This window comes from Lepisosteus platostomus, chromosome 14 (assembly GCF_059453375.1).
Source record: "Lepisosteus platostomus isolate fLepPlt1 chromosome 14, fLepPlt1.hap1, whole genome shotgun sequence".
NCBI lineage: Eukaryota > Metazoa > Chordata > Actinopteri > Semionotiformes > Lepisosteidae > Lepisosteus > Lepisosteus platostomus.
The window spans coordinates 23,942-258,995 of record NC_142624.1 but is presented as its reverse complement, the minus strand read 5'-3'; the positions used below and the strand labels follow the sequence as shown (position 1 = coordinate 258,995).

At 50.8% G+C, this 235,054-nt stretch overlaps 13 protein-coding genes, 14 long non-coding RNA genes and 3 other non-coding genes across 59 annotated transcripts; 14 read left to right on the top strand and 16 right to left on the bottom strand.

The window, feature by feature from the left end:
* Positions 1 to 2,501: 2,501 nt before the first annotated feature.
* Positions 2,502 to 7,770, top strand: hmox1a (heme oxygenase 1a). 2 transcript variants are annotated; one of them, XM_088607119.1, is made up of 9 exons: positions 2,505 to 2,626; positions 2,685 to 2,758; positions 2,866 to 2,878; positions 3,411 to 3,465; positions 3,830 to 3,950; positions 4,403 to 4,618; positions 6,010 to 6,285; positions 6,543 to 6,642; positions 6,768 to 7,770. In XM_088607119.1, exons 4-9 carry the CDS (start codon positions 3,419 to 3,421, stop codon positions 6,899 to 6,901), a joined length of 894 nt encoding a protein of 297 aa, XP_088463245.1. In that variant the 5' UTR covers positions 2,505 to 2,626; positions 2,685 to 2,758; positions 2,866 to 2,878; positions 3,411 to 3,418; the 3' UTR covers positions 6,902 to 7,770. The 2 variants fall into 2 exon arrangements, with proteins under 2 accessions (XP_088463244.1, XP_088463245.1); XM_088607118.1 differs by lacking the exon at positions 2,685 to 2,758 and having other exon boundaries at positions 2,502 to 2,646.
* Positions 7,771 to 8,046: 276 nt separating this feature from the next.
* On the bottom strand, positions 8,047 to 15,925 carry mcm5 (minichromosome maintenance complex component 5). The gene is made up of 16 exons (XM_088606961.1): positions 15,659 to 15,925; positions 15,149 to 15,275; positions 14,881 to 15,009; positions 14,311 to 14,483; positions 14,076 to 14,231; positions 13,812 to 13,978; positions 13,176 to 13,347; positions 12,979 to 13,090; positions 12,749 to 12,892; positions 12,603 to 12,668; positions 11,634 to 11,810; positions 11,432 to 11,544; positions 11,179 to 11,307; positions 9,870 to 10,012; positions 9,393 to 9,520; positions 8,047 to 8,300 (listed from the first exon to the last, which is right to left on the bottom strand). Exons 1-16 carry the CDS (start codon positions 15,823 to 15,825, stop codon positions 8,199 to 8,201), a joined length of 2,205 nt encoding a protein of 734 aa, XP_088463087.1. The 5' UTR covers positions 15,826 to 15,925; the 3' UTR covers positions 8,047 to 8,198.
* Positions 14,714 to 105,776, top strand: LOC148648484 (uncharacterized). Its single transcript, XR_015926536.1, has 3 exons — positions 14,714 to 14,867; positions 104,498 to 105,317; positions 105,367 to 105,776. It is a non-coding gene; the product is annotated as an uncharacterized LOC148648484 (long non-coding RNA).
* gcat (glycine C-acetyltransferase) lies at positions 18,167 to 25,407 on the bottom strand. Its single transcript, XM_088607025.1, has 9 exons — positions 25,141 to 25,407; positions 24,344 to 24,474; positions 24,148 to 24,249; positions 23,901 to 24,047; positions 22,977 to 23,131; positions 22,806 to 22,888; positions 20,236 to 20,407; positions 19,107 to 19,228; positions 18,167 to 18,472 (listed from the first exon to the last, which is right to left on the bottom strand). The coding sequence occupies exons 1-9, from the start codon at positions 25,361 to 25,363 to the stop codon at positions 18,321 to 18,323; spliced, it is 1,287 nt and encodes a 428-aa protein (XP_088463151.1). The 5' UTR covers positions 25,364 to 25,407; the 3' UTR covers positions 18,167 to 18,320.
* LOC148648495 (uncharacterized) lies at positions 25,652 to 27,499 on the bottom strand. The gene has a single exon (XM_088605080.1). It carries the CDS (start codon positions 27,343 to 27,345, stop codon positions 26,422 to 26,424), a length of 924 nt encoding a protein of 307 aa, XP_088461206.1. The 5' UTR covers positions 27,346 to 27,499; the 3' UTR covers positions 25,652 to 26,421.
* Positions 29,988 to 42,768, bottom strand: tom1 (target of myb1 membrane trafficking protein). Of its 7 annotated transcripts, none has more exons than XM_088606986.1 (16): positions 42,610 to 42,768; positions 41,638 to 41,722; positions 41,275 to 41,353; positions 40,973 to 41,122; positions 40,047 to 40,181; positions 39,644 to 39,760; positions 39,453 to 39,569; positions 39,210 to 39,343; positions 39,093 to 39,132; positions 38,240 to 38,372; positions 35,730 to 35,832; positions 32,328 to 32,403; positions 31,861 to 31,929; positions 31,666 to 31,725; positions 31,341 to 31,383; positions 29,988 to 31,183 (listed from the first exon to the last, which is right to left on the bottom strand). In XM_088606986.1, exons 1-16 carry the CDS (start codon positions 42,659 to 42,661, stop codon positions 31,023 to 31,025), a joined length of 1,554 nt encoding a protein of 517 aa, XP_088463112.1. In that variant the 5' UTR covers positions 42,662 to 42,768; the 3' UTR covers positions 29,988 to 31,022. The 7 variants fall into 7 exon arrangements, with proteins under 7 accessions (XP_088463112.1, XP_088463113.1, XP_088463109.1 ...); XM_088606987.1 differs by having other exon boundaries at positions 41,559 to 41,722; positions 42,610 to 42,674; XM_088606983.1 differs by lacking the exon at positions 42,610 to 42,768 and adding an exon at positions 42,186 to 42,324.
* On the top strand, positions 45,165 to 49,008 carry LOC148648493 (uncharacterized). Of its 2 annotated transcripts, XM_088607004.1 has the most exons (4): positions 45,171 to 45,320; positions 46,102 to 47,505; positions 48,324 to 48,532; positions 48,771 to 49,008. In XM_088607004.1, exons 1-4 carry the CDS (start codon positions 45,290 to 45,292, stop codon positions 48,795 to 48,797), a joined length of 1,671 nt encoding a protein of 556 aa, XP_088463130.1. In that variant the 5' UTR covers positions 45,171 to 45,289; the 3' UTR covers positions 48,798 to 49,008. The 2 variants fall into 2 exon arrangements, with proteins under 2 accessions (XP_088463129.1, XP_088463130.1); XM_088607003.1 differs by lacking the exon at positions 48,771 to 49,008 and having other exon boundaries at positions 45,165 to 45,320; positions 48,324 to 48,764.
* Positions 49,222 to 49,294, bottom strand: trnar-ccu (transfer RNA arginine (anticodon CCU)). Its single transcript has one exon. It is a non-coding gene; the product is annotated as a tRNA-Arg (tRNA).
* On the top strand, positions 49,561 to 59,625 carry ift56 (intraflagellar transport 56). 2 transcript variants are annotated; one of them, XM_088606991.1, is made up of 18 exons: positions 49,563 to 49,727; positions 51,097 to 51,231; positions 51,983 to 52,075; positions 52,170 to 52,284; positions 52,527 to 52,576; positions 52,687 to 52,832; positions 53,523 to 53,694; positions 55,381 to 55,455; positions 56,119 to 56,221; positions 56,325 to 56,380; positions 56,495 to 56,548; positions 56,637 to 56,700; positions 57,246 to 57,334; positions 57,492 to 57,575; positions 57,977 to 58,046; positions 58,551 to 58,657; positions 58,739 to 58,872; positions 59,324 to 59,625. In XM_088606991.1, exons 1-18 carry the CDS (start codon positions 49,725 to 49,727, stop codon positions 59,433 to 59,435), a joined length of 1,662 nt encoding a protein of 553 aa, XP_088463117.1. In that variant the 5' UTR covers positions 49,563 to 49,724; the 3' UTR covers positions 59,436 to 59,625. The 2 variants fall into 2 exon arrangements, with proteins under 2 accessions (XP_088463116.1, XP_088463117.1); XM_088606990.1 differs by having other exon boundaries at positions 49,561 to 49,727; positions 56,325 to 56,548.
* Positions 60,625 to 76,142, top strand: LOC148648490 (ubinuclein-2-like). 5 transcript variants are annotated; one of them, XM_088606927.1, is made up of 17 exons: positions 60,625 to 61,161; positions 62,746 to 62,847; positions 62,934 to 63,035; positions 63,218 to 63,349; positions 64,001 to 64,113; positions 64,218 to 64,698; positions 64,947 to 65,017; positions 66,580 to 66,709; positions 67,056 to 67,162; positions 68,361 to 68,471; positions 68,651 to 68,794; positions 68,884 to 68,934; positions 70,328 to 70,373; positions 70,458 to 71,879; positions 71,961 to 72,186; positions 72,707 to 72,775; positions 73,532 to 76,142. In XM_088606927.1, exons 1-17 carry the CDS (start codon positions 60,904 to 60,906, stop codon positions 73,576 to 73,578), a joined length of 3,612 nt encoding a protein of 1,203 aa, XP_088463053.1. In that variant the 5' UTR covers positions 60,625 to 60,903; the 3' UTR covers positions 73,579 to 76,142. The 5 variants fall into 5 exon arrangements, with proteins under 5 accessions (XP_088463053.1, XP_088463054.1, XP_088463052.1 ...); XM_088606928.1 differs by having other exon boundaries at positions 62,743 to 62,847; positions 64,004 to 64,113; XM_088606926.1 differs by having other exon boundaries at positions 62,743 to 62,847.
* On the bottom strand, positions 76,367 to 81,610 carry LOC148648489 (uncharacterized). The gene is made up of 4 exons (XM_088606960.1): positions 81,038 to 81,610; positions 78,521 to 79,801; positions 78,247 to 78,306; positions 76,367 to 77,799 (listed from the first exon to the last, which is right to left on the bottom strand). Exons 1-4 carry the CDS (start codon positions 81,057 to 81,059, stop codon positions 76,820 to 76,822), a joined length of 2,343 nt encoding a protein of 780 aa, XP_088463086.1. The 5' UTR covers positions 81,060 to 81,610; the 3' UTR covers positions 76,367 to 76,819.
* rpsa (ribosomal protein SA) lies at positions 84,699 to 90,028 on the bottom strand. The gene is made up of 8 exons (XM_088606327.1): positions 89,870 to 90,028; positions 87,687 to 87,856; positions 87,478 to 87,596; positions 86,854 to 87,099; positions 85,529 to 85,657; positions 85,197 to 85,356; positions 85,071 to 85,115; positions 84,699 to 84,854 (listed from the first exon to the last, which is right to left on the bottom strand). Exons 2-8 carry the CDS (start codon positions 87,817 to 87,819, stop codon positions 84,760 to 84,762), a joined length of 927 nt encoding a protein of 308 aa, XP_088462453.1. The 5' UTR covers positions 87,820 to 87,856; positions 89,870 to 90,028; the 3' UTR covers positions 84,699 to 84,759.
* On the bottom strand, positions 87,177 to 87,315 carry LOC148648488 (small nucleolar RNA SNORA62/SNORA6 family). Its single transcript, XR_015926611.1, has one exon. It is a non-coding gene; the product is annotated as a small nucleolar RNA SNORA62/SNORA6 family (small nucleolar RNA).
* Positions 88,629 to 88,767, bottom strand: LOC148648487 (small nucleolar RNA SNORA62/SNORA6 family). Its single transcript, XR_015926612.1, has one exon. It is a non-coding gene; the product is annotated as a small nucleolar RNA SNORA62/SNORA6 family (small nucleolar RNA).
* slc25a38b (solute carrier family 25 member 38b) lies at positions 93,325 to 99,930 on the bottom strand. The gene is made up of 8 exons (XM_088607115.1): positions 99,563 to 99,930; positions 98,277 to 98,411; positions 95,793 to 95,917; positions 95,539 to 95,620; positions 94,754 to 94,933; positions 94,477 to 94,645; positions 94,099 to 94,265; positions 93,325 to 94,022 (listed from the first exon to the last, which is right to left on the bottom strand). Exons 2-8 carry the CDS (start codon positions 98,346 to 98,348, stop codon positions 93,900 to 93,902), a joined length of 918 nt encoding a protein of 305 aa, XP_088463241.1. The 5' UTR covers positions 98,349 to 98,411; positions 99,563 to 99,930; the 3' UTR covers positions 93,325 to 93,899.
* myh9a (myosin, heavy chain 9a, non-muscle) lies at positions 101,915 to 126,693 on the bottom strand. 2 transcript variants are annotated; one of them, XM_088606909.1, is made up of 41 exons: positions 126,496 to 126,693; positions 120,079 to 120,420; positions 117,607 to 117,763; positions 117,224 to 117,251; positions 117,019 to 117,112; positions 116,381 to 116,401; positions 115,490 to 115,582; positions 115,335 to 115,398; positions 115,154 to 115,252; positions 114,930 to 115,073; positions 114,700 to 114,795; positions 114,299 to 114,570; positions 114,027 to 114,200; positions 113,589 to 113,762; positions 113,255 to 113,369; positions 111,175 to 111,365; positions 110,945 to 111,066; positions 110,727 to 110,796; positions 110,379 to 110,539; positions 110,176 to 110,284; positions 109,969 to 110,100; positions 109,646 to 109,852; positions 109,427 to 109,564; positions 108,905 to 109,028; positions 108,660 to 108,831; positions 108,359 to 108,571; positions 108,134 to 108,278; positions 107,847 to 108,053; positions 107,275 to 107,379; positions 107,043 to 107,195; positions 106,708 to 106,956; positions 106,199 to 106,411; positions 105,898 to 106,110; positions 105,038 to 105,199; positions 104,697 to 104,825; positions 104,524 to 104,612; positions 103,933 to 104,056; positions 103,626 to 103,834; positions 103,433 to 103,541; positions 103,163 to 103,335; positions 101,915 to 102,982 (listed from the first exon to the last, which is right to left on the bottom strand). In XM_088606909.1, exons 2-41 carry the CDS (start codon positions 120,403 to 120,405, stop codon positions 102,874 to 102,876), a joined length of 5,886 nt encoding a protein of 1,961 aa, XP_088463035.1. In that variant the 5' UTR covers positions 120,406 to 120,420; positions 126,496 to 126,693; the 3' UTR covers positions 101,915 to 102,873. The 2 variants fall into 2 exon arrangements, with proteins under 2 accessions (XP_088463035.1, XP_088463036.1); XM_088606910.1 differs by lacking the exon at positions 116,381 to 116,401.
* On the top strand, positions 106,410 to 106,949 carry LOC148648483 (uncharacterized). Its single transcript, XR_015926546.1, has 2 exons — positions 106,410 to 106,534; positions 106,595 to 106,949. It is a non-coding gene; the product is annotated as an uncharacterized LOC148648483 (long non-coding RNA).
* A 6,771-nt stretch (positions 126,694 to 133,464) lies between the features above and the next one.
* On the bottom strand, positions 133,465 to 138,405 carry txn2 (thioredoxin 2). Of its 2 annotated transcripts, XR_015926412.1 has the most exons (5): positions 138,259 to 138,405; positions 136,355 to 136,626; positions 135,525 to 135,648; positions 133,809 to 135,224; positions 133,465 to 133,730 (listed from the first exon to the last, which is right to left on the bottom strand). XR_015926412.1 is itself a non-coding variant. In XM_088606326.1 (4 exons), the coding sequence occupies exons 2-4, from the start codon at positions 136,624 to 136,626 to the stop codon at positions 135,108 to 135,110; spliced, it is 513 nt and encodes a 170-aa protein (XP_088462452.1). In that variant the 5' UTR covers positions 138,259 to 138,405; the 3' UTR covers positions 133,465 to 135,107. The 2 variants fall into 2 exon arrangements, 1 of the variants encoding a protein (XP_088462452.1); XM_088606326.1 differs by having other exon boundaries at positions 133,465 to 135,224.
* Positions 138,406 to 148,354: 9,949 nt separating this feature from the next.
* LOC148648480 (uncharacterized) lies at positions 148,355 to 152,115 on the top strand. Of its 2 annotated transcripts, XR_015926415.1 has the most exons (5): positions 148,355 to 148,896; positions 149,457 to 149,560; positions 149,854 to 149,921; positions 151,027 to 151,128; positions 152,014 to 152,115. It is a non-coding gene; the product is annotated as an uncharacterized LOC148648480 (long non-coding RNA). The 2 variants fall into 2 exon arrangements; XR_015926414.1 differs by lacking the exons at positions 148,355 to 148,896; positions 149,457 to 149,560 and having other exon boundaries at positions 149,567 to 149,921.
* An 853-nt stretch (positions 152,116 to 152,968) lies between these two features.
* Positions 152,969 to 156,160, bottom strand: LOC148648479 (uncharacterized). Its single transcript, XR_015926413.1, has 2 exons — positions 155,869 to 156,160; positions 152,969 to 153,470 (listed from the first exon to the last, which is right to left on the bottom strand). It is a non-coding gene; the product is annotated as an uncharacterized LOC148648479 (long non-coding RNA).
* Positions 156,161 to 156,269: 109 nt separating this feature from the next.
* Positions 156,270 to 159,124, top strand: LOC148648478 (uncharacterized). 3 transcript variants are annotated; one of them, XR_015926411.1, is made up of 3 exons: positions 156,270 to 157,555; positions 158,314 to 158,371; positions 158,457 to 159,124. It is a non-coding gene; the product is annotated as an uncharacterized LOC148648478 (long non-coding RNA). The 3 variants fall into 3 exon arrangements; XR_015926409.1 differs by having other exon boundaries at positions 158,314 to 158,385; positions 158,472 to 159,124; XR_015926410.1 differs by lacking the exon at positions 158,314 to 158,371.
* A 4,067-nt stretch (positions 159,125 to 163,191) lies between these two features.
* Positions 163,192 to 168,614, top strand: LOC148648477 (uncharacterized). Of its 2 annotated transcripts, XR_015926408.1 has the most exons (5): positions 163,192 to 165,396; positions 165,956 to 166,059; positions 166,353 to 166,420; positions 167,526 to 167,627; positions 168,513 to 168,614. It is a non-coding gene; the product is annotated as an uncharacterized LOC148648477 (long non-coding RNA). The 2 variants fall into 2 exon arrangements; XR_015926407.1 differs by lacking the exons at positions 163,192 to 165,396; positions 165,956 to 166,059 and having other exon boundaries at positions 166,066 to 166,420.
* An 853-nt stretch (positions 168,615 to 169,467) lies between these two features.
* Positions 169,468 to 172,504, bottom strand: LOC148648476 (uncharacterized). Its single transcript, XR_015926406.1, has 2 exons — positions 172,368 to 172,504; positions 169,468 to 169,969 (listed from the first exon to the last, which is right to left on the bottom strand). It is a non-coding gene; the product is annotated as an uncharacterized LOC148648476 (long non-coding RNA).
* A 1,456-nt stretch (positions 172,505 to 173,960) lies between these two features.
* LOC148648475 (uncharacterized) lies at positions 173,961 to 184,945 on the top strand. Of its 4 annotated transcripts, XR_015926402.1 has the most exons (5): positions 181,416 to 181,786; positions 182,287 to 182,390; positions 182,684 to 182,751; positions 183,857 to 183,958; positions 184,844 to 184,945. It is a non-coding gene; the product is annotated as an uncharacterized LOC148648475 (long non-coding RNA). The 4 variants fall into 4 exon arrangements; XR_015926401.1 differs by having other exon boundaries at positions 181,416 to 182,390; XR_015926400.1 differs by lacking the exons at positions 181,416 to 181,786; positions 182,287 to 182,390; positions 182,684 to 182,751 and adding an exon at positions 173,961 to 174,771.
* A 1,088-nt stretch (positions 184,946 to 186,033) lies between these two features.
* LOC148648474 (uncharacterized) lies at positions 186,034 to 187,314 on the bottom strand. The gene is made up of 2 exons (XR_015926405.1): positions 186,853 to 187,314; positions 186,034 to 186,563 (listed from the first exon to the last, which is right to left on the bottom strand). It is a non-coding gene; the product is annotated as an uncharacterized LOC148648474 (long non-coding RNA).
* Positions 187,315 to 202,111: 14,797 nt separating this feature from the next.
* LOC148648472 (uncharacterized) lies at positions 202,112 to 216,668 on the top strand. The gene is made up of 4 exons (XR_015926404.1): positions 202,112 to 202,390; positions 202,600 to 202,703; positions 214,895 to 215,012; positions 216,606 to 216,668. It is a non-coding gene; the product is annotated as an uncharacterized LOC148648472 (long non-coding RNA).
* LOC148648473 (uncharacterized) lies at positions 210,957 to 215,379 on the bottom strand. Of its 6 annotated transcripts, none has more exons than XR_015926394.1 (6): positions 215,291 to 215,379; positions 213,924 to 214,082; positions 213,671 to 213,797; positions 213,000 to 213,060; positions 212,671 to 212,763; positions 210,957 to 211,046 (listed from the first exon to the last, which is right to left on the bottom strand). It is a non-coding gene; the product is annotated as an uncharacterized LOC148648473 (long non-coding RNA). The 6 variants fall into 6 exon arrangements; XR_015926395.1 differs by lacking the exon at positions 210,957 to 211,046 and adding an exon at positions 211,878 to 212,007; XR_015926396.1 differs by lacking the exon at positions 210,957 to 211,046 and adding an exon at positions 211,878 to 211,991.
* A 65-nt stretch (positions 216,669 to 216,733) lies between the features above and the next one.
* On the top strand, positions 216,734 to 219,547 carry LOC148648471 (uncharacterized). Its single transcript, XR_015926393.1, has 3 exons — positions 216,734 to 217,271; positions 219,042 to 219,182; positions 219,348 to 219,547. It is a non-coding gene; the product is annotated as an uncharacterized LOC148648471 (long non-coding RNA).
* A 975-nt stretch (positions 219,548 to 220,522) lies between these two features.
* On the top strand, positions 220,523 to 225,921 carry LOC148648470 (uncharacterized). 3 transcript variants are annotated; one of them, XR_015926391.1, is made up of 6 exons: positions 220,523 to 221,813; positions 222,565 to 222,729; positions 223,147 to 223,234; positions 223,487 to 223,571; positions 224,107 to 224,155; positions 225,373 to 225,921. It is a non-coding gene; the product is annotated as an uncharacterized LOC148648470 (long non-coding RNA). The 3 variants fall into 3 exon arrangements; XR_015926389.1 differs by lacking the exon at positions 220,523 to 221,813 and having other exon boundaries at positions 221,912 to 222,729; XR_015926390.1 differs by lacking the exons at positions 220,523 to 221,813; positions 224,107 to 224,155 and having other exon boundaries at positions 221,912 to 222,729.
* A 3-nt stretch (positions 225,922 to 225,924) lies between these two features.
* On the top strand, positions 225,925 to 228,130 carry LOC148648469 (uncharacterized). The gene is made up of 3 exons (XR_015926392.1): positions 225,925 to 227,081; positions 227,189 to 227,279; positions 227,387 to 228,130. It is a non-coding gene; the product is annotated as an uncharacterized LOC148648469 (long non-coding RNA).
* Positions 228,131 to 235,054: the final 6,924 nt, after the last annotated feature.

Below are 235,054 nucleotides of genomic sequence, written 5' to 3'. Positions count from 1 at the left end.
CCATGTATTTAAAAAGGACACAGCGAGAAACTGATTCCTTTGTTCTGTTTTAAAAACACCAACGCAGCTACGAGGTGTTGTAACGTGATCAAGTCTTTTTTTTAGAAAACGCCGCTGTTCGCTTCGGTTGGTTTTGCAATGCGGAAACGGCAGCTCTCGTGGTCACAGTGTGAAACTGGAGACAAATTCACACAAACGCACAGAAATACTGGTATTAAATGCGAGACCTTCACCCCGGGACAAACAGCAGCTGTAGACACGGCTGCAGACGCGCCTGAACTTCACAGACAGGCTCACGCGAGTACCCGAGAGCTGGGCGCTATATCCCAGAACCGGAAGCAGCAAACGGGGCTCTGCTGAATGGGGGTGTCTGATTGCAGGGGTGCTGTTACCCCGAGAAACGTGCTGGTTTAACCGCCTTGTCGGGGACCTGCTCGCTGCCCAGCCTCGGTCACACCACAGACCCGAACCGAGCCGAGACTCTGGGGTCTCCAGCACCACAGACCCGAACCGAGCCGAGACTCTGGGGTCTCCAGCACCACAGAGCTGAGATCGCGCCGAGTCACGGTTCTCATCCGCTGTTCGCTTAGTAAGCTGAGTCACGGTTTGGAGGCTCGGGAGGGTTGCGCTCTGTGCTGAGTCAAGGTTTGGAGGCTCGGGGGGGGGGCGGCGCTCTGTGCTGAGTCAAGGTTTGGAGGCTCGGGGGGGGGGGGCGGCGCTCTGTGCTGAGTCAAGGTTTGGAGGCTCGGGGGGGGGGCGGCGCTCTGTGCTGAGTCACTGTTTGTAATCTGGTCGCTGCTGAGTCCAGATTTATGTTTCCTGTAACCTGTGCAGAAGCGCACACACACACTGCTCTGCAGTTTCCACATGCCTCCTGGGAGAATACACTTCTGCTTTCTCTGCCTCCTGTCCTGAGCTCACCCAGGTCAGAATGAATAAGGACATTAATCTATAACAGCAATCCTGTTCTGTCCCGCTGCTCTGCGTCCATGGTGTAGACTGAGACCTCTAGATGGATCTAGATCTGTATGTTTGGTGCAGATTCTAGTACAGTTTGGCAACCTGCTCTAGAAGCCAGCTGCAGACACCCACAATTCTTTGTGTAAAGAAGTGCTTCCTGCTCTCCACCTGCAGTTCAGTGCCCGGTCGGGAATGCTGTCTGTGTGAACAGTCCCCTGTGTTCCCCCTCTCCAGACCCCTTCCGATCGGATCTCCCTCTGATCCCTGAAGAGACTAAGCTCCTGTATCCTGTCTGTGCATGACAAACTCGCAGACCAGGAGTCCATCCTGTGACTCTTCTTTGTGTTCTTCCTCAAGCTCTCTGCCCCAGTCTGCCATCATCATCATCACTCCTGTAGAGCAGCTGAACAGACACTCAGTCTGTAACAACACGTCTGCACCTCTGTGTCCTGTGTCAGGGGGACAGTGGGGTTACAGACAGACTGGACACTGGAGCTGGAGAGAGGATAGAGTCACCCAGAGCCCCACACTGACACCCTTCATCATCATCATCACTCCTGAACAGACACTCAGTCTGTAACAACACGTCTGCACCTCTGTGTCCTGTGTCAGGGTGACAGTGGGGTTACAGACAGAGACTGGACACTGGAGCTGGAGAGAGGATAGAGTCACCCAGAGCCCCTCACTGACACCCTTCATCATCATCATCACTCCTGAACAGACACTCAGTCTGTAACAACACGTCTGCACCTCTGTGTCCTGTGTCAGGGGGACAGTGGGGTTACAGACAGAGACTGGACACTGGAGCTGGAGAGAGGATAGAGTCACCCAGAGCCACACACTCACACAGAATAACTGACTGAATCTCAGCTTGTTAAAGATTTTTCAGTCGAATTTGACCTTAAACCTCACCCTTCTATTTGCCACGCTTGAAAATACCAGTCTCCCTTCCCAGCCCTGTGCCAGCGACCTGCTGGAGCTAAAGTCCAGTCCAGCCTGGAGTGTTTGCAGTGGTTACCCAGTAACTAGCAGGGACTTTCCGTGACTCGGCAGTTCTCCTGGCAGAGTCCTGAATCAGCACAGTCCCGCTCCAGGCTGAGCGCCTGACTGACAGGGAGGGGCTGGGGAGCCCAAACATGACTCTGCAATGTCTGCAGCAGGCTGGAAGCTTGACTCAGCAGCCCTGTGCCTCCCACTTCCTCCTGATACTCTCACTGCTGCCTGTGTCTGAGGCAGGGTGTGTGTGTGATTGAGAGTGTGTGTCTTTACTCTTACCCAGACTCCCTGCCTGTGTCTGAGGCAGTGTGAGTGTGTGTGTGTGATTGAGAGTGTGTCTTTACTCTTACCCAGACTCCCTGCCTGTGTCTGAGGCAGTGTGAGTGTGTGTACAGTGTGTGTGTCCCTGTGAGAGGGGGCGGGTCTGTGCTCCTGCTGAACTCTCTCATTTCCCTCCTGTGTTCTGAGGAACTCACTGGACTTTCCTCACACGTGACTCAGCCTGCTGGGCTATAAAGACAGAGAGGCAGCCAGGGGAAATCAGAATCGGGACAGAGTGAGAGAGAAGACTGCTTCCACACGCACAGAGAGAAGACTGCTTCCACACGCAGAGAGAGAAGACTGCTTCCACACGCACAGAGAGAAGACTGCTTCCACACGCACAGAGAGAGAAGACTGCTTCCACACGCAGAGAGAGAGAAGACTGCTTCCACACGCACAGAGAGAGAAGACTGCTTCCACACGCACAGAGAGAGAAGACTGCTTCCACACGCACAGAGAGAGAAGACTGCTTCCACACGCAGAGAGAGAGAAGACTGCTTCCACACGCACGAGAGAGAAGACTGCTTCCACACGCACAGAGAGAGAAGACTGCTTCCACACGCACAGAGAAGACTGCTTCCACACGCACAGAGAGAACGCAGTAAGTTCAGATCTTCACAGTATATTAACTGTACTGACAGTCTTCTGACAGCATACTAACTGTACTGATAGTATACTATCTCTACTCTTGCTATACTAACTGCGCTGTCAGTATACTAGCTCTACAGTCGCTATACTACCCTTACAGTAATGCTGAAGTATACATGCTTTTCCTGTAATGCAAAATCTGCTTGTGACTCACCTAACGAGCTGACAGAAAATCTGTCCAACAGCACACGGGCCAGTCTCTGTAGACCAACATGTCTGCTATCTACTGTAGGCGCAGGTTGGCACAGAGCTGGAGACAGACCCACTGTGCCCTCTGTGCTTTGTGTGCCTGCTGTGTGCTCAGTGTGTGCTCTGTGTCCTCTGTCTGCTCTGCGCTCTCCAGGCCCTCTGTGCCCAGGGCACAGTGCTGTGGAAGTGCTGCAGTGCTCGATGAGACCATGTGACCTCTAACAGCCCCTGGTGAGACACCCGCTGCCCTGGAGGGACAGTCTGTTCGCTAACCCCCCATTCTGCTCTGTCCTCAGGTGCAGCCATGCAGACTCACAACACTGACAGCAGGAGTGCAGAGACCACAGACAGGTAGCATCCCTTCACTCTTCACTTCCTCTCTCGGTTCTCAGTGTATTAACCCTCTCTCTCAGTACAGTGTATTAACCCCTCTCTCTCAGTACAGTGTATTAACCCCTCACCCTCTTAGTCCAGTGTATTAACCCCTCTCTCCCAGTACAGTATATTAACCCCTCACCCTCTTAGTCCAGTGTATTAACCCCTCACTCTGTCTCTCTCAGTACAGTGCATTAACCACTCTCTCTCAGTCCAGTGTGTTAACCCCTCACTCTCTCTCTCTCAGTACAGTGCTTTAACCCCTCTCTCTCTCTCAGTCCAGTGTATTAACCCCTCTCTCTCTCTCTCAGCCCAGTGTATTAACCCCTCTCTCTCTCAGTTCACAGTGTGACCTGTCAGAGCTCATTAAAGCTGCGACTCGTGTTTCTCATGAGATGGCAGAGAGAACCACCCTGATGGCTAACTTCCAGAGGGGCAAAGTCACCCTGCCGGAGTACAAGGCAAGCACCTGCAATCACTCCTCAATCACTCCTCAATCACTCCTCAATCACTCCTCAATACCTCCTCAATCACTCATCACTCCTCAATACCTCCTCAATCACTCATCACTCATCAATACCTCCTCAATCACTCCTCAATACCTCCTCAATCACTCATCACTCCTCAATACCTCCTCAATCACTCCTCAATACCTCCTCAATCACTCATCACTCCTCAATACCTCCTCAATCACTCATCAATCACTCCTCAATCACTCATCACTCCTCAATACCTCCTCAATCACTCATCACTCCTCAATACCTCCTCAATCACTCCTCAATACCTCCTCAAGCACTCATCACTCCTCAATACCTCCTCAATCACTCATCACTCCTCAATACCTCCTCAATCACTCCTCAATACCTCCTCAGTCACCCAGTAGCTCCTCTCACTTGCTCCTCTCTATCTGCAGCTGCTGCTGTCCTCTCTCTATGCTGTGTACTTGGCCCTGGAGGAAGAGCTGGACAGGAATGCCTCCCACCCCTGTGTCGCCCCCATACACTTCCCCACTGAGCTGAGCCGCGTCGCCGCCCTGGAGGCCGACCTGCGCTACTTCCATGGACAGAACTGGAGAGACCAGCTCACCACACCCCCCGCGACACAGAGCTACGCCGAGAGGCTGCATGAGGTGTGTATTAACTCCTCTCTCAGTGCAGTGTCAGTGTACAGTAGTGTGCAGGAGGAGTGTGTGTATTAACCCCTCTCTCTCTCAGTGCAGTGTCAGTGTACAGTAGTGTGCAGGAGGAGTGTGTGTATTAACCCCTCTCTCTCTCAGTGCAGTGTCAGTGTACAGTAGTGTGCAGGAGGAGTGTGTGTATTAACCCCCCTCTCTCTCAGTGCAGTGTCAGTGTACAGTAGTGTGCAGGAGGAGTGTGTGTATTAACCCCTCTCTCTCTCAGTGCAGTGTCAGTGTACAGTAGTGTGCAGGAGGAGTGTGTGTATTAACCCCTCTCTCTCTCGGTGCAGTGTCAGTGTACAGTAGTGTGCAGGAGGAGTGTGTGTATTAACCCCTCTCTCTCTCGGTGCAGTATCAGTGTACAGTAGTGTGCAGGAGGAGTGTGTGTATTAACCCCTCTCTCTCTCGGTGCAGTGTCAGTGTACAGTAGTGTGCAGGAGGAGTGTGTGTATTAACCCCTCTCTCTCTCAGTGCAGTGTCAGTGTACAGTAGTGTGCAGGAGGAGTGTGTGTATTAACCCCTCTCTCTCTCAGTGCAGTGTCAGTGTACAGTAGTGTGCAGGAGGAGTGTGTGTATTAACCCCTCTCTCTCTCTCAGTGCAGTGTCAGTGTACAGTAGTGTGCAGGAGGAGTGTGTGTATTAACCCCTCTCTCTCTCTCAGTGCAGTGTCAGTGTACAGTAGTGTGCAGGAGGAGTGTGTGTATTAACCCCTCTCTCTCAGTGCAGTGTCAGTGTACAGTAGTGTGCAGGAGGAGTGTGTGTATTAACCCCTCTCTCTCTCTCAGTGCAGTGTCAGTGTACAGTAGTGTGCAGGAGGAGTGTGAGTATTAACCCCTCTCTCTCAGTGCAGTGTCAGTGTACAGTAGTGTGCAGGAGGAGTGTGTGTATTAACCCCCCTCTCTCTCAGTGCAGTGTCAGTGTACAGTAGTGTGCAGGAGGAGTGTGTGTATTAACCCCCCTCTCTCTCAGTGCAGTGTCAGTGTACAGTAGTGTGCAGGAGGAGTGTGTGTATTAACCCCTCTCTCTCTCAGTGCAGTGTCAGTGTACAGTAGTGTGCAGGAGGAGTGTGTGTATTAACCCCTCTCTCTCTCGGTGCAGTGTCAGTGTACAGTAGTGTGCAGGAGGAGTGTGTGTATTAACCCCTCTCTCTCTCAGTGCAGTGTCAGTGTACAGTAGTGTGCAGGAGGAGTGTGTGTATTAACCCCTCTCTCTCTCAGTGCAGTGTCAGTGTACAGTAGTGTGCAGGAGGAGTGTGTGTATTAACCCCTCTCTCTCTCAGTGCAGTGTCAGTGTACAGTAGTGTGCAGGAGGAGTGTGTGTATTAACCCCCCTCTCTCTCTTAGGTGGGCCAACATCACCCTGAGCTCCTGGTTGCCCATGCCTACACCCGTTACCTTGGCGACCTGTCCGGAGGGCAGGTGCTGGGCAGGATTGCCCAGAAGGCCCTGGGGCTCGGGCCAGGAGGGGAGGGGCTGGCCTTCTTCGCGTTTCCAGGGGTGACCAACGCCACAAAATTCAAGCAGCTGTACCGAGCTCGAATGAACAGCCTGGAGCTGAGCCCAGGGGACAAGAGCAGGGTGACAGAGGAGGCCGACAGAGCCTTCAACCTCAACATCCAGGTGAGAGAGACAGAGAGAGACAGGCAGGGGGAGAGAGAGACAGGCAGAGGGAGGGACAGAAAGAGACAGACAGGCGGGGGAGAAATGTGAGAGAGAGAGGCAGGGGGGAGAGAGAGAGAGAAATGCAGGGGGAGAGAGAGACAGGCAGAGGGAGAGACAGAAAGAGGCAGGCAGGGGGGAGAGAGAGACAGGCAGAGAGGAGGGGTGAGAGCAGACAGCGCTGCCCTGCTCACACTGCTCCTGTCTGTGTGCACCAGGTGTTTCAGGAGCTGCAGGTGCTGCTGGGAGAGCCCGAGACAGGCAGCGAGACACCCAGGGACCTGCGACACAGAGCCGCACGACCCATCGCCACACAAGGTACGACAGCTCTGTCCTGTCCACTGCCAGAGGCCGAAACGGACACACTGACTGACCCTCAGACTGCCAGACTGGACCGGTCACTCCAAAGTCACTGACCAATCTCATATCTCATCTCTTTGCAGGTGACCAATCAGAAACGAAGAAGCTTCATGCCCCACCCTTCAAGGATTATCTCTCCTCCTTCCCCTTACTGCGATTGGTCCTGGGGATCTGCTTTGCCATGACAACGGTAGCAATAGGGATGTATGCATTGTAAAAAGGATGGGAAAAGGACACATTGGGCACAAGGGAGCCAGTGGTCAACTAGAACCATCTGTGACAGTGTGACAACTCCAGACACCCACAACTCTTTGTCTAAAGCTGTAGAGAGAAGTCACCCAGAGCCCCACACAGCCTTCATCATTATCAATCCTCTAGAGCAGCTGAACAGACCCTCAGTCTGTAACAACACGTCTGCACCTCTGTGTCCTGTGTCAGAGGGACAGTGGGGTTACAGACAGAGACTGGACACTGGAGCTGGAGAGAGGATAGAGTCACCCAGAGCCCCACACTGACACCCTTCATCATCATCATCACTCCTGAACAGACACTCAGTCTGTAACAACACGTCTGCACCTCTGTGTCCTGTGTCAGGGTGACAGTGGGGTTACAGACAGAGACTGGACACTGGAGCTGGAGAGAGGATAGAGTCACCCAGAGCCCCACACTGACACCCTTCATCATCATCATCACTCCTGAACAGACACTCAGTCTGTAACATGTCTGCACCTCTGTGTCCTGTGTCAGGGGGACAGTGGGGTTACAGACAGAGACTGGACACTGGAGCTGGAGAGAGGATAGAGTCACCCAGAGCCCCATAGTGCCTGAACCCGTGTCCTTCACTCCTGTCAAACTGTTTAATCCAGAACTTCCCAAATCAGTGTTTCAACCACTCATACCTCAGGGACCAGCAAAAATGATTGTGAATTTCGACCCACCACCCAGCATGTACTCGTAGCCTAAGGCAGTGAAAGCTGATTTTTTTATTTTAGAATTATGTCCAATTGTTGTGATTTCTTATGTTTTTATACATTTAACATTTTAAGAAAATATTTTCTGAAACAATAAAACTAAACGTTACAAAGATCTTGGTCAGTGGAGTGGTTTCTGCTTTGAGCTGGAGGATGGAGCAGCAGCAGCACAGACAGTAAGACCCGTCTCCAGTCCCTTCCCCCTCACAGACCCGCCAGCTCGGTCCGAGCTGGACTCCAACTCGGCACTGTGGCAGATGTGTCCAAGTCTCTTTGTTAAAGCGCTCACACTGTGTATACTGTCCGTGTTCAGGGCACTGAGCATGTCGAGTGTACTGTGTTGATACACTCATGCTCAGACCAGGAAAATCACAGCCCCTCCAGCCACAGGAACCACAATAACATCTTTATTACTTTCCTCAACCAGAAGAGTGCGCGAGAGTGCGCGAGAGTGCGCGAGAGTGCGCGAGAGTGCGCGAGAGTGCGCGAGAGTGCGCGAGAGTGCGCGAGAGTGCGCGAGAGTGCGCGAGAGTGCGCGAGAGTCTATTTAACTCTGTACAGGACTTTGCGCTGCAGGCGATGCTGAATCTCCCCTCTCCTCATCATCAGGTGCAGAACCTTGTAGATCGCTTGTTCTGGGTACTTCTACACAGAGAGAAAGAGAGAGAGACGAGTTAATACACACACCCCTCCTGCACACGACTGTACACTGACACTGCACTGAGAGAGAGGGGTTAATACACACACCCCTCCTGCACACGACTGTACACTGACACTGCACTGAGAGAGAGGGGTTAATACACACACTCCTCCTGCACACTACTGTACACTGACACTGCACTGAGAGAGAGAGGGGTTAATACACACACTCCTCCTGTACACTACTGTACACTGACACTGCACTGAGAGAGAGAGGGGTTAATACACACACTCCTCCTGCACACTACTGTACACTGACACTGCACTGAGAGGGGTGAATACACACACTCCTCCTGCACACTACTGTACACTGACACTGCACTGAGAGAGAGAGGGGTTAATACACGCACTCCTCCTGCACACTACTGTACACTGACACTGCACTGAGAGAGAGAGGGGTTAATACACACACTCCTCCTGCACACTACTGTACACTGACACTGCACTGAGAGAGAGAGGGGTTAATACACACACTCCTCCTGCACACTACTGCACACTGACACTGCACTGAGAGAGAGAGGGGTTAATACACACACTCCTCCTGCACACTACTGTACACTGACACTGCACTGAGAGAGAGAGGGGTTAATACACACACTCCTCCTGCACACTACTGTACACTGACACTGCACTGAGAGAGAGAGGGGTTAATACACGCACTCCTCCTGCACACGACTGTACACTGACACTGCACTGAGAGAGAGAGGGGTTAATACACACACTCCTCCTGCACACTACTGTACACTGACACTGCACTGAGAGAGAGAGGGGGGTTAATACACACACTCCTCCTGCACACTACTGTACACTGACACTGCACTGAGAGAGAGAGGGGTTAATACACACACTCCTCCTGCACACGACTGTACACTGACACTGCACTGAGAGAGAGAGGGGTTAATACACACACTCCTCCTGCACACTACTGCACACTGACACTGCACTGAGAGAGACAGGGGTTAATACACACATACTCCTGTACACTACAGTGTGCTGAGAGAGGGGTTCCAGTGAGCAGTGTCGGGGTGCAGTCTGTACCTGCTTGATGAAGTCCTGGACGATACTGTGCTCAGACACCTGTGATCCGATGGCAAAGCGTCTCTTCAGCTGCTTCTCAATGCGGGACAACATCTCCTGGTCCTCCTGTGTGGTGAAGCCCTCCACCCCTGCGACACCCAGCACACAGGGATCAGGACCGACCCGGACTGAACCGGTCCGACCCCCCCCTGAGCCCCAGAGCCTGTCAAACACAGGGATCAGGACTGACCCGGACTGAACCGGTCCGACCCCCCCCCGAGCCCCAGAGCCTGTCAAACACAGGGATCAGGACTGACCCGGACTGAACCGGTCCGACCCCCCCCCGAGCCCCAGAGCCTGTCAAACACAGGGATCAGGACTGACCCGGACTGAACCGGTCCGACCCCCCCCCGAGCCCCAGAGCCTGTCAAACACAGGGATCAGGACCGACCCAGACAGCCCCCCCCCGACCCGGACTGACCGCCCCCGGAGCCCCACCTGACAGGCTGCCCGACAGCGCGGCGTCCAGTGTGGACACCTGGAACAGGCGCAGGGCCTCGTCCACCTCGCTCTCGCCCGCAAAGGGCTGCAGCCGCATCTTAGCCAGAGCCTCTGCAATGCGCACCACGGCCTCCAGCTGCCTGCGGAGTGAGACAAGAGTGAGACAGAGCCTCTGCAATGCGCACCACGGCCTCCAGCTGCCTGCGGAGTGAGACAAGAGTGAGACAGAGCCTCTGCAATGCGCACCACTCTCCTGCTGGGCCAAATTGGGCCACTACTAAAACACACAGAAGAGGGCAATTAAGTATTGACTACACCTAAAAAACAGCAACCAAAACTCCTACTCCTACTGAACCTGTCTCTCAATAATAATAATACAGTGTGTGATCTCCTGTCCCAGCCTGAGGAACAGACAGTGAGCCTGTCTCTCAATAATAATAATAGTGTGTGATCTCCTGTCCCAGCCTGAGGAACAGACAGTGAGCCTGTCTCTCAATAATAATAATATAGTGTGTGATCTCCTGTCCCAGCCTGAGGAACAGACAGTGAGCCTGTCTCTCAATAATAATAATACAGTGTGTGATCTCCTGTCCCAGCCTGAGGAACAGACAGTGAGCCTGTCTCTCAATAATAATAATACAGTGTGTGATCTCCTGTCCCAGCCTGAGGAACAGACAGTGAGCCTGTCTCTCAATAATAATAATACAGTGTGTGATCTCCTGTCCCAGCCTGAGGAACAGACAGTGAGCCTGCCTCTCAATAATAATAATACAGTGTGTGATCTCCTGTCCCAGCCTGAGGAACAGACAGTGAGCCTGCCTCTCAATAATAATAATACAGTGTGTGATCTCCTGTCCCAGCCTGAGGAACAGACAGTGAGCCTGCCTCTCATTAATAATAATACAGTGTGTGATCTCCTGTCCCAGCCTGAGGAACAGACAGTGAGCCTGTCTCTCAATAATAATAATACAGTGTGTGATCTCCTGTCCCAGCCTGAGGAACAGACAGTGAGCCTGTCTCTCAATAATAATAATACAGTGTGTGATCTCCTGTCCCAGCCTGAGGAACAGACAGTGAGCCTGTCTCTCAATAATAATAATACAGTGTGTGATCTCCTGTCCCAGCCTGAGGAACAGTGAGCCTGTCTCTCAGTAATGCTCCATATGTTCATGTGTAAATGTCTTATATGATGTGTGTACTGTAAATGTCTGTAGATGTGTTTATGGGAATTGTATTGGTTTTGCTGTGGGGACCCTGACTGACTCACTGGTCAGCCCAGTGGAGTGAGAGCGCAGCAGTGCTGTACCTCACGGTGATGGGGATACTGGGACGCTTCACGCTCTCCCTCTCGTGCTCTCGAGCGCCGCTGCGCATCAGAACGTAGCGATTCTTCAGCTTCTCCGCCGCTTCTGCCGATAACCGCGGGCCACACTTCCTGAACGGACAAACACAGCCCGGAGGTCACTTCCTGTCGACACCCCCCACCCCCCCAAGCTGCAGGTCACTTCCTGTCGACACCTCCACGCACGCACACACACGGGCTGGACACGCTGACTCACGTGCGGGCGAAGGCAATGAACTTTTTCAGCCGGCTCAGCTCGATCTCCCCCTCGACGCTCTGAGTCTGCGTGAGAGCACTGAGGTGCACATTCATCACGTGACGAGCCAGAGTCTGGGAGAGAGAGACAGGCACCAATTCATACTCCCAACACCAACGAGCCCGGGCCTGGGAGAGATGCAGGTACCGGTTGGGGATCTCACCATGTCCCTCTGCTCGTTGTGCTCGTCCTTGATGATGAAGATCATGTCGAACCGAGACAGGATAGTGGGCATGAAGTCAATATTCTCCTCCCCCTTCGTCTCGTCCCAGCGACCAAACACTGAGTTCGCAGCAGCCAAGACTGAACACCGCGAGTTCAGAGTGGTGGTGATACCAGCCTGAGAGAGAGAGGGGTTAATACACACACTCCTCCTGCACACTACTGTACACTGACACTGCACTGAGAGAGAGAGGGGTTAATACTCTCACTCCTCCTGCGCACTACTGTACACTGACACTGCACTGAGAGAGAGGGGTTAATACACACACTCCTCCTGCACACTACTGTACACTGACACTGCACTGAGAGAGAGAGGGGTTAATACACACACTCCTCCTGCACACTACTGTACACTGACACTGCACTGAGAGAGAGGGGTTAATACACACACTCCTCCTGCACACTACTGTACACTGACACTGCACTGAGAGAGAGAGGGGTTAATACACACACTCCTCCTGAACACTACTGTACACTGACACTGAAAGAGAGAGGGGTTAATACACACACTCCTCCTGCACACTACTGTACACTGACACTGCACTGAGAGAGAGAAGGGTTAATACACACACTCCTCCTGCACACTACTGTACACTGACACTGCACTGAGAGAGAGAGGGGTTAATACACACACTCCTCCTGAACACTACTGTACACTGACACTGAAAGAGAGAGGGGTTAATACACACACTCCTCCTGCACACTACTGTACACTGACACTGCACTGAGAGAGAGAAGGGTTAATACACACACTCCTCCTGCACACTACTGTACACTGACACTGCACTGAGAGAGAGAGGGGTTAATACACACACTCCTCCTGAACACTACTGTACACTGACACTGAAAGAGAGAGGGGTTAATACACACACTCCTCCTGCACACGGACACTGCACTAAGAGAGAGTCACCTTGGCGATGGAGATGGTCTGCTGCTCCATAGCCTCATGAATGGCCACTCGATCGTCCTCCCTCATCTGCAAGAGCAGAGACAAGAGGGTCAGAGCCGCAGCTGCAGGAGAGACAGAGCCGGACCCACGCGGGCATGACCTCTGACCTTGTCGAACTCATCGATGCAGACCACGCCCCCGTCCGCCAGCACCATGGCGCCGCCCTCCATGACGAAGCTGCGCGAGACGGGGTCGCGCATGACGGAGGCGGTCAGGCCTGCCGCGCTGCTGCCCTTGCCCGAGGTGTAGACCTGCGGGGGAGAGAGACAGGGCGTCACCCCCGAGAGAGAGACAGAGACGGGGCGCAGCGGGGCGCACAGGCGGACACAGGCCATACCCCAATAGGAGAGCAGCGCTCCACAAACTTCAGCAGCTGGGACTTGGCCGTCCCAGGGTCCCCCAGCATCAGGAGATTGATGTCGCCCCTGCGAGTCAGGCCGTCCGGGAGCCTGGGGAGAGAGAGGGGTTCACACACCGGCCCGCACTGACAGCACTTCTGTTTAACGAACACGCTGCAGCTCATCAAGACTTCACCTTTTCCGGGACCCGCCAAACAGCAGGCACGCGATGGCTTTCTTCAGGTCCTGACTCCCGTAGATAGAGGGCGCTATACTGCGCGCCACTGACTCATACACACCAGGGGAGGCCGCCAGCGCGCGGAGCTCTTCCTCCTCCTGGGGAGAGACGGTGCCCACAGCACTGCGGCCTGGTGGTCACACACAGACACAGGACAGATGAGAGAGGAGCAGAGCGCCCCACTGTGGCCTGGAGGTCACACAGCAGCAGACAGGACAGATGAGAGAGGAGCAGAGCGCCCCACTGTGGCCTGGAGGTCACACAGCAGCAGACAGGACAGATGAGAGAGGAGCAGAGCGCCCCACTGTGGCCTGGAGGTCACACAGCAGCAGACAGGACAGATGAGAGAGGAGCAGAGCGCCTCACTGTGGCCTGGAGGTCACACAGCAGCAGACAGGACAGGGTGAGAGAGGAGCAGAGCGCCTCACTGTGGCCTGGAGGTCACACAGCAGCAGACAGGACAGGGTGAGAGAGGAGCAGAGCGCCTCACTGTGGCCTGGAGGTCACACAGCAGCAGACAGGACAGATGAGAGAGGAGCAGAGCGCCTCACTGTGGCCTGGAGGTCACACAGCAGGTCTCTGGGGTCCCCTCACCTGCGCCCTCAGTGTCCACCTGGATGCCCACGACCCTCAGGTAGGAGGAGCGGAGGCCGACCCCGGCGCGGTCCCGCCCCTTGCTGCTGGTCTTGCCGGCCTTGCGGATGGAGTAGATGCCCATCACGGTCACGCGGTTCCCCGGCACGACGCGGTCGCAGAGGTACCTGCGCGGACAGGCAGGTGTCAGGCTCGCGGCCCACCGGCCCCCCGGCCCCCCGCCCCCCGCCCCCCGCCCCCCGCCCCCCAGGGCACGGCCCCCACCTGTCGCAGTACAGCTGCAGGTGCCGGGGCATCTCCCCGTGCGGCACGGCGTCGGGCGCCTCCTGCAGCTTGAGCGTCTGGTAGTCCACGCACACGCACTTGTCCGGCACGATGAAGTACGGGTCGACCGGGCACTTGACCCGGCCCGGCTGCTCCCTGCGGACACGGGGACGGGGTGAGAGGGGGGAGAGGCAGAGGCCGGCAGGAGCGAGCCCGGGCCGCGCGGGGGACTCACGTGTTGCACTTGCGCGGCAGGCTGTAGCCCTCCAGCCCCGGGCGCACGGCGATGTTGGACATCACAGAGCGACACCCGCGGCACTGCAGCGCCATGCGCACCGCCTTCGCCCGCACCGCTGAGGACGACACCACGATCCCTGGGATCTTCACCAGCCGGCACACCTGCTCCGACTGCAGAGAGACACCGGTTAATACACACTCCTCCTGCACACTACTGTGCACTGACACTGCACTGAGAGAGAGGGGGGTTAATACACACACTCCTCCTGCACACTACTGTACACTGACACTGCACTGAGAGAGAGGGGTTAATACACACACTCCTCCTGCACACTACTGTACACTGACACTGCACTGAGAGAGAGAGGGGTTAATACACACACTCCTCCTGCACACTACTGTACACTGACACTGCACTGAGAGAGAGAGGGGTTAATACACACACTCCTCCTGCACACTACTGTACACTGACACTGCACTGAGAGAGAGAGAGGGGTTAATACACACACTCCTCCTGCACACTACTGTACACTGATACTGCACTGAGAGAGAGGGGTTAATACTGTACCTTCAGGCTGCGGATGTTGGCCGGGTTGCTGTCTGACTTCAGCATGACCTGCACCTCCTGTACTGCCTCCTCCTCAACGGGGCGGGGCCTCGTCACCTCATCAGCCACTTCCTGCGCGGCCTCTTCCAGCTGTGATTGGACAGAGCAAAGCAGCACGTGTGTCACTCAGGTCGTGGAGCATGTCCTTACACCGAGAGCGGCGGGAGAGGGGAACAGAGCTTGCAGTCAGGTGCCTGCGGAGGTTGTACAGTTGGCGCTAGAGACTCACCAGAGGCAGGTGCTCAGTGGGCTGTTTGTAGATGCAGTCAGCCAGGTCCTCATCAAAACTGGACAAGTCCTCCATCTCAACCTCCACCCAGTACTGCCCCAGCGTGTAGCGCCGCTTCAGCTCATCCCTGGACACACAACAGCACAACCCCATCATCACAACACCCACAGTCCAGCCAGGACACACAACATCATCACAACACCCAGTACTGCCCCAGCGTGTAGCGCCGCTTCAGCTCATCCCTGGACACACAACAGCACAACCCCATCATCACAACACCCACAGTCCAGCCAGGACTGCCCCAGCCACAACACAACCCCCACAGTCCAGCCAGGACACACAACATCATTACAACACCCAGTACTGCCCCAGCGTGTAGCGCCGCTTCAGCTCATCCCTGGACACACAACAGCACAACCCCTTTAAAAGCTCACACACCGCTACACAATTACAGGGATCCTCAGTTTGATTAACTACTACACCGTTAAGTGGCCTTAGTCTGGGTCCGACCTGTATTTGAAGGTGAACCCGGTCCGGTCGGTTCCGACTCGAAACTGCCGCAAAAACTCCTTAAAGCGCTTCTTCACTTGGGTCCGCTTCACTGTGCCTTCGTCCCCCTGGGAGTCTCCCCCGAAGCTGTCGCTGTAGAAGATGCCCGGATCATCGAAGCCCGACATTTTGTTCTGCTTCTGTCACCTCCCGTATGAGCAGAAAGAAGCACAACCGCTCAGTCCAGGACAATGAGCTGCACCACGCCGCGCTTTCGCGGCAAAACCGAAGGGGCGTTACTGCCCGTTTCCCTGGTGACGCGCCGGGGCTCCGAGCCTCCTGCCCCTTCTGATTGGCTTGGGCTCGCAGAGGCCGCACTCGATTGGCTGAAGCGCTTCCCCGGCTCGCTCCTCCCCCTCTCCACTTTTCGCGGGAATCTCCGGGGGGGACGCCCACTGCGTTGTGGGAGAGGTTTCCGATTGGGTGAGAGGGTTGTCTGACCCCGCCCCCTCCGCCTGTGTGGTTTCTGCTGGCGGGAAAGCGAGACCTGTTTGCTGTGGACATGATGGCGGCTGTCGTGACAAGGAGAAGTCTGTGAATGTTTCTCTGCAGTCGGCCTTGCCAATACAGCCCTTTGAATCTGACAGTTGTGAGCAGCGGTGGGAGATATTAGATTGTGTTACAGGCTTTTTATCCACACTGGCTTCATTAGAGGCACGGACGGCCAGGCCAGTAAATACATTTTCTTTTCAGAAGATCGTTAGGACGCATTGGAGTTGACCCGGTCCGTGAAGGTGCAGTGGTCCTTCAGCTGGTGTGTGGGGCGCGGACTGGCGCACTCTGGCTGCACACTGCGGGGGGTGGAGGGGATCCCCACGACCTGGAAACCGCTTTGAGCAGAGTGTCCTGAAGAGCGCACATTTTTTTCTCATGTCAACATTCAACAACTGTCTGGCACTCGGTTTGTTCTTGGCTATACAATAGTAATATTCGCGCACATTTCACTTTTAAAGATACTGTTCTCGGAGTCTCGAATCCAAACAAAGATGTCCGTATAATGGTAAATGTTATTCTCTTGTTTGCAAAAGTTTACATACACTCGTGTAGAGTAAAAAAGAATCCTATAAGCTTTAGAGAATTTTCTATCTCATTCACGCTATACTCTAAGTCACTGAAAATATTACAAAATAAGCCTGGTGAGTTGGTCTACAAAAGGCTCTTGGCATATAAACGTATTTAATGTAACCCCTAACACCACATGACCTCTGTACTGGGAACAGTGTTTTTCCCCGTTTCATTCACTCGTTGCTACCTTGTTGTGCCATGTTGAGACATTAGATATTTGTATGTTTATACCCGTTGTGTTTTCCTTTTGTATTTAAATAAAAACACGGACGTCTGACGTCACGCCGGAAGCGCGCATATCCCACAACGCCCCGCGCTCACTGTAGGCGTCACAAGGCCCGGAAGAGGGGGCGCACGTGAGCGGAGTCCATCCGGTCCGCCTGTGCAATAGCTCTTACCCCGGTTTTAATTAATCCGACCCAGGGTGTCGCTGAAACCGGCCGGGCCGTCTGTTCTAAAACCCACAACCCTCCGTGTAAAGGATATTACAGTAATCTTTATTGATGCGTTTTACAACAGAAATATTTTTCAATTTATAATTCCTAAACCTTAGGAATGGTAAAGCCCTTCCTCCGGTTGTAAGAGAACTTTTTAACCCTCTTCAGATCCGAGCTCAGAATCGTCTGCCCTTATTCTGTGTGAACCTGTATGCTATTTTTAATTCAGTTTTTTTTTACTGGACTCTTTATTACTATGTACAGCGTCCTTGGGCTTGGACAGGTGCTTTGTAAATAAAGGTGGTTGTTATTATTATTATTATTATCATCTCTAGATCAATAGACTAGCAGTGAGGCGCCCTCTGGTGGTCACAGCAGGGAAGTGTTACTCACCCTACAGGAGAGAGACTCGGCTCAGCTCTCTCACTGCTGGGGGTCAGATCGCTACTTTTAAAGATACTTGTGCGGGATAATGGGCACACCTTAATGACAGGCAGGCACTTAGCAGTATCAGAGACAGGCACATCCAGGCAGCAGGGACAGAATAGCGAGAAATACCCTAAACGACCACCAGAAGGCACAACAAACCACAGAGCTCTGATCCGCTCCGGGGTTTACAGCGCACAGAGCTCTGATCCGCTCCGGGGTTTACAGCGCACAGAGCTCTGATCCGCTCCGGGGTTTACAGCGCAGAGAGCTCTGATCCGCTCCGGGGTTTACAGCGCACAGAGCTCTGATCCGCTCCGGGGTTTACAGCGCACAGAGCTCTGATCCGCTCCGGGGTTTACAGCGCAGAGAGCTCTGATCCGCTCCGGGGTTTACAGCGCACAGAGCTCTGATCCGCTCCGGGGTTTACAGCGCACAGAGCTCTGATCCGCTCCGGGGTTTACAGCGCACAGAGCTCTGATCCGCTCCGGGGTTTACGGCGGATTCTCTCCAACAGCAGGGACAGCAAAGGGACAACAGCTCTCCAAAACACTTTTATTGACAGAAACTGTGTCCCCACCCACCTGCCCACCACAGACCCCCTGCTCGCCCACAGACCCCCCCGCTCCCACAAAGATGCACAAACAGCCGCACGCCGACTGCTCTCCGCGGGGATCGGGGGCGCACCAGCGGAGCTAGGACACGACGCCATGCCTGCGCCCCACCTCCACAAAGGCAGCGACGCAGCTGTCGATGTCATCATCACTGTGCGCCGCTGAGATCTGGACCCGGATCCGAGCCTTCCCCTTCGGAACCACAGGATAGCTGAATCCGATCACGTAGATCCCTGGTGGAGAGAAAGGAGTTGATCCGCAGGCAGCCGGCACAGTCAGACTGTGACTGTGCACCTGGTCAGGGGCTGGAACAGTCAGACACAGGGGTGTCAGGGGCTGGTACAGTCAGACACAGGGGTGTCAGGGGCTGGTACAGTCAGACACAGGGGTGTCAGGGGCTGGTACAGTCAGACACAGGGGTGTCAGGGGCTGGTACAGTCAGACACAGGGGTGCCAGGGGCTGGAACAGTCGGACAGAGGGGTTTCAGGGGCTGGAACAGTCGGACACAGGGGTGTCAGGGGCTGGTACAGTCAGACAGAGGGGTGTCAGGGGCTGGTACAGTCACAGGGGGGTGTCAGGGGCTGGTACAGTCAGACAGAGGGGTGTCAGGGGCTGGTACAGTCAGACACAGGGGTGTCAGGGGCTGGTACAGTCAGACACAGGGGTGTCAGGGGCTGGAACAGTCAGACACAGGGGTGTCAGGGGCTGGAACAGTCGGACACAGGGGTGTCAGGGGCTGGAACAGTCAGACACAGGGGTGCCAGGGGCTGGAACAGTCGGACACAGGGGTGTCAGGGGCTGGAACAGTCAGACAGAGGGGTGCCAGGGGCTGGAACAGTCGGACACAGGGGTGCCAGGGCTCCCACCTTTCTTTAGAAGGTCATCAGCCATGAGGGAGGCCAGACGGGCATCACCCAGCATGACGGGGCAGATGGGATGATCTGACCCCGAAATTGCGAACCCCGCTTCTGTCATCGCCACCCGGAACCTGAGACAGAGGAGCAGGTTAACACTCTGTCCCTCACACACACACACACTCACACTCACATACACTCCCTCACACACACTCTCTCACAGACACTCACACACTGTCCCTCACACACACACACACTCACACACTGTCCCTCACACTCACACACACTCACACACTGTCCCTCACACTCACACACACTCACACACTGTCCCTCACACTCACACACACTCACACTCACATACACTCCCTCACACACACTCTCTCACAGACACCCACACTCACACTCCCTCACACACTCTGTCCCTCACACTCACACACACTCACACTCACTCTCTCACAGACACCCACACTCACACTCCCTCACACACACTCACACACTGTCCCTCACACTCACACACACTCACACTCACTCACACTCCCTCACACACACTCTCTCACAGACACCCACACTCACACTCCCTCACACACACTCACACACTGTCCCTCACACTCACACACACTCACACTCACACTCACATACACTCCCTCACACACACTCACACTCACATACACTCCCTCACACACACTCTCTCACAGACACCCACACTCACACTCCCTCACACACACTCACACACTGTCCCTCACACTCACACACACTCACACTCACATACACTCCCTCACACACACTCACACTCACATACACTCCCTCACACACACTCTCTCACAGACACCCACACTCACACTCCCTCACACACACTCACACACTGTCCCTCACACTCACACACACTCACACTCACATACACTCCCTCACACACACTCACACTCACATACACTCCCTCACACACACTCTCTCACAGACACCCACACCCACACTCCCTCACACTCACTCACACTCCCTCACACACACTCTCTCACAGACACCCACACCCACACTCCCTCACACTCACTCACACTCCCTCACACACACTCTCTCACAGACACCCACACTCACACTCCCTCCCTCCCTCACACTCACACACACTCACACTGACCCCCCTGCTGACCTCCTGGTCTTGTCCGCCATGCTCTGTGCGATCTGGCTGGAGGCCGTGAGCAGGTCCAGGGCCTTGCTGGCGCAGCCCACCACAGCCGGGGGCAGCGTGTTGGAGAAGAGGTACGGCCTGGAGCGCTGGCGCAGGAGCTCCACTAGGGACCGCGGGCCCACGGTATAACCCCCTGTCCAGAGAGGACCGGGTCACTGGACACAGCCTGGACACAGCCCGGCCAGAGAGGACCGGCTCACTGAGCACAGCCCGGCCAGAGAGGACCGGCTCACTGGACACAGCCTGGCCAGAGAGGACCGGCTCACTGGACACAGCCCGGCCAGAGAGGACCGGCTCACTGAGCACAGCCCAGCCAGAGAGGACCGGCTCACTGAGCACAGCCTGGACACAGCCCGGCCAGAGAGGACCGGCTCACTGAGCACAGCCCAGCCAGAGAGGACCGGCTCACTGAGCACAGCCCGGCCAGAGAGGACCGGCTCACTGAGCACAGCCTGGACACAGCCTGGACACAGCCCGGCCAGAGAGGACCGGCTCACTGAGCACAGCCCGGCCAGAGAGGACCGGCTCACTGAGCACAGCCTGGACACAGCCCGGCCAGAGAGGACCGGGTCACTGAGCACAGCCCGGCCAGAGAGGACCGGCTCACTGAGCACAGCCCGGCCAGAGAGGACCGGCTCACTGGACACAGCCCAGCCAGAGAGGACCGGCTCACTGAGCACAGCCTGGACACAGCCCGGCCAGAGAGGACCGGCTCACTGAGCACAGCCCGGCCAGAGAGGACCGGCTCACTGAGCACAGCCTGGACACAGCCTGGACACAGCCCGGCCAGAGAGGACCGGCTCACTGGACACAGCCTGGACACAGCCCGGCCAGAGAGGACCGGCTCACTGGACACAGCCTGGACACAGCCCGGCCAGAGAGGACCGGCTCACTGGACACAGCCTGGCCAGAGAGGACCGGCTCACTGGACACAGCCTGGCCAGAGAGGACCGGCTCACTGGACACAGCCTGGACACAGCCCGGCCAGAGAGGACCGGCTCACTGAGCACAGCCCAGCCAGAGAGGACCGGCTCACTGAGCACAGCCTGGACACAGCCCGGCCAGAGAGGACCGGCTCACTGAGCACAGCCCAGCCAGAGAGGACCGGCTCACTGAGCACAGCCCGGCCAGAGAGGACCGGCTCACTGAGCACAGCCTGGACACAGCCTGGACACAGCCCGGCCAGAGAGGACCGGCTCACTGAGCACAGCCCGGCCAGAGAGGACCGGCTCACTGAGCACAGCCCGGCCAGAGAGGACCGGCTCACTGAGCACAGCCCGGCCAGAGAGGACCGGCTCACTGAGCACAGCCTGGCCAGAGAGGACCGGCTCACTGGACACAGCCCGGCCAGAGAGGACCGGCTCACTGGACACAGCCCGGCCAGAGAGGACCGGCTCACTGAGCACAGCCTGGACACAGCCTGGCCAGAGAGGACCGGCTCACTGAGCACAGCCCAGCCAGAGAGGACCGGCTCACTGAGCACAGCCTGGACACAGCCCGGCCAGAGAGGACCGGCTCACTGAGCACAGCCCAGCCAGAGAGGACCGGCTCACTGAGCACAGCCCGGCCAGAGAGGACCGGCTCACTGAGCACAGCCTGGACACAGCCTGGACACAGCCCGGCCAGAGAGGACCGGCTCACTGAGCACAGCCCGGCCAGAGAGGACCGGCTCACTGAGCACAGCCCGGCCAGAGAGGACCGGCTCACTGAGCACAGCCCGGCCAGAGAGGACCGGCTCACTGAGCACAGCCTGGCCAGAGAGGACCGGCTCACTGGACACAGCCCGGCCAGAGAGGACCGGCTCACTGGACACAGCCCGGCCAGAGAGGACCGGCTCACTGAGCACAGCCTGGACACAGCCTGGCCAGAGAGGACCGGCTCACTGAGCACAGCCTGGACACAGCCTGGCCAGAGAGGACCGGGTCACTGAGCACAGCCTGGACACAGCCCGGCCAGAGAGGACCGGCTCACTGAGCACAGCCTGGACACAGCCCGGCCAGAGAGGACCGGCTCACTGAGCACAGCCTGGACACAGCCTGGCCAGAGAGGACGGGGTCACTGAGCACAGCCTGGCCAGAGACACTGGACACAGACAGACCTGGCTGTCCAGAGAGGACAGGCTCAGTGACCACAGCCTGGCCAGAGACACTGGACACAGGCAGACCTGGCTGTCCAGAGAGGACAGGCTCAGTGACCACAGCCTGGCCAGAGACACTGGACACAGGCAGACCTGGCTGTCCAGAGAGGACAGGCTCAGTGACCACAGCCTGGCCAGAGAAACTGGACACAGACAGACCTGTCTGCCCAGAGAGGACAGGCTCAGTGACCACAGCCTGGCCAGAGACACTGGACACAGACAGACCTGTCTGCCCAGAGAGGACAGGCTGTGCTCCCACTGCCAGCGGGGAGGAATAGAGACAGAGGTGCACTTCCTACTGCACTGTGACAGATACTCTGGGATTAGAGAAACATTATTTCCCAAATTTACACAGCTAATCTCACACAGATGCAGCAGGCGGGAGGGGTCTCACCAGCAGCGCCCCCAAGAGCCTTGCCCAGCGTGGAGTTGACAATGTGAACTCGGTCCATCACCCCCAGCAGCTCGTCGGTGCCCCTGCAGGACAGGAGGGGAACAGCATGAGCCCGGTCACAGCCGGGGGGACGTCGGGGGGACACTGGGGGGACACCCCACTCGCCCTCACCGTCCGCGCGGCCCCAGGAATCCGGTGGCGTGGCACTCATCGATGAAGACCAGCGCCCCATATCTCTCCGCCAGGTCACACACCCCCCGCAGGGGAGCCACATCCCCGTCCATTGAGAACACCCCATCTGTGGCGATGAGCCGGAGCCTGTGTTTCTACAGAGAGAGAGGGGTTAGTACACACTCCTGGACACTGAGGGGTTAATACACACACTCCTCCTGCACACTACTGTACACTGACACTGCACTGAGAGAGAGAGAGGGGTTAATACACACACTCCTCCTGCACACTACTGTACACTGACACTGCACTGAGAGAGAGGGGTTAATACACACACTCCTCCTGCACACTACTGTACACTGACACTGCACTGAGAGAGAGGGGGGTTAATACACACACTCCTCCTGCACACTACTGTACACTGACACTGCACTGAGAGAGAGAGAGGGGTTAATACACACACTCCTCCTGCACACTACTGTACACTGACACTGCACTGAGAGAGAGGGGTTAATACACACACTCCTCCTGCACACTACTGTACACTGACACTGCACTGAGAGAGAGAGGGGTTAATACACACACTCCTCCTGCACACTACTGTACACTGACACTGCACTGAGAGAGAGAGGGGTTAATACACACACTCCTCCTGCACACTACTGTACACTGACACTGCACTGAGAGAGAGAGGGGTTAATACACACACTCCTCCTGCACACTACTGTACACTGACACTGCACTGAGAGAGAGAGAGGGGTTAATACACACACTCCTCCTGCACACTACTGTACACTGACACTGCACTGAGAGAGAGGGGTTAATACACACACTCCTGCACACTGAGGGGTTAATACACACACTCCTCCTGCACACTGACACACTACCATACTGTATGCAGTACAGCTGGATGTGGATCAGTACCTGGGCAGCTTTCAGCTTGTCCTCCAGGTCGTTGAGGTCAAGGTGCCGGTACCGGTACTTGTGGGCCTTGCAGAGGCGAATCCCATCGATGATGGACGCGTGATTGAGCTCATCCGACAGCACGGCGTCGTCCGGAGTGAGCAGGACCTGACAGGCAGGACAGGACACAGGGAAACTCCGGAGTGTGAGAGACAGTATGAAGAGAGAGTGAGAGAGTGAGTGTGAGAGTGAGAGAGAGTGTCTGTACCTCGAAGATTCCTGCGTTGGCATCGAAGCAGCTGGCGTACAGGATCGCATCCTCTCTCTCGTGGAACTGAGCCAACTTCCTCTCCAGAGACTTGTGCAGATCCTGAGTGACCAGAGACACCGATGACCGAGACACTGGGGCCCCCGAGTGACCGAGACACTGGGGCCCCGAGAGACAGGCACACGGCTCCACTCACCTGAGTTCCACAGATGAAGCGCACAGAGCTCAGTCCGGCCCCATACTGCTGCAGAGCTGCCACCCCAGCTGAGATCACTTCTGGGTGACTGGAGAGACCCAGGTAGTTATTGGCACAGAAATTCAGCATCTCTAAGAGAGAGAGAGGGGTTAATACACACACTCCTCCTGCACAATACTGTACACTGAGAGAGAGGGGTTAATACACACACTCCTCCTGCACACTACTGTACACTGACACTGCACTGAGAGAGAGAGGGGTTAATACACACACTCCTCCTGCACACTACTGTACACTGACACTGCACTGAGAGAGAGAGGGGTTAATACACACACTCCTCCTGCACACTCCTGTACACTGACACTGCACTGAGAGAGAGAGAGGGGTTAATACAATGAGTGAGCCAATGAGATCTGAGAGGAGAGTGGTTTTCTGTAAGGACAGTCCGGGGTTTATGGTGAGCTCACAGTGCTCTGCCAGTGTGAGAAAGAGATGCAGCAGAGCTGAATGATATCCGTGCAAGTGGGTGTACAGACATCTTCTGTCTGAGTGTAGTGACTCGTGACAGCGTGTCTGCTCTGTAATAACACAGAGCTATATAATAACACAGAGCTACAGTATATAATAATACAGAGCGACACACACACGCCGCACAGCCCACATCAGAGCAACACACACACACTCAACAGCTCTCAGCAGAGTGACACACACACTGCACAGCCCAACCCGACCAGACCAGCCCGGTCCAGACCCGATCCCAGACCAGTCCGGTCCGGACCTGCGCCCAGCTGACTCACCGCCCCGGCTGCCCTCCACTCTGATGCGCGGGCCCTGCTTGGAGGTGATGACCCGCTCGCTCTTCCAGGTGCCCGCGGAGCGGATACTCTCCAGCTCGCCCTCCAGCACCGCTGTGGCCTGGGCCAGTGCGGCCGAGCCGCGGGCAGGTGCCGTCTGCCCCACAGAGGGGGAAAAACTACCCCTCAGGGGGGCAACAAGCCTACAGCCGGCGGAGCGCAGCATGGCTACTGTGCCACAGACACAGCCAGGGTGACGCAATCAAGGCGACGAGGGGCGTGTCGCGGTGGGAGTGAGGCTGACAGCCAATTGGAGGTCTAGTGGGCGGGACCAGCGAGGCGGCAGTTTAGCTTCTTAAAGGGGCAGTCAGTACGCGTTGACGTTTCCTGTTTTCGTAGAGAATTTACATCGGCTAAATTCTTGTTAAGCGGTAGTACACAGTTTGAGACGCTGTATAAAAAGTACAGATGTTAATGAATAACATATATCAGTATTTTAAAGAAAGATTTAGACTTTGGTAAGTATTTTTATTGAAAGATTTTTATAAAACATTTACAAGGTGAAAACAGATGAACAAGTTATTTAAATCAAGCATTCCGGAGTCTCTCTACAGCACAGTCACCGCTTCAGTGCTCCGCCTGCTGGCCGATCGCTGGTCCTGCACGGTCTGTCCTGCTCTGAGGTTCATCCACGTGTAAAACCCAATCAAACCGCCTCCGCTGTCTACAGCATCCACCGCGCTGACCCTCATACCCTGACACCCTAAAGCCCCAATACCCTAACACCCTCATACTCTGAAACCCCAATGCCCTGATAGCCTTATACTCTGAAACCCCAATACTCTGATACCCTGATACCCTTATACTCTGAAACCTCAATACTCTGATACCCTTATACATTGAAACCCCAATACTCTGATACCCCGATTCCCTTTTACTCTGAAACCCCAATGCCCTGATACCCTTATATTCTGAAATCCCAATGCCCTGATACCCTTATTCTCTAAAACCTCAATACTCTGATACCCTTATACTCTGAAACCCCAATACCCTGATACCCTTATACATTGAAACCCCAATACTCTGATACCCCGATTCCCTTTTACTCTGAAACCCCAATGCCCTGATAGCCTTATACTCTGAAACCCCAATACCCTGATACCCTTATACTCTGAAACTTCAATACTCTGATACCCTGATACCCTTATACATTGAAACCCCAATACCCTGATACCCAGAGTGCAAGAGCTCAGTCCTGGCCAGGTGTGTCGAACCCGCTCCCGGTCACTTGCAGGAGCACTTGCAGGCCGTGACCACAGGGTAGGGCACCTGCCTCCACACACACTGCCTGCCTGAGCCCCCTGCGTTCCCAGAGCCCCCTGTACCCCCTGAGCCCCCTGCGTTCCCAGAGCCCCCTGTACCCCCTGAGCCCCCTGCGTTCCCAGAGCCCCCTGTACCCCCTGAGCCCCCTGAGTTCCCAGAGCCCCCTATACCTCCTGTACCCCCTGGTTCCCCCACATCCCCTACTCTCTCTGCACCCCCTGTGCCCCCCGCACCCCAGCAGTGCCAGGCCAGGATCTTGATCTGGGTCACCTGGGCCCGCTTGCAGGACATGCCAGCCGGGAAGGAGCAGCTGTGTGTGGCGCCGGGCTCCTCGCAGTCCGTGTGCCGGACCCAGCGCGGCCAGAACACAGGCCCCATGTCCACCCACTGGTGGGAGAGCCGACAGGTGGCCATCTGGACCAGCCAGGCCCGGAAGCGGTCTGGCTCGGCGGCGCCGGTCCAGCCCAGCTCCAGGTCGTGGGCCTCCTGCTCCAGCTTGCGGCGGTACCGGGCAGCCCCCTGGCGCAGCTCGGGCGAGGCGTCGGCGGGGGGGCGGCGCTGCCGGTCCGGCTCCGCGGGCCGCTCCACCGACATCCAGAACGGGTCGAAGGATGGGCCCAGCACGCGCAGCAGGCGGGCCGGCCGCAGGTGCCGGGGGCGGGGGGTGTAGTGGTAGTCGTCGGGGCTCAGCGACAGGCTGTAGGGGCGCCCTGCGCGAGGCGGCGAGCCGGACCGGGCCTGCAGGAAGGCCAGCTCGGACCCGGCAGGCTGCTGGGCCGGCGCCGGGGTCTCGCTGTCCGGGATCGGGGAGCCAGTCTGTGCCCGGCACAGGCCTGCGCCCACGGTCAGCGCCAGCAGCACGAGGAGGCTGGGCAGCACAGTCATCCCTGCTGCACTGGTCACCCTCGAACCCGGGACACTGCGCAGCACAGTCCTGCTCTCGAATCCAGGGGGACACTGCGCAGCACAGTCCTGCTCTCGAACCCGGGGGGACACTGCGCAGCACAGTCCTGCTCTCGAACCGGGGACACTGTGCAGCACAGTCCTGCTCTCGAACCCGGGACACTGCGCAGCACAGTCCTGCTCTCAAATCCGGGACACTGCGCAGCACAGTCCTGCTCTCGAACCCAGGACACTGCGCAGCACAGTCCTGCTCTCGAATCCGGGACACTGCGCAGCACAGTCCTGCTCTCGAACCCGGGACACTGCGCAGCACAGTCCTGCTCTCGAATCCGGGACACTGCGCAGCACAGTCCTGCTCTCGAACCGGGGACACTGCGCAGCACAGTCCTGCTCTCGAATCCGGGACACTGCGCAGCACAGTCCTGCTCTCGAACCCAGGACACTGCGCAGCACAGTCCTGCTCTCGAATCCGGGACACTGCGCAGCACAGTCCTGCTCTCGAACCCGGGACACTGCGCAGCACAGTCCTGCTCTCGAATCCGGGACACTGCGCAGCACAGTCCTGCTCTCGAACCGGGGACACTGCGCAGCACAGTCCTGCTCTCGAATCCGGGACACTGCGCAGCACAGTCCTGCTCTCGAACCGGGGACACTGCGCAGCACAGTCCTGCTCTCGAACCGGGGCCTCTGAGCAGGACACTCTCCAGAGAGCTCTCGCCGCGTCCCTGTGGGTTCTGGTGTGGTTCTGGTGAAGTGTAGCTCCGGTCTCTGTGCTCTGGTTCCGGGGGCGGCTGGAGAGTCCCTGTGGGTTCTGGTGTGGTTCTGGTGTGGTTCTGGTGAGGCGCCGGTCTCTGCACTCTCGCTCCTCTCAGCTGAAACTGACTCTCAAGGACTCATCGACTCTCAAATGTTTCTCTCTGTCTGGTTTTCAGTGGCTCTGATCTCTCCTATCACTCCCAGACATCCTTGACTGCTGATCAACAGCCTGGCTCATAGACAATGTCCAGCCCACTCAAGGATGAAGAGTGTGTGTATTAACCCCTCTCTCTCTCAGTGCAGTGTCAGTGTACAGTAGTGTGCAGGAGGAGTGTGTGTATTAACCCCTCTCTCTCAGTGCAGTGTCAGTGTACAGTAGTGTGCAGGAGGAATGTGTGTATTAACCCCTCTCTCTCTCAGTGCAGTGTCAGTGTACAGTAGTGTGCAGGAGGAGTGTGTGTATTAACCCCTCTCTCTCTCAGTGCAGTGTCAGTGTACAGTAGTGTGCAGGAGGAGTGTGTGTATTAACCCCTCTCTCTCAGTGCAGTGTCAGTGTACAGTAGTGTGCAGGAGGAGTGTGTGTATTAACCCCTCTCTCTCTCTCAGTGCAGTGTCAGTGTACAGTAGTGTGCAGGAGGAGTGTGTGTATTAACCCCTATTTCTCAGTGCAGTGTCAGTGTACAGTAGTGTGCAGGAGGAGTGTGTGTATTAACCCCTCTCTCTCTCAGTGCAGTGTCAGTGTACAGTAGTGTGCAGGAAGAGTGTGTGTATTAACCCCTCTCTCTCTCAGTGCAGTGTCAGTGTACAGTAGTGTGCAGGAGGAGTGTGTGTATTAACCCCTCTCTCTCTCAGTGCAGTGTCAGTGTACAGTAGTGTGCAGGAGGAGTGTGTGTATTAACCCCTTTCTCTCTCTCAGTGCAGTGTCAGTGTACAGTAGTGTGCAGGGGGAGTCTGCTCTTATCCAAATGGGCTGGCAGTGCCCAGGTCTGACAGTACTGCTCCAGCTGTGCCAGGCTCTGCTGCAGCCCTGATTCTGGGTCCAGATGGGCTGGCAGTGCCCAGGTCTGACAGTACTGCTCCAGCTGCAGTCCCTGTTCTGTGGGCGACAGCAGGACCAGGTCATCAGCTGTGTCATGTAGTGTGAGACCAGGAGCTGCAGACTGTTCCCACACTCCTGCTAGCTCACTGGTCGAGATAGTTAACAGTGTTGGGCTCAGACTTCTGCTCTGTCACACACCAGGAGTACACTCTCTCTCTCTCTCTCAGTCTACAGTAGTGTGTGTTCTGTACGGTGCAGTTCGCTCTTTGAGGTGACCTCTGTAGACAGTCTGTGTCACAGTGACCTTCAGACTCCCAGGGCTGACACTCTGCAGCACCAACAGACCAGAGCTGCTGATGATATCTGGGTCCAATTCTCACATTCAGAGGAGCACAGTCATGCTCTTAAATCGGCCAGGAGCTACACCAGGCACCATCCATTCTATATTCCACTGGCAGCCAGTGTAAGGAGGCCAGGGCAGGTGTTACGAGTTCCTGAAATCCTGACCCTGATCAGACTCTGGAAGCAGAGGTCTGGATGTGTTTCATGGCCCTTAGCCAAGACACCTAGCACGAGCTGTCAGCGGTGGGGCAGATTACACACGTGCACAAAGACACCTCAGCAACATTTAGAACAGCAGCCTCACAGCACAGAGAAGAGTTGAGTCTAAATGCTTCACAACCCCACAATGCACAAGCACAATCACACTGCACTCACCTGCACACAACCACGCACTGTGTGCGCACATGAAACACACCACAAACACAAATCCGCTACACACAGGCACAATCACACACTTCCCACTGAGGGACATATACAACAGGACAGGTTTCCAAATTGCTTTACTGTTTTATTACTAACATTTCATAACAGACACCAACATTGTCCTTCATCGGTATCGGAGTCTGCCTCTCCTGGTCACTCTCTCACTGACCGTCTCCCTCCTGGTGACTGTCCCTCTCGGACGCGGTCAGTCAGTCCAGGTAAATTTGCTGGATTGCAGAGCCCAGCCAGGAGCACACTGTTAACGGGAGTCATGGTCAGAGCTCACTCTAAGTCATACTAATACTAATGCTATTCGGGTCCCTGGCGTGCTCGTGTCCCAGCGGTAGGCCGGTCTCCATCTCCGTAGTGAACTGCGTCTGTTTTTGCTTAGTGTGGTTCAAAAGCACCTCACTCTCCACACCAGTGCAGTGGCAGCAGGAAAGACAAACCGCTTCTAGTTTCTGGAGGGCCCCTGGACAGCCCTTGTGCTAAGAACCTCAGTATCTCAGCACCTCCTTTCTACCTCCTGTCCTCAGGGCCCATCAGGTCTAAAGAAGCTCCTGCCCCCTGCTGGCTGACTGGACAATCACAACCAATAACCTCAGAGAAGTGGGAATGATTTCTACTGGTTAGCTCTGTTTGAGCCAATCCACGCGTGTTTCTGTCACTCTGTGTCTATGTGTATCAGTGTGTGTGTCAGCGTGTGTGTGCGTCAGTCTGTGTCTATGTCTATCGCTGTGTGCGTTAGTCTGTGTCTATGTCTATCGGTGTGTATCAGTGTGTGTGCGTCAGTCTGTGTCTATGTGTATCAGTATGTGTTAGCGTGTGTGTGTGTCAGTCTGTCTCTATGTGTATCAGTGTGTCAGCGTGTGTGTGTGTCAGTCTGTGTCTATGTGTATTAGTGTGTGTCAGTCTGTGTCTATGTGTGCTTCAGTGGGTGTGCATCGATGTGCGTCTGTGTGTGGCCTCAGTGTGTCACTGTGTGTGTATGTCAATGTGTGTTTGTGTGCATCAGATGCAGCTGTGTGTTTGTCAATGTGCGTCAGTATATGAGAGTGTGTCACTGTGTGTGAGAGTGTGTCACTGTGTGTGTGTGTGTCTACAGGGCGAACAGCTGCTCGTGGACGCTGTCCTGTTTCTGGGCTGGCTGGCTGGAGGGGCGGGGGGTCCCGGAGGGGGTACGGGGCGTCCCGGAGGGGGGCTCCAGGGGGGGCAGCCGGTCTGCGGCCTTCGCTCTCTCCTCCAGGAAGCGGTCGAATTCTGAAGGACAGAAACACACGCAGACGGGAGGAAAGGCGTGAGCACTGACATCAGACACCGCGAGCGATGAGAGGCGGTCCTGAAGAGAGGGTCACACGCACTGACATCAGACACCGCGAGCGATGAGAGGCGGTCCTGAAGAGAGGGTCACACTGACCTTCGCTCGTCACCCCCTCCGCCTCTCCTGCGCCGCCGTCTCGCTGGGGGACAGAGCACAGAGAAACCATGAGAGCACGTCTGGCTAGCAGGTCAGCACTCGAGTCATCAGTCAGGTCAGAGACACAGAGAGAGACACCAGGTCTGCAGACAGTGCAGACAGTACAGACACACACACACACACACACACAGACAGACAGACAGACAGACAGACAGACAGACAGACAGACAGACAGACAGACAGACAGACAGACAGACAGACAGACAGACAGACAGACAGACAGACAGACAGACAGACAGACAGACAGACAGACAGACAGACTCACCAGGTCTGCAGAAAGCCACTGCTCAATGTCATCCATCACACAAGTCTGAGTCACAGGGATCTGAGGGAGAGAGAGAGGGAGGCAGAGTGGGTGACACTTCCACAGAGATAGTGACCACAGACAGGACAGCCCCATTGACCCCAGTCTGAGCAGTCCAACCAGTCCAACACCCAGCCACCCGTCAGTCACACCCACCATTCCCTTGGCCAGCATCCAATCAGAGTGAGGGGAGGAGCTGAGAGGGGCGGGCTCTGGGCGGGGCTCCTTCAGACAGACAGACAGGACAGACAGACAGAGAGACAGACAGACAGACAGACAGACACTTGCTTTACTTACAGGCAGGCTGTTTAATACAGTCACAGTGTAGCAACGGCTCAATGACAGAGAGACCCTTCAGTCTGGTGCCAGGCAAGAGAGACTGGTTTATTTTACTTCTATTTTTAGTTTTGTTCCATGTTAATTTTATTATTTTTATTTGCTTTGGCAACACTGATTGTACCCATCGGTCATGCTAATAAAGCACCTTGAATTGAATTGAATTGACTGGTCACAAGGTTAACTTCATGCAATACCTGCCCTGAACAGCAGAGGGAGCTCAAACCAGTCTGGGATCCTCTCTCCTGTGTGATAAACCAGTATCCCACTTTCCCAGAGAGACTCACCGCTCCAGTGTTCTGCAGCCGAGTGTCCAGGGCGCCAGCCAAACCTTCCACTGCCCCTGGGTCTTCGTAACGCACACTGTAGAAACAGACACTGGTCACTACACACACTGACCACCACACACACACTGTAGGAACAGACACTGGTCACTACACACACTGACCACCACACACACACTGTAGGAACAGACACTGGTCACTACACACACTGACCACCACACACACACTGTAGGAACAGACACTGGTCACTACACACACTGGTCACTACACACACACTGATCGCCGTGCTCCCACTGACCACCACACACCCACACCAGTCCCTGTACACATATTGATTACTGTATACACACTGACCAAAACACACACACTGACCACTACACACACCGATCGCTGTACAAACTGATACATTTTGCTACAGGACTATACTCCTGCTATCTAATACACGATACATTGAGACAGAGAGACACAAAGAGGTGAAGACAGACTCGTCTTGGAGGCTGAGGTTCAGAAAACACCTTTAATTATTCTGAGTAGACCCACAGTGCAGTGGAGATCTACTGGAGTGTGAACAAGGACGAGCTCTCAGCTCAGAGAACAAAGCGTTTTTATCAGTGTCATGGTCACCATCACCATCATCATCATCGCCGTGAATCTCCCCATCAGTCACTGGGCCAGGCAGGCCCAGTTCTGAAGGACTCCACGTTCCCTCACTCTTCAGGTTCTGGAGGGCTGTACCGAGGATCCGATAGACCCAGAGATCTCCCGATCAGCTCCAGGACTGCCCGCTGGGGAGGGACCACCGGGCCGGGCCTCGAGCTCCGATCACAAGTCCGAACACCCTGCGAGAGTTCCTTCGAAGCCAAGGGGGTGAGGGCCAGCCCGGCACGGGTTCTGCTGCGTTACTAAGACATGTTCTGCTGGGCCCTGCCGGTGGACTACAGGCCCGGTTCCACAGCTCCAGGGCTCGTTGGGCCGGTTCCGTGCTCCCAGGGCTCTGTCACGGGTCTGCACGCCGCGAGCCGGCGGGGCGGGTCCACTTCCTGGCTCCGACTCCAGTACCGGACTCAAACCCGAACCCGGGGGCTCCGGCTACTGCGTCAGGTGCGGTTGCCCGGCGGGCCCGGGCCGGGCCGGGGCCGGCGCTGGTCGAACCGGTGGAAGAACAGCGGGTCGGTGAAGGGGCCGCTGTGCACGATGCGGAACAGCAGGAAGACCAGCAGGACCACCAGGCAGCTGATGAGGAAGAAGGGCAGGAAGGGGCGGAGCTGTGCCCAGACCACGCCCAGCCCGTAGGCGCAGCCGCCGCGGTCGCGGGCGTGGCTGGGCCGGCGGGAGGAGCTGGGCGGCGGCGGGAAGGGGGAGAGGCCCAGGAGCCCCCTGCCGCGCCCGGCCGGGGGGGCGCTGGGAGAGGACTCCTCCATCAGGCAGCCGGACCCGAGCCCGACTCAGAAACACAGCCGGCCGGCCGGACCAACGAACCGAGAACTCCAGGAGAAACTCACGGATCCCATCGCTGTGCCGGCACTGTCGGGATCCTGGCGGCCCCGCGACTCCTGTGTCCCAGAGTCCTGTGCAGGATCCAGCTGAGCTCCGGTGTTACTGTTCCGATCGCCTGCTCAGGACCCAGCGCCCAGTCCTGCTCTAGTCTGACTTAGTGTCCAGCGCTCCTCTATGTCTCAGTGTCCAGCGCTCAACTGTGTCTCAGTGTCCAGTGTCCAGGGCTGCCGGCTGCTGTCTCTGTGAAGCCCGCGCTGGTGTCCAGGCGAAGGAGGAATGGAGTCACACCGGCTGACTTGCAGGGAGGGGCGAGCCGGGGCGTCTCCTCGCTCGAGAGCAGGCGGCTCTAATTACCCTGAACGAGCCTGGAGAGGAATTCTCACTGCTGCTGCTATAAATACTGCCCCGGGGCAAGAGAGAGAGGGCGGGGCACCATGTGTGTGCCTGTCAGTCAGAGCAGCTGGGTCACTGTGGTTCACCTGCGTGACCCCGAGGGTAACCCCATGTCCACCTCCCTGTGTCCACTCGTGTCTAATACTGTATAACACTGTGTCCACCTGTATAACACTGTGTCCACCCGTGTCTAATACTGTATAACTGTGTCCACCCGTGTCTAAAACTGTATAACACTGTGTCCACCTGTATAACCCTGTGTCCACCTGTGTGTAATACTGTATAACCCTGTGTCCACCTGTGTGTAATACTGTATAACACTGTGTCCACTCGTGTCTAATACTGTATAACACTGTGTCCACCCGTGTCTAATACTGTATAACTGTGTCCACCCGTGTCTAAAACTGTATAACCCTGTGTCCACCTGTGTGTAATACTGTATAACCCTGTGTCCACTCGTGTCTAATACTGTATAACACTGTGTCCACTCGTGTCCAATACTGTATAACACTGTGTCCACCTGTATAACACTGTGTCCACCCGTGTCTAATACTGTATAACACTGTGTCCACTCGTGTCTAATACTGTATAACACTGTGTCCACCTGTATAACCCTGTGTCCACCTGTGTGTAATACTGTATAACACTGTGTCCACTCGTGTCTAAAACTGTATAACCCTGTGTCCACCTGTGTCTAATACTGTATAACACTGTGTCCACCTGTATAACACTGTGTCCACTCGTGTCCAATACTGTATAACACTGTGTCCACCTGTATAACACTGTGTCCACCCATGTCTAATACTGTATAACACTGTGTCCACTCGTGTCTAATACTGTATAACACTGTGTCCACCTGTATAACACTGTGTCCACCCGTGTCTAATACTGTATAACTGTGTCCACCCGTGTCTAATACTGTATAACCCTGTGTCCACCTGTAATACTGTATAACACTGTGTCCACTCGTGTCTAATACTGTATAACACTGTGTCCACCTGTATAACACTGTGTCCACCTGTGTCTAATACTGTATAACACTGTGTCCACCTGTATAACCCTCTGTCCACCTGTGTCTAATACTGTATAACACCGTGTCCACCTGTGTCTAATACTGTATAACACCGTGTCCACCTGTGTCTAATACTGTATAACACTGTGTCCACCTGCATAACCCTGTGTCCACCTGTGTCTAATACTGTATAACACTGTGTCCACCTGTGTCTAATACTGTATAACACTGTGTCCACCTGTGTCTAATACTGTATAACACTGTGTCCACCTGTATAACCCTCTGTCCACCTGTGTCTAATACTGTATAACACCGTGTCCACCTGTGTCTAATACTGTATAACACTGTGTCCACCTGTAAAACCCTGTGTCCACCTGTGTCTAATACTGTATAACACCGTGTCCTCCTGTAAAACCCTCTGTCCAACCTGTGTCTAATACTGTATAACACCGTGTCCACCCGTGTCTAATACTGTATAACACTGTGAGGATCTCTGTATTTACCTCTTGCGCTGCTCAGCTAGAGAACTTCCCCTAGTCTGGGCAAACATGTCAAAGTCATCATCTCCCCCTGATGCTGGAGAGACAGTTGAGACTGAGGCTGTACCTATTGAGAGAGAGAGAGGGGTTAATACACACACTCCTCCTGTGCACTGACACTGCACTGAGAGAGAGAGGGGTTAATACAGACACTCCTGCACACTACTGTACACTGACACTGCACTGAGAGAGAGAGGGGTTAATACAGACACTCCTCCTGCACACTACTGTACACTGACACTGCACTGAGAGAGAGAGGGGTTAATACACACACTCCTCCTGCACACTACTGTACACTGACACTGCACTGAGAGAGAGGGGTTAATACACACACTCCTCCTGCACACTACTGTACACTGACACTGCACTGAGAGAGAGAGGGGTTAATACACACACTCCTCCTGCACACTACTGTACACTGACACTGCACTGAGAGAGAGAGGGGTTAATACACACACTCCTCCTGCACACTACTGTACACTGACACTGCACTGAGAGAGAGAGGGGTTAATACACACACTCCTCCTGCACACTACTGTACACTGACACTGCACTGAGAGAGAGAAACATACAGATACATCCTCAGATAAGCGATATCCCCCCACAGGTGGCAGCAGGTGGGAAAGCAATCAGTTTGTGCTGTAATGGAATAGTGCTGTCTGTGACGTCAGGCCTGAGGAATGTGACTCAGAGTCTGTCAACAGGAAGACTGGGCCTGGTGTGGCTATTTATAACCGCAGCACCGCCAGGGCCACATCGCCTCCCTCTTCTAGCTTCTCACCCCTCCTGGCCCGAGCACAGACCCCCGACTCTCTCACTGCACTGGCACTACGCTGCCCCCTGCTGGCTCTGTGATGAAAGAGCAGGGAACAAATTCACTTTCTCAAAACAAAACCATTTCAGTTTTAATATCTCAGAAATCGTATTTTTATACTGAATGCTGAGAAAGAGAATAATGAGTGACTCTATTTTCTCTCCAGCTCCAGTATCCAGTCTCTGTCTGTAACCCCACTGTCACCCTGATACAGGACACAGAGGTGCAGACGTGTTGTTACAGACTGAGTGTCTGTTCAGGAGTGATGATGATGATGAAGGGTGTCAGTGTGGTGCTCTGGGTGACTCTATCCTCTCTCCAGCTCCAGTGTCCAGTCTCTGTCTGTAACCCCACTGTCCCCCTGACACAGGACACAGAGGTGCAGACGTGTTGTTACAGACTGAGTGTCTGTTCAGGAGTGATGATGATGATGATGAAGGGTGTCAGTGTGGTGCTCTGGGTGACTCTATCCTCTCTCCAGCTCCAGTGTCCAGTCTCTGTCTGTAACCCCACTGTCACCCTGACACAGGACACAGAGGTGCAGATGTGCTTAAGGAATCTTTATACAGAGCACCAGGAGCCCGCAATAATATATAGTACCACAAGAGGGCAGCAACGGGCTGTGGCTCTGTGGCGAAGGATCTGTCTCTGTGGCTGGAAGGTTGCCGGTTCAAATCCCGCGGCCGGCAGAGGAGTCCTACTCCGTTGGGCCCCTGAGCAAGGCGCTGGATAAATGGCTGACCCTGCGCTCTGACCCCTAGCTTCTCTCTCCCTGTCTGTATGTCTCACGGAGAGCAAGTTGGGGTTTGTGAAAAGACACATTCTCAATCCAAGAAATTGTATAGGGCCAATAATGTGATCTTATAAAAAAAAAAGCAATGGGCACAACAGATAGAACTGCTCAAAGCAGAGTCCTGCGATAGATCAACACAAGCCACACGCTGTCCAATTCCAGTCGTGTCTTGCACTGGTCCTGCCGAGTTACTGATCCCAGCCAGACAGTAACGCCCGGGGGCGTTCTTAAACTTGCCCATACCCTGGACTCTTTCTAGGAACACCTGGGATCAATAATCCACTAACGACCACACGGACACGCCCAGTTCTGACCGGGGCCAGAGCCGGGCCTTGTCCAGGGTCACTCACCGCCCTCCCACGGCAGAAGGAAAGGAATCTGTCTTCGCACTGCCAGTCCCACCCGCGTCTGCCCATCAGAACACACTGGGCTGCAGCTGTGCAGAGGCCACAGGTCAAGAACACAGCTCTGCAGAGCTGCACAGACAGACACAGGAGAGCAGCTACCCGAACACACTGGAGTGCAGAGGCCACACATCAAGAACACAGCTCTGCAGATCTGCGCAGTCGGGCACAGGCGAGCAGCTACGTGAACACACTGGGCTGCAGCTGCGCAGAGACCACAGGTCAAGAACATGGCTCTGCAGAGCTGCGCAGTCAGACACAGGAGACACTGAGGCCTGCAGCTATGCAGACGCCAGTGACAATGTGAGCTGACCAGAGGAAAAGGCAGAACAGACCACCTCCAGGCACCAATACACTCTGGGGACGGACAGCTGAGCAGAAATCCAAACCATCTGACTAAGGTGCAGCCAGGCAAGGGGGCGGGATCAACTGATTTCTGGGAATGAAGCTGGGCAGTACTCACTGAGATTAGCCATCTGATTGGAAAGCGAGCTCACTGCTGATTGGTTGACAGGTTCAGGGACCGTGGATTGGATGACTGGTGTAGTAGTGAGGTCAATAAGTGCAGTGTCAGATGTGTTGATGGAGACTTGATCCTAAAAAAGAGAGAGAGGTTAATACACACACTCCTCCTGCACACTACTGTACACTGACACTGCACTGAGAGAGAGGGGGGTTAATACACACACTCCTCCTGCACACTACTGTACACTGACACTGCACTGAGAGAGAGGGGTTAATACACACACTCCTCCTGCACACTACTGTACACTGACACTGCACTGAGAGAGAGAGGGGTTAACACACACACTCCTCCTGCACACTACTTTACACTGACACTGCACTGAGAGAGAGAGAGGGGTTAATACACACACTCCTCCTGCACACTACTGTACACTGACACTGCACTGAGAGAGAGAGGGGTTAATACACACACTCCTCCTGCACACTACTGTACACTGACACTGCACTGAGAGAGAGAGAGGGGTTAATACACACACTCCTCCTGCACACTACTGTACACTGACACTGCACTGAGAGAGAGGGGTTAATACACACACTCCTCCTGCACACTACTGTACACTGACACTGCACTGAGAGAGAGGGGTTAATACACACACTCCTCCTGCACACTACTGTACACTGACACTGCACTGAGAGAGAGGGGTTAATACACACACTCCTCCTGCACACTACTGTACACTGACACTGCACTGAGAGAGAGAGGGGTTAATACACACACTCCTCCTGCACACTACTGTACACTGACACTGCACAGAGAGAGTAGACAAATAACTGATGAACTAAAGACTCACCTGAGTCGAGCCAGCTTGTCTGCTGTGGAGTCTCTCGAACCTGCGCACAGACACAGTGATTAGACAACTGCAGTTGTGCATTAGTGTGCAGCTGAGTACCAGTGTGTAGCTGTGTACCTGTCGTAGCGAGTGAAGGCCCCGTTCAGGGTGTCGTTGAGAATCAGCAGCTCTTCAATCAGCCCCTCAGCCCCGACCTGAGGGATCAGCTCCAGAACCCGGGTCTGCATGACGCGGCAGGTCCGGTTGAGCTCCTGGCAGGGAGAGAGAGAGACGGGCTAAAATGTTCATATGTTCATTTGGGAGAGGGAGGATTCCTGAACCGAACCGAACTGAGAGGCAGGGCGACAGGGAGAGTCACACCTGCAAGAGCTCCAGGTCCGAGGGCTCCACGCGACCCGGATTCACTCCGCTCAGCATGTCCGACATGACTGCCACGTTCCCCCGAACCACTTCCAGGTCAGCCGAGAGCTTCGCCCTCTGGGGGAGCAGGGAGAGAGTCAGTGAGCCGCAGCCCGTCAGCGCTGACAGCAGTGCTGCTCGTCTCAGGGTACCTGCTCGGAAGAGGGGTCGAAGGGGCCCCCTGTGCGCGCGGGGCTCTGCGCTGGGACAGCAGGGGGCGCCGTGGAGTCCTGAGGTGAAGCGTGGGAGGGATCGGTGTCCGGAACACTCTGGAAGGACGGGAGAGACAGGAGGGATCAGCATGACCACAGAGACGCAGGACAGAACACACACTCTCTCTCCGGCCCTCCTGACTGCCACAGGCGCTGAACACATAACCTGAACAACACAACACAGTACAGACAGAGTCTACACACCTGCTGTGGAGTGTGTACAGAGCACAGCACAGTACAGACAGTCTACACACCTGCTGTGGAGTGTGTACAGAGCACAGCACAGTACAGTGTCTACACATCTGCTGTGGAGTGTGTATAGGGGACAGTACAGCAGGTATACCCTCTGTGGAGTGTGTATAGGGGACAAGGCATCCAGGTCAGTCATTGGGAACTCCAGTCCTTTCCTCCTCAGGTCTTCGTACACCGACACCACTCCTGTCAGAGATGGAGAACTCCGGAACGCATCAGCCCAAGACTGGAGAGACAGACACACTGAGCAGATTAACCCCTCTCTCTCTCAGTGCAGTGTCAGTGTACAGTAGTGTACAGGAGGAGTGTGTGTATTAACCCCTCTCTCTCAGTGCAGTGTCAGTGTACAGTAGTGTGCAGGAGGAGTGTGTGTATTAACCCCTCTCTCTCAGTGCAGTGTCAGTGTACAGTAGTGTACAGGAGGAGAGTGTGTATTAACCCCTCTCTCTCAGTGCAGTGTCAGTGTACAGTAGTGTGCAGGAGGAGTGTGTGTATTAACCCCTCTCTCTCTCAGTGCAGTGTCAGTGTACAGTAGTGTGCAGGAGGAGTGTGTGTATTAACCCCTCTCTCTCTCAGTGCAGTGTCATTGTACAGTAGTGTGCAGGAGGAGTGTGTGTATTAACCCCTCTCTCTCTCAGTGCAGTGTCAGTGTACAGTAGTGTGCAGGAGGAGTGTGTGTATTAACCCCTCTCTCTCTCAGTGCAGTGTCAGTGTACAGTAGTGTGCAGGAGGAGTGTGTGTATTAACCCCTCTCTCTCTCAGTGCAGTGTCAGTGTACAGTAGTGTGCAGGAGGAGTGTGTGTATTAACCCCTCTCTCTCTCTCAGTGCAGTGTCAGTGTACAGTAGTGTGCAGGAGGAGTGTGTGTATTAACCCCTCTCTCTCTCTCAGTGCAGTGTCAGTGTGCAGTAGTGTGCAGGAGGAGTGTGTGTATTAACCCCTCTCTCTCAGTGCAGTGTCAGTGTACAGTAGTGTGCAGGAGGAGTGTGTGTATTAACCCCTCTCATGATCACAGTACCTGAATCAAGCTCAGAACCTTGTCATGGACGATTTGCGGTGGGTTGTTTTTGGGCAAGATAGTCCGGACCAGAACCCCCTCCACAAAGTCCCTGCTCGCTACAAGGACATGAAACCGATGACCACAGTTCTTCACGCAAGACTCCAGCACCTGAGAGAGAGGAGTATCGATCACTCACAGTCAGGGCTACACACACACACACACACACAGAGAGAGAGGAGTATTGGTTACTCACAGTCAGGGCTATACGCACGCACACACGCGCACACTCACACACACAGAGAGGAGTATTGGTCACTCACAGTCAGTGCTAACATGACTTCTCTGAAGTTCTTATTGCCCACAATTCTCTTCTTCAAGGCTCTGATGGCATCTTTTGGCCTGAATAAAAAACACAACACATTAGCAAAAGTAATCCTAACAGCAACACAAATGAATACTATAGGTACATGTGTTTGTGGGCCAGCGAGGGTGTGTGTGCATGTCAGTGTGTGTGTTGGCATGCTCACACGCATCTCCAAGCATGTCAATGCACGACACACCTCCGTGTGTCACACTCCCACCGATACAGCACACACTGACTTACTGCAGACACTGTGTGTGGAAGTCTGGGCTCTGATAACACTGACAGTTGTGCTGACAGTTAATGCCGTGTGATGTCATACCCCTCCTCAGTCTCGTTGATGATGTCACAGATCTCCATGTTCAGCCCCCAGTCCTCAGACTGGAGAGTAGCACTCGTGGCATTTTCTGTCAACACAACAAAGACACTTCAAACACCCCACTCCTTATTTGCCCCACCCCTCATCACTGAGCCCACAGCCCACTCAGTCCAGTCCAGCCTGCTGTCAGTGTCAGTGGAGTCTGATTATAATCCCAGTGAAGAGCTAATCCAGCTCCCAGTCCAGTCCAGTATAGCCTGGAGTGTCTCAGACTGCTCTGTCACTGGAGTCTGATTATAATCTCAGTGAATAACTAATCCAGCTCCCAGTCCAGTCCAGTCCAGCCTGGAGAGTCTCAGACTGCTGTCTGTATCCCACTCAGGACCGAGGCCTAGTCTGATTCGTCACTGCCGCAACCCACTTAGGGAGCCCAGTGCAGACGGAGATGCCGGCCCGGTTCGGCCACGGAACCGCTCCCGTGACCCAGCTCATCCCGAAACCGGGGCCGGACCGTGCGGACCCAGCGAGATTATTCACATCTCCCGACTCACTTCTGCGGCAAAACAAAACAGCACAAAGCAACAGGGCTTTGGTCTGTAGTCGAGCCTGGTTCGGGTACTTTTTCGCTTTAACCGGGTTCATCTCGAACCGCAAAACTTCGCGTCTTTTTCGCCACTCCACTGCGACAGCTTCAAAAACTTTTCCGAGTACCGCCCCGTCGGTCCACACGCCGCGCCGCGATTGGACAAGCGTCGAGTCACACAACTGGGTCGCACCAATCACGCCGAGGAGCTGTCTCACCAGAGCCCGCCCTCCGACTGTCATTGGTCGAGTCACACGCCGGTCACGAACTAACTCTTCCGTAAACTGTGAAGCCGAGCCTGGCCGAACCCGTCCGCCCTCGCTCGCTCCGAAACCCTCTCGGCCCAAGCCGCAGCCCCGCTGACCCGGGACTCGGCTGGGCGTCTGGCTCACCTATCCTCTGTCCCACCGGGGTGGCGTACGGGCTGCCAAGGAGAAAGTCCATCTCCTCCAGGCTGTGAGACTGACGGCCTCTGTCTACGGGAACCTGCGCTGGGGGGCGCGCACAAAAGCTGGCGGGGGCGCGCGGTCACGTGAGAGGCAGTCAGCTGAGAGGCGGCGCCCGCGGGAGGGAGGGGCAGGTTGCGTCACAGCCTCGTGAACCCTGTGTGTGGGAGGGGCTGCAGTTACACCCTTCTGCCCCCGGGGCTCAGTGACCACAGCCTGGCCAGAGACACTGGACACAGGCAGACCTGGCTATCCAGAGAGGACAGGCTCAGTGACCACAGCCTGGCCAGAGACACTGGACACAGGCAGACCTGTCTGCCCAGAGAGGACAGGCTCAGTGACCACAGCCTGGCCAGAGACACTGGACACAGGCAGACCCGGCTGCCCAGAGAGGACAGGCTCAGTGACCACAGCCTGGACAGAGACACTGGACACAGGCAGGCCTGACTGCCCAGAGAGGATAGGCTCAGTGACCACAGCCTGGACAGAGACACTGGACACAGGCAGACCCGGCTGTCCAGAGAGGACAGGTTCAGTGACCACAGCCTGGCCAGAGACACTGGACACAGGCAGAGCTGGCTGTCCAGAAAGGACAAGCTCAGACTGTCTACCTCTTCTCCAGGCTCTATACACACAGTACAGAGCTGAGCTGTGGGTGTGGGGTCTCCCACTGTGTTTATACTGTATATGGACTATTTTGTTAACACTTGCATAATATGACGTGTGTGTAGCAGGGCATGTTCACAGTGCGCTCGTGAACTGTGTTAGTAAAGAGTGGCAGTCCGAGAACTTTCTGCACTCACAAGGATCTACCACTAGAGGTCTCTAGCCAGCCTCTAATTTTCCTGTCATCCTGGATGTCAAAGCAATTGATCAGGTTTTTACTGAAGGGAAACTTTCACACACAGGTTTGGTACATGAGGCCAGGAAAGCACAGGGGTGGCTGGGGTACTGATTGCTGTGTGTGTGTGCTGGACCGGTCAGTCCTGGGGTATTGATTGCTGTGTGTGTGCTGGACCGGTCAGTCCTGGGGTACTGATTGCTGTGTGTGTGTGTTAGATCGGTCAGTCCTGGGGTACTGATTGCTGTGTGTGTGTGCTGGACCGGTCAGTCCTGGGGTATTTATCCCTGTGTGCTGGACCGGTCAGTCCTGGGGTATTCATCGTTGGGGGGAGACTGGGCTCAAGCCCCTGGACAATCAGATCAAAAAGGAAGTCTGTAAAGGAGCTCCACTGACCAGCCTCATCATTACTGTGGTGATCATGCCGGATACCAGTACAGATCACGAATGACAATGAGACTTCGTACAGGGAGGAGCACTGTGCCAGGACAACAACCTCTCTCTGAACACCAGTAAGACCAAGGAGCTGATCAGAGAGCAGACCACGCTCCCATTGACACCAGGGGGTCTGCAGTGCAGAGGGTCTAGGTGTTAAGATCACAGAGGGCCTAACCTGGACCCACCACACCAGCCACGTAGCCCAGACAGCACGGCAGCGCCTGTTCTCTCTCCGCAGGTACAGTCGTTCGCCGTGCCGTCACATATCCAGGCCAGCTTCGACAGGTGCACTGCTGGGAGTATCCTGACTGGCTGCATCACTGCCTGGTCTGGGAGCTGCTCCGTCCTGGGATGGCAAAGCGCTGCAGAGGGTGGTTTAAGTCAGCGCGATGTGCTCCGGACAACAAGGATACCTGCTCTGTGAGAAGGCCAGGTCTATCCTCCAGGACCCCAGTCACCCCAACCACAATCTGTTTTCTCTACTACCGTCTGGAAAACGATACTGCAGCTTACAGACAAACACCAACAGATTTCAAAACAGCTTTTTCCCTCAGGCAATAAGACTGCTGAGCAGCCACCAGCAGTTTCCCAAAGACTGCTGAGAAACAGTCAGTCCACTTGAGAGTGATAAGGTGTGCCCGCATTTTTCTTTCTTTCCCTGACACCTGCGCTCCCCACCAGGTGTTATCATCATGTAAATCTTGTCAATTGTATCATTTATTGTATTCTACTCTGTAACCTTAATTCTATCAGGTCCTGTCCTCTCTCTCCCTGCGAGCTTGCGGAAAAAGCAGTTCATTGCCAACAACCACTGCTGTATTGTTGTGCATTTGATAAATAAACCTTGATTGATTGATTAACAGTGACATTAAAGCAAATCCTGCAACAGAACACAGGAAACACAGCCCACAGCTCCACAGACCAGCCTAGGGGTTTTAAGCCACTTACTAGTTATCCACCATCACCCCCACCAACACCATCATCATCATCATCATCATGATTGCCACCTCTCTGTACTGCACCGTCAGTCAAACTCCTGCTCAGGACAGGAGTAGGGCTTTCCCCCAGTCCTGTCCTGAAGATGTCCGGTGTGCTTGTCCCTGTCCTCTGTCTGTCTCCTATCTCCAACACCCTCCTAGCAAGGCCACAGCCTCCTGCGCCTCTGTGTGCTGCGTCAGACAGCGGTTCCTCAGAACCAGAGCAGAGAAACCTGTTCCCTGCGGGCAGGAGGGAGGGACTCTGGAGCAGCAGTCTGTGTGATAACAGTCTCTCCCACACAGGCAGGAAGACTGAGCTCTGTACTGACTGCGTGACCTGTGACAGCGCAGGAGACACTGAGACTGAGAGATGGACAAGTCCACAACAGTCCTGCACCCCGGTGAGTCTCTGCTGTGTGACTGTCTCTCTCTACACTGGAACCCAATGAGTCTCTCTGCTGTGTGACTGTCTCTCTCTACACTGGACCCTGGTGAGTCTCTCTGCTGTGTGACTGTCTCTCTCTACACTGGACCCTGGTGAGTCTCTCTGCTGTGTGACTGTCTCTCTCTACACTGGACCCTGGTGAGTCTCTGTGCTGTGTGAGTGTGTCAGAGAGCCCTGGAGTGTATTTTCAAGTTTATTGTCCCAGTGACGAGGAAGTCCAGGTGTGGGTCTGAGGAATGAGTGATCTCAGGGGACAGGAATGGGATCTGACAGGCACGGCGCAGGTTTCACTTTGAGAACCAGTTCAGTCAGCCTTCAGTGTGTAATCCCACGTCGGACAGGGCAGCTACTATTCCTCGCGGATCGAGAGCATTCCCGGAAATTGCTCTGTGTGCTCCCTGCCCAGGTCACCCTTGGCAAATCAGTCCAAGTTGAGGGGCCAGACAGAGCACGATCCGAACTGCAGTCCCAGGGCAGGTCAGTTAAATCAGGAGAGAGCTGGAGGCACGGGATGAAGGACAGGGGTTGATGGGGGTCAGGGGTCAGGGGTTGTGGGTCGGGGGGTGAAGCCACTCGTCAGGTCCCGTGTGACCTCACCTGCATTCCACCAGCTGGGGTCCAGTGTACCTGGGGGGTGTCTGACCTCTTCCCTGAACAGGTCGCCCTGATATCACCCTGCCAGCTGGGGCGTCTGTCCGAACCCCTGGGGAATAAGCTGTGCTCTTTCTCCCGGACAGGTGCGGGAGTCCAGGCTGCAGGGACAGAGGAGGGACGGGCTGTTTCCCACGAGGCCCAGCGGCTCTCGGAGCTGAGGATCGTGCTGCTGGGGGAGAGAGTAGCTGGGAAGAGCTCAGCAGGAAACACCATCCTGGGCAGGAAGGAGTTTGTGAGCTGCAGAGGGACGGAGCAGAGCGTGAGGAGACAGGGGGAGGTGGCAGGGCGGCAGGTCACTGTGGTCGACACCCCAGGCTGGTTTACTCTGAAGGAAACTCCAGCTCAGATTAAACAGGAGATCGTGCGCAGTGCGTCTCTCTGTCCCCCAGGACCCCACGCCATCCTCCTGGTGAATCCTGTCCGCGTGGATTATGAGAGACACAGGACATCAGCGAAGGAGCACCTGGAGCTCCTGGGCGAGACAGCGTGGAGACACACGCTGCTGCTGTTCACCTGTGGGGACAGGCTGGGAGACACAGCCCTGGAGCAGCACATCCAGACCGGAGGGCAGGACCTGCAGTGGCTCCTGCAGAAATGTGGGAACAGGTATCATGTTCTCAACAACCAGAACAGGCAGGACAGCACTCAGGTCACTGAGCTGCTGGAGAAGATCGAGCAGATGAGATGGGAGGAAGAGGAGAGCACAGCAGATGAAGTAGACCTGAGCTGTAAGGAGGAGAGGGAAAGAGGAGAGGAGAGACAGAATCATGATGAAAGACCGAGAGAGAGGGAAGAGGAGTGGAAGGACAAGAGGAGAGAAGAGAAACTGAAGATGAAAGAGACGCAGGAGGAGAAGGAAGAGGTGTTGGGGGAGGAAGAGGAGAAGCTGGAAACTATGCAGCTGAGGGAAGAGGAGTGGAAGGACAAGAGGAGAGAAGAGAAACAGGAGATTAAAGAGGCAGAGCTGAAGGCAGAGGAAGGAGCGTTGAGAGAGGAAGAGGCGGAGCTGGAGGAGGAAGGGGTGGGGCTGAAGGCAGAGGAAGGGGTGTTGAGAGAGGAAGGGGCGGAGCTGGAGGAGGAAGAGGCGGGGCTGGAGGAGGAAGGGGTGGGAGTGAAGGCAGAGGAAGGGGTGTTGAGAGAGGAAGGGGCGGAGCTGGAAGAGGAAGAGGCGGGGCTGGTGGAGGAAGGGGTGGGGCTGAAGGGGGAAGGGGCGTGGCTAAAGGCAGAGGAAGGGGCATTGAGAGAGGAAGGCGCAGAGCTGGAGGAGGAAGAGGCAGAGATGAATGAGGAGGAAGAGGCATTGAGAGAGAAAGGGGCGGAGCTGGAGGAGGAAGAAGCAGAGATGAATGAGGAGGAAGAGGCATTGAGAGAGAAAGGGGCGGAGCTGGAGGAGGAAGAGGTGGAGACCAAACAGTGGAGGGAAGAGGTGCTGGCTGAAGAGAGAGATAGACATAACCACTCAACTGACCAGTGGGACCCCCTGTCTAGTGAGTACAGTGTTATTGAATGTCACTGAGCTGCTGCCTCTTCTCCAGGCTCTATACTCACAGTACAGAGCTGAGCTGTGGGTGTGGGGTCTCCCACTGGGAGTGTTACTGCTGTATCACTGAGCTGCTGCCTGTTCTCCAGGCTCTATACTCACAGTACAGAGCTGAGCTGTGGGTGTGGGGTCTCCCACTGGGAGTGTTACTGCTGTATCACTGAGCTGCTGCCTCTTCTCCAGGCTCTATACTCACAGTACAGAGCTGAGCTGTGGGTGTGGGGTCTCCCACTGGGAGTGTTACTGCTGTATCACTGAGCTGCTGCCTGTTCTCCAGGCTCTATACTCACAGTACAGAGCTGAGCTGTGGGTGTGGGGTCTCCCACTGGGAGTGTTACTGCTGTATCACTGAGCTGCTGCCTCTTCTCCAGGCTCTATACTCACAGTACAGAGCTGAGCTGTGGGTGTGGGGTCTCCCACTGGGAGTGTTACTGCTGTATCACTGAGCTGCTGCCTCTTCTCCAGGCTCTATACTCACAGTACAGAGCTGAGCTGTGGGTGTGGGGTCTCCCACTGGGAGTGTTACTGCTGTATCACTGAGCTGCTGCCTCTTCTCCAGGCTCTATACTCACAGTACAGAGCTGAGCTGTGGGTGTGGGGTCTCCCACTGGGAGTGTTACTGCTGTATCACTGAGCTGCTGCCTCTTCTCCAGGCTCTATACTCACAGTACAGAGCTGAGCTGTGGGTGTGGGGTCTCCACTGTCCCTGGTGGGTGTGGGGAGTGGGGAGTGCGGAGCCTCACGGTGCTGGTGTGCTGTTTCCAGGGAGCCAGGAGCCGGGGGTGCCCAGAGCTGTGGAGCGGGCGGAGAGGTGCCGGGAGCAGCGCTGGGCGACGCCAGCAGCGGTGGCGCTGGGCGCAGGAGTCGGGGCGGCCCTAGCTGGGATCGCAGGAGCCCCGGGCGGCCTGTGGCCAGCGGCGCTGGGGAGCCTGCTCGGAGCCGCGCTGGGGGCGCTAGCGGGCCTCGGCTGCGCGGTCAGGAGAGCGCGGCAGCCGGAGCCCTGCTGGGGGCGCTAGAGGGACAAGGCGGCGCAGGAGCTGTGCTCAGGGACTCCTGCTGCTCCTTGTGCTCGGCTCCTCACTGTTTCAGAATTTTAATTTTTGTAAACAAATAACAAGTACAATCATTAATCTAGGGCTGTGACAGACCTGTCAAGCACTCAGCTCACACTGCTGTCTGGCTGGTGGTGGAGCTGCCCTGCTCTCTGCCCAGGGTGCTGTAATAAAGAGCTGGTCCTGAGAACCTGGTGTGGGGTGTGATGCTTCACTCGGACAGCGGAACCACACAGGGCTGCTGCCGGCGCAGAGGCAGATCTCGGAGAACTGGGCCTCGGACGGGCCGCCAGGCTTGCCCACGGCCCGGCTTCCAGAACGGCACTGCAGCCCAGTGCGGGCGGCACCCCGACACCGAAACCCTGCGGCATCTTCCTCTTCCTCTTCCTCTCCGGCCACTCACACAAACCACCTTCTGACAGCAGAGCATGCTGGGAAATCACGCTGGACGTGGCAGACAAGGAGAAAATGAACAAACCTGTTTGGGAAATAGGGTGCAGTTAGTAAAAAAAAGTTATTATGAACCACAAAATTACTATTACAGGTATTTTCTAATTAGATGTTTCATTAAAAAAATTATCTAGTGTTTATTTTTAATGAAAAGGATCTTCCACCCCAGATGGGACTCGAACCCACAATCCCTGGCTTAGGAGGCCAATGCCTTATCCATTAGGCCACTGGGGCCGAGTCACTGGAATATTTGCCAGGTGTCCTTATAACATGATGTAGGACGTTAATGTTACTGCTAATAGAGTATTAATTGTGTTAGTGCTTTCAGACACGAAAAACTATTTAAAAACATTACTCAACCCCATAACGACATGGAAATATCAGGCATTTGACAGTAAAATTCGGGCCGAAGGCGGACCGCAGGTCGGAACCATACCGCCGCCCTTTGTTTCCCGCCGAGACCTGTTCCGGTTCCGGGAGCAGATCGAGGCGTTGCTAGGAGACGAGCGTGGCGACAATGGCTGTCAACACTAGCAGCCTGTTGTGATTCTGGGCGGTGCGAGTCGTCGGTCTGTCCCGGTCTCTGTCGTTCTTCCTCGTCCTCCTGCGTCTTTCCTGGTTCTGGGATCATCCCGGTTGCTCCCCTCGAAGCCGAGCCGCCGCCATGGTGAGTGAGTTTGGATAGAAAACCAGTGAAGAGAGGACTGGCGACTGGGGTACTCTGTGAAAACGGATCAAAACCGCAAGCTGGTGAATGTGCTTTACAATACGAGTAGTTGTAGCGGTTCGGGTGCCTGTGAGCCCAGAACACACTAGCAGCACAGCGCCGAGCCAGCTCCGGGGAGGCCCGCAGAGCCGGCCGGGCAGCGATTGTCAGCTCTGTTTCTGTGTTGAACAGATCTGTAGAGACCCAGTGGTGAGCTGCTGCCCCACTGCTCAGGCTTCTGTCATGCGCTTGTCTCTCCAGGGGGCGCTCTCTGGGGCTAACAGAGCACTGCGTTCCCTGTGTGATTGTGCACAGGTATATACTGTAACGCTCTCGGGTTCACGTGGGCGCCCGCACTGCTGCCACCCATGGGGACTCGAACCCAGGCCTCCGACATCACTCAACAGGGACCCAGTCAGTTGAGCTAAAGGGAAATATGCGTTACAATACAGTACACTACCTGCGGCTGATTGTACTCGGTGACATTGTGCGTCTGCTCTGTGTGACTGTACACAGTGACCTCCTGTGTGCTCTGTGTGACTGTACACAGTGACCTCCTGTGTGCTCTGTGTGACTGTACACAGTGACCTCCTGTGTGCTCTGTGTGACTGTACACAGTGACTTCCTCTGTGCTCTGTGTGACTGTACACAGTGACCTCCTGTGTGCTCTGTGTGACTGTACACAGTGACCTCCTGTGTGCTCTGTGTGACTGTGCACAGTGACTTCCTCTGTGTTCTGTGTGACTGTACACAGTGACTGTACACAGTGACCTCCTGTGTGCTTTGTGTGACTGTACATAGTGACCTCCTGTGTGCTCTGTGTGACTGCACACAGTGACCTCCTGTGTGCTCTGTGTGACTGTAAACAGTGACTTCCTCTGTGCACTGTGTGACTGTACACAGTGACCTCCTTTGTGCTCTGTGTGACTGTACACAGTGACTTCATTTGTGTGCTCTGTGTGACTGTACACAGTGACTTCCTTTGTGTGCTCTGTGTGACTGTAGACAGTGACGTCCTGTGTGCTCTGTGACCACAGTGACATCCTGTGTGCTCTGTGTGACTGTAAACAGTGACTTCCTCTGTGTGACTGTACACAGTGACCTCCTTTGTGCTCTGTGTGACTGTACACAGTGATTTCATTTGTGTGCTCTGTGTGACTGTACACAGTGACTTCCTTTGTGTGCTCTGTGTGACTGTAGACAGTGACGTCCTGTGTGCTCTGTGACTACACAGTGACGTCCTGTGTGCTCTGTGTCAATGTACACAGTGACGTCCTATGTGCTCTGTGTGACTGTACACAGTGACTTCCTCTGTCTGCTCTGTGTTCAGATCCTGTCAAGAGTGAAGCCAGCGGTCGGGGGGGAGGTGCCGGCCAGTGACAAGAAGAAAAGGGAGAAAAAGCTGCCCAAACTGGAGGAGTTCCTGGAGCCCAGAGATTATCTGGGGGCCATGACCTTACTGGAGGTAAACCCCATTGACAGACACACAGTGTGGTATTGATGCTGTACTGACACAGTGCTGTACAGACCCAGTACTGACACACAGTGCTGTACTGACCCTGTACTCACACACAGTGCTGTACTGACCCTGTACTGACACACAGTGCTGTACTGACCCTGTACTGACACACATTGTGGTACTGACCCTGTACTGACACACAGTTTGGTATTGACGCTGTACTGACACACAGTGCTGTACTGACCCTGTACTGACACACAGTGCTGTATTGACCCTGTACTGACACACAGTGCTGTACTGACCCTGTACTGACACACAGTGCTGTATTGACCCTGTACTGACACACAGTGCTGTATTGACCCTGTACTGACACACAGTGCTGTACTGACCCTGTACTGACACACAGTGCTGTACTGACCCTGTACTGACACACATTGTGGTACTGACCCTGTACTGACACACAGTTTGGTATTGACGCTGTACTGACACACAGTGCTGTACTGACCCTGTACTGACACACAGTGCTGTATTGACCCTGTACTGACACACAGTGCTGTACTGACCCTGTACTGACACACAGTGCTGTATTGACCCTGTACTGACACACAGTGCTGTATTGACCCTGTACTGACACACAGTGCTGTATTGACCCTGTACTGACACACAGTGCTATATTGACCCTGTACTGACACACAGTGCTGTACTGACCCTGTACTGACACACAGTGCGGTACTGACCCTGTTCTGACTCTCTGCAGTTCCAGCGCAGTGTGGGCCAGCAGGAGGAGGACAGCGACCTGTGGGTGGGCTACTGCGCCTTTCACCTTGGAGACTACCGGAGAGCCATGGAGGTGAGCCGGGGCTGGCAGGAGTCTGTGGTCTTCTGGTGTGTGTCAGTGTTTTCTGTGGCTTCAGTGCTCACTGACAGCGTGTGTGTGTCCACAGGAGTACCGCTCCCTGACGCAGCGGGATGGCTGCTCCCCAGATGTCTGGGTGAACCTGGCCTGTACCTACTTCTTCCTGGGAATGTACGCAGAGGCCGAGGAGGCTGCTCTAAAGGGTGAGAGCACGTGCCCGTTACACAACTCCTCTCCCTCTGAGACTCACAGCAATAAGTTCCTGCCCGTCTCTGCCTCTGGCTCACAGCAGTGTGAGTGTACAGTACTGCAACTACCTTGTGTCTCTGTGTCCCCGCTGTCTGCTTCTTCCACCTCTTCTTCGGGCTGTCTTGTTCAGCCTCAGTGCTGTGGAGGTTCATTCATGCCCAGTTCGGACTTCAAACTCTTTCTTTTTCTCTCACAGCTCCTAAGAGCCAGCTGCAGAACCGCCTGCTGTTTCACCTGGCTCATAAGGTCAGAAACCACAGACCCGTCACCGCCCCTCTCTTTCTCCCCGTCTCCCCCTTCTCTCCCCCACTCTCGTCTTTCATCCTTTCTCACCCCGCTGCGCTCTCTCTCTCCAGTTCAACGACGAGAAGAAGCTGATGGGTTTCCACCAGAACCTGCAGGATGTGACAGAGGACCAGCTCAGCCTGGCCTCTATCCACTACATGAGGTCCCACTACCAGGAGGCCATCGACATCTACAAGCGCATCCTGCTGGAGAACAGGTACTGCACGCCGAGGCCGAGCCTGTAATTCATCAGTCAGGCCAATACAGCTCCTCCAACTTGCATTTAATACACTGAGACATCCTGAGACACTGAGACACCGTCCCCCTGAGAGTGACACACCGAGACACTGAGACACCGTCCCCCTGAGAGTGACACACCGAGACACTGACACACTGAGACATCCTCCCCCTGAGAGTGACACACCGAGACACTGAGACACCGTCCCCCTGAGAGTGACACACCGAGACACTGACACACTGAGACATCCTCCCCCTGAGAGTGACACACCGAGACACTGAGACACCGTCCCCCTGAGAGTGACACACCGAGACACTGACACACTGAGACATCCTCACCCTGAGAGTGACACACCGAGACACTGAGAGTGATATACGCGGAAATTACTGTAGACCAAGACCCATTGATATGAACGCACCCCAACACCTTTGATGAGCACTGAGACCCTGACACTAATGCTGAGACACACTGGGGTTCTGCAACAGGGGGGTGTATAGCTATATAATCCTGTGTTTTTACTATTTTGTCACAGCATGTGTATAATATTTTATGTGTGTTATATTGCAGTATATATATTGTGTAATTAAAAGATTAGTTAATTATACCATGTACCCACCAACTGAATATCATATTTTGTTGGTGCCCTTTGTGTGCTGTGTATATTTGCAGGGAGTTCCTGGCGCTCAATGTCTATGTGGCCCTGTGCTACTATAAGCTAGACTATTATGACGTATCTCAGGAGGTGCTGGCTGTCTACCTGCAGAGCTTCTCTGACAGCACTATCGCCCTCAACCTGAAGGCCTGTAACCACTTCAGACTGTACAACGGCAAAGCTGCTGAGGTACAGCACTACTGCACACTGACACACAGGCTCACACTGTAGCCACTTCACACTGTACAGCAACACTGCTGAGGTACAGCACGATTGCACACTGACACACTGACTCACACTGTACAGCAACACTGCTGAGGTACAGCACTGCTGCACACTGACACACAGGCTCACACTGTAGCCACTTCACACTGTACAGCAACACTGCTGAGGTACAGCACGATTGCACACTGACACACTGACTCACACTGTACAGCAACACTGCTGAGGTACAGCACTGCTGCACACTGACACACAGGCTCACACTGTAGCCACTTCACACTGTACAGCAACACTGCTGAGGTACAGCACGATTGCACACTGACACACTGACTCACACTGTACAGCAACACTGCTGAGGTACAGCACTGCTGCACACTGACACACTGACTCACACTGTACAGCAACACTGCTGAGGTACAGCACTACTGCACACTGACACACAGACTCACACTGTACAGCAACACTGCTGAGGTACAGCACTGCTGCACACTGACACACTGACTCACACTGTACAGCAACACTGCTGAGGTACAGCACTGCTGCACACTGACACACTGACTCACACTGTACAGCAACACTGCTGAGGTACAGCACTACTGCACACTGACACACAGACTCACACTGTACAGCAACACTGCTGAGGTACAGCACTACTGCACACTGACACACTGACTCACACTGTACAGCAACACTGCTGAGGTACAGCACTGCTGCACACTGACACACTGACTCACACTGTACAGCAACACTGCTGAGGTACAGCACTACTGCACACTGACACTGACTCACACTGTACAGCAACACTGCTGAGGTACAGCACTGCTGCACACTGACACACTGACTCACACTGTACAGCAACACTGCTGAGGTACAGCACCGCTGCACACTGACACACTGACTCACACTGTACAGCAACACTGCTGAGGTACAGCACTACTGCACACTGACACACTGACTCACACTGTACAGCAACACTGCTGAGGTACAGCACTGCTGCACACTGACACACTGACTCACACTGTACAGCAACACTGCTGAGGTACAGCACTACTGCACACTGACACACTGACTCACACTGTACAGCAACACTGCTGAGGTACAGCACTGCTGCACACTGACACACTGACTCACACTGTACAGCAGCACTGCTGAGGTACAGCACTACTGCACACTGACACACAGACTCACACTGTACAGCAACACTGCTGAGGTACAGCACTGCTGCACACTGACACACAGACTCACAGTGTAGCCACTTCACACTGTACAGCAACACTGCTGAGGTACAGCACCGCTGCACACTGACACACTGACTCACACTGTACAGCAACACTGCTGAGGTACAGCACTACTGCACACTGACACTGACTCACACTGTACAGCAACACTGCTGAGGTACAGCACTGCTGCACACTGACACACTGACTCACACTGTAGCCTCTTCACACTGTACAGCAACACTGCTGAGGTACAGCACTACTGCACACTGACACACTGACTCACACTGTACAGCAACACTGCTGAGGTACAGCACTGCTGCACACTGACACACTGACTCACAGTGTAGCCACTTCACACTGTAGCCTAGGCTGCTGTGGGTTCTGGTCACTGACGCTGCCTCTCCTACTCTGACTGTATCTCTCTGTCTCTCAGGCAGAGCTGAAGAACCTGATTGATATCTCCTCCAGCTCCTTCGAGTTTGCCAAGGAGCTCATCAGACACAACCTGGTGAGGCTGGACCTCTTTCCACTGGACTGGGGGTCTATACTGGACTGGGCTGTTTTGGAGTAGATTGACTAAACTGGACTGGGTCTGACTCACGCAGTATTGGGCAGTATTGTATTGATGGTATGGACTGGGCAGCAGGCAGGGTACCTGCAGGAGTGAGGCTCTGCCAACCGGCCACCTCCTCAGCACTGGTGCTCCCGAGCTCTGGGCGCCTCTTACCGTGGAAATTGTGTTGGACAGCCAGCTCTTGTGGACTTAACTTTTTAAAATGTAAGATTTTGGGATCATTAGCCCAGTGCAAATGTGTCCTGTACAGTATAGTAATAATCGTCTTGGAGAGGAACGGCTGCTGAGTCCCTGGTGAGAGAAATCATGCTGATAATGGACGTGATGATCAGTGTTACAAAACGGTGTGGTTTCATGTCCATCGGAGAGCTGCTTCTCAGTGGAGTAAAGATCTGTCCCTGTTGAGTTCATCTGCTCGTTGCCAGAACTGAGGAATGAACATCAGAGAACGGTTCAGTTGTTAAAAATAGTCCAGTTACTCTCTGTGGTTTTTGCTTGAGATGGTGATCTGTCTGCAGACGAGACAGGGAGATTCTGCAGCCCAGCTGCCAGGCAGTAGGTGGCGCTGTTCTGCTTTAACCTCTCTCTCTACGGCAGGTGGTGTTTCGGGGAGGGGAGGGGGCTCTGCAGGTGTTGCCCCCCCTGATTGACGTCATTCCTGAGGCTCGACTCAACCTGGTCATTTACTACCTCCGCCAGGGTGAGGCGCTGTGTATCTGTCTCCCTGCCTGTAATTTATTACTGAGTGTCAGTGCCAGTGCGCAGAGGTTAGAGGTGTATTAACGCACTGTCCTTTGTCTCAGATGATGTCCAGGAGGCCTTCAACCTGATTAAAGATCTTGAACCGACCACTCCTCAGGTACAGTCTTCTGATGTTCCCTCTGCAGGAACTGCTCACCTCTCCATCTCCCTTTATTCCTCTAACTCTTCGTTGGCGTGCAGGAGTGTGTGTATTAACCCCTCTCTCTCTCAGGAGTATATACTGAAGGGGGTTGTGAATGCAGCGCTGGGACAGGAGATGGGGTCGGTGAGTAACAGAACAAATAAGCTGATATCCAGATACACACAGACAAAAGCAAAGTCAGTTTCTATCAACAACTTTCTCTCTCTCTTAGCGGGACCATCTGAAGATTGCACAACAGTTCTTCCAGTTGGTAGGAGGGTCAGCTAGTGAGTGTGGTGAGTCCAACACCTTCTCTCTCTCAGTGCAGTGTCAGTGTACAGTAGTGTGCAGGAGGAGTGTGTGTATTAACCCCTCTCTCTCTCTCAGTGCAGTGTCAGTGTACAGTAGTGTGCAGGAGGAGTGTGTGTATTAACCCCTCTCTCTCTCTCAGTGCAGTGTCAGTGTACAGTAGTGTGCAGGAGGAGTGTGTGTATTAACCCCTCTCTCTCTCTCAGTGCAGTGTCAGTGTACAGTAGTGAGCAGGAGGAGTGTGTGTATTCACCCCTCTCTCTCAGTGCAGTGTCAGTGTACAGTAGTGTGCAGGAGGAGTGTGTGTATTAACCCCTCTCTCTCTCAGTGCAGTGTCAGTGTACAGTAGTGTGCAGGAGGAGTGTGTGTATTAACCCCTCTCTCTCAGTGCAGTGTCAGTGTACAGTAGTGTGCAGGAGGAGTGTGTGTATTAACCCCTCTCTCTCAGTGCAGGGTCAGTGTACAGTAGTGTGCAGTATTACAGTGGTGTGCAGTAGTGGGCAGTAATGTGTCTCTTTGATGTTTCCTGCAGACACGATTCCAGGGAGACAGTGTATGGCCTCATGTTTCTTTCTGCTCAGACAGTTTGAAGATGTTCTCATCTACCTTAACTCTGTCAAGGTTGGTCCCAGTAACAGTGACAATGGGGTACGGCTCAGGGAGAGTGGGGTACAGCTCAGCGGCTGTTCCCCAGTGGGAAACGCTGTCTGTGTGTGCGGTACAGTACGTGGGGCAGCAGGTGAGTCTGCTCTCACTGTGCCTCTTCTTCTCTGCCCAGAGCTATTTCTACAATGATGACACCTTCAACTTCAACTACGCCCAGGCCAAGGCTGCCGTGGGCAACTACAGGGAGGCGGAGGAGGTGAGGCGCCCCGACGGTACCCCAGTCTCCAGCGCGTGGGCAGGGGCGACGCCAGGGCTGGGCAGTCAGGAGTGTGCTGTGTGTTCAGGTGTTCCTGGGCACTCAGGGGTGTTCTGTTCTGGCTGTGTGTTCAGGTGTTCCTGGGCACTCAGGAGTGTTCTGTTCTGTGTGTTCAGGTGTTCCTGGGCACTCAGGGGTGTTCTGTTCTGTGTGTTCAAGTGTTCCTGGGCACTCAGGGGTGTGCTGTGCTGTGTGTTCAGGTGTTCCTGGGCGCTCAGGAGTGTGCTGTTCTGTGCTGTGTATTCAGGTGTTCCTGGGCACTCAGGAGTGTGCTGTTCTGTGCTGTGTATTCAGGTGTTCCTGGGCACTCAAGAGTGTGCTGTTCTGTGCTGTGTGTTCAGGTGTTCCTGCTGATCCAGAATGAGAAGATCAAGCGTGACTACACCTACCTGAGCTGGCTGGCACGCTGCTGTGAGTCACTCACTGTGGTGATGAACACTGACCTGTACACTCTGACCTGAACACCGTACTGTACACACCACAGCACTGCACAAACTGACCTAAATACTGAACTGTACACACTGCACTGCACACACTGAACTGAGCACAATCTTCCTGCAAACTCACTGTCTCAGTGTCTGCTGCACACACTGAACACTGTACTCTCTGCACACTCACTGCTGCGTACACTGAACAATGTACTCCCTGCACACTCACTGCTGCACACTGTACTCCCTGCACACTCACTGCTGTGCACACTGAACACTGTACTCCCTGCACGCTCACTGCTGTGCACACTGAACACTGTACTCCCTTCACACACTGCTGTGCACACTGAACACTGTACTTCCTGCACACTCACTGCTGCGCACACTGAACACTGTACTCCCTTCACACACTGCTGTGCACACTGAAAACTGTACTTCCCGCACACTCTCTGTCTCAGAGTGTCTCACTGTGGCTGTATTTGTTCAGATATCATGAACCAGAAGGCTCGGCTGGCCTGGGAGCTGTATCTTAAGATGGAGACCTCATCCGAGTCCTTCAGCCTGCTGCAGCTCATCGCAAACGACTGCTACAAGGTGCCGCCTCTGCCTCTTGACTTCTGTGTGTCTCCCTGCCGGCCTCTCCCTCCCCTCATGCTTTCTGTTCCTCTCTCTCAGATGGGTCAGTTCTACTACTCGGCGAAGGCATTCGATGTCCTGGAGAGGCTGGATCCCAGCCCCGAGTACTGGGAGGGGAAGAGAGGTGCCTGTGTGGGCATCTTCCAGCTCATCCTGGCAGGCAGGGAGCCCAGGTGTGTCTGTCTGAGCATCCGTCTGTGTGTGACTCTGATCTCTGTGATTCTGACCTGTGTGTGTGACTCTGATGTCTGTGTGTGTGACTCTGATGTCTGTGTGTGTGTGTGAGACTCTGATGTCTGTGTGTGTGAGACTCTGATGTCTGTGTGTGTGAGACTCTGATGTCTGTGTGTGTGAGACTCTGATGTCTGTGTGTGTGAGACTCTGATATCTGTGTATTTGTGACTCTGACCTGTGTGTGTGACTCTGAGCTGTGTGTTTGACGCTGATCGCTGTGTGTGTGTGACTCTGATCTCTGTGTGTGTGACTTTGACCTGTGTGTGTGACTCTGATGTCTGTCTGTGGGACTCTGAACTGTGTGTGGGACTCTGAACTGTGTGTGGGACTCTGAGCTGTGTGTGGGACTCTGAGCTGTGTGTGGGACTCTGAGCTGTGTGTGTGTTTTAGGGAGACCCTGAGGGAAGTGCTGCCCTTGCTGAGGAACACGGGGAACCCCCAGGTGGAGTACATCATCAGGGCCCTAAGAAAATGGGCGAAAGACAACAGAGTCTCACTGTAACTCCCTACTGCAGGGGCACACAGCAACACACAGCCAGTGTGTCAGTCCTGATTGTATATACCTGCTCTCATGTTATACAGTAGATAGTGCTCTTTTGTTTTATACAAAACTCTTTTGATTCATAGTTATCTCATATATTTTACACTTCTGTACATATGATCTGTAATTAAAGAACAGTTTTGAATGAAAATTGTGTTGTTACCGTACTGTTCCAATGGGATCGGGTTTCATCATCATCATCACTCCTGTAGAGCAGCTGAACAGACACTCAGTCTGTAACAACACATCTGCACCTCTGTGTCCTGTGTCAGGGTGACAGTGGGGTTACAGACAGAGACTGGACACTGGAGCTGGAGAGAGGATAGAGTCACCCAGAACCCCCCACTGACACCCTTCATCATTATCATCACCACTCTCCTTATTCATAGTGAAATAACTCAATGCAGGGTCGTGGTGTTCTGGAGTGTACCCTGGTATTCTGTACAGAGGCAGAAGATACTGAGAGGGACTGGGCAAACGCACAGCAGATACTCTAGAGACACAGTCTGCCCTTGGAGTGTGAAGAGGATGAGACACTGGAGCAGCTGGTGACACCCCTCCCAACTCCTAAACACAGAGTGTGGACATGCAGACTCCACACAGAGGGTGCTGAATTCTGTGTCAAACCCAGGAACCAATCATCACATTTTCCTCTTAATGTAGCAGTTTATTTGCCTTTGGTTTCCCTTTTCCCCAGTGGGCTTTTGGATTTGAGCCGGGTCTTTCTCTTTCGCGGTGGGAAAGTCCAGGCGTGCAGTACGTGAGGCTCAGCCGCCGCCTGCCCGTGGCGTCTCTGCCGACTCCGGGGGCGGTGTAAACAATGGACTTCCGTTCGGGGTGTAATTACTGTCATGTCACAAAAATGTTATCCGTCAGCATTTCATGTGCGGGCAGAAAACTGTGCTGCCTGAGCGCCCATTTTGGCTCACAGACTCGTTTGTCCATTTACACTCAGAGCCTCGCGTTGAGCACCAATGGCGTCAGATTCAGCCCTGCAAGGCCAAGCCTCCCGCTGCTCCTCTATTGTCGACATCGCGGCTGTGGAGGCGGGGTTACACCGGCTTCCCGAGGTTTGATTGGACGGAGCCTCAGAAGAAGGGCTGTGACCCGGCCGTGGCCACGCCTCCCTCCGGCGCCGCGGCCCCGCGCAGGCGCAGTGAGCTCCCTCCTGAGAGCGGTGTGTATTTACCCCGAATCCAAGATGGCTTCCCTGAGTCTTCCCGGATCGTAAGCGAGCGAACCAGAAACGCCGAAGCGCTACTTTTTGTACTTCACAAGCCTCGCAGAGCCCCTCAGCCTGAGCAGGAAGGGAGAGAGCCACCCGCCCCCGAAAGCAGGGCACGACTCTCAGCTCCTCCCGGACGGTGCGCGGTTGCACAGCCGAGCCGCAGCGCAGCTCGCCGGCGGCCGGGCAGCGAGGTGAGGCGCCATGGCCGAGCCCAGGAAGGTCCCCTTCGTCACCCTCTCCTCGCCGGAGCCCAGGAAGCGGCGGCGGGAGGACGAGGCCGGCAGCCCCGGGGACTTGCAGCCCGGCGGCGGGGGAGCCGGGGTGCTGCTGGCCAAGGACAGCGGGGAGGTGGCGGCGGAGCGGCGAGGCATCACCGTGCGGCTGAACCTGCGGCTGTCCGAGCCCAGCGACCAAGCCTCGGCCGAGTTCAACTACTGCGAGCTGCTGCAGGCCCTGCAGGTGAGGCGCCCGTGTGGCTGGGCGGTCCGGTCCGGTCAGAGCCCCAGATCACGGCGGCGGGATCCACTCCGGGTCTTTCCGGCTGCCGGCCTGCGTGGTGTTATTTTACTTGTCCTCCTGCAGGATTAGATAAAATACAGATTTCTGTTCCTGCCATCTGCTGCAATATGGAAGATCTCCAGCTTCTGTTCTGAGCACTAGAGTTAATACATTTGTCTGGTGCTGTTTATACAGCTGTGATCTAGTGTCTCTCACACTGGTGCGGTCTGTGTACAGGGGTGATCTAGTGTCTCAAACTGTTGCGGTCTGTGTACAGCTGTGATCTAGTGTCTCACACTGGTGCGGTCTGTGCACAGGGGTGATCTAGTGTCTCACACTGGTGCGGTCTGTGCACAGGGGTGATCTAGTGTCTCACACTGGTGCGGTCTGTGCACAGGGGTGATCTAGTGTCTCACACTGGTGCGGTCTGTGTACAGCTGTGATCTAGTGTCTAACACTGGTGCAGTCTGTGCACAGGGGTGATCTAGTGTCTCTCACAGTGGTGCGGTCTGTGTACAGCTGTGATCTAGTGTCTCACACTGGTGCGGTCTGTGTACAGCTGTGATCTAGTGTCTCACACTGGTGCGGTCTGTGTACAGCTGTGATCTAGTGTCTCACACTGGTGCGGTCTGTGTACAGGGGTGATCTAGTGTCTCTTACACTGGTGCGGTCTGTGCACAGGGGTGATCTAGTGTCTCTCACACTGGTGCGGTCTGTGTACAGGGGTGATCTAGTGTCTCTTACACTGGTGCGGTCTGTGTACATTGGTGATCTAGTGTCTCACGCTGGTGCGGTCTGTGTACATTGGTGGTCTAGTGTCTCTCACGCTGGTGAGGTCTGTGTACAGGGGTGATCTAGTGTCTCACACTGGTGCGGTCTGTGTACAGCTGTGATCTAGTGTCTCAAACTGTTGCGGTCTGTGCACAGGGGTGATCTAGTGTCTCTCACGCTGGTGAGGTCGGTGTACGGGGGTGATCTAGTGTCTCTCACGCTGGTGAGGTCGGTGTACGGGGTGATCTAGTGTCTCTCACGCTGGTGAGGTCGGTGTACGGGGTGATCTAGTGTCTCTCACGCTGGTGAGGTCGGTGTACGGGGTGATCTAGTGTCTCTCACGCTGGTGAGGTCGGTGTACGGGGTGATCTAGTGTCTCTCACGCTGGTGAGGTCGGTGTACGGGGTGATCTAGTGTCTCACGCTGGTGAGGTCGGTGTACGGGGTGATCTAGTGTCTCACGCTGGTGAGGTCGGTGTATGGGGTGATCTAGTGTCTCACGCTGGTGAGGTCGGTGTACGGGGTGATCTAGTGTCTCTCACGCTGGTGAGGTCGGTGTACGGGGTGATCTAGTGTCTCACGCTGGTGAGGTCGGTGTACGGGGTGATCTAGTGTCTCACGCTGGTGAGGTCGGTGTACGGGGTGATCTAGTGTCTCTCACGCTGGTGAGGTCGGTGTACGGGGTGATCTAGTGTCTCTCACGCTGGTGAGGTCGGTGTACGGGGTGATCTAGTGTCTGTGCTCTTGCACGCTTTCTCTCTTTTTGGTGAAGAAGTCCTCAGAGTCTGCCCCCTTTGACCCCAGCGACCCCTTCGGCGACGATGAGAAGGAGCGACGGGAAGTGGAGGCCCTGGCGAGGAAGTTCGAGTCCAAATATGTGAGTCTGGGTCCTGTGTGCTGCCAGGGGGGGGTCTCGCGGGGGCTGCGAGTCTGACGCTGTCTGCGTGTCTCCCTGTCTGTCAGGGCGGCGCAGGGAAGAAGAGGAGAAAAGACAGACTGCAGGACCTGATCGATATCGGCTTCGGGTACGACGAGACTGACCCATTCATCGACAACTCCGAGGCTGTGAGTATCCTCTCCTCTCGCTCTCTCTCTCCGAGCCGAGTGTCCTGTCTCTGTCTCTGTCTCTGTCTCTGTCTCTGTCTCTGTCTCTGTCTCTGTCTCTGAGAGTGTCCCTCAGTAACCTCCTCTCTGTCTCTCTCTCACAGCTGAGAGTGTCCCTCAGTAACCTTCTCTCTGTGTTTCAGTATGATGAGCTGGTTCCAGCCTCCTTGACCACCAAGCTGGGGGGCTTCTACATCAATACCGGCACCCTGCAGTTCAGACAGGCCTCTGAGTCTGAGGGAGAGGAGGGTGAGAGGAAGAGCAAGCATTATAGAGTGAGTTTACAAAATCTCTACCCTGCACACGCTGTACTGAGGAAGAGCAGTGTGAGTCTACAGCACTGACACTACACCCTGCACACGCTGTACTGAGGAAGAGGAGTGTGAGTCTACACTGACACTACACCCTGCACATGCTGTACTGAGGAAGAGCAGTGTGAGTCTACACTGACACTACACTCTGCACACGCTGTACTCCTGAGGAAGAGCAGTGTGAGTCTACACTGACACTACACCCTGCACGCTGTACTCCTGAGGAAGAGCAGTGTGAGTCTACACTGACACTACACCCTGCACACGCTGTACTGAGGAAGAGCAGTGTGAGTCTACACTGACACTACACGCTGCACACGCTGTACTGAGGAAGAGCAGTGTGAGTCTACACTGACACTACACCCTGCACACGCTGTACTGAGGAAGAGCAGTGTGAGTCTACACTGACACTACACCCTGCACACGCTGTACTGAGGAAGAGCAGTGTGAGTCTACACTGACACTACACCCTGCACACGCTGTACTGAGGAAGAGCAGTGTGAGTCTACACTGACACTACACCCTGCACACGCTGTACTGAGGAAGAGCAGTGTGAGTCTACAGGTTAAGTTGCCTCTTTTCCATTTCTCACTGTGTCTTGTGCTGCTTTGTCAGAAGATGAAGGACGGTGAGGACCGAGCGATGAAGAAGAGAAAGAGGAAGGATGAGGGCAGCAGCCTGGAGAAAGAGAAGAAGCCAAGAAAGAACAGAGTACCCAAACAGCCAGGGTGAGCCCTGCCTTCACGCGCACGCACACGCAGACGCACGCGCACTGCCCCCTGCCTGCGCCCACGCACACACACACACTGACTGACCGCTCTCTCCTGTGCAGTGTGTCGGCCCTGAACGCTCACCGACCGGACAAGAAGAAGAGGAAGAAGCTGATGAAGGACTCTCTGTCCCTGGCGGCCATGCTGCGCCGCTTCACGCGCGAGAAGGAGGAGATGCGCAAGAAGCAGGCGCTGTCGGGCGCCGCGCTGCCCCCCCCGCAGGCCCGGCCCGTGCCGCCGCCGCCCCCCCCCAGCGCTGCGCCCGCCGCTGCAGCTGAACTGGCGCCCGACCCCGCCGTCATGTCCCTGCTGGGCTCGGCCACCGACGGCGACATGCTGCAGGACCTGCTGGCGGACCTGGACTTCGACCGCCTGCTGGACGCGTCCCCGACCCGCAGCCCCGAGGAGAACGGCGCGCTCCCGGGGGCGGCGGCCAAGGGGGGGCCCCTGGGCCCCAGGCAGGGTGCAGGGCTGCTGTCGCCCCCCCCGCTCCCCGAGGGCTTGCCCGCGCCCCTCCTGAAGCGCATCGAGGACCTGCGAGCGGTCAGTGCCCGTCGCACACTTCCCCCGCCACTCTTGGTATAGAGCAGGGCAGCAGGCAGAGCCCGGGCCTGCGGGCGCCGCTGCTGCCCTGTAGAGACAGACAGGTGGAGAGGAGAGGGACAGGTAGAGAGCAGAGCAGAGAGGGACAGACAGGTCAGTGCTCCTGGTCAGCTGGCGGGGGTGTCAGGCGGACTGTGTACCCGCTGAGCTGTGTCCTGCCCCGTGCTGACGCCTCTCTGTCTCCCCAGGCGTCTCGGCAGTTCGATGAGGAGGGCAGGAAGAAGTTCTTCACTCTGGACATGAACAACATCCTCCTGGAGTGAGTTTCTCTGATTCAGTCTTTTTCTCAGGCTAAGACACACACACACACACACACACACACACACTTCTGCACACTCTCTGTGCAGTGTCAGTGTACAGTAGTGTGCAGGAGGAGTGTGTGTATTAACCCCTCTCTCTCTCAGTACAGTGTCAGTGTACAGTAGTGTGCAGGAGGAGTGTGTGTATTAACCCCCCTCTCTCTCAGTGCAGTGTCAGTGTACAGTAGTGTGCAGGAGGAGTGTGTGTATTAACCCCTCTCTCTCAGTGCAGTGTCAGTGTACAGTAGTGTGCAGGAGGAGTGTGTGTATTAACCCCTCTCTCTCTCAGTGCAGTGTCAGTGTACAGTAGTGTGCAGGAGGAGTGTGTGTATTAACCCCTCTCTCTCTCAGTGCAGTGTCAGTGTACAGTAGTGTGCAGGAGGAGTGTGTGTATTAACCCCTCTCTCTCTCAGTGCAGTGTCAGTGTACAGTAGTGTGCAGGAGGAGTGTGTGTATTAACCCCTCTCTCTCTCAGTGCAGTGTCAGTGTACAGTAGTGTGCAGGAAGAGTGTGTGTATTAACCCCTCTCTCTCTCAGTGCAGTGCCAGTGTACAGTAGTGTGCAGGAGGAGTGTGTGTATTAACCCCTCTCTCTCAGTGCAGTGTCAGTGTACAGTAGTGTGCAGGAGGAGTGTGTGTATTAACTCCTCTCTCTCTCAGTGCAGTGTCAGTGTACAGTAGTGTGCAGGAGGAGTGTGTGTATTAACCCCTCTCTCTCTCAGTGCAGTGTCAGTGTACAGTAGTGTGCAGGAGGAGTGTGTGTATTAACCCCTCTCTCTCTCAGTGCAGTGTCAGTGTACAGTAGTGTGCAGGAGGAGTGTGTGTATTAACCCCTCTCTCTCTCAGTGCAGTGTCAGTGTACAGTAGTGTGCAGGAGGAGTGTGTGTATTAACCCCTCTCTCTCTCAGTGCAGTGTCAGTGTACAGTAGTGTGCAGGAAGAGTGTGTGTATTAACCCCTCTCTCTCTCAGTGCAGTGCCAGTGTACAGTAGTGTGCAGGAGGAGTGTGTGTATTAACCCCTCTCTCTCAGTGCAGTGTCAGTGTACAGTAGTGTGCAGGAGGAGTGTGTGTATTAACTCCTCTCTCTCTCAGTGCAGTGTCAGTGTACAGTAGTGTGCAGGAGGAGTGTGTGTATGAACCCCCCTCTCTCTTGGTGTCAGTGTACAGTAGTGTGCAGGAGGAGTGTGTGTATTAACCCCTCTCTCTCTCTCAGTGCAGTGTCAGTGTACAGTAGTGTGCAGGAGGAGTGTGTGTATTAACCCCTCTCTCTCTCTCAGTGCAGTGTCAGTGTACAGTAGTGTGCAGGAGGAGTGTGTGTATTAACCCCTCTCTCTCAGTGCAGTGTCAGTGTACAGTAGTGTACAGGAGGAGTGTGTGTATTAACCCCTCTCTCTCAGTGCAGTGTCAGTGTACAGTAGTGTGCAGGAGGAGTGTGTGTATTAACCCCTCTCTCAGTGCAGTGTCAGTGTACAGTAGTGTGCAGGAGGAGTGTGTGTATTAACCCCCCTCTCTCTGTCTCTCAGTATTGAGCTGCAGGTGCAGGAACAGTCTCTGGAGGTCAGAGCTGCAGTTTACTCTCACCTGGAGGCCTTTGTTCCCTGCAACAAGGAAGCTCTGCTGAAAAGGTTGAAGAAACTCAACCTTAACATACAGGTAAAGATTGCTGCAGATTGTTGTCTTGTCTCCCTGTCTCTGTGCTCTCTGTCTTCATCAGAACTGCTCTGATTGTGTCATTGTCTTCTCAGTGGGGGCTCACTAGTGTCCTGTCTGTCTCTCTCTCTCTCTGTGGGGGCTCGCTGGTGTCCTGTGTCTGTCTCTCTCTCTCTCTCAGTGGGGGCTCGCTGGTGTCCTGTGTCTGTCTCTCTCTCTCAGTGGGGCTCACTGGTGTCCTGTCTGTCTCTCTCTCTCTCTCTCGGCGGGGGCTCGCTGGTGTCCTGTGTCTGTCTGTCTCTCTCTCTCAGTGGGGCTCACTGGTGTCCTGTCTGTCTCTCTCTGTCAGGATGACAGGCTGAGGAACCCTCTGATGAAGCTCAAGCTGGCTGTGTGCAGTGTGATGCCGGACCAGATTGCTCGCTACAACATGGACTGCCAGGCCCGGGCGGCCAAGTACGCAGCTGCACCGGCTCAGTGTGTGTGTGTGTGTGTGTGTGTGTGTGTGTGTGTGTGAGCGCCCCTCGGCCGTGTCGGGGTGCCTGTGTGTGTGTGAGCGCCCCTCAGTGATGTCGGGGTGCCTGTGTGTCTGTGTGTGAGCGCCCCTCGGCTATGTCGGGGTGTCTGTGTGTGAGCGCCCCTCGGCTGTGTCGGGGTGCCTGTGTGTGTGTGAGCGCCCCTCAGTGATGTCGGGGTGCCTGTGTGTGTGTGAGCGCCCCTCAGTGATGTCGGGGTGCCTGTGTGTGTGTGAGCGCCCCTCAGTGATGTCGGGGTGCCTGTGTGTGTGTGAGCGCCCCTCAGTGATGTCGGGGTGCCTGTGTGTGTGTGAGCGCCCCTCAGTGATGTCGGGGTGCCTGTGTGTGTGAGCGCCCCTCAGTGATGTCGGGGTGCCTGTGTGTGTGTGAGCGCCCCTCAGTGATGTCGGGGTGCCTGTGTGTGTGTGAGCGCCCCTCGGCCGAGTCGGGGTGCCTGTGTGTGTGTGAGCGCCCCTCAGTGATGTCGGGGTGCCTGTGTGTGTGTGAGCGACCCTCAGTGATGTCGGGGTGCCTGTGTGTGTGTGAGCGCCCCTCGGCCGCGTCGGGGTGCCTGTGTGTGTGTGAGCGCCCCTCGGCCGTGTCGAGGTGCCAGTGTGTGTGTGAGCGCCCCTCAGTGATGTCGGGGTGCCTGTGTGTGTGTGTGAGCGCCCCTCGGCCGTGTCGGGGTGCCAGTGTGTGTGTGAGCGCCCCTCGGCCGTGTCGGGGTGCCAGTGTGTGTGTGAGCGCCCCTCGGCCGTGTCGGGGTGCCAGTGTGTGTGTGAGCGCCCCTCAGTGATGTCGGGGTGCCTGTGTGTGTGTGAGCGCCCCTTAGTGATGTCGGGGTGCCTGTGTCTGTGTGTGAGCGCCCCTCAGTGATGTCGGGGTGCCAGTGTGTGTGTGAGCGCCCCTCAGTGATGTCGGGGTGCCAGTGTGTGTGTGAGCGCCCCTCAGTGATGTCGGGGTGCCTGTGTCTGTGTGTGAGCGCCCCTTAGTGATGTCGGGGTGCCTGTGTCTGTGTGTGAGCGCCCCTCAGTGATGTCGGGGTGCCTGTGTTTGTGTGAGCGCCCCTCAGTGATGTCGGGGTGCCTGTGTGTGTGTGAGCGCCCCTCAGTGATGTCGGGGTGCCTGTGTCGCTGCAGGCAGCAGGGCGAGGAGGGAGACCGGAACGGCTCTGAGGAAGAGGATGAGGAGAAGCCAGGCCGGAGGGTCATGGGGCCGCGCAAGAAGTTCGTCTGGGACGAGCGGCTCAGGTGGGCGGCGGCGTGCCGGCGAGCAGCTGCAGGCCGTGTCGTCGCGGTGTGAGCCTTCTGTTGTCTTTCTCCAGTGTGTCGAATGCAGTGGCCTTGCCTCGGTGTTGCCCCGGCTGCCTCGGTGTTGCCCCTGCGCTGCAGTGTTGCCGCCTGGTGACCGTGGCTCTGCTGTGTTGCAGGGCGCTGCTGTGTAACCTGGTCCGGGTGAAGCTGGGCTGCTATGAGCTGGAGTCGCAGTGCGCCCTGTCTGTGGAGGACTACCTCAAGGCCTTCATGGAGACCGAGGTCAAGCCCCTCTGGCCCAAGGGCTGGATGCAGGCCAGGTCAGTCCAGCGGTCCACAGGCCGGTAGCCCCAGGCCGAGATCCTCTGGAGCCCGTCTGCTCCTTCACCCTCTCGTCTCTCTTTGTCAGGATGCTGTTCAAGGAGAGCCGCACTGTGCACAGTCATCTGACAGGAAACCCGTGAGTTCACACTCCTGCACACTGACACTAGGTGACGCACTCTCTGTGCTCTCACTCTCCCCCTGCTGCCCTCTCTCTCACTCTCTCTCTCACTCTCTCCCCCTGCTGCCCTCTCTCACTCTCTCCCCCTGCTGCCCTCTCTCACTCTCTCTGTGCTCTCACTCTCTCTCACTCTCCCCCTGCTGCCCTCTCTCACTCTCACTCTCTCTCTCTCACTCTCCCCCTGCTGCCCTCTCTCAATTCAATTCAATTTCAATTCAAGGTTCTTTATTAGCATGACTGATGGGTACAATCAGTGTTGCCAAAGCCAATAAAAATAATGAAATTAACATGAAACAAAACAAAAAAATAAAAGTAAAATAAAATAAAATCTACAGACATATTACAGAAATTTGCAACAATGACATATCATCAAATATTTACATCTACTGTAGGCAGCTGGAGCATTATTGGGAGACAGGCTCACTGTTCCTCAGGCTGTGACAGGAGATCACATACTGGGCTGCCAGATCAACTGAGTTCCCTCCTCCCTCTCCCAGTAGGATTGGGACCCATTTTGATTCTGGCAGGTGTGGGAACTCTGGGATGAGATTTCTGAATTTCGGGAAGAATGTTTCTCTAATCCCAGAGTATCTGTGACAGTGCAGTAGGAAGTGCACCTCTGTCTCTATTTCTCCCCGCTGGCAGTGGGAGCACAGCCTGTCCTCTCTGGACAGACAGGTCTGCCTGTGTCCAGTGTCTCTGGCCAGGCTGTGGTCACTGAGCCTGTCCTCTCTGGACAGCCAGGTCTGCCTGTGTCCAGTGTCTCTGGCCAGGCTGTGGTCACTGAGCCTGTCCTCTCTGGACAGCCAGGTCTGCCTGTGTCCAGTGTCTCTGGCCAGGCTGTGGTCACTGAGCCTGTCCTCTCTGGACAGCCAGGTCTGCCTTTGTCACCCAGTTTCTATGGCCAGGCTGTGGTCACTGAGCCTGTCCTCTCTGGGCAGTCAGGTCTGTCTGTGTCCAGTGTCTCTGGCCAGGTTGTGGTCACTGAGCCTGTACTTCGTCAGAGTCTGTTTCTTTTTGCTGTTTCTTATCTTGGTCAAATATTCGGCTAGTGTGTATTGTCTGTTTAGGGTTCTGTAGCATTCCAGTTTGTTGTTTGTGTGTGTGTGTCCCAGTGTGTGAGATGTTGCTGTTTGATCTGTGCTGTGATGTGCTTGGGTCTGAGTTGTGGTGCTCTAGCAGTGCTGTCCTGAGACTGGCTGGTGTCGGTGTGGCTCAGGACCAGCTGGCTCAGGGGGCTCTGTTTTGGGCTCTCTCTCTCTCCCCCTGCTGCCCCCTCTCTCTCTCTCACTCTCTCCCCGATGCTCTCCTGCTGATCCGCTGTCTCTTGTGTCCTCTCCCTGTCCCGTAGAGCCAAGAAGAAGATTGTCCCGGTGGCCAAGTCCAAGTCCCCGCGGGTGAGTGTCCTGTCCATCCGGCTGCCTGGCCGTCCAGCGCTGTGGGGCGCCGGCACTGACCTGCCCCTCCCCCTCTCTCTGCAGGAGGGAGCCTGGGTCCCCCGCCCGTCGCAGACCGGCCCTCTGGCCGCTGGCCCAGTCCCCGCCCCCTCGGGGCGCCAGGGGGGCACCCCCCAGCCGAGCGGCGCCCCGCGGAGGCAGCCCTCGCCGCCCGAGACGATCTGCCTGGACGACTCCCTGGACGAGGCCCTGGCTGCCCCCTCGCTTGACTCCATCTCTCAGGCCCTGGCTCTGCTCAGCAGCGCCGCCAAGGGGCTGGTGCAGAACGACAGCCCCCCCTCCTCGCCGCCGCTGCCCCCCGCCAAGAAGCCCCCGGCCCCCGCCGCCCCCCAGCTCCCCGCCCAGCTCAAGAAGGAGCCCCCGTCTCCCCCCGGCCCCACCGCTGCCCCCCCCTCTGCCTCCCGGCCGCTGCTGCACGGGCTGTCGGGGTCCGTGGGCGGCGGGAGCCGGAACGAGGGGTTCCCGCTGGCCAAGGCCCCGCCGCCCCCCGCGGGGCCCGCCCAGGCGCCGCGGCAGACGCACGTGCCCTCCCACTCGCACCCTCACGCCGGCCGGGCCACCCCCACCGGCGCCTCGCCCTCCGCGGGCGCCAAGCCGCCAGCGCACCCCCCAGCCGCCGCGCAGAAGCCCCGCCCGCCCCCCACCGCCTCCCCGCTCGTGCCCCCCACCGGGGCGCAGAGCAAGCCCTACGCGCCCGTGGCCAAGGCCGGGCCAGGGCCCCCGCTGGCCATGAAGGGGAGCCACGCCGCGGTGCCGTTCTCGGGCAGGACGGCGCCCCTGGGCGGCTCGGGGACCCCCAAGACCCCGCAGCAGCAGCAGCAGCACCCGCAGACTGCGAGGTCTCCCCACGCGCACCCCAAGAGCTCCCCCTCGCCCTCCCTCGCCCACCCCGCCGCCAAGCCGCCACACCACCAGCCCAACTTCGTCACTCCCATGCAGGCCACGCTCACCAAGTCCTCCCACAGCACCCCCCCCATCATCAAGCTCACCAACGCCCCGCCCCCCCGGCCCCCCCGGCCGCCCGCCCCCCGGCTGCCGGCCAGCCCCGCTGGCTCCTACGCCCCCAAGCCCAGCTTCCGCCCCCCCTACGCGGTTCAGGGGGCGCCGGTGAAGTCCGCGCAGTCCAGCTTTGGCCTGGTGGGGTGCAAGCCGGCCCCCCAGGGCCCCAGTAGCAGCAGTAGCCCCGCCCCGTCGGTGACACGCCCCGCCCCGCCCCCATCTTCTAGCCCCGCCCCTTCGTCCACACGCCCCACCCCCTCGCCCGCGCGCCCTGCCCCGTCCCCCGCCTCCAGCCCCGCCCCCTCGCCTTCGGTCAATCACCGACGCTCCTGCCCCTCCCCGGCCCAGAGGTCAGCGGGGGTCGCGGGGATCGCGGGGTCGGCGGCTAAACCCGTGGTGAGCCGGACCGTCGCCACGCCTCCGGCCACACAACAGACACTAACTCAGGTGAGGAGCGCGGGTGTCTCGGCGATTGGGCAAGGTCCGGGGGGCAGGGCAGGCTCGGTGACCGTCTCTCTCTCCCCTCAGGTGACCTCAGGGGGGGGTCTGCTAGCCACACCCTCCTCGCTGCCACTGATGTCCCCGGGCCTGGGCGCCACGCAGGGGGGCGCGCTGGGGGCGTTCGGCATGTTGGGAGGGCTGGTGCCCGTCTCCCTCCCCTTCCAGTTTCCCCTGCTGAACTTCACCCACTCCGCCACAGGGGGCGCCACTGCCAGCACAGCTAGCGCCAGCTCAGGGTACAGCCTGGCACAGAGTAAGTGTTCAGGGCCCGGAGAACCCCGGGCCAGGACCCTGTGTGCCTGCTTGTGTACATCCTTCTGCACTCCAGAGTGTCTCTCTGCGGGCTCTTCCCCGTGTGCGTGTCTGTGCGTGTCTGCAGGCTCTTCCCCGTGTGCGTGTCTGTGCGTGTCCGCGGGCTCTTCCCCGTGTGCGTGTCTGTGCGTGTCCGCGGGCTCTTCCCCGTGTGCGTGTCTGTGCGTGTCTGCGGGCTCTTCCCCGTGTGCGTGTCTGCGGGCTCTTACCTGTGCGTTGCAATGTTGCTGTGTCTTCACTGTGCTGTGTTGCAGTGTAGCTATGTGTTGCTGTGTTGCAGTCTCCTCTCTGTGATAGTCTGTCTCATGTTTCTCTTTTCTCTTTCGTCTGCTGTTCTTCCATCTTCACTTGTCCTCCACACCTGTTTCTGTTCCTTTCCATCTGTTGCTCCTCCTCTCTCCCTCGATCGCTCTCTCTCCATCCCTCTCTCTCTCCATCCCTCTCTCTCCCTCTCTCTCCAGATCTGTTAAAGAGTCTGCAGTCTGGTCCGCAGGTTCCTCTCCCTCCTCACTTACAGCACGCTTTCTCAGGTAACGCCAGCTGCCGCCTGCTGCTGCTCCTTCTCACTGACGCCCGTGTGTCTGTGTTCAACTCTCCTGTCTGTCCACTGTCCTGCTCGCCTGCCTGTCCCCAAGCAAGCACCGCTGAGCGCACAGCACACAGCTCAGCACACACACACACACAACAACACACCCTGCACACACCACACCCCAGATCCCACAGCACACAGCGCACAGCACACAGCTCAGCACACACACACACACAACAACACACAGCACACCCTGCACACACCACAGCGCACGCACCCTGCACAGCAGACACACCCCAAATCCCACACCCCACAGCACACAGCACCCCCCCACACACACAACAACACACCCTGCACACCCCAAATCCCACAGCACACAGCTCAGCACACACACACACAACAACACACCCCACACCCCACACCCCACAGCACCCCCCACACACACACAGCAGACACACCCCACACCCCACACCCCACAGCACACAGTGCACATGCTCCGCACAGCATCCCCCCTGCACGCAACACTCCCCACACACACAACACACCCTGCACACACCACAGCGCACAGCACACGCACCCTACAGCACACAGCGCACAGTGCACATGCTCCACACAGCACACACACTCCAGCGCATGTGCGCTGACACACACACACACACACACACACACACACACACACACACACACACACACACACACACACACACACACACTCTGGGGTCCTGGTGTTCTGGCTGAGTCTCCGTGTCTCTTTCAGACTCCAGCCAAAGCCAGGGGGGAGAGGTGAAGAGGAAGTCTCATTGACCAGTCAGCATATGGAGACAGAGGCAGGACCACCCTCTGGGAGGAGCCAGAGTGCCCTGGACCAATCGGGACCGAGGAGGACGGGCTTGGGCTGGCTCAGTGTGACTGCGGATCACAACGAACGGATGAATCATGATATTATCGTTAATATTATTATTGAGGATCACAGAGTGATTTTGTTGAACTGTTAGGTTATTTTTATTTTTGTCAATGTTTACATGGACTAGACCCCGATCACTGTGCAGATTAGGAGGGCAGGTGCTGTGTCCATGGAGTCAAGAGTAGTCTGGTCTCAGGGATGTAGGACAGACAGGGGGCACTGTCTGCGCTGGGCTCAGGGCTGTGGGACAGACAGGGGGTGCTGTCTGGTCTGTCTGCGCTGGGCTCAGGGCTGTGGGACAGACAGGGGGTGCTGTCTGGTCTGTCTGCGCTGGGCTCAGGGCTGTGGGACAGACAGGGGGTGCTGTCTGGTCTGTCTGCGCTGGGCTCAGGGCTGTGGGACAGACAGGGGGTGCTGTCTGGTCTGTCTGCGCTGGGCTCAGGGCTGTGGGACAGATGGGGCACAGGGCTGTCTGACTGTCCAGCGGGCTGCGCTGGTCTCTGTGCTGAGAGGAAGTATGACACTCGTGCAGCTGGATGCTGCCATCCCTGTCTACCTCTGTCCTCTGTCCCCCTGGGTTAGGGTTAGTGTGAGTATGTCAGAGTGACCGCCTGGACACAGCTGGCCTGCGGAATTGACCGGAGGCCTGCTGTCAACTGCGCCCTCCCTGGTCCGGCTCCCTGGTTCTGGCCCCGTTCCGAAGATCAGGAGTAAGGGGGCCCAGGTGAGGCAGGGGGGTGTGGGTCTGCTGTTCCAGCCTAGACAGGACTGAATCGGGACAGGCTGTCCCCCTCAGCACTCAGTGTGGGGTAGTCCCTGCTGTCCCCCCCAGGACTGGGAATGTGGGGGTCTCCCCGCTGTCCCCCCCAGGACTGAGTGTGGGGGTTTCCTGTGTCCCCCCTGTCCCTCCAGGACTAGGAGTGTGGGGGTGTCCCCACTGTCCTCCCAGGACTGGGAGTGTCCCATGTCCCTGCTATGGGAATGGGAGGACTCCCAGAGCCAGGGTTTTGGATCGCCCTGCCTTCCCAATGTGCCCCAGGCCTCTTCAGGGTTGTGGGGGACCCCCAGGGCTGGAGACTGGGGATCCGTCTGGCTCTCAGCCTCACCCAAGTCTTGCTGATCCGGTCTTCCCGCACGTGTCTCCTGGCCACCCGGAGCAATGGGAATGAGGGAGCCGGGCAGAGCCGGGGGCTGCTCTGCTGCTGTTCCTGCCCTGACCACAAGAGGGTCCCACAGCTCCAGAGAACTGGCACAACATTGGCCAGGCGCCTGGGACAAATGCGATCATTCGGTAACGAGGAATTGGCTCAGCTCTTTTGTGGTCTTGGCAAGATGAATCGAAAATATTTATGATTGGAGTATAGACCTCAATATGTGATCATATTTATTAAGAGCTGACTTCTGAAAGAAAAGCATCTTAACTAGCGCCCAGGGCCTCTCTCGCTACCTGGCCATCCTCTGTGGAGCTGCAGGCTGGAGTGCCCCTGCCCCTGCCCCGCCCCGTGTGCACAGTGCACTAGTCTCCCTGACGGGCGTCCTGGTGGCCTCCACTCTGACTGCTGTTACTACTCTGACTGTTATTGCAGTTTGTAGCTATAACTGTTCTGTACGGTATTTTTAAAAATAAATATCTAGGGATAGGAGTCCGATGAATCACGGAGCTGCTGCCACATCAGTCTGCTGTTTGTGTGCGAGAGGCTGGAGTGTGTCGTCGGTGTGCGAGAGGCTGGAGTGTGTCGTCGGTGTGCGAGAGGGCTCCCGGACAGGTCAGATCCAGCCCAGGTTTTGCCACCGGCCGCAGGAATTGTGGCTTCTGATTGGGCGGGGGAGGAGCTGGCGTGGATTGCTGCGGAGCGGGAGTCTGGCAGCCTGGAGAACAGTGTGCGCGGTCGGGCAGTGGGGTGTCCCTGGTCCCGGGGCTGGGGGACCACGCTGCCCAGGGAAACGACCTCCTGCGTCTCCGGGTCAGTTGTGACGTCGGGGTCCGGTGCTGGGCTGGCCTTCACACTCCACAGGGAGCCTCGAACCCGGGTTCCTCCGTCATTCAGATTAACTGGATTTCGTTAAACAACTCTACACACAGAACAAGGCCTTAGTTCGTAGACATCAGTACAAACTATGCAGAAAAAAATGTTATGTAGCTTGAATTTTTGTTTTACTGTGTCTTTGAGTTTCAGTCTGTCGGTGCATGTTTGTGAGTGTGGCTGTGAGTCTGTCAGTGTCTGGGAGTTGCTCTCGGTGTGAGAGTTTGTGTGAGTGATTCCAAGTGTCAAGAGAGTCACTCTGTGAGCGAATCTGTTTTCTGTCTCTGTCTTCAGGCTGATTCCCAAAGATCAGTCAGTCTGGTGGGGGGGCTGGGGAGGAGCTTTGTGTGAAGATTGAAACCTGAAAAGTTTTAATTTCTTTCCAGTTGGTTGTTTTTTTAGATTTATTTTGGTTTCTTAATAAAAATGGCTCAAATATGTTACCGTGTCCAAATTGTCTTTTAACAAGCATGTGCAGAGAGAGGGTTAAGCAGTTAATGGAGCTACAGAGAAACACCTCCGGTGTCCACACCTCCCGTCCTGACCTTGACCTCCAGTGTGTCCACACCTCCTGCCCCTGCCCCTACCCCTGGTGTGTCCCTTGTGCATGAATGTCTCCACACACCCAGAAGACGCGGCGCTGACCCAGACCACAGCAGCAAGATGACAGGCCAGAGCCGTCAGCAGGTTTATTATCACAGCAGTGCAGTAACAGACACGCCTGTGCAACAGCAGAGCCACACGACCGCTCAGAGGCAGCTGGAAGAGTGTCCATGTACAGTTTCGTCCAGCGACGTGGCCGGTGCCCCTTGGCCACAGAGGGGTGTCCTGCCAGCGTGAGGATCAGGTCGCCCCTCAAGTACAAGGTGGGGGTGAGGCAGCCCCCGCCGATGTCTCGCTCGAAGGCACAGAGTTCAGGTAACATTAAACCCTCATGCAGCTGCGCAGCTGGAGGTCACACCTGGAGTGGCCCTCAGGCTTGAGCACAGGTGTGGCCCTGCCTCGCTGGTGAGAAGTGGTGAAGAGGAGTTGCACGTTCGTCCTGTTGGTGTCCCAGCCCGGGTATTCTGGGACAGCTCTCGGGGGCCGGTGGGGGGCCGGGGACTGTGGGGGCCCCTCACTGCTGCACTGTGTACTTCCTCTTGCCCACCTCTGTCAGCAGTGAGCCCACCGTGGCGCCGACCGCGGCCCCCAGGGGCCCCCCCACCAGCACCCCCAGCACGCCGCCCAGCACTGCCGCCCCGGTCGTCAGGGTGGGCAGCCGCCTCAGCAGGTCTCGCAGGGCGCGGCTCCACCGGCTGGGCGGGGCCGCGGCCGGGCGGGGGGCGGGGCTGACGCCCAGGTCGAACCAGCACTGCTCTGCCTCCTCCCTGGCCCCGCCCCCCGGCCCCGCCCCCGGCCCCGCCCGCATCTCCTCCTGCCGCCTCCGCAGCCTGGCCTCGGCCTCCTGGAACAGCGGCCCGGCGAAGAACCTGCCCCTGTTCTCGCGCACCATCTGCTCCACCTTCTCCAGCAGCTCGGCCGCGCCGGGCCCGGGCCCGAGCACGTGGTACCGGTCCTCGCAGCGCTCCACCAGCTCCTGCAGGTCCGCGCGGCCCGCGCTCAGCACGTAGTCCTCCACAGCCAGCCCCGGCCGCAGCTGCTCGGCCCGCGTGAACAGCACCAGGGCGTGCCGCGCGAGGCCGGGCCCGAAGACGCCGGCCAGGGCGTCGAGCCCGCGCAGCTCGGCCGCGGCCGGCTCGCTCACGGGCACGCAGAGCAGCAGCGCGTGGGGCCCCGGCGCCGCCAGCGTGGCGCAGCGCGTCACCTGCTCCGGCGACAGCTCCGCCAGGAAGCCGGCGGGCGTGACGATCACCGCCAGCTTCCTCCCCGCCGCCACGCCCCTCCGCTTCTCGCACTGCAGCGGGCCTCCCGCGCCGCCCAGCTCCTCCCGGCCCAGGAGGGCGTCGGCCGCGGCGCCTGCCCCCGCGCCGGCCCGGCCCAGCAGCACCAGCCGCAGCTCGGAGGGGTCGGGGGCGTCCAGGAGGGGCGAGGAGGAGGAGGAGGAGGAGCGAGCAGGGCTGCAGTCTGCGCTCGCTGAGAAGAATCTCTCCCACACTGCCAGGAGAGAAACGAGAGCCATCAGGCAGAGCAACGACGCACGCAGCCACACGCACACGCACACACAGGCTTTCAATTTGTACAAACGACTGACCACCTGAAACAGCTCAAATAAACCGCGTGATTCCGGCCTGCCCTCTCTCTCCTTGCCCCAGCGCAATGACACCTGACCGGGCGATAAAGTTGTCACCCGCTGTGGCTGACGGACCCTGGAGCGTCTCTCAGTACAGAAACAAGACCCGGCTGAGGTGCGGGGGCTGAGAGAGAGGGGATAATATCTGGCTCATGATCACAGGCTGTTGCGCCGAGGGAGGACTCAATTGTGAAGAAGCGACTTCATGGATGTTACATTCGCAGGCGAGACTCTGCTGCTCGAGACCCAGTCATTTCCCCTGGGGGGGATTTCGTCTGCTGAATTGTTCAACCACACAGAGGCCTACTTACATCTCTGTATGAAGCCGTTGTTGGGACTATTGTCCGACAGCTGTGCCTGGAGAGCGCCATCTACAGGAGAAAAGACAGAGGTAAATACACACACCTGCTGCACGCCGACACACTGCACTGAGAGGGAGGTCACACACTCCTACTGTCTAGTAATCACAATTCTGTATGACTCTCAGTATATCCTAGAGAGACTTTGAGCCTGCTCATTATTTGTGATTAAAAGGACGTCTCTGTGCTGCAGCAGTGATGCTCACTGCTGCCTCCTTGTGCTCACCTGAGGCGTCTGCGCCCTGCAGCTCCGCGGCCTCCTGCCCCTCCCCCTGCTGTGGTGCCCCCTGGGAGGAGCTCAGTGCGTGCAGGAGCCCCTGAGTCCGCCCTTCCTCACTCTTCCTGCTCTCCTCCTCCATCGTCTTCCTCCTCTCCTGCTCCTCAATCATCTTCCTCTTCTGCTGCTCCACCATCATCTTCCTCTCGTCTTCCATCATTTTCCTCTTCTGTTGCTCCACCACCATCTTCCTCTCCTCCATCATTTCCTCCTCCATCCTCCTCCTCTCCTCTTCCTCCTTCTTCCTCCTCGCCTCTTTCATCTTCCTTGCCTCCTCCTCCATCCTCTTCCTCTCTTGCGCTTCCATTCTCCTCCGCCCCTCCTCCTCCTCACTCCTCTCTTGCTCTCTCCCCTGCTGGCTCCTCTCGATCAGCTCCTCCTCTCGGCCTCGCGGCGCCTCCAGTGGCGCCCCCTGCTGGCTCCTCTTGATCAGCTCCTCCTCTCGGCCTCGCGGCGCCTGCAGTGGCGCCCCCTGCTGGCTCCTCTCGATCAGCTCCTCCTCTCGGCCTCGCGGCGCCTGCAGTGGCGCCCCCTGCTGGCTCCTCTCGATCAGCTCTGGCTCGCGGCCTCGCGGTGCCTCCAGTGGCGCCCCCTGCAGGGCGCCGCGTGTGTAGCAGCCGCCAGTCTCCCTCACCATCTCCTCCACCTTCTCCAGCAGCTGGCGCACCTGCGCGCGGTCGGCAGGGCGGCGGTTGTTGAGCACGTGGCAGCGCCCCCCGCACTGCGCCAGCACCTCCCTCAGCTCGGGGCCCGCGGTCAGGAGGTGGTCGTCCACGCTGGCGCCGCCCAGGTAGTCGCCGCAGGTGAGAAGCAGCAGCCCGTGCCGGGCCAGCGCCGCCTCCCCGAACATGTGGCAGATCTCCCGGGCCGCCTGCAGGTCCAGCTCGGAGAACTGGCCCACCGGGACGACGAGCAGGAAGGCGTGGGGCCCGGGGGCGCAGAGGGCCAGGGCGCGCTCCGTCTCCTGACGCACCCCCTCCTCCAGCCGGCCCTGGCGCCACAGCCAGCGGGGCCCCACCACCACAGACAGGCGCCGCCCCTCCGCCGCGCCCCGGCGCCACACGCACTGCAGCCCGCTGCGCTGGGGCGCCGCCGCCTCACTGCGCCACAGCAGCGTGTCGCCCGACAGAGTCTTCCCAGAGCCGATGGTGCCCAACAAGACCACCCGCAGCTCAGGGGCATCAAGGAGGGCATCGTTCCCCTCTTCATCACCACCGCCAGTTGCCCATTCTGCCAGAGAGACAGAGGGGTTAATACACACACTCCTCCTGCACACTACTGTACACTGACACTGTACTGAGAGAGAGATGGGTTAATACACACACTCCTCCTGCACACTACTGTACACTGACACTGCACTGAGAGAGAGGGGTTAATACACACACTCCTCCTGCACACTACTGTACACTGACACTGCACTGAGAGAGAGAGGGGTTAATACACACACTCCTCCTGCACACTACTGTACACTGACACTGCACTGAGAGAGAGAGGGGTTAATACACACAGTCCTCCTGCACACTACTGTACACTGACACTGCACTGAGAGAGAGAGGGGTTAATACACACACCCCTCCTGCACACTGCTGTACACTGACACTGCACTGAGAGAGAGAGGGGTTAATACACACACTCCTCCTGCACACTGACACTGCACTGAGAGAGAGAGGGGTTAATACACACACTCCTCCTGCACACTACTGTACACTGACACTGCACTGAGAGAGAGAGGGGTTAATACACACACTCCTCCTGCACACTACTGTAAACCGAGACTGAAGGAACCGCCGATGAGACCAGACAGACATGATTATCCAGATTGTCAGCCCTGCCTGAGGCATCAGCTGTCCGGAAGGTGATTTACTGAAAAGCAACCCGTGTTCTCGGAAGTAGAAACTAATACCAAACAGCACAATCGGAAACACCCACAAACACAGCGTTCCTGAATCCCAGACTGTCGTCTCTTTGTGATAGACGGGACTGTAAGGAACCTACGTAACTCATCTCTCTGTGAGAGACTACACTGTAACGAAATCGAAAGTTTTAATTTGATATTTGGAGAAGAAACATCCGATCGCCCAAACAGCCTGTAGTTTTCTGACCCAAATACCTGCTATGTTCCGACCCAAACAGCCTGTAGTGTTCTGCCTGAACAGCCTCTAGTGTTCCGACCCAAACAGCCTGGAATGTTCTGCCTGAACACCCTGTCCTGCACAGTAGCAGCAGTTCATCAGAGCGAAAGCGGACCCACGACTGGCGAACAGGCGGTTTCCCGGTCAGAAGAGACGAGTTTCTTTCATTCCGGTTCGGTTCGTGAGCAGAAGAAGCCGGACTGGCAGACAGGCGGCAAGCGGTTAGTCTCGGATACAGCGCCTTGCTCTCCCCGGAGAAACACTGGCAACCCCACCCCTGTGTCTGCTGACGGGACGAACTCGGCTACAGGAGCACCGGACACCGGACACTCACCGGGAGCGCGACCGCTGGACATCGCGACAGGTCGGCAGCACTGTCCTCGCCGTCTGTCCGCCGCGCTCGGCGCTCGCCTCTTGTCCTCGCTGCGTGTGCGTGGGTGTGTCCCGCACCCTCCTCCTCCCGTCACTCACTCGGCTGTGGACCCGGGTGCGCCCACTCGGGTACACTCCTCAGGGCCGGGCTCGCAGGGAATCTGCGGTATTCCTCGCTGCAGGAGCCGCGGGTGGAGGACATACCTGCAACAGGTGCGCAGCTCGCGAGCATTGAGAATGCGGACACGCTCAGTCTTCACACTGGTCGACAAACTTAACACTCGTTTCAAATTAGAGCATCAGCTTGTCACGTGGATCATTAGTCTTCTGACAAAGAGTGTGTTAATTACTGGGCTGGCATCTGTCCCTGCTTGTACTTCAGCGGGCTGACAGCTAGGCTGCGCTCTTTCTCCCCTCCTCTTTATCATCATGGTATCGCCCTGACGACTGGGTGTTAGTCGCTCCGCTCTCAAGCCTGGAGAGGCACAGGGACCTGCCCTGCATGATTCTGTCAACAGCTGCGACACGTCCGACCTAGAGATGACTGTGCAGGAAACAGAAGAAACGAGTGTGCGTTTAAAAGGACGAAGCAATATCACTCCCCCAGGAATCCACGCCGAGCCTGTTGGAACAGTCCGCAGTTACATACCCTGGGCTGAGAGCGTGATGTTACTGTACAGGAATCCCAGCAGCGCCTGAGACGACCAAGTTCATTCAGAGTCCAAAACAGAATTCTTATCGAAAGTATCCAGACTTTTTCCTTTATCTCCCAGTTAGAAAGACAAGGAGAAAAGGAGAATGTTGTGGGGCTCAGCTGTAAAATCACTGGGGAGCCTGCCAGCCTCCAGCAGGCCCTGAGGGCGAATCGTGTATCACTGGAGACCGTCTCTTCCCTCAGTCTGCCACAGCGCGACACAGAGGAGCAGCGGCCCGGCTCTCCTGGACAGTACGCGTTCTCAATCAGACCAGATAGTAAGACTGTGTTGTCATTCCTGCCCTGAGGGAAATGTTTTAAGGACACACAGCACTCCTGTACATTTAAATAGAATGCAAACAAAAGAAAAAAAGTAAAAAACATCACTATTGCACAAATAACACATACCAACGTGTAACACTTGTAACACGTGTAACACATCACAAAACATATCGCACTCAAGTGGGTTGTAAGAGTCAAAATTGTGTTTGACATTTGCGTCGACAGCTTCAATGGATAGTGGAATAAAGGAATGTTCGGGTCTTCATCAATTTCCCTACGGGATTAATAAAGTATTATCTATGTTTGTATCTGTATACTTGTATCTGTATACTCGTATACTTGTATCTGTATACTTGTATACTTGTATCTGTATACTCGTATACTTGTGTCTGTATACTTGTATCTGTATACTTGTATACTTGTATCTGTATACTCTGTATACTTGTATACTTGTGTCTGTATACGTCCTTAAAAAGCTGATTATTTGGTGGTATAGGACAGCCCTTACAATGCACAGGCACTGTTACATTCGTGGATCTTTCGCTGTTTTTATTTTATCGGAAATGTGATCCCAAGTTTTCATTTTGTTGTGGAATGTATCTGCCCCTGGGGATAAGGAGGTGTTTGGAATGTATCTGAGTCAGCAGCCCTGGAGAACTGGGAGAACCCGTTGCGCTAGTTCTGGTTAGCCAGGCATGAGCGTCTCGCGCATCGTCCTCGAGCCGTCCACCGCCAGGGAACTCTGGGAAATCACGTTTCTCGCCGCCTCCTGGTCCTGTCCGCACAGGTACGCAGAGAGGCAGCTGTTCTCCGACACGGGCAGACGACACATCCAGATCTGCGCAAGCACTGTCCCTACTGCCAGGACTGTTAAAGTAGTGGCCAGCGATAAAGCTTGGATGTCTAAGGGTTTAAAAGTGTCTTTGAGTGAAAAGTCACTTTTCTAAAGGGAGAAACTGCAGCTGCAAGCAGAAAGACTAGGAGTTTAGGTCAAAAACGAGGAAGGAAAAAGGGATTTTTAAGGAGAATAGTTTCTGTGCAAGAAATCCTAACCAAGCGTGGGACAGTCTGACAGTGTGGATTTTAGAGATAAATGTCATGAATTAATGGGGTTCATGTCTACAGCTGAAGCCGCACAAGGCCTCTGACCCAGATGGTTTGCAGGGAAAGGTGCTCATCTAGGGGAGCTCCAACAGTTCTCAACCCACTGCTGAATTTCTGGATTGGTCCAAATATATGGAAAGTCTCCACTGTTACAGCTGTATGCAGAAAACCTGAGGCAAGGCAAAGTGACCTTTGACCTTTGCTAAGTGCACAGAGAGGGTTATTTAAAAAAATCCCTTGATTGCAGAACATCTAGATTCCTTGACAATTGCTTAGAAAGAACACAGGGGGACTGAAGATGTAGTGTTTTCAGTGAATTTAGTAGCTAGTCGGCAACAGGCAAAGTCATCTGTGTTTTGTTACTTTTACTGTGTTCCAGCTATACCAATGAAATGAAAAAGCAGGGAAATTCTGTTAATCTATGGCAGTTCGCAGGTGATCTGGCCCTGGTAGGACTGTTCACTGGGATGATAGAGAAGGGCTGACGACTTACTCTGAATAAAGAAAACTGGAAATGTGTTGTCACAGTCAAGGATGCTTCATATTAACATATGAAATGTACAAAGAACTGGCTCCTTACTACTGAACACTGGCTACAGTAATACATAAGCACTTAAACCTTTCTGCCCTATCCTCCTGTGGAGATTGGAAATTGTTACAGATAGGAATAGTATTAGATGAACATTTGAACTTTAGAGAATATCAACTGTATTTTTAAGGCTAGTCAGTGCATGTTGTTAATCAGGAAGCTGAAAGTGTTTGGAGAGTCAGTTTAAAAGGGTTTACAGGATGTTAGCAAAAAGTCTCATGGAGTGGTATATTAGCCTGAGCATTAAGAGTAAAGGGAAATGGGCCAGGATTGTTAATCTTGCTGGTGAAATAACTGGTCAGCCTCAGAGACAGCTGAAAGAGCTGCATTATACTGAAGTTCAAACGAAAGCTCAGCTGATTGCTGAGGACTCCCTCCCTCTTCAGTCCCACTGCCAGTTCAAAAAGCCAGAGGCCAAGAAACATGTCTGCAAGAAACCCTTTGCTCCCTGTGCAGTCAGGATGTTAATCAGATCACTGCACACAGGATCATTTGTGTAACATGCACCAGGCAAGATTTTCTGCAGGTCCAGAACCGTTTCTTGGCTTAATGCATCTTTTTGCTGTGTCATATGTCAACGCTTAAGATAAATATTCACCCTTTTGGATGGACAAAGTTATATCTTATCGTCCCACTTTCATGAAGGCTGTGTGGGGGCGGATTAATCTACCAGCAGACACTGCCAGTCTGTTCTGAGCCTCCACTGTGACTAACACATCCTCTCCACCCGCAGAAACACCTCCAGGTCGAGCTGCTCTTCAGAAACACTAAGAACACTGGAGCCCTTGGAGACCGTTTCACCCCCCGGAATTCATACTGCTGGGCTTGGGTGCAGTACTGCAGCCTGCAGGCAGGAGGCAGCATCACTGTGGTGGTGGTGTCTTGTATAGCACCAGAGTCGCACCCAAGGCTGCTGGGATGTAACCTCACTACAGACAGACCAGACAGGCTTCGTAAGAAACAGCAAACTTTATTGAGTTTGTTGAGAAAAAATTGCTGCTGCGACAGGTGGCACTCAGGACCAATCAGCGGTAGCCCCGCCCCAGTCAGACGCCTGGGCAGTGGGGGCAGCTGACCAGTCCTCTGTGGCCGGCTGGGCACTCCAGTCCTCTGCAAACCAGCGGAAGGAGGGAAGGAGTTAGAACTGAGGGTAGAAACATCAAGTACCTCCATATATACCTGGACAACCAAGACAGTGACCCTCCAGGACCAGGACTGGACAGCCCACAGACACACTGACCCTCCAGCACCAGGACTGGACAGCCCCCAGACACCGGCTGTTTTAGGGGGCACCCTCTGTATGGGACGCGACCCGAGACATCTCACCTGCAAACACCTCAGTGGCTCCAGGCTCGCGCTTGACAGGGGGCCCTGAAAGACAGAGGAGGGGTGTTACAGAGGGGCGCAGGGCTCCAGCGGTCAGCGTGGGGGTGCCCCGCGGTCCGGACGTACCTGCAGGGAACTGCTGGATGGGCACAGAGGGCACCTGCACGCCCTCGGACCAGTCAGCCACCTCGGGCTGCGCGAAGTCGGTGACGGGCGCCGTCCACTCGCCCTGGAACTCCTCCTTGCCCACAGCCTTCTCTGCAGCGGCCTGCTCCTCCTTCTCGATCTGGGGCAGGGGGAGACACGCTTACAGCCCTGACACGCCCATGCCCTGGGGCGCCTATGCCCCCCCGCCCCCCCCAGCACCAGGACACTCCCAGAGGAGACACAGGCCTCGCCACTCCCCCACAAACCCCAAACACACGCACTCTGCAGCTCAGGTCGGCTCAGCCCCTCACCTCCTCCGGGTCCCGGTAGAAGTACAGGTCAGGCATCACCTCCCAGGCGTGCTCCCGGGAGATGGTCCCACGCATGCGCAGCACCTCCCTGGCCAGCATCCACCACATGAGCCCCACGGAGTGAGGGCCCTGCGAGAGAGGACACGCGTCAGCCCGCGCTCTCGGCCACCGCGCCGGTACGGCTGCACGACCGCGGCCCCGCAGCAGGGGGCAGTGTGGCCAGGCCCATACCCATCTCGCCCCCCGGCCCACGGAGCAGAGGGAGGGGCGCAGAGACCCTGCGTTACTGTTGCACACAGCCTACACCCAGAGATCACCGGCCGCAGCCTCAGCTCCGGGCTCTAACAGGTGTGCATGGGAGCTCCCAGCGCGGGCCAGCAGGGCGACTCGAGCGGCGCAGACGGCGGCGGACAGCTGGCAACCACGCCAGGGGGGGCGACGAGGCGCCCCAGGGGCAGTACCTTGTTGTTACAGGGGGGGCGATGAGGTGCCCCAGGGGGCAGTACCTTGTTGTTACAGGGGGGGCGACGAGGCGCCCCAGGGGGCAGTACCTTGTTGTTACAGGGGGGGCGACGAGGCGCCCCAGGGGGCAGTACCTTGTTGTTACAGGGGGGGCGATGAGGCGCCCCAGGGGGCAGTACCTTGTTGTTACAGGGGGTGGTGACGAGGCGCCCCAGGGGGCAGTACCTTGTTGTTACAGGGGGGGCGACGAGGCGCCCCAGGGGGCAGTACCTTGTTGTTACGGGGGGTGGCGACGAGGCGCCCCAGGGGGCAGTACCTTGTTGTTACAAGGGGTGGCGACGAGGTGCCCCAGGGGGCAGTACCTTGTTGTTACAAGGGGTGGCGACGAGGTGCCCCAGGGGGCAGTACCTTGTTGTTACAAGGGGTGGCGACGAGGTGCCCCAGGGGGCAGTACCTTGTTGTTACAGGGGGGGCGACGAGGTGCCCCAGGGGGCAGTACCTTGTTGTTACAAGGGGTGGCGACGAGGTGCCCCAGGGGGCAGTACCTTGTTGTTACAGGGGGTGGCGACGAGGTGCCCCAGGGGGCAGTACCTTGTTGTTACAGGGGATGGCGATGAGGTGCCCCAGGGGGCAGTACCTTGTTGTTACAGGGGGGGCGATGAGGCGCCCCAGGGGGCAGTACCTTGTTGTTACAGGGGGGGCGATGAGGCGCCCCAGGGGGCAGTACCTTGTTGTTACAGGGGGGGCGATGAGGCGCCCCAGGGGGCAGAACCTTGTTGTTACAGGGGGGGCGACGAGGCGCCCCAGGGGGCAGTACCTTGTTGTTACGGGGGGTGGCGATGAGGTGCCCCAGGGGGCAGTACCTTGTTGTTACAGGGGATGGCGATGTCCACGTATCTCAGCGGCGAGTCGGTGTTGCAGAGCGCGATGGTGGGGATGTTGACGTAGGAGGCCTCGGTCAGCGGCTGGTGGTCAGCCCGGGGATCGGTCACGATCAGCAGCCGCGGCTCGCGGAATGCCGCCTGGATCTGGTTGGTGAAGGTGCCGGGAGTGAAGCGGCCGGCGAAGGTGGTGGCGCCGGTCGCGGAAGCGAACTTGAGGACTGCGCGCTGGCGAGAGGCAGAGAGAAGAGGGAGTGAGAGTCGTCCCGCGCGCCAGCGCCTCCGGCTGGCCTCGGCCACTATCAGCCTGTGGCTCAGGTCACTATCAAACCCCAGTCATGGGGCCAGAGCCCTCATGGTGTTAGCGAAAACCTGGCCGCTTGCTCTCGCACACTTCCGACACCCACAGACCGACCTCGGCCCGGGGCTTTAACAGTGTGCACCCACTCCCGCCCCACTCTGAGCCGGACCCCTTCAAGACTGATACAACCCACCCAGAGACTCTCAGCAGCATAGCTGCTGGGTCACTCCTCAGCTCTGAGGGACTCTCCAGGGGAGTGCAACAGGAGAGGAAGAGTCGGCTCTGGCCCCGAGCAGCACGCCCACCTGCCCCGTGTTCCTGGAGGAGATGACGCACACGTCAGCGGGGTTTTCAATGGCCACAATGGCTCGGGCAGCCAGCAGCAGCTTCTCCCAGGTCTTTTTCAGGTTGATGATGTAAACACCTGGACAGGCACACAGAGCTCTTTACTGCCGGGCACCGGGGCCCCCTGTCCCCCCACACCCCCACCCCCCCACACCCCCACCGTCCTCACCATCACTCTTCCTCTTGTAGACGTACTGCTCCATCTGGAAGTCCAGGTTAGTGCCGCCCAGGTGGGTCCCGGCAGCCAGGAACTTCAGCACATCCTCCTCCTTCATCTGCAGCACATCCAGACCTCCGGACATCGTGAGAGCTTCCCTTGGACAAGCAACGACGGGAAAGCTGCAGAAAACAAGAGAAGAGTTACACACTCCTCCTGCACACTACTACACTCCTATACTGACCTGACACTGCACTGAGAGAGAGAGAGGGGTTAATACACACACTCCTCCTGCACACTACTGTACACTGACACTGCACTGAGAGAGAGAGAGGGGTTAATACACACACTCCTCCTGCACACTACTACACTCCTATACTGACCTGACACTGCACTGAGAGAGAGAGAGGGGTTAATACACACACTCCTCCTGCACACTACTGTACACTGACACTGTACTGAGAGAGAGGGGTTAATACACACACTCCTCCTGCACACTACTGTACACTGACACTGCACTGAGAGAGAGGGGTTAATACACACACTCCTCCTGCACTGAGAGAGAGAGAGGGGTTAATACACACACTCCTCCTGCACACTACTGTACACTGACACTGCACTGAGAGAGAGAGAGGGGTTAATACACACACTCCTCCTGCACACTACTGTACACTGACACTGCACTGAGAGAGGGGTTAATACACACACTACTGTACACTGACACTGCACAGAGAGAGAGAGAGGGGTTAATACACACACTCCTCCTGCACACTACTGTACACTGACACTGCACTGAGAGAGAGGGGTTAATACACACACTCCTCCTGCACACTGACACTGCACTAAGAGAGAGAGGGGGGTTAATATATTATTCTTTATTAAACCCGTTTTGAAATGTACAGCTCCTTCCAAAATCTAGACAAATGTTTCTGACTATAGTTAAATGCCCCTTTGGGCTGTGGCTCAGGTCACTATCAAACCCCAGTCATGGGGCCAGAGCCCTCATGGTGTTAGCGAAAACCTGGCCGCTTGCTCTCGCACACTTCCGACACCCACAGACCGACCTCGGCCCGGGGCTTTAACAGTGTGCACCCACTCCCACAAAAGAAAGAGGCCCATCAGCCTAACTAGACCCTCCGGTAGTAAAACTGCTGCACATAACCAGAGTCTGATTATAATCCCAGTGCACTAAACCAGCTCCCAGTCCAGTCCGGAGAGTCTCAGACTGCTCTGTCAGTGGAGTCTGATTATAATCCCAGTGAAGAACTAATCCAGCTCCCAGTCCAGCCAGTAGAGTCTCAGAAAGTTAATCAGACTGTCACTGACACCAACAGAGCAGCGACCATGACTACCCGCTGGTGATCTTCAAAAAGAGACCCTCCAAACCTCATGAGACACCTGCCTGCGCTCTGGAACCAACTCTCTGGCCACTCAGGGTCCAGATGTCCAGCAGAAACCAGGGGATCTGACTGGCCGCGTCTGTCAGCTGTGGAGTCCCGAGGCCCAGCAACAACAGGGAAACACGCAGAACCACCGTGACTGGTCAGGACTGAGGGGCTGGACAGGACTGACCGAAGCTCCACGGACACGATGTGGCCAGTGCTGTTGTGAGGGGCTGCCGAGGGCTTCGCTTCTGTGGGTCTGTGCGCTCCCGCGGAAACGACCCTGTACGTACACGCGTGTAACACCGCCAGCAGCCCTCCCACTGCCACGCAGACACGCGGGACTGCAAGTCCCCCGGCGAGTCCTGATCTGCGGAGCCCGGGGCTCAGGGGTCCAGAGGAACGGCCATAGCTGCCCACCGCCCTTCTCCATCGCCGTCCGCACCGGCCCAACCCACGCCGCGAACACGTGGACACTAAGACGCATGGGCCAGCCACGGCAAACCCTGGCTGTGTCTGATCCAGTTAGGATCACCAACATTAGCAGGGCGAAGTCATCTTACACGTCCCAGTAAGCAGACGCGTGCCCATCGCCGCCCGACCAGACCGAAGGCCGGTCCACCGCCGGCCGGGCGGTCACGCCAGGCCCCGGCTTCAGGCCTGGAGAAGGTCGCCGCTCCAGACGTGCTTTCCCCCGCCTGTGCACCGGAAAACGCTGCTCTGGACTAACAAAGGACACCCCAAGGCCTACGTAACGGAGTCTTAAACAATTTTATGCCTTAAACTCGTAAAATATGCAAAAACACTACTCACCACGAGACAACGCCGTATGGAGATCTATTTCTCCAGGAAATAAAAGAGGCCGTGCAAAGGAAGTGACATCTTTTTATACGTCAGATTGGACCAATCAGAGCCGAGATCCTACCAGACAGGCGCGATATGAAACTGAGGACTGAAGGGCGCCATCTTGGCTCTCGCTCTTCAGTTTTCTGTAGAATAGATGTAAGAAAACAGGAGGTAGCGAAGATGTTCTTGTCGTGACAACACAGTACGATAAAAAAATAAACATAATAAGATCGAGCAAAAGCAAATGATTTAATGGAAAGAGCAAAAAGAAATTACCATAAAATATAGTGCGGTAAAAAATCAAAAAGTTAAAAAGACCGAATACATTGATGAAGCCGTGGGAGCCAAGATGGCGTCATTTCCCTGTGCGCTCAGAAACCGGAAGGAGGGTCTGTTGTTCAGCAGAGCTACCGCCAGGGGTCGCAAGCGCGTCGGCGCCGGGACCGTGGGGAGAGAGTCTCTGGCACCCCGCAACACCAAACTCACCTTTTCTCTGCTGCTCTGCTGTGTTCTTTTTTTTCCAGTAGCTGCCGTATTAGTTACGACAGGAAGTTCAGTTTATGACCTCTTGTTGCCATGGAGAAATTCAAGAAACGGGCCGTGGTTATAACTTTATAGTAATGTTATAATAAACTTAATCCTGATTAGAATTCGCTGTTGTGTGGCTGAAACATGTTCATCTAGACAACACTACTTCATCACTTGGCTCCCTCAGACTGTGACAGTCCGCTGCAGGGAGGCCTCCTGCTGCCCAGCCAAGCTGATCTATAGCAGTGGCCCCGGGAGACACTGGGAGACACTGGGAGACACTGGGATACCTGGAGAGAGACACTGGGAGACACTGGGATACCCGGGAGACACTGGGAGACACTGGGATACCTGGAGAGACAATGGGAGACACTGGGATACCCGGGAGACACTGGGAAACACTGGGATACCTGGAGAGACAATGGGAGACACTGGGATACCCGGAGAGACATTGGGATACCTGGAGAGACACTAAGAAACACTGGAATACCCGGAGAGAGACACTGGGAAACACTGGGATACCTGGAGAGAGACACTGGGGAACACTGGGAGACACTGGGATACCTGGAGAGACACTGGGATACCCCGGAGAAACTGGGATACCTGGAGAGACACTAAGAAACACTGGAATACCCGGAGAGAGACACTGGGAAACACTGGGATACCTGGAGAGAGACACTGGGGAACACTGGGATACCTGGAGAGAGATACTGGGAAACACTGGGATAGCTGGAGAGACCACACAGGTACAGTTCAGGGATTCAACAAGCCTCGAAACTGCGGTCAAGACGTCTCGTCACCAGGCTGCTGTTCTCAGTGTTGGCCACTAGGCGTCGGTGTGGCAGCAGCGTAGCAGGCTGAGGAGACGGCCCCCATATTCAGAAGCGGGCGGCGCCGTGCCAGCTGGCTGCCTGCAGAGGCTGATTCCTGAGCGGGTCGCGCCGTGGGGCTCTGGTGCACACGCTGTTCCGACAGCGCGACAATGAGGCTGCCTGTAAACTCATATCCTCTTCCGAAAATACACTCCAGGGACAGGAACTGCACAGGCTGACCTTCCTGGCATTGTGTTAACGTCTTTACTGCTGTCTGGGGCCTCTGGCTCTGAGGGCGAGGCAGGAGGGGAGAGACTGTGAGGCAGGAGACTGTGAGGCAGGAGGGGGAGAGACTGTGAGGCAGGAGACTGAGGCAGGAGGGGGAGAGACTGCGAGGCAGGAGACTGTGAGGCAGGAGGGGGAGAGACTGTGAGGCAGGAGACTGTGAGGCAGGAGGGGGAGAGACTGTGAGGCAGGAGACTGTGAGGCAGGAGGGGGGAGAGACTGTGAGGCAGGAGACTGAGGCAGGAGGGGGAGAGACTGTGAGGCAGGAGACTGTGAGGCAGGAGGGGGAGAGACTGTGAGGCAGGAGACTGAGGCAGGAGGGGGAGAGACTGTGAGGCAGGAGACTGAGGCAGGAGGGGGAGAGACTGTGAGGCAGGAGACTGTGAGGCAGGAGGGGGAGAGACTGTGAGGCAGGAGGGGGAGAGACTGTGAGGCAGGAGACTGTAAGGCAGGAGGGGGAGAGACTGTGAGGCAGGACACTCTGAGGTTGGCGGGGAGAGACTGAGGCAGCGAGGCAGGAGCCCTGCTGACTGTATCGGGGGGAAGGAGCTGATGGTTCACTTTCTGTCTCTGCCTGATAAGCGTCTCCTCCCCTCGTCTGGCAAGTGTGTTACACAAGCTCCCTGCGCCGCCCTGTTTCTACTGCAGCAGTTCCTGGAGCACCGCCATCAAACTTCTTCAGCTGCTCAATCGAACTGCATGTGAATGTGGCTGTCTGGGCTACCCTGACCTCAGCCTCTGCCTGCTCACTGCAGCCTTCAGTTTGCCCTCAAAACCTGCCCGAGCGAAGGAGCGGCGACAGAAACAAATTTAAACAAATCAGATCCTGAGCTCAGTGACGAGAGCGAGTCTTCAGGCGTCGGAGATGACTGGGACTCGATCTCTCACGGAGTCCTGCCTCCCACTGAACTTCCCAGCTCGTTCAGAGCAGCTGGCAGCTCTGTGCTGAGACCCTGCTGACCTTTGGAAATGAGCTCACAGCTGGGCATCCTGAGGAGTTCAGGGGTATTTCAGCAGATGTTTTCTGTAGCAAAAACAAGTTTCATCACCCTCTCATTCTCCTTGCTCCACACTCTGTGTAGGTGAGGGAGCCTCTATTGATCTGTGACTAAAGTGCAGTTTGAGGAGACATGGAGTTAAGGTGAAAGTCCACCTTTCTCCTGAATGGAGATAAAGAAAGTATCTTTCTCAGTTCATATTTCCTGCTGCTTCTACAACACTACACCTGCGTCTCCAGCCCACCACGGGAATGACTGTCTGTACTGGGGAGGTCCAATGAGTTATAGCACCTGGCACAGAGCTGAGGGCTTCAGGCTGATGTTGTATCACTCCCCAGTGTGCAGACTGCTATGCTGTCTCTGAAGGTTTACACTGACTCACTCCTGTGGAGTGCGTCTGTCAGTGATCAATACAAGACAGATTGTGGGAGCAGAGCCGGGGCACCTCAGAATGTTCTGTTCCTCAGGTTGGGATCATCACACTTCTGCATTTGATGCAGAATTCAGGGCGCCCCTGCTGTCTGTACGAACCCCTGCCGAGCGAACAGTCCAGACTGCTTCGGTCTCCCTCTCTGGGTGTCAAATCCTATCTGCCTTGACAGCCTCCCAGGGCCCGTCTCCATGGCAACAGCAGACACGGGTGTCCAGCGCGGTGCCTGAGAGGCGTCTGCCAAGCCCCACAGGCACACACTGAGACAATCCTGTCACTGAGAATCAGGATGCCCTCATCACGTTCTGACAGACACGAAAAACTCCTTGTACAGCTTGTCCCAGGATCCCAGAGAGATTAAATCCACACTTACAAAACAAGGATTTTTATTTCAACATTTCAAAAGAACACAGAGGATCTTGTACAAAACAGAAACACAACCTCTCAGAACCACAGCAATGAGAATAATTAATAGTAATTACAACACCCTGTTAAGTTAATTGATATGCGAGAGAAGAAGCAAAGAAGTCAGCCAGTGGAGCCAAGAGTGTCCCAGAGCTCTGCTGTCCTGCTGCAGTGACCACTGGCCATCCGCCTGCAAGCTCCAGGGACAAGTGAACGCTGATGTCCTGCACATAACACTGCCAGTCCAGTCCCAGACCGCACACTGTCCATCCAGTCCAATCCAGTCCCAGACTGCAGTCAGTGTCCAGTCCAGTCCAGTCCCAGACCACTGACCAGAGAGTGAGTGTCAGTGTCCAGTCCAACAGGACACCAGTGTCCAGTATCAGCCAGGTCGTCCACACCCTTTCCTTTCGCCTTGGAAACGAGTGGGTCACGTCAGTCCGGCCAGCCCCACACACACCCGGGGTGGCTAGTGCACCGGGCCGGACCGGGCTGGGCCCCCCCTCCTGTCCGTGTCCCCGGCGTCGGCCCGTCCGCCCTCAGGACTTCAGGCCCATCTTGGCCATGAGCTGCTCGTACACGGTCCAGGCCATCGCCGCCATCAGCGTGCGCCGCAGGGAGCGCGGCACGGCGCCGCGGAAGAAGCCCCGCAGCCCGTGAGCCTGGGGGGACAGAGCGTCAGTGTGGCCCAGGGGCGCCCCCCCCCCCGAACACAACGAACACAAGGCACCGTCTTACCCTGTAGATGTAGCGGACGGCGTCCCCGGTCCAGCGGTACTGCCCCGGGCGGATCTGCACCTGCGTCTTCACCACGTCGGCTGGCTGGGTGACCAGAGCGGCCAGGACCCCCGCCACCACCCCGCAGCCAAAATTCACCAGCGGCACACAGGGGGCGCTCCACACCTCTGCAACAGACACGGCCCTGTGCTGAGAACAGGCCAGGCCCACAGCACACACTGCGCACTCCCTCTCTCTGCCACAGGGGCGGCGCTCTGGGCCCAGAGCGCACACTGCGCACTCCCTCTCTCTGCCACAGGGGCGGCGCTCTGGGCCCACAGCGCACTCCCTCTCTCTGCCACAGGGGCGGCGCTCTGGCTGGGGGGCTCTGTTCCATACCTGCGGGCACCGACTTCTTGGTCTGGCTGTAGAACATGACGTAGATGCCGGAGAAGGGCGCGTCTCTGAGGAGCGTGGCCGTCAGCCCCGAGAACAGCGCACGCGGCCCCTCCGACACGTAGATGCTGCGCAGGGCTCCGAACACGCTGGCGTAGCTGTAGCGACCGCTCTGCAGCACAGGGAACGGGACACCAGGCGTCACACAGGGACACAGGGCAGGCGCGGAGACCCCTCTCCCCCGCTCGAAGCATCGCCTCCCCCCAGTGCCCACCCTCACCTCAAAGCGCGTCTTCACCACGGTGACGGGCAGCATGCAGACTCCGGCCACTGACCGCGCCCCCGCGCCCAGCAGCACCGCCTCCAGCGCGGACGGAGCACGCTCAGAGAAGAACCGCTGCTTCAGTGAGAAGAAGGTGCTAAAATAGATCCCGACACCGGGAATACAGCGTACAAACGACTAGGAGAGAGAGAGAGAGAGAGAGAGGGGTTAATACACACACTCCTCCTGCACACTACTGTACACTGACACTGCACTGAGAGAGAGGGGTTAATACACACACTCCTCCTGCACACTACTGTACACTGACACTGCACTGAGAGAGAGAGGGGTTAATACACACACTCCTCCTGCACACTACTGTACACTGACACTGCACTGAGAGAGAGAGGGGTTAATACACACACTCCTCCTGCACACTACTGTACACTGACACTGCACTGAGAGAGAGAGGGGTTAATACACACACTCCTCCTGCACACTACTGTACACTGACACTGCACTGAGAGAGAGAGGGGTTAATACACACACTCCTCCTGCACACTACTGTACACTGACACTGCACTAAGAGAGAGAGAGGGGTTAATACACACACTCCTCCTGCACACTACTGTAGACTGACACTGCACTGAGAGAGAGGGGTTAATACACACACTCCTCCTGCACACTACTGTACACTGACACTGCACTGAGAGAGAGAGGGGTTAATACACACACTCCTCCTGCACACTACTGTATGCTGACACTACAGGTGATACAGTTAGAGGGTGAGACGGGCTGTTTACCGGAGATACGCCCTTCCAAAGACCCAGCAGTTTCTCCGTGCGGATCACATTGAGGAATACCGTTACCATCCCAACACGTGACCTGCGAATCACCGAGAGAGATGAGCTCTAGAGATGTCCTGCAGTAGACAGTATTAGTATACAGGGCTTCAGCTCTGTTAAACTGGAGTGAGCTGAGCTCAGGTGTTTTTCACCTGTCTGGAATTTACTGGTATCTACTCCAGTCTACTGTACTGTGCCGCGCGGGACATTACCCATGCTGTACGGAGCTCTGGAGGGTCTGCAGCCGGGTCTTGACGAGGTCGAGGGGCTGGAAGAGCAGAGTGGAGCAGGTCCCACTCAGGGAGCCACACATGAAGGCCTTCAGCACCGGGTGAGCCTGCGAGGGGAGGGAGGGGTTAATCTCCAGTGACAAGAGAGTCTTCTCCGGCCCCACACTCACGCCTGACGCTGATGTGCAGAGACACCCCACACTGAGTCATCAGGGCAATGCCCACTGACCGAGAGCACACACACACTGCACACACACACACACACACACACTGCCCACAAAGAGCACACACACACTCCCAACTGACAGAGGGCACGCATGCACAAACACACTGCACTCTCAACAAGAGCACACACACACACTGCCCTCTCAATGAGTGCATACACACACACTGCCCACTGACAGAGGGCACGCACACATGCACTGCACACTGACAAGAGCGCACACACACACTGCCCACTGACAGAGGGCACACACACACTGCCCACTGACAGAGGGCGCACACACACACTGCCCACTGACAGAGGGCACGCACGCACGCACACACACACTGCCCATTCACAGAGCGCACACACACCGCAGTCGAGCTTCATTCACTCTGCCTGGCTGTCGTCACAGACACACTGAGACACACAGCCCTTCAGCCACAGCACACAGGTACCAGATCCACACGCCACTCAGACACTGAATCCACTCGGCTCTCCTGCCTTCTCCAGTCTGCACTGCTCCGGGCACGGGTCTGCCGACATCCCTGCCCGCCCCTCTGCTACACACAGCCTCTGGATCAGCGCTCTGCCTCCATCGCGTCTCTCTCCCACAATGCACCGCCTCCGCACCCCCCCCCTCCACACTAATCCCGGCGATTCCATGGCTCCGACAGCGCCAGAGCTCCCAGTCCTCCCTCTCTCCTGCAGCCCATCCCAGACTCTAGTCCACACCCCCTGGGTTCGGGTCAGAACCCGGCCTCACACTGCCACAGGGGGCACTGTAGGACAGTAACCCCACCCTGCTGCTGAGAGGCACTGTAAACCCTGGAGTGGATCAGACTGCTGCACACTGGGAGTCTGACTGACAGCACTGTCACACCTGGAGTGGATCAGACTGCTGCACACTGGGAGTCTGATTGACAGCACTGTCACACCTGGAGTGGATCAGACTGCTGCACACTGGGAGTCTGATTGACAGCACTGTAAACCCTGGAGTGGATCAGACCGCTGCACACTGGGAGTCTGACTGACAGCACTGTAAACCCTGGAGTGGATCAGACTGCTGCGCACTGGGAGTCTGACTGACAGCACTGTAATCCCTGGAGTGGATCAGACTGCTGCACACTGGGAGTCTGACAGCACTGTAAACCCTGGAGTGGATCAGACTGCTGCACACTGGGAGTCTGACTGACGCACTGTAAACCCTGGAGCGGATCAGACTGCTGCACACTGGGAGTCTGACTGACAGCACTGTAAACCCTGGAGTGGATCAGACTGCTGCACACTGGGAGTCTGATTGACAGCACTGTAAACCCTGGAGTGGATCAGACTGCTGCACACTGGGAGTCTGACTGACAGCACTGTAAACCCTGGAGTGGATCAGACTGCTGCGCACTGGGAGTCTGACTGACAGCACTGTAAACCCTGGAGTGGATCAGACTGCTGTGCACTGGGAGTCTGACTGACAGCACTGTACACCCTGGAGTGGATCAGACTGCTGTGCACTGGGAGTCAGCCAGTGTGGATCTGCTGTTGTCTCTGAGCACCACAGACATTTGCAAGTGAAACAGATGCCGCTGACACACAGTCACAGACATTTATAGAGCAGAAATGTCAGAGGGCAGCGCTGCCTGCAGGGTCACTCCTAGCTCACGGGTTCACAGGTCTGAGAAAATGGCGCATCTGGGAGGCTCGAGTGGGGAGCTGTCGGGAACAAGCAGAGGTTACTTTCCCCTGAGGAGCAGAAAAAGACATTTCTGCTGTTGAACCTCTTCAGATGTTACCCGAAGAAGGCTAAACAGCCGAGACTGTTTTTCTTTCTGTATTCCAGTGTGAAATGAACTCCTGCTTGCTCCCATCGAGCGCGTGCACAGTTAATGCTCCACGGTGACATCCCCCCTCTATCTGCGGTCAGATCGCTGCTCACATCACAGACGCGACAAAGGGCAGTTCCGAAGCCACTCCCTCCCTGACTCTGGGTGCCACGGCAACAGCCAATCCCTGCCCAGGAGATAAAGGGTCCTCCAATAGGAAGGTGGGTGTGAAAGGGGGCTCGTCTGGGCCCCACCGCTTCCGGTCAGCGGTTCACTGCTCCACCACACACAGCTACAGCTCACTGCTCTGCTGGTTCAACCTCGGTCTCGCTGGCTAGTGCTACATGCTCTGAACTGGAGATGGACTGGTGTACTGGTGGAGCTCGCAGACCAGCTTGCCCAGACAGCACTGCCCTGTCAGAGCGGGAGACAGACGCACACACTCACCACCAGCACTTCCATGCTGCGCTGGAGGGGCAGAGACGAGTCCTGGGCCAGAGAGCTGCACTTCTGGATCATCAACCCTCTGTCTCTCGCTTCCAGTTCTGCGGTCCTTCCTCTCTCCTGCTGCTCTAGGACGAGCTGAGAGAGACACACAGCTACACACACAGTAGGGATCAAGTACGAGCTGAGAGACACACACAGTGAGTGACAGACACACACTGGGGCTCCAGTACGAGCTGAGAGATACACACAGCTACACACACAGTGGGGCTCCAGTACGAGCTGAGAGACACACACAGCTACACACACAATGGGGCTCCAGTACGAGCTGAGAGATACACACAGCTACACACACACTGGGGCTCCAGTACGAGCTGAGAGACACACACAGCTACACACACAGTAGGGCTCCAGTACGAGCTGAGAGACACACAGCTACACACACACTGGGGCTCCAGTACGAGCTGAGAGACACACAGCTACACACACAGTAGGGCTCCAGTACGAGCTGAGAGACACACAGCTACACACACACTGGGGCTCCAGTACGAGCTGAGAGACACACAGCTACACACACACTGGGGCTCCAGTACGAGCTGAGAGACACACAGCTACACACACACTGGGGCTCCAGTACGAGCTGAGAGACACACAGCTACACACACACTGGGGCTCCAGTACGAGCTGAGAGACACACACAGTGAGTGACAGAGCCCCAGACTAACCCCAGACACACACGCTGCCCCAAATTAATCACACACCCTGCTCCACAATAATCACACACACGCTGCCCCAAATTAACCAGAGACACACGCTGCCCCAAATTAACCCCAGACACACACAGCGCCCCACAATAATCACACACACGCTGCCCCAAATTAACCAGACACACTCACACCACCCTAAACTAACCTTAGACACACACACTGCCCCAAATTAACCCCAGACACACACAGCGCCCCACAATAATCACACACACACTGCCCCAAATTAACCAGACACACACAGCGCCCCAAATTAACCCCAGACACACACACTGCCCCAAATTAACCCCAGACACACACAGCACCCCACAATAATCACACACACGCTGCCCCAAAGTAACCACAGACACACACAGTACCCCACTCCAGTTCAACACACGGAAACTTCCCTCCAGGCTTCACAACCAGCTGCGGCTCCGGTCCAACGTCGCGAGTGAACATGCTCGCAGGTCCGAGACACCGCAGCTGCCGTGAGCCCTGAGCACCCGGTACCCGGTACCGGATCGGTTCAACCCAGGACCTTACCAACAAGCCTGCGTCGGAGTCTAGGGCAGGCCGGGACGGGAGACTAGCGGCCCCATCGCCACAGCCCGGTGACACGCGTGGGTTAATGAGCGTCGATGCTGCTCGCTTCGGCAAGTCTATCACCGACACTCGTGACCGGCTCACAGCAATGACGTCGCCAACCAGCCCCTCGCAGGCTTCCTCCACGAACACGCACACCCACACGCGCAGTGAAATCACGGGGAGAGCTCGACGAGCTGTCCGGTACCGGGCTGCGTGTCTGGCGAGAGCGGCGCCGCAGCAGCACTGAGCTCAGCTGAGCCGAAACACAAACACCTCCCCCGGCCGGGCCGCAGACCGGTTACGAACCGGTTTCATCTGCTTTTTTTTCCGCAAGTCATCAGGAGAACAGCGCGCCGGGGGCGGGTCTGGGGCGGGACCAGCACCGGGCAGGGCGGCCTGGAAACGGGCGCACCATCTGCCGGCGAGTCGGTGTCACTGCAGCGCAGCTCTGCCGGCCGCGGCGGGACTCCCGGTATCCCGGCAGCACACACAGGTTAAGCAACAATTACCGGGGCTGCCGAACACACACACACAAGAACAATCCGTGCCTACCTCTGCTGTGAGGTTCTGGCCTTCTAGACCGGACGCAGGCGTCGGGGTTTGGAGTTGAATATGGCGGTAATCTCGTCACTGTCTGGAGAGTCGGCAAACCCCCGTTCAAATGACCGCTCGTTTGCAAAGGTCTCTCATATGAGGACTTTCTCTTTAGCTAAAGAAAAGATGCAAGAGCTCACTTTCACTTGTTGCTTGAAACAGTTCTAAGTATTTCTTATGCCTGCTTTTAGATTGTTCAGCAATTTTACGAGTTACTCTGAAGTTAATATTTCATTTCAAAAACACAATGAACACAACGCAAAACGCAAGATTCAAAATCCGTCCGAAATATTGTATTTAAAATACCATTCAGGGTTTACCTTAAACTCCGTGAAGTTGCCCCCCTACAGACAGCACAAACGATGAAACCCACCTCATTCGTTAGTGCTGCCTTTGTGCCGTTGAAAGTAACTTCCTAGCTTCTTTCCCGAGATATAGCGCCTTCTTTTTGGGGGTGTGACGTCACTCAGCCCCCCTACAACGTCGAGGGGAACCGGACCGGTCTCAATCGTTAGTGCTGCGGGTGATCACGTGACTATCTACAAGGCCGTTTTCAGGTACCAACAAACTCGGTGCTTGAACTCCTGATTGTGATGAAAACAATGGGGGCAATTTGTTTTCCGAGTCTGTCTGCTCGGGTGGGGTGGATGTTTCAATATATTTCCATATAGCGCCTTCTTTTCCTGGCTGTGACGTCACTATGTGACGTGAAACAGCAAAGTCACGACCACCAGATCTTTCAGTTGTGATCTTTTGATCAGTTGACCCCAGACTTTGCAGCCTTTACACGGATAAACAGTCTTACAATTAGGGAGGAGTTACTTTGTTAGTTCATGGTGTTTTCTTTTAATTTTTAACCGTTCTCGAAAATGTATTGCTTGTGTACTCCTTTCATTGGTGAAGAGACACCAGTTTCCAAATTACCGCTAGTACAACACAAAATGCCCGCCCCCATGGAGTCCATATGTTGCGATAGGACATACCCTGCGATAGGAAAACGTGCCTTAGAAAATAAAAACCATAGATCTTACAATCACGGTGATTTTACATACATTACAACCACAGGTTTGTGTCATAGATGGTTAACTGGGCATGCGACATGTCTTAGTATTATTCACATCTAAGGAGGCTCAGATGTTTATGGATATTGATGGTCTTTAAAATGTTAAGGAAACGAGCTAAACTGTAACTGGACTCGGCAGACGGGGTCACTGGAGGTCAGTCACCGTACATGGCCACGTGATCACCGGATAAACAAGGCGCTGGATCTCGGGAACGAAAGCGGCACAAACGCAGCACTAACGAATGAGGTGGGTTTCACCGTTTGTGACGTCTGTAGGGGGGACAACTTCACGGAGATTTTACCTTGCCTTTAAATATTCAGCGGACTTGAACATAAACCAGAAGAAGGGTTTCAGGGGTTGGAGTAAATGCATCGCCCCAGGGGTAATATCGAGTGAGCCGGCGTGAGAACTGCGAAGGTATTAAATATTAATTTCTGAAGCTCGTTTGATCCTTCATGATGCTTTTAAACTTGTATAAAACCCACATTCCGCATTACGGTGCTAACCAATTCATTGTACCATTAATTGCAAGAATGGTCTGCAGTCCATTCCACAGACACCCCCACACCCTGAGGCCCACTGTGTCCATTCCACAGACACCCTGGACTCCAGACATCAGACACACAGCTGTGAATGAAGGAGCAGACCAGCATTACTGATTCATTTATTGTTTTATTATAGGATTTTAATGGCAAAACAGATAAAAAATAAAGATACAGTTTAAATGCAAGACAGTAAAACTGGGGCGCAGCTGCACCCCTTCCCAGCCGTCCACCTGACAAGAGCTGGGGCTGCCCTCCCCCCACTGCAGGCGCTGCCCCAGACTCGGGTTCGAGATGAGCTGGGAGGGCAGCTGGCGTGGAGTGATGCCCCAATCTCACCAGCGGGCGCCCCCACACCCCAGCAGAGTGCAGCGCGTGCCCCTCAGACCCCAGAGCCCCCCGAAACACCCCCGAAGAAGAAAGCCTGTCCGGCGCAGGGAGAGGCGTGTGCGCAGTTCAGTACAGGTGCCCCACCTCCAGAGCAGACAAGCTCAACCGGATTACCTGCTCATTACAAAACCTTCACAAAGAAAAAATAGTTTGTCGTCTTTAATTTTTTATAATTATTTGGTCCCCTTAAATTTTCAGCATTATTGCGTGAGACAGGAAACGGTCAGCTCTAATACACAGGTAGGACAGGCTCCTCGGCTCAGAGCCAAGCAGAACCCGGGTCCTCCACCAGCCGACCGGAGAGACAGCAGCGCAGCAGAGTGTGAGCGAGTGTGAGCGAGTGTGAGCGAGTGTGAGCGAGTGTGCGAGATTGTCTGGAACGTACGAGTGTGTGTGTGCGAGTGTCCAGTGTGTGCACACCATTGTCCAGTGTGTGTTTTTGTTTAGAATGAGTGTATCCAGTGTGTGGGCGTGATTGTCCAGTGTGTTTTTTCTTTAAAACAAACGTATGTGTCAAGTGTGCAAGATTGTCTGGAACATACTAGCAAGTGTGTATGAGTGTCCAGTGTGTGAGATTGTCTGGAATGTACAAGTGTGTGTCTGGAATGTGTGCATCTCCAAATGGCAGGAGGTGCAGAGGCAGTCCTCCGGCCACTGGATGGCGCTGTTGGCTGGACAATCACTCTGGCTTGGGGTCAGGGGTCTCGGCCTTGACCTCTGACTCCTCATCACTCTCCACTCCGCTGCGGGACACGATGCGGCGGATGTTGAAGGGCAGATCTCCACGCCTGCGGAGAGAGCAGTCGACACCCCATCAGCTCTCCCGATCCCAGCGGACACAATGGACACCACTCGACCCGCTCCAAAGGGTCCAGACAGGCGCAGTTCGACCACCAAACCATTAGTGCTGTTGGGCCCCAGAGCACTGTGTTCTTACCCCAGCGCCCCAGCGCCCCATGCTCTCGTACCTCAGCTTGTTCCTCAGTGCGCTGACCTCGCGGTTCATGGTATCTGCACTCTCCGTCATGTCCTCCAGCTCCCTCTGCAGTTTCCTGCGGGCGGCGTTCGCTCTCTGCACCTCCTCCTCCGACTCCTCCAGCTGCCTCTTCAGCTGCTTCATCCTGCTGGTGGCCTTGTCCGCCTGCGGAGAGAGAGAAACACAGAGGTCACCGACTCCAGCATCCCCAGCTGGGGGAAGACGGCAGTGACCCAGCTAGCGGACCATTCTGGAAGGGTACCTGGTCCTTGTACTGCTCGGAGCTGCGTCTCTCATCATCCACCTGCAGGATGACCTCCTTCAGCTTCTTCTCCGAGCGCCGCACCAGCTTAGAGGCCTGCTGCCTCTCCCTGCAGAGACAGCTGTGTGAGAGAGTGTCCCAGTGCTCCCAGCACTCCCAGTGAGCCCCTGCAGCGCTCCCACGCCCCCAGTACCTGGTCTCGATGTCCAGCTGCTCCTCCAGCTGTGTGATCTTGGCCTCCATGGCAGTGATGGTGGCCTTGTACTTGGACTTCACTGTGCCCTCCAGCTCCTGCAGCTTCATCTTCAGCTCCTTGTTCTGGCGGTCCAGCTGGGAGCGCGCCCCCTCCAGGCGCTGCATGTTACTGCGCTCTGCCGTCAGCTCTGCTGTCACCTGGTCCGCCTGAGGAAGAGGAGGAGGAAGAGGCAGGCAGTCTGGCTGCAGCGTCCGAGTGCTGACCGCAGGGCCGGCGCCACTGCTGCCCGGTGCAGAGATCTCACCTGCAGGGTGGCTCTCTTCAGCCTGTCATTCACCAGCTCAGTGTTGCACTGCTCCTCCTCCAGCTCCTCCTCCAGCTGGGCAATACGAGCCTCCAGCCTGCGCTTCTCCTCCAGAGCCAGACCCCTGAGAGAGAGAGGGGTTAATACACACACTCCTCCTGCACACTACTGTACACTGACACTGCACTGAGAGAGAGAGGGGTTAATACACACACTCCTCCTGCACACTACTGTACACTGACACTGCACTGAGAGAGAGGGGTTAATACACACACTCCTCCTGCACACTACTGTACACTGACACTGCACTGAGAGAGAGAGGGGTTAATACACACACTCCTCCTGCACACTACTGTACACTGACACTGCACTGAGAGAGAGAGGGGTTAATACACACACTCCTCCTGCACACTACTGTACACTGACACTGCACTGAGAGAGAGAGGGGTTAATACACACACTCCTCCTGCACACTACTGTACACTGACACTGCACTGAGAGAGAGGGGGGTTAATACACACACTCCTCCTGCACACTACTGTACACTGACACTGCACTGAGAGAGAGGGGTCAATAAACTTTGATTCTCACGATTTGTTGGCTCCATTATTGATCTCATCCTGCAGCTCGTCTCTTTCCTGCTGGGCCTGACGCTTCGCTCTCTCTGCTGCGGCCAGTTCCTGTACAGACAGGGGGACAGCCGGTTACTCCCCGCCCCAGAGACACAGGGGGACAGCCGGTCACTCCCCGCCCCAGAGACTGACCTCCTGCAGCTGCATCATCTCGGCCTCCATGCTCTTCAGCTTCTTCTCATTCTCCTTGGCCTGGGCCAGCGTCTCGTCCCGGGACAGACGCGTCTCCTCCATCTCTCGCAGCAAGTCCTTCATCTGGGCCTGGGGTTAGGGTTAGAGAAAACATCGCTTAGCACCCCCACTCCCACGCCACACAGATCCATACGAGTTGCCCAGCCATGTTGTTGAAGCCGATACCCTGGCTTCTCTCCAGACACTGCTGGAATAGCTCCTCCAGTCAGGGCAGGGCTGGAGGAAGGGCTCTACACAGAGGGGGTGGGGGTGGGGAACAAGGCCCAGCCTGCGTCGCTCACCTGCAGTTTGCGCAGTTGCTTCAGCGCCTCCTCGCGGTTCTTGTTGGCCATGTCGATCTGAGACTCCAGCTCCTTCAGGTCCAGCTCCAGCTTCTTCTTCGCCGCCATGGCGACCGAGCGCTGCTTCCGCTCGTCCTCCAGCTCCATCTCCATCTCGCGCACCTGCCCGCCGAGGTCAAAGGTCAGAGAGGTCAGGACACCCCACAGCGCTGGGTCCAGACAGGGCCACTGGCCACAGGAGGGACAGAGCACACAATGGACAGTCCAGAGAGGACCACAGGTCACAAGAGAAAGAGAGTGGACAGTGGACCGTCCAGAGAGCACCACAGGGGGGACAGAGCAGACAGTGGACAGTCCAGAGAGTGCCACGGGGGGGGGACAGAGCAGACAGTGGACAGTCCAGAGAGCGCCACAGGGGGGACAGAGCAGACAGTGGACAGTCCAGAGAGCGCCACAGGGGGGACAGAGCAGACAGTGGACAGTCCAGAGAGCGCCACAGGGGGGACAGAGCAGACAGTGGACAGTCCAGAGAGCGCCACAGGGGGGACAGAGCAGACAGTGGACAGTCCAGAGAGCGCCACAGGGGGGACAGAGCAGACAGTGGACAGTCCAGAGAGCGCCACAGGGGGGACAGAGCGGACAGTGGACAGTCCAGAGAGAGCCACAGGGGGGACAGAGCGGACAGTGGACAGTCCAGAGAGAGCCACAGGGGGGACAGAGCGGACAGTGGACAGTCCAGAGAGAGCCACAGGGGGGACAGAGCGGACAGTGGATAGTCCAGAGAGAGCCACAGGGGGGACAGAGCGGACAGTGGACAGTCCAGAGACAGCCACAGGGGGGACAGAGCGGACAGTCCAGACCTGCTTGACCAGCTGGCGTTTCTTCTCCTCGCTCTGCTCGTCCTTGCCCTGCAGGTCCCGCTCGTACTGGGCCTTCAGGGCCTGCATGTTGACCTCCAGCCTCAGCTTGGCATCCTCAGTGGCCTGGAGCTCATCCTCCAGCTCTTCCAGCTGAGTCTTCATCTCCTCCAGCTGCTGCTCCATCGCTCGCTTGGACTTCTCCAGCTCGTGCACCTGGAGAGACCCGCAAAGACCCGTTGTGAGACCCGGCGAGACACCGTCGCGAGACCCGGCGCGACACCGTCACTCGAGTGACACTCACACTCTTCCCGACATCGTCCTTCGATGACACCAGGTCCTCCATCTCCGCGCGCAGCTGCTTGTTGGCGCGGTCCACCTCGTCCCGCTGGTCCGTCAGGCTCTCCAGCTCCCGGGTCAGAGCCAGGGCCCGGGTCTCCTTCTCGCGAGCCTCTGCCTCAGCCCGGTCCCGTTCCTCTGCGTAGCGTGCCGAGATTGACTTCTCCTCTGCCAGCATCTGGAGAGAGCGAGACCGTCAATACTGCACAACTCGAACCTTCACATCACAGATCACAGGCCAGAGGCCAGGCCCTGCACAACCCGGACCCCACACAGGTCACAGCTGGTGTGTCAACTTCAGGTGCGTCAGGACACCCGAGTGTCTGTAAGTGTGTCGCTGCACTGTCTCCTGCCTCTCCAGGTGCGTCAGGACACCCGAGTGTCTGTAAGTGTGTCGCTGCACTGTCTCCTGCTTCTCCAGGTGCGTCAGGACACCTGAGTCTGTGTCAAGTGTCGCTGTGCTGCTCTCTCTACCTGGTCAAACTTCCTCTGCTTCTTCTCCAGGTTGGACACGATCTGGCGCAGGTGGTCCTGGTCCACCAGCAGGTCGTCCAGCTCCTGCTGCAGCCGGGTCTTGGTCTTGTCCAGCTTGTCGTAGGCGGAGCTCTTCTCCTCCAGCCGCACAGTCATGGCCTCCAGCTCCTTCTGCACGCGCCGCCGGCTCTCCTCCGCCACCTCCAGGGAGCCCGCGCCCTCCTCCACCTTTTTCTTCATCTCCACCACCTGAGGCAGAAGAGGGAGATGGATCAGCACGAACACAGCACCGAGCGACGAGGAAGAGTGTGCGAGCCCGCAGGGTGAGAGTGTACCTGAGACTGCAGCGAGGCGACCTGTTTCTCCACGTTCCTCTTGGCCTCCTCCTCCTCCTCCAGCTGCTCCTTCAGGCTGTTCTGCTCCTCCTCCAGCTGCTTGAGCCGAGCGGAGAAGCCCAGCTTCTGCCTCGTCTCCTCCTGGAGCAGCTCCTGTGGGGACAGTGTGCGTCACACATGCTGCCACACAGCGCCCCCTGCAGAGCAGCCGGTGAGCGGGACCGATCCTCACCTGGACGTCCTGCAGCTGGGACTCCACAGCAGAGCAGTCCTTCACCGCTTTAATGGATTTACCCTCCACGTCGGCCAGGAGCCTGTTTGCATTGTCCAGCTCAGACTGAGACGGAGAGGGAAAGGAAGAGCAGGGTTAGAGCACAGGAATCGAGCCCTGTCCCTCAGCTCGGCAAAGTGTCCCCGATTATATACCTGCAGCTTGGCGACTCTGTCCCTCAGCTCGGCAAAGTGTCCCTGATTATATACCTGCAGCTTGGCGACTCTGTCCCTCAGCTCGGCAAAGTGTCCCCGATTATATACCTGCAGCTTGGCGACTCTGTCCCTCAGATCGGCAAAGTGTCCCCGATTATATACCTGCAGCTTGGCGACTCTGTCCCTCAGATCGGCAAAGTGTCCCCGATTATATACCTGCAGCTTGGCGACTCTGTCCCTCAGCTCAGCAAAGTGTCCCCGATTATATACCTGCAGCTTGGCGACTCTGTCCCTCAGCTCAGCAAAGTGTCCCTGATTATATACCTGCAGCTTGGCGACTGTCGCTCAGATCGGCCCCCCATCTCCGCGGTTCTATACCTGCAGCTTGGTGACTCTGTCGCTCAGCTCGGCCCTGTGCCTCTCGCCCTCGCTGTGCTTGATGTGCAGCTCCTGCAGCTGATTCTCCGCTTTCTTCCTGCGCTGCTCGGAGTCACCTTTGCCCTGCAGCAGTGTCTGCACCTCGATGGCCAGCTCGTTCTTCTCGCTCTCCAGCGCCTGCTTGGCCTTCTCCACAGAGGCCTTGTTCTGCGGGGGAGGGAGAGAGCCGTCAGCGCACCGGGCCTGCCAGGCGTCCCGAGTGCGGGCTGCAGGGCGTGTCGCGTTACCCTCTTGGCCTGCTCCAGCTGCTCGTTCAGCTCTTCGAAGGCCTGCGCGTGTTTCTGCCGCATCTCCTGGACCTGCTGCTCGTGGATCTTCGCCTCCTCATCCAGAGTCTTCTTCAGCTGGGTCACCTCCGTCTCACGCTTAGCCCTGCAGAGGGACAGCTCGAGTCAGTGCCGGAGAAGACGGGGCCGAGCTACGGCACAGACAGTGCGGAGCGACGTGGTCACCTCAGCTCCTGCTGCGCTGCTGTGGAGTCCAGCGTGTCCTCCAGCTCGGTCTTCAGGGCCTCCAGCTCCTCCCCCAGGTCCCTCTTCTGCTTCTCCGCCTTGCCGCGCGCCGCCCTCTCCAGCTCCAGGTCCTCCTGCAGCTCCAAGATCTGGGCCTCCAGCTCGCGGATCATCTTCTGGGCCTGGTTCTTCTGGGCCGCCTCCTCCTCGATCCTGGGGCGGGGGAGAGGGAGGTTTGAGGCTGCAGGCGCCGACAGCGGCACAGACACGCCGCGCGGACCGCCGCAGGCGGAGCAGTCACCTGGCCAGGGCCGCCTGCAGCTCCTCCTCCTTCTTGGCCAGCTGGGCGCGCAGCTCGGCGATCTGGGCCTGCAGCTCGGCGATCTGGTCGTGCAGCTCCGTCGAGTCGCCCTCCAGCTTCCTGCGGTTCTTCTCCAGCTCCTGCCTCAGCTTCTCCTCCCTCCGCAGACGGTCTGCAAAGAGACAGGGCGTCACACCATGCCGAGCCACGCGAGTACGCCCCCCGGCCCGAGCGGCGTCTCCTACCCTCCAGGTCAGTGATCATGGCTTCGTGTTTGTTCTTCAGCTTCTGCAGGCTCTTGGACTTCTCCTCCTCCTCCGCCAGGTTGGTAGTGAACTCGGCGATCCTGTCCTCCATCAGCTTCTTCTCCTGCAGAGACACACCCCGCCATCAGACGCACACACCACAGCCCCACCGTCAGACACGCGCACACACACACACCACAGCCCCCCCCACCGTCAGACACGTGTGCACACACACACACACACACCACAGCCCCACCATCAGACACGCGCACACACACACACACACCACAGCCCCCCCCACCGTCAGACACGTGTGCACACACACACACACACACACACCACAGCCCCCCCCCACCGTCAGACACGTGTGCACACACACACACACACACACACACACACACACACCACAGCCCCACCATCAGACACGCGCACACACACACACCACAGCCCCACCATCAGACACGCGCACACACACACACACCACAGCCCCCCCCACCGTCAGATGCGCACACACACACGCACCTTGCTCAGCTTGGTGTTCTGGTCCTCCAGCACCATGACGTCCTCCTCCACCTTCTTCAGCTTGGCCTCCATGGTGACCTTCTCCAGCTGCAGCTTCTGCCTGGCTGCCTCCTCCTCGTCCAGCTGCTGCTCCAGGTCCTGCAGACAGGGGGCGCCCCGTTAGCAGAGGGGGGGCGGACCGGGCGCCGGCCGGCCGGTGCGTGGACGGGCGGGACTCACTGAGATGTTCTGCTGCATCTTCTTCTTCTCACTCTGCAGGTGTGTGGCACGCTCCTCCTCCTCCTCCACGCGTGCCTCCAGGTCGTGCAGGATGTCCTCCAGCTCCTGCTTCTTGGCCGCCAGCCGCGCGCGCATCTCCTCAGCCTCCGCGCAGAGCTCCGTCTCCGCCTGCAGCTGCTCCTGCAGCTGCAGCTTCTCCGCTTGCAGCTGCGCAGACCGGGAGCGGGGTTAGAACAGGGGGCAGGAGGGGCACAGGGACTCTCCGTCTGTCGCCCCCGAGGGGCCGGGGGGGCACAGGGGGGCAGGCCAGCACACAGACCCACCTGGTGCTGCTTGGTCTCCAGCTCCTTGAGCTGCAGCTCGGCCTGCTGCTGGCGCTCACGCGTCTTGAGCAGCTCCTCGTCCTTCGCCTGCATCTCCTCCTCCTGCCGGCTCACCTGCAGCAGCGGCTTCACCTGCGACACACACGGGCGTCAGCACAGCCGGGCCGCTGCCAGGGTTCGAGACGGGGCAGTGGCTCCGGGCCTCACCTTGGTGAACAGTCTCCACCACTGCCAGTTCCGCAGCTTCAGGTAGGCGGCGCAGTTCCTCTGGATCACCTTCATGGCCGTCAGCTGCTGCTGCCTCCGCGCAAACGCCCTGCGAGAGGGGAGGGCAACACCGCGGTCAGCACCGGCGTGACCATGGACAGCGGCCAGCGGCCAGCGCTGGTGTGACCCCGCGGCTGTCTTACTTGCGCGCCACATATCCGCGACACCAGGCCTGGAAGCTGATGATGACATCAGTGATCTTCATGTCCCGCTCCTCCTCCAGGTGAGCCAGCACTCCAGCCCGGAAAAACACCTTACTCTGCCCAATCCGGTACAGGTTTGGGTCCAGCTCCAGAGCCTTGATCTGCGGGGAAGGGCAAGACAACAGCCCGTAACCGCACAGTCCTGTCAGAGAGGGAGGGGCAGGGGAAGGGGAGGGGCCTGTAGGTACATGGGGGAGGGGCTTTAGCAGCTGGTGGGTGGAGTCAACCGCCACATGGGGTCCAGGCTCACAGGGGGAGACGTTAAGCAAGATTAGCTCAGCCTCTCACCATGAGCACGCAAGCCTGCTTTCCGTCCATGAAGCCCTTGGGGATGGCGTTGGGCGTGAGGATCTCGTACCTGGAACCGAGAGACAGATTCGTTACCCCCTTACTGCACACCGAGACGGAGCTCCCGGAGAGGAGACAGACAGACAGCCGGACACCCGTCTGCACTCCTGCAGCACGCGGGCTCAGTCACACTGGCAGAGCGGACGGGGGGACGGCACCTCTGCCTGAACTCCTGGAAGACGATGCGGTTGGGAAAGCCCTGTCTGCAGATTCGGATCCCCTCCAGAACCCCGTTACAGCGCAGCTGGTCCAGAACCAGGTGGGCATCGAGCTTCCCAGCCTGCGAACAGGGAGACGGGGTGAGTGGGCTTGCTCCTGCTCGTGCCGTGTCCCCGGCCCGGCGGTCCGGTCTGCCTCCTGGGCCCCAGAGACGGCGCAGCGCCAGTACCTTCTTCTCGTGGTTGGGGATGATGCAGCGGACAAAGTTGGGGTTGGTGTTCCTCAGAGTGGCCATCAGCTTGGCCAGCTGCTCCTTGTACAGCTGCCCCACCGTGCGGAACATGCCCTTCCTCGTCTTGAAGGCCCCGGGCATGGCGTCGGACATGCCCGCCACCTTGTCCAGACCCACGATGCGGTCCACTGTGAGGGAGTGAGGGGAGAGGCAGCAGACAGTTTATCCTCCTGGACCGTGCTGATGAGGGCAGAGAATCGAGTGTGAGACAGACCCAGCTCTACGGCCTCCTACACCGTCTCTCGTACTGCCTCACAGCGGGCAGTCTGTGACCTTTTCCCCACCACCCCTGTGCCATCTGCCCCCATTTCTCTCTCAGCCCCACCCCTCCCAACATCCTGTCCCCCTCTCTCTCTCAGCCCCACCCCTCCCAACATCCTGTCCCCCTCTCTCTCTCTCTCAGCCCCACTCCTCCCGACATCCTGTCCCCCCCCAGCCCCACTCCTCCCAACATCCTGTCCCCCTCTCTCTCTCTCTCTCTCTCAGCCCCACGCCTCCCGACGTCCTGTCCCCCTCTCTCTCTCTCTCTCTCTCAGCCCCACGCCTCCCGACGTCCTGTCCCCCTCTCTCTCTCTCTCTCTCTCAGCCCCACGCCTCCCGACGTCCTGTCCCCCTCTCTCTCTCTCTCTCTCAGCCCCACGCCTCCCGACGTCCTGTCCCCCTCTCTCTCTCTCTCTCTCTCTCAGCCCCACGCCTCCCGACGTCCTGTCCCCCTCTCTCTCTCTCTCTCTCTCTCAGCCCCACGCCTCCCGACGTCCTGTCCCCCTCTCTCTCTCTCTCTCTCTCTCTCTCAGCCCCACCCCTCCCTACGTCCTGTCTCCCCCTCTCTCTCTCTCAGCCCCACCCCTCCCTACGTCCTGTCACCCCCCCTCTCAGCCCCACCCCTCCTGACGTCCCGTCCCCCCGTCTCTCTCTATCAGCCCCACGCCTCCCGACATCCTGTCCCCCCGTTTCTCTCTCTCAGCCCCACGTCCTGTCCCCCTCTGGGTGAGAGTCTGCTACATGGGGAGGCTGTCAGATGCACCCCACAAATCTACACTGGAGACAGGGAGGCCGCAGACAAGTGTGCAACACAAAGGAGACGGAGATCGAGCAAGGGGGTGAGATAGTGGTAAGAAGCAAGGGAGTGAGACAGCAGGTTCACACTGCAAGACAAACACAATGAGAGCAGAATATGACACCGCCTGAGCTGAGCCCTGGCAACCCCAGACACCCCCTGACTAAGCAGAAGGAGGATGCGGAGTGGATCCCCTTCAGTCAGGGGGTGTCAGGCCGGATGGGGCTCACACTGGTGCAGTGAGTGTGTGAGTGTGTACGTCAGCAAACACAATGATCACAGCACTGACACACCATGCAGTTTATACCCCACACTGTGGTACCCCTTCACCAACACCAGGGGGCAGCCTCCCCTATAACCACAATAAAGAGAAAGGAGAGAGGGAGGAGAGAGGGTATTCAGTGGAACAGAGAATCTGCAGAAGGACCATCAGTAAAACACAGAACCTGGAGGAATTCAGAGCAGGAAAAGAGCAATTAACCGCTGTACAGGGCAGAAACTGTCACTGCCAGACAGATGGAGAAGGGAAACGTCTAAATGCTGTTGGTGAGGACAAACCAGCTCGTTCTCTCTGGCCTGGACTGGAGGGGAGGGCAAGGAAAAGAAAAAAAGGCAGAGAAGATCACCTGGCTGGAGGTGGAGGATAGGAAAACGCTGATAGAAATAGGCTCTCTGACAGCTCTGTACCTCTGAGAGAGAGGAAGGAGAGGAGGAACAGAGAAACCACAACAAAACACAGGAAAAATGCAGAATGATACAGAGATGGAGTTAGAGAAACATTAGAAGATTAAAACAAAAATGGACAGAAACCTATGTTGTACAGATAACGGGCAGAAAAAGTATTAACTAAAACAGACCACACCCCCCGTGGCAACGACCCGCTCCCAGGCCACACCCCCCGTGGCAACAACCCGCTCCCAGGCCACACCCCCACTGCTGCATTGCTCCCTCTCTGCTCACCGTCTTTCCAGAGCTCCGAGACAAACTTGTCAGATGACTGGTTGAGCAGCGTTGCCACGTTGTCATTGAGAGGGTCCATATTCTTCATCAGCCACTCGTCTGCCTTATAGTCCACCTGAGAGACAGAGGAGCTCCACTGTACAGAGGGAGTTGAACTGTGCCTGGCCAGCACCTTAACTACATGTGCACATACTATAGTGGTCAGTGTGTTCCCTATATTCACACATGATACCTGTCCAGTGCAGTGGTCAGTGTAGCGTAGTGGTCATTCACACATGATACCTGTCCAGTGCAGTGGTCAGTGTAGCGTAGTGGTCATTCACACAGACTGTACCTTGCCAGCGTAGTGGATGATACAGAAGTCGGCCTCGTCCTTCAGTTTCTTAGGCTTGTGGAATTTGGAGTGTGAACCCTGTTCCTGCACCACCTTCTCCACGAAGGAGCGGTCAGTGGCCTTAGGAAACCAGCATTCCTCATCCAGCAGCGCCAGGATACCGGGGGGACTGGCCTGCAGAGACAGGGGTACCAACATTGAGCTGGGGTGCTTTCAAAGCTTTGGGTGTCCAGTCCAGTGCTCACCTGCCCTGTGAACTCAGGCCCAAGAGACAGAGCTCCGCTCTGCTGACCTGGGCTGAGGTCCATCATTTCTATTGGGTCTGTGAACAGGGCTGGGGCTCAGACTGACTGACCGGCCTGGCGAAGAGGTCAGTGCAGGGCTGGGGCTCAGACTGACCGACCGGCCTGGCAATCGCTGACCAACAGGCACACTGACCGGCTTCTCGATGAGCTCGATGCAGGGCTGCAGGTCCAGGCCGAAGTCGATGAAGTTCCACTCGATGCCCTCGCGCTGGTACTCCTCCTGCTCCAGGATGAACATGGTGTGGTTGAAGAGCTGCTGCAGCTTCTCATTGGTGTAGTTGATGCACAGCTGCTCAAAGGAGTTCAGCTGGGGAGAGAGAGGGGGGAGAGTGAGGGTAAGGGCTGGGGTCAACACACGCGGTCGCACCCTGCCCCCCGGAGGCCGGCCGCAGTGCCCCTCCTCACCTCGAAGATCTCAAAGCCGGCGATGTCCAGGATGCCGATGAAGGAGGCCCCCTGCCGCTTGGTCTTGTCCAGCGCCTTGTTGATGCGCATGACGAGCCAGCGGAACATGCGCTCGTACGTGGCCTTGGCCAGCGCCTCCACGGCGAAGTCCGCCTGCTCCTTCGTCTGCGCCTTCTGCACGTAGTCGCGGCCCACCTTGATGCGTGGCGTCAGGATGGCGCGAGTGAAGTCCGTCACGTTCATGCCCATGAGGTGGCACACCTTCTGGGCCGCTGGGGACAGGGGACACGTCCTGCGGGTGACTCATCGCTCCCTGCACAGCTCTGACAGCGCTCGCCCGTCTGCTCCTACACACCCCCGACTGCCCACTCCCACTGCCCACCCAGTAAAGCAAGACGTACCGGTGTCATCGGGCATCGAGGCCTGGTCAGAGTTCCTCTCCTTCTTGAAATTCATGTTGCCTAGCTGGAGAACTGCAGACACGACCTTTAAGAGCCCTGAGAGAGAGAGAGAAACAGAGGTCAGACAGACAGCACCCTCAAGAGGCCAGAGACAGACAGAGCTCAGACAGCCCAGAGGCAGAGCTCAGAGAAATAGACATACAGGCGGACAGAAATCTGCTCAAACTCACCGATCTGCTCATCCTCTGGGATTCCCATGATCTTCATGGACTCCATGGTCTCCATAAACAGCTCCCTGTCCTGCTGTCCTGGGATGGTGACGTTGCCATTCGACAGGAAGCGGTAGCTGTTGTAGCTCTCCAGACACAGCTCGGCTACAGGGAGAGAGAGATCAGAGCTGTGCGCAGCGGCTGAGCCCGAGCGCGCAGGACAGACAGACAGAGCGCGAACTCACAGCGCAGCTTGTCTCCTGCTCCGGTCAGCATGTAGTAGAACAAGTGGAAGGTCCTCTCCTCCTTCGCCTGCCGGATCGCCCTGGATTTCTCCAGCAGGTCTGAGAGGCACGGAGTCAAGAATCCACCGGCTGCACCGCAGGACCGCCCCCCCCCGCCCCCTGCCCCCCAGCGAAAGGATACAGGTCTCGATGTTGGCTCCCACAATGTAGCCGTTGACATCGAAGTTGATCCGGATGAATTTCCCCTGCAGAGACAGACGGACAGGAGAGTGAGCCCTGACTGCTCCGGCTCACACGGACGAGCGGCGGTCAAGGACAGGGAGGAGGGAGCCTTACGAAGCGAGAGGAGTTGTCATTCTTGACCGTCTTGGCATTGCCGAAGGCCTCCAGGATCGGGTTGGCCTGCAGCAGCTGCTTCTCCAGCTCCCCCTGGAGGACAGAGAGAAACACTGAACCTCACGTTGACAGTCACCAACAGCTCACATTGACAAGCGCTCTGAACACTGACAGACGCTGGACACTGAGCACTGACTCCCCAACGCTGGACAACAGAGTTCTTAAACTGGAAAGAGACGGAGAGCAGGATGCAGTCTTGTATCGGCCCCTCCAGGAACTCACCTCGGTGATGTTAGTGCCCACACCAGCCCCGTTATCGTGCTCTACCCTTTCACCCTTAACCTTTCACCCAGAGCCACAGGGACGCAGTGACAGACCCCAAGCACAGAGGCACACGCGCTGCAAAGAGACGGGATTCCTGCCGGCTCTCGCTCGGACACGCCCACTCGGAGCCGACACCCCACGGGCAGCTCGCCGAGACAGACGCGTCCTGGGACGGACAGCACATCCCAAGAGGCTCAGGGGCGCTCCTGGACGGGCAGGCAGGTGGACAGAGGTGCTGAGGCGGGGCAGAGACTCGGCAAAGAGGGGGGGTCCCCCCTTTCACCCCGACCCACTGCTGCGAGCAGGACAGGCCCCCTGGGCGACCCTTGACCTCTGACACGCTGGGGCTCTTTACAGACTCCTGCTGGGCCTGGGTCCTGCCCGCAGGGGACCTGAAGACTACAGCGCTGTGGGCCAGGCCCCCCACCAGGGGGCAGCGTTCCCGCAAGCAGCGCAGCGCGGCGCACAACACCAGGACAGAGACGGAGGGAGAGAGGCAGAGAGCAGCAGCCACAGACACGCATGGGCAGTGCCCGGCAGGCACCGGGCACTGAGGGAGGGACTCACATGTGACAGCACGGCCGTCTGCTGTAGACAGGGAGAGAACACAGCACCACGCCGTTAGTGACCAGCACTGCCAACGGCCCCGAAACCGCAGGGCTGACCAGACCAGGGGGCTGTCCAGTCTCTCTGGAGCCCTGAACAAGCTGCCCTGGCCTGGCCAGCCCTGCTCCCAGGGCCAGTATTTCTGAACACTCTCCACTGTACAGGAAGGACATCAGCACTGATCAACACCCACTGCAAGGACAGACTCTTCCAGCAGGGGGCAGAGCAGAGGAGGAGCTGACCAGGGTGCATGGACACAGTGAACATGGTCAGAGGCTGGGCTATGTTTAAAACTAACCAATTCACTCGTGTCAGGAGGCTGTGCAGACTCACGCTGTGACTGAACAGGCTGCCAGACCCTGTCCCAACTTGTGCACCAGGCTGGTCAGGGCCTGGCAGAGCAGTAACTGAGCAGCTGCTGTCTGGGTCAGAACACAGGAGGACTTCCTCCAGCCCGGAGGCCGAGCGCACCTGACTGCGCAGAGGGATGGGGCCGTGTGTTCAGGGCTGTGCAGAGGGGCAGTGTGTTCAGGGCTGTGCAGAGGGACGGGGGGGGCGCTCAGGGCTGTGCAGAGGGACGGGGGGAGACGGACAAGTACCTGGTCCTTCTTGGTCTTGTGAGACGAGGCCACATGAGCGAGATACTGAATGACCTTCTTGGTGTTTTCTGTCTTTCCAGCGCCGGACTCCCCGCTAAGGCAGAGAGAGGATCAGGGTTTCAACAGGAACACGGCACCCCACCCCACACTCACACGGCACCGGCGGGGAGACGCCGTGTCAGACTCCAGACAAACAGTGACTCACGTGCACAAGATGGACTGATCCTCACGGTCTGAAGGAGAGAAGAGAGAGAGGTTATCACTGTGCTGCTTGGCCAGCATGTGAATTGCACTACACAGGGAGACAATCCACTATCAGTGCACAGTGCCTCAACACACTGCCGGTCAGTGTGTCATACAGCGCACACGAACTGCGCAGTGTCAGTTTATTCCCCAGTCTCTGCGCTCCATTGTTTTAGTTTTTGTTTGGATTATTTGCAGCCTGAGACAGGAAGTCCGGATACCACGGACAGAAAGTACACATCCAGATCCCAGTGACTGGGCCCCCTGGCCATTGGCTGCAGGGATGTGCGCTAACAAGGCACCCAGCAGGACTGCAGTGGAGAGGGGCAGGTGAAGAGGTCTTACCCTGCATCATGCTCCGGTAGGCTGTGTCTGTGATGGCATAGATGTGAGGGGGCATCTCGTGCCGCTTCTTGCCCTTGTACATGTCCACTATCTCCTCCGAGTAGATGGGCAGGTTCTTATAGGGGTTAATGACCACGCAGAACAGCCCTGAATACGTCTGGAGACGGAGAGAGAGGGGTTAATACACACACCCCTCCTGCACACCACTGTACACTGACACTGCACTGAGAGAGAGGGGTTAATACACACACCCCTCCTGCACACCACTGTACACTGACACTGCACTGAGAGAGAGAGGGGTTAATACACACACTCCTCCTGCACACTACTGTACACTGACACTGCACTGAGAGAGAGGGGGGTTAATACACACACCCCTCCTGCACACTACTGTACACTGACACTGCACTGAGAGAGAGAGGGGTTAATACACACACTCCTCCTGCACACTACTGTACACTGACACTGCACTGAGAGAGAGGGGTTAATACACACACTCCTCCTGCACACTACTGTACACTGACACTGCACTGAGAGAGAGAGGGGTTAATACACACACTCCTCCTGCACACTACTGTACACTGACACTGCACTGAGAGAGAGAGGGGTTAATACACACACCCCTCCTGCACACCACTGTACACTGACACTGCACTGAGAGAGAGGGGTTAATACACACACTCCTCCTGCACACTACTGTACACTGACACTGCACTGAGAGAGAGAGGGGTTAATACACACACTCCTCCTGCACACTACTGTACACTGACACTGCACTGAGAGAGAGAGGGGTTAATACACACACCCCTCCTGCACACCACTGTACACTGACACTGCACTGAGAGAGAGAGGGGTTAATACACACACTCCTCCTGCACACTACTGTACACTGACACTGCACTGAGAGAGAGAGGGGTTAATACACACACTCCTCCTGCACACTACTGTACACTGACACTGCACTGAGAGAGAGGGGTTAATACATACACTCCTCCTGCACACTACTGTACACTGACACTGCACTGAGAGAGAGAGGGGTTAATACACACACTCCTCCTGCACACTACTGTACACTGACACTGCAGTGAGAGAGAGGAGTTAATACACACACTCCTCCTGCACACTACTGTACACTGACACTGCACTGAGAGAGAGAGAGGGGTTAATATACTTGTACTGTATAAGCAGGAAGGGCTCCGTCACCCCAGCATGGCTTCTGAAAACTGTTTTGTGATTAAAGATGGCAAACTCTGAACACAGCAAGAGGGGGTGGGATGTTAGACAGGGACCACTCCACCACAACAGTCTCTTTCCCAGTGTCCCCAGTACACTGTCCCTTTCTGGGGAACAGCACCAGTCTCAAAGCACTATTTTCTTCCCAGAGTGCCCCTCTCCACCCAACCCATTTCGCAATCTGTCACGCGTGCTCTCTGTTGCACAAGCGCTGAGGCGCCGGGCTGGGCCCCACGTCACAGCGCTCATGCAGATGTTGAAAAGCAGGGCCAGATGTTTTACACCGACCCCCCCCCCAGTGCCAGAGGGTCAGTTTATTGTTTCCATCTTGCTTCCTGTTTATTCCTCAAGGAGAGAGAGCTGGGGAAACGGTCTGTCCTGCTGCCTGCCAGTCTCACTCTCACACTGGCCTCTACCCGTCTCCCTCACACAGCATGCCTCTGCACACAGGAATACTAACAGATACACTGCTTAGCCTGTCAGTACAGGAGCAGTAAAAAGAGTTTACATGCCTGAGGATGAATGTGGTCTGTATGTTAACCCTGGACAAGAGTGGACAGTCCTGTTCTGCATGGAGCAGTCCGGAGCTGCCTCTCTCCTCCACCAGTGTTGGTACTAGAAGTCTTTGTCAGCAGCCATATCACCCTGCAACTCACAACTGGCAACCCACTGAAGCTAAGCAGGTGTGAGCCTGGTCAGTACCTGGATGGGAGACCTCCTGGGAAAAACTAAGGTTGCTGCTGGAAGAGGTGTTAGTGGGGCCAGCAGGGGGCGCTCACCCTGTGGTCCATGTGGGTCCTAATGCCCCAGTATAGTGACGGGGACACTATACTGTAAACAGGCGCCGTCCTTCGGATGAGACGTAAAACCGAGGTCCTGACTCTCTGTGGTCATTAAAAATCCCAGGGCGCTTCTCGAAAAGAGTAGGGGTGTAACCCCGGTGTCCTGGCCAAATTTCCCCCCTGGCCTTTACCCCATCATGGCCTCCTAATAATCCCCCTCTATGAATTGGCTACATTACTCTGCTCTCCTCCCCACTGATAGCTGATGTGTGGTGAGCGTTCTGGCGCACTATGGCTGCCGTCGCATCATCCAGGTGGATGCTGCACATTGGTGGTGGTGGAGGGGAGTCCCCATTACCTGTAAAGCGCTTTGAGTGGAGTGTCCAGAAAAGCGCTATATAAGTGTAAGCAATTATTATTATTATTATTATTATTATTATTATTATTATTTACTCACGTAGATGAGGCCGGAGTAGTATCTCTCCTTCAGGTTGTGCAGCACAGACGCCTCGTTCAGGCAGGTCAGCTCAGCCATGTCTTCCACCTTGCTGAACTTGGGCGGGTTCATCTTCTGGATGTCATCCTTGCTGACTCGCACTTTCTTACCACTCTCAGCCAGCTCCACCACCGCCTCCTCGCCATGCTCCTCCTTGACGCTGCCCGCCTCGAACCCATGCCTCTCGGACGGCACCCACACCAGCTTCTTGGCGGCCCAGTCCGCCTGCGCCAGCGGGTTGTTGATCAGGTTCCGATCAACATAGAGGAACCTGTCTGCACCACTCATTGTGACTTCCTACACCTGAGAGAGACAGGGAGACAGAGAGACAGAGAGACAGGCTCAGGGCCGAGGAGAGAGAGAGGGACACGGACACAGGTATATGACCTGAACCACGTAAACAGACTACAAACAGTCTGGATGAATACCAAACAGCACTAAACCACCGGGAAATTCAGACATGAATAATTACATGAATAAAAACATCATGTTAAACCAACAAATCAGGCATAAGTTTGGCTTTAGAATATTTAAATTTCATATTCGCCAAACTAGACTTAAAATCAAAATTGAAAATACAAAACACACCCAAAAAACAAAAGAATGGTTTGACACAGACTGCAGAAACACAGGAAAATCAACAGAACTGCACCTCACATACTGCAGGCTGGTAAATAGCTACAAACAAACCCTGAAGTAAAAAAACACACAAACATAACTCTCGGAAATCAAGGAGTCAATAAATCAAAACTATTTCTGGGAAAAAGGAAAAAATAAATAAATCAAAACCAGAAGAATCAGCTATCCAAAATACATCAGTGAAAAAAACCTATGTTGAACATGATTTCAACCAAAACAACATGTATGAAAAACTGAAAACATTCAAAATGGCAATACAAGACAACCATTAGACTCCCCGATCACAGAGCAGGGACAGAGCTGACCTTGAGAACTACAGGGGTATCTGTGTGACCAGTATTCGGCTGCATCACTGGCCCTCCTTACCGAGCACAAAGTCTGAAAAAGAGTCTGCCTGGCTTCCTACCAGACCGCCACATAGCCCAGCACACTCACACCCCGCCGGGAAATCAACAACATTATTTTCCTGCTTTACTGATTCCAAAAAAACATTTAATTCAATTTGGCACAAATGACTGATCTACACTTCTTCAAAGAGATGTAGGAGGTCAAGTCTGCAACGTCTTTGAATAAACAAACTCAGAGAACATGTGTGCACTGAAAATCAGAAACAATATTACTGAATGTTTCACTCCGGGTGGTGGGGTGAGTCAGGGCTGAAGTCTGAGCCCTACACTGTTCAATATCTCCACCAGTGAGCTAGCAGGAATGCTGGAACAGTCTGCAGCTCCTGGACTCTCACTACATGACACAGATCAAGTTCCTGCTCTACCGATGACCTGGTCCTGCTGTTGCCCACAGAACAGAGCCTGGCACTGCTGGAGCAGTACTGTCAGACCCGGACACTGCCAGCCCATCTGGACAAGACCAGTCCCATGGACAAGAAAGTGAGGTCTCAGGGAAACAACACACAATCAACTACACATAACTCCAACTGACAATCGATTCATCTGGGAGTTTCGACCTGGCAGTGAAGGCACCCAGGGCTTTCTACGCCAATAGAGGGAGGCTCTACAATATCAACCCCCCCATAAAAATCTGGCTGCAAATATTTGAAAGTGTAATCCAACCCATTGCCCTATACAGCAGTGAAGAGTCTGGTCCACTCAGAGACCAGGATTACACTGTGACAACTCATACAAGCCTTGTGCACAGAGTTCTGAAAACAACATCCTCCATGTACAGTGTGTGATCTCCTGTCCCAGCCTGAGGAACAGACAGTGAGCCTGTCTCTCAATAATAATAATACAGTGTGTGATCTCCTGTCCCAGCCTTAGGAACAGACAGTGAGCCTGTCTCTCAATAAAAATAATACAGTGTGTGATCTCCTGTCCCAGCCTGAGGAACAGTGAGTCTATCTCTCAATAATAATAATATAGTGTGTAATGTTCTATATGTTGTATGTAAGTGTCCCGAGATGTGTTTGTATTGTCAACATCTGTAGATGCTGTGTTAATTGTATCTGCTTTGGCAACACTGAAATTCATCAGTCATGCCAATAAACCTGCTTGAATTTAAAAAATCTGAAAGAAACAGGCTCAGGATGAACTTAAAGAATTTTACAGGCTCAGGAAAGAGAGACCAATAAACCCAGAGGCAAGAAGAGAGAGATCTAATCTGTACAAAGACCACACCAGGTCACACTGTTGCTAAATACAAAGATTCAGCCTTTTTCCCTCCCCCCGCCGTCTGTCAGGAGTGCTGAACAACAGGAAAGGGTGTGTGCGTGTCTTTGCGCATGTCTGTGCATGTGCGTGTGGAGGGATAAATTGCTGCTCTGCCTATTAACTACTCTGATTCCTGCAGATAAGGACAGGGCAGTTGCTCTACCAGAATAAGGATAGAGACAGAAACAAATCCTGGGCTGAATAGGCAGATACCCACTGCTGACCAACATACAGAAGACTGCAAGAAAATACTGGTCACCCCTGAGAACCAGTGAGCAGAGCTCCCAGCACCACAAGACCCTGCTGAGCCAGAGCTGAGCCCAGAGAAGAGCCCTCAGCCAGCTGGTCCTGAAGCTCACTGACAGCAACACCCACCACACACACACACCACAGCACAACACACACAGCACTGCCTCTCCCACTGGGACACACACACTGACCAGCACTGCCTCTCCCACTGGGACACACACACTGACCAGCACTGCCTCTCCCACTGGGACACACACACTGACCAGCACTGCCTCTCCCACTGGGACACACACACTGACCAGCACTGCCTCTCCCACTGGGACACACGCACACAAACAACACACACTGACCAGCACTGCCTCCCCCACTGGGAGAGAGACACAAACTGGAGGACTGCAGGACCACACCCTGTGCCCAGTATGCAATCTCCTGCCACAGCCTAAGGAGCAGAGAGCCAGTCTCGGATGTTTTTTTCAGATATGGATGGAAATAACTAACAGGATTTATGTTGTTGATTAGCAGTACTTACTCACTGGTCACTGCAACAGAGCTCACCGAGTCTGGAGATGAGAGCTCTTCTCCCTTTCCAGTTTCCCATGACCCCTGTGACCCCACAGCTGAAGAAGTCAGTGCTTCCCACGCCCACCCTGAACACAGCACTCCCCAAAGTACACACACCCCTACCCTAAACTCAGTGCTCCCCAAAGTACACACCTCTACCCTGAACAGTGCTCATCACACCTCCACCCTGAGAACAGTACCCACACCGCAGGGCAGCAGAGAGGCCCTGATCCAATCCAGGCCCTTCTGCACCGACCCGGGCTGCCTTCTGTTTCCCCTGTCCTCTGGGACACATTCCTACCATTCCACTCGCTAATGGATAAGGAGAGAATTCCAGAAATGCAGCTGCTGTCAGCACAGGCAGAGACCAGCATCAGGCCAGACCGTGAGCCCTGCAGCTGAAAGTCACAGCAGACCTGGCTCATTCTCTCTGCTGTGTGACACACTCCCTTGCTCACAGGCGGATACACCCTCAGAGCTCTCTTCTTCACACAGGCACAGGCTGCTGCTGATCGAGCACCGGTTCTGGGATCACAGGGCACAGCCCAGGCTGACAACACACCCCACTGGGCCCACTGCTGAGCAAGCAGCTGCTCAACACCATTAAACACACCGGCCCTCACACTATGTGGCTGGAGCCTCATTTGCATTCATTCAGAGGACACTGAGACAGCAGCAGCAGCACTGGAGGAAGGATACAGCCTGTGAGCGCCCCCCATTGGACACTCCAGGAAGAGCTTCTGCTGACCAGTCAGCCAGTGAACTAAGAGGTACATAATTGCTGCCACTGGGCTGTCCTGCAGCAGAACCGCTGACACTGCCAGTACCCTGCTCAGCAGACAAATCATCAGGACTGAGAGCCCAACTGCTGGCCACCAGCGTCTCCGCCCCTCGATAGCCCACAGCCACACAGGGAGATAAGGGATACAGATAAGGATAAAAGGAAAACTTCCCAACAGGAAGTGAGCAGTCAGCGGGTCCCCAGGCAACGAGAAGAGCAGCTCATTCCTGACGGAGTGCACAGAGCAGGAATGTCTGCCGAGCTCGAGGACAAGTCAGCACAGGGAGCCAGCAGCTCCTGCAATCTCGTTATCGGCCACACCCACACAGTCCAGGGCAGAACTGCACCTGCGCTCTTGTCCTCTGTCCCGTTCCGGACACTGACCGGGTCTCCAGGACAGAGAGACGGCGGCAGGCAGGCCAGTGTACGAGGAGAGACGCGAGAGCTCTGTGCTAAGGGCACCCCCCCTGCCTCAGACTGCCCAGCGCCAGGGTCAGAGCCACCACGAATACCTCCCCTCCAGCACACACAGGCCACAACCAAGACTGCGACACAGCTGCCCAATTCCACACACAGCAGAGCACGCACACACACCCGGGGCTTGGCCCCGAGCGTCGCACAGCAGGACCGCTACTGGGGTACGGAAGAGCCACACTCCTCCGCCCGCTGCCGGCTCTTCTCCTCCCTCTGGATCGGTAGACCCAGGTCACCTGGCTGTCTGGTGGCACCGCCAGCGCTGCTCAGCCACAGTTTCACAGGACGTGACTGCAGTGTCCCTGCAGCCAGATCCAGATCCACCCCGGGTTTTACCACCCGCCGCAGGCCCTCGAACAGGCACCTGAAGGAACCGCGGTTCAGGAACAGAAACGGCTGCTTTTCTGCTCCACCAGAACGGACTCAGGAGCTCTCAGCTGCTGAGAAAAGCCGAGATGGACTCCAGGTGTCTGGGAGCCCATCTGCCCAGCACAGATGAGACCGTGCTCACCTACTGTAACCCCCTCCTTGACCCGCAGGGGGCGCCACCAGGGGCACTGTGCACATGCGCCTCAGTCACAGAGACACTGGTGAGAAAACCTGCAACCCCTCTCCTGCCACTGCTCCGCAGAACAGATTCACCCCCACAGTGACCCTCACCCGAGCCTGACAACACCCTCGCTATAAACACCCCTCCTCACCCCAAACCCCTCACTGTCCCTCTCACCCTCACTGCCCCCCTCAATGTCTCCCCAAACCCCCTCAACCCAAACCCCTCTCTCCCCCCTGGGCCGTCTGCAAGCCTGGTGAGACAGAACACTTTTGGCTGCTTGGTGCAGCATCGCACCTCAACTTCCTGTTGTCGGACGCGTGTCCACATCCGCCCAGGTGCCTGAGAGCTCCAGCACAGAGACAGGAAGTGACATCACACTCAGAGCACGGGGAGGAAGTGACATCGTTGCCAGAGGCCAGGTACACTAACAGACTCCCACAGCCCGAGACCACGCAGAGACATCAGGCAGGGCAGTTCTGGGGAGGCCCAGTCCAAACACTACAGTGCCAAGAACCGCAGGATGTCTCCAGCACCCAGCACAGGGTGAAACCAGGACCGGGCCGGGCCTGGACCCATAAATATTCTAACTGTGACAAAACGGTTGTATCTGAACCCCTGACCCCGACCTCAGACTCCAGACACCGTCGGTCCCGGTCGACCCGTCCCCCTAATTGTTCCATGCGATTCTCCCCCACGCCCGTGGAAAGATCAGGCTCAGGCGAGACCGGCCGGAAATGAGCCTCCCGGGCTCGCGATAAGAAATTTCCTTCGGAGGCAGGACCCCGGACCCGAATCAGACCGGGCTGGGAACCGCCACGGCGTGCCGTGGACCGGCCGCGAGCTCGCCCACCAGCCCTCCCAGTCGCGGCTCGCGCCGTGGCCAGCGCCACTTCCTCGGTGGATGAGATCATCCCGGAGAGGTGAGGGTGCGGCTGCTGCTCCAAGGTCTCCACACCCCACGGCACGAGTGTCACCCGCTCAGCCCGGGCGCCAGGAAAACCCGGACTGGAGCCGCACCGCGGCGGCGTGTCGCTGTTTCACCTGAGCTGGCGGTGAGGGTGCAGGTCCTAAAACACGCGCGTTTCTGCAGGGCGTGAGCAGAATGAGACCAGACAAGCCCGCTCCCGGCCCGAGTGACCCGGTCCTGACCCTGACAGCTCGGGGGCCCGTGTCTCTCCGTCTCTCCGTCCCTCCCGCCCCGGAGACCGTCGGAGCAGCCGGCGGCCCGGGAAACAGACCCACCGCGACCCCGGAAACACCCCCAAGCCCAGCAGCCGCAGGACTCCACTAACCCGGCGTGCGCGACCCGTACGAGTCGGACCCCGGCTCCCTCCCGGCGCACTTCCTGTAAGGAGCCCGAGCACGGCAGCGCCCCACGCCCGCTCAGCCGCCGGTGACGAAGCGCAAGAGCACGAAGTTCCTGGTCCGGCTGAGGCTGACAGAGGGCACTTTACCTGGGCCAACGACGAACAGAGAATCGTCTGAAACCCTTCTGAACTCGGTCGGCTCCCCGTCCCGCTGTCCCAGCTCGGCGGCGAGAAAGCAGTTGTCGTGCAGCTCGGATTCTCGGTTTGCTCGGTGGAAACGCGCAGTAGCAGCGAGCGCTTGTCTCCTCTCGGCCTGAGCGGCTGCTTCCGCGCAGACTGGCTGGGACCGGGCAGGGCGCGGCTGCGGGGCGGGGCCAGGCTCCCAGCCACGCCCCCCGCCCAATCGGAGCAGGCCAATCTGGGCCGGACCGGCCAATGGCGGAGCGGCATGGGGGCGTGGCTTGAGGGTGCTGCTCCCGGGGCTCGGAGGCAGCGCTAAGTGTTTAATTAGAGAGGTATGTGCGGGATAAGTTTATTACCATATAAGTATGACTGCCAGCGGCATCAAACATCTCCCTGCAGACACCTTTCCTGCCTGCTTCCACAGTAATTAGTCACCCTCGAGTCCCGTGAGCGCTAAAATGTTAGAGAAGCTGGCCGCCTCCGTATCTGCGTTGATCGCATTTCTAATCATGTCCCATTTAACAACACTCCGACAGAGGAAGGTCCTCCTCGTGGTCACGACCGGACACACCTGACAGTACATCTGTTGGCAGCAACATTGTCAGTAGCCTTCTGAAGATCTGAATGCCCAGTGGCGCTCGCTCTGTTTCCTGCTGATCAAGGTACACGGTAGTTAAAGAGATCTGCGTTTTAAAATCCACATTGACTAGGATGTTCTTTTTAATACTGATGATCCCCTGGTTGTCTTCTGATTATTGTTTCCATTACTTTATATGCCACAGAAGGCAGACATACTGGTCTGTAATTATTTGGCTGGGTTGTCTGTTGCAGTGGGTATCCCCCCCTCTGCAGAGCTCCAGAGACTGCTGGGAGAGTTGAGCTGTGAATCTTCTCCTGCGCCGGGATAGATGGCTGTTTCAGCAGGTGCCTCCCCTGCGCTGGTACCTCTGTCCTTCTGCTGTCTGAGGCCGGTGAGTCAGGCCTGGTGCCCCGCGAGAGCCAGCCCTTTGCTCTGGCTCCGACCTCAGCAGGCTCTGGAACAGGCTGAGGCCAGCCCAGGGGCCAGTGCCACAGTACATGCCAGTATGGGCGATTGGGGACACACAGACTGGCACCCCTCTTACCCAAGCTGACTCTGGACACTTGGAGCAAACCTGCACATGGAGAAGAACATGCAAACTCCACACAGATAGCTGGCCAGCTCAAAATGTATCCAAATTCATGGTGTTCAGCGTTGATTGGTGTTTCTAAATTAACAGCTGCTCAACACAAACTGAGCATGTCTGTGAGAGTGAGAGAGTGAGCATGTGTCTGAGACAGTGTGTGACTGAGACAGAGAGTGTATCTGAGAGAGTGTATTGGCTACACCTAAAAAACAGCGACCAAAATTCCTACCACCACAAAGCCCTGCTGAGCCAAGAGCTGAGCCCAAAACAGAGCCCCCTGAGCCAGCTGGTCCTGAGCCACACCGACACCAGCCAGTCTCAGGACAGCACTGCTAGAGCACCACAACTCAGACCCAAGCACATCACAGCACAGATCAAACAGCAACATCTCACACACTGGCACACACACACACAAACAACAAACTGGAATGCTACAGAACCCTAAACAGACAATACACACTAGCTGAATATATGACCAACATAAGAAACAACAAAAAGAAACAGACCCTGATGAAGTACAGGCTCAGTGACCACAGCCTGGCCATAGAAACTGGGCGACACAGGCAGACCTGTCTGCCCAGAGAGGACAGGCTGTGCTCCCACTGCCAGCGGGGAGAAATAGAGACAGAGGTGCACTTCCTACTGCACTGTGACAGATACTCTGGAATTAGAGAAACATTCTTCCCTAAACTCAGAAATCTAGTCCCAGAGTTTCCACACCTGCCAGAATCACAATGGGTCCCAATCCTACTGGAAGAGGGAGGAGGGAACTCAATTGAACTGGCAGCCCAGTATGTGATCTCCTATCACAGCCTGAGGAACAGTGAGCCTGTCTCCCAATAATGCTCCATTTGTTCACAGTATATGTAAATATTTGATGATATGTCTTTGTTGTAAATCTGTAATATGTCTGAGGAACAGACAGTGAGCCTGTCTCTCAATAATAATACAGTGTGTGATCTCCTGTCCCAGCCTGAGGAACAGACAGTGAGCCTGTCTCTCAATAATAATAATACAGTGTGTGATCTCCTGTCCCAGCCTGAGGAACAGACAGTGAGCCTGTCTCTCAATAATAATAATACAGTGTGTGATCTCCTGTCCCAGCCTGAGGAACAGACAGTGAGCCTGTCTCTCAATAATAATAATACAGTGTGTGATCTCCTGTCCCAGCCTGAGGAACAGACAGTGAGACTGTCTCTCAATAATAATAATACATTGTGTGATCTGTCCCAGCCTGAGGAACAGACAGTGAGCCTGTCTCTCAGTAATAATAACACAGTGTGTGATCTCCTGTCCCAGCCTGAGGAACAGACAGTGAGCCTGTCTCTCAATAATAATAAGACAGTGTGTGATCTCCTGTCCCAGCCTGAGGAACAGTGAGCCTGTCTCTCAATAATAATAATACAGTGTGTGATCTCCTGTCCCAGCCTTAGGAACAGACAGTGAGCCTGTCTCTCAATAATAATAATACAGTGTGTGATCTCCTGTCCCAGCCTGAGGAACAGACAGTGAGCCTGTCTCTCAATAATAATAATACAGTGTGTGATCTCCTGTCCCAGCCTGAGGAACAGACAGTGAGCCTGTCTGTCACTAATAATAATACAGTGTGTGATCTCCTGTCCCAGCCTGAGGAACAGACAGTGAGACTCTAATAGTTCATGTTGGAAATTCCTGGGGTGCTGTCGGCATGGAGTTTGTATGTTCTCCCTGTGTTTGCGAGTTTCCTCTGGGTGCTCCGGTTTCCTCCTCTCTCACAATCTAAAGACATACTGGAGGGTTGATTGTCTTCTGGGAAATGTGCCCTGGGGTGTCTGTGTGCCCCGTGATGGACTGGTGTCCTACCTTGCGCCCACAGCGTGCCTCACTCGGCCCCCCGCAAACCTGCGCTGGATATAACGATTAGAAAATGGATGGATGGAAAAGTCTAATAATGTGTTTTTGTTGTAAAAATTGTTACTAACTGTTATTAACTAATTGCTATTAACTGTGATTAACCTTTAATGTCAATAAAACTATTTGGATTTGAGAGACAGATGAGGCAATGTTGTTAGAAAAGGTATCATATTCTGTGCTCATCTCTCTCTGTCCCTGTCTTCCTCTCTCTGCTTCTGTCTTTCTCTCTTTCCCTGTCTCTCTCTCTGTCTTTCTCTGTCCGTCCTTGTCTCTGCCCTGTCTCTCTCTCTGCTTCTGTCTCCCTCTGCCCATTTCTCTCTGCCCCTGTCTCTCTCTCTGCCCCTTGTCTCTCTCCCTGCCCATCTCTCTCTCTCTGCCCCATCTCTCTCCCTGCCCCATCTCTCTCTCTGCCCCGTCTCTCTCCCTGCCTGTCTCTCTCTCTGCCCCGTCTCTCTCTCTGCCCCTTGTCTCTCTCCCTGCCCGTCTCTCTCTCTGCCTTGTCTCTCTCTCTGCCACTTTTCTCTCTCCCTGCCCGTCTCTCTTTCTGCTCCTGTCAATTTCAATTCAATTTTTTTTCAATTCAAGGTGCTTTATTAGTGTGACCGATGGGTACAATCAGTGTTGCTAAAGCAAATAAAAATTCACATGAAACAAAACAGAAAATAAAAGTAAAATAAAGTCTACAGACATTACAAACATTTACAACAAACACATATCATAAAATATTTACATCTACTGTAGACAGATGGAGCATTATTGGGAGACAGACTCACTGTTCCTCAGGCTGACAGGAGATCACATACTGGGCTGCCAGATCAACTGAGTTCCCTCCTCCCTCTCCCAGTAGGATTGGGACCCATTGTGATTCTGGCAGGTGTGGGAACTCTGGGATGAGATTTCTGAATTTCGGGAAGAATGTGTCTCTAATCCCAGAGTTTCTGTCACAGTGCAGTAGGAAGTGCACCTCTGTCTCTATTTCTCCCCGCTGGCAGTGGGAGCACAGCCTGTCCTCTCTGGGCAGCCAGGTCTGCCTGTGTCCAGTGTCTCTGGCCAGGCTGTGGTCACTGAGCCTGTCCTCTCTGGGCAGCCAGGTCTGCCTGTGTCGCCCAGTTTCTATGGCCAGGCTGTGGTCACTGAGCCTGTACTTCGTCAGAGTCTGTTTCTTTTTGTTGTTTCTTATGTTGGTCATATATTCAGCTAGTGTGTATTGTCTGTTTAGGGTTCTGTAGCATTCCAGTTTATGCTGTGTGTGTGTCCCAGTGTGTGAGATATTGCTGTTTGATCTGTGCTGTGATGTGCTTGGGTCTGGGTTGTGGTGGCTTTGTGGTGGTAGGAATTTTGGTCGCTGTTTTTTAGGTGTAGCCAATACTTTAATACTGTTTTCTGTATGTTTATCAATAGTGGGTACTGGCCTAATTCGGCCCAGCACCCGTTGCACTTGTCTCTCTCTGCCCCTGTCTCTCTCCCTGCCCGTCTCTCTCTCTTCCCCTGTCTCTCTCCCTGATCCTGTCTCTCTCTCTGCCCCTGTCTCTCTCTCTACCCGTCTCTCTCTCTGCCACTTTTCTCTCTCCCTGCTCGTCTCTCTCCCTGCTCCTGTCTTTCTCTCTGCTCCTGTCTCTCTCTGCCCCTGTCTCTCTCTCTGCTCCTGTCTTTCTTAGCCCTGTCTTCCTCTCTCACTTCCTTGCTCTCTCGCTGGTGCCAGGCTGAGGGAAAGGAAGCACAGAAGCCCACTGGAGTGAACAGGACCTGTGCAAAAGCTCATTCAGCAGGAGAATATTTGTGATATGTGATATTTCTTATATAAAAGACTGAAACACTGAGGAAACTTCCTCTCATCAGCCACTCGATGGGACGGACCAACCTGCTGAGCCTGATGCTCCTACAGGCTGCGATTGCCCTCTGTGACAGGACTGGGACAGCAAGTCATGATGATACTCTCGGGTCTGAGAGAGGGGCACCTTGCAGGTCTGAGTGCTCACTGGTGTGATGAAGATGACGGATGGGGATCCTGTTGTGAGGGATTGTCCTGTACAGACAGGGTACAGGAGCTCTGTCTCTTCAGCCCACAACAGCCCATACAGAAACTGGAGATGTTATTTAAGCTGGATAACAAAAAACACTTCTTTACACAAAGAGTTGTGGGTGTCTGAGACAGGCTTACTAGCTATGTGGTTGAGACCCAAACTCTGGACACTTATATACATGACTAAAGTACTAAAGAAGATAGATGGCTGATTTGGCTCCTGTCGCTTGCTGCCTTATTTACACATCAGTTTTCAATATGATTACAGATGCAGAGCTTATAAAGTCAGAGTATGTGCAGGGATAAATCTCCCCATGATCAAGCAGACTGAGAATTATCCCCGAGGAGACAGATACCAGTCCAGTGCAGACGCAGAGCTCTGCGGTCACCCTCTCCCCTCTCCCCGGCTGCAGGACAGGAAGAGGGAGGGGGGTGTTGACTCACAATGCTCAGGAATGCAGGGGAAAGGGGGGGGCACACCCCTCCCCCAGCCTGTACCTTGTCAGGGCAAAGGTTTCATGTCTGAACTGTTTCATGTCTGAGCGGAGTCCCTGTGCGGCGCTCGGGCCCTGCCAGAGCACTCCTCCTGCACACTACTGTACCTCCCAGTCCTGCGCGGTCTGGGCCCCGAGTCCCTTCCTGCCTGACGCGAGGCTGACAGGTACACGACTCACAGCCCCGCGCCACACTCCCCAGCAGAGCAGCAGCGCGGCAGCTCGCTGGCAGGACTCTCTTTTCTTCCTTATATGGTAACAGAGCGGCGCCCTGCTCGAGAGGGGGAGGGGCGGGCCGCTCTTTTGTCTCAGCGGAAGGGGTGTAAAGTTACTCTGGCAGCTTCACATTCCTCAGCCATCTGCCCTCCTCTGGAGCAGAACAGCGCACACCTGGGCAGAGAGAGAGGATTCAGCTCGAAGTGCAGGGAAGGTGTGTCTCTGCTCTTACAGCCGCCTGCGTTGGCAGAATATTGTGTTAGAAGCAGTGAAAGAGAATGAAATGCCACCAGGGATCAATGAGAACATTCCCTCTCATTAGAAAGGAATGTTAATTACACAACAACAACAGAGAGGGAAGAGCTATATCTACCCTGAGAGGAAACAGAGTCAGGAGAGGACTGACACCTCTTACTGCAGGAGGAGTGTGTGTATTAACCCCTCTCTCTCTCAGTGCAGTGTCAGTGTACAGTAGTGTGCAGGAGGAGTGTGTGTATTAACCCCTCTCTCTCTCAGTGCAGTGTCAGTGTACAGTAGTGTGCAGGAGGAGTGTGTGTATTAACCCCTCTCTCTCTCTCAGTGCAGTGTCAGTGTACAGTAGTGTGCAGGAGGAGTGTGTGTATTAACCCCTCTCTCTCTCAGTGCAGTGTCAGTGTACAGTAGTGTGCAGGAGGAGTGAGTGTATTAACCCCTCTCTCTCAGTGCAGTGTCAGTGTACAGTGGTGTTCAGGAGGAGTGTGTGTATTAACCCCTCTCTCTCTCTCAGTGCAGTGTCAGTGTACAGTAGTGTGCAGGAGGAGTGTGTGTTTTAACCCCTCTCTCTCTCTCAGTGCAGTGTCAGTGTACAGTAGTGTGCAGGAGGAGTGTAGTAACCTTTCTCTGATTGACTTTCTGACAGTTACCAGCTACAAGAGCCCTGAAAGCGATAATCTCCGTTTCCAGTTGGGGAAAGTGTCCCGGTCAGCAGTGTGCATCGCAGAAGCAGGCGCAGCATCCTGACTGACCGGGCTGACCGTCAGCTCCAGCTGAGGCGTCCAGAGAGGCCTGAGCCCACAGCCCCTCTCCATGTTCCAAGAGCAGCTGCGATTCTGAACCACCAGGTCAGTCCCTCCAAACTCAGTCATGAATATTCCTCTCCAAGTTCTTCAATTATAACATTTATTAAAATAAATTCTCAAGTCTAACCTTACATAAATCTTCACTTTCTCTCCTTTTACATAGTTTCACAGTAAACAAATAAAGTGACAGTAGACCAGAGATGCAGATTCTCCTGTCATGAACAATACTGAAGAATCAATCAATGGAGTCTACAGGGCCATTTGTCACACTGTATTATAGACAATAAGACCATAGGGGTGTAAGTCACACTGTATTATAGACACTGAAACTGTGGGGCTGTTTGTCACACTGTATCAAGACACTGAGACTGGGGCTGTGAGTCACACTGTATTGTAGACACTGAGACTGTGGGGCTGTGAGTCACACTGTATTGTAGACACTGAGACTGGGGCTGTGAGTCACACTGTATTGTAGACACTGAGACTGTGGGGCTGGGGGTCACACTGTATTGTAGACACTGAGACTGTGGGGCTGGGAGTCACACTGTATTGTAGACACTGAGACTGTGGGGCTGGGAGTCACACTGTATTGTAGACACTGAGACTGTGGGGCTGTAAGTCACACTGTATTATAGCCTGTTACATCCTCCTGAAACAACAATGTGCCAGCTGTGACTCCTCACCATCCAGTTCCAACGACTAAATTAAATTAAACTAATTTATAACCTATAATACCAGTACGGTAACACTGCTAAGCAGTCAGAACTGTGACCTCCACGTTAGGAACCCCCCATGTGGTCAGATGCAGAAATGCATACAAGTAATAAAGTATCTCAATACACCCAGTTTCTGGCTTCTGTTCTGACAAGCTGAGTCTCAGTGTGCCTCTCACAGGCTAGGCACTTTGTTAAGCCTGAAGATGAACTCTGACTGTTCATATGTTAATATGACTCTTAACATTATATGAACTCTGACTGTTAATACAAGAATATGAATCAGTCAAGTTGATAACTAATCTAAATCACACTAATGGCAGTCCAAAGTAGTCCTGCTAGCAGCATCTCAGACTGCTGGGTCAGTGAGTGTTTATAAGAGATCACTTTATTAGTCTTATACAGTTTCTTGCATTTTGTCTTTTCGCAGACCCCAGCTTGCTCTCCATGAGACACACAGACAGGGAGAGAAGCTGTGGGTCAGAGTGCAGGGTCAGCCATTTATACAGCACCCCTGGAGCAGCTGGGGTGAAGGGCCTTGCTCAGGGGCCAACGGAGTAGGATTCCTCTCCCGGCCGCGGGATGTGAACTGGCAACCTTCCAGCCACAGAGATAAATCCTGAGCCACAGAGCCACCGCTCCACCCAGAGATACCTCAGATACCTAATCAAGCTCACACTGCAGTTAGTTCTGTCCAGTAAAATATGGAATGACTGTAGTGTTGGTATGAGTCTGCTGATGATTCTGCCTCAAAATTACAGACTACTGATCCTCACAGCGAAGTTAGTCAGGCAGGAAAGACAACAATTTGGGGTGTTGTGACTCACAGAAGGTCTCCCATGTTACTCAGAAAGGACAGTCACGGACGGACACAGCCAGAGGGAGAGAGAGAGAGAGACAAACTGTAGGACAGGAACAGGGAGACAGACAGTCAGGAGAAGCTGTGGCTATAAGGGCGTACTCTGGGGTTAGAGTTCACAGCAGGGTCAAGGGCATGAGGCATGTGACCAGCCTCACTGGCCAATCAGCTTTCTGACAAAGGTGTCCAGCTGGTCCTCATCTTTGATGCCAACGAACTTGTCAATAACGTCTCCACCCTTCATCGCGATCACAGTGGGCACAGCAGACACCTGGAGAGGAAAAGGCACCAGAATTGAGCAAAAAGGCTTACTGTGCTGTTAGGCCTGTGTGAGATGCTAGATTACAACTCCTATACAGACAATTAACGGGCAGTTCATAATGTAGCCAAACTAATCTCTGCAAAGACTGCTTCACGTGTCACGAGATAAACAGTCCACGGGTCCACTCTGTGTCCAAGCACTGAGTCTATAAGAACTGCACCAGAACTGCAGGCTGAGAAACCTGGTTCCAATGAATACACCGATACACACACTGACACTCACACTTCCTCACACTGTGTGGTCTCTTACCCCATACTCGATAGCCAAGTCCGTGTGATCATCAATGTCCACCTTTGCCATAGCAACAAGACCCTTCTGCTTGGCAACTGCCTTCTCCAACCGTGGTCCCAGGATTTTACAAGGGCCACACCACCTGCAGGCACAGAAAGGGATTACAGGGCAGTCAGCGCACAGATACGCACCTGCGATCCACACGGTTTCACTCTGGAGTGTCACTTGCCTCTGCAATGCAGTGTGGCCACAGACAACAGGGTGTGCAATCAAATACAAATGCCATTGGCACTAAGATATCGAATAACAGGAGGTGGCACCTTTTAATGCCACGCTAACTGTAAAATACTATCCATTGCCCTACTCTTTTCAAGTAATGATTTCACAGACAGTAACTGGGAAGCAAAAAGGTGACCTTAATGCTTATGTAGTGCATGGGCCCATGAAAAGCAGTTCACTTCTTCTCCCCATAACATTATTTACACCGTCAACACAGATCACTGGACAAACAGACATGAGAGGTCTCCACGTAACTGGAGCATCAGTGTCGGCACTTACACTACAATGAGAGTGCAATGCAGTGTGTACTGGTGACTGCGTCTGGCCAGTGCAGTGCAGTGCGTACTGGTGACTGCACCTGGCCAGTGTGGCACAGTGCAGTGCAGTTTGTACTGGTGACTGCGCCTGGCCAGTGCGGTGCAGTGCAGTGTGTACTGGTGACTGCGCCTGGCCAGTGCGGTGCAGTGCAGTGTGTACTGGTGACTGTGCCTGGCCAGTGTGGCAGAGTGTAGTACAGTGTGTACTGGTGACTGTGCCTGGCCAGTCTGGACAGGCTGGACATGACTCACTGTGCATGGAAATCCACTAGAACTGGCAGACTGCTGTTGATGACTCTCTCTGTGAAATCCTCAGAGTCCTGCACGTTGAATGACAGCGTTCGGCGCACAGAAAGAGACAGGTTACGGGCTGGGGAGAGGGAGTGCAAGGAAAAGGAGCAGAGAGGGAGGGAGTGAGGAATGGAAGGAAGGGGAGAGGATGAGAGACCGAGGTGTCGAGGGACGAGGAACTCTCTGAGGGACAGTGTCCAGACCTTCCGCAGCAAAAACACTCTTTGAGCCATCTGTGATAGAGAGAGAGGGGTTAATACAGACACTACTGTACACTGACACTGCACTGAGAGAGAGAGGGGGGTTAATACACACACTCCTCCTGCACACTACTGTACACTGACACTGCACTGAGAGAGAGAGGGGTTAATACACACACTCCTCCTGCACACTACTGTACACTGACACTGCACTGAGAGAGAGAGGGGTTAATACACACACTCCTCCTGCACACTACTGTACACTGACACTGCACTGAGAGAGAGAGGGGTTAATACACACACTCCTCCTGCACACTACTGAACACTGACACTGCACTGAGAGAGAGAGGGGTTAATACACACACTCCTCCTGCACACTACTGTACACTGATACTGCACTGAGAGAGAGAGGGGTTAATACACACACTCCTCCTGCACACTACTGTACACTGGCACTGCACTGAGAGGGGTTAATAAACACACTCCTCCTGCACACTACTGTACACTGACACTGCACTGAGAGAGAGAGGGGTTAATACACACACTCCTCCTGCACACTACTGTACACTGACACTGCACTGAGAGAGAGAGCAACAATTCATGCTCATCATGCTCAAGATTAACAATTCATGCCATCTTGATTACTTAGTAGTTTCATAACTAAACCAATTCAAAGCTTCTTTTGCCAAGTTCTTAAATGAACCCAGTTGGCCTCTATGACTTGATAACTTGTGATACACTTCTTTACAGAAAACCCACAATTTCCTGAGGCTAAATAAGCCTCCAGTTAATTTCTGAGTGTATCATCGCTGAAGAGCTGACAGCTATATCCGTAGGCAAATAGTAACATACAAAGGCCGCGATGAGAGCACTGCGGAACAGATGTTCATCAGCTCAAAACGACGAGGCATCACGTCAGTGTTTATTGAATCCGTGGATAATATAATAGTACAATCCACACTACATCCATCCCCTTTCATCTCACAAAACACTGCTGTACCTTGTTGGGCGACGTTTATTTTTCTTCTACTGTCTTGTTCAACAAGTTTCCCCCAGAGGATATATAGTGCCTTGAGAAAGTATTTGCCCCCTTCCTGATTTCCTCTATTATTGCTTATTTGTCACACTGGATGTTCTCAGATCTTTAGACAAAATCTAGTATTAGATAAAGGGAAACTGAGTGAACAAATTATGCTTTTTTATTATGATCATTTCATTTATTTAATAAACAGAGTTATCTAACACCCAAATTCCCTGTGTGAAAAAGTAATTGTACACTTAGTAATTGGTTGCGCCACCTTTAACTGCAATGACCACAACAAAACTCTTCTTATAATTCAATATCAGTCTTTCACATCGCTGTGGAGGAATTTTAGCCCACGCCAAATTAATCAGACTTGGTTGCGCTGCACTCGGACAGCCAGGCGAGTGACCGACTATAATTAAGATTCACGCTCAAACCCCTTGCCCTCTGCTCTCTGTCCTGGCGACGAGAGACAATCTCCGTGACTTTGCCCGGCTGCTGCCTGAACTTTCTGCGCCCCACACAGGGAGAAACGCGCTCCTTCCGCTTAAGCCTTAAAGGCAACTCAGCCTCATACCCTGCACCTCCAGTGCTGATCGATTAATGCCCGACATCAATTAAACTTTCCCGCAACAACTTACCGTCTCTCTGCTCTCTGCACTCTGCGCCACCCGGAATACAATCTGGAGGCACACTTCCGGCAAAACCGAGACACCGACGCGCTGTCGTCACAGATAACCCAGAATTCACTGGGCTCGCCGCAATCTCTGTACCAATTGTTCAAGTCACGATGTCATTCTGCTGTTGTCATTACAAAAAAGGAGCATTAATAATTAACCTTGTAAATAATTACTGAACTATAAAAATACATTGTGTGAAAAGTTACAAAGAGCAGTATTATGAAGTTCATTATAGTAATATAGAGCTGAATTGCACAGCTTTGTGGGCAGGATCCAGTATGTGGTACAATGTGAATACTTATGATACAGTATAAAGGAGTGAGATACAGTTTGAAGAGAGTGATACAGTACAAAGGTAGTGTGATACAGTTCATTTTTTCTGGGTGACCAGAATGCTAGGCCCCTGAAACACCTCGTTTGTAAATACTGTACATAGAGGAACTTGTGTGTTGTATATTTTGTTGTGTGTATTGTAGTTTGTGTCTTGTGATCATTAATAAATATTTGTTTAACCAAGTGTGCCTGGATTATTATTCCTCTCACTATAGTTGTACCAGAGAACAACAAATTCACTTGCCTCTAATTATACCAACTGTTGGGTTATATTCTGGAAAAAGCACTTACAATTTGGGGGTTATGAATAATTATTTTTATTATTGACTTAACTTGGTCAATTCCTGATTTTCTCCAATTTTCATAACCCCCCAAGAGTTCCGTAACTACTGGTACTCTTGTTATGCTTTAACAGTCATTTTATTATTATTTATTATTATTTACTTAATATTTGTTTTTGTCCTTTAGTGTGATGCACTACAGTTCTGTTATTGTTGTTTTGTTTCTTTTTAATATAGGAACTCTTTTAGTTATTTTCTATTTTTCTTTAATATCATTTTAACATTTGTTTTCTTATTTTAATGTCCTTTGCTGTTAGTTGTCTCACTGTTACTGGGGTTAACTTTTAATGAAGGACATGGCAAAGTTTTTTTTGCTTTTATTATTAGTTTATTTTAGTTTTAAAACCTGTTATTGTTCTGTTTTAATAATAATAATAATAATAATAATAATAATAATAATAATAATAATAATAATAATAATAATAATAATAATGATAATAATAATAATAATAATAATTGCTTACACTTATATAATGTGGAGACCCCATTACCTGTAAAGCACTTTGAGTGGAGTGTCCTGAAAAGCGCTTTAGAGGTAATGGGGTCTCCCCTCCATCACCAGCAGTGTGCAGCCCCACATGGATGATGTGACGGCAGCCAGAGTGCTCCAGTCCGCTCCCCACACACCAGCTCTCAGTGGGGAGGAGAACAGAGTGATGAAGCAAATTCATAGAGGGGGATTATTAGGAGGCCATGTTTGGTAAAGATCACAGGGAAATTTGGCCTGGACACCAGGGTTACACACTACTCTTTTCAAGTTAAGACCTCAATTTATCTTTTCATCCAAAGGACAGCGCCTTTATACAGCATAGTGTCTCTATCACTATACTGGGCCATTAGGACCCACACAGACCACAGGGTGAGCGCTCCTTGCTGGCCCCACTAACACCTCTTCCAGCAGCAGTGTTAGTTTTTCCCAGGAGGCCTCCTATCCAGGTACTAACCAGGATCACACCTGCTGAGCTGGCAATCAAGTTGGAAAAACACTTTAAAATTGGAAGACTAAATAATGAAAATGCTTCAGGCAAAAGCTGAAATCTGTTACTTTTTTTCACCACTTTAATGACCCCTCTGCACATGATGAAAGCAGTTATTGGGGACATTTTTTTGTTACAGCTTTAGGTGACTGAGAAGTGTTTCTTGGATTTTAGATGACCTTTGTGACACTTGGCAGAACAAACACTTCTAGCTTCAAAGCAGAGTGGATTTTTGCTGAGGTACTTGGGGCTCTCTTGAGCACAAACAATTGTAGAGTTTACCTTAGTATCCCTAGGTAAGTAATGGGTTAATGACTGTCAAGGAGCAGTACAGACAAACAATATAAACTCACATTACTAGCACACAGAAGAAGAAGAAACAGGAAGCAGGGCAGGAGTGGAGAGAAGAGTCCAGAGGAGTTGGGACTTGAAGCTTGCACCAGGCAACCTCAGCTAGAAACGTTTAGGGTGCATTTTTATGGATAGGGATATAGGCTCCCACTTATTTTGTGGCACCTGGGGTACAGAGAGAGAGAGATTTAACCTCAGGTTGCATTGTATTCAGTTAGAAAGCAGCTTATCTCTTATGTGGCCTCTGTAGGTATTAAGAGTTTAATGCTTAGTACCAGTCTGTGGCTTTCTGGGTGACCAGAACGTTAGGCCTCTGAAACACCTTGTTTAGTAAATACTGTACATACTGGAACTTGTGAGTTGTAAGTTTTGTTGTGTGTAGTGTAATTTGTGGCTTGTGATCATTAATAAATATTTATTTCACGAAATGTGCCTCAATTATTATTCTTTTAGTTGTGCCAGAAAACAACTGTGCCTCTAATTATACCACTTGCTCTGTTCAATTCTGGAAAAAACACCTACAAGTTGGGGTTCATGAATAAATACTTTACTTATTGACTTAAGTGCTTGGGCAGATTTTCACCAATTTTTGTAAACCCCCAGTATATACACAAGTGTGTATCTGAATGTGTACATTTGTCTATCTGTATGTACACAAATATGTGTATGTACACAAATGTGTATGTATGGAGAGAGAGCAAACTGGAACCGTAGCTGCAGTGTAGAGTGTAAATGGATCCCGTGCTTGAATACGTAAGGAACTATATTTTTCCTTAATTGTTACAATCACCCACTTTTGAATCTTTTGTTTGCTTTTTACATCTTCTACAAAGCAATCTCGTCATCTTTGATATCTATAGTGACTTTAAAACCAATATTACAGAATTCAATTCAATTCAATTTATTTTTTGTACAGCTCCAGGTTGTACTCTAGAAGTCCAGATCTTCTGGAAGTCTGATTCGGTCCAGGACATACTTTACCATTCCGGATCCCATGGGAGACTGATCCGCTCCGGGATTTACTCTACCAGTCCGGATTGCATGGAAGTCTGATCCGGTCCGGGTTTTACAGTTCCAGTTCGGGTATCATGGAAGTCTGATCTGGTACGGGTTTTATTCTTCAAATCTGGATCCCATGGAAGTCTGATCCGCTCTGGGATTTACTCTACCTTTCCGGATCCCAAGGGAGAAAGTACTGCTCCAGGTTTAATCCAGCTATAAATTTGGATCCCATGGAAATCTGATCCGCTCTGTGTTTTACTCTACCAGTCCGGATCCCTTGAAAGTCTGATCCGGTTCAGGTTTAGCTCTATTAATCCGGATCCCTTGGAAGTCTGATCGACACGAGCCCACTCCTCTTCCCACTGCTTACACCCCTATAACAAATAGTTTCAGGGTATTATTCAAGTACAGGATAAAGAGATGACAGGTGTTCCCAATTGGCTGAGGATACAACTCTCTCTCTGAGAAAGCACACAGAGGCGGACAAAGCAATTAAATGCGTATACAAGTCATTTCCTCTGTTTCTGGTCTTTCTTTACATATCAGAAAAGTGAACTGGTGGCTGTTGGAAAGTGTCTGCTCCGTACGTAATATACATGTAAAAGATGTGATTAAATATCTTGGTATTAAGATTCTCAAAAAGGTGATTTTGTGATTTGTGATTTGATGTTCTCTACCTTAGTAAAATAAAAAAAAAACTTTATTCATGGTTGCTATTTGTCAAACACGGGCAGAAGGAGGCCTAAATGCTACAGGGTTTAGAGCATCTAATACCGATACCGACAGAGTATTATTTACAAAATTAAGCAAAGTAGGTGGTGTTTCCCCTAATTTAATCATTCAGGAACTAGCGGGTATAGACTTTTTACTTGAATGTCATTTGGATGCTGGAAATCCCCCTGAAACTTGCCAGCTTCCATGAAGAAGTTCTCCTCACGTGGTCTCTTATAGATAAACATACCTCCCATAGATACATCATCTAGAATACAGAGAAAAAATAAACCCGTGCTTTGAAAACTGGGTTTAAAATAGTATAAGCGGGGTCAACAAATTAACTGGTGTGGATGATGAAATGTAGAATCAAGCAGATTTTATGAATAGATATAATGTTTGTGATACGTCTGATAACAATCCGTCGTAACCAGAGCTACTCCTAGAGAGGTATTGATGCTTTTAAGAAACTAACAGTATACCATCAGAAACTATGGAAGAATTTACAACCTTTATTAGACTACAAGGAAAACAATTTAGTTATACTTGTACTAATAAATACTTCAGATCCCTCTCGCAATCTCACAATATCTTGTCAAACTATTTTGGAGCACCTCTTTGGGGAAAGTGAGTGGAATCAAACATGACTATTGTCAAACAGATTTTGTATGAATAATAAGGTTAAGGCGTCAGTACAAAATTGTACATTGAATCGACCCGGTAAAGATACACAGTGTGCATAGATTTAAAAGTAATATAGATGATAATTGTCTTTCTCAAAGCAGCCCAGAAACCTTACGTTTGTTTTGTTCTGTTGTTAAAACACTCTGAACAGATCGGCAAAATGGTGTAAAGAAGGCTTCTAATTCTGACATTTCCTGTAGACAAATTGATGTTATTTTACTGCTCAATACTGCTGAACCGAATCTAAAATATAATGTATCATTGGCTTAATCATTATACTTGCTCGTTATTAGATGTAGAAATAGCCTAAAGATGAGAAATAATCGAAAATTGAATAATTAGACCGTATGTCGTAGTAGCAGAGTTTACTTCTCGCCTACTTGATGTGGTCGAGCAACTCCACAATCGCCATACAATCCGTCCGTTCTCATGCTCTGACTTTCAGGTTGGGCAGTGGAATGGATTCCAGGGCAAACTCGTTCTTGTTTGATTATCCGTGTGAAATCTCGCCCAATATAACAGGTAAACTCATGCACTGAAATTATGCGCTTCCAAATTGAAGCGACACGCATTTGAATAATTCAAAATACACACGAGGGAACGTCTCCAAACCATGTCTAAGTATCACAACATGAAAGCTGTGCGTACCTTATCTTTATTTGCCTGTATAATGTACTCCGGTGATCTGTAATGTAGTCTTGCGTGCATCGTAAAGGATTTATATTATTGCACGATAAAGGAAGAAGAAAACACAAGGAGGTCGAATTGATCAGCAGCGTGAGCCGAGCAGAGAGCGGAACCACACCGAGCACAGCGACAGACCGATTCCACCGGATCCGGACTTCCGGCTACGGAAAACCCGGAGTGGATCGGCCTTTCCACCGGACCCGGACGTCCGGCTACGGAAAACCCGGAGTGGATCGGCCTTTCCACCGGATCCGGACTTCCGGCTACGGAAAACCCGGAAAGGATCGGCCTTTCCACCGGATCCGGACTTCCGGCTACGGAAAACCCGGAGTGGATCGGCCTTCCACTGGATCCGGACTGCCGGCTACGGAAAACCCGGAGTGGATCGGCCTTCCACTGGATCCGGACTGCCGGCTACGGAAAACCCGGAGTGGATCGGCCTTTCCACCGGATCCGGACTTCCGGCTACGGAAAACCCGGAGTGGATCGGCCTTTCCACTGGATCCGGACTGCCGGCTACGGAAAACCCGGAGTGGATCAGCCTTCCACTGGATCCGGACTGCCGGCTAAGGAAAACCCGGAGTGGATCGGCCTTCCACTGGATCCGGACTGCCGGCTACGGAAAACCCGGAGTGGATCGGCCTTCCACTGGATCCGGACTGCCGGCTACGGAAAACCCGGAGTAGATCGGCCTTCCACTGGATCCGGACTGCCGGCTACGGAAAGCCCGGAGTGGATCGGCCTTCCACTGGATCCGGACTGTGAGCAGCTTTTGTCCAATCGGCGCTGAGATTTCAGCAGGAGGCGGGAGACAGGCTCTTGTCCAGTCACACAGCTTAAGTCCCGGGACTTTTCCGAATTCCGGCGGGCGGTGACACTTCCGAGAAATGTCCACTGGGTGGCGACAGAGATACACGAGTCCACGGAGCTGAGTCTCAAAGCGCTATCGGAAAGACTTGAAATCGGAAAGAAATACATTTGTTACATTTTAATCCCATTGAAAGGAAGATGAAAATATTGTTTGTATTTTAAAACATTATTATACTTGCGCAACATAATTATTAAGGGAATGGTGTGAGAGGAGACCGTGTTTGAACAGTTTAAAACAGATGTAAAGACATTTTATTTCAGAATGTCTTTCTGAAATGTGTCTGTTTCTGTGTTGTAAGACGCTGAAGCATGGACGGGCCTTATCTGCATTTACCTTGTTGAATCTTTTTTTCCATAAAATGTACATGTATTATTGCATGTACCCTGACAATACGATTGCTACGTTACGTTTTCTTGTAGTTTTGGTCTCATAAAAAATACAAAAGACGCGAGTCGATGACGTCAAAATGTTGTCGCCCACAGGGCCTATGGGTAATGTAGTCTCTATAGTTCACTGGGCTGCCCTGTCCATGTGTTTCGCTGATTTGATTGAACATTGGAATTAATTATATTAATACAATATCAGCGTATTGATCGTGTCTTGTATTTCTATGTCTCTCTTATGTGTTCCCTTGTGTGTATGTTTTCTTTTATTTCACGTGTCTGCAGCGCTGGTTTATCGACCCGGCACATAAAGCAAACCCACTGTCCTCGTGTTTCTTAACTCCCGTCTTGTTTGCAAACTTTTCTTCTGTGTTTATTTTAATTTGTCAATAAAACGTGGTTGCCGTGGCAACGGAGCTGTACAAGTTGTTGCGATCTGATCTCCAGGGGTAAGCAAGTACCCCAGGAAACCGGACCTTAAAGATAAGTAGACCTTATCTTTATTTGCTCGTATGTGAACTGATGGCTCTTGGGAACTGTGCTGTTTCATCTATATGTAATATTCCTGTAAAAGATGTAGTTAAATATCTAGGTATTTAGATCATTTCTAATTTTGGGATTTTTGGAAATCTTAACTTTTCTCCAATTATGCATTCATTTGGAAAAAAAAAACTTGACTTATGGTTGTTAAGAGACCTTTCTTTAAATGGTCGAATAATTTTGTCTAAATCTGAGGGTTTATCTAGATTAGTTTATGCTTCACTGGTTCTGGATGTACCACCTGCAAATATTAGGAAAATTTATCTGGAGGAATAAACCCCATTATCTCAAAAGAGAAATTATTTGTCGTCCACAGGCAGAAGGGGGCTTAAATACTTTAGACTTTAGGACATCTAATGCTACTTTTAAGAATAAATGGATACAAAACTATTTAAAAAATAAGCAAAGTGTATGGCATACAATCCCCAATATGATATTTCAAGAAGTAGGGGGTCTAGAGTTTTTACTAAAATGTAACTTTGACATTGGAAAAATCCCCTTGAAACTTGCCAGTTTTCATAAACAAGTACTTCTGACGTGGTCACTTATGTATAAACATAACTTTTCCCCACATAGATTTACTATCTGGAACAACAAATATATAAAAAGTAGAAATAAAACCTTATTTTTTAAAAACTGGGTCAAGAATGATATAATTTGGATTAAACAATTAATCAAGGCTGATGATGAAATATATAGTTACACCGAGTTTGTTAATAGATACAATATTTCTATTACTTTGGATCAGTATTTTGCTGTAATCAATGCGATTCCTGGGGAAATATTAACTCTTTTAAGGAGTTGTAATAGTAGTCCTTTAGAAACATTGGAAGAATTTACAGCTCATATTAAACTACAAGGAAAGGATATTGTGAGTTGTGGATGTAATAACCAATGTTTGAGATCCTTGTTAAAAAATGATAATTTACTTGCGACTACAATATATTGGAATTCCGCATTCGGAAAGCGCATTGATTGGAGAAAGATTTGGATGATGCCCAATAAATATTGTATAACCAATAAAATTAAGGAGGTTTCATACAAAATAATTCATCGAATTTACCCAGTTAAAACTCTTGTTACCCAACGATTTAAAATTAATATAGATGACAAATGTGTTTTTTGTGACAATAGCCCTGAAACTATTCAGCATTTGTTTTGGTTATGTCCCAGGGTAAACATGTTCTGGACTTAGTTGCAGAATTATATAAAAGAAGAGACAAATATTGATATTTGTTTTGTTGAAAAATATATTGTTAAGTTTCAGCCCCAGTGAAAACAATATAAAAATTTCTTTTGTAATAAATTTAATTATTATATTGGCACGTTATCACATACATAAAATGAAGTGGTCTGGGAGGTACCCTGTGTTTGAGCATTTTAAAATGGAAGTAAAGGGGTATTTGCAGACTATTTCGAAATGCAAAAATATGAAAGCGGACATTATTTTTGTTTAATTTGTTTACTTAAATAAATTGATGTAGTAGTATGTACCCCTGACGATATTTTTGTTTGGAATTGTAATATGTACTCTTATTTGTATTGTAACGTTTGTTCTTTTGTTAAGTATAAATAAAAATTAAAAAAGAAAATCTTTATTTGCTTGTATAATGTACCCCGGTGATCTGTGATGTACTCTTGTGTGCATTGAATAGCATTTTTACTATTTGTTAAAGCAGAGAAAACACAATAAGGTCGAATTAATCAGCAACGTGAGGTGAATCGCCAGTAAACAAACGTCCAGCGACGTCTGGATTTCAATAACTCTCCGCGGCTCCACACCGACCTCCGGCGACGGACCGGCTATCGCGCTAATCACGCATCAGATCCGGATTCGTCGCAGTTAAGTGAAGTCAAATGAGCGGCGCAGGGCTTGTCCAATCACCGCCGTTGGCTGGAAAAGGCGGGCTTTCGGTTTAGTTTGGGTGAGTGACACCGCTCCTAGCCAATCACCACGGACTTCCCTGTTCTTCCACGGAAATACCGCCCTCAAATTGAGTGACTCGGCTCAGAGCCAATCAGCGCCGAGATTACAGAGAATCAGGAGCCGGGGCAGATACGGCTTTCGTCCAATCACAATTTCAATTCTGGGACTTTACCTTATTACGGCGGGCGGTGACACTTCCGAGAAATGTCCACTGGGCGGCAACAGAGATACACGAGTCTATGGCGGTGAGTCTCAAAGCGCTGTCGAAGACTTGTTGTGCAGATATTGAATTCTTTTTCAGAAGTGTAAATATATTATACTATGTAGCCCTGATGGAATTATTGATGTGCTATAAATATACTCTTGTTTGTATTGTATCTATTTTTATTGCTACAATAAAAAGTTAAAAAGAACTGCACTTTCGAGAAATGTCCACTGGGCGGCGACAGAGATACACGAGTCTATGGCGGCGAGTCCAATAGCGCCTCCGTACAGATCCTCGTTGTGCAGAGATTGAAAATCAATACAGATGATAACTGTGACGTTTGTGACAGCAACTCTGAAAGATAACGTAAAGAAGGAAACTAATATTGACATTACTTTTAAAGAAGTTAAATAATAGTACATTTTAAACCTATTGAAAGTAATATGAAAATATCGTTTGTATTTAAACAAATATGATACTTCCACGATATAATAATTAACGAAATGCTGTGAGAGGAGACCCATGTTTAAACACTTTAAAACGGATGTAAATGCGTCTGTACAGACAATTTGAAACATGTACGGACCTTATCTGCTTTTGTTTGCTATTAAACAAGATTACTTGTTTAATCTTTTTCCATAACATGTACATGTATTATCGTATGTGCCCCTGACTATACTCTGTGTTATATGTATTCTTGTTTTTATGGCATGTATTGTTGTTATAATTAAAATAAAAAGACGCGATTCGATTACGTCAAAAGGAAGTCGCCACAGGGCTTGTGGGAAATGTAGTCTTTATAGTGCTCTGGACTGCGCTCCACACGTGTTCCGCAGATTTGATTGAGCATCAGAATTAATTATACAATGTCAGTGTATTTACCGTGTCGCAGATTTCTATGTCTGTCTTACAAGACGGACTCGGCAGGAGCTGTTTCTTGCTCTCCGGAGTGAAGCTGCTCTGGGAAGAGACGAGCAAATCTTCAGACTCTTTGTAAATGAGACATCATGACAGCTGTGCCGACCTGCTCTTTATTGACCTGTTGAACCAGTTTGTGTAAAAAGCAGGAGTCTTGTGTACCCCTGATTGTGTTATGTGTACTCTAGTGTGTTTGCAGCGCTCGTCCTGCCTGGTTTATCAACTCGACACAGAAACAAAACCCACTGCCGTCGTGTCTGTGGGTTTCTGAGCTCTCTTGTCTTGTTTGCAAACTTTTCTCCTGTGTTTATTTTACTTTGTTAAATAAAACGTGGTTGCCGGGGCAACGGAGCTGCAGTAGTTGTTGCCGGAGCGGGTCTGACCTCCAGCAGGTCAACAGGCGGCTTTTTTAATCTAATCTGCGAGAAAAACAGAAATTTAAGAAACTTTAGTCTAAAAAGCGCTGGCTGGAGTATTTTGTGGAAGAAACGGTGACTCGCAGGCTGTGGGACAGGACTATCAGGGACACATCAGCGCTGGACACCAGCCTCACACCGCTGGGCTCACTGCACCATGAGCGAGTCCGTCGGCGCCTCCTCCTGCTGGGGTGTGTTACTGCAGGAGTGAGGAGTCTCCGGTCTCCGGTCGCGTCCTGATCTGCAAGTGGAGGTGAGAGACGGCGGCGCAGTGGGTGGCAGCGCTGGGAGCCTGGATTTAGTTCCTGGGGTGCTGTCTGTGTGGAGTCTGCATGCTCTGCCTGTGTTCTCATGGGTCTGGTTTCCTGGGCTGCTGTCTGTGTGGAGTCTACATGCTCTGCCTGTGTTCTCATTGGTCCTGTTCATGGGGTGCTGTCTGTGTGGAGTCTGCATGCTCTGCCTGTGTTCTCATGGGTCCTGTTCATGGGGTGCTGTCTGTGTGGAGTTTGCATGCTCTGCCCCTGTTCTCATGGGTCTGGTTTCCTGGGGTGCTGTCTGTGTGGATACCTGGTGAAGAGACCCAGTGAGTGTTTGTGTGGCCAGCTGCGTCAACTTCAATAAAACTGGCCTTTTGGTTTGTTTGAGTGCTGACTTGCTATGGTGTATTTTTTCTCTCTGTGAACAACACGTCCTACGGCCAACACTACCCACACAGGAGGTGTGTGCGTGACAGCTCCTCAGCTGCAGCAGGAGTCCAAGTGTGCACAGATTTCTTGTTGGGTTTTGTTGTTTGAAGTTTCTGTTTGTATGTAGGAAGCAATTGTGCCATCGCGTGGTCCGAGTTATAGCACGCGAGCAGAGCTCCCGAAGAGCGCCTGCCTCCTGCCCGATTCGACGGCTAAAATCATCACAGAACGGTGAGGAGCCTCTGACACAGCCCCCAGTACTGGGTGTGCAGAAAGAATCCTATTGTACAGTTTTGGTGTGAAATGGCCTCCAGTTCTTGTAACATGATGGGTTTCTCTGGACTGCAGTCCCAGTGCACTCCGCTTTGGATTTGCAGTGGTGTTTTCTACAATGGAAAACCCTTTGTTTGTACAGAATGGAAATGGCAGTCTGCATGTTTTAATAATCTAATGTGATCATGTACTACAGCTTAAACACTGAGCCAGGTGACGTTTGATTCTAAAAGATTTCTCTATCATTTCAGCGGCGCCTTGTCTGCGGCAGCCCGGCAGCTCCTCCTCCCTTCCAGCTGAGACTCTTCCCTCTCCAGAGGTGGGTTAGTGCTCTCAGGTCATCTTCTCTCACACAGCTGTGGGGCAGAAACGCTACTTCCACTGGGCAGAGAGCAGACGGGCAGTGGGAAGGGCAGCCCTGTGTTTGGGGATCAGGGCTGTCCCTGCTGAGGGATGCTTTCAGAGCCAAAGCAACTGGCTGGGTTATGAACTTTATGGTGTGATCCAAATAAGACATACAAAGACAGAGAATGAGAAAGAAATAGTATTGCATGTATCTGATCAAAACAGTCTCTTTCAGACAAAACAAATATTGAACAAAAACTTAGTTGCAACACACTGCACTACACTTTCTTCTAGGCTGACATTACTGATAGTTTGTGCTGTCTTCCTTTCAGTCTGCAGGGTGTGCATCTTTTTCCTCAGCTTCCTACACGAGGAATCAGTTTCTCCTGCCCTGGTTTCACTCCTTTATATCTCACAGTCTTCTGCAGCTCCTGGAGGCTGACGACATGTTTGCTGTTTCTGAAAAATTGCTGACTGGCTCATCAGCACAATTGCTGATTCAAAATCCTTTACTCACATGTTGCCTTAGCCTCTGTATCACAGAGATGTGTGCTTTTCTGGGTTGGGTAGATCGATAGTGTGCTTTTGCTCAGTTGCTCTGCTCAATGCGTGCTCTTTTAACTCCGGCTGGGTACGAGCACCTCACTCTCCACACGGCTTTCCAAGGCTCTGTCATCGTGTGTGAGGATGTTGTGTAGCTCGTGAAACAGTTCCCCCATTTGAGCCCTGGATTTACTGGGTACTTGAATACCTGAATCTTGCCGTCAGTCCTGATCACCTTGTTTTTGTTCTGCAAGGACAAGGCACCTCCCCAGCACTGAACACAAACTGATACTGGCGGGTTGATTGTGTTGTGGTGTGAGTTTGTGTCTGTGGGGGTGAGGTGTCCCCTGCAGCGCGAACAAACATGCAGACTCCACACAGACAGCACCCCTGGAATCAAACCCAGGGCCCCGGTGCTATGAGGCAGCGATGCTAACCACTGTGCCGCAGTATTGCCCCCTTTGAAAATGTCTGACTTCCGTTTAATTTGAGGTCACAAGCTTATAAATGGTCTCACAACGTTTGTTTCATCTCAGGTTTCTCTGACCAGTCCCAAGGACCTGTAGTCACTGACAGCTTCTGCAGTCTGACGGTTCATTTCAGTAGGCTGGAGGGATGGCGCAATTATCCTCAAATCAGTGAGTATTGTTTTGCTCTTGTAACATGAAACATCAAAGAGAAGTCAACAGACCATTCCGTGAAACTGTTCAGACTGGCCCGTGGTGATTTTCTGGGTCCTTTAGTAAGCTGACCGGGACTGTGTCATTGACACACTTTGTGAGAAGCCAGTCTATGTGTTTGCTCTTGTGATCATTCGTGAACGAATGTAAGAGAGGGAGAAGATTCGGCCCTGGAGTGATCCAGTTTTCTATTTAACAACCTCAAACTGCAGGAGAGAAATGCTTCATTTCTAAGATGGAAATATAATCAGAAAGTATAATTAGCCATTTGTGTATATCATGTCAAAAAATGTTTTATATATAAAAAGAATTTAGTAGAGACATTTGCTTAATAAGGCAGTAGAATAAATGTTGTGATGCTGGTGTGATGGTGCTCTCCAACAAACTGATACAAATGGACAGAGAGACAAAGTGAGAAAGAAAATGTGTACATAACAGACATATATGCAGAATACAATACAGTGCTGTAAAGTACAGTACCCTAGAGTGAAGATGGAAATCATTCATTCTGGTGCAGAAGAAGTGAATCTGCTCTCAATGGTTTTCCTGTACAATTGGAACACGTTGTGAATTCTACATAATTCACAGGAAACAAAATAAACAACTCATTCACTCCCCTGCTGTCCGTGACCCAGGGCTCAGTAATCATTTCACTACTGAAGATCATGCAGTTTTTAATGCTTTTCATTTTAACATCCTACTTGTTAATATTTCCTCTTAGATGAGAATATTCTCTTCGGCGTGTCTTTACAACTCTTCTCTTATTGCTCCTCTTGTCAGTAACCCGGTGTGAAAGCTCTCTCTGTCGGAATCAATGTCTTACCTCTCCGTCTTGTGTTTCAGGTCTCCTCTGGCTGCTGACCCTGCCGTCAGGACAGAACACATCCCGCACTGACCACACTGCTGGGTTTACTGTACGTGACAATAAAGAGCTTGAGCAACACATCTAATGTGATCTCTGCACGCTTCCCGAGGAGGGTCCAGCAACGTTCTATATAGTGCACATCACCATCGGGATGAAAAACAAAAATCCCCAGTGGGAGTCCAGTCTTTCCCTGCTACGCAAATTGCTTTTCGTTAGGTGAGGTCGCAAGTTCTTATTGGAGAATGTTGTACAGTTTCTTAATGCAATAGGGCGAGTAAGACTGAAGTTCCCCCCGTGTTGGCCGATCAGTGGAACGAAACTGAAAAAAGCTCCTTGAAACTGTGATTCATACACTTATACACTGGCTCAGCATGGTGCTCACCTGCTGTCCTTGGGTGTCTGCTGAAATTTGATTTTTTTTCAGGAGCACTGTGACCCAGAGCTCAATAATCATTTCAGCTACTGAAGATCATTCAGTTTTTAATGCTTTTCATTTGAACATCCTACTTGTTAGTATTTCCTCTTAGGTGAGAGGTACTTTTCTGGTACTTTTCTGGGTCTTAGTTGAGTGAGCTTTATTAGAATAATTGAACAATACTTTCACCTCCACATAACACTCATAGATTTTTCAAGGGTTAAATATGGGAGCCACGTTTCTTACATGTTTCCTTTTGTAAGTTGATTCACAAAGCTTTCACCGCCTCCACTCCAGTGAATCACTTTGTTTAGCAAGTGATCAGGTGGAACAGTTTAATTTCTTCCTGCAAATAATGCCTTTTCCTTTTTCATCCCATTCAAGTCTCCGTCCTAGTTAGAGTCATTGTGATGTAGAACGGCAGTGGTCCAGTTGAAAGGTTCAAGGTTTCACTGTGTTTTAGAGTGCAGATAAAGAAGATAATAGGAGAGGAAACTGGAAAAGCCGTGACTCTGTCATTCCATTCAATTCAATTTATTTTCATATAGCGCCTTTCACAACAAGGTTGCCCCAAGGCGCTTAACAATGCAGGTAAATATACATTTTGTGAATACAGAACTGAAGACAATGGAGGAAAGGAACCAAAGACTCAGTAAGGAGAATAAAATCCTCTAGGGGTCCAAGGTCAACTGGCTGCCCAACCCCTTTGGGCATGCTAACATTATATCATTAAAAAAAAAGAAAGAAATGAATGCGGGTATTAATCCATCCATCCATCACGTTATCTGTATGTCAGTACCCCATGCAGGTCTCTGCAGACCAGCAGAATCCTCCCAAACGACAGCTGTATCCATGATGCCCCTCTTGGATCCATGGCACTGATGCAGCATTCAACTCACATGGTGCCCAGCCCATGACAGACAGTATTTCTCCTCTGCAGCATCCCTGCGAGGCAGGACAGGTGCCTGACCTCTGAGAGCCTTGTAAGTAAGTAGAAGGAGTTTGAAGTCCGCCCTGTACCTGAGAGGAAGCCAATGAAGAGAGAGAAGTATGGGGGTTATGTGGTCATTCTTTCTGCTCCAAGTAACAATTCTAGCTGCAGCATTCTGTAAGTATTCAAACTCTTTGCTGTGACAAATCTAACGTACTTTAGGCAGACAAAACGACCTTAAAAAGCCACATGATTTTTAAGTAGTCCGTCTGTGTGTAGTAACAGTGGTTCACATTATTTCAGAACGTATACTCCCATCTCTGTAACTTTCCTCAGTCAGCTAGTGAACATTCTGTATTTACACCACGAATGCACTACTTTGTCTCGCGCGCGGTCACACTGGCCGTCCACAGGCACGGGCAGGAGCAGGGAACACGAGGCCGCTCTGTAGTGCCCCTGTGGCTCTCCAGCAGAGGGGAGCACTTTGCTCAACAGCCCTGAGCCAAAGGACCCAGTGATAAAGCTGAAAATCTGGCAAGTCCCCCAGTCTCCCTGGGGCGCTGAAGAGGATTTCATCTGATGCTGAGGTTCCTGTAACTCAACACAAAATTGAACACGGCGAGTTATGAGTTTGTGAAGAAGTGACAGCGGAACAATGTCAAACAGGAAGTTAACCTACAGGAAAGAATGAATTGAATCTCTGATATTCAAGCACGCAGTGTGACATCCACTGTCTATTCAAATCTACTCTGCAAGTCTTACAATTCTTTTTCATACACTGTCTCCTGGTTATTGTTTTGTGAGTGCTTGAACTGTTTCTCAGTAGAAATAAGACCGATAACTCACTGCTTCAGGATGCACACTATCGTCGATGAAACCTGTGGTGTAAGCAAGCGAAAAGAGACAGATCCTTCTAAAACACAGAGGCCATCGGGAGGGCAGAAACACTCTGCAACAGGTAGGAGCTGTGGAGCCGTGATTCCCCCGAGCCAGAGCCCTCGTCCTCCCTCGACAGCGAACTGAGCTCCAGCGACTGGAGCAGCTACCTGCCGTCGTGGGACCTCCTGCAGATTGGGAACGGGTAAGGCAATTCGACACGAGCCCACTCCTCTTCCCACTGCTTACACCCCTATAACAAATAGTTTCAGGGTATTATTCAAGTACAGGATAAAGAGATGACAGGTGTTCCCAATTGGCTGAGGATACAACTCTCATTCTGAGAAAGCACACAGAGGTGGACAAAGCAATTAAATGCGTATACAAGTCATTTCCTCTGTTTCTGGTCTTTCTTTACATATCAGAAAAGTGAACTGGTGGCTGTTGGAAAGTGTCTGCTCCGTACGTAATATACATGTAAAAGATGTGATTAAATATCTTGGTATTAAGATTTTCAAAAAGGTGATTTTGTGATTTGATGTTCTCTACCTTAGTAAAATAAAAAAAAAACTTTATTCATGGTTGCTATTTGTCAAACACGGGCAGAAGGAGGCCTAAATGCTACAGGGTTTAGAGCATCTAATACCGATACCGACAGTATTATTTACAAAATTAAGCAAAGTAGGTGATGTATGTTTCCCTAATTTAATCATTCAGGAACTAGGTATTGATGCTTTTAAGAAACTAACAGTAGCCCATCAGAAACTATGGAAGAATTTACAACCTTTATTAGACTACAAGGAAAACAATTTAGTTATACTTGTACTAATAAATACTTCAGATCCCTCTCGCAATCTCACAATATCTTGTCAAACTATTTTGGAGCACCTCTTTGGGGAAAGTGAGTGGAATCAAACATGACTATTGTCAAACAGATTTTGTATGAATAATAAGGTTAAGGCGTCAGTACAAAATTGTACATTGAATCGACCCGGTAAAGATACACAGTGTGCATAGATTTAAAAGTAATATAGATGATAATTGTCTATCTCAAAGCAGCCCATAAACCTTACGTTTGATTTTGTTTTTTCTGTTGTTAAAACACTCTGAACAGATCGGTAAAATGGTGTAAAGAAGGCTTCTAATTCTGACATTTCCTGTAGACAAATTGATGTTATTTTACTGCTCAATACTGCTGAACCGAATCTAAAATATAATGTATCATTGGCTTAATCATTATACTTGCTCGTTATTAGATGTAGAAATAGCCTAAAGATGAGAAATAATCGAAAATTGAATAATTAGACCGTATGTCGTAGTAGCAGAGTGTACTTCTCGCCTACTTGATGTGGTCGAGCAACTCCACAATCGCCATACAATCCGTCCGTTCTCATGCTCTGACTTTCAGGTTGGGCAGTGGAATGGATTCCAGGGCAAACTCGTTCTTGTTTGATTATCCGTGTGAAAACTCGCCCAATATAACAGGTAAACTCATGCACTGAAATGATGCGCTTCCAAATTAAAGCGACACGCATTTGAATAATTCAAAATACACACGAGGGAACGTCTCCAAACCATGTCTAAGTATCACAACATGAAAGCTGTGCGTACCTTATCTTTATTTGACTGTATAATGTACTCCGGTGATCTGTAACGTAGTCTTGCGTGCATCGTAAAGGATCCGGACTTCCGGCTACGGAAAACCCGGAGTGGATCGGCCTTTGCACCGGACCCGGACTTCCGGCTACGGAAAACCCGGAGTGGATCGGCCTTTGCACCGGACCCGGACTTCCGGCTACGGAAAACCCGGAGTGGATCGGCCTTCCACTGGATCCGGACTGCCGGCTACGGAAAACCCGGAGTGGATCGGCCTTCCACTGGATCCGGACTGCCGGCTACGGAAAACCCGGAGTGGATCGGCCACTCCACTGGATCCGGACTTCCGGCTACGGAAAACCCGGAGTGGATCGGCCTTCCACTGGATGCGGACTGCCGGCTACGGAAAACCCGGAGTGGATCGGCCTTCCACTGGATCCGGACTGCCGGCTACGGAAAACCCGGAGTGGATCGGCCTTCCACTGGATCCGGACTGTGAGCAGCTTTTGTCCAATCGGCGCTGAGATTTCAGCAGGAGGCGGGAGACAGGCTCTTGTCCAGTCACACAGCTTCAGTCCCGGGACTTTTCCGAATTCCGGCGGGCGGTGACACTTCCGAGAAATGTCCACTGGGTGGCGACAGAGATACACGGAGCTGAGTCTCAAAGCGCTATCGGAAAGACTTGAAATCGGAAATACATTTGTTACGTTTTAATCCCATTGAAAAGGAAGATGAAAATATCGTTTGTATTTTAAAACATTATTATACTTGCGCAACATAATTATTAAGGGAATGGTGTGAGAGGAGACCGTGTTTGAACAGTTTAAGACGGATGTAAAGACATTTTATTTCAGAATGTCTTTCTGAAATGTGTCTGTTTCTGTGTTGAAAGAACGTTGAAGCATGGACGGGCCTTATCTGCATTTACCTTGTTGAATCTTTTTTTCCATAAAATGTACATGTATTATTGCATGTACCCTGACAATACGACTGGTACGTTACGTTTTCTTGTAGTTTTTGGTCTCATAAAAAATACAAAAGTATGAGTCGATGACGTCAAAATGGTGTCGCCCACAGGGCTTATGGGTAATGTAGTCTCTGTAGTTCACTGGGCTGCCCTGCCCATGTGTTTCGCTGATTTCATTGAACATTAGAATGAATTATATTGATACAATTTCAGCGTATTTATCGTGTCTTGTATTTCTTTGTCTCTCTTATGTGTTCCCTTGTGTGTATGTTTTCTTGTATTTCACTTGTCTGCGGCGCTGGTTAATCGACCCGGCACATAAAGCAAACCCACTGTCCTCGTGTTTCTTAGCTCCCGTCGTGTTTGCAAACTTTTCTCCTGTGTTTATTTTACTTTGTCAATAAAACGTGGTTGCCGGGGAAACGGTGCTGCAGAAGTTGTTGCGAGCTGACCTCTAGGAGGTAAACAGTCGGCTTTTGTAATCTAATCAGCGAGCAAAGCAGAAACGTTAGTCTAAAAAGCGCTGGCTGGAGTATTTTGTGGACATTATGCAGAAGAAAAGGAAGAAACGGTGAGTCGCAGGCTGTCGGTAAATATCAGCGCTGGACACCAGCCTCACACCGCTGGGCTCACTGCACCATGAGCGAGTCCGTCGGCGCCTCCTCCTGCTGGGGTGTGTTGCTGCAGGAGTGAGGAGTCTCCGGTCTCCGGTCGCGTCCTGATCTGCAAGTGGAGGTGAGAGACGGCGGCGCAGTGGGTGGCAGCGCTGGGAGCCTGGATTTAGTTCCTGGGGTGCTGTCTGTGTGGAGTTTGCATGCTCTGCTCATGTTCTCGTGGCTCCAGTTTTCTGGGGTGCTGTGTGTGTGGAGTTTGCATGCTCTCCTTATGTTCTCGTGGGTCTAGTTCCTGGGGTGCAAAATTCTGTTTATTTCACAAGACGGACCCGGGCAGCAGCATGTGTCTGCAGCGCTCATCCTGCCTGCATGTTTGCAAACTTTTCTCCTGTATTTATTTTACTTTGTTAAATAAAACGTGGTTGCTGGGGAAACGGTGCTGCAGAAGTTGTTTCGATCTGACCTCCGGGAGGGAGACAGCTGGCAAAGCCGAAACTTCTAAAGTCTAAAAGGCGCTGGCTGGAGTATTTTGTGGACATTTCGCAGAAGAAAACTAAGGAGTCTCCGGTCGGGTCCTGATCTGCATGTGGAAGTGAAAGGCTGAGAGACGGCGCACATGCTCTGCACATGTTCTCATGTGTCTGGTTTCCTGGAGTGCAGTCTGTGTGGAGTTTGCATGCTCTGCTCATGTTCTCAAGGGTTTCCTGCCGCTTCTGCAGTCCAGTGTTGGTGAGTCTGTCGGGTTGATTGTGTTGTGGTGTGAGTGTGCCCTAAAGGGGTTTTAATAGTATGGGGTTTGTGTGTTCACTTGTATGCAGACCACTGGAGAGTCCGGTTGTTTTTTGCCAGGCAGACTAATGGCTGCATATTCAATTCCAGCTACTGATGTTGCCAAACCAGCAAGTGGGACAGTGTTTGAAAACCCTTTCAATGAAAGGTTTGTAGAACAGTGTTGCTATTGTTCTGTTTAATTCGAGGTCACCAAGCTTATAAATGGTCTCACAACGTTTGTCTCTTTTCAGGTTTCTCCGACCCAGAGAGTGAACAAAGAAGTGATAAGGGCCCATAACACCTAAGCTCGGCACTCTCACACTCTTCAGCCACACGAGCTTCCTCCCGGTAAAATACTGGGCAAGCCCCTTTCTGACAGGGACAGTGGAAAACCCCCTGAGGGAGATGGGCTGAGGGGAGGAATAAAACCATCTGAGCCGGAACGGAGCGGGCTCCCGATTCCCACCAGACCTGGGAGACGACACAGGCAGCACAAGGGAAGCTGCGGAGCGCGAGTTCGCGGAGGCAAGGACCGATTGACGACCACGGGAGACAGTGGCATCGGAACAGAGGTACTGTACAGAGACTTTTAAAACCTGAAGGCAAGGAGCGAGAAACCGGCCCGGCTAGCCGCTCCAAACTGAGGGGAATGGAATACAGTTCGCGGGAGGATTTCTAGTGGAACCTGAACGGAGTCTGGGGAAATGGGACCGGCCTCTCGTTCACTGGGGCCATCAAAGACTTTACAGGTACGAAGAAGAATCGTTCGAGTGGCCACTCTTCGGTACTTGACAGAAAAGACTGCCGTCCCTCTGGATTCATTATGACCCTTGGAAGGACCTTTTGTTGCTGCTGTTTTTGTTGTGTCTTTGGCTGATGGTGAATGTGGATAGAAAATAAAAAGGTCACTTATACGATACACATGCTTGTCGCTGGCCTGTGTGGGCATTGGTGGATCTGGGAGATCAACAGAACCTGTTGCATTGCTAGGTGCCGTAGTCGTATATGAGGCAGGAAATAATTCTTGTTTGAGGGGTCACCTCACTCTGACACGAACGTGTTGGGAAGACGCGCCAGTTCTGACGTTAGTGCGACGGGTCTGTAGGCATTAAGGCAGGTTCTTGTGTCCTTTTTTGGAACAGGAACAATAACAGAAGATTTGAAGCAGTCTGGCACTGTGCACTGGGACAATGATTGCTTAAAAATGTCTGTAAAGATTGGAGCGAGTTGGCCAGCACAGGGCTGTAGTGTGGCTGGAGATACACAGTCAGGTCCTGCTGCCTTTTTACAGTTTTACACATCCTGCTGCCTTTTTACAGCCTTAACACATCCTGTTCTTTGCTTCACAGGGCATTCTCAAGGCTTGTTAACAGCGTCAAGTCTTCGTGAGAGATTGAGTGTGAGTGGGTGTGGCACTCCAGTTGAGTGGGGGACAATAGCTCATCCCCAGGATGTGAATTATTTGGACGAGTTGCGAGACTGCCATGGACAAGGTCGTTGGAGATCCTTTGTGTTTCAGGCCTGCTGTAAAATGTGTTAATCTGGTAGAGAGTGATCAAGATGTATCTGAGGGGATTTTCTTTTGTAATTGGTAACAGTTTGGAGACCTTTCCAGACAGATAAACAGTCTTTGTTAGCAAACAGTTGTTCCAGCTGTGGACAGGAGGGGAAACAAAAGGTAGAGAACACTATTTTTAGAGAAATGGTCCTAAAGGAACAAAGCATAGTGTAGGATGCCACTAGTTTAAGTCTTAACAGCACTGCGTGAGAGGAGACTCCAGTGTCTATTTGTTCCGAGGGATCCTCAGAAAGGTCAAAAGGTTGCAAACAGATAGGAGACTGGTTTTATGCCTGAAGCTTAGCTAGAGGAACATAACATTGCTGGAATGCTGAGAGGGGAGGTTATCAGAGCCTAATGTTATTGCGAAAAATGGCAACTAGGTATAGACGATCTGCTGATTGTCTGTCCTGTGAATTGTTAAGGGTTTCATGTATTTGTGTGTCCAAGTAGTCCGGACTGCTGTGCTATGTGTTGTTTGTCTTTTGAATTTTCTGTTTTACACCTATTGTATCCATAGTGGTACGGGCCAAATCCTATTTAAAGGGTGTTGCGAGCACTGGGGTTTGTTGGGAGTGGTGAGTTAGGAGTCTGGAAATGAGAGCAAGGTGCGAGTGGATATGATAAAAAGATTGTTCCTTTATTTTGTTTCTGATACCTGGTGAAGAGACGCAGTGAGTGTTTGAGTGGCCAGCTGTGTCAACTTCAATAAAACTGGCCTTTTGGTTTGTTTGAGTGCTGACTTGCTATGGTGTATTTTTTCTCTCTGTGAACAACAGGTCCTACGGCCAACACTACCCACACAGGAGGTGTGTGCGTGACAGCTCCTCGGCTGAAGCAGGAGTCCAAGTGTGCACAGATTTCTTGTTGGGGTTTGTTGTTTGAAGTTTCTGTTTGTATGTAGGAAGCAATTGTGCCATCGCGTGGTCCGAGTTATAGCACGGGACGAGAGCTCCCGAAGTGCGCCTGCCTCCTGCCCGATTCGACGTCTAAAATCATCACAGAACGAGAGGAGCCAACAGGAATGCAAGTCTCTTCTGGTGAGGAGCCTCCGACACAGCCCCCAGTACTGGGTGTGCAGAAAGAATCCTGTTCTACAGTTGTGGTGCGAAATGGCCTCCAGTCCTTGTCAAATGCTGGGTTTCTCTGGACTGCAGTCCCCTCCGCATTTGGATGATTGTGATTGGTGTTGCTGTAGCTGTGCTGTCCTGAGACTGACTGGTGTCAACACCAGCTGTACTCTGGGATCAGCAGGGCCTAGTGGTGGTATGAATTGTGGCCTCTGTTTCTCAGGTGTAACAAGTGTCTGATTACTCTGTTCTGTATGTTTATCAATAGTGGGTACTGGCCTAATTCAGCCCTGCACTCGCTGTTAGCTGTTTTTCTCTGCGCAAGGCGGATGTTTCTACAGATTGACAGTCCTGCTCCAGCAATGCCAGGCTCTGCTGTTCTGGGTCCAGATGGGCTGGCAGTGCCCAGGTGTGAATGTGATGGGATGTGTGGCGGTTTGGTAGGAAGCCAGTCTGACTCTAATGCGGGACATTGTGCTCAGTAAGGAGGGCCGGTTATCAGATATTCAAGTTACGACAGAGTTCCTTCCCCAGGTTACTGTTCACACTGAAGCTCCGGTACCTGTCGGGGTCGAGTCTGTCTCCATTCTTACGGACGGGAGTGATCAGTCCTTGATTCCCGGCCTCAGGGAAACAGCCGGCCGTCAGGACGAGGTTGAGGAGTTTGAGCAGGCTTTGCTGCAGGTCTGAGCTGCAGTTGGGTCAAGCGTTGTTGACTGTGTCTTGGCTACAGGCCTTTCGTGGTCTGAGAGTTGTCTGTTTGTGTATGTGCTTATCTTCTTTAGGGTGTGCATGTAGTGTCTAACCATCTCACAGTATCTGAGGCGCAGTTCAGAGTGGTGTGGTGTTGTTTTAGTTCTGGTAGTTCTCTTCAGTTGTTTCTGCACTCTGTATCAAACCATTTGATATTGTTTCTGAGTGTGTTTCATATGAATGTAGTCATTTTGATTTTAAGGCTAGTTTCTCAAAAACATGGTTTAAATTTATGCCCGATTTGTTGGTTTGATTCAGAGCGTTTTGAAATGTAAGGGATCAAGTAATGTAAGGGTTTATTTGCTGCTGAAAAGAGAAGAAAGAAAAAAAAAGAAATGAGACAATTAGCTTGTAATGAGTTTATAACAACAGTAATTAGATTCCTGCAAGCACTCTTTTCATTGTCCAACAACTGAAAGCTTTTAGGTATAAAGGAAGGGTCCTCTAATATTTGATGTGTGAGATTGTCGTTCTATTGGAGATGTTAGTGAGTCTGAGGATTCGTGTTAATATGACAATACTGCTACTACTATTAATAATACAGCATGGCAAGACTTCTTTCAGTCATTTCCCACCCCTCCACCTCAGTGAATCACACATGTTAAACTTCCATCTCGGGTTCCAGATCAGACATGAGCAATCCTATATTACAAATACTTAGCACCAAGCAATTTAACCAGACAATAATTTAAGCAATTATTCATTCAAGAGAAGCAGCAGGACGAGTAAAGTGCCCCTCTGATGGCCGGTCAGTGGAATTAAACTGGAAAATTTCTTAGAAATGATTATTCTTACAATGATGTGCCAATGGCGCCGCTTGGTGGTCATTCAGCAAAATTTCACCGAAAGTTTTTTTTAATTAAAATACCGTTAGTAATGTTCGTATTAATAAGTTATTTTAATTTTAAAAATATTTAAGCATTTTCAACAGCAAAGAATACATTGCATTGCAAACAAGAGTAATGAATGAATGTATGTACATGGATACAAAATACAAAATAAATACAATAAACCAAAAATGAAAATGACGTTCAAAAGGCGCGAGTCGATGACGTCAGAAGGAAGTCGCCCACGGGGCGTATGGGTAATGTAGTTTCTGTAGTTCTCTGGCCCGCACTGCCCACGTGTTTCGGTGATTTGATTGAACATCAGAATTAATTATATTGTACCATTTCAGCGTGTTTGTCGTGTCATGGATTTCTATGACTGACTTATGGGTTCTCTTGTGTGTCATGTTTATTTTAGTGGGTGGCAGTGCTGGGGCCCTGAACTGTAATCATTCGTGTTTAGTATTTGTTACTGTGACCCTCCTGGGAGGAGGGGACCTTTGTAAGATTCCTGTCCTGGCAAGCAGCAGGTGAGAGTTTGCTGTCCAATTACACCTCCGCTACCTCATTTCACCTCTTTCACCAGCCTGTAAAGGGGGTTGTGATAGTATGGGGTCTTTCTCTTTAACAACCTCAAACCGCAGGAAAGAAATGCTTCATTTATAAGATTGAAATATAACCAGAAAGTATAAAAATAGCTATTTGTGTGTATCATGTCAGAAATATTTCATGTCTAAATTCTTTATTTTAAAAGAATTTAGAAGAGAAATATGATTAATAAGGCAGTAGAATCCATTTAAACTGTCATTTTCCTGTTTAGGTTGGAAAGTTTAATTTGATCAAGTCCACTTGAGTGCCTAAGCAACTGTTTGGGTAGTTTGGCTGGTGTGGTGGTGCTCTCCAAATACCTGATCCAAACGGACAGAGAGACAAAGTGAGAAAGAAAAGGTGTAAATAACAGACATATCATATGCAGAATACAGTAATGTGCTGTTCAGCACAGTGACCTAGAGTGAAGATGGAAATCAGTCATTCTAGTGCTCTCAATGGTTTTCCATTACAAACGGACCAGGGCTTCCTGAGACACAGGCAGTTGGAGTTATATAGAGTTGGAGGTTGTTTTCACGGCACCAGCCGACTAAAGCAGAGACCTCCTTCCACTCCAGAATTTTTTTTTTATTTGGGTGGGATCATCTGGAGTCTTGATTCCTTTCACGGAGTCAGCAGTAGATACACAGCTGTTAGCATAGGAGGAGTACAGAAGAGGTGACAGCAGTGCTGGGGACCCTCTGGCACAACCAGAGGTGTGAAATTGAAATTGTTTGGAAGGAATGGGAAGCTAAAGGCAGAGTCACAATCTCTGATTCATGTAATCAAAACAGTACGTTCTTTCCTCGGGCAGCTTCGTTAGAACATTTTAAATAGATGTAAAAGTGTATTTACAGGCTATATCAGCCCTTATCTTTATTTACCTGGTTTAATCTTTTTTTCAGAAGTGTAAATATATTATACTATGTAGCCCTGATGGAATTATTGATGTGCTATAAATATACTCTTGTTTGTATTGTATCTATTTTTATTGCTACAATAAAAAGTTAAAAAGAACTGCACTTTCGGGAAATGTCCACCGGGCGGCGACAGAGATACACGAGTCTATGGCGGCGAGTCCAATAGCGCCTCCGTACAGATCCTCGTTGTGCAGAGATTGAAAATCAATACAGATGATAACTGTGACGTTTGTGACAGCAACTCTGAAAGATAACGTAAAGAAGGAAACTAATATTGACATTACTTTTAAAGAAGTTAAATAATACTACATTTTAAAGCTATTGAAAGTAATATGAAAATATCGTTTGTATTTAAAAAAAATATGATACTTCCACGATATAATAATTAACGAAATGCTGTGAGAGGAGACCCATGTTTAAACACTTTAAAACGGATGTAAATGCGTCTGTACAGACAATTTGAAACATGTACGGACCTCATCTGCTTTTGTTTACTATTAAACAAGATTACTTGTTTAATCTTTTTCCATAACATGTACATGTTTTATCGTATGTACCCCTGACTATACTCTGTGTTATATGTATTCTTGTTTTTATGGCATGTATTGTTGTTATAATTAAAAATAAAAAGACGCGACTCGATTACGTCAAAAGGAAGTCGCCACAGGGCTTGTGGGAAATGTAGTCTCTATAGTGCTCTGGACTGCGCTCCACACGTGTTCCGCAGATTTGATTGAGCATCAGAATTAATTATACAATGTCAGTGTATTTACCGTGTCGCGGATTTCTATGTCTGTCTTACAAGACGGACTCGGCAGGAGCTGTTTCTTGCTCTCCGGAGTGAAGCTGCTCTGGGAAGAGACGAGCAAATCTTTAGACTCTTTGTAAATGAGACATCATGACAGCTGTGCCGACCTGCTCTTTATTGACCTGTTGAACCTGTTTGTGTAAAGAGCAGGAGTCTTGTGTACCCCTGATTGTGTTATGTGTACTCTAGTGTGTTTGCAGCGCTCGTCCTGCCTGGTTTATCAACTCGACACAGAAACAAAACCCACTGCCGTCGTGTCTGTGGGTTTCTGAGCTCTCTTGTCTTGTCTTGTTTGTCTCCTGTGTTTATTTTACTTTGTTAAATAAAACGTGGTTGCCGGGGCAACGGAGCTGCAGTAGTTGTTGCCGGAGCGGGTCTGACCTCCAGCAGGTCAACAGGCGGCTTTTTTAATCTAATCTCCGAGAAAAACAGAAACTTAAGAAACCTGAGTCTAAAAAGCGCTGGCTGGAGTATTTTGTGGAAGAAACGGTGACTCGCAGGCTGTGGGACAGGACTATCAGGGACACATCAGCGCTGGACACCAGCCTCACACCGCTGGGCTCACTGCGCCATGAGCGAGTCCGTCGGCGCCTCCTCCTGCTGGGGTGTGTTGCTGCAGGAGTGAGGAGTCTCCGGTCTCCGGTCGCGTCATGATCTGCAAGTGGAGGTGAGAGACGGCGGCGCAGTGGGTGGCAGCGCTGGGAGCCTGGATTTAGTTCCTGCGGTGCTGTCTGTGTGGAGTTTGCATGCTCTGCCCGTGTTCTCATGGGTCCTGTTCATGGGGTGCTGTCTGTGTGGAGTCTGCATGCTCTGCCCGTGTTCTCATGGGTCCTGTTCATGGGGTGCTGTCTGTGTGGAGTCTGCATGCTCAGCCCGTGTTCTCATGGGTCCTGTTCATGGGGTGCTGTCTGTGTGGAGTCTGCATGCTCTGCCCCTGTTCTCATGGGTCTGGTTTCCTGGGGTGCTGTCTGTGTGGATACCTGGTGAAGAGACCCAGTGAGTGTTTGTGTGGCCAGCTGCGTCAACTTCAATAAAACTGGCCTTTTGGTTTGTTTGAGTGCTGACTTGCTATGGTGTATTTTTTCTCTCTGTGAACAACACGTCCTACGGCCAACACTACCCACACAGGAGGTGTGTGCGTGACAGCTCCTCAGCTGCAGCAGGAGTCCAAGTGTGCACAGATTTCTTGTTGGGTTTTGTTGTTTGAAGTTTCTGTTTGTATGTAGGAAGCAATTGTGCCATCGCGTGGTCCGAGTTATAGCACGCGAGCAGAGCTCCCGAAGAGCGCCTGCCTCCTGCCCGATTCGACGGCTAAAATCATCACAGAACGGTGAGGAGCCTCTGACACAGCCCCCAGTACTGGGTGTGCAGAAAGAATCCTATTGTACAGTTTTGGTGTGAAATGGCCTCCAGTTCTTGTAACATGATGGGTTTCTCTGGACTGCAGTCCCAGTGCACTCCGCTTTGGATTTGCAGTGGTGTTTTCTACAATGGAAAACCCTTTGTTTGTACAGAATGGAAATGGCAGTCTGCATGTTTTAATAATCTAATGTGATCATGTACTACAGCTTAAACACTGAGCCAGGTGACGTTTGATTCTAAAAGATTTCTCTATCATTTCAGCGGCGCCTTGTCTGCGGCAGCCCGGCAGCTCCTCCTCCCTTCCAGCTGAGACTCTTCCCTCTCCAGAGGTGGGTTAGTGCTCTCAGGTCATCTTCTCTCACACAGCTGTGGGGCAGAAACGCTACTTCCACTGGGCAGAGAGCAGACGGGCAGTGGGAAGGGCAGCCCTGTGTTTGGGGATCAGGGCTGTCCCTGCTGAGGGATGCTTTCAGAGCCAAAGCAACTGGCTGGGTTATGAACTTTATGGTGTGATCCAAATAAGACATACAAAGACAGAGAATGAGAAAGAAATAGTATTGCATGTATCTGATCAAAACAGTCTCTTTCAGACAAAACAAATATTGAACAAAAACTTAGTTGCAACACACTGCACTACACTTTCTTCTAGGCTGACATTACTGATAGTTTGTGCTGTCTTCCTTTCAGTCTGCAGGGTGTGCATCTTTTTCCTCAGCTTCCTACACGAGGAATCAGTTTCTCCTGCCCTGGTTTCACTCCTTTATATCTCACAGTCTTCTGCAGCTCCTGGAGGCTGACGACATGTTTGCTGTTTCTGAAAAATTGCTGACTGGCTCATCAGCACAATTGCTGATTCAAAATCCTTTACTCACATGTTGCCTTAGCCTCTGTATCACAGAGATGTGTGCTTTTCTGGGTTGGGTAGATCGATAGTGTGCTTTTGCTCAGTTGCTCTGCTCAATGCGTGCTCTTTTAACTCCGGCTGGGTACGAGCACCTCACTCTCCACACGGCTTTCCAAGGCTCTGTCATCGTGTGTGAGGATGTTGTGTAGCTCGTGAAACAGTTCCCCCATTTGAGCCCTGGATTTACTGGGTACTTGAATACCTGAATCTTGCCGTCAGTCCTGATCACCTTGTTTTTGTTCTGCAAGGACAAGGCACCTCCCCAGCACTGAACACAAACTGATACTGGCGGGTTGATTGTGTTGTGGTGTGAGTTTGTGTCTGTGGGGGTGAGGTGTCCCCTGCAGCGCGAACAAACATGCAGACTCCACACAGACAGCACCCCTGGAATCAAACCCAGGGCCCCGGTGCTATGAGGCAGCGATGCTAACCACTGTGCCGCAGTATTGCCCCCTTTGAAAATGTCTGACTTCCGTTTAATTTGAGGTCACAAGCTTATAAATGGTCTCACAACGTTTGTTTCATCTCAGGTTTCTCTGACCAGTCCCAAGGACCTGTAGTCACTGACAGCTTCTGCAGTCTGACGGTTCATTTCAGTAGGCTGGAGGGATGGCGCAATTATCCTCAAATCAGTGAGTATTGTTTTGCTCTTGTAACATGAAACATCAAAGAGAAGTCAACAGACCATTCCGTGAAACTGTTCAGACTGGCCCGTGGTGATTTTCTGGGTCCTTTAGTAAGCTGACCGGGACTGTGTCATTGACACACTTTGTGAGAAGCCAGTCTATGTGTTTGCTCTTGTGATCATTCGTGAACGAATGTAAGAGAGGGAGAAGATTCGGCCCTGGAGTGATCCAGTTTTCTATTTAACAACCTCAAACTGCAGGAGAGAAATGCTTCATTTCTAAGATGGAAATATAATCAGAAAGTATAATTAGCCATTTGTGTATATCATGTCAAAAAATGTTTTATATATAAAAAGAATTTAGTAGAGACATTTGCTTAATAAGGCAGTAGAATAAATGTTGTGATGCTGGTGTGATGGTGCTCTCCAACAAACTGATACAAATGGACAGAGAGACAAAGTGAGAAAGAAAATGTGTACATAACAGACATATATGCAGAATACAATACAGTGCTGTAAAGTACAGTACCCTAGAGTGAAGATGGAAATCATTCATTCTGGTGCAGAAGAAGTGAATCTGCTCTCAATGGTTTTCCTGTACAATTGGAACACGTTGTGAATTCTACATAATTCACAGGAAACAAAATAAACAACTCATTCACTCCCCTGCTGTCCGTGACCCAGGGCTCAGTAATCATTTCACTACTGAAGATCATGCAGTTTTTAATGCTTTTCATTTTAACATCCTACTTGTTAATATTTCCTCTTAGATGAGAATATTCTCTTCGGCGTGTCTTTACAACTCTTCTCTTATTGCTCCTCTTGTCAGTAACCCGGTGTGAAAGCTCTCTCTGTCGGAATCAATGTCTTACCTCTCCGTCTTGTGTTTCAGGTCTCCTCTGGCTGCTGACCCTGCCGTCAGGACAGAACACATCCCGCACTGACCACACTGCTGGGTTTACTGTACGTGACAATAAAGAGCTTGAGCAACACATCTAATGTGATCTCTGCACGCTTCCCGAGGAGGGTCCAGCAACGTTCTATATAGTGCACATCACCATCGGGATGAAAAACAAAAATCCCCAGTGGGAGTCCAGTCTTTCCCTGCTACGCAAATTGCTTTTCGTTAGGTGAGGTCGCAAGTTCTTATTGGAGAATGTTGTACAGTTTCTTAATGCAATAGGGCGAGTAAGACTGAAGTTCCCCCCGTGTTGGCCGATCAGTGGAACGAAACTGAAAAAAGCTCCTTGAAACTGTGATTCATACACTTATACACTGGCTCAGCATGGTGCTCACCTGCTGTCCTTGGGTGTCTGCTGAAATTTGATTTTTTTTCAGGAGCACTGTGACCCAGAGCTCAATAATCATTTCAGCTACTGAAGATCATTCAGTTTTTAATGCTTTTCATTTGAACATCCTACTTGTTAGTATTTCCTCTTAGGTGAGAGGTACTTTTCTGGTACTTTTCTGGGTCTTAGTTGAGTGAGCTTTATTAGAATAATTGAACAATACTTTCACCTCCACATAACACTCATAGATTTTTCAAGGGTTAAATATGGGAGCCACGTTTCTTACATGTTTCCTTTTGTAAGTTGATTCACAAAGCTTTCACCGCCTCCACTCCAGTGAATCACTTTGTTTAGCAAGTGATCAGGTGGAACAGTTTAATTTCTTCCTGCAAATAATGCCTTTTCCTTTTTCATCCCATTCAAGTCTCCGTCCTAGTTAGAGTCATTGTGATGTAGAACGGCAGTGGTCCAGTTGAAAGGTTCAAGGTTTCACTGTGTTTTAGAGTGCAGATAAAGAAGATAATAGGAGAGGAAACTGGAAAAGCCGTGACTCTGTCATTCCATTCAATTCAATTTATTTTCATATAGCGCCTTTCACAACAAGGTTGCCCCAAGGCGCTTAACAATGCAGGTAAATATACATTTTGTGAATACAGAACTGAAGACAATGGAGGAAAGGAACCAAAGACTCAGTAAGGAGAATAAAATCCTCTAGGGGTCCAAGGTCAACTGGCTGCCCAACCCCTTTGGGCATGCTAACATTATATCATTAAAAAAAAAGAAAGAAATGAATGCGGGTATTAATCCATCCATCCATCACGTTATCTGTATGTCAGTACCCCATGCAGGTCTCTGCAGACCAGCAGAATCCTCCCAAACGACAGCTGTATCCATGATGCCCCTCTTGGATCCATGGCACTGATGCAGCATTCAACTCACATGGTGCCCAGCCCATGACAGACAGTATTTCTCCTCTGCAGCATCCCTGCGAGGCAGGACAGGTGCCTGACCTCTGAGAGCCTTGTAAGTAAGTAGAAGGAGTTTGAAGTCCGCCCTGTACCTGAGAGGAAGCCAATGAAGAGAGAGAAGTATGGGGGTTATGTGGTCATTCTTTCTGCTCCAAGTAACAATTCTAGCTGCAGCATTCTGTAAGTATTCAAACTCTTTGCTGTGACAAATCTAACGTACTTTAGGCAGACAAAACGACCTTAAAAAGCCACATGATTTTTAAGTAGTCCGTCTGTGTGTAGTAACAGTGGTTCACATTATTTCAGAACGTATACTCCCATCTCTGTAACTTTCCTCAGTCAGCTAGTGAACATTCTGTATTTACACCACGAATGCACTACTTTGTCTCGCGCGCGGTCACACTGGCCGTCCACAGGCACGGGCAGGAGCAGGGAACACGAGGCCGCTCTGTAGTGCCCCTGTGGCTCTCCAGCAGAGGGGAGCACTTTGCTCAACAGCCCTGAGCCAAAGGACCCAGTGATAAAGCTGAAAATCTGGCAAGTCCCCCAGTCTCCCTGGGGCGCTGAAGAGGATTTCATCTGATGCTGAGGTTCCTGTAACTCAACACAAAATTGAACACGGCGAGTTATGAGTTTGTGAAGAAGTGACAGCGGAACAATGTCAAACAGGAAGTTAACCTACAGGAAAGAATGAATTGAATCTCTGATATTCAAGCACGCAGTGTGACATCCACTGTCTATTCAAATCTACTCTGCAAGTCTTACAATTCTTTTTCATACACTGTCTCCTGGTTATTGTTTTGTGAGTGCTTGAACTGTTTCTCAGTAGAAATAAGACCGATAACTCACTGCTTCAGGATGCACACTATCGTCGATGAAACCTGTGGTGTAAGCAAGCGAAAAGAGACAGATCCTTCTAAAACACAGAGGCCATCGGGAGGGCAGAAACACTCTGCAACAGGTAGGAGCTGTGGAGCCGTGATTCCCCCGAGCCAGAGCCCTCGTCCTCCCTCGACAGCGAACTGAGCTCCAGCGACTGGAGCAGCTACCTGCCGTCGTGGGACCTCCTGCAGATTGGGAACGGGTAAGGCAATTCGACACGAGCCCACTCCTCTTCCCACTGCTTACACCCCTATAACAAATAGTTTCAGGGTATTATTCAAGTACAGGATAAAGAGATGACAGGTGTTCCCAATTGGCTGAGGATACAACTCTCATTCTGAGAAAGCACACAGAGGTGGACAAAGCAATTAAATGCGTATACAAGTCATTTCCTCTGTTTCTGGTCTTTCTTTACATATCAGAAAAGTGAACTGGTGGCTGTTGGAAAGTGTCTGCTCCGTACGTAATATACATGTAAAAGATGTGATTAAATATCTTGGTATTAAGATTTTCAAAAAGGTGATTTTGTGATTTGATGTTCTCTACCTTAGTAAAATAAAAAAAAAACTTTATTCATGGTTGCTATTTGTCAAACACGGGCAGAAGGAGGCCTAAATGCTACAGGGTTTAGAGCATCTAATACCGATACCGACAGTATTATTTACAAAATTAAGCAAAGTAGGTGATGTATGTTTCCCTAATTTAATCATTCAGGAACTAGGTATTGATGCTTTTAAGAAACTAACAGTAGCCCATCAGAAACTATGGAAGAATTTACAACCTTTATTAGACTACAAGGAAAACAATTTAGTTATACTTGTACTAATAAATACTTCAGATCCCTCTCGCAATCTCACAATATCTTGTCAAACTATTTTGGAGCACCTCTTTGGGGAAAGTGAGTGGAATCAAACATGACTATTGTCAAACAGATTTTGTATGAATAATAAGGTTAAGGCGTCAGTACAAAATTGTACATTGAATCGACCCGGTAAAGATACACAGTGTGCATAGATTTAAAAGTAATATAGATGATAATTGTCTATCTCAAAGCAGCCCATAAACCTTACGTTTGATTTTGTTTTTTCTGTTGTTAAAACACTCTGAACAGATCGGTAAAATGGTGTAAAGAAGGCTTCTAATTCTGACATTTCCTGTAGACAAATTGATGTTATTTTACTGCTCAATACTGCTGAACCGAATCTAAAATATAATGTATCATTGGCTTAATCATTATACTTGCTCGTTATTAGATGTAGAAATAGCCTAAAGATGAGAAATAATCGAAAATTGAATAATTAGACCGTATGTCGTAGTAGCAGAGTGTACTTCTCGCCTACTTGATGTGGTCGAGCAACTCCACAATCGCCATACAATCCGTCCGTTCTCATGCTCTGACTTTCAGGTTGGGCAGTGGAATGGATTCCAGGGCAAACTCGTTCTTGTTTGATTATCCGTGTGAAAACTCGCCCAATATAACAGGTAAACTCATGCACTGAAATGATGCGCTTCCAAATTAAAGCGACACGCATTTGAATAATTCAAAATACACACGAGGGAACGTCTCCAAACCATGTCTAAGTATCACAACATGAAAGCTGTGCGTACCTTATCTTTATTTGACTGTATAATGTACTCCGGTGATCTGTAACGTAGTCTTGCGTGCATCGTAAAGGATCCGGACTTCCGGCTACGGAAAACCCGGAGTGGATCGGCCTTTGCACCGGACCCGGACTTCCGGCTACGGAAAACCCGGAGTGGATCGGCCTTTGCACCGGACCCGGACTTCCGGCTACGGAAAACCCGGAGTGGATCGGCCACTCCACTGGATCCGGACTGCCGGCTACGGAAAACCCGGAGTGGATCGGCCTTCCACTGGATCCGGACTGCCGGCTACGGAAAACCCGGAGTGGATCGGCCTTCCACTGGATCCGGACTGCCGGCTACGGAAAACCCGGAGTGGATCGGCCTTCCACTGGATCCGGACTGTGAGCAGCTTTTGTCCAATCGGCGCTGAGATTTCAGCAGGAGGCGGGAGACAGGCTCTTGTCCAGTCACACAGCTTCAGTCCCGGGACTTTTCCGAATTCCGGCGGGCGGTGACACTTCCGAGAAATGTCCACTGGGTGGCGACAGAGATACACGGAGCTGAGTCTCAAAGCGCTATCGGAAAGACTTGAAATCGGAAATACATTTGTTACGTTTTAATCCCATTGAAAAGGAAGATGAAAATATCGTTTGTATTTTAAAACATTATTATACTTGCGCAACATAATTATTAAGGGAATGGTGTGAGAGGAGACCGTGTTTGAACAGTTTAAGACGGATGTAAAGACATTTTATTTCAGAATGTCTTTCTGAAATGTGTCTGTTTCTGTGTTGAAAGAACGTTGAAGCATGGACGGGCCTTATCTGCATTTACCTTGTTGAATCTTTTTTTCCATAAAATGTACATGTATTATTGCATGTACCCTGACAATACGACTGGTACGTTACGTTTTCTTGTAGTTTTTGGTCTCATAAAAAATACAAAAGTATGAGTCGATGACGTCAAAATGGTGTCGCCCACAGGGCTTATGGGTAATGTAGTCTCTGTAGTTCACTGGGCTGCCCTGCCCATGTGTTTCGCTGATTTCATTGAACATTAGAATGAATTATATTGATACAATTTCAGCGTATTTATCGTGTCTTGTATTTCTTTGTCTCTCTTATGTGTTCCCTTGTGTGTATGTTTTCTTGTATTTCACTTGTCTGCGGCGCTGGTTAATCGACCCGGCACATAAAGCAAACCCACTGTCCTCGTGTTTCTTAGCTCCCGTCGTGTTTGCAAACTTTTCTCCTGTGTTTATTTTACTTTGTCAATAAAACGTGGTTGCCGGGGAAACGGTGCTGCAGAAGTTGTTGCGAGCTGACCTCTAGGAGGTAAACAGTCGGCTTTTGTAATCTAATCAGCGAGCAAAGCAGAAACGTTAGTCTAAAAAGCGCTGGCTGGAGTATTTTGTGGACATTATGCAGAAGAAAAGGAAGAAACGGTGAGTCGCAGGCTGTCGGTAAATATCAGCGCTGGACACCAGCCTCACACCGCTGGGCTCACTGCACCATGAGCGAGTCCGTCGGCGCCTCCTCCTGCTGGGGTGTGTTGCTGCAGGAGTGAGGAGTCTCCGGTCTCCGGTCGCGTCCTGATCTGCAAGTGGAGGTGAGAGACGGCGGCGCAGTGGGTGGCAGCGCTGGGAGCCTGGATTTAGTTCCTGGGGTGCTGTCTGTGTGGAGTTTGCATGCTCTGCTCATGTTCTCGTGGCTCCAGTTTTCTGGGGTGCTGTGTGTGTGGAGTTTGCATGCTCTCCTTATGTTCTCGTGGGTCTAGTTCCTGGGGTGCAAAATTCTGTTTATTTCACAAGACGGACCCGGGCAGCAGCATGTGTCTGCAGCGCTCATCCTGCCTGCATGTTTGCAAACTTTTCTCCTGTATTTATTTTACTTTGTTAAATAAAACGTGGTTGCTGGGGAAACGGTGCTGCAGAAGTTGTTTCGATCTGACCTCCGGGAGGGAGACAGCTGGCAAAGCCGAAACTTCTAAAGTCTAAAAGGCGCTGGCTGGAGTATTTTGTGGACATTTCGCAGAAGAAAACTAAGGAGTCTCCGGTCGGGTCCTGATCTGCATGTGGAAGTGAAAGGCTGAGAGACGGCGCACATGCTCTGCACATGTTCTCATGTGTCTGGTTTCCTGGAGTGCAGTCTGTGTGGAGTTTGCATGCTCTGCTCATGTTCTCAAGGGTTTCCTGCCGCTTCTGCAGTCCAGTGTTGGTGAGTCTGTCGGGTTGATTGTGTTGTGGTGTGAGTGTGCCCTAAAGGGGGTTTTAATAGTATGGGGTTTGTGTGTTCACTTGTATGCAGACCACTGGAGAGACCGGTTGTTTTTTGCCAGGCAGACTAATGGCTGCATATTCAATTCCAGCTACTGATGTTGCCAAACCAGCAAGTGGGACAGTGTTTGAAAACCCTTTCAATGAAAGGTTTGTAGAACAGTGTTGCTATTGTTCTGTTTAATTCGAGGTCACCAAGCTTATAAATGGTCTCACAACGTTTGTCTCTTTTCAGGTTTCTCCGACCCAGAGAGTGAACAAAGAAGTGATAAGGGCCCATAACACCTAAGCTCGGCACTCTCACACTCTTCAGCCACACGAGCTTCCTCCCGGTAAAATACTGGGCAAGCCCCTTTCTGACAGGGACAGTGGAAAACCCCCTGAGGGAGATGGGCTGAGGGGAGGAATAAAACCATCTGAGCCGGAACGGAGCGGGCTCCCGATTCCCACCAGACCTGGGAGACGACACAGGCAGCACAAGGGAAGCTGCGGAGCGCGAGTTCGCGGAGGCAAGGACCGATTGACGACCACGGGAGACAGTGGCATCGGAACAGAGGTACTGTACAGAGACTTTTAAAACCTGAAGGCAAGGAGCGAGAAACCGGCCCGGCTAGCCGCTCCAAACTGAGGGGAATGGAATACAGTTCGCGGGAGGATTTCTAGTGGAACCTGAACGGAGTCTGGGGAAATGGGACCGGCCTCTCGTTCACTGGGGCCATCAAAGACTTTACAGGTACGAAGAAGAATCGTTCGAGTGGCCACTCTTCGGTACTTGACAGAAAAGACTGCCGTCCCTCTGGATTCATTATGACCCTTGGAAGGACCTTTTGTTGCTGCTGTTTTTGTTGTGTCTTTGGCTGATGGTGAATGTGGATAGAAAATAAAAAGGTCACTTATACGATACACATGCTTGTCGCTGGCCTGTGTGGGCATTGGTGGATCTGGGAGATCAACAGAACCTGTTGCATTGCTAGGTGCCGTAGTCGTATATGAGGCAGGAAATAATTCTTGTTTGAGGGGTCACCTCACTCTGACACGAACGTGTTGGGAAGACGCGCCAGTTCTGACGTTAGTGCGACGGGTCTGTAGGCATTAAGGCAGGTTCTTGTGTCCTTTTTTGGAACAGGAACAATAACAGAAGATTTGAAGCAGTCTGGCACTGTGCACTGGGACAATGATTGCTTAAAAATGTCTGTAAAGATTGGAGCGAGTTGGCCAGCACAGGGCTGTAGTGTGGCTGGAGATACACAGTCAGGTCCTGCTGCCTTTTTACAGTTTTACACATCCTGCTGCCTTTTTACAGCCTTAACACATCCTGTTCTTTGCTTCACAGGGCATTCTCAAGGCTTGTTAACAGCGTCAAGTCTTCGTGAGAGATTGAGTGTGAGTGGGTGTGGCACTCCAGTTGAGTGGGGGACAATAGCTCATCCCCAGGATGTGAATTATTTGGACGAGTTGCGAGACTGCCATGGACAAGGTCGTTGGAGATCCTTTGTGTTTCAGGCCTGCTGTAAAATGTGTTAATCTGGTAGAGAGTGATCAAGATGTATCTGAGGGGATTTTCTTTTGTAATTGGTAACAGTTTGGAGACCTTTCCAGACAGATAAACAGTCTTTGTTAGCAAACAGTTGTTCCAGCTGTGGACAGGAGGGGAAACAAAAGGTAGAGAACACTATTTTTAGAGAAATGGTCCTAAAGGAACAAAGCATAGTGTAGGATGCCACTAGTTTAAGTCTTAACAGCACTGCGTGAGAGGAGACTCCAGTGTCTATTTGTTCCGAGGGATCCTCAGAAAGGTCAAAAGGTTGCAAACAGATAGGAGACTGGTTTTATGCCTGAAGCTTAGCTAGAGGAACATAACATTGCTGGAATGCTGAGAGGGGAGGTTATCAGAGCCTAATGTTATTGCGAAAAATGGCAACTAGGTATAGACGATCTGCTGATTGTCTGTCCTGTGAATTGTTAAGGGTTTCATGTATTTGTGTGTCCAAGTAGTCCGGACTGCTGTGCTATGTGTTGTTTGTCTTTTGAATTTTCTGTTTTACACCTATTGTATCCATAGTGGTACGGGCCAAATCCTATTTAAAGGGTGTTGCGAGCACTGGGGTTTGTTGGGAGTGGTGAGTTAGGAGTCTGGAAATGAGAGCAAGGTGCGAGTGGATATGATAAAAAGATTGTTCCTTTATTTTGTTTCTGATACCTGGTGAAGAGACGCAGTGAGTGTTTGAGTGGCCAGCTGTGTCAACTTCAATAAAACTGGCCTTTTGGTTTGTTTGAGTGCTGACTTGCTATGGTGTATTTTTTCTCTCTGTGAACAACAGGTCCTACGGCCAACACTACCCACACAGGAGGTGTGTGCGTGACAGCTCCTCGGCTGAAGCAGGAGTCCAAGTGTGCACAGATTTCTTGTTGGGGTTTGTTGTTTGAAGTTTCTGTTTGTATGTAGGAAGCAATTGTGCCATCGCGTGGTCCGAGTTATAGCACGGGACGAGAGCTCCCGAAGTGCGCCTGCCTCCTGCCCGATTCGACGTCTAAAATCATCACAGAACGAGAGGAGCCAACAGGAATGCAAGTCTCTTCTGGTGAGGAGCCTCCGACACAGCCCCCAGTACTGGGTGTGCAGAAAGAATCCTGTTCTACAGTTGTGGTGCGAAATGGCCTCCAGTCCTTGTCAAATGCTGGGTTTCTCTGGACTGCAGTCCCCTCCGCATTTGGATGATTGTGATTGGTGTTGCTGTAGCTGTGCTGTCCTGAGACTGACTGGTGTCAACACCAGCTGTACTCTGGGATCAGCAGGGCCTAGTGGTGGTATGAATTGTGGCCTCTGTTTCTCAGGTGTAACAAGTGTCTGATTACTCTGTTCTGTATGTTTATCAATAGTGGGTACTGGCCTAATTCAGCCCTGCACTCGCTGTTAGCTGTTTTTCTCTGCGCAAGGCGGATGTTTCTACAGATTGACAGTCCTGCTCCAGCAATGCCAGGCTCTGCTGTTCTGGGTCCAGATGGGCTGGCAGTGCCCAGGTGTGAATGTGATGGGATGTGTGGCGGTTTGGTAGGAAGCCAGTCTGACTCTAATGCGGGACATTGTGCTCAGTAAGGAGGGCCGGTTATCAGATATTCAAGTTACGACAGAGTTCCTTCCCCAGGTTACTGTTCACACTGAAGCTCCGGTACCTGTCGGGGTCGAGTCTGTCTCCATTCTTACGGACGGGAGTGATCAGTCCTTGATTCCCGGCCTCAGGGAAACAGCCGGCCGTCAGGACGAGGTTGAGGAGTTTGAGCAGGCTTTGCTGCAGGTCTGAGCTGCAGTTGGGTCAAGCGTTGTTGACTGTGTCTTGGCTACAGGCCTTTCGTGGTCTGAGAGTTGTCTGTTTGTGTATGTGCTTATCTTCTTTAGGGTGTGCATGTAGTGTCTAACCATCTCACAGTATCTGAGGCGCAGTTCAGAGTGGTGTGGTGTTGTTTTAGTTCTGGTAGTTCTCTTCAGTTGTTTCTGCACTCTGTATCAAACCATTTGATATTGTTTCTGAGTGTGTTTCATATGAATGTAGTCATTTTGATTTTAAGGCTAGTTTCTCAAAAACATGGTTTAAATTTATGCCCGATTTGTTGGTTTGATTCAGAGCGTTTTGAAATGTAAGGGATCAAGTAATGTAAGGGTTTATTTGCTGCTGAAAAGAGAAGAAAGAAAAAAAAAGAAATGAGACAATTAGCTTGTAATGAGTTTATAACAACAGTAATTAGATTCCTGCAAGCACTCTTTTCATTGTCCAACAACTGAAAGCTTTTAGGTATAAAGGAAGGGTCCTCTAATATTTGATGTGTGAGATTGTCGTTCTATTGGAGATGTTAGTGAGTCTGAGGATTCGTGTTAATATGACAATACTGCTACTACTATTAATAATACAGCATGGCAAGACTTCTTTCAGTCATTTCCCACCCCTCCACCTCAGTGAATCACACATGTTAAACTTCCATCTCGGGTTCCAGATCAGACATGAGCAATCCTATATTACAAATACTTAGCACCAAGCAATTTAACCAGACAATAATTTAAGCAATTATTCATTCAAGAGAAGCAGCAGGACGAGTAAAGTGCCCCTCTGATGGCCGGTCAGTGGAATTAAACTGGAAAATTTCTTAGAAATGATTATTCTTACAATGATGTGCCAATGGCGCCGCTTGGTGGTCATTCAGCAAAATTTCACCGAAAGTTTTTTTTAATTAAAATACCGTTAGTAATGTTCGTATTAATAAGTTATTTTAATTTTAAAAATATTTAAGCATTTTCAACAGCAAAGAATACATTGCATTGCAAACAAGAGTAATGAATGAATGTATGTACATGGATACAAAATACAAAATAAATACAATAAACCAAAAATGAAAATGACGTTCAAAAGGCGCGAGTCGATGACGTCAGAAGGAAGTCGCCCACGGGGCGTATGGGTAATGTAGTTTCTGTAGTTCTCTGGCCCGCACTGCCCACGTGTTTCGGTGATTTGATTGAACATCAGAATTAATTATATTGTACCATTTCAGCGTGTTTGTCGTGTCATGGATTTCTATGACTGACTTATGGGTTCTCTTGTGTGTCATGTTTATTTTAGTGGGTGGCAGTGCTGGGGCCCTGAACTGTAATCATTCGTGTTTAGTATTTGTTACTGTGACCCTCCTGGGAGGAGGGGACCTTTGTAAGATTCCTGTCCTGGCAAGCAGCAGGTGAGAGTTTGCTGTCCAATTACACCTCCGCTACCTCATTTCACCTCTTTCACCAGCCTGTAAAGGGGGTTGTGATAGTATGGGGTCTTTCTCTTTAACAACCTCAAACCGCAGGAAAGAAATGCTTCATTTATAAGATTGAAATATAACCAGAAAGTATAAAAATAGCTATTTGTGTGTATCATGTCAGAAATATTTGTTTTTATTTTAAAAGAATTTAGAAGAGAAATATGATTAATAAGGCAGTAGAATCCATTTAAACTGTCATTTTCCTGTTTAGGTTGGAAAGTTTAATTTGATCAAGTCCACTTGAGTGCCTAAGCAACTGTTTGGGTAGTTTGGCTGGTGTGGTGGTGCTCTCCAAATACCTGATCCAAACGGACAGAGAGACAAAGTGAGAAAGAAAAGGTGTAAATAACAGACATATCATATGCAGAATACAGTAATGTGCTGTTCAGCACAGTGACCTAGAGTGAAGATGGAAATCAGTCATTCTAGTGCTCTCAATGGTTTTCCATTACAAACGGACCAGGGCTTCCTGAGACACAGGCAGTTGGAGTTATATAGAGTTGGAGGTTGTTTTCACGGCACCAGCCGACTAAAGCAGAGACCTCCTTCCACTCCAGAATTTTTTTTTTATTTGGGTGGGATCATCTGGAGTCTTGATTCCTTTCACGGAGTCAGCAGTAGATACACAGCTGTTAGCATAGGAGGAGTACAGAAGAGGTGACAGCAGTGCTGGGGACCCTCTGGCACAACCAGAGGTGTGAAATTGAAATTGTTTGGAAGGAATGGGAAGCTAAAGGCAGAGTCACAATCTCTGATTCATGTAATCAAAACAGTACGTTCTTTCCTCGGGCAGCTTCGTTAGAACATTTTAAATAGATGTAAAAGTGTATTTACAGGCTATATCAGCCCTTATCTTTATTTACCTGGTTTAATCTTTTTTTCAGAAGTGTAAATATATTATACTATGTAGCCCTGATGGAATTATTGATGTGCTATAAATATACTCTTGTTTGTATTGTATCTATTTTTATTGCTACAATAAAAAGTTAAAAAGAACTGCACTTTCGGGAAATGTCCACCGGGCGGCGACAGAGATACACGAGTCTATGGCGGCGAGTCCAATAGCGCCTCCGTACAGATCCTCGTTGTGCAGAGATTGAAAATCAATACAGATGATAACTGTGACGTTTGTGACAGCAACTCTGAAAGATAACGTAAAGAAGGAAACTAATATTGACATTACTTTTAAAGAAGTTAAATAATACTACATTTTAAAGCTATTGAAAGTAATATGAAAATATCGTTTGTATTTAAAAAAAATATGATACTTCCACGATATAATAATTAACGAAATGCTGTGAGAGGAGACCCATGTTTAAACACTTTAAAACGGATGTAAATGCGTCTGTACAGACAATTTGAAACATGTACGGACCTCATCTGCTTTTGTTTACTATTAAACAAGATTACTTGTTTAATCTTTTTCCATAACATGTACATGTTTTATCGTATGTACCCCTGACTATACTCTGTGTTATATGTATTCTTGTTTTTATGGCATGTATTGTTGTTATAATTAAAAATAAAAAGACGCGACTCGATTACGTCAAAAGGAAGTCGCCACAGGGCTTGTGGGAAATGTAGTCTCTATAGTGCTCTGGACTGCGCTCCACACGTGTTCCGCAGATTTGATTGAGCATCAGAATTAATTATACAATGTCAGTGTATTTACCGTGTCGCGGATTTCTATGTCTGTCTTACAAGACGGACTCGGCAGGAGCTGTTTCTTGCTCTCCGGAGTGAAGCTGCTCTGGGAAGAGACGAGCAAATCTTTAGACTCTTTGTAAATGAGACATCATGACAGCTGTGCCGACCTGCTCTTTATTGACCTGTTGAACCTGTTTGTGTAAAGAGCAGGAGTCTTGTGTACCCCTGATTGTGTTATGTGTACTCTAGTGTGTTTGCAGCGCTCGTCCTGCCTGGTTTATCAACTCGACACAGAAACAAAACCCACTGCCGTCGTGTCTGTGGGTTTCTGAGCTCTCTTGTCTTGTCTTGTTTGTCTCCTGTGTTTATTTTACTTTGTTAAATAAAACGTGGTTGCCGGGGCAACGGAGCTGCAGTAGTTGTTGCCGGAGCGGGTCTGACCTCCAGCAGGTCAACAGGCGGCTTTTTTAATCTAATCTCCGAGAGAAACAGAAACTTAAGAAACCTGAGTCTAAAAAGCGCTGGCTGGAGTATTTTGTGGAAGAAACGGTGACTCGCAGGCTGTGGGACAGGACTATCAGGGACACATCAGCGCTGGACACCAGCCTCACACCGCTGGGCTCACTGCGCCATGAGCGAGTCCGTCGGCGCCTCCTCCTGCTGGGGTGTGTTGCTGCAGGAGTGAGGAGTCTCCGGTCTCCGGTCGCGTCATGATCTGCAAGTGGAGGTGAGAGACGGCGGCGCAGTGGGTGGCAGCGCTGGGAGCCTGGATTTAGTTCCTGCGGTGCTGTCTGTGTGGAGTTTGCATGCTCTGCCCGTGTTCTCATGGGTCCTGTTCATGGGGTGCTGTCTGTGTGGAGTCTGCATGCTCTGCCCGTGTTCTCATGGGTCCTGTTCATGGGGTGCTGTCTGTGTGGAGTCTGCATGCTCTGCCCCTGTTCTCATGGGTCTGGTTTCCTGGGGTGCTGTCTGTGTGGATACCTGGTGAAGAGACCCAGTGAGTGTTTGTGTGGCCAGCTGCGTCAACTTCAATAAAACTGGCCTTTTGGTTTGTTTGAGTGCTGACTTGCTATGGTGTATTTTTTCTCTCTGTGAACAACACGTCCTACGGCCAACACTACCCACACAGGAGGTGTGTGCGTGACAGCTCCTCAGCTGCAGCAGGAGTCCAAGTGTGCACAGATTTCTTGTTGGGTTTTGTTGTTTGAAGTTTCTGTTTGTATGTAGGAAGCAATTGTGCCATCGCGTGGTCCGAGTTATAGCACGCGAGCAGAGCTCCCGAAGAGCGCCTGCCTCCTGCCCGATTCGACGGCTAAAATCATCACAGAACGGTGAGGAGCCTCTGACACAGCCCCCAGTACTGGGTGTGCAGAAAGAATCCTATTGTACAGTTTTGGTGTGAAATGGCCTCCAGTTCTTGTAACATGATGGGTTTCTCTGGACTGCAGTCCCAGTGCACTCCGCTTTGGATTTGCAGTGGTGTTTTCTACAATGGAAAACCCTTTGTTTGTACAGAATGGAAATGGCAGTCTGCATGTTTTAATAATCTAATGTGATCATGTACTACAGCTTAAACACTGAGCCAGGTGACGTTTGATTCTAAAAGATTTCTCTATCATTTCAGCGGCGCCTTGTCTGCGGCAGCCCGGCAGCTCCTCCTCCCTTCCAGCTGAGACTCTTCCCTCTCCAGAGGTGGGTTAGTGCTCTCAGGTCATCTTCTCTCACACAGCTGTGGGGCAGAAACGCTACTTCCACTGGGCAGAGAGCAGACGGGCAGTGGGAAGGGCAGCCCTGTGTTTGGGGATCAGGGCTGTCCCTGCTGAGGGATGCTTTCAGAGCCAAAGCAACTGGCTGGGTTATGAACTTTATGGTGTGATCCAAATAAGACATACAAAGACAGAGAATGAGAAAGAAATAGTATTGCATGTATCTGATCAAAACAGTCTCTTTCAGACAAAACAAATATTGAACAAAAACTTAGTTGCAACACACTGCACTACACTTTCTTCTAGGCTGACATTACTGATAGTTTGTGCTGTCTTCCTTTCAGTCTGCAGGGTGTGCATCTTTTTCCTCAGCTTCCTACACGAGGAATCAGTTTCTCCTGCCCTGGTTTCACTCCTTTATATCTCACAGTCTTCTGCAGCTCCTGGAGGCTGACGACATGTTTGCTGTTTCTGAAAAATTGCTGACTGGCTCATCAGCACAATTGCTGATTCAAAATCCTTTACTCACATGTTGCCTTAGCCTCTGTATCACAGAGATGTGTGCTTTTCTGGGTTGGGTAGATCGATAGTGTGCTTTTGCTCAGTTGCTCTGCTCAATGCGTGCTCTTTTAACTCCGGCTGGGTACGAGCACCTCACTCTCCACACGGCTTTCCAAGGCTCTGTCATCGTGTGTGAGGATGTTGTGTAGCTCGTGAAACAGTTCCCCCATTTGAGCCCTGGATTTACTGGGTACTTGAATACCTGAATCTTGCCGTCAGTCCTGATCACCTTGTTTTTGTTCTGCAAGGACAAGGCACCTCCCCAGCACTGAACACAAACTGATACTGGCGGGTTGATTGTGTTGTGGTGTGAGTTTGTGTCTGTGGGGGTGAGGTGTCCCCTGCAGCGCGAACAAACATGCAGACTCCACACAGACAGCACCCCTGGAATCAAACCCAGGGCCCCGGTGCTATGAGGCAGCGATGCTAACCACTGTGCCGCAGTATTGCCCCCTTTGAAAATGTCTGACTTCCGTTTAATTTGAGGTCACAAGCTTATAAATGGTCTCACAACGTTTGTTTCATCTCAGGTTTCTCTGACCAGTCCCAAGGACCTGTAGTCACTGACAGCTTCTGCAGTCTGACGGTTCATTTCAGTAGGCTGGAGGGATGGCGCAATTATCCTCAAATCAGTGAGTATTGTTTTGCTCTTGTAACATGAAACATCAAAGAGAAGTCAACAGACCATTCCGTGAAACTGTTCAGACTGGCCCGTGGTGATTTTCTGGGTCCTTTAGTAAGCTGACCGGGACTGTGTCATTGACACACTTTGTGAGAAGCCAGTCTATGTGTTTGCTCTTGTGATCATTCGTGAACGAATGTAAGAGAGGGAGAAGATTCGGCCCTGGAGTGATCCAGTTTTCTATTTAACAACCTCAAACTGCAGGAGAGAAATGCTTCATTTCTAAGATGGAAATATAATCAGAAAGTATAATTAGCCATTTGTGTATATCATGTCAAAAAATGTTTTATATATAAAAAGAATTTAGTAGAGACATTTGCTTAATAAGGCAGTAGAATAAATGTTGTGATGCTGGTGTGATGGTGCTCTCCAACAAACTGATACAAATGGACAGAGAGACAAAGTGAGAAAGAAAATGTGTACATAACAGACATATATGCAGAATACAATACAGTGCTGTAAAGTACAGTACCCTAGAGTGAAGATGGAAATCATTCATTCTGGTGCAGAAGAAGTGAATCTGCTCTCAATGGTTTTCCTGTACAATTGGAACACGTTGTGAATTCTACATAATTCACAGGAAACAAAATAAACAACTCATTCACTCCCCTGCTGTCCGTGACCCAGGGCTCAGTAATCATTTCACTACTGAAGATCATGCAGTTTTTAATGCTTTTCATTTTAACATCCTACTTGTTAATATTTCCTCTTAGATGAGAATATTCTCTTCGGCGTGTCTTTACAACTCTTCTCTTATTGCTCCTCTTGCCAGTAACCCGGTGTGAAAGCTCTCTCTGTCGGAATCAATGTCTTACCTCTCCGTCTTGTGTTTCAGGTCTCCTCTGGCTGCTGACCCTGCCGTCAGGACAGAACACATCCCGCACTGACCACACTGCTGGGTTTACTGTATGTGACAATAAAGAGCTTGAGCAACACATCTAATGTGATCTCTGCACGCTTCCCGAGGAGCAGAGACGATAAGGTCTGTGTCCGTTCCCGAGTCTTTGCGAGAGGCCTGTTTAGTCTGTCACTGAGATGATTTTAGATGCCTGTGAGTCGTGCCCACTGAAAAATGAAATAGTGCAGCACAATGAGACTTCAAGCAAAGATCTCATTAGCCCCTTCTGTGAATTGGTGTCTCGCAAGAGATCTTCCATCTCTTTGAAAGTTTCACAGCTTTGACCTCTAGATTAGAAATGACACCAATTGCACATGGGTCCAGCAACGTTCTATATAGTGCACATCACCATCGGGATGAAAAACAAAAATCCCCAGTGGGAGTCCAGTCTTTCCCTGCTACGCAAATTGCTTTTCGTTAGGTGAGGTCGCAAGTTCTTATTGGAGAATGTTGTACAGTTTCTTAATGCAATAGGGCGAGTAAGACTGAAGTTCCCCCCGTGTTGGCCGATCAGTGGAACGAAACTGAAAAAAGCTCCTTGAAACTGTGATTCATACACTTATACACTGGCTCAGCATGGTGCTCACCTGCTGTTCTTGGGTGTCTGCTGAAATTTGATTTTTTTTCAGGAGCACTGTGACCCAGAGTTCAATTATCATTTCAGCTACTGAAGATCATTCAGTTTTTAATGCTTTTCATTTGAACATCCTACTTGTTGGTATTTCCTCTTAGGTGAGAGGTACTTTTCTGGGTCTTAGTTGAGTGAGCTTTATTAGAATAATTGAACAATACTTTCACCTCCAAATGACACTCATAGATTTTTCAAGGGTTAAATATGGGAGCCACGTTTCTTACATGTTTCCTTTTGTAAGTTGATTCACAAAGCTTTCACCGCCTCCACTCCAGTGAATCACTTTGTTTAGCAAGTGATCAGGTGGAACAGTTTAATTTCTTCCTGCAAATAATGCCTTTTCCTTTTTCATCCCATTCAAGTCTCCGTCCTAGTTAAAGTCATTTTGATGTAGAACGGCAGTGGTCCAGTTGAAAGGTTCAAGGTTTCACTGTGTTTTAGAGTGCAGATAAAGAAGATAATAGGAGAGGAAACTGGAAAAGCCGTGACTCTGTCATTCCATTCAATTCAATTTATTTTCATATAGCGCCTTTCACAACAAGGTTGCCCCAAGGCGCTGAACAATGCAGGTAAATATACATTTTGTGAATACAGAACTGAAGACAATGGAGGAAAGGAACCAAAGACTCCTCAGTAAGGAGAATAAAATCCTCTAGGGGTCCAAGGTCAACTGGCTGCCCAACCCCTTTGGGCATGCTAACATTATATCATTAAAAAAAAAGAAAGAAATGAATGCGGGTATTAATCCATCCATCCATCACGTCCTCTGTATGTCAGTACCCCATGCAGGTCTCTGCAGACCAGCAGAATCCTCCTAAACGACAGCTGTATCCATGATGCCCCTCTTGGATCCATGGCACTGATGCAGCATTCAACTCACATGGTGCCCAGCCCAGGACAGACAGGCCTCTGAAACTATGCTGTGTACAGTATTTCTCCTCTGCAGCATCCCTGCGAGGCAGGACAGGTGCCTGACCTCTGAGAGCCTTGTAAGTAAGTAGAAGGAGTTTGAAGTCCGCCCTGTACCTGAGAGGAAGCCAATGAAGAGAGAGAAGTATGGGGGTTATGTGGTCATTCTTTCTGCTCCAAGTAACAATTCTAGCTGCTGCATTCTGTAAGTATTCAAACTCTTTGCTGTGACAAATCTAACGTACTTTAGGCAGACAAAACGACCTTAAAAAGCCACATGATTTTTAAGTAGTCTGTCTGTGTGTAGTAACAGTGGTTCACATTATTTCAGAACGTATACTCCCGTCTCTGTAACTTTCCTCAGTCAGCTAGTGAACATTCTGTATTTACACCACGAATGCACTACTTTGTCTCGCGCGCGGTCACACTGGCCGTCCACAGGCACGGGCAGGAGCAGGGAACACGAGGCCGCTCTGTAGTGCCCCTGTGGCTCTCCAGCAGAGGGGAGCACTTTGCTCAACAGCCCTGAGCCGAAGGACCCAGTGATAAAGCTGAAAATCTGGCAAGTCCCCCAGTCTCACTGGGGCGCTGAAGAGGATTTCATCTGATGCTGAGGTTCCTGTAACTCAACACAAAATTGAACACGGCGAGTTATGAGTTTGTGAAGAAGTGACAGCGGAACAATGTCAAACAGGAAGTTAACCTACAGGAAAGAATGAATTGAATCTCTGCTATTCAAGCACGCAGTGTGACGTCTACTGTCTATTCAAATCTACTCTGCAAGTCTTACAATTCTTTTTCATACACCGTCTCCTGGTTATTGTTTTGTGAGTGCTTGAACTGTTTCTCAGTAGAAATAAGACCGATAACTCACTGCTTCAGGATGCACACTATCGTCGATGAAACCTGTGGTGTAAGCAAGCGAAAAGAGACAGATCCTTCTAAAACACAGAGGCCATCGGCAGGGCAGAAACACTCTGCAACAGGTAGGAGCTGTGGAGCCATGATTCCCCCGAGCCAGAGCCCTCGTCCTCCCTCGACAGCGAACTGAGCTCCAGCGACTGGAGCAGCTACCTGCCGTCGTGGGACCTCCTGCAGATTGGGAACGGGTAAGGCAATTCGACACGAGCCCACTCCTCTTCCCACTGCTTACACCCCTATAACAAATAGTTTCAGGGTATTCAAGTACAGGATAAAGAGATTACAGGTGTTCCCAATTGGCTGAGGATACAACACTCTCTCTGAGAAAGCACACAGAGGTGGACAAAGCAATTAAATGCCTTTACAAGTCATTTCCTCTGTATCTGGTCTTTCTTTACATATCAGAAAAGTGAACTGGTGGCTGTTGAAAAGTGTCTGCTCCGTACGTAATATACATGTAAAAGATGTGATTAAATATCTTGGTATTAAGATTTTCAAAAAGGTGATTTTGTGATTTGATGTTCTCTACCTTAGTAAAATAAAAAAAAAAAACTTTATTCATGGTTGTTATTTGTCAAACACGGGCAGAAGGAGGCCTAAATGCTACAGGGTTTAGAGCATCTAATACCGATACCGACAGAGTACTATTTACAAAATTAAGCAAAGTAGGTGGTGTATGTTTCCCTAATTTAATCATTCAGGAACTAGCGGGTATAGACTTTTTACTTGAATGTCATTTGGATGCTGGAAACCCCCCTGAAACTTGCCAGCTTCCATGAAGAAGTTCTCCTCACGTGGACTCTTATAGATAAACATACCTCCCATAGATACATCATCTAGAATACAGAGAAAAAAATAAACCTGTGCTTTGAAAACTGGGTTTAAAATAGTATAAGCGGGGTCAACAAATTAACTGGTGTGGATGATGAAATGTAGAATCAAGCAGATTTTATGAATAGATATAATGTTTGTGATACGTCTGATAACAATCCGTCGTAACCAGAGCTACTCCTAGAGAGGTATTGATGCTTTTAAGAAACTAACAGTATACCATCAGAAACTATGGAAGAATTTACAACCTTTATTAGACTACAAGGAAAACAATTTAGTTATACTTGTACTAATAAATACTTCAGATCCTTCTCGCAATCTCACAATATCTTGTCAAACTATTTTGGAGCACCTCTTTGGGGAAAGTGAGTGGAATCAAACATGACTATTGTCAAACAGATTTTGTATGAATAATCAGGTTAAGGCGTCAGTACAAAATTGTACATTGAATCGACCCGATAAAGATACACAGTGTGCATAGATTTAAAAGTAATATAGATGATAATTGTCTTTCTCAAAGCAGCCCAGAAACCTTACGTTTGTTTTTGTTTTGTTCTGTTGTTAAAACACTCTGAACAGATCGGCAAAATGGTGTAAAGAAGGCTTCTAATTCTGACATTTCCTGTAGACAAATTGATGTTATTTTACTGCTCAATACTGCTGAACCGAATCTAAAATATAATGTATCATTGGCTTAATCATTATACTTGCTCGTTATTAGATGTATAAATAGCCTAAAGATGAGAAATAATCGAAAATTGAATAATTAGACCGTATGTCGTAGTAGCAGATTGTACTTCTCGCCTAATTGATGTGGTCGAGCAACACCACAATCGCCATACAATCCGTCCGTTCTCATGCTCTGACTTTCAGGTTGGGCAGTGGAATGGATTCCAGGGCAAACTCGTTCTTGTTTGATTATCCGTGTGAAATCTCGCCCAATATAACGGGTAAGCTCATGCACTGAAATTATGCGCTTCCAAATTGAAGCGACACGCATTTGAATAATTCAAAATACACACGAGGGAACGTCTCCAAACCATGTCTAAGTATCACAACATGAAAGCTGTGCGTACCTTATCTTTATTTGCCTGTGTAATGTACTCCGGTGATCTGTAACGTAGTCTTGCGTGCATCGTAAAGGATCCGGACTTCCGGCTACGGAAAACCCGGAGTGGATCAGCCTTTCCACCGGACCCGGACTTCCGGCTACGGAAAACCCGGAGTGGATCGGCCTTTCCACCGGACCCGGACTTCCGGCTACGGAAAACCCGGAGTGGATCGGCCTTCCACTGGATCCGGACTGCCGGCTACGGAAAACCCGGAGTGGATCGGCCTTCCACCGGATCCGGACTTCCGGCTACGGAAAACCCGGAGTGGATCGGCCTTCCACTGGATCCGGACTGCCGGCTACGGAAAACCCGGAGTGGATCGGCCTTCCACTGGATCCGGACTGCCGGCTACAGAAAACCCGGAGTGGATCGACCTTCCACTGGATCCGGACTGCCGGCTACGGAAAACCCGGAGTGGATCGGCCTTCCACTGGATCCGGACTGCCGGCTACAGAAAACCCGGAGTGGATCGGCCTTCCACTGGATCCGGACTGCCGGCTACGGAAAACCCGGAGTGGATCGGCCTTCCACTGGATCCGGACTGCCGGCTACGGAAAACTCGGAGTGGATCGGCCTTCTACTGGATCCGGACTGTGAGCAGCTTTTGTCCAATCGGCGCTGAGATTTCAGCAGGAGGCGGGAGACAGGCTCTTGTCCAGTCACACAGCTTCAGTCCCGGGACTTTTCCGAATTCCGGCGGGCGGTGACACTTCCGAGAAATGTCCACTGGGTGGCGACAGAGATACACGAGTCCACGGAGCTGAGTCTCAAAGCGCTATCGGAAAGACTTGAAATCGGAAAGAAATAAATTTGTTACATTTTAATCCCATTGAAAAGGAAGATGAAAATATCGTTTGTATTTTTAAACATTATTATACTTGCGCAACATAATTATTAAGGGAATGGTGTGAGAGGAGACCGTGTTTGAACAGTTTAAGACGGATGTAAAGACATTTTATTTCAGAATGTCTTTCTGAAATGTGTCTGTTTCTGTGTTGTAAGAACGTTGAAGCATGGACGGGCCTTATCTGCATTTACCTTGTTGAATCTTTTTTTCCATAAAATGTACATGTATTATTGCATGTATCCTGACAATACGACTGCTACGTTACGTTTTCTTGTAGTTTTTGGTCTCATAAAAAATACAAAAGTATGAGTCGATGACGTCAAAATGGTGTCGCCCACAGGGCTTATGGGTAATGTAGTCTCTGTAGTTTACTGGCCTGCCCTGCCCATGTGTTTCGCTGATTTCATTGAACATTAGAATGAATTATATTAATACAATTTCAGCGTATTTATCGTGTCTTGTATTTCTTTGTCTCTCTTATGTGTTCCCTTGTGTGTATGTTTTCTTGTATTTCACGTGTCTGCAGCGCTGGTTAATCGACCCGGCACATAAAGCAAACCCACTGTCCTCGTGTTTCTTAGCTCCCGTCTTGTTTGCAAACTTTTCTCCTGTGTTTATTTTACTTTGTCAATAAAACGTGGTTGCCGGGGAAACGGTGCTGCAGAAGTTGGTGCGAGCTGACCTCTAGGAGGTAAACAGTCGGCTTTTGTAATCTAATCAGCGAGCAAAGCAGAAACGTTAGTCTAAAAAGCGCTGGCTGGAGTATTTTGTGGACATTATGCAGAAGAAAAGGAAGAAACGGTGAGTCGCAGGCTGTCGGTAAATATCAGCGCTGGACACCAGCCTCACACCGCTGGGCTCACTGCACCATGAGCGAGTCCGTCGGCGCCTCCTCCTGCTGGGGTGTGTTGCTGCAGGAGTGAGGAGTCTCCGGTCTCCGGTCGCGTCATGATCTGCAAGTGGAGGTGAGAGACGGCGGCGCAGTGGGTGGCAGCGCTGGGAGCCTGGATTTAGTTCCTGGGGTGCTGTGTGTGTGGAGTTTGCATGCTCTGCTCATGTTCTCGTGGCTCCAGTTTTCTGGGGTGCTGTGTGTGTGGAGTTTGCATGCTCTCCTTATGTTCTCGTGGGTCTAGTTCCTGGGGTGCAAAATTCTGTTTATTTCACAAGACGGACCCGGGCAGCAGCATGTGTCTGCAGCGCTCATCCTGCCTGCATGTTTGCAAACTTTTCTCCTGTGTTTATTTTACTTTGTTAAATAAAACGTGGTTGCTGGGGAAACGGTGCTGCAGAAGTTGTTTCGATCTGACCTCCGAGAGGGAGACAGCTGGCAAAGCCGAAACTTTAGTCAAAACGGCGCTGGCTGGAGTATTTTGTGGACATTTCGCAGAAGAAAAGGAAGAAGCGGTGAGTCGCAGGCTGTAGCACAGGACTGTCGGGGAAATGTAAGCGCTGGGCTGAGCGAGTCCGTCGGCGCCTCCTCCTGCAGGAGTGAGGAGTCTCCGGTCTCCGGTCGGGTCCTGATCTGCATGTGGAGGTGAAAGGCTGAGAGACGGCGCACATGCTCTGCACATGTTCTCATGTGTCTGGTTTCCTGGAGTGCAGTCTGTGTGGAGTTTGCATGCTCTGCTCATGTTCTCAAGGGTTTCCTGCCGCTTCTGCAGTCCAGTGTTGGTGAGTCTGTCGGGTTGATTGTGTTGTGGTGTGAGTGTGCCCTAAAGGGGGTTTTAATAGTATGGGGTTTGTGTGTTCACTTGTATGCAGACCACTGGAGAGACCGGTTGTTTTTTGCCAGGCAGACTAATGGCTGCATATTCAATTCCAGCTACTGATGTTGCAAGTGGGACAGTGTTTGAAAACCCTTTCAATGAAAGGTTTGTAGAACAGTGTTGCTATTGTTCTGTTTAATTCGAGGTCACCGAGCTTATAAATGGTCTCATAACGTTTGTCTCTTTTCAGGTTTCTCCGACCCGGAGAGTGAACAAAGAAGTGATAAGGGCCCATAACACCTAAGCTCGGCACTCTCACACTCTTCAGCCACACGAGCTTCCTCCTGGTAAAATACTGGGCAAGCCCCTTTCTGACAGGGACAGTGGAAAACCCCCTGAGGGAGATGGGCTGAGGGGAGGAATAAAACCATCTGAGCCGGAACGGAGCGGGCTCCCGATTCCCACCAGACCTGGGAGACGACACAGGCAGCACAAGGAAAGCTGCGGAGCGCGAGTTCGCGGAGGCAAAGACCGATTGACGACCACGGGAGACAGTGGCATCGGAACAGAGGTACTGTACAGAGACTTTTAATACCCGAAGGCAAGGAGCGAGAAACCGGCCCGGCTAGCCGCTCCAAACTGAGGGGAATGGAATACAGTTCGCGGGAGGATTTCTAGTGGAACCTGAACGGAGTCTGGGGAAATGGGACCGGCCTCTCGTTCACTGGGGCCATCAAAGACTTTACTTACAGGTACGAAGAAGAATCGTTCGAGTGGCCACTCTTCGGTACTTGACAGAAAAGACTGCCGTCCCTCTGGATTCATTATGACCCTTGGAAGGACCTTTTGTTGCTGCTGTTTTTGTTGTGTCTTTGGCTGATGGTGAATGTGGATAGAAAATAAAAAGGTCACTTATACGATACACATGCTTGTCGCTGGTCTGTGTGGGCATTGGTGGATCTGGGAGATCAACAGAACCTGTGGTAATGGAGAGGGGCCCTAGCACCCTGTTTGCATTGCTAGGTGCCGTAGTCATATATGAGGCAGGAAATAATTCTTGTTTGAGGGGTCACCTCACTGTGACACGAACGTGTTGGGAAGACGCGCCAGTTCTGACGTTAGTGCGACGGGTCTGTAGGCATTAAGGCAGGTTCTTGTGTCCTTTTTTGGAACAGGAACAATAACAGAAGATTTGAAGCAGTCTGGCACTGTGCACTGGGACAATGATTGCTTAAAAACGTCTGTAAAGATTGGAGCGAGTTGGCCAGCACAGGGCTGTAGTGTGGCTGGAGATACGCAGTCAGGTCCTGCTGCCTTTTTACAGTTTTGCTTTTTGAATAGCCTTAACACATCCTGTTCTTTGCTTCACAGGGCATTCTCAAGACTTGTAAACGGCGTCAAGTCTTCGTGAGAGATTGAGTGTGAGTGGGTGTGGCACTCCAGTTGAGTGGGGGACAATAGCTCATCCCCAGGATGTGAATTATTTGGAGGAGTTGCGAGACTGCCATGGACAAGGTCGTTGGAGATCCTTTGTGTTTCAGACCTGCTGTAAAATGTGTTATCTGGTAGAGAGTGATCAAGATGTATCTGAGGGGATTTTCTTTTGGAATTGGTAACAGTTTGGAGACCTTTCCAGACAGATAAACAGTCTTTGTTAGCAAACAGTTGTTCTAGCTGTGGACAGGAGGGGAATCAAAAGGTAGAGAACACTATTTTTAGAGAAATGGCCCTAAAGGAACAAAGCATAGTGTAGGATGCCACTAGCTTAAGTCTTAACAGCACTGCATGAGAGGAGAAGCCAGTGTCTATTTGTTCTGAGGGGTCCTCAGAAAGGTCAAAAGGTTGCAAACAGATAGGAGACTGGTTATATGCCTGAAGCTTAGCTAGAGGAACATAACATTGCTGGAATGCTGAGAGGGGAGGTTATCAGAGCCTAATGTTATTGCGAAAAATGGCAACTAGGTATAGAAGATCTGATGAATGTCTGTCCTGTGAATTGTTAAGGGTTTCATGTAATTGTGTGTCCAAGTAGTCCGGACTGCTGTGCTATGTGTTGTTTGTCTTGTGAATTTTCTGTTTTACACCTATTGTATCCATAGTGGTACGGGCCAAATCCTATTTAAAGGGTGTTGCGAGCACTGGGGTTTGTTGGGAGTGGTAAGTTAGGAGTCTGGAAATGAGAGCAAGGTGCGAGTGGATATGATAAAAAGATTGTTCCTTTATTTTGTTTCTGATACCTGGTGAAGAGACCCAGTGAGTGTTTGTGTGGCCAGCTGCGTCAACTTCAATAAAACTGGCCTTTTGGTTTGTTTGAGTGCTGACTTGCTATGGTGTATTTTTTCTCTCTGTGAACAACACGTCCTACGGCCAACACTACCCACACAGGAGGTGTGTGTGTGACAGCTCCTCAGCTGCAGCAGGAGTCCAAGTGTGCACAGATTTCTTGTTGGGGTTTGTTGTTTGAAGTTTCTGTTTCGATGTAGGAAGCAATTGTGCCAACACGTGGTCCGAGTTATAGCACGGGACGAGAGCTCCCGAAGAGCGCCTGCCTCCTGCCCGATTCGACGTCTAAAATCATCACAGAACGAGAGGAGCCAACAGGAATGCAAGTCTCTTCTGGTGAGGAGCCTCCGACACAGCCCCCAGTACTGGGTGTGCAGAAAGAATCCTGTTCTACAGTTGTGGTGCGAAATGGCCTCCAGTCCTTGTCAAATGCTGGGTTTCTCTGGACTGCAGTCCCCTCCGCATTTGGATGATTGTGATTGGTGTTGCTGCAGCTGTGCTGTCCTGAGACTGACTGGTGTCAAGACCAGCTGTACTCTGGGATCAGCAGGGCCTAGTGGTGGTATGAATTGTGGCCTCTGTTTCTCAGGTGTAACAAGTGTTTGATTACTCTGTTCTGTATGTTTACCAATAGTGGGTACTGGCCTAATTCAGCCCTGCACTCGCTGTTAGCTGTTTTTCTCTGCGCAAGGAGGAGTTTCTACAGAGTGTACTCCTGGTCTGTGAGGGGACCCCACACTTCACTGCCGTATAGGGCAATGGGTTGGATTACACTTTCAGATATTTGGAGCCAAATTCTTGTTGGTGGGTTGACATTGAAGAGCCTCCTTCTTATTGCGTAGAAAGCCCTGAGTGCCTTCTCCCTCAGTGCCTTCACTGCCAGGTCAAAACTCCCAGAAGAGCTGATGGTGAGACCAAGATATGTGTAGCTGGATGTATGCTCCAATGTGTTATTGTTCAGTGTGAATTTGTACCCGTTTCCCTGAGGTCTGGCTTTCTCCTGGAAAACCATAACTCTGGTCTTGTCCAGATTGACTGGCAGTGCCCAGGTGTGAAAGTCCTGCTCCAGCAGTGCCAGGCTCTGCTGTTCTGGGTCCAGATGGGCTGGCAGTGCCAGGCTCTGCTGTTCTGGGTCCAGATTGACTGGCAGTGCCCAGGTCTGACAGTCCTGCTCCAGAAGTGCCAGGCTCTGCTGTTCTGGGTCCAGATGGGCTGGCAGTGCCCAGGTGTGACAGTACTGCCCCAGCAGTGCCAGGCTCTGCTGTTCTGGGTCCAGTTTGGCTGGCAGTGCCCAGATGTGACAGTCCTGCTCCAGCAGTGCCAGGCTCTGCTGTTCTGGGTCCAGATGGGCTGGCAGTGACCAGGTCTGACAGTGCTGCTCCAGTAGTGCCAGGCTCTGCTGTTCTGGGTCCAGATGGGCTGGCAGTGCCCGGGTCTGACAGTGCTTCTCCAGCAGTGCCAGGCTCTGCTGTTCTGGGTCCAGATGGGCCATCAGAGCCCAGGTGTGAATGTGATGGGATGTGTGGCGGTTTGGTAGGAAGCCAGTCTGACTCTAATGCAGGACATTGTGCTCAGTAAGGAGGGCCGGTTATCAGATATTCAAGACTGAAGCCCCGGTATCTGTTGGGGTCGAGTCTGTCTCCATTCTTACAGACGGGCGTGATCAGTCCTTGATTCCAGGCCTCAGGGAAACAGCCGGCCGTCAGGACGAGGTTGAGGAGTTTGAGCAGGCTTTGCTGCAGGTCTGAGCTGCAGTTGGGTCAAGCGTTGTTGACTGTGTCTTGGCTACAGGCCTTTTGTGGTCTGAGAGTTGTCTGTTTGTGTATGTGCCTATCTTCTTTAGGGTGTGCATGTAGTGTCTAACCATCTCACAGTATCTGAGGCGCAGCTCAGAGTGGTGTGGTGTTGTTTTAGTTCTGGTAGTTCTCTTCAGTTGTTTCTGCACTCTGTATCAAACCATTTGATATTGTTTCTGAGTGTGTTTCATATGAATGTAGTCATTTTGATTTTAAGGCTAGTTTCTCAAAAACATGGTTTAAATTTATGAACGATTTGTTGGTTTGATACAGAGCGTTTTGAAATGTAAGGGATCAAGTAATGGGTTTATTTGCTGCTGAAAAGAGAAGAAAGAAAAAAAAGAAATGAGACAATTAGCTTGTAATGAGTTTATAACAACAGTAATTAGATTCCTGCAAGCACTCTTTTCATTGTCCAACAACTGAAAGCTTTTAGGTATAAAGGAAGGGTCCTCTAATATTTGATGTGTGAGATTGTCGTTCTATTGGAGATGTTAGTGAGTCTGAGGATTTGTGTTAATATGACAATATGATAATAAAATACAATGCTACTACTATTAATAATACAGCATGGCAAGACTTCTTTCAGTCATTTCCCACCCCTCCACCTCAGTGAATCACACATGTTAAACTTCCATCTCGTGTTCCAGATCAGACATGAGCAATCCTATATTACAAATACTTACCACCAGACAATTTAACCAGACAATAATTTAAGCAATTATTAATTCAACAGAAGCAGCTGGACGAGTAAAGTGCCCCTCTGATGGCCGGTCCGTGGAATTAAACTGGAAAATTTCTTAGAAATGATTATTCTTACAATAATGTGCCAATGGCGCCGCTTGGTGGTCATTCAGCAAAATTTCACCGAAAGTTTGTTTAATTAAAATACCGTTAGTAATGTTCGTATTAATACGTTATTTTAATTTTAAATATATTTAAGCATTTTCAACAGCAAAGAATGCAAAGAATACATTGCATTGCAAAGAAGAGTAATGAATGAATGAATGAATGTATTGTACATGGATACAAAATACAAAATAAATACAATGAACCCAAAATTAAAATAACAGTCAAAAGGCGCGAGTCGATGACGTCAGAAGGAAGTCGCCCACAGGGCGTATGGGTAATGTAGTTTCTGTAGTTCTCTGGCCCGCACTGCCCACGTGTTTCGGTGATTTGATTGAACATCAGAATTAATTATATTGTACCATTTCAGCGTGTTTATCGTGTCATGGATTTCCATGACTGTCTTGTGGGTTCTCTTGTGTGTCATGTTTATTTTAGTGGGTGGCAGTGCTGGGGCCCTGAACTGTAATCATTCGTGTTACTCATCATCATTGTTACTGTGACCCTCCTGGGAGGAGTGGACCTTTGTAAGATTCCTGTCCTGGCAAGCAGCAGGTGACAGTTTGCTGTCCGACTCAATTACACCTCCGCTACCTCATTTCACCTCTTTCACCAGCCTGTAAAGGGGGTTGTGATAGTATGGGGTCTTTCTCTTTAACAACCTCAAACCGCAGGAAAGAAATGCTTCATTTATAAGATTGAAATATAACCAGAAAGTATAAAAATAGCTATTTGTGTGTATCATGTCAGAAATATTTGTTTTTATTTTTAAAGAATTTAGAAGAGAAATATGATTAATAAGGCAGCAGAATCCATTTAAACTGTCATTTTCCTGTTTAGGTTGGAAAGTTTAATTTGATCAAGTCCACTTGAGTGCCTAAGCAACTGTTTGGGTAGTTTGGCTGGTGTGGTGGTGCTCTCCAAATACCTGATCCAAACGGACAGAGAGACAAAGTGAGAAAGAAAAGGTGTAAATAACAGACATATCATATGCAGAATACAGTAATGTGCTGTTCAGCACAGTGACCTAGAGTGAAGATGGAAATCAGTCATTCTAGTGCTCTCAATGGTTTTCCATTACAAACGGACCAGGGCTTCCTGAGACACAGGCAGTTGGAGTTATATAGAGTTAGAGGTTGTTTTCACGGCACCAGCCGACTAAAGCAGAGACCTCCTTCCACTCCAGAATTTTTTTTTTATTTGGGTGGGATCATCTGGAGTCTTGATTCCTTTCACGGAGTCAGCAGTAGATACACAGATGTTAGCATAGGAGGAGTACAGAAGAGGTGACAGCAGTGCTGGGGACCCTGGTATCTCTTCCACTGAGGACCCTCTGGCACAACCAGAGGTGTGAAATTGAAATTGTTTGGAAGGAATGGGAAGCTAAAGGCAGAGTCACAATCTCTGATTCATGTAATCAAAACAGTAAGTTCTTTCCTCGGGCAGCTTCGTTAGAACATTTTAAATAGATGTAAAAGTGTATTTACAGACTATATCAGCCCTTATCTTTATTAACCTGGTTTAATCGTTTTTTCAGAAGTGTAAATATATTATACTATGTACCCCTGATGGTATTATTGATGTGCTATAAATATACTCTTGTTTGTATTGTATCTATTTTTATTGCTACCATAAAAAGTTAAAAAGATCTGCACTTTCGAGAAATGTCCACTGGGCGGCGACAGAGATACACGAGTCTATGGCGGCGAGTCCAATAGCGCCTCTGTACAGATCCTCGTTGTGCAGAGATTGAAAATCAATACAGATGATAACTGTGACGTTTGTGACAGCAACTCTGAAAGATAACGTAAAGAAGGAAACTAATATTGACATTACTTTTAAAGAAGTTAAATAATACTACATTTTAAACCTATTGAAAGTAATATGAAAATATCGTTTGTATTTAAAAAAATATGATACTTCATAATAATTAACGAAATGCTGTGAGAGGAGACCCATGTTTAAACACTTTAAAACGGATGTAAATGCGTCTGTACAGACAATTTGAAACATGTACGGACCTCATCTGCTTTTGTTTACTATTAAACAAGATTACTTGTTTAATCTTTTTCCATAACATGTACATGTATTATCGTATGTACCCCTGACTATACTCTGTGTTATATGTATTCTTGTTTTTATGGCATGTATTGTTGTTATAATTAAAAATAAAAAGACGCGACTCGATTACGTCAAAAGGAAGTCGCCACAGGGCTTGTGGGAAATGTAGTCTTTATAGTGTTCTGGACTGCGCTCCGCACGTGTTCCGCAGATTTGATTGAGCATCAGAATTAATTATACAATGTCAGTGTATTTACCGTGTCGCGGATTTCTATGTCTGTCTTACAAGTCGGACTCGGCAGGAGCTGTTCCTTGCTCTCCGGAGTGAAGCTGCTCTGGGAAGAGACGAGCAAATCTTCAGACTCTTTGTAAATGAGACATCATGACAGCTGTGCCGACCTGCTCTTTATTGACCTGTTGAACCTGTTTGTGTAAAAAGCAGGAGTCTTGTGTACCCCTGATTGTGTTATGTGTACTCGAGTGTGTTTGCAGCGCTCGTCCTGCCTGGTTTATCCACTCGACACAGAAACAAAACCCACTGCCGTCGTGTCTGTGGGTTTCTGAGCTCTCTTGTCTTGTTTGCAAACTTTTCTCCGGTGTTTATTTTACTTTGTTAAATAAAACGTGGTTGCCCGGGCAACGGAGCTGCAGTAGTTGTTGCCGGAGCGGGTCTGACCTCCAGCAGGTCAACAGGCGGCTTTTTTAATCTAATCTGCGAGAAAAACAGAAACTTAAGAAACTTGAGTCTAAAAAGCGCTGGCTGGAGTATTTTGTGGAAGAAACGGTGACTCGCAGGCTGTGGGACAGGACTATCAGGGACACATCAGCGCTGGACACCAGCCTCACACCGCTGGGCTCACTGCACCATGAGCGAGTCCGTCGGCGCCTCCTCCTGCTGGGGTGTGTTACCTGGGCTGCTGTCTGTGTGGAGTCTGCATGCTCTGCCCCTGTTCTCATGGGTCTGGTGTCCTGGGGTGCTGTGTGTGTGGAGTCTGCATGCTCTGCCCCTGTTCTCATGGGTCTGGTTTCCTGGGGTGCTGTCTGTATGGAGTCTGCATACTCTGCCCCTGTTCTCATGGGTCTGGTTCCTGGGGTGCTGTCTGTGTGGAGTCTGCATGCTCTGCCCCTGTTCTCATGGGTTCAGTTTCCTGGGGTGCTGTCTGTGTGGAGTTTGCATAATCTGCCTGTGTTCTCAAGGTTCCTGTTCATGGGGCGCTGTCTGTGTGGAGTCTGCATGCTCTGCCTGTGTTCTCATGGGTCCTGTTCATGGGGTGCTGTCTGTGTGGAGTCTGCATGCTCTGTCCCTGTTCTCATGGGTCTGGTTTCCTGGGGTGCTGTCTGTGTGGAGTCTGCATGCTCTGCCTCGTTGTCATAGTTCTGGTTTCCTGGGGTGCTGTCTGTGTGGAGTCTGCATGCTCTTCCCCTGTTCTCATGGGTTCAGTTTCCTGGGATACTGTCTGTGTGGAATCTGCATGCTCTGCCCCTGTAATCATGGGTCTGGTGTCCTGGGGTGCTGTCTGTGTGGAGTCTGCATGCTCTGCCCCTGTAATCATGGGTCTGGTGTCCTGGGGTGCTGTCTGTGTGGAGTCTGCATGCTCTGCCCCTGTAATCATGGGTCTGGTGTCCTGGGGTGCCGTCTGTGTGGAGTCTGCATGCGCTGCTCCTGTTCTCATGGGTCTGGTTTCCTGGGGTGCTGTCTGTGTGGAGTCTGCATGCTCTGCCCCTGTTCTCATGGGTCCTGTTCCTGGGGTGCTGTCTGTGTGGAGTCTGCATGCTCTGCCCCGTTGTCATGGGTCTGGTTTCCTGGGGTGCTGTCTGTGTGGAGTCTGCCTGCTCTGCCCCTGTTCTCATGGGTTCAGTTTCCTGGGGTGCTGTCTGTGTGGAGTCTGCATGCTCTGCCCCCTGTTCTCATGGGTCTGGTTTCCTGGGGTGGATTCTGCATGCTCTGCCCCTGTTCTCATGGGTCTGATGTCCCGGGGTACTGTCTGTGTGGAGTCTGCATGCTCTGCCCCTGTTCTCATTGGTCTGGTTTCCTGGGGTGCTGTCTGTGTGGAGTCTGCATGCTCTGCCCCTGTTCTCAGGGGTCTGGTCTCCTGGGGTGCTGTCTGTGTGGAGTCTGCATGCTCTGCCCCAGTTCTCATGGGTCTGGTGTCCCGGGGTGCTGTCTGTGTGGAGTCTGCATGCTCTGCCCCTGTTTTCATGGGTCTGGTGTCCCGGGGTACTGTCTGTGTGGAGTCTACATGCTCTGCCCCTGTTCTCATTGGTCTGGTTTTCTGGGGTGCTGTCTGTGTGGCGTCTGCATGCTTTGCCCCGTAATCATGGGTCTGGTGTCCTGGGGTGCTGTCTGTTTGGAGTCTGCATGCTATGCCCCTGTTCTCATGGGTTCAGTTTCCTGGGGTATTGTCTGTGTGGAGTTTGCATGCTCTGCCCCTGTAATCATGGGTCTGGTGTCCTGGGGTGCTGTCTGTGTGGAGTCTGCATGCTCTGCCCCTGTAATCATGGGTCTGGTGTCCTGGGGTTCTGTCTGTGTGGAGTCTGCATGCTCTGCCCCTGTTCTCATGGGTCTGGTTTCCTGGGGTGCTGTGTGTGTGGAGTCTGTATGCTCTGCTCCTTTTCTCATGGGTCCTGTTCCTGGGGTGCTGTCTGTGTGGAGTCTGCTTTCTCTGCCCCTGTTCTCATGGGTTCAGTTTCCTGGGGTGCTGTCTGTGTGGAGTCTGCATGCTCTGCCCCCTGTTCTCATGGGTCTGGTTTCCTGGGGTGGAGTCTGCATGCTCTGCCCCTGTTCTCATTGGTCTGGTTTCCTGCGGTGCTGTCTGTGTGAAATCTGCATGCTCTGCCCCTGCTATCATGGGTCTGGTGTCCTGGGGTGCTGTCTGTGTGGAGTCTGCATGCTCTGCCCCTGTTCGCATGGGACTGGTGTGCTGGGGTGCTGTCTGTGTGGAGTCTGCATGCTCTGCCTGTGTTCTCATGGGTCTGGTTCCTGGGGTGCTGTCTGTGTGCAGTCTGCATGCTCTGCCCCTGTTCTCATGGGTCTGGTGTCCTGGGGTGCTGTCTGTGTGGAGTCTGCATGCTCTGCCCCTGTTCTCATGGGTTTGGTTTCCTGGGGTGCTGTCTGTATGGAGTCTGCATACTCTGCCGCTGTTCTCATGGGTCTTGTTCCTGGGGTGCTGTCTGTTTGGAGTTGATTAAAACAGTGACCTCCTTCCTCTACAGATTTTTTTTTTATTCCGGTGGGATTATCTGCAGACTTGATTCCTTTCACAGCAGTAGATACACAGTTGTTAGCATAGGAGGAGTACAGAAGAGGTGACAGCAGTGCTGGGGACCCTGGTATCTCTTCCACTGAGGACCCTCTGGCACAACCAGAGGTGTGAAATTGCCTCCATTCTTTGTAAAATTAAAGGTTTCTCTGGACTGCAGTCCCCTCCCGCTTCGCTTTGGATATGCTGTGCTGTTCTCTACAACAGAAGACCCTTTGTTTGGAAGGAATGGGAAGCTAAAAGCAGAGTCACAATCTCTGATGCATCTAATCAAAACAGTAAGTTCTTTAAAACAACTAAAAAAAACTGTCATAAAGAAAAAACGAATTTGCAAGTCAAGGTGCACCACTTAAACCCCCAGGAAAACAAAATCCCCACCTGATCGTATCCCAGTTGAGGAGAAAGCCAGGGCTGCAATGCCAACCAGTCCGTCACTCCAGGTGTCCCGACACACGAGTAAAAACCTTTCCTGTTCATCACCTGTCAGGTTTCAAGTCAGAAGGATGGGTGTCTCCAGGCCGGTCTCTGCAGCTGAGGCTCTGAGGAGCTCCTGACAGACATTAGTGGAGCTTCGCTTTCAACACCACTGTGGTCAGTAAAGGTTTAATATTCTTAAACACTGAGAGCTGGAGTTTCTCTGAATGTTATTTGATCACAGCAGCCATGTTTCATTCACACCAGAACTCACAACACACACTAACAGTGCAAGTTAACGTGACCGTAAAAATACGCATTGTATTACATAATATATTTGTAAAGCAGCCTGAAGGTGCTGATTTCACAGGCATCTGTCTAATGTGCTGTAGAGTGGGCCTGCTGGACGATGGATGGACAAGTCGCCCCTTCCTGCAGATGCCGTACTTTGACACCAGAGGAGTGAAAACATTTGTAGAAAAGTCATTTTCAGATGCATTGTGTTTTCTTGAGAGAGGGAGTCTTCATTATCCCCGAGGTGGATGTGTTTCACGGCAGCAGGCAATATATAGAAAAGCACACAAACTAACAACACACAGGCACATGCCCAAGAGTCATCTGTTGAGATCACACACTGTATTATTATTATTGAGAGACAGACTCACTGTTCCTCAGGCTGGGACAGGAGATCACACACTGTATTATTATTATTGAGAGACAGGCTCACTGTCTGTTCCTCAGGCTGGGACAGGAGATCACACACTGTATTATTATTATTATTATTATTATTATTATTATTATTATTATTATTGAGAGACAGGCTCACTGTCTGTTCCTCAGGCTGGGACAGGAGATCACATACTGTATTATTATTAGTGAGAGACAGGCTCACTGTCTGTTCCTCAGGCTGGGACAGGAGATCACACACTGTATTATTATTAGTGAGAGACAGGCTCACTGTCTGTTCCTCAGGCTGGGACAGGAGATCACACACTGTATTATTATTAGTGAGAGACAGGCTCACTGTCTGTTCCTCAGGCTGGGACAGGAGATCACACACTGTATTATTATTAGTGAGAGACAGGCTCACTGTTCCTTAGGCTGGGACAGGAGATCACACACTGTATTATTATTATTGAGAGACAGGCTCACTGTCTGTTCCTCAGGCTGGGACAGGAGATCACACACTGTATTATTATTATTGAGAGACAGGCTCACTGTCTGTTCCTCAGGCTGGGACAGGAGATCACACACTGTATTATTATTATTATTGAGAGACAGGCTCACTGTCTGTTCCTCAGGCTGAGACAGGAGATCACACACTGTATTATTATTATTGAGAGACAGGCTCACTGTCCGTTCCTCAGGCTGGGACAGGAGATCACACACTGTATTATTATTATTGAGAGATAGGCTCACTGTCTGTTCCTCAGGCTGGGACAGGAGATCACGCACTGTATTATTATTATTGAGAGACAGGCTCACTGTCTGTTCCTCAGGCTGGGACAGGAGATCACACACTGTATTATTATTATTGAGAGACAGGCTCACTGTCTGTTCCTCAGGCTGGGACAGGAGATCACACACTGTATTATTATTATTGAGAGACAGGCTCACTGTCTGTTCCTCAGGCTGGGACAGGAGATCACACACTGTATTATTATTATTGAGAGACAGGCTCACTGTCTGTTCCTCAGGCTGGGACAGAAGATCACACACTGTATTATTATTATTATTGAGAGACAGGCTCACTGTCTGTTCCTCAGGCTGAGACAGGAGATCACACACTGTATTATTATTATTGAGAGACAGGCTCACTGTCCGTTCCTCAGGCTGGGACAGGAGATCACACACTGTATTATTATTATTGAGAGACAGGCTCACTGTCTGTTCCTCAGGCTGGGACAGGAGATCACGCACTGTATTATTATTATTGAGAGACAGGCTCACTGTCTGTTCCTCAGGCTGGGACAGGAGATCACACACTGTATTATTATTATTATTGAGAGACAGGCTCACTGTCTGTTCCTCAGGCTGAGACAGGAGATCACACACTGTATTATTATTATTGAGAGACAGGCTCACTGTCCGTTCCTCAGGCTGGGACAGGAGATCACACACTGTATTATTATTATTGAGAGACAGGCTCACTGTCTGTTCCTCAGGCTGGGACAGGAGATCACGCACTGTATTATTATTATTGAGAGACAGGCTCACTGTCTGTTCCTCAGGCTGGGACAGGAGATCACACACTGTATTATTATTATTATTGAGAGACAGGCTCACTGTCTGTTCCTCAGGCTGAGACAGGAGATCACACACTGTATTATTATTATTGAGAGACAGGCTCACTGTTCCTCAGGCTTGGACAGGAGATCACACATTGGATTATTATTATTATTGAGAGACAGGCTCACTGTTCCTCAGGCTGGGGACAGGAGATCACACACTGTATTATTATTATTGAGAGACAGGCTCACTGTCTGTTCCTCAGGCTGGGGACAGGAGATCACACACTGTATTATTATTATTATTGAGAGACAGGCTCACTGTTCCTCAGGCTGGGACAGGAGATCACACACTGTATTATTTCTCTCCCAGCAGGACTCGACATTGTTCTGATTCTGACAGGTTTGCGATATGATCTGTTTTATTGGTGAATAATGTTCGTCTTGTTCCAGAATATTTCTCACCGTGCGGCAGAAAGTGTATCTCTCTTTCCTTTTTTTCTTTTGGCAATGGGAGCACAGCCTGTCCTCTCTGGACATTCGGGTCATTGTCAGCCAGTTGCTCTGGCCTGATTGTGTCTCTGAACCTGTACTTGACAGGGTCTGTATCTCTTTGCTGTTTCTTAGCCTGGTCAAATATCCAGCTAGTGTTTATTGTGTGGATCGTCTGTTTAGGATTCTGTAGCATTCCAGTTTGGAGGATGTTTTTACTCTTTTGGATGGAGTATCTACAGGCTGTTTGTCCCATTTAGTGTAATCTTGCTCACTGAGGGGATCCCACACTTCACTGCAGTATAGGGTAAAGGGTTCGATTGCACTTTTGAATATTCAGAGCCAATTGTATTTGGGGGACTGATGTTGTAGAGCCTCTTTTTACTGCCATGGAAAGCCCTGTGTGCCTTCTCCTTCAGTGACTTCACTGCCAGGAAAACTCCCAGATGAACTGATTGTCTGTTAGAAGTATGTGTTTCAAAGTGTTGTTGTTCACTGTGAAGTTGTAACTGTTTTCCTGAGATCTGGATCTGTTCTGGGAACCAATGACTCTGGTCTCAAGCAGAAGGGCTATCAGTGTCCAGGTCTGACAGTCCTGCTCCAGCAGTGCCAGGCTCTGCTGTTCTGGGTCCAGATGGGCTGGCAGTACCCAGGTGTGACAGTCCTGCTCCAGCAGTGCCAGGCTGTTCTGGGTCCAGATGGGCTGGCAGTGCCCAGGTGTGACAGTCCTGCTCCAGTAGTGCCAGGCTCTGCTGTTCTGGGTCCAGATTGACTGGCAGTGCCCAGGTGTGACAGTCCTGCTCCAGCAGTGCCAGGCTCTGCTGTTCTGGGTCCAGATGGGCTGGCAGTGCCCAGGTGTGGCAGTGCCAGGCTCTGCTGTTCTGGGTCCAGATGGGCTGGCAGTGCCCAGGTGTGACAGTGCTGCTCCAGCGGTGCCAGGCTCTGCTGTTCTTGGTCCAGATGGGCCATCGGAGCCCAGGTGTGAATGTTATGGGATGTGTGGCGGTTTGGTAGGAAGCCAGTCGGACTCTAATGCAGGACATTGTGCTCAGTAAGGAGGGCCAGTTATCAGATATTCAAGATACGACAGAGTTCCTTCCCCAGATTACTGTTCACACTGAAGCCTCGGTACCTGTTGGGGTCGAGTCTGTCTCCATTCTTACAGACAGGCGTGATCAGTCCTTGATTCCCGGCCTCAGGGAAACAGCCGGCCGTCAGGACAAGGTTGAGGAGTTTGAGCAGGCTTTGCTGCAGGTCTGAGCTGCAGTTGGGTCAGGTGTTGTTGACTGTGTCTTGGCCACAGTTCTTTCATGGTCTGAGAGTTGTCTGTTTGTGTATGTGCTTATCTTCTTTAGGGTGTGCATGTAGTGTCCAACCATCTCACAGTATCTGAGGCGCAGTTCAGAGTGGTGTGGTGTTGTTTTAGTTCTGGTAGTTCTCTTCAGTTGTTTCTGCACTCTGTATCAAACCATTTGATATTGTTTCTGAGTATGTTTCATATGAATGTAGTCATTTTGATTTTAAGGCTAGTTTCTCAAAAACATGGTTTAAATTTATGAACGATTTGTTGGTTTGATACAGAGCGTTTTGAAATGTAAGGGATCAAGTAATGGTTTTATTCCCTGCTATAAAGAGACGAAAGAAAACAATGTTTTGGCTGTGGAGCCTTCTTTGAGTTTTGAAATGTAGTTTATTTTGTTTGAAGTTTGTCTTTAGGGCTCTTTGGCATTCGTGGCTGTTTGGAGTCCATCTACGCCTGGTGCAGGTCATGCAGCTGGCTGGGCTGTGTCAGTGTGTCCCTGTGCTGCTGTGTTCTCTTGATCCGAGTGGGGCCTGACAGTGAAGGCACTCTTACAGCACAGTCCACCACACTGATGCCCAGAGCTGAGCTGAGCTGACAGTGAACTTACTTGGAGTAGTTTTGTTTGCACCAGGTGGCAAAATCTTCTCTAGTTGGCCCATGACCCTACACATCTGCCTGCAAGAAACTAATAACAGTTGTCTGCAAATGTGTCTTACTTGACTGGTAATAACGTACAAATTGTATACTGAACAAAGAGAAAGGAAGATAATATAGATCCTTGGGAAGCATTTGTGCAAGAATGCAGCTTGAGACGAAGTATGGTTGACTCTTAGGCCCTGAGTTCTGTCTGTAAGGAAATCAGCAACCCAACTGACAAGATTAAGAGCAGCACCAAAATTAGACAGTGTGGTTGCCAGTAAATATGGTTGCAATACTATGATTTAATTATCTACTTTATAATTTAATTCATCTTTAGTGTCCTGAAGCTAATTTGTTGTTTTCATCAAAACCTTAAACATAAAACATACATGACAATAATAAAATACAACAATTATGCATAATATCATAAGATTAAAATTAAATCAGACAATTAGCTTGTAAAAAGTTCATAACAGTAATTGGATTCCTGCAAGCAATATTTTAATTGTTCAACATCTGAAAGCTTTTAGGTATAAAAGAAGGATCTTCTAATATTTGTTGTGTGAGATTAAAATGTCGCTCTGTTGTATATTTTGAGAATATTGCAAATACCACCAGACAATGTAACATTTTCTCATAATTCATCCATCATGAAACTTAAAATAGTTTTCAAATCCACAGTGCACAGGCTTCATTTTCCATAATTCATCACATCTTCCCGTAAAGAAAAGCGCGATATAAGTGAAAGCAATTATAATGAATTCAATAGAAGCAGTAGGAGAAGTGCCCCCTCTGTTGGCCGATCCGTGGAATTAAACTGGAAAAATACATTTTGATTCTTACAGAAATAGTGCAATGGCGCCACCTTGTGGCCATTAAGCAAAATTTCACCTTCAAAACTTTTTAAATTGAAAATACCGTTAACAGAATGTAAGTTTAATAGTTTTTAGTTCTTAAATTTTATTTATTAATAGTTCATTTTAAAAAATATGTAAGCATTATCGAACACAATACAAAAAAGAGTACAGATAACATTTCAAGACAAAAGCATCACAGGGGTACATATTATAAAATAAATACAAATTATAAAAAGGTGAAACAAATTGAAGTCTGCACCGCTTTCATATTTTTACAATTTGAAACAGTCTGCAGATTCTCCTTTACATCCATATTAAAATGCTCAAACATAGGATTTTTCCCAGACTATTTCATTTTGTGTACATGATAATGTGCCATTCTAATAAAGTTACAAACGATATTTTTGTATCGTTTTCGATGGGGCTGAGATTGAACATGCCATCTATTTCTTCAAAGCAAATATAAATATTGGTCTATTTTTTAATATAATTTGCAACTTAGTCCAGAAAGGTTTTACCATGGGACATAACCAAAATAAATATAGAAAAGTTACTAATGTCACAATAAAACACATTTATCACTTATCTCAATTTTAAATCGCTGGACAACAAGGGTCTCAACTGGGTAAGTATGATTAATTATTTTGTATGAAACCTCCTTAACCTTATTAGTTATACAATATTTATTCGGCAGCATCCACATTTGCTTTTCCAATCAACCCATTTTACAAATGAGGAATTCCAATATACTGTAACAGCAAGGATATTGTCATCTTGCAACAGAGATCTTAATTTATTACATCCACAAATATTCATATAATTGTTTAGTCTCCAAGTAACGCTCCTAGATTTTTTTCAAGACTAACTATGAGCTGGACTTTAGTTTGTAAAAATACTCTTCACCTAATTGTTAGAATTGAGGAGAAGCTTACGGGGATCTTTAAAACTTATAAACATGTAGCCCGTTAACTATGTTGAATTACAAAGTGTCTATTTCTGCTCATCATAAGCGTCTGCAATTTAATTTTCAGCAGAGTGTATTTGATGAAAAATGTAATCAAACAAAAACTGATTTGCAGCTCACAGTGCAGCTCTTAAAACACTCTTCACACTTTAAAAGCGTCAGAATCGAGGAGAAGCTCACAGGTGTACTTAAAACTTATACACATGTAGCCTGTCAACTATATTGAATTAACAGGATCTCTGGAACATCAGCATGTCATGCGATTGAGTTTATCTGGGAGAAGGATCTGGCTGAACAGCGGAATAGGGTCTGGAAAGATGTACTGTACACAGTGTCTATTTCTGTACATCATCAACTTAAGCAATTTAATTTTCTGCACAGAGTGCATTTGATGTGTGGGAAACAGTCTAATGCAGCCATCTGTAACAGACTTGTGCTTGTGTTGGAAAGAGGAGAGCTGTCTGTTTTTCATGTAGGATTTGGAAATGCTCCCGGTTAGTGCAATATCGGTTTATGGTATTAAAAACTTTCAAGTTTAAATGCAGTGGTCACCTCTTAGGATCCCAAGAGCTTTTGATGTCTTTAACTAGTTTCCAGGAAATTAAAGAAAAGATAATTACCTGAATTTGTGCAAAAAGTGGAAAAATATAAGGAAGAAGGAATATGGGATAAATTAAACTTTAACATCCACTTAGTGATTCATTGTCTCGTGTGGCTGGTATAAGAGACGCACTGAAATTGATTGCAAAAAGGATTTGTAAGTTGGTGATGAAACAGTACCAATTATTTTTCAAGTACATACATTTCTGAATTATGTGTAGTAAGATGCTACATATGTTCTATCAGTCGGTGGTAGCGAGTGCCATTTTCTACGCAGTGGTGTGCTGGGGCTCTGGGATTAGAGCAGTGGATTCTAAAAGGCTGAACAAGCTCATCAGAAGAGCAAGCTCTGTCATTGGGTCTGACCTGGACCCCTTGGAGGTAGTGGCTGAGAGGAGAATGATGTCCAAACTGGAGGCCATCATGGACAACTTCTCCCATCCCCTCTATGACAGGCTTGCAGAAATGAAGAGCACGTTCAGCAATAGACTGATTCATCCACGGTGCAACAGGGAGCGCTACAGGAGGTCGTTCTTGCCTTCTGCCATAAGACTGTACAACACATCCACCTTGCGTCTGGGCAGAGGCAACATTGACAGTGATCTGTTCTCTTCCTTTTTCCCCGTTTACAACGGTTTTTTGTGCAATATATGCCAGGGACCTGTGCATTACATCTATATTTATATTCATATGTGTGATACGATTTTTCTGTGTACTGTTCTGTTCTAGTTTGTTCTTTCTGTGTCCGGACTGTGAGTAACTCTTGTATTGTATGTATTGTACTATTATTATGTAATTCGTTACACTGTGGCTGTGTTGTCTGTGTTAAGCTGCTGTTGCACTGCAATTTCCCTCACGGGATCAATAAAGTATCTATCTAAAGCCATCTGAGGTTCTCCTGAGGAACACGATTGTGCTGTTCCATTACTGTCCTCAGTGTCATATTTATTTTTTTATTGTTCTTCTACACACTTCAGGACTAATTCTGGTTGTACATAGTGCATGATTTAAAGTCCAGAACCTTGTTCATTGGTTGTGCTCTTTTGCATGTGAAACCTGCCTACTTGTGTCCATCTTTAATGAAACAAGAAGGCACAGCCAGGTCTTGACTGAGTTTTTATTGTGCTGATTTGTAGCCTCAGTCCTGCAGAACTAAGTAGAACAGTACAGGGGGAGAGCTGCTCCTTTCGGAATAACCTTCCCAGGATTTTACAGTGGCACAAGTAGGCAAACTTGTTTGAACAGGAAAAATTGTCTTTTTGGGTGGTGCAGGCAGGCCATGATGGTGATTATCCAAGTTACTCTTGGAAATACTATGATGCCTTTTTTCAGACCCTTTGAATGCCTGTTTGTGCCAAAATGCTTTCCCACTGGTGTGTAGTCCTGATGGTCCCAGGAGGTCAGTGAGCATAGTACCTTCTGTTCCAGAGATGATACCTTCAAGTTTAAAGACAAAACTGCAGTTAAAACTCTTATCTAACTTTCACACTCTTGATAATTCAATTGGACTTGTAAACATATTGTTCTTGTAACCTTGTATAACACACCTTAAGACTGAGTACCACCTACAGTGGTAGCATGTTTATTGGTTTTAAACATGTCTAGGGGATCAAGGCTGAGGAGAAGGAAGAGTTGAGGGGTGGATAAACACCAGATAAACTGGGAGTGTTTGTTACAGATTTCACAGGAATTTTACTGCATTACCTCCAAACAACAAGGCAAAAATGTCCTACAATATTCTGTCATCTTACTAGTTATAGATCCTTCAGCATGAGCTAATGCCTTCTGGTTTTACCATGGTATAGCAGGATGTGTGAATGAAGCATCCAGCTGTATTTTCATGGCTTTGCTCTAAAACCACAGCTACTGCCCAGGGTTCTCAGTAAAGTCTCACCCCAGTCACTTTGAGCAGAAGTGAAGCCTCTGGAACCTCAAATTTTGGACAATCACTTCAATTTTTTTAAATCAGTTTCTGCATAGTCCAAGTCTAGCAATTATAATTTGGACCTTATTAACAACAGTAATTTCTTTAGCCAGTCCTAGTGCTCATTAAGAGATTTGTCTTATGGTTGAGTAGGCAGTGAGGATCATGATAGCTCACTCAATACTCTTCTTCCACTGTTCATTCTGGTTTACTTGTGAGTCTGTTGGTTGAGACCTGCTAATTTTATTGGATGGTTTACATTGACGTAAGAATGAAATGTGCCTGCACTAGAGGAGCCCTGGGGTCCTAGAGGATGAAGGCTGCCTCCCAACGTAGATTGGAAACTCAGGCAAGAGAACCAGCAGAAAATAGGCCAGAGCTCCAGGGCAAAGGCCAGGAACCACAGTGCAGACTGGAGTGCAGGTTTGGAACTGGGAGCTGTAGTGCAGAGTGAAGGCCTGGAGAAAGAGCAAACTGGAACAGGAGATGCAGTGTAGAGTGATATTGCCAAGTTAAAATTGAACCCAGGCTTGAATACGTGAGGAACTCTGTTGTACCTTAATTTTTACAGTCATCCACTTTTGTATATTTTGTTTGCTTTTTACATAAGCTATCGCACATAATATTTTTAATTAAGCTTTAATGCAAACACTCTTTAATTGTATGTTTAAAAATTCACAATATGTATAAATACATTACTTCTCTCTGAAAAAAGGTAACCTACTTACATCTAGCATTTTCAAATTTCATGGTGCAAAACCTACCGCTATCAGAAAACAACTTAAACTTGATAGGTTAGTCTAGTCATGAACATTCTGAGCAAAACCATTTCTCCTGTATTTTAAGGAAGGTTGTGTGGGACTGGGCAAAAGAGAACAGTGGAAGAAGGTACATTTTAATATGTAAATGGAGTTGAGTATTTTTTCCCCAACTGCTTTCTCATACTTTTTTGTACTCTGAAGACAAACATTTGAGGTAAAGCAGTTGCCACATTGTCAACGATTGGTTGAGCTCTGTGGGCTTTGCCCTAGCTTTTGAAATCACTTCCACAAAAAAAATCACTTTTCTTCCGCCCAATAGGTACAAGAGATCTAAATTAAACTGCAGTAGTTAAACTGGGTCTCAATTCCTCCTTACTGATGTCAGCCTTCATTGAGGTGCACATGTGAAGCTGCTACAGATCCAGAAGACAATATTGATCTTGTGGGTAGCTGCGTCAGCATGCGTAGGCTGCAAAGGAACAAGTAATAGGTTTATTCCATGCTGAAAAAAAGAAGAAAGAGAACAACGTTTCGGCCGTGGAGCCTTCTTCAGGTGTGACCAATATTGATCTTGGCCACCTTGTGGATTTTGTAAAGAGTAGTGAGATTCTGCTAAGGTCAGACTGGAAAGGCAAGGGAAAAGCTTCATTTCTAAAACAGTCAGTTAACTATATAAATAAAAAACATTTAACCAATGATAGTTACCATTTTAAAGGACTGATGGCTTGTTTCAGCATAGGCAGACAGTTAAACTCCAGATTATATCCTGGAAAGACATGGGTGTGAACTTCTACTTGTGACACTTAATCTCATCTGGCATATCACCACATGCTGGTTGTAGTTGCAGGTAGTAGGTATGTATTACTAGTACCACAGAAGCTAAAAAATCATGTTTTAAACTAGTAAGTGCTTGAGGAGGAAGCTGTCCACATTTTTTGGTTGTAAAGGAACAAGAAAGTTAATTGCAAAGTGAACAATAGATTGGTTTCCACTGCTGAGCCTTAAAACCGGAAGATAATTTTAATATTGCCTATAGAGCACTATTCCAGTAGGAATGTGTCCAGCGTTCACCTCCACTTCCTCCCCAGTTTAATTGCAGTACTGAGCCCTTGGATTAACACTTGCAGTGTTACATGTTGCACTCAAGTAAGATGGTAAGATTTATAACTTTTATAAACCTAGAATAGTACACTTGCCTATGGGAAAAAAAGACAATAGTAACAGATTAAAAAACTACACCATTGATGAATCAATCACTTAAAATGCCATTATAGTTCAAAACTTGGCATAAACTAGTATGTGTTGTAAACAGTATTACACAGTTATAACCTGTGCAGTTGAATCTGTGATTCAGGGAAACTAGTACATTTACTCACCTTTTCCATGCTCTACACGAGATGCAAGTGTTACTAAAGAACAGTGTGCACCAGGAAGAAAGCTCTGCATCACGTTTTGCAAAAATGACAGAAGCACTGAAGATGAACCACCTCCCAGGGTTTGATGCTGTACATGAGGTAAGGAAAAGGGATACTATTGATAGGCCATTTGAAGTTTAGTAGTCAAAGCCATAGTCTATCCTTCTCAAGGGTAGAGGTACACAGCTTTTGTGTAATCACATAAGCATATTACCCAGCCCTTTATTGAAAGAACCCAAGGCGTCTGCCTCCGTGATGTGGCTAAGCACTGTTTGGGACTCCCACAATGGCAGGAGTACAGCACCTCCTGTTCTCAGGATCACACTTCACAGGGGTCCACGGGTCCTCCTTCCCAAACCCTGGTTCATTCCAGCTGGGAAATGAAGGACAAGGACAGCAGCTCTGGTTAACACTGCTCATTAGGTGCCAATTCTTTAAAAAAAACATGGAAAACCTGAAGAGTAAGTTTGTCGGGCCAAGACGGGGTATCTATGCTCTATAGCAGTAGTTCCAAGTCTTGGTGACCTGCACACCTTTGGGACTTTATTTAACTTACAATATATTACTTTAAATCTCCAACATGAGTAAGAACAGGGAACAAACCAAAGTCAATGAAGGGTTTGATTGTGTAACTAAGGGCTGAGCTGAAACAAGGTCACCAGGAACAGGATTGGGAACCACTTCTCTAGAGTTAAGAGCCACTGGAATTGTTTCCCAAGATTCAGAAAAAGTTATTTTTAATAAACTGGGAAACCCTCACTTTGGTGGGCAGGTGGAAAGTGTCATAGCTTAACAGAAGGATTCCACATGAAGGAAAATGGACACTGCTAGAGTGTACCTACCCAGCTCACAGTACCTTACCTTTCCATCAGGAACAGGCACTCAAGTCAGTTTACTAGAACCAGCCAAGTGAACGAATCTAAGAGCCCCCACTCATTAAAAAAAGTCAACTAGAGAAAAACAGCACTTGACAAAGAGGCTTGTCCCAAAAACAGCCAGATGTCACCACTTTATAAATGCTGAATGAACACAGGAGCAGTGACTTTTTACACCTTAAGCTGGGCTGGCACCTCCACAAGAAACCTGAGTAAAACCAGTTTTCCAAGCAACAAAAAAAGCCAAAATCAATTGGAAACAAAAAGAAGGCTTCACAGTTGAAATGTGTTTTCTTTCTTCTCTTTTCAGCATGGAATATGCATATTACTTGTTCCTTTGCAGACTGCGCATGCTGATGCAGGTACCCACCTACAATATCAATAGTCCACCAGAAATGGCTTCATGCAGCTCAGCTGCTTTCTACCAGGTAATCAAGAAAAGTATACTAGTTATATTTTACCTATGAAATATAATTATACTATTATAGGAATGCAAACTAAATGGTCATAATCAAGTGTTTGATAAAACAACCTTGTAAACACTCATTTAAATCAATATTTAGCAACAATACAAACACTTGCTGCTCCAGTCCAGGAGTGGTAGTCCCCTTTAACCCCAGAAAGTGAAAAGCCAACTAGTTCAGCCCTGTGAACTTAAAGCAAATCTCAAGAACATATTCTACCCCACAGAGCAGCCTGTACTCACCCCTGTTCTGAACCACTGAATGGAAACAGGAGCAAAGGGAGTAATCTGTTTTATACCCTGAGCAGGGCTGGCACCTCCCCCTTGGAATGTAGCAAAAACAGAGAATGGTAAAGCATCCACAGGTGACAGTCGTAGTGGCTGTGAAACAGGTTTAACCCACAGTTAAAAGGGGTGTTCCTTAATGTCTTTTTATAGGACCATACATGTGAATAAGGATTTAATTGTACTTGTGTATATAACAAATAAACTGAACTGAATAAAAAAACAGCCTTGTAAACACACACATATGTAGGAGAGATGAATTTCTAGTCATCTGCAGATATAAATGTGAAATTTAAGAGCCCAACCATTACTTATTGTACTCCCACCATGTTCATTTGTCATATAAATTAACATTTTTTTAATTAGTTTTTTTTTCCTCAGGAGTGTAGGAGTGTTATTTTTTTCTGTGTGATTAGTGATGGTTTTGACCAAATAAAATTTTATGTTAAGTTAATATCAAGGTTGCAGTTATGTTTTGTTACACAACCAAACATGTTGTGTTTATATATGTGATATACAGTGTGGATATATATACACTTTGAACATTTGAAATTATATTAAGGACATTTTAAGGATCTTGAATAATTTGCAGTTTGGCTTCAAGTCACTTTTCACCATTTATGATTGAAATTTGAAGGGATAAAAAGGTGGTTTAATCACTAAGAAACTGCAACTAATTGAATAACAGGAGCAGGGTGCTATTTAACAAGTGTTCTTGGTAGTCATTTGGAAATTAATTTGGCTTTGGGATGAGAGATCAATAGGTTAGCTGGCTAATGCTTGTTTGGTCGTTGGAAGCAGGTGTGTGTTGTATTAGGAGCGGTGGGGGTTTGGTAGTGGCCCTTTGAGGAGCCGTTGGGATTGGCCCCTGGTGAATTAGCTACAGCCGTGAGGTCATCATGAGGCTTATAACAAGGCAGCCCAGGCGGGTGGGTGTCTGGCTCTCTTTGTCTCTTACTACAGCAGGTTAAAGAGAGGCTTTATGTTATTAGAGTGGTGGTTGTTAGTTTTTAATGTCATTATTATATAAGGTAAATTATTTTGCTATGCTTTTTTTAACCAGGAGTTGTTGAAGAATTGTAAAGCTTTTGCAAAGATGTGTTTTTAAAAACTTTAAGAAGTGTCAATACTTGAGAGTATGGAGTGAAGTTAAGATTAGTGTGAAGTCTCTATTTGCTTTTGGTTTAGACAATTTTTAGTTTTCCCCAACACTTATACATTTTGTTTTAGTGTATGAAACTCTTGTTGGTAAATACTGTGATCTCTTCTCTAGAGCTCAAACCGGCAACAGGAAAGGTTTTATATCCTGACTTGACAGTTTCACTGGGACATCAGGGAAGACTCTTCTCTGTCCAACATGCTGGTGTTCCAGTCTCTGCTGTACTGTAGAAAACTGGAGATGCAGGTCAGTGCGGGGTGAGCTCTTAAGGCTGGGAGAAGTCTGTATGGCACTTGTTCTGGTCCCCTCTCTGTGGCAGTGGGGTGGCCATCAGTGTTTTGCTGCCCTTGTCTCCTTCAGGTGCTGTTCTGAGAGGCAGATGGTGACAATGAGCACATTCACTTGAGAGAGGATGCTGGTGGAGTTTCCAGATGAGATTTTGTTGGAATGGTGTGTGGAAACTGCACAGACCAGCTTTTTATAAGGCTGTTCAGCAGTGGTTCTGATTGTCTGTGAGTTAAACTACACTGCAGTACTCAGAGCTTCTCAATCCCTGGCCATCTCAATGCACAGTATGGAGACATCGCTTGGAGAATTGTTCAGAGGAAGCCCACTGGCTGGCTAAAAGGATACCCACTGTGTGACCTGTTGATGCCCACCTGTGGATATTGAAGTCTTGTGGTTTTAACAGTGGAAGGTGAAGAGGTGCTGCAAGCAATCCTTGAATATTCTGGATGCCCATGGATCTTGAGCAGTTGTAAAGGTAGTGTCTAGGAGGAGGTGAGTTTCACTCTTGTATCCTGTTTTTTTAATTTATTTATTTTTACCCTTAAGAATTGGCTTAGTGTTAGTTTTGGAAGACTTCTGGTGATTTTTCTATCATGTTTGAGTGTTGGTTTAATTTGAGGTGTAGGTTTTCTTATCTTCTGGGTGCTGTACTATATACTGACATGTATAGAACTAAACTGGTACTGGGAGTAAAAATTCTTACTGTTTCAAAGTGAAGAGGATCAAATCTAAATCTCTACTTCAGGTTCTGCTGTTGGAAGGGTTGACCAGGCCTTTGCTCCCAGAGGGATGACCTTTATTTGCCAGGAATGTGCAGATGTGGCACACTGTAGACTGGGTGCTTTCTCTTCAGTGAAGATCTGCTTGAGGAGTTCTTAGTTACTAAACCAAGACAACAGCTGTTAGGGGACCCTGTCAGAGCTGCTCAGTGAGTTCTCTACCACCCAGGAGTAGAGACCGGGGTGACTGTGTGTGGGGCAGCTCTGGGCTTGACATTGCTTGATCCTCCTTCAAAGGTAGGAGTGGCTTTCTGTTCTGACTGCCACTCTGCACACCAGCCTTGGGGTGGCTGTTTCTAGGAGCACCTGAGCCACCTGGCTGGTTGAGCTATAACTGACTGTTCCAGGCAGGAGGGGTCCCTGATCTTACAGCCTTTGTTTAGTTGTAGTTGCTGGGGTTCTTTGTTTTCTAACTTAAATGAAGTGGTAAATTAGGAATGGAAGTCCAATACTGAAAGTGTTGTGCAAGCACAGGGAAAGATCTGGCTAAATTATTTTGCTAAGGGTACCAGTGAAAAATAGAGATTCACAGTATGTGAGATTTATTTCATGGGTGCACACATGTAAATAAATCTAACATTGACTTTAATTCTGAACTGAATTAAACTAAAAAATGGGGAAACCTATGCTCCAGTCTAGTGTAAGGTGGACTTCCTGATTTAGCCCAGTGAGGCTGTATTTTTCCCCATTATCTGCACTAAAAGCCATGCTGTCAGAGGTTTAGTGCAGAAAGGGGAGGTATGAGTTTCTAGGTGATTGAAGTGGTATGTATTCTCTTGTGAGAAGGGAGAGAGAGCAGTATGGAAACTTACTTGTGCTGGAGGACTTCATTGTTTGTGCTCCTGTTTAAACTGGTTTTATACTGCATATTTTTCCTTTGGCTCCTGTGTATTGACCTGTGACCATACAAGATACTATGGTAGTAAACTATTTCTATTTTTACACCTCTTAGAACACTTGAATGACTTGATTAGGGAATGTTAAGCTTAGTTTTACCAATGGCTTGTTCTGCATATGTACAAGCTGTAATCTCCCTAATGGTATAGAGCATGCTGTAGCTGGAAGGCTGAAATCAACTTTAAGTGTTAAAACTCAAACCGTTCCCCTCTTATGGAACTCCAGTCAAGGCTGCTGCTGTTGGTACTGAAGATGGTTAGTGTTTGGTTTTGTACTGCTGTGGAACCTAATTATTTTTTTGGAGGTGGGGGGGGGGGGGACTTTCTGCTCTTTTTGTAGTAAATGCAAACTTACTGCACCTCTTTCGTTGTGTGTTGAGGCATTTTCTTAAAGCATTGTCCACCACTATTTGTTTGGGTATACAACTTTGAAATGTCTGTCAATTCTCTGTACTGTAAACTTGTTACTGTTTTTATGTAGAAGTACTGGTAGTTTTATTTAGGTGTGCATTAGATGTACTTGTATGTACCCTATGTCCAGATGGGGAAAAATATCTTCCATTAACTATTTTTCCCCTTTACTTTAGGAATGTTAGTCTTCTGTAAATTGACCTAAAGATCTGAGTATTTGTGTGGCACGGGGAAGCAAGTTGAAGAATTCTAATCTCTTGCCTCAGAAGCTTGCAAGCTAATGTCAAGGAAGAGAAGCAAGGGCATCTATGTCCTGGGTGAGCAGGACAAGGATTTGTTTTTTTTTCTTTCAGCCAGTAAGGATCCAGCATTGAGGGTTAGGATCCGTGATCCATCAGGATTGGGGTGGAGTCGAGTTGGATGCACTGAATTTGATTCATTGTTTTTTGTTGTTGTTGTTTGGTGCTACATGTTTATTCTAGTGAGCTGTTGACAACCATTAATGAATATTGCAAAAGGATCCAGTTTCCCTGGACGTCTGCCGTGTCAAGGGAAGAATGTTGAGGAAGCGGAAGGCTGTGTCTATTTCAACTATTGCCTGAATCCCTGACCTTGGCTGCTCTGTGATGGGCAGTTTGCAGAAAATAGTGGTCAGTAATCAATTCAGCCAGAGTCTTTAATGCTGATCCAATTATTGCTCTTAACTCAAGTGCACTCTTGTGGCCAAGGTAAAGGTGAGTTTGAAGGTATGTAGAGGGGAGGTGTAGGTCAAGATCTTTTAGTGTGGATTGTTAATTGATTTTAGTACAATGATCAGTGTTCCCCAATCGCTGGCAAGATTAATCCACAGTGTGGAGAAACAAGATTGGTGAATCCTGTTCAGAGGGAGCTCACTGGCTGGCTAAAAGGATACCAGCTTTGTGACCTGTTGTCCATTTGTGAGTATGGAAGTCCTGTGCTTTGAACAGTGGGGAAAGTGAAGAGGTGTAAGCTGTCCTCAAGTTTCCTGGATGCCCATGGATCTTGGAGATGGAAGGGTAGTGTCTAGAAAGACACTGTGCCTGGAGACAAGGTGGGTTTCACTCACCCAACCCCCCCTCTTGGATATCTTCTGGTGGCAAATGACATGGTTTTTAATGTGTTAAACCTTTTTGGCTTTCTTTCTGGGTTTGTTCCCTGCTTGGTTGAAGCTCTCCTACACCGTCATGCACTGAACTGGCTGCCATTCTGACTCAAAGACTGAATTACTGCATTGTATGGGATTTTATTTCATGGGTGCACACATGTAAGTAAATCACATTGGATACACTGCAGTACAACCGTGACTTGGCACACTGCAGACTCCTTACTGGTTGAGGCTCTGAGGAGATGGCATGTCAGCCAGGTTCTCTTGATGGGTGTCGGCACAGGAACTGCTCTCTTCAAGGGAGAGGAACTGCACTGGATCTTTTCCTTGTGGAAAGAGCCCTGGACTGGGGGGTTTTCTCTGCTCTCTACATTGTTTCCCTGTTAGCGCGATCCTGGATTTGGGGTTGAGCTTCCTTAGTATTTCTGAAAAGTGCTGAGGACTTGGACTAAATCCTTCTCTCCATTTCAGGATCTCTGCTGTCAGAAGGGATGAGCAGGCCTTGGGTCCAGAAGGACTAAGTGTGACAACATGCAGGGGTGTCAGTTGTACTTATCTGTGATGGAGTCTAAGAGTGGAATCTGTTACTCTGTACCCATATAGTGGTAGGAGATGTGAGCTTAAGGCGAATGGACACCTCCTGCTTGAATCTTTTGGTTTTACATGCATTGTATCAGTTTAAAACTGGTTTGAATCAATGGGTAGTGCTGTGCTTGCTCCAGATAAGGAATTTTTCAGACTTAAGACCTCTGCCTTAAAGTCTCTTGCTCAGCAGTTTCCATGCTAGTTCCTGGGACCATAAAGTGCTGCATGTAATTAAGTCATATGGAAAGAATTGTCTGTACTGGTTAATATTTCTGCTTTACTTCAAGTATGTTTCAGATATCATACCTTTCTCTAGTCTTCCCAAGCTGAACACATGGTTAAGTAATTTTGTTCCTCCAGTCTTGTCTTATTTTAAATAAAGGTTAATTTCCTTTTTAGTTTGAGATAACTAATGGATTAATAGTGGTGGGAAAGTTCTCTATGGTTGATTGTAGTCCATTAATTATCCAAATCTCATCTGATTAATAGATGAGGTGGTAAGTGCTAGTTTAGTCATTGGAAGCAGTTGTGTTGATTTGGAAACAGTGGGGGTGTGGAGGTGGGACACTGAGCACAGGTTGGGATTGGCTCCTGTTAATCGCCCTGAGGAGTTTTATAAGGCAGCCCTGGAGCCAGTGTGTTCCCAGCTGCAGCAGGTGAAGACGCTCCTGTGATTTGTGGTGGTTTTTTACTTTTAAAATGTTAGTATTACTGTGGTAGGTAAGAGTAATAGCTTCTTTTGAGGTTTTAATTTTTCTAGATTTTTTTTTTTGCAAGCCAGTGTAATCAGATTTACTGTAGCCCTGAGCTTTATTGGATGAAAATAATTTTGTTTTAGTGATCGTTGATCCTTTTATGTGGTGAATTAACTAATTGTATGGATAAAGCTGAGGTGATGCATCTGCTCAATTTTTTTTTTTTATCGGCTTAAATTGTTAGGACTCGCAGACTGTAAACCAATCATCCCACTGCCTGAAATTCCTGACCCTAACCTATAACCTGCACCTTCAATGCTGACCTGATCATTGATCCTAACCCAATCAGTGCACTCATGTGGCCAAGGTAAAGGTGAGTTGCAAGTCAAACTTTTTGTGCATTTGGTCAGCAGTGATGTGCTTCCCGGTCCCTGGCCAGCTGTATGCACAGTGTTGAGTGACAGGCCTGGAGAATCCTGTTTCGAGGAAGCTCACTGGCTGGCCGAAAAGATGCTAGCTGCGTGACCTGTTGATGTCCTACCGTGAGTATAAAGTGCAGAACTTTAAAACGGGAGAGCGAAGACATGCTGCAAGCCCATGTATCTTGGAGCAGTTGCACTACCCAGAGCAGAGGTGAGTTCACTCTTCTCCTGTCTTCCCTAATCCAAACCAAATTTGATGCTCTAACCATTTAGTATTGGTGAGTGAGCTTCTCTTTCGGATATCTTTCATGTTGCTTAGTCCAAATTGATCAAACAACCCCTTCACTTGTAAGAATTTTACAATGGAGGAAAAGGTACTTTTGGTGTAGGCTTAGTGTTAAACTCTTGAACCTCATTGCAACATGCTATCCACTTGGAAATGAGGTGTAATTTTGGATTTGTCTTGTTTCTTTTGGGTGATGTTTGCTCCTTGATTGGGTGAGGCACTGACGTGCACTTGACTGGCTGTCATTATGGCTCTCAAAGACTAAATTAGTGCTTTGTATGTGATTTATTTCATGGGTGCACACATGTAAATAAATCACTTTGGTTCAATTGTGACCTGATGAATCGGACTCCTTACTGGTTACAACTCTGAGGAGACAGCATGTCAGCCAGGTTCTCTTGATGGGTGTTTGCACAGGAACTGCACTTGCTCCCCTGTGGCATGACAGTGGACTGGGGGGTTTCCTTTTTCTGCAGGGTGTTGTCCTGTTGGTTTGACTTGGACCCTGTTGGTAGTGAAAATGCGGACTTGACTGTTTCCAAGAAAGGAAGAGGACTTGGGTTAAATCCTTCTCTCCATTTCAAGCTCTCTGCTGCCAGTAGGGATGAGAAGGCTTGTGCTCCTGAGGGAAGACCTTTCATCACCAGGAGTGGAGCGCAGATGGGGCCGGTCTCTTTCTATGAAGGTCTACTGGAGGAGTGGGGAGCTTGTTCCAAGTCTGAATGTCATTGATAACATCAGAGGATTCAGGTTTGACTACAATGTGTACACTAGCTACATGGGGAACATTTTCATTGGGTACAGTACATACACCTGGGTACTCTGGGTTCACGTACAATTGTGTAGACTGTTGTATGGGGTATATTTGTGTACTGGGCAGATGGCTTTTGGCATGGGACATAGTGTTGTATGACAAACTCTTGGCTACTTCTAGTTTGTACTTGAAGTTGAAAGACCCTGTAATCAGGGTCAGAGATGCAGGACAATCTGAAAGCCAAGCATTCTTTAGTTTACTGCATGGAAAATTGAATATTTTGAGAATCTTTGATTTTGCAACTAATTTTAACTGTAGCAATCCGTTGGGCATCTTCAGTATTCAAGCCAGTGTTGTGATGCAAGATAATGATGTTGAAATACTTTTTTTACACTGTGTATTCCAATGAGCAGGTGACAGCCGTCAGACTGAGAACGGGGGAGTAGGAAGCATTACTGCTGGTGAACTTGGGCTGCGCCGAGTGAACAATGTGAGCTGAAGGTAAGCAAAGGAGAGATTCAGGTCAGTGTGAGGAGAGCTTTTAAAGTTGGGAGCAGCCTACACAGCACAACCTGGTCCCCTCTGTGTGGAGGATGGGAGTGGTCAGTTCTGTTTCTTTTACAGTTGGTGCACGTGGCAGTGGTTGAAGACCAGATGCTCCTAGTCTCAAGAGAAGTGTCTTGGTCTCTGGAATGTTTCTGTGATTTAGGGTGGAATGCTGTGATTTGTGCTGTGCTGTGATTTGCTCCCCAGTCCCTGTCCACCTGAATGCAAAGAGTGCTGATGGATGCTTCCATTGAATAGTATTGGCCGTCCGAAAGGATATCGGGAGTGTTCTGTGAGTATTAAACACGTGGGGAAGGTTGTGCAGAACATTGTCTAATCATTGGTGAGTTTTGGCATTTTGCACCTTGTGACTGGTTCTCTACACTTTCCCAAATCAAAGATGACTGAAATATCAAACTATAGTGTTTGATTAAAAGCATCTTTATATGGAGTCAGGTGTGAGTGTCTTGCTAGCAAATTCCAAATGCAATGCCTTTTCACTTTTGTACTAGGCTTAGTTTTGGGATTCACTGGGCAAGTTTAGCTTCCTGTTGAACTGTGGGTTTCTTTATTGTAGGCTTTTGTTTTGATGTTTCTTGCTTAAGCAGTTGTAGCACCAGCAGCCTCCTCCTCTTGGAGACTCCTTGGTGATGTTTTCAAACAACAGTGAAATACCATGTCTGACATCCAGTCAGATCAGTGAGTTCCTTACCACTCAAGAGTAGATTGGGGAGGTTGTGTGGGGCAGCTGTGGGCTTGACACCACTTGAGCAGCTTTCTTTTCCGACTGGTGCTCTACATATCAGCCTTTTGATGGTTGTTCCCAGGAGCAGCTGAGCCACCTGGCTGATTGAGCCAAAGTTGACTTTGTTCCAGGTAAGAGGGGACTCTGATGTAGCCTGGAGCTGCTGGGGTTCTTTTTTTTTTTTAGCCTTAATGATAAAGTGTCACTGTAGCATAAGTACTGGTTAATCAGGGGACGGAAGTCAAATACTGAAAGTGTTGTGCAAGCACTGGGGAGGATTTGGCAAAATTGTTTATGGTATGACTGGGAAATTAGAGAATTGTCAGTATGTAAGATTTATTTCATGGGTGCACACATGTAACTAAATCTTACATTGAAATTTTAGAAGTGAATTAAGTAAATTAAAGGGGGAACTAAGAGTATGGTGTCTTCCTGATTACCCAGTGAGACTATTCTGTGAATGTCCAGCACAGTCCTGTCAGAGGTTTAGTGCACAAAGGGGAGTGAGTTTCCAGCTGATTAGAAGTGGTTGTGTACTGTGCCTTGTGAGGGAGAGAGCTACATGAAGACTGTTGGACTTTCTTATACTGGATGTGTACTTTAACCATGAGCACAAACCTGTTATTGGTGTAAAACTGGCTGTGAAACTTGGTTAAGTGGTTCTGCTGATCTTCTAGAAAGCTTTTTTTCAAGGTGTTTCTAGTCATTGAGGAATATGAGGCTTAGTTTGACCATGGGTTAATCGGTATGTGTTCAAAGTATTCTCTCCATGATGGTCAAGTGTGTGATGCAGTTCAAAGACCTCAATCCACGTGGTGCCCTATCAATCAGTTTCGAGTACTATGTACTCTTGTTTCAATTGTTTAATTTGTTTAAGCTCTAAAGCCTTTTCACCTTGGTTAAGGCTGTAGCGGTTTGGTACTGAAGATGGATAGTGTTTTGATCTCATACTGCTGTGGATCCTTGCTGTTTTTGAATTTTTACTTTTGCAAAATCAGAAGTGGCTCGTCTCAAATTGAGTTTAAGGCAAAAATTCTGCTGCACTAGGTATGCATTTTTAGGGTCTCTTTAAAAATTGAATTTCAATTACTATTTTATTTGGATATGCAGCTTTGCATAATCAGTTCTGTTTTTCGGTAGTGGTGGTTGGATTTTAATGATGGGTAAGTTGTGCTTGAATGTGCAGCACATCTACGTGGTGAACTACTTTAAATGGATTTGGTAACAATCATGTATCTTGGTTATAAGGCTCAGTTGGTTAAGCTAGAGGTTTTTAATTGAGTGTCTCAAATTTTCTACTTTTTTGCTTTTGCAACCGATTTTGACTAGTTTTCATTTCTGGTTTCAGCCAGTATCCAAGCTAATCTCAAGGAAGTGAAGCAACAGCATCTAAGTCCAGGGTGAGAACTGTCCTGGAGTATTGCAACAAGATCCAGAACTGTCAATGTTAGTGGTGTCTGTGTCCATGATGCCATGCTGCATGATGGTCCAGCTCAGAAGAGAGGAGGCTAGCTTTGTCCTGAGTAAGGTGAGGTGATCCACCTGCTTCAAGTTCTCATCTACAGAAAGTCCCGAGCCTCTGAATAAGGTGGAAAGACTGGTGGGTAAACCAATCATCCTACTGCCTGACGACGTGCTTGGGCTGTAACCCTCATCTTCGGTGTGGATATGTTATTTGCTCTCACTCTAATCGGTGCACTCTTGAGGCCTAGGTATAGGTGGGTTTGAAGGTAAGTAGAGGAGGTGCAGCTGTTTTTCCTGAGATGGGTCAGCAGTGATGCAGATCTGTGCATTTGATTATAGTTCAATCAGTGCTCTGCAGTTCCTGGCCAGCTGAATGCACAGTGCAGTGACAGCCTTGGAGGACCCTGCTCAGAGGAAGCTCACTGGATACCAGCTGTGTGACTAGTTGATGCCCATTGGTAAGCAATGAAGTCTGTGGTTTGAACAGTAGAAAGTGAAGAGGTGCTGCAAGCAGTCCTTGAAATTCCTGGATGCACATGGATCTTGGAGCAGGTGCAAGGGTGGTGTAATAGAGGACATGTCCCTGGAGCAGAGGTGAGTTTCACTCTTTTCCGGTCTAACCTTATCCATTTCAAACTTGATGCTATATAACCTTTTAGTATTTGCTTGTTAGAACTGTTTACTGAAGCTGAAAAGTTTCTTCTGGAGTAGGCTACATGTTAAGCTCTTGGATCTCTTCTGGTGTATAACGTCACGCATTAACATGCTGAACTGTTTCTAGAGGTGAAGCTTTTTTGGGCTTTCTTCTGGGTAATTTTTCCTCCCTGTTTGGTTGAGGCATTTGTATACTAATGTGCACTTGACTGGCTCTGTAAGGCAATTACTGCTTTGCATCGGATTTATTTCATGGGTGCACACATGTAAATTGGTTTTGATGCACAGCAGTACAATAGTGATTTGGCACACCAACAGCCTCCTCCGTAGACTCCTTGCTGGTTACAGCATATCAGCCAGGTACTCGCGATGTGTTGGCACAGGAACTGCTCTCCTCACAGGGGAGGAACTGCACTGGATCCCTCCCCTGTGGCAAGAGCCCTTGACTGGGGGTTTTCTCTTCACTCTCTGCAGGGTGTTTTTCCTGTTTTATCTTGGACAGATGCTGCAACAAACATTTTGGACGTTTAGTACAAAACTGGAGCTGGGAGTAATTGTTCTTACTGTTTCTAAGTGCAGAGGATCATAACAGAATCTGTCTACTAGGTTATCTGCTGCCAGAAGGGTTGACCAGGCTTTTGCTCCCAGATGGATTACCTCTCATCACCAGAAGTGGAGTAAACTGAGTAATCCAATTATCGCACTGCCTGATTAGTTTACTCCTAACCCATCTTGCATTTTTAGTATAGATCATGTTCTGCTTAATCGGTTATCCTTATCTTTTTGGCTTCGATGTAAATGACTGTGGGGGGGGGGGGTCTAATTCTTTTTTTTTCCACAGGATGCAGTTTTCCCATAGCTGTCTTGGTGGAGAGCAAGGAGTGCTACTGCTTGGGGAAGTGGACTTGGACTCCTCTCCGTGAACAAGGGGAGTTGAAAGTAAGTAGAGGGGAGATGCAGGTCAGTGTGAGGGGCACTTTTAAAACTGCATCTGCATGGTGGTAGTGTGGAGGAGGAAAATGGACAGTCCTGTTTTGTCCTTGCAGTTGGTGCACTGAGAGGCAGCTGTCAGATGAGGACTGTCACTGGAAAAAGGATGCTTTTGAAGTTTTCAGCTCCTGGTCTCAAGAGAAGAGTGTTGGTATCTTGTTCAGTTATGTTCACAGAACTGCCTCTCTCAATGAGGCTAGACCACAGTTGTGCTGAGTGGTATGATTGACTCTGGAATATTGTTTGTGATTTAGAGTGGAATGCCATGATGGGTGCTCCCCAGTCCCTGCCCACCTGAATGTAGACAGTGCTGATGATGTCTTGTTTGAAAATGAGCTTCCATGGAACAGACTTGGCTGTCTGAATGGATATTGGGAGTGTGACCTGTGAGTATTGAAGTCCTGCAGGTTGAACACTAGAAAGCAAGGAGGGGTTTTAAGCTGCCCTTGGTGAATCTGCTGGGCACCTGAGGATGTTGGAACACATGCAAAGGTACAGTAGTCATGCAGGACACTGTCCCTACTGCAGCGGTGAGTTGTGAGCTTTTGCATCTTGTCTTTGATTTGGGAAGTGTAGAGTTCAAGTTTCATTATACTTATATACAGGTATATGGTATAACGAAATGCTATTTGGCTAGCTCTTGGATGTTAAGCAGTACAAAACAATATGTTTGTATAAGAAAATAGGCAATGTGCAAGATCATACTTCAACTATATGAAATAAAGGATAAAACATTTTATGGAGAGTGAGCTTCTTGGCAAGTGAGGTAGATTTCAATGTGTGCGTTTTAGATTTGATTGAGGGTTCAGCTCATGGGTGAGAGGCTGGAAGTTTAATAGTTGTGTAGTGCGTGGGTAAAAACTGTCTGGGCCCAAATACTCCAGTACTGGTTTCCAGATGGTAGAGGCTCAAGCAGTCTTCTTGCTAGGGTGTGTGGGGTCTTTGCTTAGAGCTTTCCTCAAGCACTCTCCATCATAAATGACTTGGATGGGAGAGTAACCCCAGTGATGGACTGGGGAGTTTTCACCACCCACTGTAGGGCTTTGTGGTCCGCAATACTGCAGTTGCCATACTACACTGATGCAACCTGTGTGCTTTCTGTAGTGCATCTGTAAAGGTTGGTGAGAATCTGGGGACATATCTCAGCCGCCTTCAACCGTCTTGGGGAAATTCAGGCTGTGTTGCACTTTCTTAATCAGACAGGTGGACGATGGATTAAGCGCACACCCTGGGGGACTTCTGTGTTCAGTTGGTGCTGGAGGTGCGGTGTCCAAGCTTGACAGCTGGAGGTCTGCCTGTCGGAAAGTCCCAAATCCCATTGCAGAGGGTGGTGTCGTGACCCAGTGCATTGAGTTTCTTGACTAGTTTCTGGAATGATGGTATTAAAAGCTGAGCTGAAGTAGATGAATCGTAATCCTGTGTATGTTTTCTTTTTATCCAGATGTGGATAAAAAGTGTTGCTGGCTTCAAACTGAGCATAAAAGGCATTGAGCTCATTAGGCAGGGAGGCATCATGGACAGATGTTCTGCCTTTTTGTAGTCTGTGAGGGCCTGTATACCTTGCCACATGCGCCTTGGGTCAATAGTGCTGAAGTGTTACTTCAGTTCCTGTTTGAGTGTGATTTTTGCATGTTTAATACCTTTCTTTAGATTGATACTGGCTGACTTCAGTTCTGATTTATTGCCCGATTGAGTGTTGCAGACCTCTGTTCATCCATGGTTTCTGTTTAGGAAACGCTCTTATTACTTTTGTCACATAGCCAGCACATGTCTTGATGTAGCTAGTGACTGATGTATATTCCTGTATGTCGATACATACTGTGTGGCTGCCTCTTTTAAAAACACCTCAGTCAGTGCCTTCAAAACAGTCCTGCAGGAGTGATTCAGCTCCTTCAGGGCACACTTTCACTGTCCTGACTGCTGGTTTCACTCACCTGTGCAGCTGTCTGTGTGTGGGGAGGAGAAATGGTGATTGTGATCTGTTTCCACAGTGGGGGAGGGGTATGGCCTTGTAAGCATTCTGAATGTTGGATTAAACGTGGTCCAGATTGTTTTCTACTCTCGTTAGGATGGGGGAATTGCTGATTGGTATTTCAGGAGAATGGGGTTGAGATTTGTAAGACTAAAGTCACCCAAGATGATAAAGGTTGTCGGGATGTGCAGATTCCTGCTTATTGCAGGGTACAGTACCTCTAGCACTTCTTTGCCATTAGTCGGGGGTGGATGTAGATGGCAGTCGTAAACAGTCTGAACAGTAAACGGCTACATCTGTTTTCATGCGATATGCCAGGGACTTGTGCAATACAACTTGGTGTACTGTTTTGGTATATTCTGGACTGTGAGTAACTCTACTTAGTGCACTTCTCACTGTACGGATTGTATTGTATCATTCATTACAATGCTGTTTACTTTAGCTGCTGTTGCACTGCAATTTCCCTCATGGGATCAAAATATCTACCTATAAGTTTTAAATTCCCTCAGCAGATAAAAGGTGTTATTTAATCATTAGAAATTCCAGAGTGGGTGAGCAGTGTTTCATGATGGAAGATGTTGCACCATGTGTTTATAAAAATGCAACCTCCCCCACCTCTGGATTTACCAGACTCTGTAGTTCTGTCCATGTTGAAGGCAGAAAACCCATCTAGGTGTATTGCTGAGTCTTTAATACTATGTTAGCTAAGTTTTGGTGGAAAACATGAGTCAAGAGTTGTAACTGAAATGGAGAACTAGAGCTTGATTACTAAGGCTCCTGGCTCCTTTAGAACTAGGAAACAAGTCTTGCTAGTTTATACAAAATGTTTAAATGTCTTTTCAGTTTATGAGGCTTAGTTTTGTGATTTTTGGTGGGCAATTTAAGCATCTTTAAGCTTAATGCACACAATTAGTAGAGCTGTTGGTCTATTTCTTAGAAATGCTTGTCTGTCTTGGTTAAGCAGTGTCTCACTTCACTGGCTGTCTTTCTGGCTCTGAAAGCCTGAATTTATTTCATGGGTGCACTTTTGAAGTAAATCTCTTTAGATGCACTGCAGTACAAGAATGACTTGGCACACCAGCAGACTCCTGGCTGGTTACAGCTCTGAGGAGATGGCATGTCAGCCAGGTTCTCTTGATGGGTGTCGGCACAGGAACGGTACTTGAACCCTCCCATGTGGACTAGGAGGTTTCCTCTTTGCTCCCTTCAGGGTGTTTTTGTTTGTTTTCTCTTGAACAAGGTTTGCTGTTGTAGCGGCGAGGCTTAATAATAAGGCAGAATTAAGTGTTTCTGAGCTTTCCCAAATTAGGCCTCATTTCTCTGTTCATCTCTGTGGTGCAGCCACAGAGAAACCATTCATGCAAGGTGATTTAAGGTCCAAGGACAGCTCCCAAAGGGGGATGCACTTAGCTAAGCCTGGCTATCATGATCAATGGTCACCCATTGGCGCCTATCTGTCTAGGGAGTGCGAGTTGGACATCTGGACTGCATTACTAAGTGTCAGGACTAAGTGACTCATATCTCACCTTGATCAACCAATCAGGGATTGGTAGGGCCGAGTAACCCACGTGGGACTCTGATGCCCATGGAACTTTCAGCCAATCAATGAGCTGAAGTTCCTCCAGGTAAAAACAGGCAACACAGAGAGCCTGGGAGATTCAACAAGATTCAGATTCAACAATTCTAAAGGGAATTCAAAGGAGAATCCCAAGGGCAGGACATTCTCGCAGCGCGCCTCCTGACCATCCTGAGACTCAGCCCGGACAACCACGGAACGGCCAGTGTGTCCGAGTGCCAGAACCTTCCTTTGTTCGAAGAGTCTAGAGTGGAGGTTGCCAGAGAGTAACCAGCAGCAGGCCTCGTGAACAGGTCGGAACTGTGGACAGCTGAATTACTATTCAGAACTAGCTCTTCATCAGGAACGAACCGGTCCTCTTCCTGACTTGCTGGGACCCACAGTCATCTTTTCTCCTGTGCACAAACTTTGCTAGTTAAAGCCAACAGTGAGCATCAGCAGCGCACCGTCGCAAGCCGCACAGCACAGCCTGGCACGGAGCCAGAGAGCGCGGATTGGACAGCAACAGCCTGCAACTGTTTCTTTGTGCCCGCAGGAGATCTGAATCCCCAAAGATTGGATGAGTATTCAACTTCAATGCATTACAGCTCGAGAATTCAATTATCCCAACCAGTTGATATCAATTTAAATCCTAAGAGTTATGTACTTGTTTGAGTATCTAATGTAGAAGTTGTAACCAAGTTCACTTTACGAAACGGTCTTAATGAATGATATACTGAACGTATGTCCTCTTGATATGTGTAACACTTTGTAACTGATTGAATATATATCTTTTGTATTCTGATAACCCTCTCGATAAGATCTGTTAGGTTTATATGCATATTCTATGTATTAATAAATGTATCCTCGTGTATTAGTACCTGTGTGTGTGCGTTGTTTGAGTTATGTCGCATGGTTGGATTCTAAAGCCACCAAAAGAATCAACTTTGTGATTTACTGCTACAATTAAAAATTGTCTCAGTAAATGCCCAAACCCTACAGAACTGGTGCCTTCAGAGAGCCACTATGATTACATATTTGGCGTCCCTGAACCGGCATAATCTACATATTTGGCGTCCCTGAACCGGTTTTCTCTACACTGTGAAAATGTTGAAAGTGGAAATGCTGGCTTGACTGTTTCTACAAGGTCTATAGGATCAAGTCTAAATCTGCACCTGAGTTAATTACAGATGTGGTACGCTTTAGACTAGGATTGCAGCTGGGGTTCATTGTAAGGATTAAGATACCTAAAACCAAAAGTTTAGCACTGAAAGTAATGCTGTCCGTTTTAGTGCAGAAAGGGGAGGGATGAGTTTCCAGCTGTCTGGAAGTGGATGTGTGCTGTGCTTTGTGAAAAGGGGGAGCTGCAATAATATTTATGCTTTTGTTAGAGGACTTTCTTCTTGTAGATGTTTACTTTTTTAAAACAATACTAACTGCTACATTAAGTTTTATTATTCTGTGTATAAGTGTAGTACTGATGTATACTATACAAAATGGTGCATGGTTTTGCCCAGAGTATCTTGTACAGCAGGTCATGTAAAGGAGATGTGGCTGTAAAAGTGTCAACTTGTGCAAAGTGGTTGTCAAACCTGAACTTTGAGGAGTTTCTATTCATTGGGGAATGCGAGACTTGGTTTGATCTGTATGTGTGCAGGCTGTAATCGCCCTGATGGTAGAATGCATGAAGTGACTGGAAGGTTTAAATCCATTGGTTGTGGCCCATCACTAGGTTTTGAGTGCTGCTGGTGTGCTTTTGAGTTTGTTCTGAATGTTTAAGCTTTAAAACCCTTTCAGTCCAGGCTGCAGCTGTTTAGTACTGAACATGGTCAGTGTTTTGGTCTCGTTTTCCTGTGGATCTCAAGATTGGGGTGCCCTGAATTTCTTTATGTAAAACCAAAAATTTAATTTGGTTTTTAAGTCACATTCACAGCCCTAGGTAGACATTTTAGTGTGCTTAAAAAAGCCCAAATATCAACCACTATTTAATTGGGTGTAAAACGTTTTGAGATTGACTTGTATGAAATCTGTACTGCCTTTTAATAGAAGATGGTTTTATTTAAAATGAGTTTTATTTCCACATGTTCAGTCTACATGAATAAAAATGTTAATGGACTTGGTCATCCCCTTTTACCTTGGTTATAGGATAGTGGAATCTAAGCTTGATGGTTTTAGATACATTTTTCTTTCTCTATTGCTTGTGTAACTGGTTTGAACAGTTAATTTTCATAGCCAGTCACTAATCTGTTAATGTCATGGAAGTAAACTATGAGCATCTTATATGCTGGGTGAGATTTTTAGATTCTTTTGGATGCCTATGGATCTTGGAGCTGTTGCAAAGGAAGTCTAGGAGGACCTTGTCCCTGGAGTGATTTGGTGAGTTTCACTTTCCAATAACTTTCATTTCTCTAATCAAGTCTAAATCAAATATAAACACTTAATTTTGTCCTTGCTTGTAAGAAGTTTTGTAAAAAGCTCCTTTTGGTTTGGTTAAGCTCTTGTTTATCTTCTGGCAGAGCACATTATGCTTTAATGTGCTAAACATCTAGAGTCATAGTGGTGTAGTTTTTCTTTGACTTTCTTCTGGGTAATTTTTCCTCCCTGCTTGGTTGAGGTATTTGTATACTAATGTGCACTTCACTGGCTGTCATTCTGGCTCTAAAAGATGGAATCAGTGCTTTTGTATGTGACTTTATTTCATGGGTGCACACATGTAAATAAATCACTTAAATACCGAGCAGTACAATGGTGACTTGGCACACCAGCTGCTAACTTCAGTTTGATTTCTTGCTGGTTACAGCTCTGTGGAGACCACATGTCAGCCAGGTTCTCTTGATGGGTGTTGGCACAGGACCTGCTCTTCTCCCAGGGGAGGAACTGCACTGGATCCTGTGCCAAGAACCCTTTACAAGGGGGTTTTTCTTGGCTCTCTGCTGGGTGTTTTCTTGTTGGTTTGTCCCGGACAGGTGCTGCATTGTGTTCATGTTGGGAGTGCAAATGCTGGCTTGACGGTTTCTAAGAAGTGCAGAGAACCTGGTCTGAATCCTTCTCTTCATTTCGGGCTCTATGCTGCTAGAGGAGATGAGCAAGCTTGGGCTTCAGAGGGAGGTCCTTTCATTGCCCAGGAGTGGAGCACAGATGGGGCTGGTCTCTGGGGTCTTTCAGTGAAGGTCTGCTAGAGTGGTGTGCTTGTCTGAAGACTGCAAGTTAAAGGCAGCATCAGAGGATCCAGTCAGGTGAGTGAGACAAGTTCTCATTTTGAGTACACTGGGTACTTGGGGGTTGCATTTGAGTACTTTGGGTATATGTTGATTTTGTTGAGGTACAGTTGTGGAGATTGCATGTCAAGTTAGATAATTGAGTATATTGGTTAGGCAGCTGTTGGCATGTGCATGGGAGTTGTATAGTACAAACAACTTTTTTTCTTGCCTAAACTTTTTTACACATTAAATGAACATGAAAGATCCTGTTATCAGAGGAATGTGGAGGAATCTGAAACCCTGCATTTTTAATGAGGAATTGAATTTTTGAGAATGTTAACTGTTTTAATTCTTGTCTTAAGCTAGCACACCTAGGAGGAGAAGCAAGTGGATTTATGTCCTTGGTAAGTATTCAAGAACAATTTAGTTCCTCAAGGTTGAGGGAAGGGAGAGGTTTAACTGGCTGTTTTTGGGAACTTGTGTGGGAATGTTAAATGCTTTGAACAAGGTATTAGAAATGGACTTGAGTTCTGCACTCTGTTTTTGCTTTATCACATTTTAGGGTGGTTTTGTTGGTTTGTCCTGAAAAGGTAGTACTGAACATTTATAGTAGTTTAGGTCAAACTGGGTGTTGGAAGTGGAAATGTAGGCTGGACTATTTCTGACTAGTGTTTTTTTTTCTTCAGGTTCTTTGCTGTCAGGGGAATGACCAGGCCTTTGCTGCCAAGAGAAGACCTTCACCAGGACAGGAGCTCAGATGCAGCAGACTGGGTAGAAGGTTCTGTCTGCAAATATCTTGATGAATCTGTTCCCATCCCAGAAGCCAATGGGCACATCAGAGGATCATTAAAGCTGCTGTAGAAGTTTCTAATGACAGGCAAAAAATGAGGGGGGGGGGGGGGTCTTTTTTTGGGTTAATTGTGGGCTGGAAAGAGGTTCAGGTGCTTTTGATGGTCCAACAGGAGCTGTGAAGCTCTAAGTGAATCTCTGCACACCAGCCTTGTAATGGCTGTTAGGACCTTGGCTTGTAACTCAAGCACCTGAGCCACCTGGCAGGGAGGAGACAGTGACTTTTGGTGCAGGAACAGAGAAAGAGTTCCAAGTTTTGTAACTTTTGGTAGCTACTTTGCACATTCTTAGCCATTTTGAAAAGCGTTTGAGAGGCTAAGGTCAAGCAATGATTTATTTGCATGGG

Bases quoted from the DNA above. Each gene is read 5' to 3' on its own strand.
- hmox1a (XM_088607118.1), top strand. From the start codon at position 3,419: ATGCAGACTCACAACACTGACAGCAGGAGTGCAGAGACCACAGACAG. The intron at 6,286-6,542 runs GTGAGAGAGACA...TGTGTGCACCAG, and splicing joins CCTTCAACCTCAACATCCAG to GTGTTTCAGGAGCTGCAGGT. The intron at 6,643-6,767 runs GTACGACAGCTC...ATCTCTTTGCAG, and splicing joins ACGACCCATCGCCACACAAG to GTGACCAATCAGAAACGAAG.
- mcm5 (XM_088606961.1), bottom strand. From the start codon at position 15,825: ATGTCGGGCTTCGATGATCCGGGCATCTTCTACAGCGACAGCTTCGGG. The intron at 12,893-12,978 runs GTATGGCCTGTG...TCTCCCCCGCAG, and splicing joins AGCGCTGCTCTCCTATTGGG to GTCTACACCTCGGGCAAGGG. The intron at 11,545-11,633 runs GTGAGATCCCCA...TCTCTCTCCCAG, and splicing joins ACAACGAGCAGAGGGACATG to ACTCTGGCTCGTCACGTGAT.
- gcat (XM_088607025.1), bottom strand. From the start codon at position 25,363: ATGCTGCGCTCCGCCGGCTGTAGGCTTGTTGCCCCCCTGAGGGGTAGT. The intron at 24,250-24,343 runs GTGAGTGGAGCC...CTGGTCACTCAG, and splicing joins GCTTCATCTGTGGAACTCAG to GATCTGCACAAGTCTCTGGA. The intron at 20,408-22,805 runs GTGAGACCCCTC...CTCTCTGGACAG, and splicing joins GGCTCTTGGGGGCGCTGCTG to GGGGTTATACCGTGGGCCCG.
- LOC148648495 (XM_088605080.1), bottom strand. From the start codon at position 27,345: ATGACTGTGCTGCCCAGCCTCCTCGTGCTGCTGGCGCTGACCGTGGGC.
- tom1 (XM_088606983.1), bottom strand. From the start codon at position 42,276: ATGAACCCGGTTAAAGCGAAAAAGTACCCGAACCAGGCTCGACTACAG. The intron at 41,123-41,274 runs GTGAGTGACCAA...CCTCTCTCTCAG, and splicing joins AAGTCATGTTAGCACTGACT to GTGCTGGAGTCTTGCGTGAA. The intron at 31,184-31,340 runs GTCAGTGTGACC...TCTGTCCTTCAG, and splicing joins GGAGGGGGTGACGAGCGAAG to AATTCGACCGCTTCCTGGAG.
- LOC148648493 (XM_088607003.1), top strand. From the start codon at position 45,290: ATGGACAAGTCCACAACAGTCCTGCACCCCG. The intron at 45,321-46,101 runs GTGAGTCTCTGC...TCTCCCGGACAG, and splicing joins CACAACAGTCCTGCACCCCG to GTGCGGGAGTCCAGGCTGCA. The intron at 47,506-48,323 runs GTGAGTACAGTG...TGCTGTTTCCAG, and splicing joins CCAGTGGGACCCCCTGTCTA to GGAGCCAGGAGCCGGGGGTG.
- ift56 (XM_088606990.1), top strand. The intron at 52,833-53,522 runs GTACTGCACGCC...GTATATTTGCAG, and splicing joins CGCATCCTGCTGGAGAACAG to GGAGTTCCTGGCGCTCAATG. The intron at 57,576-57,976 runs GTGAGGCGCCCC...CTGTGTGTTCAG, and splicing joins ACTACAGGGAGGCGGAGGAG to GTGTTCCTGCTGATCCAGAA.
- LOC148648490 (XM_088606926.1), top strand. From the start codon at position 60,904: ATGGCCGAGCCCAGGAAGGTCCCCTTCGTCACCCTCTCCTCGCCGGAG. The intron at 64,699-64,946 runs GTCAGTGCCCGT...CTGTCTCCCCAG, and splicing joins GCATCGAGGACCTGCGAGCG to GCGTCTCGGCAGTTCGATGA. The intron at 68,935-70,327 runs GTGAGTTCACAC...CCTGTCCCGTAG, and splicing joins AGTCATCTGACAGGAAACCC to AGCCAAGAAGAAGATTGTCC.
- LOC148648489 (XM_088606960.1), bottom strand. From the start codon at position 81,059: ATGTCCAGCGGTCGCGCTCCCG. The intron at 79,802-81,037 runs GTGAGTGTCCGG...TCTCTCTGGCAG, and splicing joins GTCCAGCGGTCGCGCTCCCG to AATGGGCAACTGGCGGTGGT. The intron at 78,307-78,520 runs GTGAGCACAAGG...TTTCTCCTGTAG, and splicing joins GCAGGGCGCAGACGCCTCAG to ATGGCGCTCTCCAGGCACAG.
- rpsa (XM_088606327.1), bottom strand. From the start codon at position 87,819: ATGTCCGGAGGTCTGGATGTGCTGCAGATGAAGGAGGAGGATGTGCTG. The intron at 87,597-87,686 runs GTGAGGACGGTG...GTGCCTGTCCAG, and splicing joins CTACAAGAGGAAGAGTGATG to GTGTTTACATCATCAACCTG. The intron at 85,357-85,528 runs GTGAGGGGCTGA...CCCCTGCCCCAG, and splicing joins TCTACCGGGACCCGGAGGAG to ATCGAGAAGGAGGAGCAGGC.
- slc25a38b (XM_088607115.1), bottom strand. From the start codon at position 98,348: ATGATCCAGAAGTGCAGCTCTCTGGCCCAGGACTCGTCTCTGCCCCTC. The intron at 95,918-98,276 runs GTGAGTGTGTGC...CTCCCCTCGCAG, and splicing joins GCAGCATGGAAGTGCTGGTG to GCTCACCCGGTGCTGAAGGC. The intron at 94,023-94,098 runs GTAAGACGGTGC...CTGTCCCCCCAG, and splicing joins CCGTCCGCTACATCTACAGG to GCTCACGGGCTGCGGGGCTT.
- myh9a (XM_088606909.1), bottom strand. From the start codon at position 120,405: ATGAGTGGTGCAGACAGGTTCCTCTATGTTGATCGGAACCTGATCAAC. The intron at 115,583-116,380 runs GTGAGTCCCTCC...TCTGTCCTCCAG, and splicing joins AGACGGCCGTGCTGTCACAT to GGGGAGCTGGAGAAGCAGCT. The intron at 110,285-110,378 runs GTAAGACAGCCG...CCCCTCTCGCAG, and splicing joins CGCGGATATGTGGCGCGCAA to GGCGTTTGCGCGGAGGCAGC.
- txn2 (XM_088606326.1), bottom strand. From the start codon at position 136,626: ATGGCTCAAAGAGTGTTTTTGCTGCGGAAGGTCTGGACACTGTCCCTC. The intron at 135,649-136,354 runs GTGAGTCATGTC...CTGTGCCTGCAG, and splicing joins CTAGTGGATTTCCATGCACA to GTGGTGTGGCCCTTGTAAAA. The intron at 135,225-135,524 runs GTAAGAGACCAC...TTTCCTCTCCAG, and splicing joins ACTTGGCTATCGAGTATGGG to GTGTCTGCTGTGCCCACTGT.